The 243,442-nt window shown below is 43.0% G+C and overlaps 8 protein-coding genes and 1 non-coding gene across 15 annotated transcripts; 7 read left to right on the top strand and 2 right to left on the bottom strand.

Moving 5' to 3' along the window:
• Positions 1 to 57,975: 57,975 nt before the first annotated feature.
• Positions 57,976 to 84,242, bottom strand: dmgdh (dimethylglycine dehydrogenase). Its single transcript, XM_055873994.1, has 17 exons — positions 83,496 to 84,242; positions 82,744 to 82,912; positions 81,640 to 81,738; positions 79,978 to 80,142; positions 79,218 to 79,422; positions 70,421 to 70,515; positions 70,134 to 70,287; positions 69,838 to 70,036; positions 69,474 to 69,643; positions 68,529 to 68,682; positions 63,642 to 63,807; positions 61,341 to 61,471; positions 60,651 to 60,868; positions 60,404 to 60,561; positions 60,280 to 60,339; positions 59,912 to 60,046; positions 57,976 to 59,515 (listed from the first exon to the last, which is right to left on the bottom strand). Exons 1-17 carry the CDS (start codon positions 83,615 to 83,617, stop codon positions 59,309 to 59,311), a joined length of 2,607 nt encoding a protein of 868 aa, XP_055729969.1. The 5' UTR covers positions 83,618 to 84,242; the 3' UTR covers positions 57,976 to 59,308.
• Positions 84,243 to 87,466: 3,224 nt separating this feature from the next.
• Positions 87,467 to 92,334, top strand: LOC129818244 (betaine--homocysteine S-methyltransferase 1-like). The gene is made up of 8 exons (XM_055873992.1): positions 87,467 to 87,575; positions 88,094 to 88,226; positions 89,397 to 89,509; positions 89,831 to 90,022; positions 90,189 to 90,336; positions 90,589 to 90,771; positions 90,907 to 91,135; positions 91,355 to 92,334. Exons 1-8 carry the CDS (start codon positions 87,546 to 87,548, stop codon positions 91,533 to 91,535), a joined length of 1,209 nt encoding a protein of 402 aa, XP_055729967.1. The 5' UTR covers positions 87,467 to 87,545; the 3' UTR covers positions 91,536 to 92,334.
• Positions 92,335 to 95,180: 2,846 nt separating this feature from the next.
• Positions 95,181 to 166,250, top strand: LOC129818241 (junction-mediating and -regulatory protein-like). Of its 2 annotated transcripts, none has more exons than XM_055873988.1 (10): positions 95,181 to 96,708; positions 132,156 to 132,329; positions 155,246 to 155,396; positions 160,003 to 160,172; positions 160,746 to 160,911; positions 161,135 to 161,322; positions 161,482 to 161,565; positions 163,116 to 163,217; positions 163,335 to 163,845; positions 163,947 to 166,250. In XM_055873988.1, exons 1-10 carry the CDS (start codon positions 95,809 to 95,811, stop codon positions 164,261 to 164,263), a joined length of 2,763 nt encoding a protein of 920 aa, XP_055729963.1. In that variant the 5' UTR covers positions 95,181 to 95,808; the 3' UTR covers positions 164,264 to 166,250. The 2 variants fall into 2 exon arrangements, with proteins under 2 accessions (XP_055729963.1, XP_055729964.1); XM_055873989.1 differs by lacking the exon at positions 95,181 to 96,708 and adding an exon at positions 128,669 to 128,794.
• A 240-nt stretch (positions 166,251 to 166,490) lies between these two features.
• Positions 166,491 to 194,775, bottom strand: LOC129818243 (homer protein homolog 1-like). Of its 2 annotated transcripts, XM_055873990.1 has the most exons (10): positions 193,388 to 194,775; positions 180,343 to 180,499; positions 176,541 to 176,672; positions 176,346 to 176,438; positions 174,091 to 174,186; positions 173,333 to 173,481; positions 172,296 to 172,455; positions 171,240 to 171,350; positions 171,078 to 171,158; positions 166,491 to 168,634 (listed from the first exon to the last, which is right to left on the bottom strand). In XM_055873990.1, the coding sequence occupies exons 1-10, from the start codon at positions 193,390 to 193,392 to the stop codon at positions 168,440 to 168,442; spliced, it is 1,179 nt and encodes a 392-aa protein (XP_055729965.1). In that variant the 5' UTR covers positions 193,393 to 194,775; the 3' UTR covers positions 166,491 to 168,439. The 2 variants fall into 2 exon arrangements, with proteins under 2 accessions (XP_055729965.1, XP_055729966.1); XM_055873991.1 differs by lacking the exon at positions 174,091 to 174,186 and having other exon boundaries at positions 193,388 to 194,636.
• An 8,301-nt stretch (positions 194,776 to 203,076) lies between these two features.
• Positions 203,077 to 208,419, top strand: si:ch1073-398f15.1 (cardiomyopathy-associated protein 5). The gene is made up of 4 exons (XM_055873987.1): positions 203,077 to 203,275; positions 203,931 to 204,309; positions 204,407 to 204,673; positions 204,800 to 208,419. The coding sequence occupies exons 1-4, from the start codon at positions 203,148 to 203,150 to the stop codon at positions 206,645 to 206,647; spliced, it is 2,622 nt and encodes an 873-aa protein (XP_055729962.1). The 5' UTR covers positions 203,077 to 203,147; the 3' UTR covers positions 206,648 to 208,419.
• A 3,870-nt stretch (positions 208,420 to 212,289) lies between these two features.
• Positions 212,290 to 222,509, top strand: dtwd2 (DTW domain containing 2). The gene is made up of 6 exons (XM_055873986.1): positions 212,290 to 212,522; positions 214,647 to 214,737; positions 216,665 to 216,759; positions 216,849 to 217,077; positions 218,619 to 218,750; positions 222,082 to 222,509. The coding sequence occupies exons 1-6, from the start codon at positions 212,332 to 212,334 to the stop codon at positions 222,259 to 222,261; spliced, it is 918 nt and encodes a 305-aa protein (XP_055729961.1). The 5' UTR covers positions 212,290 to 212,331; the 3' UTR covers positions 222,262 to 222,509.
• Positions 222,510 to 223,247: 738 nt separating this feature from the next.
• trnag-ccc (transfer RNA glycine (anticodon CCC)) lies at positions 223,248 to 223,318 on the top strand. The gene has a single exon. It is a non-coding gene; the product is annotated as a tRNA-Gly (tRNA).
• A 188-nt stretch (positions 223,319 to 223,506) lies between these two features.
• Positions 223,507 to 233,767, top strand: LOC129818238 (cytotoxic granule associated RNA binding protein TIA1-like). Of its 4 annotated transcripts, none has more exons than XM_055873984.1 (12): positions 223,509 to 223,776; positions 225,208 to 225,304; positions 226,376 to 226,474; positions 227,885 to 227,939; positions 228,182 to 228,269; positions 228,645 to 228,720; positions 228,998 to 229,106; positions 229,244 to 229,339; positions 229,459 to 229,543; positions 229,722 to 229,860; positions 230,231 to 230,376; positions 230,667 to 233,767. In XM_055873984.1, the coding sequence occupies exons 1-12, from the start codon at positions 223,748 to 223,750 to the stop codon at positions 230,803 to 230,805; spliced, it is 1,158 nt and encodes a 385-aa protein (XP_055729959.1). In that variant the 5' UTR covers positions 223,509 to 223,747; the 3' UTR covers positions 230,806 to 233,767. The 4 variants fall into 4 exon arrangements, with proteins under 4 accessions (XP_055729960.1, XP_055729959.1, XP_055729957.1 ...); XM_055873982.1 differs by having other exon boundaries at positions 229,722 to 229,872; positions 230,228 to 230,376; XM_055873983.1 differs by having other exon boundaries at positions 223,510 to 223,776; positions 230,228 to 230,376.
• A 2,100-nt stretch (positions 233,768 to 235,867) lies between these two features.
• On the top strand, positions 235,868 to 241,429 carry LOC129818237 (uncharacterized protein C2orf42-like). Of its 2 annotated transcripts, none has more exons than XM_055873981.1 (8): positions 235,868 to 236,008; positions 236,415 to 237,646; positions 237,759 to 237,872; positions 238,401 to 238,505; positions 238,635 to 238,742; positions 239,733 to 239,833; positions 240,023 to 240,185; positions 240,277 to 241,429. In XM_055873981.1, exons 2-8 carry the CDS (start codon positions 236,452 to 236,454, stop codon positions 240,501 to 240,503), a joined length of 2,013 nt encoding a protein of 670 aa, XP_055729956.1. In that variant the 5' UTR covers positions 235,868 to 236,008; positions 236,415 to 236,451; the 3' UTR covers positions 240,504 to 241,429. The 2 variants fall into 2 exon arrangements, with proteins under 2 accessions (XP_055729956.1, XP_055729954.1); XM_055873979.1 differs by having other exon boundaries at positions 236,397 to 237,646.
• The last annotated feature ends 2,013 nt before the right edge of the window (positions 241,430 to 243,442 follow it).

Here is a 243,442-nt window from a genome sequence, read left to right as displayed (position 1 = left end):
ACCTACATTACCTATATCTGCCATACATGCCCTTTATCTGTCCTATATGGCCTATATCTGTCCTATATGCCCTCTATCTGTCCTATATGCCCTATATCTGTCCTACATGCCCTATATCTGCCCATCAAATGCCCTATATCTGTCCTACATGCCCTATATCTGCCCATCAAATGCTCTTTATCTGTCCTACATCCCCTATATCTGTCCTACATGCCCCATATCTGTCCTACATGCCCTATATCTGTAACCCCAGCCTACGATTATCAACAGCTAAACAAGGTTGAATAATGGACACAAGTTCCAATGTCATTTAGGCTGAACACTTTACATTGTTTAGACAAGACAGAGGATTTAGATTAGAGGTAGCAAAATACCCAAGACCCGGTCAAGGACCAGAGCGGATCCGGATCCCAAACTCAAAATAATGTCAGGGGTCTGGGTTGGAGCTAATATGATTGTCAAGGGTCTCAGTTATGTGTAATTCCAGGGGCGCAACTTTCACTGGGGATGGGGGGACATGTCCCCCCACATTCTGAAATTGTATTTTTGTCCCCCACAGTTTTATCATTGGAATCTGATTCAAAATGAGGCAATGGTGTGCTTAAGGACCATGCGGGCGCCTCCGAGAGGCCGGGTAGGCTGTTTGGAGTGTTTATCCGAATGGATAAAAAAATATATATATATAATAATTATGTTCCGCCCACTCCTAAAACCAAAGTTGCGTCCCTGTGTAATTCTAACTGACTTGTCCGGAATGGCCCATACAGATCCGAACGCCACTGCACAGTAGAGCGAGAGACATTTTATAATTACTGCTTTTGTTCTTGCTTTTCACAAGAGTGAAGCGTGGCGGGTGTAGTTAGTTGTTGGCCAATTATAAGTCATCAAAGAGGCGATAGGCTACAGTCATTAAGCTTCGCTCTATGTTTGGCAAAAGTTAGGCAATATGTAATCAATGGAAGATGAAATGAACATTACAGAATTAAAAGTTAAAGGAAAATTATAAAAGAAAAAGTTAAAGGAAAATGAACAAGAGCCAACAGGTAGGCTGCTACTTAATATTCTGAATGGAGTTGTTGTTATTTGTAACTGTAGGAGGAGAAAGCGCATGCACTGTAGCCTCAGTTACCTAGCTTAACTAGCTTCTCCCAGTTTGATGCAGTCAAGACAGGTACTACGTAATCATATATGATGATAAATAACCTATCTATGGCAGCTATTAGTCTACTATAGCGGAAGTCAACTTGATTGCTGTCTCTTCTCTTTCCCTCCCTCCTCCCTGCTCATAATCACCATGTCACTAGCTCACAGTCCGTCCCCTCCCTGCCTGCTAGAGCGGCACCTCTCTCCCTCCTCTCGCACTTTATCAGCTTCTGGGTCCAATCGGAATGGGGCTCTATATTAAAATAAAATAGTTATGCATATCGGGTCTGGTTGGGAAAATCCCAGGTCAATTTTGGAACGGGTCCAACTTTTTGAGTGAAGACCTATAATTTAGAGGTCATACTGAAATCTTAGTTTAACATAATTTACTTATATGAATGTTTGTACTGTCCCATTCACACATAGTCTCTAGTACTTATTGTCTGGTGTGTTTCAGTATGAATGGAGAGAGCTGGCGCCCATCATAGCAGATATCTCAGTACAGAGTTGTGCTTCTGTCCCATTGGAAAACAGGAATAGGGAGAAACAACAGCTTTTGTGTATGCGTTGACATTGTGTTTACAGGGCAGGGATCAGGCTGAATGAACTGCTGTGACTGGAGAAGGGGACAACTGGTGCCAGGAACTCTCTGACTTATAATTGTGCTTCTTGGTAAATTGAATGAGATTTGAATGAAGCTGAGAAACAGTTATTGGTATTTCCTAAGTACATTCAACCAAGGAGGTTTGAAGAAAACTATTATTACCAGAGTGCAATGTTTGACAGGTTTTTATAGTTAGCTGCTTGGAGTAGTTTCCTTCGAAAAAACATATTTTGATAAAATAAATAATGCTTTTGATGTGACTTGATGCAGAACACACATACATCAAGGGCATTCTTGACACAGTTCCCGTGACAGCAGAGAGATAAGGGAAGTGGTCTGTCTCTAGCTCTGTTTGTTTACCGTGGAGCAGAACTTTGTGTCTTTATTATGACTACACACACACGCGCACGCACGCACGCACACACACCAGGAGAGCATGGGCGACCTAACACCAAGCACGTACCTCCTCCTAAAGGCTGACTGTGTGTGTGTGTGTGTGTGTGTGTGTGTGTGTGTGTGTGTGTGTGTGTGTGTGTGTGTGTGTGTGTGTGTGTGCGTGCGTGCGTGCGTGCGTGCGTGCGTGCGTGCGTGCGTGCGTGCGTGCGTGCGTGCGTGCGTGAGTGTGTGTAAACTAGTTGATGGATCTGTAGGATAATGTTTTCTGAGGGTTGGGTGTGATGAGCGCTTGTATTTCCTCTGGCTTGCGAGTGAGCGAGGCTCAAGGTCCAACACATTCCTGACTGCATTGGTCAGTAAAGGATTTCTGATATGTTTTCATAGGCAGGCAGGCTGCACAGACACACACAGAAAGACACAATCTTGTTTGGAGTTCCTCTACCAGACCGACTTCACTATGTGAGAGAGACAGAGAACTTCCCCAGGCCAGTGGATTCCATCCGTGTGGACATTCCAGAATGGAATCAAGGGGTTGCGAGCGAGAGATGCATCTGAGTCTGACACTGGCGAGGACGACAAGGGGTATCAGGGCTGAAGATGGCCACTGTCATATCTATCTATCTATCTATCTATCTATAAGGGCTGAGGGGGCCACTGTCATATTCATCTATTTGGGTCATCGGGGCTGAGGAGGGCCACTGTCATATCTATCTATCAGGACATCAGGGCTGAGGAGGGCCACTGTCATATCTATCTATCAGGACATCAGGGCTAAGGAGGGCCACTACCATATCTATCAGCGGCATCGTGGCGGAGGAAGGCCACTCTCATATCTATCAGGGGCATCGGGGCTGAGGAGGGCCGCTGTCATATCTTTCAGCGGCATCGTGGCGGAGGAAGGCCACTGTCATATCTATCAGGGGCATCGTGGCGGAGGAAGGCCACTGTCATATCTATCAGGGGCATCGGGGCTGAGAAGGGCCACTGTCATATGTATGTATTTGGGGAATTGGGGCTGAGGAGGGCCACTGTCATGTCATGTCATGTCATGTCATATCTATCTATCTATCTATCTATCTATCAGGGTTGAGGAGGACCACTGTCATATCTATCTATCGTGGGCATCAAGGCTGAAGAGTGCCACTGTCATATCTATCAGGGGCATCGGGCTGAGGAGGGCCACTGTCATATCTATCAGGACATCAGGGCTGAGGAGGGCCACTGTCATATCTATCTATTTGATAAGTTATATGCATGAAAATAAAGATGTTTCAAAATGTCACATTTTGGAGAGATTTTTGGACACTAAGGGACGCCTAGGCCTTGTTATGGATAAACGTCTATAAAGACAGATTGGTATAAGATATCTGCTCCATTTCTGGGGCACATGTTGACAAGATGTTGGGGAATCACTGGAGGGGAATATTGATCAACTGAGCACCTCTGAATAGTCACCTCAGTGTACAGATCAATAAATACACTAGCCGTTCTGTTATATTTAATTCTTCTGCGATGTATTTAAGTGTCATATTGGGATGCAAACTCAAAATGTAATAAATGTACACTGTATATCTGATATGGTGTGGGTATCTTATTTTTTTAGGCCCCTAACTATGTGTGTGAGGTGTATAATTTTGTTTCAAAGTACATTTGTTTAAGACTAACAAGAAACACTGTGTGACCCTGATTTAGCCCACTGCAGTAAAAGGTTTCTCGGATATCTAGTTCCTGTATTAAAGTCTGCTGTCAAATGTTTTCGTACCTCAGTGGTTTGAAGTTGACTTGAACTAAAGTTTGACATCATCTACTAGATGGACTATTCAGTTCACATCAGAAAACAGAGCAAACATTGAGTCAAATGTACAGATAATGCTGCAGACGATTTAGGAAGACTAAGGTTATCAGCTTCAGTAAGGTTATTAGCTCCAGTAAAGTTATTAGTGATTTCCCAGGAACAAACCTAGCATACTGTAACACACTATACCAGGGGTGTCAAACTCATTCCACGGAGGGCCTAGTGTCTGCAGGTTTTTGGTTTTTCCTTTCAATAAAGCCCTAGACAACCAGGTGTGGGGAGTTCCTAACTAATTAGTGATGTTAATTCATCAATCAAGTACAAGGGAGGAGCGAAAACCCGCAGACACTCGGCCCCCCGTGGAATGAGTTTGACACCTGTGCACTATACTGTATCTCACGAGGTGAAATCAGACCAAACTAAGGAACTCTTTGTAACTATATTCACTTAGTGAGTCTGGTACGATCAGAGTCTACTTTAAAATGTTATGTCACACGTCAACTCTGCAGTCCTTGGCTAGCTACAGTATGTCAACTCTGCAGTCCTTGGCTATTAGCTATAGTATGTCAACTCCGCAGTCCCTAGCTATTAGCTACAGTATGTCAACTCTGCAGTCCCTAACTATTAGCTACAGTATGTCAACTCTGCAGTCCCTAACTATTAGCTACAGTATGTCAACTCCGCAGTCCCTAACTATTAGCTACAGTATGTCAACTCTGCAGTCCTTAGCTATTAGCTACAGTATGTCAACTCCGCAGTCCCTAACTATTAGCTACAGTATGTCAACTCTGCAGTCCCTAACTATTAGCTACAGTATGTCAACTCCGCAGTCCTTAGCTATTAGCTACAGTATGTCAACTCTGCAATCCCTAACTATTAGCTACAGTATGTCAACTCTGCAGTCCCTAACTATTAGCTACAGTATGTCAACTCCGCAGTCCATAGCTATTAGCTACAGTATGTCAACTCTGCAATCCCTAACTATTAGCTACAGTATGTCAACTCCGCAGTCCATAGCTATTAGCTACAGTATGTCAACTCTGCAATCCCTAACTATTAGCTACAGTATGTCAACTCTGCAATCCCTAACTATTAGCTACAGTATGTCAACTCTGCAATCCCTAACTATTAGCTACAGTATGTCAACTCCGCAGTCCATAGCTATTAGCTACAGTATGTCAACTCTGCAGTCCCTAGCTATTAGCTACAGTATGTCAACTCTGCAGTCCCTAACTATTAGCTACAGTATGTCAACTCTGCAGTCCCTAACTATTAGCTACAGTATGTCAACTCCGCAGTCCATAGCTATTAGCTACAGTATGTCAACTCCGCAGTCCCTAGCTATTAGCTACAGTATGTCAACTCCGCAGTCCATAGCTATTAGCTACAGTATGTCAACTCCGCAGTCCATAGCTATTAGCTACAGTATGTCAACTCCGCAGTCCATAGCTATTAGCTACAGTATGTCAACTCTGCAGTCCCTAACTATTAGCTACAGTATGTCAACTCCGCAGTCCCTAACTATTAGCTACAGTATGTCAACTCCGCAGTCCCTAACTATTAGCTACAGTATGTCAACTCCGCAGTCCATAGCTATTAGCTACAGTATGTCAACTGTGCACTCCCTAGCTATTAGCTACAGTACAGTGGTTTGTATTTAGAGGAACCGTGAATGACCTGTGACCTCTGTGAGAGCAGCAGACCGCTCTGGTCCTGGAAATCCCAAGCATTTGGAACACTACAACACATGCAGTACATTTTTCACCTTCATTCTGCCAGTCGTTCTCAGTAATTAGTGGGTCGGTCATGAAAAGCAGGCACACACTCTGACGCTCTACCCCTTCACACACCCACACGCGAGCGAACACACGTGCACACACACCACCAAACCATAAGCGCCACAGGAAATGGCAGGAGAGAGCTACAGTTAAAATGCTCTTAATAAATGAAGGAGGAGAGGGAATAAAGAAGACACGAGTAAACAGCACAGTTGTGAGTGAGAGAGAGAGATGTATATAACTGACTGTGAGAGAGAAGAGGGTTGTAGTCAGTGAGATCACAGGCCTGCTGCTGATGTGTCAAAGGTGACGAGAGAGAAACCCATGCATCAGAGAAACCCATGCAGCCTTATTTACAAGTTCGAACACTGGAATGTGAGATGCAATCTACACCTTGATTAGGCTGATAGAAATTCTCATTATTTCATTGAATATTTCTATATAGCCTACATTTTCTCGTTCTGAATTTCTAACGTGAGTGGGACAGGTGTTGCTTCATGACAATGATCAAGAGCAGCTGCTCACCGATTTGTCAGCTCTAACGCAGTTACAGTACACTCAATCAATTAATCAAATTTATTTATAAAGTCCTTCTTACATCAGCGGATGTCACAAAGTGCTGTACAGAAACCCAGCATAAAACCCCAAACAGCAAGCAATGCATGTGTAGAAGCACGCTAGCTAGGAGAAACTCCCTAGAAAGGCCAGAACCTAGGAAGAAACCTAGAGAGGAACCAGGCTATGAGGGGTGGCCAGTCCTCTTCTGGCTGTGCCGGGTGGAGATTATAACAGAACATGGCCAAGATGTTCAAATGTTCATAGATGACCAGCAGGGTCAAATAATAATAATCACACTGGTTGTCGAGGGTGCAACAGGTCAGCACCTCAGAAGTAAATGTCAGTTGGCTTTTCATAGCCGATCATTCAGAGTATTTCTACCGCTCCTGCTGTCTCTAGAGAGTTGAAAACAGCAGGTCTGGGACAGGTAGCACGTACAGTGTACAGGTCAGGGTTCCATAGCCGCAGGCAGAACAGTTGAAACTGGAGCAGCAGCACAGCCAAGTGGACTGGGGACAGCAAGGAGTCATCAGGCCAGGTAGTCCTGAGGCATGGTCCTAGGGCTCAAGTCCTGCGAGAGAGAGGAAGAAAGAAAGAAAGAAAGAAAGAAAGAAAGAGAGAAAGAGAGAAAGAAAGAGAGAAAAAGAGAGAAAGAAAGAGAGAATTAGAGAGAGCATACTTAAATTCACACAGGACACCGGATAAAATACTCCAGATAAAACAGACTGACCCTAGCCCCCCGACACATAAACTACTGCAGCATAAATACTGGAGGCTGAGACAGGAGGGGTCGGGAGACACTGTGGCCCCATCCGACGATACCACCGGACAGGGCCAAACAGGCAGGATATAACCCCACCCACTTTGCTAAAGCACAGCCCCCACACCACTAGAGGGATATCTTCAACCACCAACTTACCATCCTGAGACAAGGCCAAGTATAGCCTACAAAGATCTCCGCCACGGCACAACCCAAGGGGGGTGCCTTCCCAGACAGGAAGATTACGTCAGTGACTCAACCCACTCAAGTGACGCACCCCTCCTAGGGATGGCATGGAAGAGCACCAGTAAGCCAGTGACTAAGCCCCTGTAATAGGGTTAGAGGCAGAGAATCCCAGTGGAGAGAGGGGAACCGGCCAGGCAGAGACAGCAAGGGTGGTTTGTTGCTCCAGAGCCTTTCTATACACCTTCACACTCCTGGGCCAGACTACACTCAATCATAGGTCTCCCTAGGAGATGAGTCTTCACTAAAGACTTAATGGTTGAGACCGAGTCTGCGTCTCTCACATGGATAGGCAGACCATTCCATAGAAATGGAGCTCTATAGGAGATAGCCCTGCCTCCAGCTGTTTACTTAGAAATTCTAGGGACAGTAAGGAGGCCTGTGTCTTGTGACCGTAGCGTATGTGTAGGTATGAACGGCAGGACCAAATCGGAAAGATAGGTAGGAGCAAGCCCATGTAAAAGCTTTGAAGGTTAGCAGTAAAACCTTGAAATCAGCCCTTGCCTTAACAGGAAGCCAGTGTAGAGAGGCTAGCACTGGAGTAATATGATCAAATTATTTGGTTCTAGTCAAGATTCTAGCAGCCGTGTTTAGCACTAACTGAAGTTTATTTAGTGCTTTATCCGGGTAGCCGGAAAGTAGAGCATTGCAGTAATCTAACCTAGAAGTGACAAAAGCATGGATTAATTTTTCTGCATCATTTTTGGACAGAAAGTTTCAGATTTTTGCAATGTTATGTAAATGGAAAAAATATGTATTTGAAACAGTCTTGATATGTTCGTCAAAAGAGAGATCAGGGTCCAGAGTAACGCCGAGTTCCTTCACAGTTTTATTTGAGACGACTTTACAACCATCAAGATTAATTGTCAGATTCAACAGAAGATCTCTTTGTTTCTTGGGACCTAGAACAAGCATCTCTGTTTTGTCCGAGTTTAAAAGTAGAACATTTGCAGCCATCCACTTCCTTATGTCTGAAACACAGGCTTCCAGGGAGGGCAATTTTGGGGCTTCACGATGTTTCATCGAAATATACAGCTGTGTGTCATCCACATAGCAGTGAAAGTTAACATTATGTTTCCGAATGACATCACCAAGAGGTAAAATATATAGTGAAAACAATAGTGATCCTAAAACGGAACCTTGAGGAGCACCAAAATTTACAGTTGATTTGTCAGAGAACAAACCATCCACAGAGACAAACTGATAGGCGGGCCACTGTTATATTCATCTATTTGGGTCATCGGGGCTGAGGAAGGCCACTGTCAAGGTTAACGCTTGATCTGATCTAGGCCTAAATCATTTTGGGCCACACAAAAGTACCTCTCTCCCCTCTGACACACAGAAAATATACTTGAGAATGTCTTTCTTCTAATAACTCTTTGCCAAAGGATGTATTGACATGATTAAACTCCGTACCATGTAACTAATATTTTGTTATTTCTAAAAGTAACTAACGTTGCGGTTTGTTTTTCTCCTGCTGTCAACCATCTCAAATGACAGGCCAAGGGTTAAAGTTCATGTGACCCCCATTAGTGACCAGGTCGTCAGCCCTCTGCAGGGGGCGTTTCCTGTGATTACCCAGCATGCTGCTTGCCGGACGGGGGTCAGAAAGCAGAAGTAATTTTAAGCATTATAGAGAGGAAATGTGTTTCTTAGAGATGGAAATGGTCACTGGGGGAATGTTTTTACTTCTGTTTGTTATTCTGCACTAACAAGTGTACTACATTAGTATGATATTATGTTTAGGGATTCAAATGTTCACATTTCACTGGCTCGTTGAACCAAAAGGTCATGAGACCACTCTTATGACACCTAAAAGCATACAGAGTTAGAACTTTAAGTGATTCCAAAATTCACATGCACACATGCATGCAGACACATACTGTATACGGCCTCTCTCTGATAATGAGACAGATTGGAGGTGGGTGGAGGTGTGATTGGAGGTGGGTGTTATGTCTCTGGCCATGATAACAGGGAGAGCAGCAGGGCCTGGGACATTCCTCATGTTTCTAACCTCTGACCACTAAAATACTCCTAACCCATTTAGCACCTATTCAGAAACTCTTAAGACAACCACAGCAGGACTAAGTGACCTTAATCACATAGGTGTTATAACATGGTAAGTAAAGTTATGAAACTAACTCTACTATACACTATATTTACTGTATTCAAACCTACTTACAGGTAACACATATTCAAGAAGTAGGCGAAGTCAAACATTCAGAGATAAGTGGAAACCAAACCCACAACCCTGCTGTTTCTGGTACAATCCACGTGAGTCATGAAGCTGATCCTATGGGCTGCTCTTTCTGTTAACATCCCTGTTTGACACACACTCAGAAGGGGACTAGAGCTTCAGAATGTAGAATAAATTAAGTTTAACCTGATGCAGAAGGAGGAGGTTCTGACAAATCAGCAACAGGTATAGCCAGCTCTGTTTACACAATGGCTCTAACTCAACTTACCTAACACAGGGGTTGAGGGATAATAAACAATGATGATGTCACAGTCATTAAGTAAACTAACGATGTGTTACAAACCATTTATTCGCCCTTTCCATGTGTTTTAATTGCATGCATAATGGAATAGTAGAAGCCTTCTTTCAATTGGCATAGAAGAATATCACATAGAATCTACAATATTAAATAATTATCTGTTTGGGCTGCACATGAAATACCTGTAAAAAAGGCTGCAGGTAGTAGCCCAGTCTGCTGAGGAGGTTGTCCACAACGTGTTGGTCAGACACCTCATCCCTCTCCTCTGGGTCTGCCTCCACATCAAACAGCATCACTAGCTTCAGAGGATTATCAGAACCAGCCTTAAAACTGTTGGTTCCAGAACTGTTCTCCAAGCCAGGGTGGGGGAACCATCGGTCACAGCCTGGAGGGTGGACGGCAGAGAACTATGTAATGTAGCAGGGACATGTGTGTGTGTGTGCACGTGTGTGCATACAATTTGTAAATATACTACCCTCATGCTATAGCGCTTCATGCTGCAGATCCAAAGTAATAAAAACCCAGTCAGGAGTCACACTTCACTTTCTCTACAGACTTAACAGACACAGCAGTTAGGATGTGTAACAACTGACAGAGACAGAGAAACTTAAGTTACTGGGTAGCGAGCCAGCAGCTTTCACTGCATGGTGCAGAAGGCAGCGTGGATAGACATTGTCAAGCTTGAGTTAGACCAGGAACAGGGGCTGGAGCATCAGACACAAACCACCCCTGGAAACACCTGCCTGGACTGGGAGGAGGGAGGAGAGAGGAGGAAGGGGAGAGGAGGGAGGAAGAAACAACATTAGAAGCGAAATAGGAGATAGATTATAATGGAGGCCAATCAAAATTGACCAAATAAAATAGAGAAAGTGGAAATTGCTGATAAATGTAGTATTGGTCGACTGCTGGACACAAAACGTTCTCTGTAGAAAGACTAAAGTGAAGTAAGGAGTGCCAGACACTGAGCCCTGCAGCATACCTGAGAATCACAGACGAGGGCTAGGCAGCCAATACAGAGAGAGGTGTGAAAATAAACAGAGCAATGAGAAAGAGCTCTTTCTTCCCGCAGGCCAAATGATGAAGAAGCAGGAATGGAGAAGTGTTTTGTATTTGAACGTTGGTTAAAATGTGGAATTCAAGGTGTAGGATTTCTCTGGACTTGCACAATTTCTAAGGCCGAACTCGGAAGAATTCACCCTTCGATGCCAAGGTCAGCTACTGGGTAGAGCAGAGTGGAGCGACAGGAATTCTGACTGCCAGCTTTGCTCACTTAAACCAAAAGGACAACTTGTTTTCATTAAAATGACAAAAGACATATTGTAATGTTTGCCTGTTCGCCTGTTAGTGTGTAGGGGGCGCTATTTTCACTTTGGGAAAAAATTGTGCCCTAATGAAACGGCCTTGTACTCTATTCTAGATAATACAATATTGGATAGAAAACACTCTCAAGTTTCTAAAACTGTTTGAATTATATATGTGAGTAAAACAGAACTCATTTTGCAGCAAACTTCCAGACAGGAAGTGAAAAATCTGAAATCGAGGCTCTGTGCGATATACATGCACTTCATATGCCTTCCACTAGATGTCAACAGGCAGTGGGAGGTGAAATGTGGTGTCTAGCTTGATCTGAGGTCGAACAAGAGCTTTTGGAGTGACAGGTCTGGAAATGTCATTGTCTTCGAAGGCGCGAGAAGGAACCCCAGATTGCTTTCTGAAAAGCGTCCGGTATACACGGCTAATATCTCCGGCTCTGATTTTATTTGATACATGTGATAATATCATCGTAAAGTATGTTTTTTCAACCGAGTTTTATCAGATTATTCAACGTTTATCGGGACTTTTGGAGTTTTTCGTTGTTTGCGTCGAGAGAAGATGGACATGTTCGCGCCACTTGGCTAGCTAAGGTTGCTAATTCGACAGGAGAAAAGGACATTCTAAATCCAAACAACGATTTATTCTAGACCAAGGACTCCTTGTACAAGATTCTGATGGAAGCTCAGCAAAAGTAAGAACAATTTATGATGTTATTTCGTATTTTTGTGTGAAATGTTTAGTCCTATTCTCCGCCCTTTTAGCGGGCGCTGTCTCGCAATAACGCAAGCTGTATGTCGTACTAAAAATCTAACACAGCGGTTGCATTAAGAACCAGTGTATCTTTCATTTGCCATACAACAAGTATTTTTATGTAAAGTTTATGATGAGTTATTTGGTCAGATTAGGTGAGTGTCAGAAATATATCCGGACATTCTGGGAAAAAGTTGCTACATTTTCACAATGTATAACCACGGATTTCAGCTCTAAATATGCACATTTTCGAACATGATGTTATAAGACTGTCATCTGATGAAGTTTTCCAAAGGTTAGTGATTTATTTTATATTTATTGCTGGTTTTTGCTAAAGCTATCTTTGCAGTGAATAAATGCGGTTGTGTGTTTGGCTATTGTGGTAAGCTAATATATTTCTATATTGTGTTTTCGCTGTAAAACACTTAAAAAATTGGAAATACTGGCTGGATTCACAAGATGTTTATCTTTCATTTGCTGTACACCATGTATTTTTCATCAACGTTTTATGATGAGTATTTATGTATTTCACGTTGCTCTCTGTAATTATTCTGGCTGCTTCGGTGCTATTTATGATTGTAGCTGCAATGTAAAACTATGATTTATACCTCAAATATGCACATTTTTCGAACAAAACATAAATGTATTGTGTAACATGTTATAAGACTGTCATCTGATGAAGTTGTTTCTTGGTTAGTGACTAATTATATCTATATTTTGTCGTTTTTTTGAAAGCTACCTATGCGGTGGATAAATAGCGTTGTGTGTTTGGCTATTGTGGTGAGTTAACATAAATACATATTGTGTTTTCGCTGTAAAACATTTTAAAAATCGGACATGTTGGCTGGATTCACAAGATGTGTATCTTTCATTTGCTGTATTGGACTTGTTAATGTGTGGAAGTTAAATATTTCAAAAAAATATTTTTTGAATTTCGCGCTCTGCGAAGGCAGCGGAATGTTGTGGGTGTTCCGGTAGCGGAACCCCGGGGTGAGAAAGGTTAAGAGGATTCAGACCAGAGAGTATTTTTATGACACAGATAACGGATTTACTGCTACTCAAGTTAACGTCTAAAGGTTTTTACAGCCCTCTGACTTATCAGATTCACAACATCAGCCGTAGGCCTACTTCACCCACTGAGGTATATCCACATTAGGCCCGTAGCTAGCTCTGTTGCTGCTTTAACCAGAGGCAGACGTTTCACTTCAGGGAGGGTCAAAGTAGCTCAGGCCAGTACTTCTTCACCTCTATAGGAAGATGTCTGCCTAAGGAAAAATACCCATTAGGCTGGTAGTCAGATATCTAGTTGCTTCAGGGATGGTGTAGTAGCCTTGAGGGCATCCCAGGGTTCAGGCAGAGGTTGACCCCAGCAATGTGCTACTAATTAGACTTAGATTGAAAGTAATTACAGGTCGGTTTTAAGCTGCCGAAAACAACCCTTCCCACATTCATTGTGTAACTAACACAGGCCCTTGTTCTCCTCTCTTTGACATACATGGAGCACATAGACTAATGTCTTGTTTCGTGACTCTCTCTCTCTGCTGTAGCATGACTGAGACATTAAAACACTTCCCATTCCAGACCACATGACTAGCGTTGCAACATTAGACTCTATTGATCCGCTTATGAATGATGTGTGGGTTTTCCTCATAAGCTAATTGTTATCACATGCATTTGGTTATACAACTGCTGAATCCCCCACCCAGATTCTTAAGTGTGCTATATTGCAGATTTGATTGGATCCAGCCATGCGGAAGTTAAGTGAATGTGAAAGGGTTTGGGGTGAGTTTTATGCTTTTGTGCCAGACTGCCAGTGCTTCACAGGCAGACAGAGGCCCGTAATGCCCCAAATCAACCCCTATTCTATACCCTAAAGGATCGGATGGGTTTAAGCAATATCGTGGAAACTGCACCTAGCCTATCATAGTCTATCACCATGTTAGAAGTGAAGGTTGGTGAGAAAGGGTCATAGGTAATGGGCTTGGGGTTGTATAAAAGAAGAGATGAATATGCATGATTGGCCTGAAGCATGTATAAGAGAACATCTAAAACACTGAGAACAGAGAAGCTTGTTCTAGACCTTTCTGTTCCCTCCTCCTCCTCTCCTCAAAGCTAGGTGCCTCAGCCGTCTTCCCCCCACTCTGTGTTCTCCCCTCACGCTCTGTTCTCCCCTCACGCTCTGTTCTCCCCTCACGCTCTGTTCTCCCCTCACGCTCTGTTCTCCCCTCACGCTCTGTTCTCCCCTCACGCTCTGTTCTCCCCTCACGCTCTGTTCTCCCCTCACGCTCTGTTCTCCCCTCACGCTCTGTTCTCCCCTCACGCTCTGTTCTCCCCTCACGCTCTGTTCTCCCCTCACGCTATGTTCTCCCCTCACGCTCTGTGCTCCCCTCACGCTCTGTGCTCCCCTCACGCTCTGTGCTCCCCTCACGCTCTGTGCTCCCCTCACGCTCTGTGCTCCCCTCACGCTCTGTGCTCCCCTCACGCTCTGTGCTCCCCTCACGCTCTGTGCTCCCCTCACGCTCTGTGCTCCCCTCACGCTCTGTGCTCCCCTCACGCTCTGTTCTCCCCTCACGCTCTGTTCTCCCCTCACGCTCTGTGCTCCCCTCACGCTCTGTTCTCCCCTCACGCTCTGTTCTCCCCTCACGCTCTGTGCTCCCCTCACGCTCTGTTCTCCCCTCACGCTCTGTGCTCCCCTCACGCTCTGTGCTCCCCTCACGCTCTGTGCTCCCCTCACGCTCTGTGCTCCCCTCACGCTCTGTGCTCCCCTCACGCTCTGTGCTCCCCTCACGCTCTGTGCTCCCCTCACGCTCTGTTCTCCCCTCACGCTCTGTTCTCCCCTCACGCTCTGTGCTCCCCTCACGCTCTGTGCTCCCCTCACGCTCTGTGCTCCCCTCACGCTCTGTTCTCCCCTCACGCTCTGTTCTCCCCTCACGCTCTGTTCTCCCCTCACGCTCTGTTCTCCTCTCACGCTCTGTGCTCCCCTCACGCTCTGTGCTCCCCTCACGCTCTGTTCTCCCCTCACGCTCTGTTCTCCTCTCACGCTCTGTTATCCCCTCACGCTCTGTGCTCCCCTCACGCTCTGTTCTCCCCTCACGCTCTGTGCTCCCCTCACGCTCTGTGCTCCCCTCACGCTCTGTGCTCCCCTCACGCTCTGTGCTCCCCTCACGCTCTGTTCTCCCCTCACGCTCTGTGCTCCCCTCACGCTCTGTGCTCCCCTCACGCTCTGTGCTCCCCTCACGCTCTGTGCTCCCCTCACGCTCTGTGCTCCCCTCACGCTCTGTTCTCCCCTCACGCTCTGTTCTCCCCTCACGCTCTGTTCTCCCCTCACGCTCTGTTCTCCCCTCACGCTCTGTTCTCCCCTCACGCTCTGTTCTCCCCTCACGCTCTGTTCTCCCCTCACGCTCTGTTCTCCCCTCACGCTCTGTTCTCCCCTCACGCTCTGTTCTCCCCTCACGCTCTGTTCTCCCCTCACGCTCTGTTCTCCCCTCACGCTCTGTTCTCCCCTCACGCTCTGTTCTCCCCTCACGCTCTGTTCTCCCCTCACGCTCTGTTCTCCCCTCACGCTCTGTTCTCCCCTCACGCTCTGTTCTCCCCTCACGCTCTGTGCTCCCCTCACGCTCTGTGCTCCCCTCACGCTCTGTGCTCCCCTCACGCTCTGTGCTCCCCTCACGCTCTGTGCTCCCCTCACGCTCTGTGTTCCCCTCACGCTCTGTTCTCCCCTCACGCTCTGTTCTCCCCTCACGCTCTGTTCTCCCCTCACGCTCTGTTCTCCCCTCACGCTCTGTTCTCCCCTCACGCTCTGTGCTCCCCTCACGCTCTGTGCTCCCCTCACGCTCTGTTCTCCCCTCACGCTCTGTTCTCCCCTCACGCTCTGTTCTCCCCTCACGCTCTGTTCTCCCCTCACGCTCTGTTCTCCCCTCACGCTCTGTTCTCCCCTCACGCTCTGTTCTCCCCTCACGCTCTGTGCTCCCCTCACGCTCTGTGCTCCCCTCACGCTCTGTGCTCCCCTCACGCTCTGTGCTCCCCTCACGCTCTGTTCTCCCCTCACGCTCTGTGCTCCCCTCACGCTCTGTGCTCCCCTCACGCTCTGTTCTCCCCTCACGCTCTGTTCTCCCCTCACGCTCTGTTCTCCCCTCACGCTCTGTTCTCCTCTCACGCTCTGTGCTCCCCTCACGCTCTGTGCTCCCCTCACGCTCTGTTCTCCCCTCACGCTCTGTTCTCCTCTCACGCTCTGTTATCCCCTCACGCTCTGTGCTCCCCTCACGCTCTGTTCTCCCCTCACGCTCTGTGCTCCCCTCACGCTCTGTGCTCCCCTCACGCTCTGTGCTCCCCTCACGCTCTGTGCTCCCCTCACGCTCTGTGCTCCCCTCACGCTCTGTTCTCCCCTCACGCTCTGTTCTCCCCTCACGCTCTGTGCTCCCCTCACGCTCTGTGCTCCCCTCACGCTCTGTGCTCCCCTCACGCTCTGTGCTCCCCTCACGCTCTGTGCTCCCCTCACGCTCTGTTCTCCCCTCACGCTCTGTTCTCCCCTCACGCTCTGTTCTCCCCTCACGCTCTGTTCTCCCCTCACGCTCTGTTCTCCCCTCACGCTCTGTTCTCCCCTCACGCTCTGTTCTCCCCTCACGCTCTGTTCTCCCCTCACGCTCTGTTCTCCCCTCACGCTCTGTTCTCCCCTCACGCTCTGTTCTCCCCTCACACTCTGTGCTCCCCTCACACTCTGTTATCCCCTCACACACTGTTTCATTCTTATTTTCCCTTTCTCTGCAGGAACGACAGACGACAACTGCAGCTGACGGCCAGGGCCTCTACATCTGGATCCAACTGCACAGCGGGACCAGTACCAACTGGGACAGGGGGAAAGAGGGAGGAAAGGGGGAGTGGAGAGGAGGGAGGAGGAAGAGGGAAGGAGAGAAGGAGAGCAGGGGGAGAGAGAAGAGAGAGAAGGAGGGAAGAGAGTGGGAGGAGGAGAGGGGGTGAGGGAGAGAGATGGAGAGAGTAAGAGGGGAAGAGAGAAGTGAGGTAGGGGTGAGATAGAAGGAAGTAGGGGGAGAGAGAGGAGGGGGTAGGGGGAGAGAGGAGGGGTGAGAATGAGAGATGAGAGGGGAAAGAGGAGAGCAGGGGGAAAAAGAGGGCGTAAGGCAAGCGGGGGGGAGGGGTCGAGAAGGAGGCGGGGGAATCGAGGGGATTGGACGGCGTCCAGAGTCTCTCTCTCTCTCTCTGCCTAGATGTTTAGAGAACCCCCTCACTCTCTCTGCCCCACTTAAAGACGGAATATCTCTGTCAGATAGAGAGACAAAGGGGAGAGAGCGATTGAAAGAAGTGAGGGAGAGAGAGAAGGATTGAAAGAAAGACGCAGGACTGAATCTTGCCAGATAAAGAAAGACTGGGAAAAGGAGTTTGGACAGAGGAAAAAGTGGGAGAATGAGGAAGAAACTCCACTATTTTGTCAGATAGAGAAAGAGAGAGGAAAGGTGGAGTAGAAGAAGTGAGGCGAGAGAGAAAGGGGGTGGGAGATTGACACGAGGTATGAGAGACTGAAAAAGGCAGAAAATCCCTTGTCAGATAGAGAAAGAGAAGGGGAGAGGGGGATTGAAAGAGAAGTGGAATGAAAGACAATAAATAAATCCCTAAAATGTGATGAAGAAAGCAGAGTGGGGTCTCCTGCTAGAGACAACCCCGGAAGAATGGTGCTGGTCACTATGGTTACAGTTAACAACGGTTCCAACTTGATGAATGAATACATTAAGATATGAATGTATGGGATACAGGAGTTCTTATGGTATGAGAAGTTTACTCCTTCAAGAAGTTTTCCAGTGTTGAGGCCCACATGAAGCTGGCTCGCTCCACTCACTTGAAAGCTCCTGAGAGAATGAGAAGGAAAGATTCAACATCAACGTGGAGAGAAACGAAGAGGACCAAGGCACTCTTGGTATAATTAAAATGCCTTTATTTTTTAATGGCATGTTCAATGGAACAAATATTAAAAAATTGACACTTTTCTCCAGCATGGCCTTTGTCAGGGAGTAACAACGTGGATAGGTTTGAATCTCTGATGAAGGACCAACCAGATCTCATGTTTATTTCGACACATAAGTTTTGATCAACTGTATCATGATGGCTACTAGCTCTCACTAGCTACTTCACATCTACTACCTCTGCTGACATGACTTCTCTGAACGAGTCACAGTCTGAAGTGTTGCAGCGTAAAGGCTTTCTTCTCTATCATGAACTCCTTCATTTATTTTAGGGTCAGTCAGTGAGGAAGCCCAAACTCCACAAAGTCAACTAGCTTATGTTATGTCAGTATGGCTGCTCCCTCCCAGGCACCTCAGTGCTGTAATTTTTAGACTCAAGACTGGTATAAACCAATCATGTACCAATTACGTGAGGCCTTGCCTGGCTGGCTGGCTAGGACACCCTGGGCCAAGGTAAGCAGTGTTGGCTTTGAACCGGTTGCCTTTCAACAGATCTCTGTTCTGAAAACAATAAAAGCCTATTACTAACAATCAGGGGTTTGAAAGTTGGCTGGTTTCCTGTAGAACCTCAAAGAACCAATGATCTGAGCCAATAAATCTCCACGGAAACACCAGAAAAGGGTTCAACTCCAATGATGTCATACATACACATTCGTCACAGTCATATTAGGATGTTTCTGGTTAAATCACACTCTTTTGCGAAGGCAAATTTCCTCAGTTGACCATTTGATGAAATTGGTCCATCAGATTAAAAAGATGATGTACATGTAGCAATAAGCCAAGGCATCCCCCTTGTTGAGTAACTTGGTGGAGAAGAAAAGAATATGATCTCTCACTCTACCGAACAGCCCTTTGTTCAACACACAGTCAGACACACTGACCTCTGACCAGGGGCCCCCACACCCCTCTGAATGGGAAGTGGTTTGCTCCACCAAATATTAAGTGGTTTAGACGAGAATGAGAGGGCTCCACTGTGTCTCACAGCAGGGGGGATCGGGGGGGGGGGGGGGGCTCTGGTAGTCACAAGACCCATTTCCTGGAATCGCCCCCCGAATTTCCTTCTCTTTGAGGTCTTATCGTCCTGGTAACAAAGAGCTTATTGAAAGACCAGAGACAGATCGCTCAGGGGGGAGGGAGGAATGAGGAGAGGAGGAGAGGAAGGAGAGGATGAGGAAGGGGAGAGGAGGAGGGGGAAAGGAGAAAGGAGGGGGAGGCTGTCAAACACAAGTAAATATGTTCCCTGATCTGAGACGTGAGAAACTCCTGGAGTGTCTGTCCAGAGCAGAGTAGGACAGACACATAAACTCAGGAATGATGACATACATATCTAATAGCGTTCCACACGTTACAAGCCATCCAGTGGCTTTGTCCCATTGGTCGACCCCTCTGCCAGGCCCAACAGTGTCAGAGATGTGTATGACCTGGCAGGTTGTTTTAACAGCAGGCTGGTCACAAAGCTGATGCCCCTAACCCCAACCTCCCACAGTGACCACTTCCTGCCTCTCAGAGGCCAGTTAGAACCCCCCGACAGAGTCTAACCACCGTTATCTAGAGAGAAAGAGCGCACGAGAGAGAGGTACTGGAAAGTGTATTGAGGTGTAAACCTAAATGCATTTGAAATGAAATTGGATTTGATTCTGATTCCATATCACTGATCAGAGGGTAAGAAAGAATCCCTCTCCACTGATGAGAGCCAGGAAGCCATTTTGACACTGATGACAGGTGAGGGGAACAGATTATGGATATGTCATTTCTAAAGAACTGGAGAGCCCAACCAAAGATACCTTCCAACTCCTCTACAAAAAAGCACTGCCTGTTCTTTCCCTTTCTACTGACTGGCACACAAATGATAAATACATTCAAATGATACATCAATTCAAATAACACATCAATTCAAATTATACATCAATTCAAATTATACAGAATTTCTAATAATATATCAAATTCACCATGAGAATACAGCATGATTGGCAAGCACTACTAACCAACATGACTGGATCTATGAGGTCTGAGGTGATTCATACATTGAGGTGTAACAGTGATTCCAAGTGAATTGATCCCATTAACAATGCAATGGTTAGACCTCTGAAGCACAGAACTCATAGAAGAACTCTCTCAGAGGGAGGGTAACAGTAGGGAGGTGGAGATGAAACAAAATGCCTACTGTCTCTCAAAAAGAGGAAGGCTGGCCGTAAGCTGTTAGTTATGGTGGGTTGTTTGACCAATGGCTCTTGGGGTTAATGGAATTGGTCCATTCACAAAAGGTTGGTTAAAACTCACCTGAAGAGGGTGGGTGGAACAAGCAGAGTGAGGCGGGTGGAAAGGACGGGACAGGCAGAGCAGTGACCATATGGTAGAAGGATAGTCCATGTCTCTAATCATCTATGCTTATAGCGATATTGTGTTTCCATAAGTGGATGAATTGGTCTAATTTGGCATGTATGGTAAAGCCTCAACCCTTAGTTACCTCATCCAATTCAAATGAGCCTGAAAAAAGTGAGTAACAACACCATTTATACTGCTTTGTGTGAATTCAGCACCAGTGATAAAATGCAAAAATAGAGAAATGTTCTAATTGACCGAGGCGTCAAAGCAGACAACCTGCCCTCCCGGCTGGGTCATTATATTTCAAAACAATGCATTCTGAAATAAATCACACACACCTCGCACGCTCGCCTTTGATGAGTTTAGGCCATAATTTCTAGCTTTGCAGAAACAGGACAAAGTGTACATTTTTGTTGCCTTCTTTGTCTTTTCATTTGTCTATGCTTCTCAAACAGACAGAGAGAGTCAGACAGTGACAGACAGACAGAGACTCTACCCAGAGACTAGTCCAGTATAAACAGACCAGTCGTCCTGGGCTCTCCCTCAGCTAGGGAGACGTGGAGAAGGAGAGGGGGAGGAAAGGAGGAGGAGAAGAAGAAGAAAAGTGCCATGGGAGTTCAGGAAGTAGTCTATGCAGCTTCCAGGCTGTTCCTGAAAAGGCGCTCCTGTAAGCTCCTCTGCTCACTAATTCATTTTCAACCTGCTTTTGCTCCTTCTTTATGCCAGATCTCTCTCTTTCATTCTCTCTCCCCAGCTCTCACTCACACACTCTCTCCTATCCTTTCTCTCTCTCTCCCCAGCTCTCTCTCCAATTTGGTCTCTCTTGCTTACAGTAAGGCCCCAGTGCGCCAATTAGCTAACAGAGGGTTTCATCGCTAAGGAATCTCAGAGTGCTCCTCCAAATCTTCTAAACTGTGTGTGTTTGAACAGGGCTGGACTAAGACATACTGTATGAAGCTGAAACTTACAATGAGAGAAAAAGGAAGATTAACAAAATCCTTAAGATTCATTTATGGCTGGTGTGTATTCCAGACTAGAGAGATAAAACATAAATGTAAGACTTTATCACCTTGACTTAGTCATTGTATTTGAAAGCTTTGAGGGAACAGACAAAGACATAGTCACTCACAATCTGTTTAATGGTAATGGTAATGAGTTTAATGGTAAGGGTTAAGATGAGAACCAGTGAAGCAGGCCACCTACCTCAGCCCACCACAAGCATAAACCTCTCCACTTTACTCTCACAGAATTGTTCCTGACTTGTAATTAGCCTGTAAAACCCTGCTAGTCCTAAAAATAACTTTATTCTCCTCAACCTTCAAAGCTGTTTTTACCTAGAAGCTTCGGATGCAAACCATTAACAGGCCCAGATGTCAAGGTTGGTATGGCAACTGTTGGCATCCAACTGCAAGGCTCTACAGAAGGGAGTGTGTACAGCCCATTACATCACTGGGGCTGAGCTCCCTGCCATCCAGGACCTCTAAAACAGACGGTATCAGAGGAAGACCCTAAGAATTGTCAAATAATCCAGCCACCCAAATCATAGACTGTTCTCTCTGCTACTGCACTGCAAGTGTTACCGATGCCCCAAGTCTGGAAGCAGCAGGACTCTGAACAGCTTCTACCCCCAAGCCATAAGACTGCTAAATAGTTAAAGGAGAAATCAACCCAAAACCACTCATTCCTGTAATTTACAGTGTTAAATAACACTAATATGTGAGAACAATATTTTTTGTGAACAAATGTTTCATTTTGGTGTTATAATAAGGTTGGTAGCAACATGGAAAATTGTTGTGGAAATCTGTTGCAGCTCAAGTTGACTACAAAATACACAATGCTAACTCTATGGACAGGCTGGCTAGCAGTGTTGTGTTTGAGACAACCTAAAGTGAAACCGATTCAAGACCAAGACCGGAGCAAATCGAGTCTAAGTCTAGACCAAGAACGGAGGGGGGGAGACTGAGTCAAGACCGAGACTGGGAGGGGGACAAGGGGCCTGAGACCAAGTCAAGACCGAGACCAGAAAAATGTGAGTCCAATTCAAGACCATGATTGTAATTTTGTCAAATCACCACCATAAGAGTTCAAAATGTCCAGTAGTTCTGTTGTGAATAACCATTTTATGTTTGTGATTTTCTAATAACCAATTCGTTTGAGTTCATTCAAGTGACTGATTGATCGTGCCAAGCAGGAATAAGCAATTTGGCAGTATGCCCAGAACATTGCTTTGAGAACCGAAAAGGGGTATCTCAGTTTCAAGGTCTCAGCTTGGAAAGGGGAAGCCTTGTTAGGTATTGGTCGGTCACATGCATGAACCAAACGTTAATGATGAATTCATGATGAATTAATGCTGAATAATGAATAATGTAAATCATGCAAATATAACTTGTCTGTGTAAGCAGTATATAAGAGAACTAACGGAATTGCCCCGGTGACACATTTTATGAAGCGTGAGGGAAATTCCTTTCTGACCAAAAGATGACGAGACCAGACACTTACTGCCCAGGATACACATCATCTGCAAACTATTGAGGGACACGGCAACTGAATTTCAGTAAGTGTATTTAAATTAATTTGTATAAAAATAACATGTTTTAATAAAACCAATGACATGAAACATTAAAAGGTACCACTAGTCTTAAGTCAAGTAATAGCACAATATGTTATTCTATGTGTATGTGGCAAGACTATAGAGTCTATAGAGACTATAGCATCTATGACTACTACTGAGACTATTGACATTGAGAGAATATAGAAATGTGAGACTATAGATACTGTAGATACTATAGAAGAACGGCAGAAAATACCTCAAATCAAATTTTATTTGTCACGTGCCAAATACAACAAGTGTAGACCTTACCATGAAATGCTTACTTACAAGCCCTTAACCAACAATGCAGTTCAAGACATATAGTTAATAAAATATTTACTAAATAAACAAAAGTTTTTTTTTTTTATCTGTCAAATAGTAACACAAGAAATTGACAACGAGGCAATATACAGAGGGTACCGGTACCGAGTCAATGTGCGGGGGTACAGGTTAGTCGAGATAATTTGTAAAGTGACTATGTATAGATAAAAAACCGTGAGTAGCAGCAGTGTAAAAACAAAGGGGGGGGGGGGGGGGTCAATGTAAATAGTTTGGGTGGCCATTTGATTAGTTGTTAAGCAGTGTTATGGCTTGGGGGTAGAAGCTGTTAAGGGGCCTTTTGGTCCTAGAGAACAAGAAGGCTAGAGCTAATCTTACAGAGAAGACTAGTGTGGCATTGTAATGGTACCATGGGAAAGCCCTGCTGACAGCTGTCTGTAGGCATTTACTTGAAGAGTCTACGTGGTCTGCAGTCACTGATAATAGCACCAGCTGTTATTGAGCATGAGGTGTTATTTTATATGTACAGGAAGATATGTATAGTGCATAGGACATAACGACAAGAGAATCGTTAAAGATGCACATTGAGTAATAAAGGAGATTACTGAGTGTGTTTGGGAATAGTACTAAGTGAATGTGGATGTGAGAGTTGTGTGAGTGTGGAAAGGACATATTAAGCTGATTGGAATTTTGATAATGAAAGGATTGAAATTTGGATATTAAGCTGATTGAAATTTTGATAATGAAAGGATTGAAATTTGGATATTAAGCTGATTGAAATTTTGATAATAAGAGTTATGAATTTTAGATAATAAGATATATTATTACTATTAAGCACTGTGTGAATGAGAGCTGTCAGGGGACTAGCTACGGTGTAAAAGAAGTGAGTGTCTAAATGAATTCCAACCCGTTCTGTGTGAGCTGAGTTTTTCGATCTATAACGTTATCTAGGGGTTCTGGCCACCACTGCCCGTCGAACTACAGGTACAGGCACTGACAGGAGAAGCCATTGAAATGTTTTGTAGAGGGTAACAGCTGTGATGGGTAAGGGCTCTTTATTGATACCCCTGGACACTGAGATTTCCTCGACAACATGATATGTGTACCTCTCGGGCTGGCTGCGCTGTGATCGTTTCTGGTGGTGTAGATGTAAATACCTAAAAAAGGTTTATATGGATTCTGTATGTGAAGATATGAAAGAAGAGAGTACTATTCCCAAATATGCTGTTAAAAAGAACACTAGTGTAAATATTTAAATCCCTGTATGAATAGAACACTAGCGTAAAGGAGGAATTTGTGAAGAAGCGTATAATGTGTTACTAGAGATTTGATAAAGTAACAATGGAATAATAATAATAATATACAACTTGCACATGTAGACATACATAAGTGGTGTAAAACCTTTTCTGAGAAGTTCAGGTAGTCCCTTTATGGATCATTTGATAAAGATATGGTTAAAGCATTGTATGACTGTCTAAAGGGTCTGGGAAATAAAGTCTCAGACAAAGATTGGCGCATATCCACTTTTGGTAAATGTACAGGACTTGACTTACCCCAAACCAATAAAACTATAAACGCTTATGAGATTTCCTCGACCCTGGTAATACAAAACCCATGCCCTGTTTAATAGAACCAATGAATGCTGAACATGTAGAGACTTGTTAGCTACATTTAAGGCCCAGTCTATCCTGTCACTGGTGCCAGACTTATTATGGACAGAGCACTCCATCTACAGTGGACTGATAGACAGTGCCATCCCATTTATAATACATCCTGATCCCAGAACGTTTATATCTTCCCTTCTGAATTGGCCAATGTATTTTATAAATTCAGTGCATTACATATTCATCTCAAAATAATGTGTGAAGCAGTAAGTGAATATCCCCAAAAATTGGTAATACATACAGTTGAAGTCGGAAGTTTACATACAGTTATGTTGGAGTCATTGAAACTAGTTTTTCAACCACTCCACAAATTTCTTGTTAACAAACTATTGTTTTGGCAAGTCGGTTAGACTGTCACGGCTGTCTTCCTCTTCTTCGTCTGAAGAGGTGTAACAAGGATCGGACCAATACGCAGCGTGGTAGGTGTCCATGTTTTAATATAGAAAACTGAACAATGAACACCAATACAAAAACGTGACCAAACCGTAACAGTCCCGTGTGGCACAAACACTGACACAGGAAACAATCATCACAAAATACCCAAAGAACATGGCTGCCTAAATATGGTTCCCAATCAGAGACAACGATGAACGCCTCTAATTGAGAACCAATCTAGGCAAACATAGACTTACATAAACACCTACAATGAACACAACCCCATAACTCTACAAAAAAAACCTAGACAGTACAAACACCCTAGACGAGACAAAAACACACAAACCACCCTCGTCACACCCTGACCTAACCAAAATAATAAAGAGAACAAAGATAACTAAGGCTAGGGCGTGACATTTACAGACAGATTATTTCACTGTATCGCAATTCCAGTGGGTCAGAAGTTAACATACACTAAGTTGAGTATGCCTTTAAACAGCTTGGAAAATTTCAGAAAATGATGTCATGGCTTTAGAAGCTTCTGATTGGCTAATTGACATCATTTGAGTCAATTGGAGGTGTGCCTGTGGATGTATTTCAAGGCCTACCTTCAAACTCAGTGTCTCTTTGCTTGACATCATGAGAAAATCAAAATAAATTAGCCAAGACCTCAGAAAAACTATTGTTGACCTCCACAAGTCTGGTTCATCCTTGGGAGCAATTTCTAAACGCCTGAAGGTACCTCGTTCATCTGTACAAACAATAGTATGCAAGTATAAACACCATGGAACCACGCAGCCGTCCTACCACTCAGGAAGGAGAAACGTTCTGTCTCCTAGAGATGAATGTACTTTGGTGCGAAAAGTGCAAATCAATCCCAGAACAACAGCAAAGGACCTTGTGAAGATGCTGGAGGAAACAGGTACAAAAGTATCTATAACCACAGTAAAACGAGTCCTATATCGACATAACCTGAAAGGCTGCTCAGCAAGGAAGAAGCCACTGCTACCAAACCGTCATAAAAAAGCCAGACTACGGTTTGTAACTGCACATGGGGACAAAGATCGTACTTTTTGGAGAAATGACCTCTGATCTGATGAAACAATAATAGAACTGGTTGGCCATAATGACCATCGTTATGTTTGGAGGAAAAAGGGGGAGGCTTACAAGCCAAAGAACACCATCCCAACCGTGAAGCATGGGGGTGGCAGCATCATGTTGTGGGGGTGCTTCGCTGCAGGAGGGCCTGGTGCACTTCACAAAATAGATGGCATCATGAGGAAGGACAATTATGTGGATATATTGAAGCAACATCTCAAGACATCAGTCAGGAAGTTAAAGCTTGGTCGCAAATTGGTCTTCCAAATAGACAATGACCCCAAGCATACTTCCAAAGTTGTGGCAAAATGACTTAAGGACAACAAAGTCAAGGTATTGGAGTGGCCATCACAAAGCCCTGATCTAAATCCTATAGAACATTTGTGGGTAGAACTGAAAAAGCGTGTGCGAGCAAGGAGGCCGACTAACCTGACTCAGTTACACCAGCTCTGTCAGGAGGATTGGGCCAAAATTCACCCAACTTATTGTGGGAAGCTTGTGGAAGGCTACCTGAAACATTTTAAACAATTAAAGGCAATGCTACCAAATACTAATTGAGTGTATGTAAACTTCTGACCCACTGGGAATGTGATGAAAGAAATAAAAGCTGAAATAAATCATTCTCTCTACTATTATTCTGACATTTCACATTCTGAAAATAAAGTGGTGATCCTAACTGACCTAAGACATTGAATTTTTACTGGGATTAAATGTCAGGAATTGTGAAAAGTTTAAATGTATTTGGTTAAGGTGTATGTAAACTTCTTACTTCAACTGTATATAGAGTAACATTGTTAGGGTAGACAAAAATGAAAACAATCCCTTCCAATAAGGAGAAAGTTATAATGTTTTTTTGTTTTTAAGCCTTACAATAGGGCTAAAAGCAGAACATTGTTTGAGAGTGATCCATGTGTATTAGCAGTAGTGATTGAGATGGTCTTCCTATTGGGAAGAGCGGAGAATCCTAGTAAAAGGAAACAGATATGGAGACTAGTGAAAGTAACAAAGTAAATTATCATGTTTGTGGCTTTCAGATAGTAAGATATTGCATTACTAGAGTGCTAATTTGAAGAATATGCACTCTATATTAGAGGCTGCCATCTGGTGTTTGGGTTCGAGGTAAGCTTCCTGTGGACAAATAGATAAGCCGCCAGTGAAAATAAGTGGTACTCACTGAACTCAAACTGGCTGTAAGGGACATAGTGGGACACTTGGGACAGAGGTATGAATAATTGAAAAAGCAACGTTTTTGACAATTTCCAATTATTATTACTAAATTATATAGTTTGGGTAACATCGGTGATTTAAGTAAGAAGGTAAAACAATAATAACAATAATTAAGTAAACATCTTAAACAATAATCTGTTTCCATTATGTTGAACTGTGTCCATGTAAATGTTTTTAGTACCGAATATTGATCTGATAAGCCAGAACCACATTTTTTAAGGACCTATTTTGACTAGTTGATGTCACAAGGACAGTCAGTACAGAACATATGTCAATGCAACAGGTCAAAATGATAAGACTACAAGAAAGGGGCTATGGGATTGTTTACTTTAGAAGGTGCCTATTCCGCTTAACGGGACACTGTATGATCTGATGTGTCTGAAGTATGATTCTGTATACGCATGGTTTTATCAAGACTTCCTGCCCAAGATGCAGTAAACTCAATTAAGATTAAGAGGTTTAAGGACTGACTAAGATGTAGCATAGTGAAAACGACGTGCATGTTTATTTTTTGTTCCACTACTAAGTTTACCAATGATTCTGTATCTCTACCTTTGAAAGGCTTTTTGAGGCAGGTGCCTTAGGAGAGCAGTTATTGAGACTGTGTACTATACTGTGTAAAGGTACCCAGATCCAGCCGTTAAGGGAACTCCCAATTAAAGTAAGTCCTGTCCATTTTGTTTGTTTTTACCCTATGTTTTACCACACACTCCAGCACCCACCCTGTTATGAATATGTGTTAGTGGTGTTAATACTGTCTTTGATTTATTGTGTGGGGTCTTTTTACTTTGGTTTAAGTGGATTTTTCACAGGTTAGAAAGCACCTTAAAGGGCAAACAAATGACATTGTCCGAGTTTTGGTTGCACACATGTAAATTCTCTTGATTAGAAATGTAAACCTGGTCAACACAAAATGTTTTACATGTTTGAAATATCTTTATATAATGAGTCTAAAGTACAGGGAAAGAAAATGGAAATAAACACCCACTTAATGGGGTTGACTGATCTCTGACCTCTGTTCTGACTTTCTACTGACTTTCCTGATCACCCTCACTAGAAAGGCTACAGACATTGTACCAAACAAATTTGATATGTAAACATTGATGATAGTCCTATGTGTGATTCGGGCAACGAGAAGGAGAGAGAGAGAGAGTGCTGCCCCTGAATGAGGGAAACCTGTCTCTAGTCTATTTTACTGTTCCTTGAATTACCTTATGGGATACAATTATTTCCTTATGGAGTTATCAAGGGTTGTAATTCTAATTGTATTTGTTAATCTGATTCGTTTATTTTTTATTTAACCAGCAGTATTAATCATGAGGTGTGCATGTTGTCACGTTCTTACTACTCCTCATCTGAGGAGGAGTAGTAAGAAGGATCGGAGGACCAATGCGCAGCGTAATATGAATACATCGTTACTTTTATTAACGAAGAACACTGAATAAACTTACAAAACAATAAAACGAACGTGAAGCTATATATAATAAGTGCAGACACAAGCAACTAGCACATAGACAATCACCCACGAAATACTCAATGAATATGGCTGCCTAAATATGGTTCCCAATCAGAGACAACGATAAACAGCTGCCTCTAATTGAGAACCAATCTAGGCAACCATAGACATATAACTACCTAGACTAGTCAAAAACCCATAAATATACAAAAACCCCTAGACATTACAAAACTAAACAAACCACGCCTTGTCACACCCTGACCTAATCAAAATAATAAAGAAAACAACGAATACTAAGGTCAGGGCGTGACACATGTGTCCAAGGAGGGAATTACCAGTCCCCTGGGGCCCTTGCAAAACGATTTTGTTTACATGGCTGCCTGTAAAAGGAAAAATATATGTTGGCAATCGTTGACAGATACTCCTAATGGATTAAGTTCCCCGGATTAAACACTTTCTTACAAATACAGTGCATTCTGAAAGTATTCAGACCCCTTGACTTTTTCCACATTTTATTACATTACAGCCTTACTCCAAAATGGATTAAATACAAATGTTTCCTCATTAACTTCTTTGTGATAGGGGGCAGCATTTTCAATTTCCTACTCAGTCCCAGATGCTAATATATGCATATTATTATTAGAGTTGGATAGAAAACACTCTGACGTTTCTAAAACTGTTTGAATGATGTCTGTGAGTATAACAGAACTCATATGGCAGGCAAAAACCTGAGACAAAATCCAAACAGGAAGTGGGAAATCTGAGGTTTGTAGTTTTTGAACTCACCCCTATCGAATACACAGTGGGATATGGGTTATTTTGCACTTCCTAAGGCTTCCACTAGATGTCAACCGTCTTTAGAACTTTGTTTCAGGCTTCTCATGTGAAGGGGGACCGGATGGGAGCTGTTTGACTAAGTGGTCTTCCTGCAGCCTCGTTCCAGTCACGCGCTTTCACATGAGAGCGACCTGCGTTCCCACATGAGAGCGACCTGCGTTCCATGGCTTTTCTACAGACAATGGAATTCTCCGGTTGGAACATTATTGAACTTTTATGATAAAAACCTCCTAAAGATTGATTCTATACTTAATTTGACAAGTTTCTTCGACCTGTAATATAACTTTTTGAACTTTTCGTCCGAATGGACCAGATCGCGCTTTTGAATTTGCTTATCAAACGCCCTAACAAAAGAAGCTATTGGACATAAATGGACATAAATGATGGACATTATCGAACAAAACAAGCATTTATTGTGGAACTGCAATTCCTGGGAGTGCATTCTGATGAAGATCATCAAAGGTAAGTGAATATTTATAATGCTATTTATGAATAATGTTGACTACCCAACATGGCGGATATTTCTCTGGCTGGTTTGGGCTCTGAGCACCGTTCTCAGATTATGCTTTTTCCGTAAAGTTTTTTTGAAATCTGACACAGCGGTTGCATTAACTTCTTCAGGCTGCAGGGTGAATATTGAAAAAACTGGAAAATATGTGCACATTTTCAAACGGCCTCTTAAGAAATTTTTGATTTTACAATATGCATATATTTACTACTGTTGGATAGATAACAGTCTATAGTTTCTAAAAAGGTTTGAATTATTTCTCTAAGTCGAACAGAACTATTTTTACAGCCATTTTCCCAGCCGAATTGAGATTTCCAAAATGCGATGTGTCTCTTTAAGACCTTGTCTATAAAAGGTCATTACACTTAGGACCGTAGAAACACGTCATACGCCTTCATCAGGGTGTAATGCGGAAGTGAGAATTGAAAGGAGTCGAATATCTCTTCCATGGACTGAATACCACACCTTCTTGTGAGACCTGCGCAGTTTAAAAAAATTTCCGGGCGCTTGGCAGAATTTGGACTCGGCTACTGGAAGAAGGTCGATAAAGGTGAATATGATCTCTGACTTCGATATTATTTGATACATGTCACAAAATCATCCTAAAGTATGTTTTTTCAATATACTTTAATTATATTATTGCAATTTATTCTGGACTTTAGACGTGATGTTTTGGAATTATTTTTTGAAGACAGAAAGATTAGCGCCGCACAGCCGTGGTGCTTGCTAACCAAAGAGGGAAATATTTCGTTCTGGAACCCAACTAAAGACTGTACTGGACATTGGACCCCGTTACAACATTCTGATGGAATATCAACAAAGATAAGGACCCAATTTGGGATGCTTTTTCATATATCTGTCGAACTGTTCTATGCTAACTGTGCTAACTGTGCTAGGCTAGCGCTTGACTAGAATCAATGCTGCCTTATGCTAGCTTATGTTGTTAGCTAATATAACGATATATTGTGTTTTCGCTGTAAAACACTTCAAAAATCGGAAATATTGGCTCTATTCACACGATATCTGTCTTTCATTAGCTATCCACCATATGTTTTTCTGAAATGTTTTATGAGGTGTAATTAGTAGTTGACGTTGGTGTCTGTATTTTCTCTGGCTACTCCCGTCTGATTTCAGGCTGTAGCTATGTGGTAGCATTTATGGTAGCATCAATGTAAAACTGATTTATAGCTAAAATATGCACATTTTATGAACAAAACATAGATTTATTGTGTAACATGTTATATGACTGTCATCTGAGGTAGTTTTTTCTGGGTTCTTTAGGTTGGTTTTAGGTTATTTCGGTTGGCTTGTGCATGCTACTTGAATCATAATTCATACATCATAATCATAATCATACGTGTCTGTCCACTTTTGTATTTGGTGGTGAGCTAACATAAATATATGTGGTGTTTTCTCTGTAAAACATTTAAAAAATCGGACATGTTGGCTGGATTGACAAGATGTTTATCTTTCAAATGCTGTATTGGACTTGTTAATGTGTGAAAGTTAAATATTTAAAAAAAATAGATTTTGAATTTCGCGCCCTGCAGCTGTTGTCATTTTCGTTCCGACATCGGGTTTGCAGCCCAAACAGGTTTTAAGGAGAAGTGTATCTAAAGTTCCATGTGTAATAGTTGTATTTTCATCAACATTTATTATGAGTATTTCTGTGAATTCATGTGGCTCTCTGCAATATCACTGCATGTTTTGGAACTACTGAACGTTACACGCCACTGTAAAATAAGACTTTTGGATATAAATATGAACTTTACCGAACAAAACATACATGTATTGTGTAACATGAAGTCCTATGAGGGTCATCTGATGAAGATCATCAAAGGTTAGTGATTAATTTTATCTCTATTTGTGCTTTTTGTGACTCCTCTCTTTGGCTGGAAAAATGGCTGGGTTTTTCTGTGAGTTGGTGGTGACCTAACATAATCGTTTGTGGAGCTTTCGCTGTGAAGCCTTTTTGAAATCAGACACTGTGGCTGGATTAACGAGAATTTTATCTTTAAAATGGTGCATAATACTTGTATGTTTGAGAAATTTGATTTATGAGATTTCTGTTGATTTGTATTTGGCGCCCTGCAATTTCATTGGCTGTTGGCGAGGAACCCCAGCGGAACCCCAGTCCTAGACAGGTTTTAACCTACACACAATACTCCATAATGACAAAGTGATAACAGGTTTTTACACATGCTAGCAAATGTATAAAAAAACAAAAACAGAAATAACTTATTTACATAAGTATTCAGACCCTTTGCTATAAGACTCAAAATTGAGCTCAGGTGCATCCTGTTTCCATTGATTATCCTTGAGATGTTTCTACAACTTGATTGGAGTCCATCTGTGGTAAATTCAATTGATTGGACATGATTTGGAAAGGCAAGATTGTGTCATCGTACAGATCTGGGGGAGGGTACCAAAAAATGTCTGTGGCATTGAAGGTTCACAAGAACACTATAACAACTTTGGAACCACCAAGACTCTTCCTAGAGCTGGCCACCTGTCCAAACTGAGCAATCGGGGGAGAAGGGCCTTGGACAGGGAGGTGACCAAGAACCCGATGGTCACTCTGACAGTGCTCTAGAGTTCTTCTGTGGAGATGGGAGAACCTTCCAGAAGGACAACCATCTCTGCAGCACTCCACCAATCAGGCCTTTATGGTAGAGCGGCTAGACGGAAGCCACTCCTCAGTAAAAGGCACATGAAAACTCGCTTGGAGTTTGCCAAAAGGCACCTAAAGACTTTCAGACCATGGTCTGATATAACCTTTTTGGCCTGAATGCCAAGCGTCACGTCTGGAGGAAACCTGGCACCATCTCTACAGGGAAGCATGGTGGTGGCAGCATCATGCGGTGGGGATGTTTTTTTAGTGGCAGGGACTGGGAGACCAGTCAGGATCGAGGGAAAGATGAACGGAGCAAAGTACAGAGAGATCCTTGATGAAAACCTGCTCCAGATCGCTCAGGACCTCAGAATAGGGCGAAGGTTCACCTTCCAACAAGACAACGACCCTACGCACACAGCCAAGTACAGAGGGGTGGCTTCGGGACAAGTCTCTGAATGTCCTTGAGTGGCCCAGCCAGAGCCCGGACTTAAACCCGATCGAACATCTATGGAGAGACCTGAAAATAACTGTGCAGCGATGCTTCCCATCCAACCTGACAGAGCTTGAGAGGATCTGCAGAGAAGAATGGGAGAAACTCCACAAAAGCAGGTCTGCCAAGCTTGTAGCGTCATACCCAAGAATAATCAAGGCTGTAATCGCTGCCAAAGGTGATTCAACAAAGTACTGAATAAAGAGTCAAAATACTTATGTAAATGTGATATTTTAATATTTGTAATACATTTGCAAAAAAGTTATAGAAAACAGTTTTTGCTTTGTCATTATGGGGTATTGTGTGTAGATTGATGAGGAAAAACTTTTTTATATCCATTTTAGAATAAGGCCGTAGCGTAACAAAATGTGGAAAAAGTCAAGAGGTCTGAATACTTTCTGAATGCACAGTAGCTAGTAATATCTCTGTACTACAGAATGTATCAGATTGTTGGGTTTGTGGATTGTTACAAGACAGTGCTGAGACTATGCCATGTGGACCAAAGCAGGTAACCCTACAGACAGAGAGCTTGAATGGGTAAAGTATAAGTTTTTTTTTATATGAAGAAGTGGCTGTTGTTGTTTTGTTTGTTTTTTTTGTGTTTTTTTTAATGTTTTTTTTAATTAATTTTTATCTTGCTTCAATACAAATGTCACCAGATTGGGTCTGCTGGATGATTGTGATTTCTCCCTAAGGATTAGCCCTCTAACTCCCTGACCCTGTAACACTGCGGTGAGATCGCCAAGATGATAGGGGAGTGTAAGCCAATTTGCAACTGTGTGTTGTTATTCTCTTTGACATTTGTCTTAGACATTTGTATTAGGAATATTGGTAGAGGCAATAATTTGTCATACAGTGAATAGTTTGACAGAGATTTGTCTGCTTGGGAAAATCAGATTATTCCCTAGATATTGAAATCGGGACATTATCAAGGGACATCCACTTTGAACATGTGCCATTGGGAGGATGAACTGAAACACTATCCAAAGAAGAAAATAAAAAAGCGCCAGAAAAATGAGTGCCAATAGGGGGTAGTCAACCGTCTCCGTAATTGATTTAGGCTTGTCCAAAAGTGTTCATTTAGGGTATCAGGTTGATTGTGGAGGGTTGCATACTGCAAAATGTATAGTCATTTTTACAAAAAATGCATTGAGATACCGATCCATGCCACTCGCGACAAAAGCTCCAGCTGAAATGTCATTGCCAGAATCCATAAATGAAATTGTGTATTGAAGCATATGCTGGTCTTAAGTAAAATATTCTATTGCAATGGTTTTACAGGTAAGAGCCATGGAAACGATGAGTCTACAGATTCCTTGTGTGTATTTTAGACTGTACAACCGAGAGTGAAGGGTTTGAAAGGATGAAGTGTCTGGTTTTATGTGTTGATTTCGCTTACTTTAATAGAATTATAGAACCTCCTTTTGATAGAAGCTATAATCTAATGCTTACTTCAAAATATAACGATAATTATCACAGAGTGATAAGAGGAGGGAATATGAAGGAAAAGTTGTGTTTGTGCTTTTCTAATAACAATTTCGACTACGTTCATGACTGATTGATCATGCCTCGGAGGAATCCTCACTATCAGTGTAAGCAATTTGGCAGTACGCCCAGAGCATTGCTTTGAGACCAGAGCATTGCTTTGAGACCAGAGCATTGCTTTGAGACCCGAAAGGGTGTATCTTAGTTTCAAGGTCTCAGCTTGGAGAGAGGAACCAAATGTTAATGATAAATAATGAATAATGTAAATCATGCAAATATAACTTGTCTATGTAAACAGTATATAAGAGAACTAACTGGACTGCCCCGGCAGAGCTCCCGACCGATGTGTACTATGGCGCATTAAGATTGTTGGAACCTCCAGCTTGCTCATAATAAAGAATGATTAATTTAAGGTTGACTTCAGGTGTCCCTGATGGTAATTTGCACAACACTGTGTTCATATTTCAGAACAACATACGGATTCTTTAGACATTCAAAATAGTGAAAAATAGAGCCACTCTACAAATTATTACTAACCCAAACACAGTGGGGAACAATGGGAATCCTACGCCTTCAGAGAAGGGCTAAGAATTTATAAAATAATAATAATTATAATGATGTTCTGATTTAATCTCTTCAGTTTTTGTTGGAAAGAAAAGGGTTAACACTGAAGAGAAAAAAGTTCCAATCGGGATTATTTTTGCCATCATCCATTGGCAATGCCGTCAGAAGCTAGATAAAGGTGTCTGCCATTCAAATGTATTAGGGAAACATTTTGGACTGACAGTGGAATCAACCAATCACATTTTGACTTAATGGGTGGGACCGTTTTTACAAAAATGTATGGAAACTTCTGCCTTTAAGGCCAACAGTTTGCTGCGCAATAGCGAGCAGTAGTTTTCCCATGGCCTAGCTAGCTAGCTTTTGTTGTCGGCTAGTTTGCAGCGACTGCAGCAGGTGTTATCAAATAGCATGTTGTTGCTCATTTGTTATCTTCTCCCTATTCAAGAATAACTTTCAACAAGAAGTTACGTTTGAAATTATCATCATCTGGTGGGTGGAAGTGTGTTTTTTATTGCTGCGTGCTTGCTGTTAGTCATCTCTTTGAAAAACACTTTGAAACATTGTTGCATTTAAAGTGGAACTGACATTTGCATTTTATCAACATGAAATATTATTAAAATCTGTTCATACATGTATACACCTCCAGGAAGAATTACACTTTTTTAAACATTTTCTGACGAGCCACCACTTTGATATGGTAATTTTCCCATTTTCATAAATTCTTAGAATGTTTAGGAATTACTTATACTAAGGCATTTGTGAAAATTCTACAGCCATATAGTTTGCAAGCGGCCGTGCGTTTGGACAATTAATTGACACTGAGGTAAATAAAAAATCTGTCTTGTCCAGGACCGTAGTCTACACAGACCGGTGCGCTGTAGCCAATAAGTGCTACAGTAGGCCTTTATACAACCAAGCCATTTGGCACACGGGCCTGCCATCATTCACTTTGAACTGAACTGTGGGTTTACAGACAGTTGCAACAGTGTGACTTTAGATCATTAGAAAGCATTTGCCAAAAGCCACAAAATACACCTGAATGTATTTCTGCAAATATGTAAACACCACAGGAGTCCTCTTATATTAGTGTCACGCCCTGGCCTTAGTTATCTTAGTTTTCTTTATTATTTTAGTTAAGTCAGGGTGTGACATGGGGGATGTTTGTGTGTTTTTGTTTAGTCTAGGGTGTTTGTATTGTCTAGGGGTTTTTGTAGAGTTCATGGGGTTGTGTTCAGTGTAGGTGTTTATGTAAGTCTATGGTTGCCTGGATTGGTTCTCAATCAGAGACAGCTGTCTATCGTTGTCTCTGATTGGGAGCCATATTTAAGGCAGCCATAGGAATTAGGTAGGTTGTGGGTAATTGTCTATGTTTGACGTTAGTAGCTTGTGTCTGCACTTTCGTTTGTTAGCGTCTTTGTTGTTTTGTCTAGTTTGTATTAGTGTTCGTTTAATCTTCAAATAAATAGAAGATGTATTTATATCACGCTGCGCCTTGGTCCTCTCTTTCACCTAAGACAATCGTGACAATTAGTGAACTTTACAATCCTATTGATCAAACAACCATGAAAAGGTAGGCTCTCTCCTTCAGTTATGCACGTCAACAATAACAAGATAAACAACTAATGCTAGCCAGAGCAAGATCTAATGGAAAATGTGATACACCCTCAAACTTTTTCAGCTAGTTGGCTGTCAAAATTGCACTGGTAAACGATGGGGAATTGTAGCCTCCTCGTCCTTCTGCAGTTTACCTGCCAATGGATGCTTGTCCCAACCAAGCACCCAAGTTAACTGGCTAAAGTTAGCTATCTACTTCCAGACACAAATGAGAGAACACATCACTCTGACAATTTTACTTGCCATAGAAGAGCTGGTTAGGCTCTTTACATGTTCTCTAAAGCATTCTTGACTAACCATAACTTTTTGTCTACATTTACTGACACCGGTCATATTCAGCGGGTGTGTAACGGTCTTGAGGCGACAGATTCTGGGAGACGGGAAGCAAGTACAGGGCGAGGATTTAATAACAAAAAGACATGAAACAAAGCATGAACAGCGTCTGGACAAGAGAAACAAAACAACATCAATGCAGACACGGGAATGAAACTGAGGAAGTGACATATATAGGGGAGGAAATCAATGACGTGATGGAGTCCAGGTGAGTCCGATGAAGTGCTGGAGAACGTAACAATGGTGACAGGTGTGCATAATGATGAGCAGCCTTTCAACCTCAAGCGCCAGAGAGGGGGAACGGGAGCAGACGTCACAGGGTGTTGCACGTTCGTAAATTCAGTTCTGCGCTCAGGCACAACGATGAGAGTGCTCTGAAATTGGAGTAGAAAGTTTTGGGTGACAAGCCAAATTTCTTCAACCTCCTGTTGCGCCTTCTTCACCACACTGTCCGTGTGAGTGGACCGTTTCAGTTTGTCTGTGATGTGTACACCGAGGAACTAAAAACTTTCCACCTTCACCACCCGGGAGCGGCCCGTCAGAAAGTCCAGGACCCAATTGCACAGGGCGGGGTTGAGACTCAGGGCCTCCAGCTTGATGATGAGCTTGGAGGTACTATGGTGTTGAATGCTGAGCTGTAGTCATTGAACAGGTATTCCTTTTGTCCAGAAGGGATAGGGCAGTGTGCAGTGGGATGGTAATTGCGTCATCTGTGGACCTGTTGAGGCGGTATGTAAACTGAAGTGGGTCTAGTGTGGCTGGTAAGGTGGAGGTGATATGATCCTTGACTAGTCTCTCAAAGCACTTCATGATGACAGAAGTGAGTCCTACTGGGCGGTAGTCATTTAGTTCAGTTATCTTTGCCTTCTTGGGTACAGGAACAGTGGTAGCCATCTTGAAGCATGTGGGGACAACAGACTGGGATAGGGAGCGATTGAATATGTCCGGAAACACACCAGTCAGCTGGTCAGCGCATGCTTTGAGAACACGGCTTGTGATGCCATCTGGGTCAGCTTCTTTGCGAGGGTTAACACGTTTAAATGTTTTACTCACGTCAGCCATGGAGAAGGAGGGGGGGCAGTCCTTGTTAGCAGGCCGCGACGGTGGCACTGTATTATCCTCAAAGGGGGCAAAGAAGATGTTTCGTTTGTCTAGAAGCATGACGTCGGTGTCCGTGACATTGCTGGATTTCTTTTTGTAGTCTGTCATTTCTTGTAGACCCTGCCACATACGTCTCGTCTGAGCCGTTGAATTGCGGCTCCACCTTGTCCCTGTACTAGCATTCGCTTGTTTGATTGCCTTGTGGAGGCATATTCCCAGACCTCTTTCAATGGTTAAATACGGTGGATCGCACATTCAGTTTTGCTCGAATGCAGCCATCCATCCACGGTTTCTGGTTACGGTAGGTTTTAATTGTCACAGTGGGTACAACATATCCAATGCACTTCTTTATAAACGCACTCACCAAGTCAGCGTATAGGTCGATGTTCTGAGTTTGACCGGAACATATTCTAGTCCACGTGATCAAAACAATCTTTAAGCATAGCTTCTGATTGGTCGGACCAGCGTTGAATGGTTCTCGTCACTGGTACATCCTGTTTGAGTTTCTGCCTATAAGACGGAAGTAGCAAGATGGCGTCGTGGTCAGATTTGCCAAAGGGATGGTGGGGGAGGGCTTTGTATGCATCGCAGAAGTTAGAGTAGCACTGGTCAAGGGTATTGCTCATGCGCATAGCGCAATCAATATGCTGGTAGAATTTAGGTAGACTTAGTTTGCTTTGTTAAAATCCCCAGCTACAATAAATGCAGCCTCAGGATGTATGGTTTCCAGTTTGCATATAGTCCAGTGAAGTTCCTTGATGGCCGTCTTGGTGTCTGCTTGAGGGGGAATGTACGCAGCTGTGACTATAACTGATGAGAATTCTCTTGGTAGGTAAAATGGTCGGCACACTATTGTAAGGAATTCTAGATCGGGTGAGCAGAAGGACTTGAGTTCCTGTATGTTGTCATGATTACACCATGAGTCGTTAATCATAAAGCATATACCCCCACCCTTTCTTTTCCCAGAGAGGTGTTTATCTCTGTCGGCGCGATGCATGGAGAAGCCCAGTGGCTGAACCGATTCCGACAACATATCTCGAGAGAGCCAACCCTTGATCAAATTTTGTCTACCTTGTTGTCAAGAGACTGGCCATTGGCTAGTAGTATACTCCGGAGCGGTGTGCGATGTGCATGTCTACGGAGCCTGATGCATGATGACAATTGTGCAGCACAAATAGCCTACTAACCAACACTGCGGCCTAAACTTTTTCAATACCTGGTTTGCATACCCATTGTTTGCCTTAGTTAGCATTACCGTGAAATATCATAAGTTTAAAGTCTTTCCTACCCTACCCGCTACAGATGTCATTATTTTGTGAGCTGCTCCATGCCAAAACCAGTCAACAGCTGCCCACTCTAGCTACTTGCAGATGATATTCCGCTGAAACTATGCTGTGTGCAGCGCGCATTTGAATATGTTTCACGTGCTTAGCGATTGCTTTGGCTACTTTGTGCCTGATTTCTCTATTGTACTACATAATTGATATGTCTTATACCTCCAATACCCTATTTTGATACGCATCAGTAGGGATTAAGAAGTGAGTATACGCCACTGAAAAAGAAGTGGGTATATGGCTACACCACTGGCCCTTTGTGTTTTACAAAAAGTGCGCTCTCCTACCTGAGTGCGCTGGTATTAAGATTGCTGTCCTTTCAGAATCAAGAACCTGTCTCACACTGAAGGCCTATAGGTTCGCCACTGCGCAGACATGTCTATAATAGATATAAAGCATGTTAAGATTAAAGTATTAATGTTTCAAGAATATTTGACCTGGTGAAGCAGCTTTATGCACTGACTGAATGGAAGCTGATAATTATGAGTTTTTACTCTGCTGGTCTCAGGAAAAAAATATGACAAGACAGAGTCAAAACCAAGTCCAAATGTATCCAACACAGAGACAAGACCGAGACACTCTATGTGGTCTTGAGTACCACAACACTGCTGGCTAGCTAGCAAACGTAGCTACACATAATAATGCCAACCACAAAATCACCATGTAGCTAGTTAGCTAAAGAATCGCCTAAACAAACTGCACTATCAATTTAGGAGTCTACAATCTCACCATGTTCAACCTGCATATCGATGTGCCTCACAGAGTGGAATCCAACATTAGCAAAAGCAGATATACTTTAGAGGAGATGGGAAACACTGCCCATGCTATGTCAATAGGCCGCACGGTGCATTCTTGGTGATTCTTGGACAGGGACCGCTCTCCTTCAAGGAGTATGGGAGTCTATTGGAGCTAGCTCAAAAACCCAGGCACAAATTTCATCAAGAAGAAGTGCAACATTACAAATATTTTCCAAGATGTGAGATAATTAACTTGTTATCTGTAGTATAGTTTTGGAATCTTGACATTACTTACTTTAGAGGAAAATAGACACGTTTCTCGACATATACACTGACTTTGAGAAGGGATTGCTTGTCGATTAGCTTAGCAACAGCGTAATGCAGCATGACAACGTAAACACGATTGGTCGACAGTCTGCTGGGTGGGGCGTTATACGTTCTTTATTTCATTGGATTCCAATCTCCTTTCTATAATATCTCTGACAACTGCACTATGCAATGCACCCTGGACTAAAGTGTCAGACAAACAGGAAAAATGTGCTAGACCCTCCGTTAAATTACACATTTCTCGAGGTAAGAATATCGCAAAATTATGATCAATGGCTCATTCGAGTTATGACATCAGCCAGTATTGAAATCTTACATGTATGACAGACGTTTTCGCAATCTAAATGTATTTCTATTAACTTCCAGTGTAGTGAAAGTGACTTTATCACGGTACTAGTCATACTGGCCAGATTTCTGCCTGCATGAACTGCAATAACTTAGATACACATGAAAACTGAAATTTCCCAGGGAATCGATAGAACATCACTCAGAGATGCACAAGAACAATATAACTATAAAAATGGGTGATCCTTTCCTTTAACCAAATAGCTACACGACACAGACTAGCTGCATTGACCCTTTTTTGACTCATAACATACTTACGCTGGTGATACTGTTTATTATCTGTCGCTTTATTCGTAGTTATATTTACATATCTACCTCAATTACCTTGTACCCCTGCTGTATATAGTTAAGTTATCATTACTCATTGTGTATTTATTGTTTATTTTACTATTACATGTTTTACTTCTATTTTTCCTTTCTGCATTGCTGGGAAGGGCCTGTAAGTAAGCATAATGTTAGTCTACACCTGTTGTCTATGAAGCATGTGACCAATACAATTTGATTTAATTTGATCACTATGTTAAAGGAGACCTCCACACTGGTAAATTAGAACCATTTTGAATTTATAATGATCTGCCTTTAACAGTAGGCCTACACACATCACATCTTACAGACTTTTTCTTTAAATACATGTTCAGGAACTTTGGCAGCTACTAATTTGTAGCCAAGCTACTAATAGTAGCCAAGCTACTAATTTGCCTCGCTTTGGGCTGGATGTGTCAATGTGTAGTTCATACATGCAAAATCTATGAGCAGAATCACTATTTTACCTCAATTAGCCACGAAATCCCTAGTTTGAAAGCGACTGTTTACTTGAAGCTGTGCAGCGCCATTTTCCCTATATTTTCCCCCACGTGGACCAGTCCCTTAGCAATTTGAGTACTAGCCAATGAGCTTCAGCCCCTTGCCATTTGAGTGACAGCTAGCAAGATGCACACATAGCAGAGCGAGAGAGAGAGCATTGACGTGGTGCACATACAGTATGTGACATAGTATGTCATTTTCAGGGACCACTTTTGGCTTGTGAGCGCTACATTCAGAACTACTGGCTTAAAGTATAGTCTTATGGACAATTCCTTTTATCGGTAAGCCTACCACAGCACATCTTACAGACTGTTCCTTTATAACGGTAAGCCTACCACAGCACATCTTACCGACTGTTCCTTTAACAGTAAGCGTACACAACTTCAGTCAGCCTCCACAGCATGTCTTGACTTCCCGTGCTCACAATTGTCTGTGGCTGCTGAGAACCTTTCAACTCAGGGCTTTTTCCGTTTCCTAATAGCTCCCATCTGTGTGATAATGATCTCTATACCACAGGTGTCAAACTCATTCCACAGAGGGCCAAGTGTCTGCACGTTTTGGCTCCTCCATTGTCCTTGATTGATTAATTAAGGTTACTAACTAGTAAGGAACTCCCCACACCTGGTTGTCACTGGCTTAATTGAAAGGAAAAAACTAAAACCTGCAGACATTAGGCCCTCTATGGAATGAGTTTGACACCCCTGCTCTATACAGAGGAGAGGTGTGGGGCTGACAGAGGACTAACTAGGGTCAGATACAAGGACCTGCTGACCTCTAGTGGATACTCTGGGTGTTACTGAAACTGTTTACAACTCTATTCCTTCAACTTGTTATGTCTATCAACTTGGTATGTATATCTGACAAAACACAAGTTTTGTTAGATATACTGTAAATACCCCCATTGGGTAGATGATTGAAAAACTTAATGAATCTGTGTTTCTGATGAGAATCTGATGTTACGCAGACATGTAGTCAGGCATAGCCACATCCTGATGAATACATAACAAATGAGATGGTAGTGAAGTAAACATGTCTACAAGAATCATTTTCATCACTGATGATAAAGTGGTGTTTTTTATTCCCAGCCACAAGTCAAAATTATGGCAAAACCTAGCCCAAAGGCCAGCAAGTGGCGATATTGAGTCGTTTCATCTTAGTCCAAACGCATTGTATTCAGCCAGCAAAACATTTGTATTGATTTAATGGCGATAATGCAGAAAAAATTGGGAAAATATGCATACTTTCTTTATGGAAGACCATTTTCGACCACCATGCTAGAGTTGCTAATACTGCTTCCGGATGTTACGCCATTCGTTCAGCCAGGGGTAGACTCTAAATATCCGACTGTTGAATGTGAAACACAATGTCCAAGACTAGCTTTCCTCGGCATTAACTTCTACTTCATCACAATCCCAGATCCGGGAGCACCCCCATCAGTAAAAAAGCTGACTAGCATAGCCTAGCATAGCGTCACAAGTAAATACTAGCATCTAAATATCATTAAATCACGAGTCCAAGACACCAGATGAAAGATACACATCTTGTGAATCCAGCCATCATTTCTGATTTTTAAAATGTTTTACAGGGAAGACACAATATGTAAATATATTAGCTAACCACGATAGCAAAAGACACAACTTTTTTTTTCACACCATTTTTTTCCTGCATAGGTAGCTATCACAATTTCGACCAAATAAAGATATAAATAGCCACTAACCAAGAAACAACTTCATCAGATGACAGTCTGATAACATATTTATTGTATAGCATATGTTTTGTTAGAAAAATGTGCATATTTCAGGCATAAATCATAGTTTACCATTGCAGCCACCATCACAACTCTCACCAAAGCAACTAGAATAACTACAGAGACCAACGTGAATTACCAAAATACTCATCATAAATCATTTATGAAAAATACACAGCGTACAGCAAATGAAAGACACAGATCTTGTGAATCCAGCCAATATTTCAGATTTTTTAAGTGTTTTACAGCAAACACAATATAGCATTATATTAGCTTACTACAATAGCCAACCACACAACAGCATTGATTCAAGCCAACAATAGCGATAACGAATAAACCAGCAAAAGATATTAATTTTTTCACTAACCTTCTCAAACTTCTTCAGATGACAGTCCTATAACATCATATTACACAATACATATAGAGTTTGTTCGAAAATGTGCATATTTAGCGGCACAAATCATGGTTATACAATGAGAATAGTAGCCAAGCTGCCAACAAGATGTCGGGAGAAATCTTGGGAGAGGCACCTAATCTAATCAGTAACTAAATTTAAACTTGACTAAAAAATACAGGTTGGACAGCAAATGAAAGATACATTAGTTCTTAATGCAATCGCTGTGTTAGATTTTTAAAATTAACGTTACTACGACATACAGCGTGCGTTAAAGCGAGACCGCACCGAAATTAATGGCGGAATATGAGTTTTACATTTTTCAACAGAACAACGAATTAACATCATAAATAGTTCTTACTTTTTGATGAGCTCCCATCAGAATCTTGGGCAAGTTGTCCTTTTTCCAAAATAATTGTTGCTCGGTTGTAGATTGTCGCCTTCAACGTTGGAATTAGCAGTAAACATTAGCCATGTGACCCAGACGTGCCCAACTCCCTAGAACGCAGCACAAATAAATACCCGAAAATCGCAATATACTGATATAAACTGATATAACTCAGTTTAAAATAACAACATTATGATGTCTTTAACACCTATATCGAATAAAATCAGAGCCGGATATATCTAAGGGCTATAACGGGAGCTTTCTAGAACGCCATCCCGAGGTCTGTCTTGCGTCATGGCGAAGAGAAGAAAGAGAGGACCCCACGTTGCCAGCCCATTTATAAGGCCTCAGATCTGCCTAGCAACTCCATTTCAATTCTCACTATTCGCTGACATCCAGGGGAAGGCGTATGCAGTGCATCTCAACCAATAGAAGACATGCAAATTAATAAACCGACCTCAGAACAGCCTGCAGATTTCAGATTTCTCACTTCCTCATAGGAAAATTGCTCCAACTCGAGTTCTGTTTTACTCACAGATATAATTCAAACGGTTTTAGAAACTAGAGAGTGTTTTCTAACCAATAGTAATAATAATATGCATATTGTACGAGCAAGAATTGAGTACGAGGCAGTTTAATTTGGGAACTAAATTATTACAAAGTGCAAACAGCACCCCCTATTGAGAAAAGTTAACCACTCTAGCGTGTGGGTGGAAAATGGTGTTTCATAAAGAAAGTGTGAATATTTTCCCTGTTTTATATATCGATATATTATATACACTGCTCCAAAAAATAAAGGGAACACTAAAATAACACATCCTAGATCTGAATGAATGAAATTTTTTTTTTACATAGTTGAATGTGCTGACTACAAAATCACACAAAAATGATCAATGGAAATCAAATTTATCAACCCATGGAGGTCTGGATTTGGAGTCACACTCAAAATTAAAGTGGAAAACCACACTACAGGCTGATCCAACTTTGATGTAATGTCCTTAAAACAAGTCAAAATGAGGCTCAGTAGTGTGTGTGGCCTCCACGTGCCTGTATGACCTCCCTACAACGCCTGTGCATGCTCCTGATGAGGTGGCGGATGGTCTCCTGAGGGATCTCCTCCCAGACCTGGACTAAAGCATCCGCCAACTCCTGGACAGTCTGTGGTGCAATGTGGCGTTGGTGGATGGAGCGAGACATGATGTCCCAGATGTGCTCAATTGGATTCAGGTCTGGGGAACGGGCGGGCCAGTCCATAGCATCAATGCCTTCCTCTTGCAGGAACTGCTGACACACTCCAGCCACATGAGGTGTTACATTGTGTTGTTTAAGTGTTCCCTTTATTTTTTTGAGCAGTGTATATATATATTGATTGCAATTGTTCCCGAATGAGTGAGCGTTCATGTGCAAAGGATTAGCATTTCAATTGTTATAATTATCAACTGTATGTTGTCTTATCTCAGTCGACCCCCACTTCCCTTTTTTGTACACCAAGCCGCGATGCCGGTTTATCCCACTAGGGAAACTCCGCTATAATTTCCTTGTAACTATCTACTGTTTGTTTATGCATTTCTGTGAATTACTTAGTTAGTAAATAAATGATTTAAGACAAGATTGATGTATGGATGACTCATAGTGAAGACTGGTTTGTGCAAATAACCAACAATCTACGACGTTTGGAATGAGACTAACGTGAGGTAAAGAAGAATTCATTAATCAGAAGACTATTGATCAGATATGAAAATATCTGAAAATTATATCGTTGTAATTTGAATATTTTCCTTGGTGCCCCGACTTCCTAGTTAATTAGTTACATGATTAATCAATTTAATTGCGTAATAATAATTACAGAGAGTCATTTGATAGATTAATCTTCAGTTTAATGATGCCAAAGACACGACAATGGTGAAAAATGGATTGTTGGAGAAAATAGTAAATATCAAGATTGATAACAGTTTGAGGCAACATTCATAGACTAGAAAAAGCAGGAGAAAACAGGACAATATTGATAACTCACTGTCTGGAGGATAATCCATGCTGTCTCCTTCTGACTGGGAGTATGGAACCTGTATCTGAGGTCTCTCCATGTTCTAAAACAACAAATAACATCCATTTAGAATGGGAACATTTAGAGAGCTTGGGACTAAGGTTTTACATTTGATTCTGAGATCATTGGCTTTAAAAACGTCTATTGGCGCCTTCCAAGTGGCGCATCCCAGTGCTTGAGGTGTCACTAAAGACCTGGGTTCGATCCCAGGCTGTCACAACCGTCTGTGAACAGGAGTCCCATAGGACGGTGCACAATTTTCCCAGCATCATATGGGTTAGGGGAGGGTTTGGCGGGCCAGGCGCCTGCAAGCTGACTTCAGTAATCAGGTGAACTGTGTTTCCTCCGACACATTGGTGCGGCTGGCTTCCGGGTTAAGCGAAAGTGTGTTAAGAAGTAGGTGGCCAGGTTGGTCATGTTTCGGAGAACGCATGACTCGACCTTACCCTCTCCCGAGCCCATTTGGGAGTTGCAGTGATGAGACGAGATCGTAATTGGATATCACGAAATTGGGGAGAAAAAGGGGTTAAATAAAACATTTTAAATAGTCTATTGACACCTGTGCGTCAATCTAAGTAACACCATAAAAACTCCCCATCAAAATCCATCAGTTTAAGCAGGGAGATATGTTTTTTTTGCAGAGCTGCATCTCAGTCCACCATCTCTGCCTAAAGTATGTCGGCCTCCCACATCTGAGGTGGAAGGTGGCCGAGCTACAGTGGTGTTTGTCAGACCATGAGATATCTCAAATCGGTTTTCCATTGAAAACATAGCGTCCAAACAATTTGGCCTACAATATGACCACTCTATGGACCTAAAGCGGTCCTAAAATTCCAAATAAAATAGCTAACTGATCCATGGTATGACCATCTAAAAACAATTCCACATGTTAGCTAAGTAGAAAGTACAGTAAATATGATGGAATGGTAATATAGTACATAGTACATCAAAAAAAAAAAAATCTAAAGAAAACTGCAAACTGAATAGGAGACCAAACAAGCAGCAAACAAAGAAGAAAGGCTTTTGAAAAAGTAACAATTTTTTCATAAAATTATACCGTTTTCTTAGCTAGCTAAGTTGTTTACCTGTTGCTAGGCAGTTGCTAGGGACATTCCTGGAAGAAGCTAGCTAGCTAACAAGGAGTGTCTAGTTGGCAGAAGAGAAGAAGGGACAAAGAAGGGACAAAGTGGGACAAAATAAGGACAGAAGAAAAGGGAAAGGGGGGAAAGGGGACATTAAGGTGAAGCAGTCCTCTAAAGACACAAAAGACAATAATACAAGAAACAACACTTCTATTGCCTCTCCCTCTACGATACGGACTTCCGGGTTGGAGCGAGTAGTTGCATTCCGCTTTGCTCCACAGGTAGTATTACATTTCATTTCATTACAGTACAACAGTTTGATTTGTTTGATCTTAGCTGGCTACATAGCCGTCTTTGTATCCAAGATAATTGTGTAGTCTAGAGTAATTGTCGAGGTTACCTAGCCAGTTAGAGGTTACCTAGCCAGCTACACTTTCAAACAAAGTCAACAACGCAGCCACTGCTAGCTAGCCTATTTCACCAGCCAGCAGTACTATATCATTTTAGTCAATAAGATTTTTTGCAACGTAAGCTTAACTTTCTGAACATTCGAGACGTGTAGTCCACTTGTCATTCCAATCTCCTTTGCATTAGCGTAGCCTCTTCTGTAGCCTGTCAACTATGTGTCTGTCTATCCCTGTTCTCTCCTCTCTGCACAGACCATACAAACGCTTAACACCGCATGGCCGCTGCTACTCTAACCTGGTGGTCCCAGCGCGCACGACCCACGTGGAGTTCCAGGTCTCAGGCAGCCTCTGGAACTGCCGATCTGCGGCCAACAAGGCAGAGTTCATCTCAGCCTATGCTTCCCTCCAGTCCCTCGACTTCTTGGCACTGACAGAAACATGGATTACCACTGATAACACTGCTACTCCTACTGCTCTCTCCTCGTCTGCCCACGTGTTCTCGCACACCCCGAGAGCTTCTGGTCAGCGGGGTGGTGGCACTGGGATCCTCATCTCTCCCAAGTGGACATTCTCTCTTTCTCCCCTGACCCATCTGTCTATCGCCTCCTTTGAATTCCATGCTGTCACAGTTACCAGCCCTTTCAAGCTTAACATCCTTATCATTTATCGCCCTCCAGGTTCCCTTGGAGAGTTCATCAGTGAGCTTGACGCCCTGATAAGTTCCTTTCCTGAGGATGGCTCACCTCTCACAGTTCTGGGTGACTTTAACCTCCCCACGTCTACCTTTGACTCATTCCTCTCTGCCTCCTTCTTTCCACTCCTCTCCTCTTTTGACCTCACCCTCTCACCTTCCCCCCCTACTCACAAGGCAGGCAATACGCTTGACCTCATCTTTACTAGATGCTGTTCTTCCACTAATCTCATTGCAACTCCCCTCCAAGTCTCCGACCACTACCTTGTATCCTTTTCCCTCTCGCTCTCATCCAACACTTCCCACACTGCCCCTACTCGGATGGTATCGCGCCGTCCCAACCTTCGCTCTCTCTCCCCCGCTACTCTCTCCTCTTCCATCCTATCATCTCTTCCCTCTGCTCAAACCTTCTCCAACCTATCTCCTGATTCTGCCTCCTCAACCCTCCTCTCCTCCCTTTCTGCATCCTTTGACTCTCTATGTCCCCTATCCTCCAGGCCGGCTCGGTCCTCCCCTCCTGCTCCGTGGCTCGATGACTCATTGCGAGCTCACAGAACAGGGCTCCGGGCAGCCGAGCGGAAATGGAGGAAAACTCGCCTCCCTGTGGACCTGGCATCCTTTCACTCCCTCCTCTCTACATTCTCCTCTTCTGTCTCTGCTGCTAAAGCCAATTTCTACCACTCTAAATTCCAAGCATCTGCCTCTAACCCTAGGAAGCTCTTTGCCACCTTCTCCTCCCTCCTGAATCCTCCTCCCCCTCCTCCCCCCTCCTCCCTCTCTGCTGATGACTTCGTCAACCATTTTGAAAAGAAGGTCGACGACATCCGATCCTCGTTTGCTAAGTCAAACGACACCGCTGGTTCTGCTCACACTGCCCTACCCTGTGCTTTGACCTCTTTCTCCCCTCTCTCTCCAGATGAAATCTCACGTCTTGTGACGGCCGGCCGCCCAACAACCTGCCCGCTTGACCCTATCCCCTCCTCTCTTCTCCAGACCATTTCCGGAGACCTTCTCCCTTACCTCACCTCGCTCATCAACTCATCCTTGACCGCTGGCTACGTCCCTTCCGTCTTCAAGAGAGCGAGAGTTGCACCCCTTCTGAAAAAACCTATACTCGATCCCTCCGATGTCAACAACTACAGACCAGTATCCCTTCTTTCTTTTCTCTCCAAAACTCTTGAACGTGCCGTCCTTGGCCAGCTCTCCTGCTATCTCTCTCAGAATGACCTTCTTGATCCAAATCAGTCAGGTTTCAAGACTAGTCATTCAACTGAGACTGCTCTTCTCTGTGTCACGGAGGCGCTCCGCACTGCTAAAGCTAACTCTCTCTCCTCTGCTCTCATCCTTCTAGACCTATCGGCTGCCTTTGATACTGTGAACCATCAGATCCTCCTCTCCACCCTCTCCGAGCTGGGCATCTCCGGCGCGGCCCACGCTTGGATTGCGTCCTACCTGACAGGTCGCTCCTACCAGGTGGCGTGGCGAGAATCTGTCTCCGCACCACGTGCTCTCACCACTGGTGTCCCCCAGGGCTCTGTTCTAGGCCCTCTCCTATTCTCGCTATACACCAAGTCACTTGGCTCTGCCATATCCTCACATGGTCTCTCCTATCATTGCTATGCAGACGACACACAATTAATCTTCTCCTTTCCCCCCTCTGATAACCAGGTGGTGAATCGCATCTCTGCATGTCTGGCAGACATATCAGTGTGGATGACGGATCACCACCTCAAGCTGAACCTCGGCAAGACGGAGCTGCTCTTCCTCCCGGGGAAGGACTGCCCGTTCCATGATCTCGCCATCACGGTTGACAAATCCATTGTGTCCTCCTCCCAGAGTGCTAAGAACCTTGGCGTGATCCTGGACAACACCCTGTCGTTCTCAACTAACATCAAGGCGGTGACCCGTTCCTGTAGGTTCATGCTCTACAACATTCGCAGAGTACGACCCTGCCTCACGCAGGAAGCGGCGCAGGTCCTAATCCAGGCACTTGTCATCTCCCGTCTGGATTACTGCAACTCGCTGTTGGCTGGGCTCCCTGCCTGTGCCATTAAACCCCTACAACTCATCCAGAACGCCGCAGCCCGTCTGGTGTTCAACTTTCCCAAGTTCTCTCACGTCACCCCGCTCCTCCGCTCTCTCCACTGGCTTCCAGTTGAAGCTCGCATCCGCTACAAGACCATGGTGCTTGCCTACGGAGCTGTGAGGGGAACGGCACCTCCGTACCTTCAGGCTCTGATCAGGCCCTACACCCAAACAAGGGCACTGCGTTCATCCACCTCTGGCCTGCTCGCCTCCCTACCTCTGAGGAAGTACAGTTCCCGCTCAGCCCAGTCAAAACTGTTCGCTGCTCTGGCACCCCAATGGTGGAACAAACTCCCTCACGACGCCAGGTCAGCGGAGTCAATCACCACCTTCCGGAGACACCTGAAACCCCACTTCTTTAAGGAATACCTAGGATAGGATAAAGTAATCCTTCTAACCCCCCCCCCCCCTAAAAGATTTAGATGCACTATTGTAAAGTGGTTGTTCCACTGGATATCATAAGGTGAATGCACCAATTTGTAAGTCGCTCTGGATAAAAGCGTCTGCTAAATGACTTAAATGTAATGTAATGTAATAATCTTACCCAGTTTAGCATTTTCATTGTTGACATCCTCCACTTGTTTGTCTCTTTCCTTTTAATTACTTCTCTCTCTCTTCCAGTAGTTTGTCCTTCTCTCCCAGTCAGTGGTTCCTGTCCTCTAGTTGAAGGTCTTTTTCCTTCAGTAGGACTCTAAAGTTCTCTACTTGGCTTTTCTTGTCCTGCAGTTCCTTCCCCAGTGACTCCAGTTGTCTCTTCTCCACCTCGGCAGTGTTCTCCAGTAGTCTCTCTTTCTCTCTCACTTGCCGGGTCATATCATCCAGTTGTGTCTTTCTCCTGAAGGTGTTTGATGTTCTCGTTCAGTTGATTTGTTGTTTTCTCCGATCTGCTCTCTGTGTCCTTCAGTCCTTTATTCATCTCCTCCAGTGTGGAGTCCTTCTCTTTTAGTTTCTCTTCAGATTCCCTCAATGCCTTTCATCTCCTCTACTTCTCTGTCTTTTTCTTCTAGCTTATTTTTTACTGCTGGATGTCTGAATGCTTCTTTTTCCAACTTCAACTCTTAGGGAGAATGAGCATCTTTGATTAATTTATTGTTGACTGACTGAACTGGTAATTTGCTGAACATCATTCATTCATTAGAAAAAACAAATATTGGATTAACCAGTCATTATCTGATTTATTGATTATTCTATACATTAACAAATTAATTAGTCTAAAAAAACTGAATGAGATCCTGTTCCCTGAACCAATCCACTTTCCTCCAGACTCTCTTGTACTTACCAAGCTCACCAGCTGATTCTTCCCTCCTCAGCTTCATCTTCTGGGTCTCATGTTGTAAATAAACGGGACCTGTCCCTATGGTGAAAAACAGATAAGTGAGTTCTGTGTGGTAGATTACATCACATGAATACAGGACAAACTAGACCAATCAGATTTCTCAAGTCCCTCAATCCTCTCTCTCATGTGGACCGTAGACATCAACGGGATCTGATTAGCTCTATTAAAAGCATGTTTTATTGGCCCATTTCTGGTAATAAAGTCAATTGTCTTTTTTTTTTTTTGTGGCCAATATTGGGTTCGATGGCAGATATATAATATTGGAGGAGGCAGGGCTATGTAAACCCAGGTGGATATCAATAAGAAAAACAGCCAAATAAAGAATTACTCACCCAACCACCATTCTCCTGATCATCCATTATCCAAGAAGGAAAGTCGTGAACAATGATCATGTAAAACAAAATGTAATAATTATTATTATAATCTTCAACTCGCCACCTGTCCATAGCCGCGGGAAGTAGTTTGGGGGTGCTGTGCTTTTTTAGCCGACAGGGAAAAATGTCCCCTACACAGGTAATATCAGGGATATTGCCTCAGCGTATTGAAACAGATCAGTATTGTGGTGAAATGGAAGAGGAAATACTATGTAACTACTGTAACTACTCGAAGAAAGAGAATTAAACTTATTTTATCCTCTATTGCCATTTCTACCACGATATACGCTTGCTCTTATTCCAGAAAGAACACCAGATATACCCTGGCATTATGTGGCTGAGTGATGACGAGAAATTGAAATGGTTTGTCTTAGGTCAGTTAGGATCACCACTTTATTTTAAGTACGTGAAATATCAGAATAATAGGAGAGAGAATGATTTATTTCAGATTTTACTTCTTTCATCACATTCCCAGTGGCTCAAAGCTTACATACACTCAATTAGTATTTGGTTGCATTGCCTTTAACTTATTTAACTTGGGTCAAACTTTTCGGGTAGCCTTCCACAAGCTTCCCACAAGAAGTTGGGTGAATTTTGGCCCATTCCTCCTGACAGAGCTGGTGTAACTGAGCCAGGTTTGTAGGCATCCTTGCTCGTAAAAGCTTTTTCAGTTCTGCCCACAAATTTTCTATGGGATTGAGGTCAGGGCTTTGTGATGGCCACTCCAATACCTTGACTTTGTTGTCCTTAAGCCATTTTCCCACAACTTTGGAAGTATGCTTGGGGTCAATGTCCATTTGGAAGACCCATTTGCGACCAAGCTTTAACTTCCTGACTGATGTCTTGAGATGTTGCTTCAATATATTCACATAATTGTCCTTCCTCACGATGCCATTTATTTTGGGAAAGTGCACCAGTCTCTCCTGCAGCAAAGCACCCCCACAACATGATGCTGCCACCCCCCTGCTTCACGGTTGGGATGGTGTTCTTTGGCTTGCAAGCCTCCCCCTTTTTCCTCCAAGCATAACGATGGTCCTCCAAGCACACAAACCAGTCATTATGGCCAAACAGTTCTATTTTTGTTTAATCAGAACAGAGGATTTCTCCAAAAAGTACCATCTTTGTCCCCATGTGCAGTTGCAAACCGTAGTCTGGCTTTTTTATGGTGGTTTTGGAGCAGTGGCTTCTTCCTTGCTGAGCGGCCTTTCAGGTTATGTCGATATAGGACTCATTGTACTGTGGATATAGATACTTTGTACCTGTTTCCTCCAGCATCTTCACAAGGTCCTTTGCTGTTGTTCTGGGATTGATTTGCACTTCTCGCACCAAAGTACGTTCATTTCTAGGAGATAGAATGCATCTCCTTCCTGAGCGGTATGGCGGCTGCGTGGTCCCATGGTGTTTATACTTGTGCACTATTGTTTGTACAGATGAACGAGGTACCTTCAGGCATTTGGAAATTGCTCCCAAGGATGAACCAGACTTGTGGAGGTCTACAATTGTTTTCTGAGGTCTTGGCTGATTTCTTTTGATTTTCCCATGATGTCAAGCAAAGAGGCATTGAGTTAGAAGGTAGGCCTTGAAATACATCCACAGGTACACCTCCAATTAACTCCAATTATGTAATTTAGCCTATCAGAAGCTTCTAAAACCATGACATAATTTCCTGAAATTTTCCAAGCTGTTTAAAGGCACAGTCAACTTAGTGTATGTAAAACATTAGTGTTCATCACATTCATTACTAATGAGAATCAATCCACTGGGCACACACTGGTTGAATCAACATTGGTTCCACGCCATTTCAATGAAATTACGTTGAACTAATGTGAAATAGACATTTATTCGACTTCTGTTTACTGTCGAAAGGGACGTTACCAGTAATGTTGGAATGGTTCAAATGCTTTAGGACATCAAGCTCAAAGCTCAGAGTGATTGTAATATGCATTCTAACTAGTTGATATTCAGAATTCATCTAGTCTACTCATCTGTAACTCCTACTATGAACTCCTACCTACATGATAAAGTAGAAGTGTTCTGTACAGGGAAAGAAGCTGGTTGTTATTGTTGTTGTTTAGGTGTTTATAAACATTACTGGAGTTCTAGAACACTTACCTCCTCTGACCCTTAAACCCACTGCAGCCTCCTCCTTCTGTTCTCCATGGATGACCTGACATATGTAGAGTCCTATATCTGACTCCCTGTAGTCTCTCAGCCTCAGAGACACGTTGCCTCTCCAGCTCCTGGGTGATCAGACTCACTCTTCCCTCATAGCCACTCCTCTCTGTCACCTGGCCATTCTTATACAGGTAAATACACTCTGTCCCTTTAAACCACCTGATTGTCATGTCAACAGCACTGGTCTCAGGGGACAGGTGACAGGGGAGGGTGACATCATCAACATCCCACCCCTTAAAAAAAAAGATATATTTTTAAAATAACATCCCGAACCTCCACACTGTCTTCAGGGGTGGTGAGTTTAAACTCATCTGTTCAGAAAGAGAGAACACGTCTAGTTTAATGACATTTTCTGTGTTAACAAATACTCTCATCATAAACACAGCTCAATGAAAAGCTACAATAGAAATACAATGACAGGGACAATACCCATTCTAAAGTACAACACAATCTCAAGAAGACATACTGAAAGTATAGGAAAGCAGAAGATGAAAACTACTATCTAGATTGGGAATCAAATGCAGGAGAGAGGTCACTGTGGAGCATAAGAGCCGTTTCTCACAAACTACAACTCCTCATCTTCCAAACACATTTAATCCATGCAAATACAGATGTACAGAGAACCACAAATGTATTTCACTCTCAATAGTTGGTTTAGTATTGCTTTCCAATATGAATGCAAGAAAATAGAATAATGCTATTCAACATGGTGACTTAGTATGAACTCCGGCCATTTTCCCTGCAACAAAAAAGAATACATTTATATTTACATAATTCCACCATCTATTCATCAGATGATCTCTTTTTGTCAGGCTCTTTCTCCAGTCCTCACTGTTGTGGCTAGTTTGGAAAGTGAAATGTACTGAGATCTCCTCTTACCTTTACTGGTCTTCATGTCCGCCACAGACTAAAAAGACTTTATTTAAATCCATAACAATGTACCACTATTTATGAGAAACATACTGTACATAAGTACATACAGACCTATCTTCACAACGTTTTTACCGATCACTGTTGCTCAGGCCTGTACAATAAATCTACAGACTCTCACCTTCACTCAGGTACACCCTCACAGCTAAACTCTATCTCTCTTCGATTACCACTCCCTTCTCTTTATCTCTGTATGTCAAGTATAAAAATGAAAATACCATGAAGGGTGTGATCAGTGGAATGGTTTACTTATTATGCACAATCAATTTAATTTACTCAGGTACTTCTGTCCTTCCCCCTCTCTCTCAAGTAGAGAAGTGAAGATCACATGAAGGGTGTCATCAATAAAAATCCTTTACTTATATCATCATATGGTCCTATTGTGATTCATGTACAACTGTGAGCAATACAGCAACATTCAGTACAGTTTATTGCCATAAAATGATTGCAAAGTTTGTGTGCAGGGAAAGAGCAAAGTTGATCAGTTGTCACTGATCTTAGAAACTAGAATGATGTAGTTACTAAAGCTAAATGTATTAGTGACTGTAATAACATTCTCCTGGCTGGTGATTTTAATGCAGGTAAACTGAAATCCATTGTTCCTCCTTTTTACCAGCATGTCACCTGTGCAACTAGAGGAAACAAAACTCTAGATCACATTTACTCCACACACACAAATGCATACAAGGCCATCCCTCACCCTCCCTTTGGCAAATCAGACCATAACTATATTCTCCTGCTTAAAAGCAAAAACTTAAACAGGAAGTACCAGTGACTCGATCAATGCGGAAGTGGTCTGATGAAGCGGATGCTAAGCTACAGGATTGTTTCGCTAGCACAGACTGGAATGTGTCCCGGGATTCATCCAATAACATTGAGGAGTTTACCACACCAGTCACCGGCTAACAAGTGCATTGATGACGTCGTCCCTACAGTGACCGTACGTACATACCCCAACCAGAAGCCATAGATTACAGGCAACATCTGCACTGAGCTAATGGCTAGAGCTGCCACTTTCAAGGAGCGGGACTCTAACCCGGAAGCTTATAAGAAATCCCGCTATGCCCTCCGACGAAACATCAAACAGGCAAAGCGCCAATACAGGACTAAGATCGAATCGTACTACACCGGCTCTGACGCTTGCTGGATGTGGCAGGGCTTACAAACCATTAAAGACTACAAAAGGGAAGCACAGCCGAGAGCTGCCCAGTGACACAAGCCTACAAGATGAGCATTCAACACCATAGTGCCCCCAAAGCTCATCAATAAGCTAAGAACCCTGGCACTAAACACCTCCCTCTGCAACTAGATCCTAGACTTCATGACTGGCCGCCCCAAGGTGGTATGGGTAGGTAACACAGGGGCCCCTCAGGGGTGCGTGCTCAGTCCCCTCCTGTACTCTTTGTTCACTCATGACTGCACGGCCAAGCACGACTCCAACACCATCATCAAGTTTGTCAATGACACAATAGTGGTAGGCCGATCACCAACAACGACGAGACAGCCTATAGGGGAGAGTTCAGAGACCTGGCCGTTTGGTGGCAAGACAAATGAGATGATTGTGGACTACAGGAAAAAGGAGGACTGAGCACGCCCCCATTCTCATCGACGGGGCTGTAGTGGAGCACGTTGAGAGCTTGGTGTCCACATCACCAACAAACTAACATGGTCCAAGCACACCACAACAGTCGTGTAGCCCCCTCATACCTCTGCACATGAACTCAGTACTGGTACTCCTTGTAGCCATGTTATTTTTACTTTTTATTCACTGTGAATTTATTATTCGTCACTATTTCCATTTTTTTTTTATCTTTAACTGAATTGTTGGAAAAGTAAGCATTTCACTTTTAGTCTACACCTGTTTACAAAGCATTTAACAAATACAATTGATTTTGTAGTAGTAAGAGTTCAGTGTTGGCAAATCAGACCATAACTATATTCTCCTGCTTCCTGCTTAAAAGCAAAAACTTAAACAGGAAGTACCAGTGACTCGATCAATACGGAAGTGGTCTGATGAAGCGGATGCTAAGCTACAGGATTGTTTCGCTAGCAGACTGGAATGTGTCCCGGGATTCATCCAATAACATTGAGGAGTTTACCACACCAGTCACCGGCTAACAAGTGTCCCATACCCGGGTTCTGATCAAGAAAAACTTTTCAGAACAAATGACCTTATTTTTGCTTTTTATAAAAATAATTGTATGATGCAATACATTCATTCCATTCTTTTGAATCTTATTGTTGGTTGCTCCTGGATATTGTGTTGTTGTGTAGTGGTACAGTGGAGTGACACTTGTAATACCAAAGTTCAAATAACCAATATGATTGATGTTGCTCCATACAGCGCGAGGGATTCATTCTAGTGTTTGAAATCTCTAGAATCATTACAAAAACACACAACACCAAGCTTGGCATTGGATTTAATTAACTAATGTTTAAATGTACAGACAATTTTACAAAATAATTGAAAGGATAAAGACATTGTGCTCTAAAAATACAGTTTCCTTAGCTTGTCCTGCCTTGTGCATAGTTGATTTATTATCTGCAATATGCCCGCCCTGCTTTCAAGACTGAGGTTTGTGCAAAGCATTATCATAGTTAATTGTCTCTTCCACATAAGGTAGAGACTACAGTAGGACGTAAAGCAGCATCTATTTGGCCCATTCTTCTTGTGATAGTGTAGCTACAATAACACTTCTACCAAGACTCTGCTTTTCAACCCCATAATAACCCTTAATACCTGGAATTTAAAAAGCCATTCAAACAGATAACACTGCAATACTGAGACATTAAAATGCCACCTAAGAGTAATGATTGGCTCTGTTGCTAAGCAGTTATGGTATAGGTACTTAATGACCACATTCTAAGTGTTGGATGGATTCCAGACTTAAGCCAAAGGTATCATGACTTTAAAGGCTCAGTGTTTTATATACATTTCCACACTACAAGGTTAGAACACAACTGTGAAAATGATAATGCCCTTTTAGTGTAAGAGCTGTTTGAAAAGACCACCTGAAATTTCAGCCTCTTTTGGTGGGATGGAGTTTTGGCCAATAAGAAAGAGTTCCAAACCTCTCTGCCAATAACAGCTAGTGTAAGACCACTCCCAAACAAAATTCTTGCTTGAGAAATTGCACCTTTTTCTTTTCTTAGGGGTGAATGTTTTAATATTTTTTTTTTTTTAAACAATCACAGTTTGGTACTTAATTGTTACCAAGAAATGATTTGATATCGAGATAAAAAGGCTGCATTGGACCTGTAATACTATGAATACTGAGACGAATACAAGTATAAGTCTACGTTCCAATATGTCCATAGGTCCACATTGGAACCTAGAGTTAAGCTCTTATATGCACATTCTAGGTTGCTCTAGCTTATTCTTCCTCACCAGATGACCAAACAGGAAAGTATTATTATTTATTTTTTTAACTTCACAGTCAGTCTGTCTCAAATGATACCCTATATAGTACAATACAAACAGTGCACAAAATAGGGTGTCATTTGAGTACCATTAATCACATTTAAGTATTTTTCATAAGTCACTTTGTCAGCCAGCATAGTTCACTTCACAGTGTAGTTGCTTGGTTGGTGTCGGCTCTACCGTTTGCGGACCTTGGTCGAACCTGGGATGAAATTAGCACCAGGAGCATACTGTAAATATTTGAAAGAAAAAATCCTATTTTCGACCCAGGTCTGGTACTCTAGTTCTAAGCTGGTTCTCTGCCAGTACCCAGTGTCTATGCCTTGCTCTTCTTCTGCAGCCGGGTCCTGGTTGGTTCTGTGAGGACCAGTGGCTCCTGGACCACCATGGCAGGGTACTTCCTCCCCAACATCTCCACTTCCACCTTCTGCCCTACAGAACACAGCTCCACTGGCAGGTAGGCAAACGCCAGGCTCTGCTGGGTGGTGTAGCTGTAGGCCCCAGATGTAGTGTTACCAACCACCTAGGAGAGATAGAGAAGGTTGCAGGAAGGCAAACAGTGGGTGGAAGTGTAAGCCTCTAATGTTGTGTTGCCTCTATACCACACACACACACACACACACACACACACACACACACACACACACACACACACACACACACCTTAACCCCAAACCCTAACCTTAATCCCAAACCTAACCCGTAAGCCTAAAATAGCATTTTAACAAATTCATTTAACAAAAACACAGAACTCTGTTACTACTACAAAATCAAATCAATTGTATTTGTCAAATGCTTTGTAAACAACAGGTGTAGACTAACAGTGAAATTTTTTCTTACCTTGTCAGAACAGTCTGGTGACTTGTCAGGACACTGTGGTCCTGATAAGGTAGGAAAACAATGTACACACACAGCTCACCTTGCCATTGAGCCAGATAGTCTCGTTGCCCTCTGGGTCAACATCATCCGTTTCCATGGTGATGTATGACAGCTTCCTCTTCAGACCTTTAGCTTTGATCTCCTGCAGCGCTGCCTTACCGATGAAGTCAGCATGCTGGAGACAGACAGGGAGAGATGTTAGTGTTGGTATGGGGTGCTTTATTTATAATTAGCATAAATAACCCCAAAAATAATACAGGTGTGTAGGAGAAAATGTTAACTAAGTAGATTTAGTAGGCCACAATTTCATAACATCTAAAAAATAAGCTACACATTTGAATATGACACCTCGATTTGAACACACAGTGGTTGACTGGTGAAACAGCAGTAGCTAGTAACAATGTCTACCTTGTTGAGTTTGATGAAGTAGTCCAGACCAGCTTCCAGAGGGTTGGTGTCACAGTTCATCTGATGAGACAAAAACATCAGTCCAACATCCACAAACAACTTAAAAAGGTGTGTGTGTACGTACCTCTGCACCCCAGCCTCTGAAGCCTTTCTCCAGTCGTAGTGATGACATGGCGTAGGTACCAAAGTTGTCGATGCCCTCGTCCTCTCCTGCAGCCATGATAGCCTGGTACACAGCTGCCATGTCCTTGTGAGGAATGTACAGCTCCCAGCCCAACTCACCTGAAACACAATCTGTTAGTTGAGCTGTACATGCACTCACATGCCACACATACTCTTAAAAATGTTTAAGCCCACAAACACACGCACACCTGTGTAGGAGATCCTAATAGCTCTGAGGTTGATGCCACCCAGTTGAATGGGTTTGCAGTGGAGGAACTTAAAGCTTGCATCGCTCATGTCCTCCTGAGTGAGTTTCTGTAGAACATCTCTAGCCTTTGGTCCAGCCACACCCAACACCCCAATGTCCTCTGTCACATTGGAAATATCTACATCATACGCCCCCTCTGCTACCTCCTTCTCCATCCACCTGGGGTTAGGAAGGGATGCATAGGGTTATATTTACAACTTGAAGGAACTCAAAAGGAAACGAAACTCTGGCACAATGTTGATTCAACTAATTAGTCTTCAATATGAACTTTGATTAGTTGAATCATGTATATTAGTGCAGGGCTGGAGCAAACCCTGCCCCCACATGGCCCTTGGTGGAAAAGATAGGTCACCACTAGGGGTGATATACAACACCAGCAGACTGTCTCAGGGTGTATAAGAGACCGAGAGCTGAATGAATAGGTAGAATAGAGATTCATTTGTTTTTAATGTGCTGTTTGCCTATTGGAGCAGAGGGGCCGTTAAAGTAGCAGCTGCTGTAACTACCAGTGTTTCTAAGTGGGTTAGAATAATGTTATATAATGGATTACTGAATCCTTTTATATGGGACGGTTTGACTCTACACCTTGTTAGCTGGCCTGGGCTGCTTAGAGTCTGTCTGCCTGTGTTACCTGAGGTCATGCAGCTCTGATCCAGATCCTGTGATGAGGAGGAACTCTCCAGGTGTGAGCTGGGTAATGGTGACCTCAGCGTAGACTCTCCCAGTGGGGGTCAACATGTGGCTGATGTTAGTCAGGCCCACCTGACAGGGGAGAGAGTGAAACCTAAATACACTACTCAAAAAAATGAAGGGAACACTTAAACAACACAATGTAACTCCAAGTCAATCACACTTCTGTGAAATCAAACTGTCCACTTAGGAAGCAACACTGATTGACAATAAATTTCACATGCTGTTGTGCAAATGGAATAGACAAAAGGTGGAAATTATAGGCAATTAGTAAGACACCCCCAATAAAGGAATGGTTCTGCAGGTGCTGACCACAGACCACTTCTCAGTTCCTATGCTTCCTGGCTGATGTTTTGGTCACGTTTGAATGCTGGCGGTGCTTTCACTCTAGTGGTAGCATGAGACGGAGTCTACAACCCACACAAGTGGCTCAGGTAGTGCAGTTCATCCAGGATGGCACATCAATGCGAGCTGTGGCAAAAAGGTTTGCTGTGTCTGTCAGCGTAGTGTCCAGAGCATGGAGGCGTTACCAGGAGACAGGCCAGTACATCAGGAGACGTGGAGGAGGCCAGTGGTCACCACCTGCAGAATCACTCCTTTATTGGGGGTGTCTTGCTAATTGCCTATAATTTCCACCTTTTGTCTATTCCATTTGCACAACAGCATGTGCAATTTATTGTCAATCAGTGTTGCTTCCTAAGTAGACAGTTTGATTTCACAGAAGTGTGATTGACTTGGAGTTACATTGTGTTGTTTAAGTGTTCCCTTTATTTTTTTGAGCAGTGTATATATATATATATTAAGTTGTGCAATATTATGAATTGACTTTTGCGCTTGTCGTGGCCAGTACATCGGGAGACGTGGAGGAGGCCGTAGGAGGGCAACAACCCAGCAGCAGGACCGTTACCTCCGCCTTTGTGCAAGGATGTGCACTGCCAGAGCCCTGCAAAATGACCTCCAGCAGGCCACAAATGTGCATGTGTCAGCATATGGTCTCACAAGGGGTCTGAGGATCTCATCTCGGTACCTAATGGCAGTCAGGCTACCTCTGGCGAGCACATGGAGGGCTGTGCGGCCCCACAAAGAAATGCCACCCCACACCATGACTGACCCACCGCCAAACCGGTCATGCTGGAGGATGTTGCAGGCAGCAGAACATTCTCCACGGCGTCTCCAGACTCTGTCACATGTGCTCATGTGCTCAGTGTGAACCTGCTTTCATCTGTGAAGAGCACAGGGTGCCAGTGGCGAATTTGCCAATCTTGGTGTTCTCTGGCAAATGCCAAACGTCCTGCACGGTGTTGGGCTGTAAGCACAACCCCCACCTGTGGACGTCGGGCCCTCATACCACCCTCATGGAGTCTGTTTCTGACCGTTTGAGCAGACACATGCACATTTGTGGCCTGCTGGAGGTCATTTTGCAGTGCTCTGGCAGTGCACCTCCTTGCACAAAGGCGGAGGTAACGGTCCTGCTGCTGGATTGTTGCCCTCCTACGGCCTCCTCCACGACTCCTGATGTACTGGCCTGTCTCCTGGTAGCGCCTCCATGCTCAGGACACTACGCTGACAGACACAGCAAACCTTTTTGCCACAGCTCGCATTGATGTGCCATCCTGGATGAACTGCACTACCTGAGCCACTTGTGTGGGTTGTAGACTCCGTCTCATGCTACCACTAAAGTGAACGCACCGCCAGCATTCAAAATTGACCAAAACATCAGCCAGGAAGCATAGGAACTGAGAAGTGGTCTGTGGTCACCACCTGCTGCACCATTCCTTTATTGGGGGTGTCTTGCTAATTGCCTATAATTTCCACCTTTTGTCTATTCCATTTGCACAACAGCATGTGAAATTTATTGTCAATCAGTGTTGCTTCCTAAGTGGACAGTTTGATTTCACAGAAGTGTGATTGACTTGGAGTTACATTGTGTTGTTTAAGTGTTCCCTTTATTTTTTTGAGCAGTGTATAACATAAACCTCTGCCTGAGCAGCAAACAGAACACTGCCACCTGTTGGCAATAGTGAGTTATATAGGGACTTATACAGTGGTGCAATGAGCTGTCTATGAGAGTGAGTGAGTTTTGCCTGGTGCGATGCAATGATACATTTAGTCCCTCTCGTTTTGGGCCTAGCGTTGGTGAGATACAGTAAGATGTAATATAAAAGCACAGTGAGTTGTGTATAGAATAGTTGTAATACAGTGAGTTGTAATACAGTGAGTAGGTGTGTGGTGTTATCCTTACCTTGGGCATAGTGTTGGCGAACAGTCTGTCCAGCAGTTTATGAGAATCTTTCCCTTTAACCATGAACTTGCCGAAGGGTGTCAGGTCAATGACCCCAACCTTCTCCATCACCAGCTTACACTCCCTCCCCACCGGACCGAACCAGTTGGTACGCCTGAAACTGGGCCTGGGGAGTAAAGACAGACACATGTGGGTTAGTTACTTGGTTAATTTAAAAAGTAATGGCAAAGTATTGGCTGAGACAAAGCTGCATAGTTGTGAAGAGGGCATGGCAGTGCCTCTTTCCACTAAGGAGATTGAAAAGATTTGGATCCTCAAAAAGTTATACAGCTGCACCCCGAGAGCATCTTGACTGGCTGCATCACCGCATAGTACGGCAAATGCACCGCCCTCGACTGCAAAGCGCTACAGAGGATGGTGCGGACAACCCAGTACATCACTGGGGCCGAGCTCCCTGCCATTCGGGACCTCTATATCAGGCAGTCTCAGAGGAAGGCCCAAAAATTGACAAAGTCTCCAGCCACCCAAGCTGTCATTTTTTTTAAATTAACCTTTATTTAACTAGGCAAGTCAGTCAAGAACAAATTCTTATTTACAATGGCAGCTTAGTTTTACCATGACAGAGTTTTACCATGTCAGCTTGGGGATTCGATCTAGCAACCTTTCGGTTACTGGCCCAACGCTCTAACCACTAAGCTCCCTGCCACTCCGTCATCAAGGCAAAAGGGTTACTACATGATTCCATATGTGTTATTTCATAGTTTGGATGTCTTCATTATTATTCTACAATGTAGAAAATATTTGTTTTTTAAAGAAGAAAAACCCTGGTATGATTGGGTGTGTCTAAACTTTTGACTGGTACTGTACACACACAAAGAAAAGTATGTGGACACCTCTCGTCGAACATCTAATTCCAAAGGTGTTCGATGGGGTTGAGGTCAGGGCTCTATGCAGGCCAATCAAGTTCTTCCACACCGATCTAGTCAAACCATTCCTGTATGGACCTTGCTTTGACCTCAGCATTGTCATGCTGAAACAGGAAAGGGCCTTCCCCAAACTGTTGCCACAAAGTTGGAAGCACAGAATCGTGTAGAATGTCATTGTATGCTGTATCGTTAAGATTTCCCTACACTAGAACTAGGGGGCCTTGCCCGAACCTTGAAAAACAGCCCCAGACCATTATTCATCCTCCACCAAACTTTACAGTTGGCAATATGCATTCAGGTAGGTAGCGTTCTCCTGGCATCCGCCAAACCCAGAATCGTTCATCGGACTGCCAGATGGTGAAGCGTGATTCATCACTCCAGAGAGCGTGTTTCCGCTGCTCCAGAGTCCAATGGTGGCGAGCTTTACACCACCCCAGCCAACACTTGGCATTGCGCATGGTGATCTTAAGCAACCTGTGAATGTTGCAATTGAGGACAGACAATTTTACCACGCTACGCGCTTCTGCACGCAGAGGTCCCGTTCTGTGAGCTTGTGTGGCCTACAACTTTGTTACTCCTAGACGTTTCCAGTTCACAACAAAAGCACTTACAGTTGACCGGGGCAGATCTAGAAGGGCAGAAATTTTACAAACTGATTTGTGGCATCCTATGACGGTGCCAAATTGAAAGTCACTGAGCTTTTCAGTAAGGCTATTTGACTATGGAGACTGCATGGCTGTGTGCTTGATTTTATACACCTGTCAGCAACAGGTGTGGCTGAAATAGCCGAATCCACTAAGTTAAAGAGGTGTCCCCATAAGTTTGTATATATAGTAGAGGTCGACCGATTATGATTTTAACGCCGATACAGATATCGATTATTGGAGGACCATAAAAAGCCGATACCGATTAATCGGCCGATTTAAATAAAAAATAATTTGTAATAATGACAATTACAACAATACTGAATGAACACTTTTCTTTTACCTTAATATAATACATCAATAAAATCAATTTAGCCTCAAATAAATAATGAAACATGTTCAATTTGGTTTAAATAATGCAAAAACAAAGTGTTGGAGAAGAAAGTAAAAGTGCAATATGTGCCATGTAAAAAAGCTAACGTTTAAAAAGTTCCTTGCTCAGAACATGAGAACATATGAAAGCTGGTGGTTCCTTTTAACATGAGTCTTCAATATTCCCGGGTAAGAAGTTTTAGGTTGTAGTTATTATAGGACTATTTCTCTCTATACCATTTGTATTTCATTAACCTTTGACTATTGGATGTTCTTATAAGCACTTTAGTATTGCCGGTGTAACAGTATAGCTTCCGTCCCTCTCCTCGCCCCTACCTGGGCTCGAACCAGAAACACATCGACAACAGCCACCTCGAAGAAAAAGAAATTGGGCACATGACAGCAGTGTGGTTTCGTCCTGGTGCAGCTGAGAGTGTGTTAGAATGTTCATGGACGCATGAAAGTGCTGTTTGAATGAATGCTTACGAGCCTGCTGCTGCCTACCATCGCTCAGTCAGACTGCTCTATCAAATCATAGACTTAATTATAACACACAGAAATACGAGCCTTTGGTAATTGATATGGTTGAATCAGTAAACTATTATTTCGAAAACTAAACGTTTATTCTTTCAGTGAAATACGGAACAGTTCCGTATTTTATCTAACGGGTGGCATCCCTAAGTCTAAATATTGCTGTTACATTGTACAACCTTCAATATTATGTCATATTTATGCACAATTCTGGCAAATTAATTACGGCCTTTGTTAGGAATAAATGGACTTCACACAGTTCGCAACGAGCCAGGCGGCCCAAACTGCTGCATATACCCTGACTGCTTGCACGGAACGCAAGAGAAGTGACACAATTTCCCTAATTATAAGAAATTCATGTTAGCAGGCAATATTAACTAAATATGCAGGTTTAAAAATATATACTTGTGTATTAATTTTAAAGAAAGGCATTGATGTTTATGGTTAGGTTCATTGGTGCAAGGACAGTGCTTTTTTCGCAAAAGCGCTTGTTAAATCATCACCCGTTTGTCGAAGTAGGCTGTGATTCAATGAGAAATTAACAGGCAGCGCATCGATTATATGCAACGGAGGACACGCTAGATAAACTAGTAATATCATCAACCATGTGTAGTTAACTAGTGATTATGTTAAGATTGATTGTTTTTTATAAGATAAGTTTAATGCTAGCAACTTACCTTAGCTTCTTGCTGCCCTCGCGTAACAGGTAGTCAGCCTGCCATGCAGGCTCCTCATGGAGTGCAATGTAAGGCAGGTGGTTAGAGCGTTGGACTAGTAACCGGAAGGTTGCAAAAACAAATCCCCGAGCTGACAAGGTAAAAATCTGTCGTTCTGCCCCTGAACAAGGCAGTTAACCCACCGCTCCTAGGCCGTTATTGAAAATAAGAATGTGTTCTTAACTGACTTGCCTAGTTAAATAAAGTGTACTTTATTTAATTTTTTTAAATCGCCAAATCGGTGTCCAAAAATAACAATTACCGATTGTTATGAAAACACTGAAATCGGCCCTAATTAAATCGGCCATTCCGATTAATTGGTCAACCTCTAATATATAGTGTATTTATTGGGTAGAGTTGGTTGCCAGACTTAACTGTTATAAAATAAGTTATACAAAGACATGGTGTTAGGAAGGAGACTATTCACTGCCAGTACTTACATAATGTTGCATCACTGAGTCCTTATACAGTAGGTTTTATAGTTTTACATATGGAAAACTATTTTCATATACCATGGGCATAATTTCATAAAGAAATCCCACAGGTGGTGCTAAATTCTTTGAGTCAATAAATAGCCTAGTCAGCCACTGGTGGGTGGCCAAGTGGAAGCTAACCCTGGGTTTGAGTTGGCCAACAATCTTAAACCTGAGTTTAAACGGGCCAAATGGAACCTAACCCTAAGTTTGATCTCCAAAACACCTCCAGCTCTTAAAACAAAAGTGGTTTCAGACTAACACCTGATGAGGATGAAGACTAATATTATCAGTCTATAAGGGTATTGAACAGTAGCTACACAGGATGTATTTTCCAAGGCATTACATGTAAATAAATGTATTTTGATGTTCTCTCTAAATGGTTCTATTGTGCTGGCTAGAGTAACTATTACATAATGCCATGTAACAGTCAGTGAGCTCACCTCTAAGACCCATATATATATTTACAGGGGGTGGTCTCCACTCCTCCACTGGGAGCTGTCCAGCCTATCATAACCTCCCCCCTTCCATCCCCCCCAAAAAGAACAAGTCCTTGAACATTCTAACACACACTCAGCTGCACCAGGACGAAACCACACTGCTGTCATGTGCCCAATTTCTTTTCTTCTACTTTAAGTCCATCAAAGCATATACAAAATTAATTTATATGAATGATATAAGTACAGAAATGGTTTGCTCTGTGGGAAATGAATGTCCTACTAGTCAGTGACAATTGCGTGGAGTTGAGTTTGTGACAGCAACTATGTGAGATTGGAAATCCCAGGACATGGTGTCTATAATACTATGATCTTCTATGTGGAGGAACCCCTTACCTTCTAATGACTCTTGTGTAGCTTGAGAGTCAGAGCAAAACATGTTACACGTGTGTGTTCGTGAGTCTCATAGATAACGTTTAATAGTTTGTATCTCAAACTATTCCGACTCCACAGATGTTTTTGTAATAAGACCCGGCCCTGGCCCCTTCGGCACCCACCCTTGTCTCACAAACAACTCAGCCCCACTTAATCACACAGACTAATGGTTGGTATCTGCGGATGCAGACAAAATAGACAAATCCAATGGTATGACTCTGTAGCTCAAAGTCACAATGTATAAAAGGGGTTTGAAGTCCTAAATCATGCCGGCGTTATGGTGGGACTCATTGGGTAAACGCTCAGTGTATTGTCATATTTGTACTGATTGATTGACTGGTTTGGTATCTTACTTGTAACTGGCATTGTCTCCAAGCTTATAGAACCAGTGAGGCTGTTCCCAGCCGGCGTGGAACCCCATGGAAGCGTTTCCCTTTAGCAGCTCATACACACCACTGGTCCTGTTGGTCGGACGGCCAGCAAAACGCTCCTCTTTAGGGTAGCCCACTGAGGGAGGGGGGAAGGAGAGCAGAAGGGGGGGATAGAAAGAAGAGTTGACAGCATGAGCGGTTGTGAGTAGATGCCCTTGTTTTGTAATCAAAGCGAGAGCTACAGGTAGTGACGTGTGTACATCTGTTCATATCCTTTACTAGTTACTAGCCCAGTTATGGATCATTTGCAGTCAGCAATGGGCAAGTGAGCTCAAGAGCTCAAAATCTTTGAAAAGTGTGTCAGGTAAAGAGCTTTTTTTTGTCTTAAAGGGGCTGTGTTGTATTTTGAGACAGGCTTGCATAAGCTAAGTAGGCAGAGTGTAGCATAATTTGTCTGATTCTCTAATAGTGGTATGGGAATAATGATGCATTTTATTTTGTAAAGTGGTTTCTTGCGTCAAACACCACTATAACATGTTCAGTCACCTTGTCTGAAGGACAAGTGGATAAACAGGTTAATGTCAAGACCTGCATGTTTTTTTCAAAAGTCATGGAATGTAAGCACACATTGGTTGCTACTGTAGACTGAACGATAGAACAGCTATGTCCATGTTAAAATGTTATGGGATGCATTTTCTCCATTGCTTTTGATGGTAGACCACTCTCGTCGGCCTACATTATGATCAATTAGCCACAGTAGCCTACTTGACCACTGTTAAAACAAACTTAAAGCGGGTACAGCCTCAGTGTTCACAATAAACACGCTGGAATTTGCACAGGATTTTCACAACCGTCAAGGTTGTGCAGATCTGAAAATTTGCTCAGTGATGAAAAACATTTGAGGGAACATTGGTAGTGACTACTCACCCATATTGTTGAATCCATAGGACTCTCTGGCTTTGGCACACATGTAGGGTACAGTGGTCCATTTTCCATACCGGTTGGGGTCACACTCAATGAGGTCATAGGGGGGTTCCCCTGTTACGATCCAATCACTGAGGAACTTCCCAATGCCACCGGCGTGGATCACTCCATACCTGGGACACAAACAGACCCTGAGGTATGCCTTTAAGCTACAACCTCCTACTCCCTGTCAATCAAACATAACAAGGCTTTTATAGTTCCCACAATAGGGAAGATGCTTAGAAATTTCACACTACACCATCCAGTCATATTGATTTCAGCATCCACCCGACCCCATCACACACACAAACACTCCCGTTTCGTTTACCCGAAGCCGATAGCGGTCCAGTAGTTACGTGCTCCCTGGTGCGGTCCGACCATAGGAAGGAGGTCAGGGGTGTAGGTGATTGGTCCAGATACAATATTGATGATGTCAGCATTCTTCAGCACAGGCACCATCTCCATGGCCATCTCTACGTGGTGCATGATACGGTCCAGGTCTGACTCAAACAACTCCTTACCAAAACCTGTTCAACACACACAGAGAGAGTACAACTGAGGTTAAGGCATAGAGAGCGAGGGCGAGAGAGAGGGTGAGAGCGATAGAGAGATCAGCAGACAGACCTGGTGGTACTCCATCTCTAACCCAGGAGTCCTGCAGCACCATCTTCTCCTCTTTCTCATAGGGTCCAAACAGCAGTCCATCTCTCTCTTGTCTGAGGTAGTAGGAGCCCTCCAGGTCCCTGATCACTGGCAGCTCTGCCTTTAGGGCCTTTACCTAGACACAACAAAACAAACTTTATTAAACATCAAATCAAACGCTGTTAAACATCACAACACATTTACTGTAAAATATGCACAATGAAGGATAGTTAATACAGTAAGACATTAAGATGTAATTAAATTAGTACCTCAGGCACCGTTGCCGTGACAACATACTGGTGATGGACAGGGATAGTGGGGTGCTCAAAGCCAATCTGCTGGCCAACTTCCCGGGCCCAGAAACCTGTTGACCAATCAAAGATTAGTAATGAGTTCATGGTCTGCACAGGAAATTGATGAGTTTTGATGAGACCAGGAAGCAGTTAACACAGACAGTTGGGAGAAAGACACCACCAGCGTGTAAACAGCAATCCATGAACCGCTCCAGTCTCCACCATAAGGAAAGCAAAACAAGGTTAAGAATAGAGCCTCACACACACACTTACACTCTCTGCCCTCTACCAACCAGCCTTCACTTCTTGAGACCAAAACACTGTAAAGCCAACTGGGTCCCACAGAGGATTGTAAAAAGATAATGACATAAATGGAGGCATGTCTTGAGTATAAAATTGTAGAATATTAGAATCCCATATACAGAGTGTATAAGCTGGCAGCTAAGAAGAGTGAGAGCATGACTTACTACAATACTATGGTGTACTCTATGCCACTCAGCTATGGGCTGTGTTTGAAATTGTACCCTATTCCTTATATAGTTCACTACTTTAGGCAAGAACCTTGGGTCTCTGGCCAAAATTAATGCACTATATAGAGAATAGGATGCCATTTCAGAATGAGACCTGCTATATTACACTAACAGAGTTAACTGTCTGAATATGGCGCCAACACCATGGCTCCACCATAGAGATCCTATTAAATTACTCAAATGTTTTATCTTTATTCTAATTCCGAATTTTAAGGGCTCCACATCTTAGGACAGGGGTTCCCAAACTTTTTAACCTAAATAGAAAAACATTAGCTGACATGAGCTAGGTGATCTGGACATTTGACAAGTTATAAATAGCTCTCTAAGGTATGCAATGACTGACATGACAAGAAGAACTGATGATGCACTACCCAATTTCAAAATTTCACCTTGTGCATTCTACTATAACAACTTTCAAGAGTAAGTTTAAAGCCCCCCCTGCAAATCCCTCACACCCCCACCCCACAGTTTGGGAACCACTGAGATCGGAGACTCCCTGTTCTACCAGCTGATTCACTTTAGAGGGAATGTCAAGTTACACTCCGACTCACTCCATAGAAGCTAATTTCTGTTTTAAACTTCATCAAAAGGATTCATTTTCTAGGAGCTATTTCAGTTTAAGAATCATTCCAGTTTATTTTGAAGAGGTCAGCTGAGATTGCAACACCTGGCTGTTGGTGATAATGTGATCTGATTTGGTCTTATTTTATGACTGTGGTTGTATAACAAGACAGCTCTTTCCCAAAGCAGTCGCCTTCTTTTGGGTTTTAATGACGGTGTGTAAACCAGCTTTTTAGAAGCATTACCGGGGTTCCCAAAGCCTTTCTTGGGAGCATTTTACTGCCGCCCTGCTAATTAGCTTCCCCACAGAAATACTGGCACAAACATGAATGTTCCTACCCCATAACATTCTGAAGGTGAAAGAAAACTGACCAGCCATAGCCACTAGATTCACAAAGTAATGGATACACCCCTTAAATAAAAACACTCACTCACTACAGTACCTGTGTATGTCACAGAACTATTGCTTGACCACGACAAGCGCAAAAGTCAATTCATAATATTGCACAACTTAATATATATATATATACACTGCTCAAAAAAATAAAGGGAACACTTAAACAACACAATGTAACTCCAAGTCAATCACACTTCTGTGAAATCAAACTGTCTACTTAGGAAGCAACACTGATTGACAATAAATTGCACATGCTGTTGTGCAAATGGAATAGACAAAAGGTGGAAATTATAGGCAATTAGCAAGACACCCCCAATAAAGGAGTGATTCTGCAGGTGGTGACCACTGGCCTCCTCCACGTCTCCTGATGTACTGGCCTGTCTCCTGGTAACGCCTCCATGCTCTGGACACTACGCTGACAGACACAGCAAACCTTCTTGCCACAGCTCGCATTGATGTGTCATCCTGGATGAGCTGCACTACCTGAGCCACTTGTGTGGGTTGTAGACTCTGTCTCATGCTACCACTAGAGTGAGAGCTCCGCCAGCATTCAAAAGTGACCAAAACATCAGCCAGGAAGCATAGGAACTGAGAAGTGGTCACCACCTGCAGAATCACTCCTTTATTGAGGGTATCTTGCTAATTGCCTATAATTTTCACATTTTGTCTATTCCATTTGCACAACAGCATGTGCAATTTATTGTCAATCAGTGTTGCTTCCTAAGTAGACAGTTTGATTTCACAGAAGTGTGATTGACTTGGAGTTACATTGTGTTGTTTAAGTGTTCCCTTTATTTTTTTGAGCAGTATATATATATATATATATATATCCATACACTACACAGCTTTAATAAGAGACACCCATAAAACTGTACACATAAAATAATAATTTATGACATAACCTCTGTGTACAGCAAACTGACTACTAACCAGTATTCATGGGTTGCATGTTTCGTCACAATGTTATTTTGAACGTTAGTTTTGGACTGATTCCCAACAGCATTCTACTCAAATGCATTGTCAATGAGTGTTGATAAAGATTGTATCAAAAGTGCATTACAGTGGCTTGGAACTACAATGACAAATCAAAAAAAGGAAGAAAGGAAAAGCATGTCATTTTGATGTCACCAAATTGACTTTAGCTAGCTAGGACTGAGGGGAGGTCACCAGATTTTAGCTAGCTAACATTGCTAGCTATTTTTGACAAACTTTGCAAGCTAATAACATTGCAATCTGTCTGAAGTCAATTTGATGACATGATAATGCTGGCAAAGTTGTTCCCTACTAAATATTTTACTACTTCAGCTTAAGTCATTGTATTTCCAGGCACTATAGTTTAATTTAGACTAAACAGTAGTTAGCATTTGTCCAGAATGACTGTGCTTATCACCACTTTACCAAGGGCACCACTATGGAGCTGCCGATAGAGGGCGGCTAGAGAAATTTCATAATAATGTCATACTGCGACTGAGTGACGGAGGTGCAACCTATGAAATGGAAGACTGTTGCTACTGGTCCCTAGCCAGACAAACAATGATTTGTGGGGCGAAAGTCCGACGCGTGTCAACTGCGCTCTCTCTCTCTATACACACAGACACACACCATGGCCCCTGCAGCCACCACAGCTGTTTGTCCCCACAGATCAGACTGGTAATGGCCTGCAGGAACTAGTTGTGACGGGGAACAAATGTCAGATAACCCCAGTTGTTGACTTCTGCTGTAATCTGCTGAGTTGCAACTGTTCTACACCAGACCCTGGCTCAAAAACAGTGCATTCAGAAAGAATTCAGACCCTTTGACTTTTACCAGATTTTGTTATGTTACAGCCTTATTCCAAAATGGATTCAAATTTCCCCCCCTCATCAATCTACACACTACACCCCATAATGACAAAGCAAAACCGTTTTTTTTTTAGAAATGTTTGCAAATGTATTTAAAAAAAATCTAAACTGAAATAATAATTAGTCAGACCCTTTACTCAGTACTTTGGCAGCGATTACAGCCTTGAGTCTTCTTGGGTATGACATTACAAGCCTGGCACACCTGTATTTGGGGAGTTTCTCCCATTCCTCTCAAGCGCTATCAGGTTGGATGGGGAGTGTCACTGCACAGCTATTTTCAGGTCTCTCCAGAGATGTTAGATCGGGTTCAAGTCCGGATTCTGGCTGGGCCACTCATGGACATTTAGAAACTTGTCCCGAAGCCACTCCTGCGTTGTCTTGGCTGGGTCCTTAGGGTCGTTGTCCTAATGGAAGGTGAACATTCAACCCAATCTGAGGTCTTGAGAGATCTGGAGCAGATTTTTAAAAATTAAGGACCTCTCTCCGTCCATCTTTCCCTTGATCCTGACTAGTCTCCCAATCCCTGCCGCTTAAAAACATCCCCACAGCATAATGCTGCCACCACCATGCTTCACCGTAGGGATGGTATTGGCCAGGTGATAAGCGGTGCCTGGTTTCCTCTAGACGTGACGCTTGGCAGTCAGGCCAAAGAGTTCAATGTTGGTTTCATCAGACCAGAGAATCTTGTTTCTCATGGTCTGAGCGTCTTTAGGTGCCGTTTGGCAAACTCCAAGCGGGCGGTCATGTGCCTTTTACTGAAGAGTGGCTTCCATCCGGCTACTCTACCATAAAGGCCTGATTGGTGGAGTGCTGCAGAGATGGTTGTCCTTCTGGAAGGTTCTCCCATCTCCACCGAGGATCTCTGGATCTCGGTCAGAGTGACCATTGGGTTCTTGGTCACCTCCCTGTCCAAGGCTCTTCTCCCACGATTGCTCAGTTTGGCCTGGTGGCGGCCAGCTCTAGAAAGAGTCTTGGTGGTTCCAAACTTCTTCCATTTAAGAATGATGGAGGCCACTGTGTTCTTGGGGACCTTTCAATGCTGCATACATTTTTTGGTACCCTTCCCCAGATCTGTGCCTCGACACAATCCTGTCTCAGTGCTCTACAGACAATTCCTTCGACCTCATGGCTTGGTTTTTGCTCTGTCATGCACTGTCAACTGTGGGTATGTAGACAGGTGTGTGCCTTTCCAAATCATGTCCAATCAATTGAATTTACCACAGGTGGACTCCAATCAAGTTGTAGAAACATCTCAAGGGTGATCAAACAGGATGCACCGGAGCTCAGCTATGTCAGGATGCACACAGGCTCAGCTATGTCCAGAGTACAACCACCTCCACACCTCTAACTAACTAGTTAATTTCCCTCCCTCGCTTATATTTATGAGCACCAGTGATAACCTAAATAGTTTCTGAAGGCCAGAGACTCTGATAAACAAGGTTTCTCTCTCTCGTTGAGACACTGTCCTTTCACTGGGGGTCTCAGTGTCCTGTGCACCTTTAGTAGGTCACAGGGCCAACTTTAGAAACCGATCCTTCAGGGGGAGACGCATTCCAAGAACCACAACCCTTTACCTTACTCTGGGGGTTCTCATTGGTCAAAGTGCCAAACAGTGATGGGGTGTAGCATTATGAAGGTAGGGTTGGAGAAGGGGAGGTAGAGATGGAATGGGGTGAATGTGGGAGTGAAACAAGGGGGGAGGAAAGGGGCGAGTTTGAGACAGTGGAAGGAAAGAGATGGAATAGGGTGAGTGTGGGACTATAATTTGTGTGTTACTTGTGTATTGTATTTGTGAGACATTCTACTGCACTGTTGGAGCTTCTGCAGAAACATAAGCATTTCACTGCACCTGCTATAACGCCTGCAAATATGTATACGCAACCAATAAACTGATTAGATGTATATATATATAATTTAAGGTGGGAGGGATGGAACGAAATGAGTGTGGGAGGGAGGGAGCATTTGAGACTCTGGTGTTTGTGAGGAATGCTACAGCAGTACTTCAGGATCTGCTTTCACATGGAGTTATTTCTGCAGACCATAGCTCCAGCAAGCATAAATCACATATCCTACCATGCATGTGGAAAGGTGGACTCACCCACCCACTAAAGGAGAGAGAGTAGTTTGACCTGAGGGTTAGAGAGTTGTATTGTAATGAAAGATATAAACTTCCCAATTATATGTATAGAGAGGGAGGCTTCCGGAAGTGCTCTTTTTTGGAATATGTTTTTTCTTCACAAAAGATCCTCCTCCTCTTCCTCCCAGGGTTATTCCCACAAATACGAACAAAGCTCACAAAATGTCCAAAACTCAACCACAAATCAGTGGGCCTATTCCAAAGTAGTATAATGAAGTTGAGAGATTTAAATCCTAAGTAAAGGAGTGAGTTTAATGGGTGTAGTAGCTACTGTTTATGAGTACAACCAAGGATGTTCTGATAAAAAAGAAGCACACAAAACCAAAACTGGACACACAGATAAGACTCTCAGACTGCAGTTTGTGTTCGTGTCTGCAAAGTGCAAACACAGCAACTGACACAATCACCACACAAACGACACAAACTCCCACTACCCGGCCTGTATATGCTGTACTATTTTACTGGACCATATGGAGACAATAGTCATTACTGCATTGGTCAAACACTATAAATCTACAGTGTCGTTTCAAACAACAGCAGCTTCAACGACAAGGTTTTAGATTAAATCCCTCAGCTGCGCTATGGGACGTTTCCATTGTACCCCTGACAAAGTGGCTTTCATTTGGCCCCAGCAGATGTGTGCAGCTATACATTTCTCTCTCCATGTTGATTGTATGCAAAGTGTAATGTATAGGACAAGGCTGTAAGGCTCTCACCAGCCGTGACTTATGCAATAACACACGTCTATGGGCAGTATATCTGCAGATCCCTTATAGGAAGTGTTATATCTACCAAGCACTCGTTATCCTCTGTAGCTCAGTTGGTAGAGCATGGTGTTTGCAGCGCCAGGATAGTATGTTCGATTCCTGGGACTACCCATACGTAAAATGTATGCACGCATGACTGTAAATTGCATTTGGTTAAAAGCGTCTGCTAAATGACATATATTATACATTATATTAATATTATAGCCTAATTCATCCTGTCTACCAAAACAAAACATATCAATTTTTTTGCCTGACTGGACAATGTTGTAGCTGCTGTGAATCATCTACGTATCAAGCACTAGACAACATTCAGGTAGTTACAGGCAGCAGGTAGCCTAGGGGTTAAGAGAGTTGGGCCAGTAACTGAAACGTTGCTTGTTTAAAGCCCCAAGCAGACTAGGTGAGGCACTTTACCCTAATAGCTCTGGATAAGAGTGTCTTCTAAATGACTTAAATGTAGTTACAGCTTGTTAACATTACACCAACTGAGGAAATCAAGTTGAGTTGACAAAACATAATGAGTAAAATTCTAAGATAGCTGACTGTTATTCAAAGATGACTTGCCTATGTTTTTTTTATTGTAATAAAACCATTTCTACCCCTTTTTCTCCCCAATTGGTAGTTACAGTCTTGTCTCATCGCTGCAACTCCCGTACGGACTCGGGAGAGGTGAAGGTCGATAGCCATGCATCCTCCGAAACACGTCCCTGCCAAGCCACATTGCTTCTTGACACACTGCTCACTTAACCCGGAAGCCACCCGCGGCACAGCCCGGGATCGAACCCGGATCTGTCATGACGCCTCAAGCACGGCAGTGCCTTAGACCGCTGCGCCACTCGGGAGGCCCAGTCAGCTACGGTTTGACTGTTGTACATAGATGATGTTAACACTAGGTTGTCAAATGAGTGGACCCAAACTGCAAATTCATGAACTTAAAGAAAACATCAAAGTTTGCAGAGAAAAGGCACATGGAAACCCAAGATTCACTAAGGAATCAGAAAATGTTTGTTCTTCAAGATTTTAAAAAATCTGTCAGCAAAGTGTTAAACGTCTGCTGAAGAGGCATCCTTCAGCTGCTGCTCTGTGATTGGCTAAAACCTGTTGGCCTGTTTGGATAAACTGATGAGGGAATGGAGGGCCAGGGGTCATAATAATGGGTTTAGCAAAGCTAGAACAAAGCAAAGTAAACCTACAACGTGCCCCCGTCCTCCTCTCCAGGGACCCATAAAGGAGAGAGCAAACTTCAGGCAGCTGCAAATTGAATCAGTTATGCAAGGAGGTATGATAGTGGTGACAAAACCTTGCCAACTAAATCCTCCCAGAACTGGTATGACCCAGTTCAAACCATGTGACCCTGCTTCCCCTGGACTCAGAATGTTGTGTATATGGTAAAATGTCCCTAAGATAGCAGCCTTGGAATAAGAGCAGTTCAGACAAGAGTCAGAAAGACAGATGCTCAGCACTGGGCCAAATCAAACAAGAACAACAACTGAACTCACCCCTAAAGTATTTAGGTTCATCAACTTCTTTGTCCTCAGGACTGGGGTCCTAAGATCTAATTTGTCTGTGCCGAGTGTGCTCTTTACTGTAGTCTATACCCAATTCTACTTTTACTACGGTAATCTCTTTCGTCTGTCTACAAGCAGTAAAAAAAAAAAATACACAGCCAGTGGCTGAACTGAAAATGAGTTAATGAGGAGAGACTGGTTTGATCGACTTGAGAGACATGGGGTTCTGCATTTTAACCAACCCAAACTGGTAAACCAGGTCTGTGGGTTTAGTTTCTGACAACCTGGAGAGGAGCTAGAGGTGTTAACTTCCCCAGCTCACCCACCCAGATTGGTCTGTGTTATACAGACAATCTGACTCACCCCAACTCGTTGAGAAAAATCTTCAACTGAAGTTGTTCTTCAAGCATTTTGGCCAGCTCTAATCATAGTTTCTCAATGTTTGCCAGTGAGATTTCAATCTGACCCAAGAGCTGTGAATAACAGGACTGTGTTGCTGAATGGACAAACTGCTTGAGTCAGTTTTAAACATTAGAAACTCATCTATAGACCTAAATGACCTCTACATGCTGATATATCTACAAGATACTACAGTGCATGATGCAATGTATTGATACAATTGATCTAGAAGTCAACAGTCAATGCATGTTCTGTAGTATGGTCACTAATGTTAGTTTGGACATACAAACTTGTGCGAGGAGCAATCAATCATGATTTGCAGCACAAACACACTCTGTACAATAACATAGAGCCTGGACCCAACTACATCAACGCTCATCTGGCTCTCTGGCAGACAAAGTTCTAGTAGGAAGCTAAGCCTCCCAGTTTGCCAAAGGTTCTTGTTTCTATTCTCCATGTATGCAGCAAGAAGTACATGTTGTGCATGTATTCCTGCATGCAATTGTATGTACCAGTGATGACCCAGTCCAGCCATTACAATGAGCCTGTCGACAGATTCTGCCCTCCTCTAGCCTCCATTGAGGTTTACATAGAGACAGATATTTTGCCACTGACAAGTATTCGACCACTGACCTGTGGCGTTGACTATGCGGTTCGCTCTGATGGTCCCGTGTGGGGTCTGGACATCCCACTTCCCATCACTGGTGGGTGTGAGGCCAGAGACCAGGGCTGGGTTGTAGATCTGGGCTCCATACATACGGGCCCCAGCAGCCAGGGCCATGGTTAGGGAGTAGGGGTCAATATGGCCATCTCCTGGGTTATATAGACCCGCTAGCACCTGGGGAGGTGGATATAGTGTTACTGTCATGTCGTTGTCTACTGGTTCAAACAAACGTTCTTGGTCAATGACAACTTTAAAGATACATTATGGAAGTTTTGTAAAGCCTCTTTAAATCATTAGAGTATATCCACTAGGCTCTTAAGTCATGACATGAAACTGAGATCACAATGATGTCTATTAGCCTGGTCCCAGATCTGTTTGTGCTGTCTTGCCAACTCCTATGGGCATTGTCATACCAATGGAGTTGGCAAGACAGTGCAAACATATCTGGGACCCAGGCTACATGTCTATGGCGCATGAGAATGCGTTCCTCCGGTCCAGACCAGAACAATAGATATAGAGCCATGGTTATAGATCAGTGGTGGCACTTTAAAAATGGAGAGGACAGGTTCATAGTAATGGCTGGAACGGAATAAATGAAATGGTTCAAACACCTGGTTTTCCATGTGTTTGGTACCATTCCATTAACTCTATTCCATCCATTATTACCAGCTGTCCTCCCCTCACTAGCCTCCTCTGACAGATATAGATCTTTTTGGTTCAGGTCCGGACCTTGTCCATGTTGAGCAGGGGGAAGAGCTCCTTGATCTTCTCAGGGGTGATGAGCCACTGGGGCGTGGGGTGCCAGTGGGTTCTTGCCATCTGGTACTTCAGCTCATCCACTCTGACTGGGGTGGAGGCAATACGGATACTGCCGGGCTGGTGGAAACCCACTGCCTATAGACACATGGATAAAATGTGTGAAACATACATACAGAGTGTATCATAAGTATTCACCCCCCTTTTTCCCCACATTTTCTTGTGTGACAAAGTGATATACAAATTAATTTAATTGTGATTTGTTGTCATTGAGCTACACAAAGAACTTCATTAAATTAATACAAATGTAATAACTAAAATAGTTATTGCAAAAGTATTCACCCCATTTATTTAGACAAGCCTAAAATAGTTCTGGAGTCAAATTTGGCTAAACAATTCTCATAATAAGTAGCATGTCAATCCGTTATGTCACGCTAATAACTGGGGTTGGCATAATTCCTCTGTCCCCCCTATATACAACATATGTAAGGTCCCTCAGGCAAGTATTGAATTTCAAGTACAGATTCAACTACAAAGACCAGTGAGATTTTCGAAAGACTCATAGTAAAAGGGCAGTGATTGGTAGATTGGTAACAATAACAAAATAGACATATAATATCTCTTTTAAGCATGTTCCAAGTTAATAATTATGCTGTGGATTATGTATTAAACCCCCCCCCAGACACATGAACGATGCAGTAATCCTTCTGAACTGAGCTGCAGGACGGGAATGAAACTGCTCAGGGATGTCACCATGCGGCCATTGCTAATTTTAAAACAGCTCAATGGCTGTGAAGGAAAAAAAACTGAGTTTACTGTATTTACTCCACAATAATGACCTAAAAAGTAGAATAAAAAAATATACAGAATATAAATATTGCAAAACATGTATCCTGTATGCAACGCCTTATGTTTGTGGCAAGTCAAACAACACTGAGTTACTGCCTCCTTATTTTCCAGGATGGTGGCTGCTGCATCATGGTATGGGTGTGCTTGACATTGGCAAACAGAATTTTTCACAATAAAAAGAAATGGGACGGAGCTAAGCACAGACAAGATCCTAGAGGAAAATCTGCTTCAGTCTGCTTTACACCAGACACTGGGAGAGGAATTCACCTTTCAGCAGGACAATAACCTACAACACAAGGTCAAATTTACACTGGAGTTGCTTACCAACAAGACAGTGAATGTTCCTGCGTGGCCAAGTTACAGATAACTTAAATCTGCTACAAAATCTATGCCAAGACTTGAAAATTGCTGTCTAGCCAACATCTAGAATCATTTTTAAAAGACTAAATGGGCAAATATTGCACAATCCAGGTGTGCAAAGCTCTTAGAGACTTACCCAAGAAGAATCAAAGCTGTAATTGCTACAAAAGGAGTTAACATGTATTGACTCAGGGGAGTGAATACATGTCTAATCAAGGCATATTAATGTTTATATTCTTCCAATTTCACAATACAGACTATTCTTTGTGATCAATGACAAAAAAAAAACTTATTCATTTCAATCCCACTTTGTAACAACAAAATGAAAAAATCCAAGGGGGGTGAATACGTTGATACCCACTGTACATAGATACACTCATACAGACATTATATAATCTGTTGTGCTGTGGTTGACGTGTAGTATACCTGTCCTGTCTCGGCCTCCAGACTCTCATACAGCTTGATGCTGTGGTAATGGACCTTCTTCAGGTTGATACCAGGGTGGTAGTACGTGGTCAAACCAGCCTGGAACAGACAATAAACATGGACACTTAGAGGAGGCATGGTCATGTAAATGGAAACACTGACAACACTTGATCTACTGTATTGACCCTGCAAGTTTGCAAAGCAATGATTTGAAAGTGCATCTTATAAAATAATAGTAATACACATTTTAACAGCATCATGTTATCTCCATTGACTTTAACTACACTACACAAACAGGGCATGCAGTTCACATGTTCCTAACATAGATACATAGAATGAGAAGTTTGATAAGTCTACTAGGAAAGTTGGCCCCTTGACATTAAGGGCAGCATATTTATGTAGAGTAACCTATATGGGATAGGGTTGGTTGGAAGGGGGTTATAGAGAGGCAGAATTAGGTCATCAGATCCTTGGCAGAACCACATAGGCCTGGTTCTTTGACAGCAGCTGTCTTTGACAGCTACCATAACTTAGATCTTCTTACATGCCTCCATCTGCTTCTTGAGAATCTCCCTCTGCCGAGCGGACTATCTGATATCTCGCCGTGGTATCTTCGGTCGGGTTTTTCCTGTTAACTGTAAGTCGCTCTGGATAAGATGACTAAATTACAAAATGTAAATATCTTCAGTGTGGTCTCAATGTATTTTTTCCCATGTTGAATATCTCTGACCTTCTTTATCTTTTTCTCTGACAGTTCCTTCTAATAGTGGGTGTGTGTAATAACTCCTTAACGTATTCAAATGTTGGGGAACATGAAAACTTCCATGCATTTGCTAACTTATGTATTAGTAGAAGAACGTCAGGTCGAAACAGGTGTCAGACCATCAATAAATGGGCGAGTTCATTTGCATGCCCCGGGTGGGTGGAGATTTCACTTAAGGGGTACAGGGCCTTGCAAAACGAACTCTCCCAATACGTTTGTGTGCCCCTGAAGCCATCTGTTGCTCCCAGACAGTTCTGTCTTCCCTCATATGGTTAAGATAAGGTTTTGGGACAGGTAAGCTGATCCTAGATCTGTTTTAGTTTTTGTTGTTGTTGACGTACAGCGTGCCAGGTGGATCCAGCGGTCAGTTCAGACTTCTCCAGCAGGACCACATCCTTCTGTCCAGCCTTGGCCAGGTGATAGGCCAGACTGACTCCAACACAGCCCCCTCCGATGATCACCGTCTCAGCCGCGTCCTTCCACCTCTTCCCCAGGACCATAGTGCTGTCCCTAAGAGGGGGAAGAGGGGGTAAAGAGGGGTGAGATGAAAGGAGACAGTGAGATTGAAATTGGAAAAAAATGTATTCATTGATTTGAATGCATATGAATCTATTTCAATACAGGTAACGATGTGTAGAGTAGTTATGTGACTTCTATGAAGCAGAAGAGATTATTGTTTAGAAAATCAACCCTGACCAGTTCTGACCTGACATATACCCCTGGAAGGAAATGCAACACATGTTGCAATGAGATCACTCAGACAGCCTGGCACATTATTGTCAATTGGAGATATAGGCTATATTGTTTGTCACATTATAAACACAGAGAACATTAGCGCGTCAGAAGAATCTCATGGTCTGTTCAGCAGGGAAGTCATGTGCATTATGCAAACTGAATTAAAACGGTTGGGTTGTGGACAGACCCATAATAACATTACGCTATCAAAGAGCCCCATATAGCCTACCGGACACCTCTGTGGTCTACTCCAACTGTCCCAAATGTGAAATCTGTAACCTTACTGTCGGATACAAGAAAGCTGAAAGGGTAACATGAGTTGTTTACGACAAGGCAAAAAATGCACGAGGGGGCTTACCCATTTCCCACATGTTTCTGCGAAGTGTAGTTAATTGTACGCAGTGGAAGACACACAATAGCGCGATATGCGGTAAAATCTCTCCGGAGGTGAGTATTAATTGCGTTAAAAAACCTAGACATCGTTTAACTAATTAAAATATCTATTGAAACACCTCAAAGCATACCAGAACCACCTCTGCCTAAACCCCCACCGCAATTTACTGCAGGCATCCTATACCAAAGCACAATTTTGTTGGCTGAACACGCCCTCGTCCGCGCAGAGCGCCAGTCAATTTAGGCACAGTGAAACTTGGTGCGTTCAAAACAACTGGGAATTCAGGTAAAAACGAGTTCAGACTGGGAAAAATCGTGACATCAGTGATCTTCAGGTCGGAGAAGTTGGAGCTCTAGGATCTGGCCTTAATGACTATCTTGGTTGAAGATCGATCTGGCCTTAATCGCCATGTACTCGTATAATCTCCACCCGGCACTCCACGGGACTGGCCACTCCTCAGAACCTGGTTCCTGCCTCTTCCCAGGTTCCTGCCTCTTCCCAGGTTCCTGCCTCTTCCCAGGTTCCTGCCTCTTCCCAGGTTCCTGCCTCTTCCCAGGTTCCTGCCTCTTCCCAGGTTCCTGCCTCTTCCCAGGTTCCTGCCTTTCTAGGGAGTTTTTCCTAGCCACTGCTTCTACATCTGCATCGCTTGATCTTTGGGGTTTTAGGTTGGGTAAAATGGCTTTATAAAATACATTGATTGATTGATAGCATGATGCTCGAGTTTCCAACTTGTAATTCCGATTTGGATGCCCGTTTAAAAGATTTTTCATAGTCGGGGTTCGTTTCTTTTCGAGTTCCGAGTTGTTTTGAACGCACCAACTGTGTCCAGACCCTCCCAGTCTAAAAATCCCTGAAAGGTTAACTCTTTAGATACCATCGGTCAGGCTGTGGCTCAAATATAGGTCACTGGTCTAGGGAATAGAAGGGCCCCAGCGTATAACACAAAAGGTAATATACAAATAAATTAATAATACACACAAAATGGATAAGCACAGTTGATATTGATGATATTTAGTCCAATAGACCCTTTACAAAATCTAGTTTTTGTGACAAGATCTATCTATGTCATTGTCATCTAATGGCAGTGTAGACAGACAATGCTTACATAACTTGAGTCGACATCAACTGCCCATAGAGCATTGGCCAGGCACAATCTCACCTAGCCTACACAATACACATTAACCAGGGCCAGTGATGTGTAATGACACAATATGGGTAAAGAACTCAAGTTACTCTGAGCGACACACTGGATAAGAAAACTATTAGGACAAGACTAGAATATTGAATTCCTTTGTGGGTGACATTAACAGTAGGCTATGGACATTTAAACAAAATCTCTATATATTTAACCTTTATTTAACAAGTCAGTAACTTCTTAGTTACAATGACGGCCTATCCCGGCTAAACCATAACGACACAATTGTGCACCGCCTTATGGGACTCCCAATACAGCCTGGAATCGAACCAGGGTCTGTAGTGATGCCTCTAGCACTGAGATACAGTGCCTTAGACCACTGCGCCACTCGGGAGCCCCCATGTTAATACTCCCACTCAATTGGTGTAGCACATTTCACAAGGGCTCCTGGATTGACACAGGAGGTTATGTGCTGTTTTTATCAGTCCCTGCTGGTCTGATGTATTAGATCCAGTCTGAACAGGCCATGGAGGGACATAGAGTTGTATCCCAAATTTGACGAGAGCTCAATAGGGAGCCATTTGAGACACACGCAGACTTACAGTATCATCTTCTATTATATAAGTACAACCCATAGAAACCCCCTGGAACAACTGACCTGCATTCAGGTTGTATCTGTTGATGAATGCTATTGGTACTATTTTTACAAAACATGGGAGTTTAACCATAACCTAACCATATGTTTCTAAAAGTGTGCGTGTGCGTGTGTATGTGTGTATCCACACATTGTCACGCCCTGACCTTAGAGAACCTTCTTATGTCTCTATTTTGTTTGGTCAGGGTGTGATTTGGGGTGGGCATTCTATGTTTTTGTATTTCTATGTTTTGGCCGGGTATCGTTCTCAATCAGGGACAGCTGTCTATCGTTGTGGGAAGTTGACTTTGTTAGTGGCACTTATGCCCTGTAAGCTTCACGGTCATTTTTGTTATTTATTGTTTTGTTGGCGACATTTTAACAAATAAAAAGAAAAATGTACGCTCACCATGCTGCACCTTGGTCTACTTCCTTTGACGGCCGTGACAGAACTTCCCACCACCAAAGGACCAAGCAGCGTGGTAAGGGGGAGCAGCGTTTTCAGGAGAACTGGACATGGGAGGACATCCTGGACGGCAAGGGATCCTGGACATGGGAGGAGATCCTGGCCGGAAGGGATCGCCTGCTGTCGGAGCAGGTGGAAGCATTGAGGAAGGCGGAGGCAGCGAGTAAAGGGGCCCGGCGTTACGAGGGAAAACGGCTAGCAAGGAAGCCCGAGAGGCAGCCCCCCCAAAAAATATTGGGGGGCACACGAGGAGATTGGTTGAGTTAGGTTGGAGAACTGAGCCAACTCCTCGTGCTTACCGTGGCGAGCGTCATACTGGTCAGGCACCGTATTTATGCGTTGGAGCGCAGGGTGTCTCCAGTGCGCATTCACAGCCCGGTGCGCTACATCCCAGCTCCCCGCATCTGCCAGGTTAGGGTGAGCATCCAGCCAGGAAGGGTTGTGCCAGCCCTGCTCTCCAGACCTCCAGTGCGCCTCCTCGGCCCAGTATATCCTGCGCCGGCTCTACGCACAGTGTCTCCGGTGCGTCTGCACAGCCCAGTGCGTCCTGTGCCAGCGCCCCGCATGTGCAGTGCGAAGATAACCATCCAGCCAGGACGGGTTGTGCAGACTCTTAGCTCGAGACCTCCAGTGCGCCTCCACGGCCCAGTGTATCCGGTGCCTCTGCCAAGGACAAAGCCTCCTGTATGTCTCTCCAGCCTGATGAGTCCTGTGCCTGCGCCCAGAACTAAAACTCCTGTATGTCTCCCCAGCCTGGTGAGTCCTGTGCCTGCTGCCAGAACCAGGCCTCCTGTATGTCTCCCCAGCCTGGTGAGCCCTGTGGCAGCTCCACGTACCAGACTGCCCATACGTCAGTACCACCCCCCCCCCCCCCCCCATCTGATTTTGCCGTTATTTGTGTATTTTTTTCTTAACAGATTGGATGAGTTTAAGAATTATATTAATCAATCTAACAAAAACAGACAAACATATTTCTGCACAAACACTGAACACATGTTAGTCTTGGCAAAATAGGTCCCACTTTATATCTGAAGGCTCTGGAATAAAATGTGATCCTATTTTTTGGTGGTCACACATGACTTAGAAAACTGTAATTCCAAGTCATAATGGAAAGAGCTATTGCACATATTGATTGACCCATGCTAAATATCTGTGCTGTGGGCCTTCACTGAAGTTACAAACAACCATGATAAGCTATTGCACATTGCCCTGTATGCATCTTTCTTTTAAGTAAACATGCACAAGGTAAAATAACAAGTGTTCTTTGTGCTACATTTGCATTTATAGATGCAGAGAAAAAAGAGATCTATGCTGTGTTCAAAACAACTGTGAACTTATACATCTGCATTGCTTGCTATTTGGGTTGTAGGCTTGGTTTATGTATAGTAAGCTGTGACATCTGCTGATGTCTCCGACTTCTGACTTCAGTACGTTCAAAACAATTGGGAACTCGGAAAAAAACGAGCGACATGAAAAATAGTTTTGGACTGTCATCCAACTCGGAATTCCAATTAATGAACTGGGGCCTCTTTCTAGAGCTCCGAGTTTCCAACCTGGGGATCATTGACGTCATGATTTGACACCGTTTTCCCCCGAATTCCCAGTTGTCATGAAAGCGCCATGTGTAAGAAGCAGGAGCAGGCGGATCTGTGTGTGACATCACTGCGCACCACACCTCTCTTTTGGCTTATAAAGGCAGACGTTTCACTGCTTCAAACACCAAATCTAGCCGAAGCGTTTGGTTGAGAAGGTGGATCTAAAATACAACTGCAATCACCAATGATCATGGCACCCGCTGGAGCTAAGAGGGTAAGTGGCGAATTAATATGAATGAACGTCATTGGCTGTATCCAAATGCATGCAGTCTTTTGCAGAACCTTTGCAGATGTGCTATGTATTGCTTCAACTATTTAGAAGTTCTTTGGTATAATGCATGTTTTTATAACTATAAAAAATTCACAAAAAAAAGTGTTTGATGGAACAATTGTGACTTCTACTATAACTATATTCTGTAACTTTGTTTTAGAGAAGCGTTTCCCAAACACGGCCCTAGGAGTTTTGGTGGATGAGTTGATAGTCTGAATCAACTGTGTAGTACTAATTTGGGTAACACGGCTAAGTTTAAGGGTCCCTAACCCACTGAAGTTGAAATGTTAAAATGGATAAGGGTTGGGGTTTACGGAAGGCACGTCCCAAGGACTCCTGATAGCACTGACCCTAGGTTACGGCTTGCTTATTTCATCCAGGGATACGTTATGCGTATATTAATTAAGCGTGCATATTTCATACTTGGAGAATGACCAACTAATTACGCAATGTTTGTGCAGAACATTCTGGAGCGCCTGGATGCAGGCGAAATTGTCATCGGGGATGGGGGCTTCGTCTTCGCCCTGGAGAAGAGGGGATACGTGAAGGCGGGCCCCTGGACTCCTGAGGCCGCCGCAGAGCATCCTGAGGCTGGTAAAATGAGCGCGCTTATCTAATTGCTTGGCTACCTGGCCTGGACCATGCATCAGCCATAATACATAGCAGTTCGCGTAGCCTCTCGCCTACAACTTGTCCACCAGACGCACACTGTAAAGTAGTTAGTTCCGCTAACAACATTTTTGTGGAAATACTGTTATATTTTTAAGTTGTAAATCGTTTTTTGTCTTATGAACTTGATGTATTCTGAGCTATAACGATTGAAGTTACTTGAACATTAATATTTGTTGCAGTGAACATAGTGTCACTAAAAAAGGTTAGTACTTTAAGGAGATGTCTTTCTAGTGTAAGTAGTTCTGATTACTCATTTTCAGTGGTGTCTTAATGTTTAGCCTAACATTGTTTTATGCGTTTGAAGACTTGCCACTTGAACCCCCCTTGCCAGGCATTCCTGGGCACCGTGCTCATTTCTCGAACAGTAACTGGTGGTAGAGCTGTAAGCATTACAATATGCTGCATTAGCTTCTGTTATGACGAGTGGGGCACATTACCTTGCTGATTGTGGGAATGGGTTGTCTCATTATTGAATGTCAGTTTTCACAACGGTTTTGATATTGTTCATTATCAATTACACATCATAGCACAACAAACTGCTTAATACTATTTTAGAAATGCGTTTCCTTATTAACACTCTTAAACAATGTATATGTATTGAAATGTTGAATTACCCCAAATCCCCCCAAAACAGAGCCATGTGGCACTAAATATTCTTATTAACTTGCAAAAAAGTGTAACTATTACAGCACAACACATACATGTCATTGTTTTACTCAAATATCAATCTCTGACTACTTTATTTTAAGTAAAGACAAACATAATACAATCAAGTAATAACAACTTATTTTATGAACGTTGGACTGACTGTAAAATATTGAATAATCATAACTTGTGAACTCTACTTTAGATTAGCAGAACACAAGTAAATGGTTATTTACTCTATAACCTAATTTGTTAACAGTACTCAAACATTAAGTGATAAATCTTATTGACATGAGTTGGTACCACTTTTATGCTTAGAGTTCTACTGACTGTTGGAGTAGACACTACTAGTTACTTTTTACAGTGCACGTTTTAACCAGACGAGGCTGAGGGCATTAAGTTGAAGTTGTAAATACTTAGCCAAAAGCCGATTGCTCTTACTTCCAGTGCGACAGCTGCACCGTGAGTTCCTGCGGGCGGGGTCAAATGTCATGCAGACCTTCACCTTCTACGCCAGCGACGATAAGCTGGAGAACAGGGGTAATGCTCAGCGCTTCACAGTGAGTATCTGTCTGCTCTGTTGGGAAAGCTCAGGGGGGAATGAATAAGCATGCCAGACCCATGCTACTGTAATTACCTTTTAGCCAAGCATTTCTAAGCAAGATTGACCAATGACTGAAAGAGCTTATATAAATGAATCTACCTGTAAATCAGTTTACTATATGTTTCTCAACGCCTGTTCTGTTCAGCTCCACTTTATTTCCCAATGTGGTGTTTAGCCTACTTTGCAGGTTTCACAATTGTGATATAAAATACATTGTATTGGACCTCAAACTACATCAATAAGGTTGTACACTAATCAATGGCTGCTTTGACACCAGGGTGCGCAAATCAACGAGGCTGCCTGTGACCTGGCCAGAGAGGTGGCCAATGAGGGTGACGCGATGGTGGCAGGTGGGGTCTCCCAGACCCCCTCTTACCTGAGCTGCAAGAGCGAGGCCGAGGTCAAGGGTATCTTCAAGAAGCAGCTCAATGTCTTTGTCAAGAAGAATGTGGATTTCATGATTGCAGAGGTAGGAATGTGATGTTGTACATGCGTATAGCACATTTTCTTATACACACCATACTGGTACTGTACGTCTCATTTTGACCTGACCGTTTCTATGTTCAATGGATCCTCACTTGGACAATGCTGTGTTTCCGGTCTTCACTTATTCACCCATCTGTGTGTTTGTGCAGTACTTTGAGCATGTGGAGGAGGCAGAGTGGGCCGTGCAGGTGTTGAAAACGTCCGGGAAGCCAGTATGTGCCTCCCTGTGCATCGGCCCTGATGGAGACCTCAACGGTGTCAGCCCTGAGGATTGTGCTGTCAAGCTGGTCAAAGCTGGTATGGGACTTAATTTAACCATTAGATGTGCACACATGTTTGTTTTACTATCCTTGTGGGGACCAAAAAATTCGAGGTTGGACTCTTTTTCCTTAACCCTAATTGTAAGCCTAAAATAGCCTTTTCCTTGTGGGGTCCCTCCTTGTTTTACTATCCTTGTGAGGACTTCTGATCCCCCACAAGGATAGTAAAACCAAAAACGGTGTCAATAGTGATATTGTCAAACGGTCAACTCACTTTATCTGCTTATAGGAGCCAATATTGTTGGCATCAACTGCCACTTTGACCCCATGACCTGTGTGAAGACTGTGAAGATGATGAAAGAGGGAGTGGAGAGGGCAGGGCTGAAGGCCCATTACATGGTGCAGCCTCTGGCCTACCACACGCCTGACTGCAACTGCCAGGGATTCATCGACCTGCCAGAATTCCCCTTCGGTACACACACGATAACATCTCCATCACAATCTCTCTCCTGCCCCCTAGTTGTGTTCTTTTTCTCTTTTTCTTCCTTTCTTGGCTCCCTCTTTCCCCCCTCAACTCCCTCTTTCTGACTGCATTTCTCTCCCCCAGGTCTGGAGCCCAGGATTCTGACCAGGTGGGACATGCACAAGTACGCCAGAGAGGCCTTCAACGTTGGCATCCGTTTCATCGGGGGCTGCTGTGGCTTCGAGCCCTACCACATCAGGGCTGTGGCTGAGGAGCTGGCCACAGAGAGAGGCTACCTGCCCGCTGCCTCCGTCAAGCACGGCAACTGGGGTGCTGGCTTGGAGATGCACACCAAGCCCTGGGTCCGTGCCAGGTAACGAGACCGTATACACCACAAGGGTACAAATTAATAAGATACCAGGAACCACGAAGGAGTGCCAGTATATGACTCCAGTCCAAAATTATAAGAGTTAAATTATTTAACTCTAATCGGTACTATAAAACACATGAGGTTACCTATTACTGTAACATTTTAGTACCAGCTTATAACTACGTTTGGCGTATACATATGACAATCCTTCTCTTCCCGCAGGGCCCGCCAAGACTACTGGGAGAAGCTGAAGCCAGCATCCGGGCGTCCCAAGTGTCTCTCCATGTCCACCCCTGACAGCTGGGGTGTCACCAAAGGCCATGCCGACCTGATGCAGCACAAGGAGGCCACCAGCCTGGACGAGCTCAAGCCCCTGTTTGAGAAGGCAAAGGCCAGCCACTGATCATTCCTCCTGGGTAAGGAGGGAGGTGGAGCCCCTAGAGGAAAACCAGCCAGGAGGACACTGTTCTCTACTCGTGGTAGGTGTGTTGTGGTATTGTGTGAGAAAGGCAGAGGGAAGAGCTCACACATATTCCGAGTTTACATACCAAAAATGATAAGATAGTCTTATTCTCCTGATTTCTAGGACCATATTTTTGTCAACCAAAAGTTATTTTTATTGTCATTTAGATTTGCACCACTTGTACATAGTGTAGCACCATCGTATACTCTTCTGTAATAATTGAAGTAACATGTTATAGATTTCTCATTTCAAACTTGATATGTGCTTTACTTGGACAGAATGTTACAGGAGTCATCAAGCCAGTGATGTGTGGTGTTAGTGAAACAAACTAAAAAGCTGCTGTCGTGTCCACACGTCTCCAGAGTGTGCTGTTGATCTGGGGTGTAGTCATTACGCGGAGCCTGTTGCAAAACATTTAGCAACAACTGTTTACTCCAAACAACATTTGGCAAAAAAAACAAGTTTCTATTGGACAAATTCAGTTAGGTTTTGTTCTGCTTGCTTCATCATTTGTTTTTTTTTTAAACAGTTTCCGTTGCAAGAGATAATGAATACATCCCTGGTGCAATCGAAACCTAAGCTTATAAAGTGTTAACAAAACTACTGTGAACACAATGTTAGCTCTGGTGAAGAATTTAGCCTAGTTATGAACACAAAATCTAGTGCCAAATATTGTCTTACCAAATGGAAGTATTGACTTCAATACTGTTTTTTTTAATAAACTGCCACGTGACCTTAATGTTTGACTTTTTATTGTATTTCTTATCAAAACATTAGACATGCAAATGTTTTCTGAAATAAAAAAGAACCAAGTGTTAATTAACAATTACAGTAAATTGTGACATCAAAATAGAAATGATTCAATACAAATGAGTACTAAAAAGCAGTCATTCTACCCTTGCAGAAATATTCAATCATCTGAACAGTTTCTTTCACCGGCTGGGGCCCTCACCAACCGGCCATCTCGTTCATAGGGAATGTAATATGCACATTAAGCATTCTCTGAACTGCACATAAAAATAACTAGGTAGAAGCAACACACGATCTAGAAATATCAAAGTACACTATATACAGGGTCAGTTCCCGTACCATCATCGTTATTTACAATGTGCAGGGATTGATAGATACAGTATGTATAGGGGTAAGGTGACAAGGCATCAGGATATATGATAAACAGAGTAGCAGCAGTGTTTATGATTGTAGAGTCAGTATAAATGCATGTGTGTGTGAGCAAATGATGGATGGAGTGAATGTGTGTTGGAGTATCAGTGTACGTAGTGTGTAGGGCCCTGTGAGTGTGCATAGAGACTTGACGCACGGGTACCGCTTGCTGTGTGGAAGCAGAGAGAACAGTCTATGGCTTAGGTGGTTGGAGTCTAACGATTTTCCGGGCCTTCCTTTCACACCGCTTGAGAGGTCCTGGATGGCAGGGATCTTGGCCCCAGTGATGTACTGGGTTGTCCACACCACCCTCTGCAGCACCATGCGATTTGAGGGCGGTACTATTGCCATACTTAAGCAGTGAACAGGGAGTACAGGAGGGCACTAAGTACGCACCCCTGTGGGGCCCACGTGTTGAGGGTCAGCGTGGCAGAGGTGATGTTGCCTACCAGCACCTGGGGTCAGACCATCAGAGTCCAGGATCCAGTTGCAGAGGAAGGGGTTCAGTCCCAGGGTCCTAAGCTTTGTGTCGAGCTTGGAGGGGACACTGGTGTTGAACAGTATTCCTCTTATTTAGGTGGGTGAGGCCGGTAATGGAGTGCAATTGAGACTGCCTCGTTTATGGATCTGTTGGGGTAGTATGCAAATTGGAGTGGGTCTGGGATGATGGAGTTGATGTGTGCCATAACAAGCCTCTCAATGCACTTGATGATTACAGGTGTGAGTGCTATGGGGCGGTAGTCATTCTGGTATGAGGACTTAGAGTCCTTAGAGCAGCGTTTCCCAAACTCGGTCCTCGGGACCCCAAGGGGTGCGCGTTTTGTTTTTTGGCCCTAACACTACACAGCTGATTCAAATGATAAAAGCTTGATGATTAGTTGAATCAGAGGTGTAGTGCTAGGGTAAAAACCAAAACGTGGACCGAGATTGGGAAACGCTGCCTTAGATTTCTTGTCTCTAAATGTTGTCTGTCACTAGCAGCACCATATTACCAAGTAAAATTCTGAGTGTGTAAATATACTTGACGAATTACGGTAATTCTCATTCCTGCAGTAATTACCATATCCTGCAGGAATATCAAAAATCCAGGACTGAGTATAGGAAAACATGATTTAGCAGACGCTCTTAACCCTAATTGCGCCTGTAAGTCGCTCTGGATAAGTGCCTTGCTCAAGGGCTCATCGGCAGATTTCTTTACCTAGTAGCATCAGCGATTCGAATCAGCAACCTTTCAGTTACTGGCCCAAAGCTCCTAACCACTAGGCTACCTGCCACCCGTTCACAAAAACAAACATTCCTCCAGGAAATGTATCTTTTAGTTTTCAGAATGATGCAATTTTTACATGGTAGGCTATCTCTATGTAACTGTGCTATGTAGTGTGACTGCTTGGTTTAGAGTAGACTAAAGCAGTTTGGCTGCATACATTTTAGAGACAAAGTATGCCATCACGTGGACAAAATGGAAATCACCTTGTAGTATACTACTGTGAAATAAACTATCATCTGTAGGTGGCAGTGTTGGGCCATGTGGCCCACTATCATCCCCAGTACTCTTCAGTATCATCATGACAAACAATGACTGTATCAAAGGCAAAAGCAGCAAGTAAAAACGAATTAATTCATGATTTACAAAATATATTGTAGCTTAATGGCTAAAAATTTGTTTGTACCATGTTTTGTTTTGCTACCATGTTTTATTGCTACCATTTGTTGCCATGTGGTGTTGCTACCATGCTGTGTTATGTGTTGCTTCCATGCTATGTTGTCTTAGGTCTCTCTTTATGTAGTGTTGTCGTGTTGCTCTTGTCGTGATGTGTGTTTTGTCCTATATTTTTATTTTTAATCCCAGCCCCCGTCCGCGCAGAAGGCCTTTTGCCAGGCCGTCATTGTAAATAAGAATGTGCTCCTAACTGACTTTCCTAGTTAAATAAAGAATAAAATAAAGAAAAGTGGAAACGTCTGTCATTTAAACACCTCCCAAATAAACAAAACAGATGTTCAAAGGTGAGTCCTCAAAACATCAAATGAGAGTAACCTAACCATTCAGTTGATTCTGTCACTGGCAACAAATGGTCTGAAGTTAATGAAAAATGGATCATTTGATTATTTAACAAATTGTCACCACCATGCTTGTTGCTATGACCCTTTTATGTCATGGTGCTTTTGTTATTATTTTATGTATTAGTTCAATGCAGGTCTATATGCTACATTGACAGAGTGAAAGTTGTATGAGCACAAATGATTACTTGCCAGGGCAAGTACTAGTTGTGTTATGCATGATTTATAACACATGAATAAAGGTTTATATTAAAAGTGATTTGATTAAAATAAATAGGGATTTGTAGGCTACATTTGACTTTTTGTTGTTGTTAATTTCTGCGTCACCACGTCCACTGCGTGTCCCACGTGCAGATGTTTAGGTCCTCGTGCAGAACTACGTCACAGCACTTCGCAGTTGGAAGACAAACGTTTGAAAGAGGTAAAGATGCGACATCAAAACAACAATTTATCGGATGGAACAGAGGGACAGCTCATGGACAATATCCACCGGTTGTCTTTGGACTATTAACAATCTAGAAACAGTAAAGACAGTATTTCCGAACATTTCAGAAAAGTGATTTGTTCAGAAAATCCCCCCCGGGTTTGACAGCACAGCAGCTCTCAACCGTTTCACTGCTTGTAAACAGATCCTCACACGTGACGATGGGAACCGCGGCTCTGCATTGTCTGTAGTCGCACAAAGGGAGCCATCCAGCGCATGTAGCAAGCTGGTGAGCGAGGCAGGTGGAGAGATGACAAGCCTGCCAATTTACGATAATAATTAGACTCTTACGCTTTTCGTGTCTGTTTTGTTCTTAAGGATGTAGGCGAGCTTTTTACGTTCAGAGGGTAATCAACTCCAAGCTTGTATACAAAGCTAGCCACGGCTGGTTTTCTGTAATCTTTTTGGTTAACGTAGCTAGCTAGCTAGCCTTTTTAGCTTCAACGGAGAACTGTAAAAAGGGGTATTTGTGTGTGAGCTCACTAGCTCCGTTTTTACTGGCTGGATGAGATGTCATTCATGATGGAGGATTCTGTAGAGTCGGACTGGGTGGCCGTTCGACCAAATGTTTTCGACGAAAAGGAAAGACACAAATTCATTTTCATCGTTGCTTGGAACGAGATCGAGGGAAAGTTCGCCATAACCTGCCACAATAGAACAGTACAGAAACGGACAGCATTTCGGGATTCGCTATTGGAAACTGTCGAATGTGACCTCGTATCCCCCGTCACCGTCAAACTAGCCCCCGAGGCAGACAAACACAAAACTCCACTAAGAAGTCATACCAAAAGGAAAGATGACATCTCCACATTGGTTAAAGTTAGATCTAACGTCAGCCCGAAAGAAAAAAAAACGCCAAAGAGCCCCATTCGAGAGAGAACGGCTGCTGTGGGTGCCTCGTCAAGGCCAGCCGAGAGTGTTATCAAAACACTGGGGTCGTGGGACATCGTGTCCTGCAAGGTGACCGACATTGAGGTCCTGGAACCAGCGGATGTCCCTAGTTTGCCTCGCTCCCCGGACGATGGCGACGGAGAGGAGTCGGACAGCAGCCGAGAGGGCTACAGCTGGGCCGGGCTATTCTCCTTCCAGGACGTCCGGGCAGCCCACGTTCAACTCTGCGCGGTCAACTCGGACCTGGAGCCCTGTCTGCCCCCCTTCCCTGAGGAGCCGGTGGGCATGTGGACCGTGCTATTCGGGGCCCCGGAGGTGTCCCAACGGGAAACGGATGCCCTGTGTTACCAACTACAGGTGTACCTGGGCCATGCTCTAGACACCTGTGGCTGGAAGATCCTTGCCCAGGTGCTTTTTACGGAGAGTGATGACTCAGAAGAGTACTATGAGAGTTTGAGTGAGCTGAGACAGAAGGGGTATGAGGATGCTCTCCAGAGGGCCAAGAAACGTCTCCAAGAGGTAAATTAAACTTCACTCCGGTCTCTCAGCACCCATGTTTTATTGGGGAATAGCTAAACGTTGTGAACAACCAGTCTCCAGACAAAAATAACAAGTGTAGCTACATTAATCCTCAACTGTTCTGCATCACTAACATTACAACATAGCTGCCATACATTTTGAATAACTCAAGAGAATTGATTTCATGCCATCATATTATCATCATTCTGGTCTCACAATGAAGAGTATTTAGTGTTTCACATGAAGGAGAATGCCTGGAGAAACTCCTGACACTCTTTACTGTGTTTACACTTTTTGTTTCAGCTGGCATTACTGTACATTACTGTATACACACACACACTGTGTCCATGGGCTGGTGAGATCAAACATGCATGTCAGGGTCACCCAACCACATGTCACCTGTCCCCCTCTGTCTCAATTCTATTCAAAGGGTTTTATTGGCATGGGGAACATACATTGCCAAAGCAAGTGAATTGGATAATGATCAAAAGTGAAATAAACATCTGTTGCTCTAAACTCCACAGTCCCAGGCCTGTAATATGATCAGGCCTGGCCCCTGCCCTGACAATCCAGTTCTTGCTAGGTGGAGGTTAGTCCATGGTTATAGTTGGATAATGGGGTATGGGTCCACCACACTTGAGTCATGCAGTTCAGCAAACTTAGTTTCAATGTTATCATTTGAATGGCTACCATGATGACAAGAAAGGACAATCAACATTCTAGTAACAAAGACCAGTGCCCATGGGGGTGGATGGTAAAGCTCCTCCTTTAGGGCAGCTCCTACTATCACCCTGTTATAATCATCATCGTTATTGTAAGTGCTAGGGCACGCTTTATATAAAAACTATCCACTCCTGCTTCTCTCTATCTCTCTCTCTTTATCTCTCCACCCCCCTATGTCTGTCTTCTCAATCTCTCTGTCATAGTGTGTGTGTTTGAGTCAGAGACCACAGAACATCTGAGCAGGCTAGGACAGGGCAGGACTAACCGGTGCAAATAAGACTCACAGTTACTCACAATCAGGCTATTGCTTTGGTGTTACAGAAGGGTGTTTCACTCATTATGAGGACTAGATTGTTATTGGTTAGGCTAATGCTAATTATGTTATGACAAATGTATAAACATTTGGCTGAATGTGGACTGATTTGTACTGTGTGAAGAGTACACTGTCCTTTGTTTTTATGGAAAAACTTGGGTAAGAATGATGGCAGGATGTTGATGGCAATGGAGGTTATTACTGGAAAGATCTTGTGTATTCCCTATTGCAATGATGACCTGGTTTGACTCTGTAAGGTGTTTCTTCCTCATGTCTGGACTGAGAGAGAGACAGAACACTGTGTTTTCATATTGTAGGTAAATGAAGCTCATAAAACAACTAGGGTAATGCCTCATCTAGTGTGTGTGGAGGTGCCTGCAAGTGACTTCACATTAGAGGTCGACCGATTAGGATTTTTCAATTACGATACCGATTATTGGAGTACCAAAAAAAGCTGATACCGATTAATCGACCGATTTTTATGTATATATTTGTAATAATGACAATTACAACAATACTGAATGAACAATGAACACTTTTATTTTAACATAATATAATACATAAATAAAATCTATTTAGTCTCAAATAAATAATGAAACATGCTCAATTTGGTTTAAATAATGCAAAAAACACAGTGTTGGAGAAGAAAGTAAAAGTGCAATATGTGCCATGTAAAAATGCTAACGTTTGAGTTCCTTGCTCAGAACTGGATAAGAGCGTCTGCTAAATGACTTAAATGTAAATGTAAACATGAGAACATATGAAAGCTGGTGGTTCAATATTCCCAATTCTTTAATATTCCCAGTTAAGAAGTTTTAGGTTGTAGTTATTATAGGAATTATGACCCGTTGACTATTTCTCTCTATACCATTTGTATTTCATATACCTTTGTCTATTGGATGTTCTAATAGGCACTTTAGTATTGCCAGCCTAATCTCAGGAGTTGATAGGCTTGAAGTCATAAACAGCGCTGTGAGCAAGCATTGCTAAGATCTGCTGGAAAACACAGTAAAGTTTGAATGAATGCTTACGAGCTTGCTGCCGCCTACCACCGCTCAGTCAGACTCCTCTATCAAATCGTAGACTTAATTATAATATAATAAACACAGAAATTTGAGCCATTAATATGGTCAAATCCAGAAACGATCATTTCGAAAACAAAATGTTTATTCTTTCAGTGAAATACGGAACCGTTCCGTATTTTATCGAACGGGCGGCAACCCTAAGTCTAAATATTACTGTTACATTGCACAACCTTCATTGTTATGTCATAATTATGTAAAATTCTGGCAAATTAGGTCTCAAAGAGCCAGGCGACTGTAACGTCCTGACCAGAGTTCTTATGTGTTTTGCTTGTTTAGTGTTGGTCAGGACTTGAGCTGGGTGGGAATTCTATGTTGTGTGTCTAGTTCGTCTGTTTCTGTGTTCAGCTTAATATAGTTCTCAGAGACAGCTGTCAATCGTTGTCCCTGATTGAGAATCATATATAGGTGGCTTGTTTTGTGTTGGGGATTGTGGGTGGTGGTTTCCTGTCTCTGTGTTTGTATTCTGCACCAGATAGGTCTGTATCGGTTTGCCACTTTTGTTATTTTGTATTTGTTTAGTGTTCACTGTAGTGTTTGTTAATTAAACATGTTGAGCACTGGCTACGCTGCGTGTTGGTCCGATCCCTGTTTCACCCCCTCTTCTAGTGAAGAGAGGGAAGGCCGCCGTTACAGCGACCCAAACTGTTGCATATACCCTGACTGCGTGCAATGAACGCAAGAGAAGTGACACAATTTCCCTAGTTAATATTGCCTGCTAACATGAATTTATTTTAACTAAATATGCAGGTTTAAAAAAATATACTTCTGTGTATTGATTTTAAGAAAGGCATTGATGTTTATGGTTAGGTACATTCGTGCAACAATTGTGCTTTTTTCGCGACTGCGCTTTTGTTAAATCCTCCCCCGTTTGGCGAAGTAGGCTGTGATTCGATAAATGTACAGGCACCGCATTGATTATATGCGACGCAGGACAAGCTAGTTAACCTAGTAATATCATAAACCATCTGTAGTTAACTAGTAATTATGTGAAGATTGATTGTTTTTTATAAGATAAGTTTAATGCTAGCTAGCAACTTACCTTGGCTCCTTGCTGCACTCGCGTAACAGGTGCTCAGCCTGTCACGCAGTTTCCTCATGGAATGTAATGTAATCGGCCATAATCAGCGTCCAAAAATGCCAATTACCGATTGTTATGAAAACTTGAAATCAGCCCTTATTAACTTCTTTCATCTAGGGGGCAGAATTTTTATGTTTGGAAAAATAACTTTCACAAGGTAAACGGACTATTTCTCAGGTCCAGATGCTAGAATATGCATATAATTGACAGATTAGGATAGAAAACACTCCAAAGTTTCCAAAACTATCAAATATTGTCTGTGAGTATAACAGAACTGATTTTGCAGGCGAAAACCTGAGGAAATCCAACCCGGAAGTGCCTTTTATTTGGAAAAATCCCTGTTCCGTTGCCTGCCCCTCCTCCATTTAATGGGGTATCAACCAGATTCCTTTTCCAATGGCTTCCTCAGGCTGTGACCAGGCTTTAGACATAGTTTCAAGCTTTTATTTTGAAAAATTAGCGAGATTTTTCAAAACGCGTCAGGTGTCTTTGATTAGTTCCTGCACGCGAGAGATGTAGCTCGATATTTTCTTTCTCTGTAGTATTGAATAGGTTACCGTCCGGTTTAAATATTATCGATTTATGTATGTTAAAAACAACCTGAAGATTGATTATAAAAAACGTTTGACATGTTTCTACGAACATTACGGATACTTTTTGGAATTTTCGTCTGCCTTTCAGGACCGGAACGAGCCTGTGGTTTTCTGAACATAACGCGCAAACCAAATGGCGGTTTTTGGTTATAAAACTAATCTTTATCAAACAAAAATAACATTTATTGTGTAATTCGAGTCTCGTGAGTGCAAACATCCAAAGATTATCAAAGGTAAGCAATTCAATTTATTGCTTTTCTGACATTCGTGACCAAGCTAATTTGAGGCTAGCTGTTTGTACTGTTTTGTCGAGTGATTGATAAACTCACAAACGCTTGGATTGCTTTCGCTGTAAAGCATATTTTCAAAATCTGACACGATAGGTGGATTAACAACAAGCTACGCTGTGTTTTGGTATATTTCACTTGTGATTTCATGATTATAAATATATATACACTGCTCAAAAAAATAAAGGGACACATCCTAGATCTGAATGAATGAAACATTCTTATTAAATACTTTTTTCTTTACATAGTTGAATGTGCTGACTACAAAATCACACACAAATTATCAATGGAAATCAAATTTATCAACCCATGGAGGTCTGGATTTGGAGTCACACTCAAAATTAAAGTGGAAAACCACACTACAGGCTGATCCAACTTTGATGTAATGTCCTTAAAACAAGTCAAAATGAAGCTCAGTAGTGTGTGTGGCCTCCACGTGCCTGTATGACCTCCCTACAACGCCTGGTCATGCTCCTGATGAGGTGGCGGATGGTCTCCTGAGGGATCTCCTCCCAGACCTGGACAAAAGCATCCGCCAACTCCTGGACAGTCTGTGGTGCAACGTGGCGTTGGTGGATGTAGCGAGTCATGTTGTCCCAGATGTGCTCAATTGGATTCAGGTCTGGGGAACGGGCGGGCCAGTCCATAGCATCAATGCCTTCCTCTTGCAGGAACTGCTGACACACTCCAGCCACATGAGGTCTAGCATTGTCTTGCATTAGAAAGAACCCAGGGCCAACCGCACCAGCATATGGTCTCACAAGGGGTCTGAGGATCTCATCTCGGTACCTAATGGCAGTCAGGCTACCTCTGGCGAGCACATGGAGGGCTGTGCGGCCCCCAAAGAAATGCCACCCCACACCATGACTGACCCACCGCCAAACCGGTCATGCTGGAGGATGTTGCAGGCAGCAGAACGTTCTCCACGGCGTCTCCAGACTCTGTCACGTCTGTCACATGTGCTCAGTGTGAACCTGCTTTCATCTGTGAAGAGCACAGGGCGCCAGTGGCGAATTTGCCAATCTTGGTGTTCTCTGGCAAATGCCAAACGTCCTGCACGGTGTTGGGTTGTAAGCACAACCCCCACCTGTGGACGTCGGGCCCTCATACCACCCTCATGGAGTCTGTTTCTGACCGTTTGAGCAGACACATGCACATTTGTGGCCTGCTGGAGGTCATTTTGCAGGGCTCTGGCAGTGCTCCTCCTGCTCCTCCTTGCACAAAGGCGGAGGTAGTGGTCCTGCTGCTGGGTTGTTGCCCTCCTACGGCCTCCTCCACGTCTCCTGATGTACTGGCCTGTCTCCTGGTAGCGCCTCCATGCTCTGGACACTACGCTGACAGACACAGCAAACCTTCTTGCCACAGCTCGCATTGATGTGCCATCCAGGATGAGCTGCACTACCTGAGCCACTTGTGTGGGTTGTAGACTCCGTCTCATGCTACCACTAGAGTGAAAGCACCGCCAGCATTCAAAAGTGACCAAAACATCAGCCAGGAAGCATAGGAACTGAGAAGTGGTCTGTGGTCACCACTCCTTTATTGGGGGTGTCTTGCTAATTGCCTATAATTTCCACCTTTTGTCTATTCCATTTGCACAACAGCATGTGAAATTTATTGTCAATCAGTGTTGCTTCCTAAGTGGACAGTTTGATTTCACAGAAGTGTGATTGACTTGGAGTTACATTTGTGTTGTTTAAGTGTTCCCTTTATTTTTTTGAGCAGTGTATAACGCAGGTGAAATTGTTTAAAATGCAGATTTTTTTGAAGTTCTGTAACATTACACATATTGGTACCGAACCGTTCGTTACAGGGACCTGCTTTCGGTCTGCACTGTGAACCCAAATGAATACATATTAAAAAATTAAAAAAACGCTAGGCCTATAGGCTAAGCCTATGGTATGCTGCTTTGTATTCCATTGACTCTTGAGTAAATCTGAGATATTAGGCTATTCTGTTAAATGGAGGCGGGGCAGGCAACGGAACAGGGATTTTTCCAAATAAAAGGCACTTCCGGTTTGGATTTCCTCAGGTTTTCGCCTGCAAAATCAGTTCTGTTATACTCACAGACAATATTTGATCGTTTTGGAAACTTAGGAGTGTTTTCTATCCTAATCTGTCAATTATATGCATATTCTAGCATCTGGACCTGAGAAATAGTCCGTTTACCTTGAACGTTATTTTTCCAAACATAAAAATTCTGCCCCCTAGCTGAAAGAAGTTAAAACAACTAGAGCCTATGTGCACGTTGTAATAAAAATGTGGATCTTAACTGCCGCATTTCAAACTATCCTTTTGAGTCGCAGCCGGGAACTGTGTCCCACTGGGCACACATTGGTTGAATCAACGTTGTTTCGACGTCATTTCCAAAGTGGAATAAACGTTAAATTGACGTCTGTGCCCAGTGGGGTACGATGGCGAGTGGTGGGGTCACTTTTAAGCTAGAATTGGAGGATCCTCCATCGTTTAAATCTCCATTTTTGGGAACATTTTGGCTTCAGAGGAGATCACAATGGCGATGGACAGAGAATTGTGGATAAAATGTTGACAGTATGTTGCCACTGCTCAACAATAATGGCCTATGCAGCTCCCAACACCTCAAACATGTTGACACATTTACGCCGACAGTATTCCTAGCACCGGAGCAAGGCAGAAATGCAAAGAAACAACAGCACAACTTTGTCTCCCCTCTGTATTCAAGCAGCCCTTCACAGCTGATTCTAATTGAGAAGAAATGGTATGCTGCTGACAAAGGCAGTACAGTATGCTTTTCATGAGTGTGGCGCTTAGCTTGTTGTTATCGGCCAATCACAAGTCATCAAAGGGGCCCTACAGTCATAGAGCCTCTGTGTGGCAAAGAAAGTTAGGAGATTATTTAATCAATGAAGGACTGGCCCCGACAAAAAAATGTTAACTTCTCTGGGATATGTGGGACGGTAGCGTCCCACCTAACCAACAGCCAGTGAAATTGCAGGGCGCCAAATTCAAAACAACAGAAATCTCATAATTAAAATTCCTCAAACATACAAGTATTATACACCATTTTAAAGATAAACTTCTCTTTGATCCAACCAAAGTGTCTGATTTCAAAAAGGATTTACGGCTAAAGCATACCTTGCGATTATGTTAGGTCAGTACATAGCCACAGGAAAACACAGCCATTTTCCAGCCAAAGAGAGGAGTAACCAAAAGCAGAAATAGAGTTAAAATTAATTACTAACCTTTGATGATCTTCATCAGATGTCACTCATAGGACTTCATGTTACACAATACATGTATGTTTTGTTCGGTAAAGTTCATATTTATATCCAAAAATCGGAGTTTAGGCTGGACGCTACTGTCTCACTTGGCCAAAAGCCAGAGAACATGCAGAGTGCCAAATTCAAATAAAATACTATAAAAATCTAACTTTCATTAAATCACACATGAAAGATAGCAAATTAAAGCTACTCTGGTTGTGAATCCAGCCAACATGTCAGAATTCAAATAGGCTTTCCGGCGAAAGCAAACAATGCTATTTTCTGAGGATAGCAACATTGTAAACAAAGAGAGAGAAGCATATTTCAACCCTACAGGCGCGACACAAAACGCAGAAAGAAAATATAATTCATGCCTTACCTTTGACGAGCTTCTGTTGTTGGCACTCCAATATGTCCCATAAACATCAGAAATGGTCCTTTTGTTCGATTAATTCCGACGATATATATCCAAAATGTCCATTTATTTGGCGCGTTTGATCCAGAAAAACACCGGTTCCAACTTGCTCAAACGTGGCTACAAAATATCTCAAAGGTTACCTGTAAACTTTGCCAAAACATTTCAAACTACTTTTGTAATACAACTTTAGGTATTTTTTTACGTAAATAATCGATAAAATTGAAGACGGGATGATCTGTGTTCAATTCAGGATTAAAACAAACTGTAGCATGCTTTCAGGTTACGCGCCTCAAACAAAAAGTTCACTTCACTCGACTCTTGTTCTGAACAGGGCTACCTCTTCATTACACAAAGGACAAACCCTCAACCAATTTCTCAAGACTATTGACATCCAGTGGAAGCGGTAGGAACTGCAAGAAGGTCAATTAGAAATCTGGATTCCCAATGAAAAATACATTGAAAAGAGAGTGACCTCAAAAGAATAGAATCTGAATGGTTTGTCCTCGGGGTTTCGCCTGCTAAATGTGTTATGTTATACTCACAGACATGATTCAAACCGTTTTAGAAACTTCAGTGTGTTTTCTATCCAAATCTACTAATAATATGCATATCTTATCTTCTGGGGATGAGTAGCTGGCAGTTGAATTTGGGTATGCTGCCCCCTACCCTAGAGAAGTTAAAATATGTATTTTTCCATATATAGACAAACCCTATGTTTTAATAAAATCAACTATATGTAGGCTACTGAGCTTGTCTGATGCTTTAAGCACACTGTGATGTAAATAATTAGACACGCAAATTACTGAAGGGAGCCAGAGATCAAGGTAGCCTAGCCAGAAGAAAAAAAAACTGTTCCCGATCCCCCTCCTCCAGCTGCTGCTGGCCTTTGCAAATTCTGCCGTTATCCTCCTGAAGTTGCCGGTAATAGGCTACGCCAGGGGTCGGCAACGTTTTCAATTTGAAGTGGCACGTAGTCTTACCATTTCTACCGATTTCCGTGCCAGTTATGATTTTCATATGCACATTTTCGTGGAATCGTTTTATTCAATTTATAATAAAGTCTTTGTACCTCAATCATTATCATATGTTTAATAAAAATTCTAATGGCCAACTATGTAAAAATAGTCTACATAAAGCCAACAAATAAAAACATTGCAGACTGCAGGTTGAAAATATTCTGATTTAAAAAAGAAATATCCTATAAATCACATTGTCTACTCATGGCCTGTCTGCAAGAAACTTGAAGCATTGTATCAACTATCAACTTGGTCTGGCCTGAAAAGCTTGCACTAGCAAACTTGCATCATTGTATAAAATATTCTTGGCCTTCAGTTTCCTGTGCCAGTGAGCTCCTGACAGACACAGCTGTAGGCTATTTGCGCAAGGGATACGAAGTAATCAGGTAGAAGTAATCAGGTAGGCCGGTTTTATGGCGTTTCCAACGGATCAGAGCATTACATTTTTTCCCTCCTTTCACACAAGTGGTTATCGAAAGAGAACTGGAAATCTTTTTCAAATAGGCTACGTTGAGGAACTATTGCCATTCTCAATGGATGTAAAAACAGACTTTGTTTACTTGCTGTTTGAGGTGAATAAGAAATTACTTTGAGAAGCTCCACAGTGATGGTGAGTTAAGACAATCAGAAATACTATCAGATCCCCATATGGGAACATTTATAGGCCTACATTTGTGTGCGGTTGCCTAGGCCTACTTCTATGCGTAATCGGGTGCGCACCGTTAATCAACATTGACAGGAACGCTTCAAACAAAATACAATTAATAAATTGGCAACTTGTAAATGGAATGAAATACACCAAAACGTGTTCCTCACAAATGTAGCCTAGGTTGTGCGGTCCGCAAACAACATGTCCACTCCGACAAGGAGAACGGTAAAAGACTGTAATAATAATAATATATTGAATGCATTAACAGAAATTACTGAAACTAAACAAACAATGTAGATAAAAAATTATGGGAATTAACGGTAAATGTGATACTGGTGTGCCATCCCGTGGCCTCCACAATGGATTAGTCCACTCAGACCAGACAGGTGTGAATCAGACAGGTGTCTCGTGCTATAAAAAAATGAAAATATATTTGTGACTGCTCGACTAAAAAAAATTGCTCGACAGTCGACTAAATGGGGTCAGCCCTAAGACCCGATGTGGGGTCGCCTGATTTGAAAATGCGGTTGCGAGAGAAACTCAGAAAACAAACATTTTGCTTGGCTCATTGAACCGGGGTTACATCAGTAACCTCCAATAGCCGGTAGATGCGGTTGTAATTAACAGTGGTTTCTGAATGCCTTTATGGACCAGCACCTGCAATTTAGCTCCTCAGTTGGTCAAGATGGTCAACCCCGCCCATTTTCTTGTTGTAATCCATTACAAGCTCTGGAACAGATATAAATTCCAACCACTTTTAACTTCTTATGGGCAGGTGGGACGCTAGCTGGAAATTGCAGAGCGCCAAATTCAAAATACAGAAATAGTCAAATTAAACATTCATAAAAATACAACTGTTATACATCGGTTTAAAGATTAACTTCTTGTTAATCCAGCCGCTGTGTCAGATTTCAAAAAGGCTTTACGGCGAAAGCATACCATGCAATTATCTGAGGACAGCGCCCCGCTTAAAAAGCATACAAACATTTTACAACCATGTAACGGAATTACAAAAGTCAGAAATAGCGATAAAATTAATCACTTACCTTTGATGATCTTCTTATGGTTGCAGTCACAAGAGTCCCAGCTAAACAATAAATGTTCGTTTTGTTCGATAAAGTCCCCTCTTTATGTCCCAAAAACTCAGTTTTGTTGGCGCGTTTTGTTCAGTAATCTACTGGCTCAAAGGCGGTCACGACATGCAGACGAAAACATCCTAATAGTACCTGTAAAGTTCGGCGAAACATGTCAAACGATGTTTATAATTAATCCTCAGGTTGTCTATTGTCTAAATAATGTATCATATTTTAACCGGACAATAGCGTCTTCAATAGAAAGGAAAAACAATGAACGGCGCGCAATCGGTCATGTGCGCAAAACAGCTCTGGTTCATTCTACAGTCCACTTAGAAAATGGTCTCATTCTTCCTCATTTTTCAGAATACAAGCCTGAAACAATGTCTAAAGACTGTTGACATCTAGTGGAAGCCATAGGAACTGCAATCTGGGTCCTATCCCAATACATACTGTGTAGGCATTCAATTGAAAAGTTCCCGCATCAAAAATATCCCACTTACTGGATGGATTTTCCTCACGTTTTCACCTGCCATATCAGTTCTGTTATACTCACAGAGATTATTTTAACAGTTTTGGAAATTTTAGAGTGTTTTCTACCATGCATATCCTAGCTTCTGCTTCCTCCACTCCCTCCTCCTCTCCCTGTTCCCCTTCCTGATCCTTTTCACTCTCCTCTTCCTCTCTCCCTCTACTCTCCTCTTGCTCCATTTGCTCTTGCTCTCCTCTTGCTCCTCTTGCTCCATTCCTCCCGTTTAGCACCTCCAGGCCTCCATACAAGCCGTGATGCGCCCCTTGGCAACATCTACAAACAAAATAATAAGTCTAATAAATAAATGTAATATACTCCATCACAATAAATCCCTTATTTACTTCAGGCAGATCTAAAGAAACATCATGATATCATTCTTTATGATATCTAACTCCTCTTCCTCCCTGCCTTTTGCTGCTAAGCCCTGATTCTCCACATCACTTCCCTCACTTTCACTGACCTAGAGGAACAGAGGGAGAGGAGAGGAGCAACAAATAGGATACCATTGTAGTCAGGAACATAATCTCTCTCTCCCTCTCACACTGTCTCTCTCTTTCTTTCTCTCAACCTTACAGACTCTCTTCCTATTAATCACCTCTTAGGGATTCCCATAATAAATTGTGTTTTACAGTTACACGCCTCCCATTCCACACTCTCCCGCCCTCTCCCGCTCTCTCTTTCGCCCCAATCAACTCTCAACTAGAGATTTCTTCAATGTTAGCTGATTAGTTACGAAGATGGGACAGTTTCCAAATTTAATTGCATCTGTAGAAACAGGACAAAACAAGCACCTTGTTAGCTGGCTATGTAATTAAATATCCAACTCAATATCATATGTGTAACGCACGTCGTCAGGAGAAGAGGACCAAGGTGCAGTGTGGTAAGTGTTCATACTATTTAATAAAATAGGCAACACTTGACAAAATAACAAACATGACAAACTGAAAGGTGAAACAAACACTAAACAGGAAACAAACACCCACAAACACAGGTGGGAACAGGCTACCTAAGTATGATTCTCAGTCAGAGACAACGATAGAAAGCTGCCTCTGATTGAGAACCATACCAGGCCAAACACACAGAAATACACAACAAGGACAACATAGAACACCAGACATAGAATGCCCACCCAAACTCACGCCCTGACCAACCAAAATAGAGACATAAAAAGGATCTCTACGGTCAGGGCGTGACAATATGAGCTCCACTGCATGGGCATCTACCTTAACACAACAGCTAAGCTGTCAAATAATAGGAAAACAAGGCAATGTATAGCCTATGAATATCTGCACCTAGCAAACCTGACAAACCATAACCTAAGCAGACAAACACAAATTACTCTACTCATTTTGGTGGCTAGTTTGCTGGATGTCTGTATGGATAGCTAGTGAAAGTGACAGCTGAGGTTGACGATTCAAATTTACCACTACACACAACTTTCCTTGCCTGACGGACTAACTAGCTAGCAAGCTATAGCAAGCAGCTTGGGCCGTTTCCATCTTTTAATTACATCAGTAGAAACAAGACAAAATACAGCTAAACAATGCAACTATTTCCATGAGACCGAGAGCAATCATTTGAGCTCCACCGCTGATGTGCTTGCCTGTACCAACTAAGTGATCATGACAGGACGTGCTAATCTGAGAGCTGTTCCCAAATTTTCACAGCATCAAACATCAACAACACCAGGCATATATCTGCTGTTTACATATTTCACTCACCTTGACATCACCGCTTTTCATTGTGCAAGTATGTGTTCGAATCCTTATCACCAACCAACATAAATGCAGCCTCTTTCACAGTGAAAAGTCGTGCCTGCTTCGGCGCCGTCATTTTGAGTAATGAAGTGGGAAAAAAGACAAATGACAGCATGATCTTTTTCTGGTTGACAACAACAGCCACACGAATATGAAAACCGGTTGTTTGCAAGTCAATTCTGTGATTATTAACACTGATATTATTGTTAGAAAAACAAGGCAGTTCGCGACCACTATAGTAATTCAATGAAAGGCCATTCGTGGCCGCTATAGTAATTCAATGAAAGGCTGTTCGCGGCCGCTATAGTAATTCAATGAAAGGCCATTCGTGGCCGCTATAGTAATTCAATGAAAGGCCGTTCGCGGCCGCTATAGTAATTCAATGAAAGGCTGTTCGCGGCCGCTATAGTAATTCAATGAAAGGCTGTTCGCTGCCGCTATAGTAATTCAATAAAAGGCCGTTCGCGGCCGCTATAGTAATTCAATGAAAGGCCGTTCGCGGCCGCTATAGTAATTTAATGAAAGGCTGTTCGCTGCCGCTATAGTAATTCAATGAAAGGCCGTTCGCGGCCGCTATAGTAATTTAATGAAAGGCTGTTCGCTGCCGCTATAGTAATTCAATGAAAGGCTGTTCGCGGCCGCTATAGTAATTCAATAAAAGGCCGTTCGCGGCCGCTATAGTAATTCAATGAAAGGCCGTTCGCGGCCGCTATAGTAATTCAATGAAAGGCCATTCGTGGCCGCTATAGTAATTCAATGAAAGGCCGTTCGCGGCCGCTATAGTAATTTAATGAAAGGCTGTTCGCTGCCGCTATAGTAATTTAATGAAAGGCTGTTCGCTGCCGCTATAGTAATTTAATGAAAGGCTGTTCGCGGCCGCTATAGTAATTCAATGAAAGGCCGTTCGCGGCCGCTATAGTAATTTAATGAAAGGCTGTTCGCTGCCGCTATAGTAATTTAATGAAAGGCCGTTCGCGGCCGCTATAGTAATTTAATGAAAGGCTGTTCGCTGCCGCTATAGTAATTCAATGAAAGGCCATTCGCGGCCGCTATAGTAATTCAATGAAAGGCCGTTCGCGGCCGCTATAGTAATTCAATGAAAGGCTGTTCGCGGCCGCTATAGTAATTTAATGAAAGGCTGTTCGCTGCCGCTATAGTAATTTAATGAAAGGCCGTTCGCTGCCACTATAGTAATTTAATGAAAGGCTGTTCGCTGCCGCTATAGTAATTCAATGAAAGGCTGTTCGCGGCCGCTATAGTAATTCAATGAAAGGCCGTTCGCTGCCGCTATAGTAATTTAACCCAACTAGACGTTGAACTGACGTCTGTGCCCAGTGGGATGTGTCTTCTGTTTCCCACTACAATGCTCACAAGCTGCACAGGACTCAATAGAAAATAGTAGACGACCTGGCAGTAAATCAGACTGGGGGAAAAAGAACAATCAATAGTGATGTTATTTTCTACACAGAATATCATACAAAATTATTGCCTGATGATCTTCTGAACATCCCAATACCTTTCTGATGCATTTCAGTTACTTCCAACCATACGTCCTTCAGATTCCAATACTGTCAGAATGTCATAGCCCCAATAAAAAAATTCAACCTTAGCCTTTGATTACATAACTTTATTGTTTTACATGGTCGGGCCACAAACAAAATGTTGCTATCAAAATGGGGTTGCGGGCCAAAAGCTTTAGGAACCCCTGCAGTACACACACCACAAGGCCTCTCCTCTGACACCTTGCTCTCCCTCGTGCTTTATCATTTCTGGTTAATAAAGTCACTTACAAATGGACTTTTAATCTGGATCAAACCAGGTCTGGACCCGACAAGGTCTGTACGGAACTGTTCTAGTTGTCCTCGGGTCCGTTCGGAACAGGTCTCTATATAAAAAAAAATATTTATGCATATTGGTACTGGTGGGAAAGCCCCAGGTCCATTTTGGAACGGGTCCTACTTTTTGGACACGTGAAGAGCTCCTACTTTATGTCAAAACAGACAATGCCAGGAACATTGTGAATTTTGTCACAGAAGCTGGACTTGGGCCACAAATGGGGTGCTTTTTAGTTCTGTGTCTTTTGCAAAATAAACTAAAATGAGCTACAGTAATTGTTGGCATTTCATTTTCCTGCTGTACCAAAACTGAACAGTGACCCAAAAACCACAATACGTACCAAACCCACGTGAACCGTTACACCCCTACCTAATACTAATTCACAACAGGCAAGCCAGACATCTCACAGAGTAGGACAGAGAACTCCTCTCTGAATACAGTGCAGTGAAAGAGAAGGAGGAGGAGACTTGGAGGGAGAAGAGGAGGCCATTATGTAGTGTGGGTTGGTGAAGGCCAGGGACAGAGAGGGAGAGCAGCAACTCAATGGACACACAATGGCTCCCTCTGACTGTTCAGTACAGAAGCCTGAGGCTGTGGGCGATGATGAGAATGTCACAGCGGATTGAGTGGAATGTTCACATTCAGAAGCAGACCTCTGTCAGTCATTCTGTAGGTGATCATGTCAATGGGGGGAGACTGAAGGACATGTTTTGCAGGCCTCCGTGCTGATAGTGAGAAGATCATGGGAACAGCAGGGACACTAGTCAGAGAATTACTGGGTTAACGCACTCTGTCCTTATCCCAACATCTGCCCTGCCTGTCTGTCTGTGTCTGCCTCCCTGCACTCTGATAACAATGTCAAATATTCAAAATTATTCAGTTGAGGGCTGCACTGTTTGAGAAGAGATAGCAGCACTGTCCAAGAGATAGCAGCACTGTCCCAAACATTTGTAGAGTTGATTGGAATAGAGCGATAGTCTTGTCTAAATAGCCTAAACAGAACCATCACAACATCAATATCACTTGTCAATAAGAACATCCAAAGTAGGCTACAACATGGAAAAGACAGAGTCAATAACACAAGGCATTTATAGTGTATTAGTTTATTACCATGAAGGTTATTACTGGAGGTCATCTGTAGCTAGAAGAAAAAAAATAGGCTACTTTCTCTGGGAGCCCCAGGTTGGAGTCATTAAAACTAGTTTTTCAACCACTCCACACATTTCTTTCTTGTTAACTTCTCTAGGGTAGGGGGCAGCATTTTCACGTTTGGATGAAAAGCATACCCAAATTCAACTGCCAGCTACTCATCCCCAGCAGATAAGATATGCATATTATTAGTAGATTTGGATAGAAAACACTCTGACGTTTCTAAAACTGTTTGAATCATGTCTGTGTGTATAACAGAACTTATTTAGCAGGCGAAACCCCGAGGACAAACTATTCAGATGTTTTTTTTTTTTAGGTCACTGCCTTTTCAATGGGTTTTCATTGGGAAACCAGATTTCTCAGCGAATTGCTTGCAGTTCCTACCGCTTCCACTGGATGTCAACAGTCTTGAGAAATAGGTTGAGGTTATTCCTTTGTGTAATGAAGAAATACGGTTATCTTGAAGTCGAGTCACTCCAGGTGTCGTGTTTGATTGAAGTGCATGTCCAAAAGGCATGCTACATTTCGTTTTAATCCTGTATTGAACACAGATCATCCCGTCTTCAATTTTATCGATTATTTACGTAAAAAATTACCTAAAGTTGTATTACAAAAGTAGTTTGAAATGTTTTGGCAAAGTTTACAGGTAACCTTTGAGATATTTTGTCGTCATGTTTGAGCAAGTTGGAACCTGTGTCTTTCTGGATCAAACGCGCCAAATAAATGGACATTTTGGATATATATCGTCGGAAGTAATCGAACAAAAGGACCATTTGTGATGTTTGTGGGACATATTGGAGTGCCAACAACAGAAGCTCGTCAAAGGTAAGGCATGAATTATATTTTTATTTCTGCGTTTTGTGTCGCGCCCGCAGGCTTGAAATATGCTTCTCTCTCTTTGTTTACTATTGTGCTATACTCAGATAATAGCATCGTATGCTTTCGCCGAAAAGCCTATTTGAATTCTGACATGTTGGCTGGATTCACAACCAGTGTAGCTTTAATTTGGTATCTTTCATGTGTGATTTAATGAAAGTTTGATTTTATAGTAATTTTCATAGTAATTAATATTAATTTGGCGCTCTGCATTTTCTCAGGCTTTTTGCCAAGTGATACAGTAACGTCTTGCCTGAACTCAGATTTTTGGATATAAATATGAACTTTACCGAACAACAAATACATGTATTGTGCAACATTAAGTCCTATGAGTGTCATCTGATGAAGATTATCAAAGGTTAGTGATTAATTTTATCTCTTTCTGCTTTTTGTTGCTGCTCTCTTTAGCTGGAAAAATGGCTGTCTTTTTCTGTGACTTGGCTCATACCTAACATAATTGTTTGGTGTGCTTTTGTCGTAAAACCTTTTTGAAATCAGACACTTTGGCTGGATTTACAACAAGTGTAGCTTTAAAATGGTGTAAAATACTTGTATGCTTGAGGAATTTAAATTATTGGATTTCTGTTGTTTTGAATTTGGCGCCCTGCAGTTTCACTGGCTGTTGACGAGGTGGGACGCTATCGTCCCACATACCCTAGAGAGGTTAACAAACTATAGTTTTGGCATGTCGGTTAGGACATCTACTTTGTGCATGACACAAGTAATTTTTCCAACAATTGTTTACAGACAGATTATTTCACTTATAATTCACTGTATAACAATTCCAGTGGATCAGAAGTTTACATAAACTAAGTTGACTGTGCCTTTAAACAGCTTGGAAAATTCCAGAAAATGATATCATGGCTTTAGAAGCTTCTGATAGGCTAATTGACATAATTTGAGTCAATTGGAGGTGTACCTGTGGATGTAATTCAATGCCTACCTTCAAACTCAGTGCATCTTTGCTTGACATCAATGGAAAATCAAAAGAAATCAGCCAAGACCTCAGAAACAAATGTGTAGACCTCCACAAGTCTGGTTCATCCTTGGGTGCAATTTCCAAACGCCTGAAGGTGCCACGTTCATCTGTACAAACAATTGTACGCAAGTATAAACACCATGGGACCACGCAGCCGTCATACCGCTCAGGAAAGAGACGTGTTCTGTCTCTTAGAGATGAACGTACTTTGGTGCGAAAAGTGCAAATCAATCCCAGAACAACAGCAAAGGACCTTGGTACAAAGAAAATGCGTACAAAAGTATCTATCTCCACAGTAAAATGAGTCATATATCGACATAACCTGAAAGTCCGCTCAGCATGGAAGTATGCCACTGCTCCAGAACCGCGATTAAAAATTCCAGACCACGGTTTACAACTGCACATGGTGACAAAGATCGTACTTTTTGGAGAAATGTCCTCTGGTCTGATGAAACAAAAATAGAACTGTTGGCCATGATGTCCATCGTTATGTTTGGAGGAAAAAGGGGGAGGCTTGCAAGCCGAAGAACACCATCCCAACCGTGAAGCACTAGGTGGCAGCATCATGTTGTGGGGGTGATTTGCTGCAGGAGGGACTGGTGCACTTCACAAAATAGATGGCTTCGTGAGGAAGGACAATTATGTGGATATATTGAAGCAATATCTCAAGACATCAGTCAGGAAGTTAAAACTTGGTCGCAAATGGGTCTTCCAAATGGACAATGACCCAAGCATACTTGCAAAGTTGTAGCAAAATGGCTTAAGGACAACATAATCAAGGTATTGTTTTTGATGGCAACTCCAAACTGACCTCAATGCTATAGAAAATGTGTGTGGCAGAACTGAAAAGGCGTGTGCGAGCAAGGAGGCCGACAAACCTGACTCAGTTACACCAGCTCTGTCAGGAGGATTGGGCCAAAATTCACCCAACTTATTGTGGGAAGCTTGTTTGACCCAAGTTAAACAATTAGTATTTGGTAGCATTGCCTTTAAATTGTTTGTATTTTAACTTCTGACTCACTGGGAATGTGATGAAATAAATAAATGCTGAAATAGAATGATTTATCTACTTTTATTCTGACATTTCACATTTTTAAAATAAAGTGGTGATCCTAACTGACCTAAGACAGGGACTTTTTACTAGGATTAAATATCAGGAATTGTGAAAAACTGAGTTAAAATGTATTTGGCTAAGGTGTATGTAAACTTCTGACTTCAAATGTACGTACATACATATGTTTGAATCTGATGTCACTTAAAAAAAATATATATATCCAACATTGTAATTTGGAGAGAATCAATTATACGGTGGCTTCGGAAAGTATTCAGACCCCTTCACTTTTTCACATTTTGTTAGGTTACAGCCTTATTCTAAAATTGATTACATTTGTATTTTTTCTCGTCAATCTACATACAATACCCCATAATGATAAAGCAAAAAGAGTTAAAAAAATGTTTTTTTGCCAATTTATTTAAGATTTAAAAAAACATCACATTTACATAAGTGTTCAGACCCTTTACTCAGTACTTTGTTGAAGCACTTTTGGCAGCAATTAAAGCCTCGAGTCTTCTTGGGTATGACACTACAAGCTTGGCACACCTGTATTTGGGGAGTTTCTCCCATTCTTCTCTGCAGACCCTCTCATGCTCTGTCAGGTTGGATGGGGAGCGTTGCTTCACAGCTATTTTCAGGTCTCTCCAGAGATGTTCAAGTCCAGGCTCTGGCTGAGCCACTCAAGGATATTCAGAGACTTGTCCCGAAGTTGCTCCTACGCTATCTTGGCTGTGTGCTTAGGGTCGTTGTCGGGGCGGCGCCCAAGTGGCACAGCGATCTAAGACACTGCATCTCAGTTCTTGAGGCGTCACTACAGACACCCCGGTTCGAATCCAAGCTGTATCACAACCGGCCGAGATTGGGAGTCCCATAGGGCGGCGCACAATTGTCCCAGCGTCGTCTGGGTTTGGCCTAGTTAAATAAAAAGTTGTCCTGTTGGAAGTTCCTGAGAGCTCTGGAGCAGCTTTTCATCAAGGATCTCTCTGTACTTTGCGCTGTTCATCTTTGCCTTGATCCTGACTAGTCCCTCACAGCATGATGCTGCCACCACCATGCTTTACTGTAGAGATGGTGCCAGGTTTCCTCCAGACGTGACCTTGGCATTCAGGCCAAAGAGTTCAATCTTGGTTTCATCAGACCAGAGAATCTTGAGGGTCCTTTAGGTGCCTTTTGGCAAACTCCAAGCGGGCTGTCATGTGCCTTTTACGGAGGAGTGGCTTCCGTCTGTCCACTCTAGCATAATGGCCTGATTGGTAGAGTGCTGCAGAGATGGTTGTCCTTCTGGAAGGTTCTCCTATCTCCACAGAGGAACCTTAGAGCTTTCTCAGAGTGACAGTCGGGTACCTTGGCACCTCCCTGACCAAGGTTCTTCTCCCCCGATTGCTCAGTTTGGCCAGGTGGCCAGCTCTAGGAAGAGTCTTGGTGCTTCCAAACTTCTTTGTTTTTTCTCTGACATGCACTGTCAACTGTGGGACCTTTTTATATAGACAGGTGTGTTCCTTTCCAAATCATGTCCAATCAATTGAATTTACCACAGGTGGACTCCAATCAAGTTGTAGAAACATCTCAAGGATGATCAATGGAAACAGGATCCACCTGAGCTCAATTTCGAGTCTCATAGCAACGGATCTGAATACTTAACAGAAATAACATATTTACATGTTTTTTTTTAATACATTTGCAAAAAATGTATAAAAACCTGTTTTCACTTAGTTATTATGGGGTATTGTGTGTAGAATGCTTAGGATTTTTTTGTATTTAATACATTTTAGAATAAGGGTGTAACATAATAAAATGTGGAAAAAGTGAAGGTGTCAGAATCATTTCCGAAGGCACTGTATATTTCTGGGCTGCACACGGATCATAAAAATATGAAATGGAACATTGTTCATGCTTCAGGTGTACTTTTTCAGATTCAGGTGTACTTTTGGAACGCTGAGCCATTGATAGCCTGGCTGCACCAGATGGCAGTGTGAGAGTGGGTTTCTTTTGAAAATTAAGCACCGGACTACAGTCATTGTTTTGAACCTAGAAGAAGACCTAGAGAAGGGAGTAGGCAAGAAGCAGTCGGTTGAGGTTGGCTAAAGTAATGTCTAGTTGGTCAGAAAAGTATAGTAAGTTAACGAGTGAGTGTCTTTTGATAACTACCCAGTTGATTAGCTAGCTAACTATCTGTGTTTTACACTTATCTAGTTAGCTAGCTAGATAATTAAATAACTGCAATTATCATAAACCATTATTATCTAGCTAGCTACAGTAGCTAAATATCTGTCAGATGTGAAGTAACCAGGATTGTGGCAAGTCAGAAACAATGCATGTTGGCTATCTAGCTCACGTTAGTGCCTACAGATGTAACTTGGAGTTGAAGTCTACTTTTTGAATTAAGCAATAGAGTCAATACTTCTAGAATTAATAGGGTTGTCATTTAGCTAGCTAGCTACTTAGGCTAATCACCCTATTTGAAGCAGTTTGGCTGCAAAATTAGCCTGGCCTCAATCACAGGGTGCATCTGGCTAAGCTGGCAGCTAAACTATAGTCAAATAAGGAGCATGTTGTCTGTGATGTCATGATTATTGTGTGAAACGATACGTGGTGCCATAATATAAATAATAGGTTAGCTATAAATTCACATTTGTCGTAACCATTGTCACAGAATGGCGTGCATATTAGTTACCACAAAGTAAAAATTGGCCAAATTGTAAAATTGCATGAAAACAATCTTTAAAGTTTAACCTCTCTAGGGTATGTGGGACGGTAGCGTCTCACCTCGTCAACAGCCAGTGAAACTGCAGGGCGCCAAATTCAAAACAACAGAAATCCCATAATTAAAATTCCTCAAACATACATGTATTTTACACCATTTTAAAGATACACTTATTGTTAATCCCACCACAGTGTCCGATTTCAAAAAGGCTTTACTTCGAAAGCACACCAAACGATTATGTTAGGTCAGAGCCAAGTCACAGAAAAACACAGCCATTTTTCCAGCCAAAGAGAGGAGTCATAAAAAGCAGAAATAGAGATAAAATTAATCACCAACCTTTGATGATCTTCATCAGATGACACTCATAGGACTTCATGTTACACAATACATGTATGTTTTGTTCGGTAAAGTTCATATTTATATCCAAAAATCAGAGTTTACATTGGTGCGTTATGTACAGTAGTTCCAAAACATCTGGTGATTTTGCAGAGCCACATCAATTTACCGAAATACTCATCATAAACATTGCTAAAAGATACAACTGTTATGCATGGAATTTTAGATCCACTTCTCCTTAATGCAACCCCTGTGTCAGATTTAAAAAAAACTTTACGGAAAAAGCACACCATGCAATAATCTGAGTACAGCGCACAGAGACCAACACAACCCAAAGAGATATCCACCATGTTGCGTAGTCAACAGATGTCAGAATAGCATTATAAATATTCACTTACATTTGATGATCTTCATCAGAATGCACTCCCAGGAATCCCAGTTCCACAATAAATGTTTGTTTTGTTCGGTGAAGTCCATCATTTATGTCCAAATAACGCCTTTTTTTAGCGCGTTTAGCCCAGTAATCAAAATTCATGACGCGCGATCACTAGCTGCAGACGAAAAGTCAAAAAGTTCCGTTACAGTCCGTGGAAACATGTCAAACGATGTATAGAATCAATCTTTAGGATGTTTTTAACATAAATCTTCCATACTGTACCAACCGGAGAATTCCGTTGTCTTCAGAAATGCAATGGAACGCAAGCTAACTCTCTCACATGAACGCGCATGGTCAGCCCGTGGCACTCTGTGAGAGACCTTACTCAATCCCCTCTCATTCGCCCCCACTTCACAGTAGAAGCCTCAAACAAGGTTCTAAAGACTGTTGACATCTAGTGGAAGCCTTAGGAAGTGCAACATGACCCCATTTCCACTGTATCTTGGATAAGCAAAGAGTTGAAAAACTACAAAACTCAGATTTCCCACTTCCTGGTTGGATTTTCCCCCCCATAACGCTGGAATTGACCTAAGGTAAAATAAGTCAGAAGCCAGATAGCATTGCCAAGTTCATGCATTTTACCAACAAAAATCATATATACATATAAGAGACAATTACCTTCAAGCAGATCATTTTAGTTTTATTCTAGGACTTCAGGCCGAGGAGTAATAGCTACTTGTTTGTAGAACCGGTGTCTTCACCAGATATTGTCCCCAGTCAGCTCCAGAGTCTTCACCTGAACGACCGTCACAGGCGAAATCACAGGCTGTCATGCACATGAGGGGACGTTGCTTACTAGCGCACGTGCTTCACACATCTTTTTCTTTAGTATCCCGGGAAAAAAATAGTACGTATATTAATATGTTTTTTTGCCATGAGACTGGGTGTATATTCTATTTATATTGGCAAATTTAACTTGCAACATGGCCTTTAACAGTAAGATGGAAACTCCCATTCTGTAAAAGTCTACTATGCTCCTGTAATTAAGTCAGAGTTTTCCTCAGACCTCCCTTCCCTCAGACCTCCACACCCCATTGCGCATGAGAAGTCTTTACATCTGTACAGCCCAAGATACAGCTTCAATAGCTATCTATAGCTTTTCATCTTTTCTTCCCTGCACAGGATTTCATTCTCTGTATGTAAAATAGTAGGCTATATGAGAGCTTATCTGTTGAGTGTTTCTGAGATGAATGGCATGACTGTAAAGGGACAGCTCTGGTTGGTTGCCTTGGGTTTTAGCCCCCCGGTCAGAGCAAGTATGCCCTATATTTCTGAAGGGATTTAATAATTCCTCTGGTTGTGTGTGTGTGTGTGTGTGTGTGTGTGTGTGTGTGTGTGTGTGTGTGTGTGTGTGTGTGTGTGTGTGTGTGTGTGTGTGAGTTAGTCATGGGGAGTTAGCATGTCAGACACTGGGCGCTAGACTCCAACTGCAGCATTGAGGATTAGTTCAAATTAGCCCACACACATCTCCCCCACCATTCAGGGCAGGGACCCAGGCTTTGGGTCAAAGGTAATTGAAGGTAGTATGTGTGAGGGCCTGCAGAACTGCATATTTTCCGACCTGTAGCTAAGTTAAGCGTCTTTGATGTTGCTTCCTCCTAGACACTGATCTAAGGTGAGTTTTGCGTTCCTCACTCCACCTTAATGGTTACATAAGGGTTGGGGGGGGAAACTGATCCTAGGTCTGTGTCTATGGCCAACTTGTACCCAAAGCAAAGTAAGCAAACTCACTTGGTAGGCTTGCTATTATAATAGCAGGAACAGTACCTGCCTGGTTTCAGTTGATGTGTGGATGATTGTATGCAAAGTTCCATGCTCTGAAATGTGCACACATTTACAAATCAAATCGAATTTTATTGGTCACATACACATGGTTAGCAGATGTTAATGCGAGTGTAGCGAAATGCTTGTGCTTCTAGTTCCGACAGTGCAGTAAATCTAACAATTACTCTAACAAATTCACAACGACTACCTTATACACACAAATGTAAAGGGATGAATAAGAATATGTACATATAAATATATGGATGAGAGATGGCCGTGCGGAATAGGCAAGATGCAGTAGAGGGTATAGAATAAAGTATATACAGTTGAAGTCGGAAGTTTACCTACACTTAGGTTGGAGTCATTAAAACTCGTTTTTCAACCACTCCACAAATTTCTTGTTAACAAACTATCGTTTTGGCAAGTCGGTTAGGACACCTACTTTGTGCATGACACAAGTAATTTTTACAACAATTGTTTACAGACAGATTATTTCACTTATGATTCACTGTATCACAATTCCAATGGGTCAGAAGTTTACATAAACTAAGTTGACTGTGCCTTTAAACAGCTTGGAAAATTCCAGAAAATGATATCATGGCTTTAGAAGCTTCTGATAGGCTAATTGACATAATTTGAGTCAATTGGAGGTGTACCTGTGGATGTATTTCAATGTCTACCTTCAAACTCAGTGCCTCTTTGCTTGACATCATGGGATAATCAAAAGAAATCAGCCAAGACCTCAGAAAAAAGATTGTAGACCTCCACAAGTCTGGTTCATCCTTGGGAGCAATTTCCAAACACCTGAAGGTACCACGTTCATCTGTACAAACAATTGTACGCAAGTATTTATTTATTTATTTATTATTTTACCATTATTTTACCAGGTAAGTTGACTGAGAACACGTTCTCATTTGCAGCAACGACCTGGGGAATAGTTACAGGGTAGAGGAGGGGGATGAATGAGCCAATTGTAAACTAGGGATTATTAGGTGACCATGATGGTTTGAGGGCCAGATTGGGAATTTAGCCAGGACACCGGGGTTAACACCCCTACTCTTACGATAAGTGCAATAGGATCTTTAATGACCTCAGAGAGTCAGGACACCCGTTTAACGTCCCATCCGAAAGACGGCACCCTACACAGGGCAGTGTCCCCAATCACTGCCCTGGGGCATTGGGATGTTTTTTAGACCAGAGGAAAGAGTGCCTCCTACTGGCCCTCCAACACCACTTCCAGCAGCATCTGGTCTCCCATCCAGGGACTGACCAGGACCAACCCTGCTTAGCTTCAGAAGCAAGCCAGCAGTGGTATGCAGGGTGGTATGCTGCTGGCTTATAAACACCATGGGACCACCCAGCCGTCATACCGCTCAGGAAGGAGACGTACTTTGGTGCGAAAAGTGCAAATCAATCCCAGAACAACAGCAAAGGACCTTGTGAAGATGCTGGAGGAAACAGGTACAAAAGTATCTATATCCACAGTAAAATGAGTCCGATATCGACATTACCTGAAAGGCCGCTCAGCAAGGAAGAAGCCACTGCTCCAAAACCGCCATTAAAAGCCAGACTACGGTTTTCAACTGCACATGGGGACAAAGATGGTACTTTTTGTAGAAATGTCCTCTGGTCTGATGAAACAAAAATAGAACTGTTTGGCCATAATGACCACTGTTATGTTTTGGAGGAAAAAGGGGGTAGGCTTGCAAGCTGAAGAACAGCATCATGTTGTGGGTGTGCATTGCTGCAGGAGGGTCTGGTGCACTTCACAAGATAGGTGGCATCATGAGGAAGGACAATTCTGTGGATATATTGAAGCAACATGTCAAGACATCAGTCAGGAAGTTAAAGCTTGGTCGCAAATGGGTCTTCCAAATGGACAATGACCTAAAGCATACTTCCAAAGTTGTGGCAAAATGGTTTAAGGACAACAAAGTCAAGGTATTGGAGTGGACATCACAAAGCCCTGACCTCAATCCCATAGAAAAATTGTTGTCAGAACTGAAAAGCGTGCGCGAGCAAGGAGGCCGACAAACCTGACTCAGTTACACCAGCTCTGTCAGGAGGAATGGGCCAAATTCACCCAACTTATTGTGTGAAGCTTGAGGAAGGCTACCTGAAACGTTTGACCCAAGTTAAACAATTTAAAGTCAATGCTACCAAATACTAATTGAGTGTATGTAAACTTCTGACCCACTGGGAATGTGATGAAAGAAATGAAAGCTGAAATAAATCATTCTCTCTACTGTTATTCTGACATTTCACGGGTTCAAGTGGTGAACCTAACTGACCTACGACAGGGAATTTTTACTATGATCAAATGTCAGGAATTGTGAAAAACTGAGTTTAAATGTATTTGGTTAAGGTGCATGTAAACTTCTGACTTCAACTGTACATACAGTGGGGCAAAAAAAGTATTTAGTCAGCCACCAATTGTGCAAGTTCTCCCACTTAAAAAGATGAGAGAGTTCTGTAATTCTCATCATAGGTACACTTCAACTATGACAGACAAAATCAGAAAAGAAAATCCAGAAAATCACATTGTAGGATTTTTAATAAATTTATTTGCAAATTAGGGTGGAAAATAAGTATTTGGTCACCTACAAACAAGCAAGATTTCTGGCTCTCACAGAAATGTAACTTCTTCTTTAAGAGGCTCCTCTGTCTTCCACTCGTTACCTGTAATAATGGCACCTGTTTGAACTTGTTATCAGTATAAAAGACACCTGTCCACAACCTCAAACAGTCACACTCCAAACTCCACTATGGCCAAGACCAAAGAGCTGTCAAAGGACACCAGAAACACAATTGTAGACTTGCACCAGGCTGGGAAGACTGAATCAGCAATAGGTAAGCAGCTTGGTTTGAAGAAATCAACTGTGGGAGCAATTATTAGGAAATGGAAGACATACAAGACCACTGATAATCTCCCTCGATCTGGGGCTCCACGCAAGATCTCACCCCGTGGGGTCAAAATGATCACAAGAACGGTGAGCAAAAATCCTAGAACCACACGGGGGGACCTAGTGAATGACCTGCAGAGAGCTGGGACCAAAGTAACAACGCCTACCATCAGTAACACACTACGCCGCCAGGGACTCAAATCCTGCAGTGCCAGACGTGTCCCCCTGCTTAAGCCAGTACATGTCCAGGCCCGTCTGAAGTTTGCTAGAGAGCATTTGGATGATCCAGAAGAAGATTGGGAGAATGTCATATGGTCAGATGAAACCAAAATAGAACTTTTTGGTAAAAACTCAACTCGTCGTGTTTGGAGGACAAAGAATGCCGAATTGCATCCAAAGAACACCATACCTACTGTGAAGCATGGGGGTGGAAACATCATGCTTTGGGGCTGTTTTTCTGCAAGGGGACCAGGACGACTGATCCGTGTAAAGGAAAGAATGAATGGGGCCATGTATCGTGAGATTTTGAGTGAAAACCTCCTTCCATCAGCAAGGGCATTGAAGATGAAACGTGGCTGGGTCTTCCAGCATGACAATGATCCCAAACACACCGCCTGGGCAACGAAGGAGTGGCTTCGTAAGAAGCATTTCAAGGTCCTGGAGTGGCCTAGCCAGTCTCCAGATCTCAACCCCATAGAAAATCTTTGGAGGGAGTTGAAAGTCCGTGTTGCCCAGCAACAGCCCCAAAACATCACTGCTCTAGAGGAGATCTGCATGGAGGAATGGGCCAAAATACCAGCAACAGTGTGTGAAAACCTTGTGAAGACTTACAGAAAACGTTTGACCTCTGTCATTGCCAACAAAAGGTATATAACAAAGTATTGAGAAACTTTTGTTATTGACCAGATACTAAATTTCCACCATAATTTGCAAATAAATGCAAATTGCAATGTGATTTTCTGGATTTTTTTTCTAATTTTGTCTGTCATAGTTGAAGTGTACCTATGATGAAAATTACAGGCCTCATCTTTTTAAGTGGGAGAACTTGCACAATTGGTGGCTGACTAAATACTTTTTTCCCCCACTGTATGAGATGAGTAATGTATGATAATTCAACATTATTAAAGTGCCATTATTTAAAGTGACTCTAGTGATACCTTTATTACATCCATTTTTTAAAGTGGCCAGAGATTTGAATCTGTATGTTAGCAGCAGCCTCTCGGTGTTAACGATGGCTGTTTAACAGTCTGATGGCCTTGAGATAGAAGCTAATTTTAGTCTCTCGGTCCCAGCTTTGATGCACCTGTACTGACCTCGCCTTCTGGATGATAGCGGGGTGAACAGGCAGTGGCTCGGGTGGTTGTTGTCCTTGATGATCTTTTTGGCCTTCCTGTGACATCGGGTGCTTTTGGTCTCCTGGAGGGAGTTTGCCCCCGTTGATGCGTTGTGCAAACCACACTACCCTCTGGAGAGCCTTGCGGTTGTGTGCGGAGCAGTTTCCGTACCAGGCGGTGATACAGCCCGACAGGATGCTCTCGATTGTGCATCTGTAAAAGTTTTTGAGTGTTTTAGGTGACAGGCCAAATTTCTTCAGCCTCCTGAAGTTGAAGAGGCGCTGTTGCGCTGCCTTCACCACACTATCTGTGTGGGTGGACCATGTCAGTGTGTCCGTGATGTGTACACCGAGGAACTTAAAACTTTCCACCTTCTCCACTACTGTCCCGTCGATGTGGATGCGGGATGCTCCCACTGCTGTTTCCTGAAGTCCACGATCATCTCCTTTGTTTTGTTGACGTTGATTGAGAGGTTGTTTTCCTGACACCACGCTCCGAGGGCCCTCACCTCCTCCCTGTAGGCCGTCTCATTGTTGTTGGTAATCAAGCCTACCACTGTTGTGTCGTCTGCAAACTTGATGATTGAGTTGGAAGCGTGCATGGCCACGCAGTCATGGGTGAACAGGGAGTACAGTAGGGAGCTGAGAACGCACCCTTGTGGGGCCCCAGTGTTGAGGATCAGCGGGGTGGAGATGTTGTTTCCTACCCTCACCACCTGGGGGCGGCCCGTCAAAGTCCAGGACCCAGTTGCACAGGGCGGGGTCGAGACCCAGGGTCTCGAGCTTATTGACGAGTTTGGAGGGTGTTAAATGCTAAGCTGTAGTCAATGAACAGCATTCTTACATAGGTATGCCTCTTGTCCCGATGGAATACAATGTATGTTGTTCGAGCTAAATACACACACACACACAAACACATACACACTCAGTCATTCGTCAATCTGTGCTCCCAGGGCTGTAACCACAGCCACCTCCTGCCTTAATCACAGTTGGGTCAGAGGTCACAGGAAATGTCACTCACCAGACAACATATTCCGTTCTTGCCTCGAAGGTTGCATTGATCCCCCAACTGGATTTTTTACATTTATGCCTATGGGCAGCTTGTACCTTCTCTGATTCAGAGGGGTTGGGTTAAATGCGGAAGACACATTTCAGTTGAATGCATTCAGTTGTACAAGTGACTAGGTATCCCCCTTTCCCTTTCCTAATACAACAGTTCTAGTGCTACAGTAGCTCTCTCCCTCTCAGCCACCCCTCTCTTAGCTAAGTGCAGGGCTGGCCTGTCTGTGGTTACCTTGGAGATGCCTGGCCAAGGTAAACAGTAGGAGCAGTGTTGGAGCTGAATCGACCAGTGTCTGTCTCTAGCCCCTGATCCCTAGAGTGGACCTGTGTGTGTGGCTGGCTATGGAAAGCCTGGCTAGGGTTAACAACTTAAGAGCCCCTATTCATCCTATCCACAGCTCCTCCTCTGTTTTCAAGCCACACCAGACAGACAGAGCAGAAGGGTACTGTTAGGCTATTCACTGCTTAGATTGGTGATGTAGCAGCAGCCTTTCAATATACATTCAATATTGCCCCTGGGAGAACTGAGGGAGGGTTGTACTGTATGAATTGAAACGAGTGGTTCCTAGTAGAGGGCTGCATTCCTGAGGTTCTTGAAAGAGATCATTGCGGTGTGGTCAGCATTTTTCATGCTGCGGGTCGGTCAGACAGACAACTTTGGGATGAAAATATTTTTGTTGTCCTGCAGATTATTTGGAAACAATCATCTTTCTGCTTTGTATGCATTAGCCTACCTATTGTATTAAAAGTACATTTTTCGCATTATTCAAACAGAATTTGCTGCTTCAACTTCAGTAGCCTACCTCTCCTAGTTGGGCGTCTGAGTTCAAGTGTGCCTAGTATGTGTGGTCTCATTGAAATAGAGAAGGCTGCCTACATGGGCGGAGAATCACGTGGCAGTTAACTTAAATTCTGAAATTAACTTGAATTTGATTAGACTGTAGTTTACAACAGTGTCTGTAAATAAATATTGATAATGAAAAGAAGTGGAGGGTGCTCAACCAATGTGAGTCGAGGTGCAATCAAAAAATGTAATCATCATGGAAAAGGCACAAAGCCTTACATTAGGCTACTATGGTGAGCAAGCATTGCGTCTTTTCATTTTCAATAAGTATTGATTACCCATTTATTTGTCTTTGCCTGTAAATCAGCCTCCTGAAAGGTAGTGTCACGATCGTAATGGGAAGAAGTGAACCAAAGCGCAGCGTCGTACGTGTTCATTCTATTTTTTTATTAACTGAACACCGACAATAACAAAACAAAATATGAACGTGATGTTCTGCAGGGCAAAATAACAACCAGTGCAAAATTAAGAACCCACAAATGAAAGAGGGAAAAAGGACTGCTTAAGTATGATTCCCAATCATAGACAACGATAGACCGCTGCCTCTGATTGGGAACCACACTTGGACAAAAACAAAGAAATAGAAAACATAGAAGTAAAGAAACTAGAATGCCCACCCTAGTCACACCCTGGCCTAACCAAAATAGAGAATAAAAACCTCTCTATGGCCAGGGCGTGACAGTACCCGCCCCACCAAAGGTGCGGACTCCTGCCGCAAAACCTGACTCTAAAGGGGAGGGTCCGGGTGGGCATCTCTTACGGCGGCGGCTCCGGTGCGGGACGTAGACCACCCTCCGCCTGCAGATCCCGCCGCTTTGGTGGCGGCCCTGGTGCATGGACCTTCACTGGAGGAACCGGGCCGCAGATTATCGTCGGAGGAACCAGACCACCGATCATCGCCGGAGGCTCCGGACTGGGGATCGTTGCTGGAGGCCCCGGACTGGGGATCGTTGCTGGAGGCTCCGGACTGGGGACCGTCACTGGAGGCTCCGGACTGGGGAGACACACTGCAGGACTGATGTGTGGAGCAGACACAGGACTCATCAGGCTGGGGAGACACACAGGAGGCCTGGTCCGTGGAGCAGGCACAGGACTCACCGGGCTGGAGAGATACACTGGAGGCCTGGTTCGTGGAGCAGGCACAGGACTCACCGGGCTGGAGAGACACACTCGAGGCCTGGTTCGTAGAGCAGGCACAGGACTCACCGGGCTGGAGAGACACACTGGAGGCCTGGTTCGTGGAGCAGGCACAGGACTCACCGGGCTGGAGAGACACACTGGAGGCCTGGTTCGTAGAGCAGGCACAGGACTCACCGGGCTTTAAAGACACACTGGAGGCCTGGGTCGTGGAGCAGGTACAACCTATCCTGGCTGGATACCCACTTCAATCTAGCAAGTGTGGGGCACCAGCACAGGACGCACTGGCCTCTGAAAGCACACTGGAGGTCTGGAGCTTAGAGCTAGCACAACCCCTCCTGGCTGAATCACCACTTTAGCCCGGGACGTTCGAGGCGCTGACACAGGACGCACTGGGCTGTGCAGGCGCACTGGAGACACCTTGCGCAGAGCCGGTGCAGGATATCCCAGTCCGAGGAGGCGCACTGAAGACCAGGAGCGCTGAGCCGGCACCACCCTTCCTGGCTGGATACCCCTCTTTACGCGGCAGGTACGGAGAGCATGTACTGCACGCACCGGGCTGTGACTTTGCACTGAAGGCACGGTGCGTAAAACATGGCACTGGAACCGTGACCAACTCCTCTCGCCCCGCTCGCCAACCCGTGTTCCCCCCCAAAATTGTTGGGGGTTGCCTCTTGTGCTCCCGTCTCTGCCGTAACTCCTGATCTCTCCGCTCCTCTCTATCTGCCTCCGCCTGTTTCCATGGCAGGCTTTTGTCGCCTGCCATGATCTCCTCCCATGTCCACGATGTCCTAAACTCCCTTCTCTCCCGTGCCCAGGATCCCTTCTCCTCCTGGCCACGCTGCTTGGTCCTTTTGTGGTGGGTTCTTCTGTCACGATCGTCATGGGAAGAAGTGGACCAAAGCGCAGCGTGGTATGTGTTCATTCTATTTATTTATTAACTGAACACCGACAACAACAAAACAAAATACGAACGTGACGTTCTGCAGGGCAAAATTAAGAACCCACAAATGAAAGAGGGGAAAAGGACTGCCTAAGTATGATTCCCAATCAGAGACAACGATAGACAGCTGCCTCTGGTTGGGAACCACACTTGGCCAAAAACAAAGAAATAGAAAACATAGAAGTAAAGAAACTAGAATGTCCACCCTAGTCACACCCTGGCCTAACCAAAATAGAGAATAAAAACCTCTCTATGGCCAGGGCGTGACAGGTAGGCTAAATTTTCCTTCACTCTGCGGTCCAACTCATCCCAAAATATCCCAATTGGGTTGAGGTCGGGTGATTGTGGAGGCCAGGTCATCTGACGCAGCACTTCATCACTCTCCTTTGTCAAATAGCCCTTACACAGCCTCAAGGTGTGTTGGGTCATTGTCCTGTTGAAAAACAAATGATAGTCCTAAGCGCAAACCAGATGGGATGGCATATCGCTTCAGCATGCTGTGGTAGCCATGCTGGTGAAGTGTGCCTTGAATTCTAAGTATATCACCTACAGTGTCACCAGCAAAGCACCATCACACCTCCTCCATGCTTTACATGGGGAACTACACATGCAGAGATCATCCGTTCACCTACTCGGCGTCTCACAAAGATGGCGGTTGGAACCAAAAATCTCACATTTGGACTCACCGGTCTAATGTCCATTGTTCGTGTTTTTTGACCCAAGCAAGTATCTTCTTCCTATTAGTGTCATTTAGAGTTACCAGCCTCAGAAAGCCCAAATAAATGCAGCCCAAATAAATGCTTCACAGAGTTCAAGTAACAGACACATCACTACATCAACTGTTCAGGGTAGACTGCGTGAATCAGGCCTCCATGGTCGAATTGCTGCAAAGAAACTACTACTAAAGGACACCAATTAGAAGAAGAGACTTGCTTGGGCCAAGAAACACGAGCAATGGACATTAGAACGGTAGAAATCTGTCCTTTGGTCTGATGAGTCCAAATTTGAGATTTTTTTTGTTCCAACTGCCGTGTCTTTGTGAGACGCAGATTAGGTGAATGGATGATCTCCACATGTGTGATTCCCACCGTGAAGCATGGAGGAGGAGGTGTGGGGGTGCTTTGCTGCGCACACTGTTATTTATTCAGAATTCAAGGCACACTTAACCAGCATGGCTACCACAGCATTCTGCAGCGATACACCATCCCATCTGGTTTGCGCTTATTGGGACTGTAATTTGTTTTTCAACGCCTACAGGCTGTGTTGAAGGCTATTTGACCAAGAAGGAGAGTGATGGAGTGCTGCGTCAGATGCCCTGGCCTCCACAATGACCCGACCTCAACCCAATTGAGATGGTTTGGGATGAGTTGGACCGCAGAGTGAAGGAAAAGCAGCCAACAAGTGCTCAGCATATATGGGAACTCCTTCAAGACCGTTGGAAAAGCATTCCAGGTGAAGCTGGTTGAGAGAATGCCAAGAGTGTGCAAAGCTGTCATCAAGGCAAAGTAAGGCTACTTTCAAGAATCTAAAATATAAATACATTTTGATTTGTTTACAGTTTTTGGTTACTACATGATTCGAAATGTGTTATTTCATAGTTGTTATGTCTTCAGTCTTTTTTTACAGTGTAGAACATAGTAAATGAATGGAATGAGTAGGTGTGTCCAAACTTTTGACTTGTACTGTGTGTATTGGATAACGGCACAATCATTTGGGCTTTTTGGGGCTTGGCCTCATTAAATGCCTTTAATGTGGGGCTCATACATTTTTTAAACTGTATTTATTTATTTCATCTTTATTTAACCAGGTAGGCTAGTTGAGAACAAGTTCTCATTTCCAGTTCTCATGGCGACCTGGCCAAGATAAAGCAAGGCAGTTCGACACGTTCAACAACACAGAGTTACACATGGAATAAACAAACTTACAGTCAATAATACAGTAGAAAAAGTCTATATACAGTGTGTGCAAATGAGGTAAGGCAATAAATAGGCCATGGTGGTGAAGTAATTACAATATAGCAATTACACACTGGAATGGTAGATGTGCAGAAAATGAATGTGCAAGTAGAGATACTGGGATGCAAAGGAGCAAGATAAATAAATAAATACAGTATGGGGATGAGGTAGTTGGATGGGTTATTTACAGATGGGCTATGTACAGGTGCAGTGATATGTGAGCTGCTCTGACAGCTGGTGCTAGTGAGGGAGAAAAGCTAGTGAGGGAGATATGAGTCTCTAGCTTCAGTGATTTTTGCAGTTAGTTCCAGTCATTGGCAGCAGAGAACTGGAAGGAAATTAATGTATGTAATGTATGGCTCATCAGGCTGAAGTAGCATCAGTCTTGAATTTTCGGTCAAAACTTTAATCAATGCTTTATTATGCTTTTGAATGACACTTCCGGTTTTGGCAAGAAATACCGGGTTACCTGGGAGAAAAGTGATTTACTCTCGGGATGGAACATTTTGTCAAATACCGGGAAAATATTCAACCCTAGTTGTTCCGATATATGATTAAATTGACTATTGTGAAATGACATTGACGATATATAGTGAACTGCAAGACTATACTCTATTTGAACTTTACAAATCACAACTGTGCAGTTTTATTAGTTAGGCTGTATCAGTTTGTTCAAAATGAAGTCTAAATGAATTAACTAAGCCTTATTTCTTCTGCCATACTAAGATTATTTAATGAGAATGTTACTATAATATCATAAATAAAGGGAAAAAATTTCACAGTCTGGAATGATCTAGTCATTAACGGAGCAAACCGATTTATATCGGATATTACAATATTTGAAGTACCATATTGTAGTAGAGGTCTCCCCAAGTATTTCTCAACCTTAATGGCCACAGACACAAACTTTTACACATGCTCACACACTTGTGTATGCTTGTGCACTGCACACACGCTCAATCGTTCTCATTTTACCAGTACTGTAACTTTTGGTAAATACTTTTTTTTCTTCTGTGCAGCTGGTGAAAGAACTCTTTGTTTAGACGGCCATTATGAAATGGTCTGTGCTGGTGCTGGGGCTGAGACCACCACACACTGTGCCAGTCACTCCTGTGAATCAGCATTGGAACTAGTTTCGACACAGTCTGAATATGAGCTATTCCTGACCATTGTTAGCGCCTTTCCTATAACACCTTATTCAGAGGCACAGAATAAACTTCTTCAAACTTTCCCCCCATATTTTCCCGTTTCTTCTTCTAATCCTCCTAAACCAGTCTTGCTGCTAAATTGTTTTATTTGGTTCCTTTTTATTTTTGATGATTTGCTGAATTGCTAAATGATCTTCTCTCTGTGTGTGTGTGTGTGTGTGTGTGTAGCTGCTGGAGAGGCACCGGGCCATGGAGAGTATGGTGGAGCTGCTGCAGGTGTATTCAGAGGAGGACGAGGCCTATGGAGAGTTACTGGAGGCTACAACACAACTCTACCACTACCTGCTACAGCCCTTCAGAGACATGAGAGAGCTGGCCATGCTGCGCAGACAGCAGATCAAGGTAACAAACTAGGGCTGAATTTATGGGGCCTCCCGAGTGGCGCCGCGGTCTAAGGCATTACTACAGACCTGGGTTCATTCCCGGGTTGTGCCACAACTGGCTGTGGTCGGGAGTCCCATAGGACTGCGCACAATTGGCCCAACGTTGTCAAGGTTAGGGGAGGGTTTGGCCGGTGGGGCTTTACTTGGCTCATTGCACTCTAGTGACTCCTTGTGGCGGGCCCGGGTGCCTGCGGGCGCCAGTTGAATGGTGTTTTCGCCGACGCATTGGTGCGGCTGGCTTCCGGGTTAAGCTGGCAGATGTTAAGGAGCGCGGTTAGGCGGGTCATGTTTCGGAGGACGCGTGACTCCACCTTCTCCTCTCCCGAGCATGTTGGGGAGTTGCAGTAATGAGACAAGATTGAAAAAGGAAAAAAATATATATATATGTTATGTTTTAGCACGATGTTCCAAATGACTATTACAAGAATCAAGGTTTTTATTTTTTTCCTGATTTTATGAATTTGTCTTTTTGGTCTTGTCTCTTTCGCTCCTTCTGTGCTGTGTGCACTGTGCACCTTCACACACAGACACCAAGCCCCTCCCTCTGCCACTCATCTTCCTCTCTGATAACAAGCAGTTTCAACTTGCTATTTGCATTTGAGGTTTGGGCCAATGTAATCGGTCATATGGACACCGAAACACATTGAGACAATATTTTATTGTAATAGAGGATAAACTAATGATAACCTTTTTGTCTCATCTGCAAAAATGTAAAACAGAGAAGACTCTACTAAAACAGAAGTATCAATGAACATGATTGGGGATAATTAATGGTCAGTTTCTGTTGTGAGCGGCACCATGTACCTCTAGCAGCATTTTAGCCACAAACTGTTATACTAGCTGTCTAGTCTGTGTTTTAGAGATGTGCAATGAGCATAAAAAGACGCAGTTATATAAGGAATTGGCAACTCATTCTCATTCTGAGAAATAAGCATATTATTATCCTTGATTTCAACATCTAACATAGTGAACAGGCTATGTTTTTCAAACAGTTTGAGACAGACAAGAGAATGTATTCATAACAGTTCAAGTGTTCTACCTTGTTAGCAAGCAAATAGATCCAAGTTGTCTAGACTTTAAATATAAAGATTAGCTGGCTACTCACTAGCAGGTGGGCTTGTGCTTGAGAGATTGTTTATGAGACCTGTGTTCATGTTATAATGCCTGTTACCAGAAGTTAGGCATTATTACTGGATGTGCATTGAGCATGGTTCTGGTAAAAAATGTAACAAAAAGGGCAGTGATTATTGCAAAAAAATAGGTTAAACTATTTAGATAAAATAATACAATTATTAGTGGGTCTTATAGTTGAAGGCTTATATTTAGCCTGGGTATAAATGTACATGCCCTGAATTCATTAGATCCCCCCCTGAATGTTTGAAATGCAGTGTATTGACTTTTTAATTGTGCAACAAAGATTATTTAGATACTGAATATATATATATATATATACAGTAACAGTCAAAAGTTTGGATTTTAGATTCAAGGCAAAGGGTGGCTACTTTGAAGAATCTAAAATCTAAAATATATTTTGATTTGTTTATCACTTGTTTGGTTACTACATGATTCTATATGTGTTATTTCATAGTTTTGATGTCTTCACTATTATTCTACAATGTAGAAATGAGTAAAAAATAAAGAAAAGTAGGTGTCCACACTTTTGACTGGTACTGTAGTACAGTGCAAATTACAATACAAGATATATACAATGGCTGTGTCTCTTCACAGTCCCCTTTGTGCAGTAAAGTGTTATTTTGTCAGTTTTTTTGTACTGTTTTTATTGCTAGTTTGAGTTACCTAGGGTGGCAGAGTTCCATGTAGTCATGGCTCTATTTAATACTGTGCGTTTCCTAGCCTCTGTTCTGGGGACTGTGAAGATACCTCTGGTTACATGTCTCATGTTGTACCGATGAGTGTCCGAACTGTGTGCCAACTGCTTGAACAGAGAGTTTGGTATCTTCAACACATCAAAGACCAATAGTGACGCCGTCAACTTTGAGCCAGGAGAGACTGACATGCATGTTACTGACACTTTCCCTCCTTGTACATCTAAGTGCTGCTTTGTTCTGGACCAACTGGAGTTGACCTATTTCCTTCTTTGCCGCACATGACCACACAGTTGGGTAGTAGTCCAGGTGCAACACAACTAGGGCCTGTAGGACCTGTCTTGTCGACTGAGATGTCAAGGCAGAGCAACGCCCTATCATGGACAGACCTCTTCCCATTTTAGCAACCATTGAGTCTATATGTTTTGACCATGACAGCTTGCTATCTATGGTTTCACCCAGCAGTTTAGTCTCCACAACTTGTTCAATAGCCACATTATTAAATACTAGAGCTAAACAAGGTTTAGCGTTGAGCAAGTGATTTGTCCAAAAATGATGCTTTTATTTGATATTATATTTAGCACCAGTCTATTGATAGTTATCCATTCTAAAACTGACTGGAGCTCTATGTTAACTGTCTCCATTATTCATTTTACGGTTGCAGCCGATGTGTATATTGTTGAGTTGTCAGCGTACATAGACATACAGACTTTATTCAAAGTCAGTGAAAGGACGTTTGTAAAAACAAAACAATAATGGCTCTAGCCGGCTGCCCTGCGGTACACCACACTCAATTGAATTTGCATGAGAGAGGCTTCCATGAACGAAAACCCTCTGTGTTCTATTAGATAGGTAACTCTCAATCCACAATAAGGCAGAAGATGCAAATCCAAAACACCTACGTTTTTTCAGCAATAGGTTATGATCAATGACAAAACTACACTGAAGTCTAACAAAACAGCTCCCACAATCTTCTTACTATCAATTTATTTCTGTAACGGTCGCCTTGTGGTGAATGAGCGGACCAAGGCGCAGCGGGTGATGAATACATAATGAATATTTATTAACAGAACGACGAAACACGAAAACTCTTTTACAAACTACAAAACAAATAAACGACGTAGACTGACCTAAACATGAGAACTTACAAATACACGAAGAACGCACGAACAGGTACAGACTACAAACAAACGCTACAGTCCCGTGTGGTACGAACATACATACAGACACGGAAGACAATCACCCAACAAACAAACAGTGTGAAACAGCCTACCTATATATGATTCTCAATCAGAGGAAATGAAATACACCTGTCCATGATTGAGAACCATATAAGGCTAACAGACAATGAACCTAAACATAGAAACACATAACATAGAATGCCCACCCCAACTCACGCCCTGACCAATTAAACACATACAAAAACAAGAGAAAACAGGTCAGGAACGTGACAATTTGAGCCAATCATCAGTCATTTGTGTCAGTGCCGAACACGTTGAGTGCCTTTCCCTATAAGCATGCTAAATGTTTATTTGTTTTCTGTAAAATAACTTTGTATTTGATTAAACACATAATTTTTTCAAAAAGTTTGCTAAACACTTGTAACAGGATGATTTGTTGGCTGTTTGAACCATTAAAGGGTGGGCCAAAAGCTCTTTGACAGACAGCAGCATACACTCTAATACATATTATTTCTTAAGTCCTATCTACTGACATTAGGGTTAGCTTCTGTGGCTAACTGGATTGACGAGATGGTGGGATGAAATTGCTTCTAGTTTTTTGTTGTCCTACTCCACTGTAATGGTTAAGGCTAAGCTGTTCCTAGGTATGTGGTTAACACTAACCTCTACCCGCAATATGATGGTGTGTGTGTGTGTGTGTGTGTGATGGGGGATCAGATCAGCTAGAGAGGCTTCACCCCTTCAGCCCGCCTGCCTCCCTGCCCAGAGCAGCTTAACCCACAGTAGAAGTATTAGTGCTGTGGTCAGTACTCAGGCTCTAAACCAAACCAGGCTGGAATACTGCTCAGCACACACATACACCTCACCTCTCCTCTCTTCAGCTGCTTATCATTCTGTTCAGTCTCTTTCTCCCACCCCCCTCTCGCCTTACTCTCTGCCCCTCTCCCCCTCTTTCTGTCTTTCTGTCTCTCTCCTTCCTTTCCTTGCCCTCTCCCCTCTCTCTGAGGGTGTTGTGTTAGTGAGGATTGTGTGTTATTTTAGTCATCTCTTGTGAGGGTTCAGCCTATAGTCATGGAGGTTGGGGTGATTTCCCCATGTTTGTCTTTGGCCACATCACATTCTTCACCCAGCATGGCTGTCTGTGGCGCTGCACTGGTCACACACATACACACACACACGTACATACATACATACATACATACATACATACATACATACATACACACACACACGTACATACATACATACATACATACATACATACATACATACATACATACATACACACATACACACACACACACACACACACACACACACACACACACACACACACACACACACACACACACACACACACACATACATACATACATACATACATGGCCATGTGTAAGGGGAGTTCCTTCAGAATACAATGCAGCATTATGAGATCCGGGTAGAACCTGCTTCCCGGTAGGTACAGATCTAGGATCATTTGGGAAGGATTACCCTCCCCAAATCCTAACACCAACCATTAGGAGGAGAAACGCTGAACTGACCTTGAATCAGCGTCTAGGGTAGGGTAACCCTGTGAGATATGCAGGAAGGATCTGGGCTCTGTGCTCGTTTGATAATCCTACCAGTGTGGTCAAAGCTGCTCCACTGATCTGCTTTCCTCTAGTACACCTGCCAGATGTCCAGAACCTGGAGCAATGATATGTCTCAGTAATCCTGCCTGCCTACCAGGGTTTCCGTTAGCCGGTAGTAGCCGGCCTTTGTCCGGTAAAAAAATGAAACGGACGATAAATAAAATTGGCAAAAATCTCATTGTGAATCTCAACCAATTCATTGATGGAAATACCAGTCGATGGAAATACATTTGACTGGTCATGCTTATCGATCTATTGGTTAATTAGCATAATTTAGTGGAATTAAATTGGCGCGTGTACAGTATATTTGTTATGTATCTTTTTTATCACACTCGTACAGCATACAGATACAGAGCCTTTAAGTGGAAAATCTGTCAGACGCTGCTAGAGCTGCTGCTACAGCATCTTGTGGTGCTTTCAAGACATCTGGGAACTCTGAAAAATATGATGTGAAATCATGACGTCAGAGATCTTCAGGTTGGAAAGTCAGAGCTCTAGAAAGAGAGTTCCCGAGTTGGAATTCCGAGTTGGGTGACTGTTCAAATAAATGTTTGTAGTCAGAGCTCGTTTTTTCCCCCAGTTCCCAATTGTCTTGAACGCACTGAAGTCAGAAGTCGGAGATTTCTGAGTTCCCAGTTGTTTTGAAGGCGGCATCAAACGGCAATGGAAGGCAGGCTTCATCAGCATCACACACCACTTTGCAATAAGCTGGAGGCAGTACTATGCATTTTGAAAACATACACTTAATTGTTTGAAATCTGAACATTTTAATACATATTATGAGGCATGTCTTTCCTTGTTTCAAAGTAGCCTAGAGGATTTTCTCACTTTCTAAATGGATATTTTCATCTCTGTCACATGAAACTGCTGGCATGTATAGTGCCTTTTTGACAACTGTGTTTTCCTGCTAATTGTATTATGGAAATCACATTCCCGCATAGCCTACTGCCTTGTGCGCATTGCTACACTTATAATGTGAAGAAATTATAGTTGATCAACATTTTAAGCTAAACGTTCTGATCATTGCTTTTTAACATATTTTTTAAATGTATCCTAGGCCTACTGCTTGTTTGAATTTGGGATCTATTGTCCCACAACTGTTTGGAATATGACATGTCTTTCTCAAAGAGCTGACCAATAGACTAGGTAGCCTACACTTTTCTAATATAGTAGATTGACATAGGCTACTGATTTTGCTGTTCCTTACTCATCTTGTTGGCCGAGGAAAAGTAAATGTGGACAGTTATTTTAACATGTTCAAAGTGCACATCAGAATTGGGTAAGAAAGACCGCACATCGTTGCATCCTCGACATGCCTGTTCTGTTAAGTTAAATTACCATATTACCCATAGATTTCTGTCATTCTGAGCGCTGTGGGTGTACGCCCTAATCACATTTCTAAAATGTCCGGTAAATTTAAAATGTAGCTGGTCAAATGTCCAGCGTCACATTTTCCTACCGGAAACCCTGCTGCCTACTGGGCTCTAATAAAGGAGAAAGTGCTTAGTGGGCGTGCTGGTAGTCCATTGTTAAACCCCCCTACAATATGCTTATGTTGTGTTATTTTTAAAAATGTTAGATTTATATGAGTAGCTGCAGTACTGTATATTCTATCCACCATAGAAACCCAGAACTGTTGGTTCATCTTAGTTAATGTCTAAGGTTTCCACACACTAGTCATTATTTCTGATGACAATTACAAAATATTAGTAAATCCCTAAACTCTGCTATATCATGAGCTAAGTAGATCCGTCTGGGATAGTTAGTCAGAAGGACTATTTGATGCTTTAATGCTGATTTAGCCTTAGTCCAACCACCTGTTGCCCTCAGGAGAAACCAACGAGCCAACGGCTGGAAACAAAGCTGTATGCAAATGAACCCCAATACCAGACGGGCCAGTCAGTTCTTGGTTGGGAGGATGTTGGATGTTGTGTTTTCTCCCAGACTGATGAGTCAGTAGAACGGCCCTGCTGTATACAGCTGGCTGTTTCATTAAAGGAGGAGTCTGTGTATCACTGAGAGGAAGGAAGAGAGCGAGAACAGGGGGAGGGAGAGGAAAGATGGGTGGGAGAGGACAAAGAGGGGAGGATAGGGTATTTGCATGTGTTTTGCATTGTGCTTGATGTTCAAATTGGTAAATGTTGCAAGTAATGTGAGGTGGGAAATGTAATGTGTAGAGATGAGGGTAGGTTAGGTAGTCTCTCAGTCTCAATAGACTACTATCAGACTACTGTGCTAAAGTCACAGTCTCCTCTTACCTTCTCTGGGAGTGTGAACACACACACAGTGTCTGTGCTGACGCCTATTGTCCTAGTCGAAGGTGTAAATAAAGCCTGTCACCTCTAGAAAGGAAGAGGATGACAAGGCCAAGAGTTATATTTAGCTGTTTGAAGCTTTGCAGATGGGAATTAATACAATCGAGCAGACACATTATCTTATGATGAGGAGTTGCAATGGTCTTAACAAAGGCCTAAAAAGAGTAGCCGCCACCCTCCAAATGAGGGTAGATTTTGGCATTGGCGGTTAAGATGTCTATTTCCCCAGCCACATTGGTGGGTGGTCAGGGCTCCACAGTGCGAACATTTCACTCGCATTTGTGAGAAAAATAGTCAAGTATGATCACATTTATAGTAAAATAAATGCCCTAGTAGCAGCTTTCAAAGTATTTCTGATGTGTTGTTTCATAGCGGCTAACTTAATCACACAGTCAAAGACCTGTGAACCCTATATAGCCTATCCCACATCGCGCTGCGACACTGCCTGGCGTGAAGAGTTGTGTAAGATTAATTTTTAGAAGCCCTGCGCACAGGCATAAAAGTTGGTCTAATTTACTTGAAACAAAAGTCGACTGAAGTGAGACTTTGTTCTTGTGTTTCTTGGCTATTTACATTGTTCACAAGCTATGTTGTTTTTCTATGTTTGAGTTTCAACTGCTAGGGAAGAGAAGACAGCACAGCTACTAGTCACTCTCAATCTCACAGCACAAACATGACCCAAGTCACATTACCACGGTAATCTCCAGCCCTTAAAGAGGCAGATGAACATTTGTCTCATCTGTGATAATTTGGTTAAAAAACTCAGGTCACAAAAAATGTAATTAAACAAATCTAATTTTAGTTGTCACATACACGTGTTTGTCACGCTCGTCAAAGGTAGAGAGTGAGGACCAAGGCGCAGCATGTGGAAAATAAGCCATCTTCTTTTATTTTTCTACGAAGATGAACATGAAACGAAACACTTTAACAAACTAACAAAACTGACGAACGTGAAGCTACGAATGAACTAGTGCATACATGACACAGCGACAACACAGCGACAATCACCCACAAACAAACAGTGAGAAACAACCTCCCTATGTATGTCTCAATCAGAGGAGAACGAAAACACCTGTCTCTGATTGAGAGCCATACAAGGTCAATTAACCCTTTAACCCAGCATAGAAACACAACACATAGAAATGCCTACCCAGCTCACGCCCTGACCAATAAACACATACAAAACAAGAGAAAACAGGTCAGGAACGTGACAGTTTAGCTGATTTTTATCGCATCTGTAGCAAAATGCTTGTGTTTCTAGCTCCAACAGTGCAGTAATATCTAACAAGTAATATCTAACAATTTCACAACAATACACACAAGTCTAAAGTAAAGGAATGGAATTAACACTATATACATATTTGGAGAGAAATGTCAGTGGCATAGACTAAAACACAGTAGAATAGGATAAAATACAGTACATACAGTTGAAGTCGGAAGTTTACATACACTTATGTTGGAGTCATTAAAACGTGTTTATCAACCACTCCACAAATTTCTTGTAAACAAACTACAGTTTTGGCAATTCGGGTTAGAACACCTACTTTGTGCATGACACAAGTCATTTTTCCAAAAATTGTTTACAGACAGATTATTTAATTTATAATTCACTGTATCACAATTCCAGTGGGTCAGACATTTACATACACTAAGTTGACTGTTCCTTTAAACAGCTTGGGGGAAAAAATAAAATGATGTCATGGCTTTAGAAGCTTCTGATAGGCTAATTGACATAATTTGAGTCAATTGGAGGTGTACCTGCGGATGTATTTCAAGGCCTACATTTAAACTCAGTGCCTCTTTGCTTGACATCATGGGAAAATCAAAAGAAATCAACCAAGACCTCAGAAAAACAATTGTAGACCACCACAAGTCTGGTTCATCCTTGGGAGCAATTTCCAAATGCCTGAAGGTACCTCGTTCATCTGTACAAACAATAGTGCACAAGTATAAACACCATGGGACCACACAGCCGTCATACCGCTCAGGAAGGAGATGTGTTCTGTCTCCTAGAGATGAACGTACTTTGGTGCGAAAAGTGCAAATCAATCCCAGAACAACAGCAAAGGATGTTGTGAAGATGCTGGAGGAAACTGGTACAAAAGTATCTATATCCACAGTAAAATGAGTCCTATATCGATATAACCTGAAAGTCCGCTCAGCAAGGAAGAAGCCATGCTCCAAAACCGCCATTAAAAAAAGCCAGACTACGGTTTGCAACTGCACATGGGGACAAAGATCGTACTTTTTGGAGAAATGTGCTCTGCTCCGATGAAATAAAAATAGAACTGTTTGGCCATAATGACCGCCGTTATGTTTGGAGGAAAAAGGGGGAGGCTTGCAACCCGAAGAACACCATCCCAACCGTGAAGCACGGGGTGGCAGCATAATGTTGTGGGCGTGCTTTGCTGCAGGAGGGGCTTGTGCACTTCACAAAATAAATGGCATCATGAGGAAGGACAATTATGTGGATATATTGAAGCAACATGTCAAGACATCAGTCAGGAAGTTAAAGCTTGGTCGCAAATGGGTCTTCCAAATGGACATTGACCCCAAGCATACTTCCAAAGTTGTGACAAAATGGCTTAAGGACAACAAAGTCAAGGTATTGGAGTGGCCATCACAAAGCCCTGACCTCAATCCTATAGAACATTTGTGGGCAGAACTGAAAAGATGTGTGCGAGCAAGGAGGCCGACAAACCTGACTCAGTTACTCAAGCTCTGTCAGGAGGAATGGGCCAAAATTCACCCAACTTATTGTGGGAAGCTTGAGGAAGGCTACCCGAAACGTTTGACCCAAGTTAAACAATTTTAAAGGCAGTGCTACCAAATACTAATTGAGTGTATGTAATCTTCTGACCCACTGGGAATGTGATGAAAGAAATAAAAGCTGAAATAAATCATTCTCTCTACTATTATTCTGACATTTCATGTTCTTAAAATACAGTGGTGATCCTAACTGACCTAAGACAGGGATTTTTTACTAGGATTAAATGGCAGAAATTGTGAAAAACAGAGTTTAAATGTATTTGGCTAAGGTGTATGTAAACTTCTGACTTCAACTGTACATATGAGATGAGTTATGCAAAATATGTAAACATTAAAGTGACTAATGTTCCATTTTTAAAGTGGCCAGTGATTTCAAGTCTATGTATATAGGCACAGCTAGTGATGGCTTTTTAACAGTCTGATGGCCTTGAGATAGAAGCCTTTTTTCAGTCTCTCGGTCCCAGCATTCATGCACCTGTACTGACCTTGCCTCCTGGATGATAGCGGGGTGTAAAGGCAGTGGCTTGGATGGTTGTTGTCCTTTATGATCTTTTTGGACTTCTCGTAACATCGGGTCCTGTAGGTGTCCTGGGGGGCAGGTAGTTTGCCCCTGGTGATGCGTTGGGCAGACTGCACCACCCTCTGGAGAGCCCTGCGGTTGCGGGCGGTGTAGTTGCCGTACCAGGCAGTGATACAGCCCGACAGGATGCTCTCAATTGTGCATCTGTAAAAGTTTGTGAGGGTTTTAGGTGCTAAGCCAAATATAATGAACCCTGGTTATTACTTCTTACTTGTCATACATTTATTGTTTTAGAAACATTACAAAGCATACTCATCCATGTTTTTGTTTTGTTGTGTTGGTGTAATTGTAGCTCCAAAAAATATTTGGGCCGGTAGAAAATCTGAGTGTCTGGTAGATTTATTTGTATTTTTTATCTACCTGCCACAGTGGCTGGTGGACCAAAAAGTTCATTTTAGGCTCGGGTCTGAACTGATAATGGGTATCGTTAGGCAGGCTTTTGTTCAAGCCCAGCAGTAACTACAATTCAAGTAATCAACTAATCGTGGTTTTCAAATCGCCAATTTTGATCACTGTGTTAGAGCTGGGTTGGAACAAAAGCCTGCACACGCTGCAGTCTATCAGCAATAGAATTGCCCATCCCTGAACCCTAGCCCCTGTCAACATGCCAAGTGGAACAAGTGAATGAGGGATCTGATGAATGAAGGGATGAAGTGAATGAGTGTCGAGGACAAAGGAGAGCAGGTATAGGATGAATGGTGCATTGTGGGAAGGCAATATCGCGTGTTGGAGTGATGCAGCGTGGGTATTCTGTTACAGCCAGGGTCAGAAGGCATGCATTAATAAGTCATGTAGCTTCTGTAACCTACAGACCGATGGCTATGTAGCATAGGTAGGAGGAAGAACATTAACATTCTGGATGATAAAACTCTGTGTCTGTGCTAATGTTCCCCACTCCCAAAGTGATAGAAGGCAGTTTTAAGCATCTGTGATAAGGACCATGACACTGTGACACTGGTTTATCTGTTGTTATCTTTGTGGTCTGTCTGTAGTTATCTCAGCCTGTGGCCCTATGGCCCTGGAAACAGACCTGGCCGCTATTTCTGCCTCATTCACTTCGACACCAGCTGTCTGAAGCTGCAGATTACATAGTGGGCTGTAGAGGACGTGTGAAAAGATGGGCAAAAGAATGGAGGTATATTGTAGTGTAGTTCTATTACTGGAGGCAGTGTCAGTGTGTGTGTATAATTTAGTGGTGTGGGATTAGGTCATGGATAAATAGGGTGTCGTGTCTGAGATGAGACCCACACCACATGGTCCACACCACAGTGACACAGCAACGAGGAAGTGACGGCTGAGAGGGGGAGGGGCTTACTGGACCACGTGGCAGACTGGACAGAAAGCAACATAAAGGCTCTCTGACATCATGTCCACTATTCTATTCGCATCTCATTATTCCATTCTCATACTTCTATTCTAGATTTCCCGATAACTTCATCTATTCATGTCTTTAGCTCTTTCACTCCAAGAACACCTTATTTAACCAGAACCATGCCTAACCCACCTAGGCATACACAAGGACAACAGTCAACAACAAAATCAGGGAAACGGAGAACAATGGCAGAGTAGAAATTGTGTATTTTACATGGGGTCAATAGCCCTTGGAAAGAAAGTCTGCAGTGAAGTGACTAGCCAGTGTTTACAGTAGACCTATTTCTTTTAAGATGGGCATCCCCATTGTTATGGTGTTTCCATAGTTCCACAGCAGGATGTGTGGCCCAGATGTTAGTCAAAGTCTAAATGTTCTAGTTTTTGTAGAGGGCTAATATTCCCTCTCTATTGGAGAATGGATACCTCAGCACTAAGGTCATATCTAATTTTGTGGGACTGACTGAGTACTCTCCCTTTATCTTGCCTTTTCTCTCTCTAACACACACACTCTCTCTCTCTCTCTATCTACTCTCTCCCCCCTCTATCTAAGTCTTTCTCTCCCTCTGTCACTCACACTCAGCATACAGTTTGTTGGCTGATGTAAACTACTCAGGTCACGTGTGGCGTGCTGTTGATTACTGTGTGTGCTTGCCTGCGTGTGTGTGTGTGTGTGTGTGTGTGTGTGTGTGTGTGTGTGTGTGTGTGTGTGTGTGTGTGTGTGTGTGTGTGTGTGTGTGTGTGTGTGTGTGTGTGTGTGTGTGTGTGTGTGTGTGTGTGTGTGTGTGTGTGTGAGAGAGAGAGAGCGCCCATACAGACACATCTGTTTTACATTGAGATATTAACATATGAGTGAGTGTATGTAGTCTTCCAGTAAGCAAAATGATGTCGAAAATACGTCTTTCCAGTTTCAGTTCTGAATGAAAGTTGAAAATACATATTTTCTGGATGTTGAAAACATCTATTTTCAGGATTATGAAATTAAGTTTGTTTTCAGTTCTGAATGAATGTTAAGAAGACATCATTTACAGAAATTGAAAATATGTCTTTTTTGGTCATTGATTCCATGGCTAAATTTCAACTGCACATACAGTACCAGTCAAAAGTTTGGACACACCTACTCATTCAAGGGTTTTTCTTTATTTTTACCATTTTCTACATTGTAGAATAATAGTGAAGACATCAAAACTATGAAATAATATATGGAATCATGTAGTAGCTAAAAAAGTGTTAAACAAATCAAAATATATTTTATATTTGAGATTGTTTGAAGTAGCCACCCTTTGCCTTGATGACATCTTTGCACACTCCTGGCATTCTCTCAACCAGCTTCACCTGGAATGCTTTTCCAACAGTCTGGAAGGAGTTCCCACATATGCTGAGCATTTGTTGGCTGCTTTTCCTTCACTCTGCCATCCAACTCATCCCAAACCATCTCAATTAAGTTGAGGTCGAGTAATTGTGGAGGCCAGGGCATCTGATGCAGTACTCCCTCACTCTCCTTCTTGGTCAAAAAGCCCATACACAGCCTGGAGCTGTGTTATTTGTCATTGTCCTGGTGAAAAACAAATGGTAGTCCCACTAAGCGCAAACCAGATGGGATGGCGTATCGCTGCAGAATGCTGTGGTAGCCATGCTGGTTAAGTGTGCCTTGAATTCTAAATAAATCACACAGTGTCACCAGCAAAGCACCCCCACACCATCACAAGTCCTCCTCCATGCTTCACGGTGGGAACCACACATGCAGAGATCATCCGTTCACCTACTCTGCGTCTCACAAAGACGGTTGGAACCAAAATCAGACCAAAGGACAGATTTCCAATGGTCTAATGTCCAGTGCTCGTAGTTTCTTGGCCCAAGCAAGTCTCTTCTTATTGCTGTCCTTTAGTAGTGATTTCTTTGCAGCAATTGGACCATGAAGGCCTGATTCACACAGTCTCCTCTGAACAGTTTATGTTGAGATGTGTTTAGTACTTGAACTCTGTTTATTTGGGCTTCACTTTCTGAGGCTGGTAACTCTAATGAACGTATCCTCTTTAGCAGAGGTAACTCTGGGCCTTTCTTTCCTGTGGCTGTCCTCATGAGAGCCAGTTTCCTCATAGCGCTTAATGGTTTTTGCAACTGCACTTGACGAAACGTTCAAAGTTCTTGACATTTTCCGGATTGACCTTCATGTCTTAAATTGATGATGGACAACTTGTTTGAGCTGTTCTTGCCATAATATGGACTTGGTCTTTTACCGAATAGGGCTATCATCTGTATACCAACCCTACCTTGTCACAACACAACTGATTGTTTCAAACGCATTAAGAAGGAAAGAAATTCCACAAATTAACTTTTAACAAGGCACACCTGTTAATTGAAATGCATTTCAGGTGACTACCTCATCCAAATCAAATCCAATTTTATTCGTCACATTCTCCAAATACAACAGGTGTAGTAGACCTTACTGTGAAATGCTTACTTACAAGAACTTAAACAACAGTGCAGTTGAAGAAATAGAGTTAAGAAAATATTTACTAAATAAAATAAAATCAAAAGTAACACAGTAGAATTACAGTGGCAAGAAAAAGTATGTGAACCCTTTGGAAATACCTGGATTTCTACATAAATGGGTCATAACATTTGATCTGATCTTCATCTAGGTCACAATAATATACAGTTGAAGTTGAAAGTTTACATGCACTTAGGTTGGAGTCATTAAAATTCGTTTTTCAACCACTCCACAAATTTCTTGTTAACAAACTAAAGTTTTGGCATGTCGGTTAGGACATCTACTTTGTGCATCATTTTTCCAACAATTGTTTACAGACAGATTATTTCACTTATAATTCATTGTATCACAATTCCAGTGGGTCAGAGGTTTACATACACTCAATTAGTATTTGGTAGCATTGCCTTTAAAATTGTTTAACTTGGGTCAAATGTTTCGGGTAGCCTTCCTCAAGCTTCCCTTAATAAGTGAATTTTGGGCCATTCCTCCTGACAGAGCTAGTGTAACTGAGTTAGGTTTGTAGGCCTCCTTGCTCGCACACGTTTTTTCAGTTCTGCCCACAACTTTTCTATGGGATTGAGGTCAGGGCTTTGTGATGGCCACTCCAATACCTTGACTTTGTTGTCCTTAAGCCATTTTGCAACAACTTTGGAAGTATGCTTTAGGTCATTGTCCATTTGGAAGACCCATTTGCGACCAAGCTTTAACTTCCTGACTGATGTCTTTAAGATGTTGCTTCAATATATCCACATAATTGTCCTCCCTCATGATGCCATCTATTTTGTGAAGTGCACAAGCCCCTCCTGCAGCAAAGCACCCCCACAACATTATGCTGCCACCCCCGTGTTTCACGGTTGGTATGGTGTTCTTTTGCTTGCAAGCCTACCCCTTTTTCCTCCAAACATAACAGTGGTCATTATGGCCAACAGTTCTATTTTTGTTTCATCAGACCAGAGGACATTTCTCCAAAAAGTACGATATTTGTCACGTTCATGACCTGTTTTTCATTTTTCTTGTATTATTTTAGTTGGTCAGGGCGTGAGTTGGGGTGGGTTGTCTGTGTTATTTTCTATGTTGGGATGTTTGTGTTCGGCCGGGTATGATTCTCAATCAGAGACAGCTGTCAATCGTTGTCCCTGATTGAGAATCATACTTAGGCAGCCTGGGATTCAGGTGTGTTTTGTGGGTGTTTGTATCTCATGTCAGTGTTCGTACCACACGGGACTGTTTTTGGTTTTGTCACGTTTGTTGTTTTTGTATGTGTAAGTGTTCAGTCTATGTTCATTGAAAGATGACCACTTTCCACTCTGCGTGTTGGTCCGATCCATGCTCCTCCTCGTCTGAGGAGGAGAACGACTTCGACAGCCGTAACAATATTTGTCCCCATGTGCAGTTGCAAACCGTAGTTGTAACAGGCTTCCTACTTCTCCTCATCCGAAGAGGAGTAGCAAGGATTAGACCAAAATGCAGCGTTGTGATAAGACATGATTTTTTAATAAACAAAACAGAAAACACGGCGAACACTTGAATAATAAAGACATAACCCCCCCCCCCAAGGTGCGTACTCCGAACGCACCACCAAAAGTCTAGGGGAGGGTCTGGGTGGGCGTCTGACCACGGTGGTGGCTCAGGCTCTGGGCGAGGTCCCCACCCCACCATAGTCAATCCCAGCTTCCGTATTCCCCTCTGAATGACCACCCTCCTATTCCACCCACTTAATTTAAAGGGTACCGTCGATATATGGGGCAGCACCGGGATAAAGTGGCTCAGGACAGAGAGGTAGGTCAGGATAGAGAGGTAGGTCAGGATAGAGAGGTAGGTCAGGATAGAGAGGTAGGTCAGGATAGAGAGGTAGGTCAGGATAGAGAGGTAGGTCAGGATAGAGAGGTAGGTCAGGATAGAGAGGTAGCTCAGGATAGAGAGGTAGGTCAGGATAGAGAGGTAGCTCAGGATAGAGGGGCAACTCCGGACTGAAGGGCAGCTCCGGACAGAGAGACAGCTCTGGACTGAGGGGCAGTTCTGGATGGCTGGCTCTTGCGGATCCTGGCTGGACGACTCTGGCGGATCCTGGCTGGCTGACGGCTCTGGCTGGTCATGGCTGGCTGACGGCTCTGGCTGGTCATGGCTGGCTGACGGCTCTGGCTGGTCATGGCTGGCTGACGGCTCTGGCTGGTCATGGCTGGCTGACGGCTCTGGACGCTCATGGCTCGCTGACGGCTCTGGACGCTCATGGCTCGCTGACGGCTCTGGACGCTCATGGCTCGCTGACGGCTCTGGCAGATCCTGTCTGGTTGGCGGCTCTGGCAGATCCTGTCTGGTTGGCGGCTCTGGCAGATCCTGTCTGGTTGGCGGCTCTGGCAGATCCTGTCTGGTTGGCGGCTCTGGCAGATCCTGTCTGGTTGGCGGCTCTGGCAGATCCTGTCTGCTTGGCGGCTCTGGCAGATCCTGACAGACGAATGGTTCTAGCGGCTCCTGACTGACTAACGGCTCTGACGGCTCGGGACAGACGGGCGGCTCTAATAGCTCGGGACAGACGGATGGCTCAGACGGCACTGGGCAGACGGATGGCTCAGATGGCGCTGGGGAGACGGATGGCTCAGATGGCGCTGGGCAGACGGATGGTTCTGGCCGGATGAGGCGCACTGTATGCCTGATGCGTGGTACCGGCACTGGTGGTACCGGGCTAAGGGCACGCACCTCAGGGCGAGTGCGGGGAGAAGGAACAGTGCGTACAGGGCTCTGGAGACGCACAGGTGGCTTAGTGCGTGGTGCCGGAACTGGAGGCACTGGGCTGGAGACACGCACCATAGGGAGAGTGCGTGGAGGAGGAACAGGGCTCTGGAAATGCACTGGAAGCCTGGTGCGTGGTGTAGGCACTGGTGGTACTAGGCTGGGGCGGGAAGGTGGCGCCGGAAATACCGGACCGTGCAGGCGTACTGGCTCCCTTGAGCATTGAGCCTGCCCAACCTTACCTGGTTGAATACTCCCCGTCGCCCGACCAGTGCAGGGAGGTGGAATAACCAGCACCGGGCTATGTAGGCGAACCGGGGACACCATGCGTAAGGCTGGTGCCATGTAAGCCGGCCCGAGGAGGCGTACTGGTGGCCAGATATGTAGGGCCGGCTTCATGACATCCGGCTCAACGCTCAATCTAGCCCTACCAGTGCGGGGAGGTGGAATAACCCGCACCGGGCTATGCACACGTACAGGAGACACCGTGCGCTCTACTGCGTAACACGGTGTCTGCCCGTACTCCCGCTCTCCACGGTTAGCCTGAGAAGTGGGCGCAGGTCTCCTACCTGCCCTTGGCCCACTACCTCTTAGCCCCCCCCCACCCCCCCCAATACATTTTTGGGGTTTCTTCTCTGGCTTCCTTGCTAGCCGCGTACCTTCATATCTGCAGTTTTGGGCTGTGGCTGCCTCCTTCTCCTCCTCAAAGCGGCGATTCACTCCCACCTTAGCCCAGGGTCCTTTTCCCTCTATGATTTCCTCCCAACTCCAGAAATCCTGCAATCCTTTTTTTCGTGGACCACTGTTCGTGGTCCCGCTGCTTGATCTGGGTTTGGTGGGTGGTTCTGTAACGCGCTTCCTCCTTCTCCTCATCCGAAGAGGAGTAGCAAGGATTAGACCAAAATGCAGCGTTGTGATAAGACATGATTTTTTAATAAACAAAACAGAAAACACGGCGAACACTTGAATAATTACAAAAACAATAAACGACATAGACAGACCTGGACGACGAACTACATGAAGCACGAAGAACGCATGAACAGGAAAACTGACTACATAAAACGAACGAACAAACAAAACCGAAACCGAAACAGTCCCGTGTGGCGTAACATACATAGACACTGACACAGGAGACAACCACCCACAAACAAACAGTGTGAAAACACCTACCTTAATATGTCTCTCAATCAGAGGAAATGAAAGCCACCTGCCTCTAATTGAGAGCCATATCAGGTCACCCTATTACCAACATAGAAACACATAACATGGACTACCCACCCAAACTCACGCCCTGACCGTCAAACACATACAAAATAACAGAAAACCGGTCAGGAACGTGACAGTCGTCTGGCTTTTTTATCGCGGTTTTGGAGCAGTGGCTTCTTCCTTGCGGAGTGGCCTTTCAGGTTATGTCGATATAGGACTCGTTTAACTGTGGGTATAGATACTTTTGTACCTGTTTCCTCCAGCATCTTCACAAGGTCCTTTGCTGTTGTTCTGGGATTGATTTTCACTTTTCGCACCAAAGTACGTTCATCTCTAGGAGACAGAACACGTCTCCTTCCTGAGCGGTATGACGGCTGTGTGGTACCATGGTGTTTATACTTGCGTACTATTGTTTGTACAGATGAACGTGGTACCTTCAGGCGTTTGGAAATTGCTCCCGAGGATGAACCAGACTTGTGGAAGTCTACAATGTTTCTTCTGAGGTCTTGGCTGATGTCTTTCTATTTCCCCATGATGTCAAGCAAAGAGGCACTGAGTTTGAAGGTAGGCATTGAAATACAGCCACAAATACATCCTCCTGTCAAAAGCTTCTAAAGCCATGACATAATTTTCTGTAATTTTCCAAGCTGTTTAAAGGCACAGTCAACTTAGTGTATGTAAACTTCTGACCCACTGGAATTGTGATAGAGTGAATTATCAGTGAAATAATCTGTAAACAATTGTTGGAAAAATTACTTGTGTCATACACAAAGTAGATGTCCTAACCGACTTGCCAAAACTATAGTTTGTTAGCAATAAATGTGTGGAGTGGTTGAAAAACGAGTTTTAGTGACTGTGTGTATGTAAACTTCTGATTCCAACTGTACAAACACAGTCTGCTTAAACTAATAACACACAAACAATTTTACGTTTTCATGTCTGTATTGAACACACTGTGTAAACATTCAGAGTGCGGGGTGGAAAAAGTATGTGGACCTTTGGATTTTCTAACTGGTTGACCCTCTTTTGGCAGCAATAACCTCAACCAAACGTTTTCTGTAGTTGCGGATCAGACTTGCACAACAGTCAGGGGGAATTTTGGACCATTCCTCTTTACAAAACTGTTTCAGTTCAGCAAATTTCTTGGGATGTCCGGTGTGAACTTCTCTCTCGAGGTCATACCACAGCATCTCAATCGGGTTGAGGTCAGGACTCTGACTGGACCACTCCAGAAGGCGTGTTTTCTTCTGTTGAATCTATTCTGTTGTTTATTTACTTCTTTGTTTTGGGTCGTTGTCCTGTTGCATCACCCAACTTCTGTTGAGCTTCAATTGGCAGACAGATAGCCTAACATTTCCCTTCAAAATGTCTTGATAAACTTGGGAATTCATTTTTCCGTCGACGATAGCAAGCTGTCCAGGCCCTGAGGCAGCAAAGCAACCCCAAACAATGATGCTCCCTCCACCATACTTTACTGTTGGGATGAGGTTTTGATGTTGGTGTGCTGTGCCTTTTTCTCTCCACACATAGGGTTGTATCTTCCTTCCAAACAACTCAACTGTAGTTTCATCTGTCCACAGAATATTTTGCCAGTAGCGCTGTGGAACATCCAGCTGCACTTTTGCAAACTTCAGATGTCCAGCAATATGTTTTTGGACAGCAGTGGCTTCTTCCGTGGTGTCCTCCCATGAACACCATTCTTGTATAGTGTTTTACATATCGTAGACTCGTCAACAGAGATGTTAGCATGTTCCAGAGATTTCTGTAAGTCTTTAGCTGACACTCTAGAATTCGTCTTAACCTCATTGAGCATTCTGCACTGTGCTCTTGCAGTCATCTTTGCAGGACTGCCACTCCCAGGGAGAGTAGCAACAGTGCTGAACTTTCTCCATTTATAGACAATTTGTATTACCGTGGACTGATGAACATCAAGGCTTTTAGAGATACTTTTGTAACCCTTTCCAGCTTTATGCAAGTCAACAATTCTTATTCTTAGGTCTTCTGAGATCTCTTTTGTTTGAGGCATGGTTCACATCAGGCAATGCTTCTTGTGAATAGCAAACTCAAATTTTGTGAGTGTTTTTTATAGGGCAAGACAGCTCTAACCAACATCTCCAATCTCGTCTCATTGATTGGACTCCAGGTTAGCTGACTCCTGACTCCAATGAGCTTTTGGAGAAGTCATTAGCCTAGGGGTTCACATACTTTTCCCAACCTACACTGTGAATGTTTAAATTATGTATTCAATATAGACAAGAAACATACAATAACACACTGTTTGTCTATTGTTGTGACTTAGATGAAGATCAGCGAGTAGCAGCAGTGTAAAAGCAGGGGGGTGGGGGGGGGGGTTAATGTAAATAGTCCGGGTGGCCATTTGATTAATTGTTCAGCAGTCTTATGGCTTGGGGGTAGATGCTGTTAAGGAGCCTTTTGGACCTAGACTTGTCACTCCGGTACCGCTTGCCATGCGGTAGCAGAGAGAACAGTCTATGACTTGGGTGACTGGAGTCTTTGACAATTTTTTGGGCCTTCCTCTGACACCGCCTGGTATATAGGTCCTGGGTGTCAGGAAGCTTGGCCTCTGATGTAAGGGTACCCTATGTAGCGCCTTACCGCCAGATACCGAGCAGTTGCTATACCAGGTGGTGATGCAACCGGTCAGGATGCTCTCGATGGTGCAGCTGTATAACTTTTAGAGGATCTGAGGACCCATGCCAAATCTTTTCAGTCTCCTAAGGGGAAAAGGGTGTTGTCGTTCCCTCTTCACAACTGTCTTGGTGTGCTTGGACCATGTTAGTTCGTTGGTGATTTGGACCCAAAGGAATTTGAAACTCTCATCCTGCTCCACTACAGCCCCGTCGATGTTAATGGGGGCTGTTCGGCCCCGGCTTTTCCTGTAGTCCACGATCAGCTCCTTTGTCTTGCTCACATTGAGGGAGAGGTTGTTGTCCTGGCACCACACTGCCAGGTCTCTGACCTCCTCCCTATAGGCTGTCTCATCGTTGTCGGTGATCAGGCCTACCACTGTTGTCGTCAGCAAACTTAATGATGGTGTTGGAATCGTGCTTGGCCACGCAGTCGTGGTTGAACAAGGGAGTACAGGAGGGACTAAGCACGCACCCCGAGGGGAACTGGTGTTGAGGATCAGCGTGGCAGATGTGTTGTTGCCTACCCTTACCACCTGGGGACGGCCCGTCAGGAAGTCCAGGATCAAGTTGCAGAGGGTGGTGTTTAGTCCCAGGTTCCTTAGCTTAGTGATGAGCTTTGTGGGCACTATGGTGTTGAACGCTGAGCTGTAGTCAATGAGCAGCAGGACAGTTTAATTCAGTAGAGTACAGTTTAGTTCAGTAGAGTACATTAGAGTAAAATAGGGTACAATACAGTACATTATACTGTACTATACTCTAAGGTACTGTGCTATACTCAACTTTTCTTTACTGTATTGTGCTGTCCAAACTTGTGAAATGTCTATGTTTGGGCCAAATCAAGGCCAGTCTGGATCGGACCAAATCTGAACCAATTATAGACGTCTATGTTTGGACCAAATTTAGGCCGGTAGGACCGGACGACTCTGGACGTTGAAATCAAGACTGGACCAAATCTGAACCAAGCATATATGTTTGTTTGAGCCAAATCAAAGCTTGTTCAGACCGGACCAAATCTGAACCAAACATAGACGTCTATGATGGATTCAGATTTGTTCTGGACCGGACCAAAAATCTACATCCGTGGACGTTGAAATCAAGGCTGGTCCAGACAGGAGCAAAACAGTGGGCTGTGTGGGGGCTGTTCTTAGGAAATCAGCTACTCTAAGTACAATATGTTCCAGCTGCTCTCTTGAAAATAAAGGAGAGCCGCACACTCTAGGAGCTCAGATGCAAAAATGTAATATCCAACGTTTCGACAACCAAGCTGTCTTCATCAGGGTATAATCACAAACACTGCGGGATGACTCGTTTATATAGTGTCAAAAGACACACAGGTGTCTGTAATCATGGCCAAGAGTGGCCTAATATCATTGGTTAATTCTCAAATATTAAAATGCCATACAAAGAACAGCATACAAAAAACAAATGGATAGCATACGATCATAGATTCATTTTAGACTACACAAGCTTACAAACAATTACAATGGCAAAGTCACAATAATCACAAGAATGGCTTCAGATCAAAGTCTACGTTGAGACCGAAGGGAGCAAGGGTCTTTAAGTTAAAGATAAAAAACACAATAATCAGCTGTTTTACTAACTCCCAGGACGTATCCAGGGCTGGTTAGCTAGCTACAAAGACAGTGTAAAAGACCTTACTTAAGTCACTTCCAAGTAATGAACTAAGCCTGAGAAGTCAATAACACTTAAGCACTTGATTGTCGTTGCCTCGGTATGTTTGATTAAATGAGATTGTCTTAACCTTAGAGAACGTCCTACAGTTATCCAAAGTTACAACAAAGGAGGACACTGGGTTTAGTAGTACAGTAAACACATGTCCCTGACTGCTACACCACAGCACAACCTGCTGTTAAAGACTGACATGAGGCCAGGTGAATTGAGGTACTTTAAATCCTCAATTAATCACTATTTGTAAGGTCTGAATTTTTCAATGTATCAATGTGCGAGAGTTTGACTTTCATTTATTAATCCAATCCCTTTATTTTATCCTGCTGGACCGACACACTATATTTCCCTCTGGGATAATATATTAATAAAAATGTAATTGATTTATGTTGATTTGACCTTTGCGTGACCCCTATTGATCTGTGTCCCCTCGGTCAGATCTCCTTGGAGACGGAGCGCCTGGGGCCTCGTCGTGTGGAGGGGCTGAGGAGGGAGAATGAGGAGTGGATGAGGAAGGCTCACGCTGCCGTTCTCTCCATACAGGACCTTACCGTCAAGTTCTTTGAGACCACCGCCAGGGCTCAGAAAGGTACACACACACACACACACATATAAGGCCTTTTCACACTGGCGTTGTTCTTCGCCCCGGGATATCTTAGCTCCAGGCTAGACAGGCCTGGGTTAGCGTAGCCTGTGTTCACATAAGTATTTGTTAACCCTGGGCTAAACTTTAGCCCTGCCTAAGGATTCACACTTGTATACCCAAGCCCTGGGCTAACTGACAAACACAACATGCGACCAACATCTCTGACGCACAACCAATATTATAAGCAATTTATTAACACAATATTTCCTGTTGCTTCTAGCATTTGATTTCCAACAGTGATGCTTTGTATAAACTTTGCTGTCTGCCTGTCTGACATCGGAAACAATGTTTCACTTTTGAAATTCTATCTCGCTCCTGTACAGAGATTGCAGTGAATGAATGAGACATCAACTTTTCTGATCCAGGCGAAATCATGCAACAATATTATTATCATGTATATATGCAATTAAATGTCAATAGAAAAGCTATGAAAACAGAGGAAAATGGATTGTTTGCTGCCCTTCCAGCTGTAGAGTTTGTAGCTTTAGTTGGCTAAGTGAGAAGACCTTAGCCAGCCTGCATAGCAACCATTTTTGTTAGGCATAGGCATTGTTTTTTCTCTGATTTAAAGTATTTTGGTTTTTGTCCTCATGATTAAATAGTATGAATTTACTTATCAAAATAACCTTCAGAACGCATTACAGCCTCACAAGCATATGTATATTGAGTGTCGCTTTTGTGATTGGACAGTGATCATTCTAGGTGTTGTTCTTGACACAGTTTCACACATGCTTTTTTGGCACTATGTTTCTGGGACTAACCCCGAAAAGTCGGTACTAACCCTCCTCCGGAGCAGGACCAGCTAGTTCTGGGCTAAGGTTGGTGCTAGCCTACTTTAGAGTGTGAACTAGAGGTTGACCGAATAATTAGGTATTTTTGGACACCGATTTGGCTGATTTTTTTTATTTTTATTTTTTTACACCTTTATTTAATCTTTATTTAACTAGGCAAGTCAGTTAAGAACACATTCTTATTTTCAATGACGGCCTAGGAACGGTGGGTTAACTGCCTCGTTCACGGGCAGAATGACAGATTTTTACCTTGTCAGCTCGGGGGATTCAATCTTGCAACCTTACAGTTAACTAGTCCAACGCTCTAACCACCTGATTACATTGCACTCCACGAGGAGCCTGCCTGTTACGCGAATGCAGTAAGCCAAGGTAAGTTGCTAGCTAGCATTAAACTTATCTTATAAAAAACAATCACTCAATCAATCATAATCACTAGTTAACTACACATGGTTGATGATATTACTAGTTTATCTAGCGTGTCCTGCGTTGCATATAATCGATGCGGTGCGTATCGTTGCTCCAACGTGTGCCTAACCATAAACATCAATGCCTTTCTTAAAATCAATACACAGAAGTATATATTTTTTAAACCTTTTATATTTAGCTAAAAGAAATCCAGGTTAGCAGGCAATATTAACCAGGTGAAATTGTGTCACTTCTCTTGCATTCATTGCACGCAGAGTCAGTGTATATGCAACAGTTTGGGCCGCATAATTTGCCAGAATTTTACATAATTATGACATAAAATTGAAGGTTGTGCACTGTAACAGGAATATTTAGACTTATGGATGCCACCCGTTAGATAAAATACGGAACGGTTCTGTATTTCACTGAAAGAATAAACTTCTTGTTTTCGAGATGATAGTTTCCGGATTCGACCATATTAATGACCTAAGGCTCGTATTTCTGTGTGTTATTATGTTATAACTAAGTCTATGATTTGTTAGAGCAGTCTGACTGAACGGTGGTAGGCAGCAGCAGGCTCGTAAGCATTTATTCAAACAGCACTTTCGTGCGTTTTTCCAGCAGCTCTTCGTTGTGCTTCAAGCATTGCGCTGTTTATGACTTCAAGCCTATCAACTCCCGAGATTAGGCTGGTGTAACCGATGTGAAATGGCTAGCTAGTTAGCAGGGTATGCGCTAATAGCGTTTCAAACGTCACTCGCTCTGAGACTTGGAGTAGTTGTTCCCCTTGCTCTGCATGGGTAACGCCGCTTCGAGGGTGGCTGTTGTCAATGTGTTCCTGGTTCGAGCCCAGGTAGGAGCGAGGAGAGGGACGGAAGCTATACTGTTACACTGGCAATACTAAAGTGGCTATAAGAACATCCAATAGTCAAAGGTTAATGAAATACAAATGGTATAGAGAGAAATAGTCCTATAATAACTACAACCTAAAACTTCTTACTTGGGAATATTGAAGACTCATGTTAAAAGGAACCACCAGCTTTCAAATGTTCTCATGTTCTGAGCAACGAACTTAAACGTTAGCTTTTTTACATGGCACATATTGCACTTTTACTTTCTTCTCCAACACTTTGTTTTTGCATTATTTAAACCAAATTGAACATGTTTCATTATTTATTTGAGGCTAAATTGATTTTTTTAATGTATTATATTAAGTTAAAATAAGTGTTCATTCAGTATTGTTGTAATTGTCATTATTACGAGTACATTTTTTAAAAATCGTCCGATTAACTTCTTATGGCTGAAATCCTGGTAACGGGATGATATGACAACAGCCAGTGAAAGTGCAGGGCGTCAAATTCAAAACAACAGAAATTTCATAATTAAAATTCCTCAGACATAAATGTTTTAAAGGTAATCTTGTTGTTAATCCCACCACAGTGTCCGATTTCAAGTAGGCTTTTCAGCGAAAGCACTACAAACGATTATGTTAGGTCACACCAAACCACAATAAACACAGCCATTTTTCCAGTGAAAGATAGCAGTCACAAAAAGCAGAAAATATAGCTAAAATTAATCACTAACCTTTGATGATCTTCATCAGATGACACTCATAGGACTGCATGTTACACAATACATGCATGTTTTGTTTGATAAAGTTCATATTTATATTTAAAATTCTGAGTTTACATTAGCGCGTTACATTCACTAGTTCCAAAAACATCCAGTGATAGTGAATAGCCACATCGTTTCAACAGAAATACTCATCATAAATGTAGATGATAATACAAGTTATACACATGGAATTATAGATATGCCTCTCCTTAATGCAACCGCGGTGTCAGATTTCAAAAAAACTTTACGGAAAAAGCAAACCATGCAATAATCTGAGACGGAGCTCAGAACAAGAGTCAAATTTGCCGCCATGTTGGAGTCAACGGAAACCAGAAATACATGATAAATGTTTCCTTACCTTTGATGATCTTCATCAGAATGCACTCCCAGGAATCACAGGTCCACAATAAAGGCTTGATTTGTTTGATAATGTCCGTTATTTATGTCCAATTAGCTACTTTGGTTAGCGCGTTTGGTAAACAATTCCAAAGTCACAAAGCGCGTTCACTAAAACGTGACAATGTCCAAAAGTTCCGTAACAGTCAGTAGAAACATGTCAAACGATGTATTGAATAAATCTTTAGGATGTTGTTAACATACATCTTGAATAACGTTCCAACCGGAGAATTACATTGACTTCAAATGAGCGATGGAACAGAGCTGCCTCTTACGTGAACGCGCGTGGTGAATGCATGGTCACCTCATGGCAGTGGTTACTCATTCCAGTCTCATTTGGCCCCCCTTCACAGTAGAGTCATCAGACAAAGTTCTATTGACTGTTGACATCTAGTGGAAGCCGTAGGAAGTGAAAACTCATCCACATCTCGCTGTAATTTCAATGGGAGCTTGGTTGAAAATCTACCAGCCTCAGAAAAAATCCAAACAGGAAGTGTTTTTGCCTGCCATATGAGTTCTATTATACTCAAAGACATAATTCAAACAGTTTTATAAACTCCAGAGTGTTTTCTATCCAATACTAATAATAATATGCATATATTAGCAACTATGAGGAGCAGGCCGTTTACTCTGGGCACCTATGTGCACCTTTCATCCAAGCTACTCAATACATAAGAAGTTCATCGGGATCGTCTTTTTTTGGGCCCCCAATAATTGGTATCGGTATCGGCGTTGAAAAATCATAATCGGTCGACCTCTAGTGTGAACACTCCCTTATCCCTGGGCTAAAATCTCCCTTAGCCCCAGGCTAAAATCTCCCTTAGCCCCAAGCTAAGGTGCAGTGTGAACACGCCTATAGAGAAACACATAAACACACACAAACTCTGTACAGACAAACTCCAGAGCCATGAATTATCCAGATGGCAGATCACCCCCTCAGTCAGACCATAATCTCCAGGCTTTAAACTGCTCTCCCAGAATCCCCAAACTAACCATAACCCAACTATCCACTGGCTCCACACTGACTACAAAGTCTATAACTATTCCCAAACATGTAAATCATTTGTTTTTGTCTCCAGCTTAGGCAGTACAGACCCCTAGAAATCAGCAGATAGCCCTCTAGTGGTGAAAGTAAGAACTGACTAAAATGCACAGAGGGGTATTCTGTCAAGGACATATCTTGTAAAAACAATATATATATAGAGGCATACTAAGACAAAATAAATGTGACATGGTGTGCAAATGATAACACATACATGCCTGTTGTGTTCTGTTTAAGCAAATAAACGCCCAAGCTATTGAAGTTTTACAGTAATTGTTCTGTGGGTGTGTTTGTGTTGCAGCGGTGTATGAGCGGATGCGTGTGGACCAGAGGAAGTTTGGCAAGTCGACGTGGGCTGCAGCTGTGGACCGCATGGAGCGTCTGCAGTACGCCGTCTCCAAGGAAACGCTGCAGTTGATGAGGGCCAAGGAGATCTGCCTGGAGCAGAGAAAACACAGCCTGAAAGAGGAGGTATTACTCCTATATTACAGTACTACAACTAATACTATGACTATACTACTACTGTTATTATAGTAATAAATAGTCAACTAATGAGGGCCAAGGAGATCTGCCTGAAGCAGAGGAAACACGGCCTGAGAGGGGAAGTACTGATAAATCTATATAGCATTTTTCAAGATGCTCAAAGCACATTGTATTCGGGAATCATGCCTCATCCACCACCAATGTGTATCACCTACCTGGGTGATGCCACGGCAGCCATTTTACACCAGATGTCTCACCACACATCAGGTACACCAGGGATGGGCAACTGGCGGCGGCCCCCCTTCTGAAGGCCCTCAGATCAATAAAACAAAAAAAACTCAGTCGGGTCTCAAATTTCTGTTGTAGTTAGAATAGTAGAATAACCAAGGTGCAATTTCGAAATGCACATGTGTGTACGCAGACCCGCCAGCAACTGCGGCCCTTCATGATGAGTTCAGATTTCTTGTGGCCCTCACTCCCATCAAAGTTGTCCATCCCTGATGTACACAATATTCTGATTCTCTGTCTGTGTTTCTGCCCATCTATGTCTGTCTGTCTCAGATGCAGAGCCTGCAGGAGGGAGAGAATGCCATGCAGCGGTTGGACCAGATGGAGGCGCTGTACTATGAGCTCCAGCTGCAGCTCTATGACATCCAGGCTGAGGTGCTGCGCTGTGAGGAACTGCTGCTCAACGCCCAGCTCACCAGCCTCCGCAGACAGATCACTGGTAATACTATGCACTTTATACCTGTTACTTCTAAGTAACATTCAGACTAGGAACTGCTGCTCAACGCCCAACTCACCAGCCTCCCCAGACTACTATACATCTTAACCTGTTACTGTTAATGAACCACTAGACCTGTTCTAACTGCTCAGCTCCAAAGCCTCTGTAGAAACACTACTAGTGAGGCTATCTAACAGTGTACCTCTCTGCGCCCTTCCCTCCCCAGAGCGGCAGGACGAGGTAGTGTACTATGATGCGTATGAGAGTCCTGATGCCATGCGGAGGGTAGAGGACCCCTCGGCCTCTCTTCCCCCCCTCAGAGACAAGCTCAGCCAGCTGCAGCAGAAGACCAGACAGCTAGAGGCACGCAGGGGACGCATCACCGCCAAGAAGGCCTACCTTAAAACCAAAAAGGTAATAATCAACCAATCACACGCTTAGCTCTGGACTTACTAACAAATCAAAGCCATGAAAGCCTACCTCGAAATCAAAAATATGTAGAAAAGTAAAACCAATACTTTCAATCCTCCTGTAATGTGTTGGCTGTAATATGTCTTGTTTATCTGTAACCAGGAGATCTGTATCATCAACCACAACCAGAAGATACAGCAACGCCAAGGTAGTAAGGACGACCAGACCCATCAAGCACTGCAACAGGTACACTGATATGTTTCATTAGTGTTTGTGTTGATTCTAGAGGTCGACCGATTATGATTTTTCAACGCCGATACCAATACCGATTATTGGAGGACCAAAAAAGCCAATAACGATTAATCGGACGATTTTTATATATATATTTGTAATAATGACAATTACAACATACTGAATGAACACTTTTATTATAACGTAATATAATCCATCAATAAAATCTATTTAGTCTCAAATAAATAATGAAACATGTTCAATTTGGTTTAAATAATGCAAAAACACAGTGTTGGAGAAGAAAGTAAATGAGTCTTCAATATTCCCAGTTAAGATGTTTTAGGTTTTAGTTATTAAAGGAATTATGACGCGTCGACTGTTTATCTCTATACCATTTGTATTTCATACACCTTTGACTATTGGATGTTCTTATAGGCACTTTAGTATTGCCAGCCTAATCTCGGGAGTTGATAGGCTTGATAAATTGATAAGTCATAAACAGAGCTGTGCTTCATGCATTGCTAAGAGCTGCTGGCAAACGCAGTAAAGTGCTGTTTGAATAAATGCTTACGAGCCTGCTGCTGCCTATCACCGCTCAGTCAGACTGCGCCATCAAATATCAAATCATAGACTTAATTATAATAAACACACAGAAATACGATCCTTAGGTCATTTTTAATATGGTCAAATCCGTAAACTATTATTTCGAAAACAAAACGTTTATTCTTTCAGTGAAATACGGAACCGTTCCATATTTTATGGAGCGGGTGGCAACCCTAAGTCTAAATATTACTGTTACGTTGCGCAACCTTCAATGTTATGTCATAATTATGTAAAATTCTGGCAAATTAATTACGGCCTTTGTTAGGAAGAAATGGTCTTCACACTGTTCGCAACGAGCCAGGCGGCCCAAACTGCTGCATATACCCTGACTGCTTGCACCGAACGCAAGAGAAGTGACACAATTTCCCTAGTTAATATTGCCTGCTAACATTAACTTCTTTTAACTAAATATGCAGGTGTAAAAAAATATATACTTCTGTTTATTGATTTCTAGAAAGACATTGATGTTTATAGTTTGGTACATTTGTGCAACGATTGTGCTTTTTTCGGGAATGCGCTTTTGTTAAATCATCACCCGTTTGGCGAAGTTGAAGTAGGCTGTGATTCGATGATAAATTAACAGGCACCGCATTGATTATATGCAATGCAGGACAAGCTAGTTAACCTAGTAATATCATCAACCATGTGTGGTTAACTAGTGATTATGTGAAGATTGATTGTTTTTTATAGTTAGCTAGTTTAATGCTAACTAGCAACTTACCTTGGCTCCTTGCAGCCACAGGTCATTTTGATGCTGCACTCGCGTAACAGGTGGTCAGCCTGCCACGCAGTTTCCTTGTGGATTGCAATGTAATCGTCCATAATCGGTGTCCAAAAAGGCAGATTACCGATTGTTATGAAAACTTGAAATCGGCCCTAATTAATCGGCCATGCCTCTAGTTGATTCAGTGTTATGGGAATGATGGTGAATAGTTCCTCATCCTGTCTGTGTTTCTCCATAGCGAGGGGAGGAGCAGGAGGAAGAGGAAGAGGAGGAGAAGAGTAACGCCAGAATGAGTATGGATAGGTCGAGAACTCTGGACAGACTACGCAGCTTCAAACAGGTGAGAGGACACAGTTACTTCTGAATAACAAAGTCTAAACCTCTCATGTTGAGTACATCTTAGGTTGACACTGTGTTTAGACGCATGTTGTAACTTTTGTTTTTTTGTTTGTTGCAGCGTTTCCCTGGTCAGGTGACTCTGAAGTCCAGCAGACTGCGTATGTCCCACGGCCACTCTCGGAGGAAAACCTCCTCTCCCCTCTCCCCCGCGGGGAGGCCTGAGACCCTGGCTGCCAGTGTCCAAACAGACACTGTTGACCTCCCTGAGCTCTCTGCTCCTCCCTCTGATGCCTGTGGTCACCAGAGTGTCTCTCTAACCCCGCTAGGGGGCGCCACTGAGCCTCTCTCTACCCCCTCTCTTCCTCCCCTCTCAGCGATCCCCTCCTCTGCACCTCCACCTCCTCCCCCTCCTCCTCCCCCACCCGTTCCCTCCTTAGATGACCTCTCCAGTGAGGGAGTTGAGTGGGCTCACCCCACTAGCCCAGTCCGGCAGTCCAAGGCTGGGTCGGATTCAGAGCCTCTCCCACTGGCTCCCTTCTCCCCACGTTTCTTTGACAGCAGTCAGCTGCAGACAGCCAGAAAGAAACTGAAGAAGACAGCCATGCTGGACTCCTCACAATGGAGGAGAGGTCAGACATGACAATATACTGTTACCTGGATTTTAAAGGAATATATCAGAATCATAACTTGACTAGATTTTTAACATTGTTCCATTCTCCCATCTCTCCAGCGAGTTCTCCCATGGATGAGGTCCTGAACTCCCTGAAGAGAGGCAGCTTCCACCTGCGTAAGGCTGAGCTGAGAGTCCTAGCCCCCGACCCAGACGATGACGAGAGCAACAACATCCTGGCCCAGATTCGGCAGGGTGTCCGGTTGAAGAAGGTTCGGACGCAGCCGGAACAGCAGCGGCACACCAAGGGCTTGTTCCCCCACTCTGCCGACGCTCTGACCCGTTCCATCCATGAAGCCCTGAGACGCATCAAGGAGGCTTCGCCTGAGTCTGAGTCTGAGGACGAAGGCCTGCCCTGCACCGACTGGGAGAACTAGATACAAGATACACACACCGGCACCGACTGGGACTCTGACCTTTGACCTCAGCCACTACCATCTACTATTTCTGGCTCCACATTGACAGACTGAAAGCTGAGTAGAGATGTTTCCTGAGTAGAGATGTTAATTATTTCTTACTATTTCTTCTCGTCTTTGTAATGGACCAATAGCCTTTGCTCCTGGTTTTCTGTGTTGTGCTGACTTCTCACGCTCTATATAGTCAAGCACTTTGAGAACCTAGTAATGAAAGTCACTATGTAAAAAATAATTCCTTCACTCGATTCCTTCTTTTTCCTGGACCAAGCAGGGGAATAAGGCTCCTTGTCAGTGCACCGACTGGAGAGCTAGGGTTCTGGGATCCCTTTATATAGAATTAACTATGAGGTTGGAGAGGTTAGGTTGCTGGGGTGAGTTTGTTTTCCGTTTGACAGGATTGAGTGTTTCCTTTAATGTTAATTCAACCCCCCATAGAATAAAGTGTGATATTGTTTGGCTGGAACAAAATGCCTGCACTCACACCGTCCAGTCCTCTGCGGGTGAGCGTGGCAACCCCTGGTGTCGAGAAGTCATGATATTTTTCTCTGTAAAACCAGTGCCCTTTAAAGTCAGCTGATCTGTCCAGCTCTACAAAGACAGGTGTCATTCATTCCATACTCTATATTCATATTCCATCATGACATGTGTTTCTGTTGATGGTTTTTAAAGTGTGCTTTTACCTTCTTTTTAAGGTCGTTTTCATTTAGAAAGGAGTTTCTTTTTCTTTTTTTCACCACTTTATTTTCACTGATATTATTTTTCACGAGTCCACTATTACCGTGGAGTCGCTTCACCTTATCTACGCCTGATTCTTCTATCTGTTGTATCTAAGAGTTGTCAAAACTGAAACTATTTCTATAGGAACAATCCCTGTTTACTGTAATGAATCATATTGAAGAGAAAATGATGTACTGTTTGGAACTGAAGGACTGTGTGTACAACTGCTGTCCAAGTTGACATTTGGCCAGGTCAAAGGTGGTAGTACTGTATTTTTCCGGTCTTGAAAAACCCTCAGATAGAAATGTATGGTGCAGAACTGATATGATTGTCGGTCATGTAGAACAGGGATCTTGTCAGCTCTATTCATTATATTTATATCTGTGTTTACCTCACTGAATCCACCAGTGGTATGGTACTGGTAACTAACCACAGTGATTCAGTAGGCTGAGCATATGGGGCTCATGCTTCATGCTGTGTCTTCATGGCAAGTGGTCAAAACCCAATCATGTGAATTTCTGCAGCGTCCGCATATCTGACTGGGTTTCTAGTCTGAAGTGGCTTCTTCTCCTTCATCTGCACTGATCTATAAATGGTGGGTAGGTGACAGCAACACAGTAGAATGACTCAGAGGAATTAGCTTTTCACTGTAGATTTTTTTTAGTGCAGCTGTAGAGAAGTTTAGGAGTGTAGAGGCAGCCATTTTAGTTTTTTTGAGATGCCCCCTTCCTAGACCTGTCTCATGGTCTCTAGACATATACAGTACAAACCTGTCTGTTAGAAAATCACTTTCATTTTTGTCAGTTTTCTTCATTGTATTTGGGGTCTTTAAGTATTTTATACATGATTTGTAAAATCTTTTGTATTATTCATTTCCATCTCTTCTTTCTGTCTTTAGCTAACACTACAGTTTGACCTATAACCTTATGCATGTGGCTGGCCTGGTCTGATTTGAAGATGAGTCCGTCACTAGATAAGTGCAATATTATTATATTAAACTGAAATGTAATATATAATGTACATCCTGAAAATACATTGGCATGCTTAAAAACATCCTAAGTATTTATTGAGTAAAACAAGAATTTATAAAGCAATACCATACAAAATGTAAATGTGCTTTAATGTTGTTTTTTTGCCTTTTACTCTCGTTTTACTGTTATTGCATTCCTAACTGCTTTATATATCCCATTATATTTTTTCCCTTCAAAATAAAACCAAGTACCAAAATGTCTTCCTGTCCTGTTCTTTGACTTGGCATCACAGAGCCATTAGGACTCAACTCAGCCTTTGGCCAAACTAGACAGCCTTTTGTTGGGTCTAGTACATCATGCACATCCACATGAGGTCAACCACAAATAGGCAGTGAGTGGATGTGATGTTATACAAGAAGCATCAGGACAGGAACTGAAGTGAGTGCAGATTAGAGAAAACAAGGAGGAACATTCAGATAGTGAAAAATGACAACCCTTCATTTGTTAAATTTTTAAAAACATTTTACTATAAACTCAATTACAATTGTTTAAGCATGTGGTATAATCATTCAAAATTATTACTCAAACATTATTCCCTTTCAAATTGTAGTACAGATCATAATTGAAAACGCCAACCAGCCCAGAAACCACATTCAAATCTCTCAAAGATACCAGAACCAACAAGCCCTTAATAGTGTTCTTCAGGTATACATATAGTTTTATTTTTTATACATTATCACAGATTTTTGGCAATAGTAAACCCGACAAAAGTACCGTAGTTAGCTACCATTGATGCATCTTTGTACCAAAGGCAATGTCAGCAAAATTCATATTCTGTACAGGAAAACATTTGGCAAAAGGAAATAATGTCTCTGCAAACCACACCTGCTATGCACAAGGGTCTCTGTAAATCCATTTCCTTTTAAAATAGTTCAAAAATATTGCCTGTTTTTTTTTTTACACCAAAAAAAATAAAATAAATAATCTACCTTGACACCCACATACCAGACATGAAAATCATTAAATTCAAAGAAAAATGTGTGTCATAAAGTTCTCAATCTGTGGTTATAATATATCTGGAATAATAAATTAAGGGAAAACATAGGAACCAATCAATCACTGCACTTCAAGTTGTAACAGAAACAAGGGGAGGGAAAATAAAGAAAAATTGTTTTGGATTCACCCAAACATTCAATTCCATTTTCACAAGTGCACTATAAATTTGTTATATTAGTATTTGTAATACAAAAGTTTATAGAAAGGAAAGACTTTTGTAGTAACTGCTGACCCAAACCCCAGCTTCTGGCCTTGGGTTGGCATTGTTCCCCATCTTGTCTCTCCTTACATTTCCCAGAAGAGGAGGAAAATACCTGAAAGTGAGACTGAAATGTGTATTTTTACTCTTGACGCTCTCTCTTTATATTGCTCATTTAGTATATAGAAGGTTGTCCCAGATCGGTCCTCAATCTTGGACAAGATGCCACATTCTTTTTTAATCTCCATGGAAATGTTGTGATAGGAGGAGGACATTAGGAGCATTTAATAACAAGGTCACTGGGAGGTCATCTGTCTGACCTCTGACCCTTAGTCCTTAGATGGAGCCTCGGAGCAAACGACCATTGAGTCCAGTGAAACGCTGTAAGGACCAGTGAGTACAACTGTCTACATCTCCATGACCTCATCTAATCGGACTGTCCATTTGGCTGACAATGATATCTCCATAGTAACCAGAGCAATAATAGTACTGTAGTAATAACTGAATAATAAAGTGGTATATGCAAAATAGTTAGAAAACAGACCTGAATGCATGACGGACAACAGCAAAGATTAAACAAAAACATCCACCAGCAACTCATCTGAACTTTGCACCAAATAAATATAGAAAATGAGGGCTTCCTATTTCTGTTAATAGTGTCTGTAATGGAAGAAAAACCCAAAGCAAAATAACCCACCATATTCAACGTCCTCTCCTATGGAATGCTAGCCAGACTTGGCAACAAAAAAAAGCAGAGAGAAAATAGATATTTGAGCAGCTTGTAGTCTGTAATGTATAAAGAACATCCCACAGGGAGAGAGAAGAGATGGAAGGCAGGGCCCAAACAAAGCCTCGACAGGACCTCTGAAGTGTGTGTATAAAGTGTGTGAGTATGTTCATATAGTATACAGGTGTACCAGCAATATGTAGTGAACATTAGCCAAAACTAGAGAATCCAAGCGAGCAAGTCTATCTATTTACAATTATGTTCAAGCAGGTGGCATAATCAACACATGCTTGATTATGTGCATGTTAGTGTGAGTGAAGAATAATGACTATGTACTAATAACAGTGTGAATATTTTCATACAGTGCCTTCGTGCACTGACTACAATTCCTTCTCCAGTCACTATGTTATTATGGTGGTGATGGTGCTCCACTTGGGGGCTCTGTTGTAGCACTTCTCTTGTCTCTTCTAGCTGCTGCTGTCCTCGATGAGTCTGGCTAGGCTGTCTCGGAGCTCTGTCAGCTCAAAGATCTTCCCGTCCAGCAGCTCCAGCAGGGACCGCAGACTCTTCCTGAAGGCCTCGCTCTCTAGCTGACTGCCCTCCAGACGCAGCTCTAACTCCCCCAGCTGGGCCTCCAACGTTTGGTTCCTCTCCTCAGTCTCCTGGGGGTGGGGTAGAGGGGGGGGATGTTGTGTTAACGTGTGCACACAGCAAACTTACTCATACAGTGGCTTGAAAAAATATTCATAAACCTTGGATTCTTCACATTTTATTGTGTTAAAAAGTGTGATTAAAAAGGTCCTGTGTGGCTCAGATGGTAGAGAGCACGGTGCTTGCAAAGTCATGGTTGTGGGTTGGATTCCTACGGGGACCAGTACAAATAACAAATGTATCCACTCACTACTATGTCGCTCTGGATAAGACGTTCTAAAACTTTGGGGGAGGGGGGCGTCCTAAACTGACATATGGAATTGTTTTCAAATGGTCATTCTATGGATAACTTAGCTATTTGGTCCTACAATTCGAATTGTAGGACCCCTTTAAGTATCAATTACTTGGTAAAATATAGATTTTCTAAAGCCCATAGAAACGCATCGAATAACATTCATAAATGGCAAAAAGTACAAAAATAAAATGAAATCCTAACATACAAGGATAAAGTGTCTGTCCTAACAACATTATTATCCTTAATTTTTTTAAATCAAGCTGCCGGAAGTATTTTTGGGGCTGCAGATGTTTTGCCCGCACTGCAAAGGGCTATATCAGTCCGCTAGTACAGGACTATTAAAGGCCCAGTGTACCATTTTTATTCAAGGATATCCAGTACCAGTCAAAAGTTTGAACACACCTACTCATTCAAGTACTACTCACTAATTTTTCTTTATTTTGACTATTTTCTACATTGTATAAAAATAGTGACGACATCAAAACTATGAAATAACACATATGGAATCATGTAGTAACCCAAAAAAAGTGTTAAATAAATCAAAATATATTATATAATTGAGATTCTTCAAAGCAGCCACCCTTTGCCTTGATGACAGCTTTGCACTCTTGGCATTCTCTCAACCAGCTTCATGAGGTAGTCACCTTGAATGCATTTCACTTAACAGGTGGGCCTTGTTAAAAGTTACATAGAGGAATTTCTTTCTTTCTTAATGCATTTGAGCCAATCAGTTGTGTTGTGACTAGGTAGGGGTGGTATACATTAGATAGCCCTATTTGGTAAAAGACGAAGTCCATATTATGGCAAGAACAGCTCAAATAAGCAAAGAGAAATGACAGTCCATCATTACTTTAAGACATGAAGGTCAGTCAAAGCGGGACATTTCAAGAACTTTGAATGTTTCTTCAAGTGCAGTCGCAAAAACCATCAAGCGCTATGATGAAACTAGTTCTCATGAGGACCGCCACAGGAAAGGCAGTGTTACCTCTGCTGCAGAGGGTAAGTTCATTAGAGTTAACTGCACCTCAGATTGCAGCCCAAATAAATGTGTCACAGAGTTCAAGTAACAGACACATCTCAACATCAACTGTTCAGAGGAGACTGCATGAATCAGGCCTTCATGGTCGATTTGCTGCAAAGAAGCCACTACTAAAGGACACCAATAAGAAGAGACTTGCTTGGGCCAAGAAACACGACCAATGGACATTAGACCGGTGCACATCTGTCTTTTGGTCTGATGAGTCCAAATTTTAGATTTTTGGTCCCATCCACAGTGTCTTTGTGAGACGCAGAGTAGGTGAACAGAAGATCTCTGCATGTGTGGTTCCCACCGTGAAGCATGGAGGAGGTGGTGCGATGGTGTGGTGGTGTTTTTGCTGGTGCCACTGTCCGTGATTTATTTAGAATTCAAGGCACACTTAACCAGCATGGCTACCACAGCATTCTGCAGAGATACACCATCCCATCTAGTTTGCACTTAGTGGGACTATCATTTGTTTTTCAACAGGACAATGACCCACCACACCTCCAGGCAGTGTAAGGGCTATTTGACCAAGAAGGAGAGTGATGGAGTACTGCATCAGATGACCTGGCCTTCACAATCACCTGACCTTAACCCAATTGAGGTGGTTTGACTTTCAAACACAGGTCCCTCAATTCAACACTTGACTGAGGGACCTTACATATGTTGTATGGGGGACAGAGGAAGAGGTAGTCATTCAAAAATAATCTCAAGCCCTATTATTTCACAGAGTGAGTCCATGTAACTTATTAGATTTTTACTCCTTTACTAAATTAGACTTGCCTGATCAAAATGGCTTAATACTTATGCAATGACTATATTTAAGTAATCAAATTTGTATATATCTTAAACATAGACATTGTCATAATATTTTGAGTAGATTGCTGACAAAAAAAAGACAATTAAAATCATTTTAATCCCACTTTGTAACACAATAAAATGTGTAGAAATCCAAAGGGTCTGAATACTTTTGCAAGGCACTGTATAGACAAACACACAAAGACAAAACACACACCCACACTTATAAACACAAAGACAAACACGCACAAACCAACAAACACACACTGCAGTGAAAACAGATGTCTGAGGCCCAGTGTGGTGTGCAGTGCAATACTGTAGTGTTGTTCATTAGTCTCACCTGTAGTTTTTGTGTTAGCGATTCCTTCTGAATCTGGAACTCATTGGCACTCTCCACTTCCTCTTTCAACCTCTCTAGTTCCTGCAGGGAGGGAAAATATACAATCACAGGGCTCACATGTACGTTTTCTCCCTCACAAATACAGTTTACACACACACACACCTCCTCCTTGGCCTTTAATGCTGACTCCAGTTCTTCTATCGTCTGGTTGAGCTCAGTCTTCTGGGATTTGATGACTGGCGTCTGACCACTAACACACTCCAGCTCTGTCACCTGAGGACACACAGTGTTGGTAATCATATCGTTTTTATGTTCTTTGTGTAACCATTCTGATCTGTTTGTGTAGCCTCTCTCTAGTATCCCTTTATAAAGTCAGTCAGTCTTACCCGTTTGTGTAGTCTCTCTCTCTAGTATCCCTTTATAAAGTCAGTCTTACCCGTTTGTGTAGTCTCTCTCTAGTATCCCTTTATAAAGTCAGTCTTACGCGTGTATGTAGCCTCTCTCTAGTATCCCTTTATAAAGTCAGTCTTACCCGTTTGTGTAGTCTCTCTCTAGTATCCCTTTATAAAGTCAGTCTTACCCGTTTGTGTAGTCTCTATAGTATCCCTTTATAAAGTCAGTCAGTCTTACCCATTTGTGTAGTCTCTCTAGTATCCCTTTATAAAGTCAGTCTTACCCGTTTGTGTAGTCTCTCTCTAGTATCCCTTTATAAAGTCAGTCAGTCTTACCCGTTTGTGTAGTCTCTCTCTAGTATCCCTTTATAAAGTCAGTCAGTCTTACCCGTTTGTGTAGTCTCTCTCTAGTATCCCTTTATAAAGTCAGTCAGTCTTACCCATTTGTGTAGTCTTTCTCTAGTATCCCTTTATAAAGTCAGTCTTACCCGTTTGTGTAGTCTCTCTAGTATCCCTTTATAAAGTCAGTCTTACCCGTTTGTGTAGTCTCTCTAGTATCCCTTTATAAAGTCAGTCTTACCCGTTTGTGTAGTCTCTCTCTAGTATCCCTTTATAAAGTCAATCAGTCTTACCCGTTTGTGTAGTCTCTCTAGTATCCCTTTATAAAGTCAGTCAGTCTTACCCGTTTGTGTAGTCTCTCTCTAGTATCCCTTTATAAAGTCAGTCTTACGCGTTTGTGTAGTCTCTCTCTAGTATCTCTTTATAAAGTCAGTCTTACGCGTGTATGTAGTCTCTCTCTAGTATCCCTTTATAAAGTCAGTCTTACGCGTGTATGTAGTCTCTCAGCCTCCTCCTGGTAAGCAGCCAGTTGTTGTTTCCACTGTTTGACGTTGGCTGTGGACTCCAGCAGAGCTGCTGTCAGCTTGGCATTGTTGCCCTTCAGGGCTGCCAGCTCGGCCTCCCAGTGCTTGTTAATACTGGACGAACTGGAGACAGACAGACACTTCAGCAGAATTTCAGTGACCATGACCCAGACATTGGTGCCAAGACCCAGACCCAGTGTATTGAGACACATGACAAGACCAACTGACCAAGACTGCTTTTTTGTGGTCACGACTGGTCTTAAGACTGCAAGATCAAGACTCCATCTTTGATATAAACTCAATCATTGTTTTCCTGAGTTTATTGCAAAAAATAACAATGCTGTCATTTGACTAGAAGACTATGAACCATTCCAGCACCAATGTACAAATACATGTTCAACTTCATGTTCATCAGCATTACTGACCTCAGAGGCTAGAGTGGACATGAGGGGAACCATGTATGGTGAATACGGAGGGGTGGGGGAGTGAAATACATTTTCCATTTATTTAGTCATTCATAATTAAAATCAGCGCTACACAGTGTTTTGATATAATGCTTAACAGCTGTCCAGGGTTCTGGGACCACATGAATAAGAGATGGATGACTCGACACATTCAGGGGGGTGGGTGGACCACGCACACGCAGTGCTGCTGCTGTGCCAGTGAACAGCTAAACCCCTCCAATACCAGACTGAACTTGGGAGCACAGTGGAGCACAGTGGAGTACTGTGGAGTACTGTGGAGCACTGTGGAGCACTGTGGAGCACTGTGGAGCACTGTGGATGTTCAGCTTGTACAAGGGAAGATGAAAGTTTTAAAGGAAGGAATTGGAAGATAGTTTTTGTATCAATTGGTATTATCTTACCATTTCCAAAGAGAACTGAATGTGCTCATTTATTCAGCCTTCACCCACTGACCGACCATGCCTTGCCCACTGAGGTGAACTATCTTTGTGCTTGACACCCTACTCCAGCCCCTGGCTTCAGAGCCTTGTTCTTACCTGTGGGAGAAGGGCAGTTGGTTCTGAGACGGCTCGGGACGGGGCTCGGGTGGGTGCTGCGGCATTTCAGGGGTGGTGCCCCTCTCGTCATCAGTGCCGTTGATACTCTCCGGGGTCAAAGGTGACTGCAGGTCCCCGGTGGCCGACTCCTGGCATGATGTAAACAATAAGGTTAAAGGAACAGAAATACAGTTGAACTGTATGTTCTCAGCTGCTGAGTAAATAAAATACTGATGTAATGTGGAGAGAATACCTGCACAATGAGTTACACTCCACAGAAAGTGATGTTTCAAGTGAGTTTTTGTTTCTCTTAAGTGAGTAGGCCTATGTGTTTAAGTGAGCTTGTTGTTTTCTCACTTGTAAAAAGAAACATCGCTTTATAGGAGCATATCTGACACTGGGAGATCAGAGTTAATCTGAGACTGAGAAGGGATTAATTCATCTGTGTGTTAATCTGATATTAGGATGGGAGAGAGAGGGAGAAGTTGTTAATCCACAGAGGGCAGGGTTCTCCCCAAAGAGTGAAACAGTGTCATTCAACACCTCAATTCTAGGGTAAATATACACTGTACTGTATAATGGACATTGTTTGGTCCATTTTTCTACAGCAGTGACAACATTGTGGGGAGACCACCTGAAGGGCTGGAGTGTTAGCCTGGGGTAGTTGGGGATTTCAACACTGGACTGGGGTAAGAGGGCGAAGCAGGAGGGTTATCGGAGACTAGGGTCAGATGACAATGATTTTGATTCCATTTTACCTTCTTTTTTACAGGTACTCTGAGAGGTACTCTGGGAGGTACTTTGTGAGGTACTTTGTGAGGTACTGAGAGCACATTCTTTTTTAGTGCAGCGACCTGGGGAAGAGTTGCAGGGGAGAAGAGATGGGTTGAATGAGCCAATTGAAAGCTGGGGATGGTTAGGCCAGGTTGGGAGTTTAGCCAGGACACTAGAATTAACACACTATAGTCTTGCCATGAGAGTACTGGTTTCAGAAACTCCCATTAGGAATTAGTTTAACATCTCATCCAAGAGTAGTGCTTTGCAGGTAGTGTTTCCAATCACTTCCTGTGATACTCTTTCTCCCCTCTCTCTCCAGATGAAATCTCGCGTCTTGTGACGGCCGGCCGCCCAACAACCTGCCCGCTTGACCCTATCCCCTCCTCTCTTCTCCAGACCATTTCCGGAGACCTTCTCCCTTACCTCATCTCGCTCATCAACTCATCCTTGACCGCTGGCTACGTCCCTTCCGTCTTCAAGAGAGCGAGAGTTGCACCCCTTCTGAAAAAACCTACACTCGATCCCTCCGATGTCAACAACTACAGACCAGTATCCCTTCTTTCTTTTCTCTCCAAAACTCTTGAACGTGCCGTCCTTGGCCAGCTCTCCTGCTATCTCTCTCAGAATGACCTTCTTGATCCAAATCAGTCAGGTTTCAAGACTAGTCATTCAACTGAGACTGCTCTTCTCTGTGTCACGGAGGCGCTCCGCACTGCTAAAGCTAACTCTCTCTCCTCTGCTCTCATCCTTCTAGACCTATCGGCTGCCTTTGATACTGTGAACCATCAGATCCTCCTCTCCACCCTCTCCGAGCTGGGCATCTCCGGCGCGGCCCACGCTTGGATTGCGTCCTACCTGACAGGTCGCTCCTACCAGGTGGCGTGGCGAGAATCTGTCTCCGCACCACGTGCTCTCACCACTGGTGTCCCCCAGGGCTCTGTTCTAGGCCCTCTCCTATTCTCGCTATACACCAAGTCACTTGGCTCTGTCATAACCTCACATGGTCTCTCCTATCATTGCTATGCAGACGACACACAATTAATCTTCTCCTTTCCCCCCTCTGATAACCAGGTGGTGAATCGCATCTCTGCATGTCTGGCAGACATATCAGTGTGGATGACGGATCACCACCTCAAGCTGAACCTCGGCAAGACGGAGCTGCTCTTCCTCCCGGGGAAGGACTGCCCGTTCCATGATCTCGCCATCACGGTTGACAACTCCATTGTGTCCTCCTCCCAGAGTGCTAAGAACCTTGGCGTGATCCTGGACAACACCCTGTCGTTCTCAACTAACATCAAGGCGGTGACCCGTTCCTGTAGGTTCATGCTCTACAACATTCGCAGAGTACGACCCTGCCTCACGCAGGAAGCGGCGCAGGTCCTAATCCAGGCACTTGTCATCTCCCGTCTGGATTACTGCAACTCGCTGTTGGCTGGGCTCCCTGCCTGTGCCATTAAACCCCTACAACTCATCCAGAACGCCGCAGCCCGTCTGGTGTTCAACTTTGCCAAGTTCTCTCACGTCACCCCGCTCCTCCGCTCTCTCCACTGGCTTCCAGTTGAAGCTCGCATCCGCTACAAGACCATGGTGCTTGCCTACGGAGCTGTGAGGGGAATGGCACCTCCGTACCTTCAGGCTCTGATCAGGCCCTACACCCAAACAAGGGCACTGCGTTCATCCACCTCTGGCCTGCTCGCCTCCCTACCTCTGAGGAAGTACAGTTCCCGCTCAGCCCAGTCAAAACTGTTCGCTGCTCTGGCACCCCAATGGTGGAACAAACTCCCTCACGACGCCAGGTCAGCGGAGTCAATCACCACCTTCCGGAGACACCTGAAACCCCACCTCTTTAAGGAATACCTAGGATAGGATAAAGTAATCCTTCTAACCCCCCCCCCTTAAAAGAGTTAGATGCACTATTGTAAAGTGGTTGTTCCACTGGATATCATAAGGTGAATGCACCAATTTGTAAGTCGCTCTGGATAAGAGCGTCTGCTAAATGACTTAAATGTAATGTAAATGTAATGTAATACCTAAATCACTTGGGGTCCATTCACTCCCATTGTTTTCTGGTAACAAAATGTTAGTGGTGGGTTATACAAAACCACCAGGTGCTTTGCAGTCTATACCGGTCCAAAAGCTACATTTAATGTGAGGAAACAGGTTTCTTTTTAATTAAGGTAAGTAGGTGTTGGTGAACTATCCCATCTGAGGTAGGGGTGTGTGTTGTTGGGACTACCTGAGAGGGGGTGCTGGTGAGTTCCATCTTCTCCTGGGATTTCTCCTTGGCTAATCGGGCCGCCTCTTTAAACTCTGCAAACTTCTCTGCAAACTGAGAAAGAACCACAATGACACAGACAACACTGACTAAACTAGTCTGTGTGTGTGTATGTGGTGTGTTTGTGAGTTAAACTTTGGCGATGTGTGTGTGTACCTTGAGCAGGTGGTTCTCTGAGGAGAAGCCCAGGCCATAGACGGTGTTGGCTCGGCTGTCGGCCCACTGGCCAAACTTCTGGGAGGTCTTGGTGAAGGTCATGTTGGGGGTGATGGTGCTGTTGATGATTGCCTGGGGAAGGAGAGAGGAGTTGTATGAATCACAAAAGCAATGCTGACCCATTTGCCTAAAAGATGAGTGGGCTTGTTGTTTTCTGGACGTTTTCCTTCAGCAACAGTAACAACTAGATGTGTTATCTCTCTGTCTGTGTGTGTGTGTGTGTGTGTGTGTTATCTCTCTGTCTGTGTGTGTGTGTGTGTGTGTGTGTGCGAGCGTGCGTGCGTGCGTGTGTGCGATACATCCCTATTGATTGTTAAACAGGAAGCCGTCAATGAGAGGAGGCCCCAGTGAGGCTGATTGACTCTACTGGCATCGACCACAGTGGGTGAGGGAGACAGGAAGGTGGGCGAGGCACACTGTTGGCCTGTTAGTTCTATGTAAAGCTCTGTGTGTGAAAAGTTGTGTGTGTGTATGTAAACTCAGCAAAAAAAGAAATGTCCTCTCCTCTGTGTTAATTTTCAGCAAACTTAACATGTGTAAATATTTGTGTGAACATAACAAGATTCAACAACTGAGACATAAACTGAACACGTTTCACAGACATGTGACTAACAGAACTGGAATAATGTGTCCCTGAACAACGGGGGGGTCAAAATCAAAAGTAACAGTCAGTATCTGGTGTGGCCACCAGCTGCATTAAGTACTGCAGTGTATCTCCTCCTCATGGACTGCACCAGAGTTGCCAGTTCTTGCGGTGAGATGTTACCCCACTCTTCCACCAAGGCACCTGCAAGTTCCCGGACATTTCTGGGGGGGTATGGCCCTAGCCCTCACCCTCCAATCCAACAGGTCCCAGACGTGCTCAATGGGATTGAGATCCGGGCTCTTCGCTGGCCATGGCACAAAACAGCCATACTGCTCGTTTTGTGCGTGGTGGCATTGTCATGCTGGAGGGTCATGTCAAGATGAGCCTGCAGGAAGGGTACCACATGAGGGAGGAGGATGTCTTCCCTGTAACGCACAACGTTGAGATTGCCTGCAATGACAACAAGCTCAGTCAGATGATGCTGTGACACACCGCCCCAGACCATGACGGACCCTCCACCTCCAAATCCATAAACGCGAATCCGACCATCACCACTGGTGAGACAAAACCGCGACTCGTCAGTGAAGAGCACTTTTTGCCAGTCCTGTCTGGTCCAGCGACGGTGGGTTTGTGCCTATAGGTGACGTTGTTGCCGGTGATGTCTGGTGAGGACCTGCCTTACAACAGGTCTACAAGCCCTCAGTCCAGCCTCTCTCAGTCTATTGTGGACAGTCTGAGCACTGACGGAGGGATTGTGCGTTCCTGGTGTAACTCGGGCAGTTGTTGTTGCCATCCTGTACCTGTCACGCAGGTGTGATGTTCGGATGTACCGATCCTCTGCCACTGCGAGGAGGATCAGCTGTCCGTCCTGTCTCCCTGTAGTGCTGTCTTATGGGTCTCACAGTACGCACATTGCAATTTATTGCCCTGGCCACATCTGCAGTCCTCATGCCTCCTTGCAGCATGCCTAAGGCACGTTCACGCAGATGAGCAGGGACCCTGGGCATCTTTCTTTTGGTGTTTTTCAGAGTCAGTAGAAAGGCTTTTTTAGTGTCGTACGTTTTCAGAACTGTGACCTTAATATCCTACCGTCTGGAAGCTGTTAGTGTCTTAACGACCGTTCCACAGGTGCATGTTCAGTAATTGTTTATGGTTCATTGTACAAGCATGAGAAACAGTGTTTAAACCCTTTACAAAGAAGATCTGTGAAATTATTTAGATTTTTACTAATTATCTTTGAAAGACAGGGTCCTGAAAAAGGGACATTTCTTTTTTGATGAGTTTAGTTACTTCGGGCTGTGTGGATGTTGATGACGAGTATATGCTAGAGTGGCAGGCAGCACCTCAGCCCACCGTCTCTCTGCTATTTCCAGCTCAGCACAGTAGCAGTAACCCCACAGTTGAGGTCACCTATTCGCTAGCTTTACAGCACCAAGGGTCACATGCAAAGCAGTGTAGAGAGTGTGTGGAGAGCTTGACATAACGTTGCGGTACTAAAATAGCTCCTCCCCTGCACCCCTCTGAAGACTCTAATGATTTGTGTTACGACAGAACAGGCCACACCGCCCCCATGCCACTACCAACCATGGGCTCTGCTGTTACCACTGGCCATGGAAACACACACACACACACGTGGGAAATGTAGTGTGTGTGAGTGAGACTACAACTTTCTTCAATCTTTGGTTCTGTCTGTCCGTGTCTGTAGGGACGGTCAAATGTGTAAAGTCTGTCTGTGGGTAAGAGAGGGAATACTGTACACAAGTACGGATGTGTGTTTCACGTGCTGTATGTAGTCTGTGTACATCAATCCATGATTGATTCTAACGGATCTATAGCGCGGCGTGCCCTGAGCCTGAGGTGGCCTTCCTGTTGCTACTTCTAATCCTCTTGCTGAGGGGGAACCATGCACTGTATACATTGCCTTCAGAAAGTATTCATACCCCTTGACTTCTTGCACATTTTGGTGTGTTACAGCCTGAATTCAAATTCTACACACAATACCCTATAATAACAAAGTGAAAACATGTTTTTAGAAAAATGTGCTAATATTTATTGGAAATGAAATACAGAAATCTAATTTGCATAAGTATTCACACCCCTGAGTCAATACTTTGTAGAAGCACCTTTGGCAGCGATTACAGCTGTGAGTCTTTCTGGGTAAGTCTCTTAAGAGCTTTCCACACCTGGATTGTGCAACATTTGCCCATTATTATTTTCAAAATTCTTCAAGCTCTGTCACATTGGTTGGTGATCATTACTAGACAACCATTTTCAGGTCTTGCCAGATTTTCAAGTAGATTTCATTCAAAACTGTAACTCGGCCACTTAGGAACATTACCTGTCTTCTTGGTAAGCAACTCCAGTGTAGATTTAGGGCAGCAGGTAGCCTAGCGGTTAAGAGCATTGGGCCAGTAACTGAAAGGTTGTTGGAACAAATACTTGAGCCAACTAGGAGAAAAAAAATCTGTTGATGTGCCCATGAGCAAGGCACTTAACCATAATTGCTCCTGTAAGTCGCTCTGAATAAGAACGTCCGCTAAATTATTATAATGTTTTGGTGAAATCCTTGAGTGGTTTCCTTCCTCTCTGGCAACTGAGTTAGGAAGTACGCCTGTATCTTTGTAGTGACTGGGTATATTGATACACCATCCAAAGCGTAATTAATAACTTCACATGCTCAAAGGGATATTCAATGTCTGCTTTTTTTTTACCCATCTACCAATAGGTGCCCTTCTTTGCTATGCATTGGAAAACCTCCCTGCTCTTTGTGGTCGAGTCTGTGTTTGAAATTCACTTCTCAACTGAGGGACCTTACAGATAATTGTATGTGTGGGGTACAAGGACGAGGTAGTCATTCAAAAACTATGTAAAACACTATTATTGCACTCAGAGTCCATGCTTATTAACTTGTTAAGCCACATTTTACTCCTGAACTTTAGGCTTGCCATAACAAAAGGGGTTGAATACTTATTGACTCACTAAATTTCAGCTATTCATTAAATTGGTAAACATTTTGAAAAACATATTTCCACTTTAGCATTATTTAAATGTGGGAAAAGTCAAGGGGTGTGAATACTTTCTGAAGACACTGTATATCTTCCCTCTCCTTTTACACAACTTTGCTGCACACACACGCACACCAAAACACACACACACCTTAGAGCCGTCCAGACTGATGATGCGGTAGACGTTGCGCGTGCTGTCGTAGAAGTAGGAGACTGTGACGGCGTGTTTACTGGTGGGAACCCAGTTCTTCTTGGTGGTGGGGTCGATCTGGAAGACATGTGCCCTCGTACTGAAGATAGGCTGCTCTCTGTAGGGGAAACAGGAGGGGGGGGGGTCAGTATATACATAGGAATTAAACTCACCACCCAGTTGTTGGTTCGTACAGCTGCGCCATGGGAAACAAAAGTACTGGGAGTGTGTGAGGGCTGAGGTAGGAGTGTGGAGTGTGTGGTAGGTGAAACACACAGCCTCCCAGAGATCGCTACACACATCCATTCTTCACAGTCACCTGCAGCACACTGCACTGGCCATGACTGAGAGGGGGAAAACACACACACACACTTCAGTTCCAGTATTTGTGTGTGGCATCTTCAATCCAGATGGAGCCCATTAACATTAACAAGGAGTTTTAATACCAGCACTAGAAAGACAAACATTACTTAGCCACAGACAGAAATCACTTACTAGAAATGAATGGATGTAACATTGAAGTTAATCAAATTGACTGGCTGGGTACATTAAGGTACTAAAACAGGAGCAACGGGGATAAACGATTTTCCACTAGTCCATTAATTAATTACAGTTAACGTGCCTTTGCTAAGACAATAGAGAGGAGGTTCATTAAAGATGATGCATCCACAGCACAGGGCCACGTTTAAAAACTGTTACGGCTGCCTGATAAATATAATCAAATATTAAAGTATGGGCTCCCGAGTGGTGCACTGGTCTAAGGCTCTGCATCTCAGTACTAGAAGTGTCACTACAGACACCTTGATTCGAATCCAGGCTGTATCACAACCGGCCGTGATTGGGAGTCCCATAGGGCGGCGCACAATTGGCCCAGCATCGTCTGGGCTTGGCCGGTGTAGGCCGTCATTGTAAATAAGAATTTGTTCTTAACTGACATGCCTAGTTAAATAAAAGGAAGTGGTTCTTCAACATAATGTTCTTTGACAATGTATAGGTTGGTAGCATTAAAGCTACCAACCTATACTGTGCTACTTGGGAGATAAGAGGAGAGTAGTGATATTAGCCTGACGACTCACTACATTTTTGTAATTCTTCGGCTGCTCTGTCGTTCGCTACATACTTTAGTCTGAGACTGCCATCACTGAAGTGGTTTCTGGTGACGAGTGGTGTTGTACAAAACAAAGTCATCAGTGACTGGCTCTGGCCCAACCTATCGGTTTCTGGACCAATCAGACGGCCCCGAAAGTGCGGAGAAGAAACTAACGTCTGTGAGTGTGGCGTAGCGTTTGGCTGCAGCAAGGAGTCTGGGTAGCCAGGCAATATACGATTGAAAAAAATGTAATGGGATAAAAGAATGAAAGGAACTGATGAAACAAGGGCTGGAGGAGAGGATGCGACAGGGAAAGAGCATGTGTGTTAAAGTAAGAGAGAATTAGCTGGAGAGAAGTGGGTCTAACTTCAACCGCCCTGCCTGTGAGTGAGTGTGAGTTTTAAAAGCAGCCGTAGGAAGGGCATATATGCAAATTTACTGCCACAGAGCTGAACAATGAGAGCGCCCCCCCCCCCCCCACACACACATCACTCCTCCCATTATATCACACACAGGAGTCAGGGGGAAATAGGAACAATAAGGCTTGAAAGCTGCACACTGATTCTGCTAAAGTTAAGGGAAGTGGAGCTAAGCTTTTACACAGAAAGTACACAATCCAGAATACAGTCCATTAACGTACTGTATGTGATCTACTGGGTTAATCTCATATGACAGCGTTAGCACGCTGAGCTAAAGCCTAGGCATTAGGCCTGGGTGCTAATGCAAGTCCTCAGGACTCAGGCAAGGTTACTAATCACACAAGCATGGTTTATCAAACCAACTCTGTTACATCTCTCCCAAGAAAATGTGTGAATGTGGTTATACCAACAGTCCAGCAGAGGGCAGATGTCCATGAGAGTCAGGCTACAGTAGCAGTGCTGTGCTGTAACAGATGAGCCAAAGGTGACCTGGTAGTACCTGGGCTGGGCCCACATACACAGATCAGACAACTGTCCTGGCCCTGACTGGGATATGCCGCTGGCTATGCTAATAGCATAGCCAGCGGCATATCTATGGCTGGGACTGACTGGGCTAGAAGCCTCTTCACATCATCAACAGTGAACGGTGGGTAGAAGTCTTCCTGTCGGCAATTTGCTAAATGTCTCATACTTCCTCAAAATCAAAATCCATATATCCTAAATAAGTGTAGGCTTAATATATCAAGAGTGTGATGGAAAGAGAAAGAAAGAGGAACACAGCACACAGAGAGAGAGAGAGGAGTGATAATTTACCCGTGAGCAACAGTGCCTCAGATAATGTGACTACACTCTTTGAGACCCCTGTATAAAACTAGGGGGGAAAAGCTCTGGACATGAACGAGCACATTGTTCTCATAACTGGTTCTGTTAGAAGTAGAGCGCTTACTTTGCTTTTTATGAATCACATTTTATTATGACAGCAATTTGCCCCTCAATCACAAGCCATTTGAATATATTCTCCCTGATAGACAGCAGGGAGGAGCAGGAGCCCCATTCAGAAAGCATGGATTTGTACAAATGTCCACAGCTACACACACATTTCTATGTAAAAGGACATCAACCATGTTCCATCTAAACACTTTGGAATATGCCAAGGCTTTGATTTCTGGTCAAACAGATGGAAAAGGGGTCTTAGAAAAACGTTGCCAAGAAAGTCTTAAAAAAAGGTTTTATAAATACATCAAAATACAACGACGTTGAAGGAAAGACCCCTCCAGAGTTGGGGTCAACCCCATTTCAATTCCAGTCAGTTCAGGAAATGCAATGAAATTCCAACCCAGTTGATCTTGTAATGCTTTTCTATGAATTTTTTTTTCTCTTTCTAAACCGACTGAAATTAAAATGGAATTGACCCCAACTCTGCTGCCAACTAATACTAACACTACTTAGTTTTGGAGAAATGACTTGCCTTCTGTAAGTTTAAGAAACATTGCCTTGTAATTACATTACCAAAAACCAACATATCTTAAAGATATTTTCACATTTCGCTCCCTCATATGAGACCAGTGTGTAGAATAATACCCAAATATGCAAAGGAGGATATTGCATATGTATAACTTTGTGTACCTATTTAGGACACATCCCCATGAAGAGAATGAGGTTCAAAGTCAATGTGTCATGTCATAGCTGACACCATTCTTTCTGCAGACATCATTGAATCTTCATTCGGAGCAGATATTTAAGAGTTTTTGGAAAATGTGGACACATTAAAAAAAACCTGAGGAGGTTTTACAGAAATTCTGTTGCCAAAATTTGCATCTGCACAGCTCTTCCAGTAAATGTGTTTTTGTAAAATGTTCAGTGTAAATTGTTACAAGTAGTCCTTGTGCATAGAGTTGTATGTTTTGTTAAACTTTGAAATTAATGTTTGTGGTTTGGCATACCTTTTAAGTGAAAATTCCATTACTGTGAAATTGCCCATATGCTAACATTGCATTTAGGTCAGATGTATTTGTGGGTAGTTTTCCAAGTAAACACTAAGTAAATCACAAAACCAAAAACAAGATAGATGTGAACTGTAAAGAACCATAACAGTTTAGCATTAACTAAGTGGGGCCATAACTTTCTTGGGCAGGGCACATTTGGTTTTCAGGGTAATGGAAGACAGCCTCTGTCTTCCGCTTTTGGACGTTAACAAGACGACACTCCATCTTAACTCCTCGTCCACATGTACTGGATTGGTTGAACAGTGCAGAAGAAAACCTCCCAGGAGCAGGACCAGAATGTGGGCATCCTGCTCAGGGTTGAAAAAATAATTAGAATAATTTACACCTGCTATGTTAAGTTACTGACAGGCTGCCAACCTACTATAACAGGAAAGCGCCAGGGCAGGGTCTGTGTGTCCTTATGGCATGATGTTATGTCCCAGCATGCTTTGGTTACCATCTTGGATGCCCGCTGATGACGATCCCAAAACACAAAGCAGAAACATTTCCTCTTCCTGGTGGAGTAACTGACATCCCTACATCCTCAGCTTAACTCAAACCCTTTACCAAATCTGCCAGTCTTAGGCTACTCAACACATTAGCCTTGACTCTCACGTCAAAGCTACGATTCTTCTTCTTGGAGACCCGCTGACATTAGACATAACTACATAGTGTCAGACAACAATTAGAGGGACTAGTGCAGGTTCACAAACCAGAGGTTGAAAACCACAAGAGGATGGGCTTCAGACAGGTGGGCTGTGGTTTCCATCTCAACATCATTATCTTTTCCTTCATACTCCTCTGTAATGGAAACTGCCATTAAAAACATACTTGGCATTAAAAAACCCTGGTTGGACTGGGTTGACTGAACCAGGAGTGAGAGGGCCCCTGGGGTGCAGCTCTGGCCTGGCCAGAGTGCGCTCCCCTCCAGAACTCTCCCACAGATCTGCCTCACCGTCCAGCCAGTGGTCCCTCAAAGATAAACACTATTATAGCTGATTCTTCTGCCCTCAGCATTAAAAAGCCCACAACAGCAGCCTCCAGTATGGCAGCCAAGCGTTGTGCCTTTAAACGGGTATCATTTCATGGAGATTCAGTCCCTAGATGTCTATCTGCCGGGCTCTGACAGGAATCCGCAAGGGAAAGCACAGCTAATTGCTCGGCGGTGGCTCAGAGCTGGTTTCATTTCATTCTTACTACTGTGATTCTTCTTCAGTCCCTCCTGGTCTTAACCAGTTAATTAAGTTAGCATAGTGGTGGGTCTGGGGCCTTGCTAGCTATTATTTAACACATACACTGAGGGTAAAAAACATTAACATCTGCTCTTTCCATGACACACTGACCAGGTGAAAGCTATGATCCTTTATTGACGTCACTTATTAAATCCACTTCAAACAGTGTAGATGAAGGGGAAGAGACAGGTTAAAGAAGGATTTTTAAGGCTTGAGACAATTGAGACATGGATTGTGTAGGAGTGACATTCAGAGAGTGAATGGGCAAGATAAAAGATTTAAGTGCTTTTGAACAGGGTACTGGTAGTACGTGCCAGGTGTGACGACCCTCCCACTCTGTCTGCCGTATTCTTTCTCTTTGCTCGTTTTCCTTATTAGGATGTCGGTGGGTGGAGCTGGGAGGGTTGTCAGCGAAATGGGACACACCTGGGCCCGGGTGTGTCCCGGGATAAATACACATCTTCCCCATTCATTGAAGAGACTCTCTCCATGCAGACACTGTTGGATTTTGGTATTGGCATTTTTGTTTGGGCACCTTTCAACAACCCTCATTATCACATCTATGCATGCAACCACTCACTTACATTACTGACTACATAAACCATTGTAGGTTGGGGGAGAGGGAGGGGGCTGTAATGTAGAGACAATGCAAATAGATATGTGCTATACAGTACACTACTAACTAGGGATGCACGATATATCGGTAAGCATATCGGAATCAGACGATACTAGCTAAAAAGGCCAACATCGGCATCAGCCCGATGTCTAGTTTAACACTGATGTGCAAAGCTGATGTCAAAGCTAACGTGCATACCTATATAACATAGGTAGATTACGTAGTGACGCCATGACAAATACAGCACTACACAGAACAAAAGCAGAAAAAACACTAAGTGCCCCATTCCAACAACTAAACAAGTTCAAGTTGAGTAAGAAACTTTCAGCGAGACAACTCAAAGGCGAAATCCACGCCAAGATAATGGAATACATTGCCCTTGACAATCAAATGTCCTCTGTCGTGGATGATGTTGGCTTTCACCCGGCACACACTACCAAGTAGGCACTATTTTTCAGTGTTGCCCTACCGGAGATACAGTTTGTTGAAAAGCACATCTATGAGCTACTTTCTATGGGCGTCACTAATATTAGCTTCACGACTGACATTTGGACCAGCGATGTCAGCCCCATGAGCATGCTGAGTCTAACAGCATTGTGGGGGGACAAAAAAATGTGTACTGAGGAAAGCCGTATTGCATGCTGAAGAATGTGCTGGTTCTCATACTGCTGCTGCCATTTCAATGGCATTTGAGAACATGAACACAATCCTAGCTCCATTCGAAAAATGACTGGAGAAATAAGCAAATCAACTGTGTCTGCAGCAGACGTGATACCCTTTGTCATGGCATTGAAACGCCTGCTCAACAAAACTACCCACACAGGCCGTGGGGATAAAACTTGCAAACGTACTCACGGCTGTGAACAAGCGATTCGGCGGCATTCTCTGAGCCTCTTTACGGTGTCGCCAGCATGCTCGATGCTAGGTACAAGGACCGCTACTTCGTTAACAGGCATTCTCTCTGAGCCTCTTTACGGCGTCGCCAGCATGCTCGATGCTAGGTACAAGGACCGCTACTTCGTTAACAGGCATTCTCTCTGAGCCTCTTTACGGCGTCGCCAGCATGCTCGATGCTAGGTACAAGGACCGCTACTTTGATTCAGACAAGAAACAGGGTTTACGTGACATGTTACATACACAGCTGGACAAGATGGAAACGGACACAGTGACAGTGCGCACCGAGGAAGAGAGGCCACGGACAGACAGAGCTGAAACTTCACTTCTTGACATGTATGATCAAATCCTGGTTGAGACTGAACAAAGAAACAGCACAGCAAGTAAGTGAAAGAAATAAGATTTGATTGTGTTGTACTGGTAATGGGGATATACGTACATGCCAAAAAAATTACTTTTTGGTCAGTGTGTGTGTTTAACTATTTAACTGTACTAGAATTCTTAAAAAGGCAGATATACCTATAAACTATATTTAAAATTATCTTGTTTTTTGGCAAGGAAAATATTGGATACCGGTATCAGCCAAAAATGCAATATCGGTGCATCCCTACTAAACTCAGCAAAAAAATAAATGTCCTCCCTCTGTCAACTGCGTTTATTTTCAGTAAACTTAACATGTGTAAATATTTGTATGAACATAACAAGACTCAGCAACTGAGATATAAACTGAACAAGTTCCACAGACATGTGACTAACAGAACTGGAATAATGTGTCCCTGAACAAAGGGATGAGGGGGGGGGGGGGTCAAAATCAAAAGTAACAGTCAGTATCTGGTGTGACCACCAGCTGCATTAAGTACTGCAGTGCATCTCCTCCTCATGGACTGCACGAGATTTGCCAGTTCTTGCTGTGAGATGTTACCTCACTCTTCCACCAAGGCACCTGCAAGTTCCCAGACATTTCTGGGGGGGGGGGGGGGGGGGGGGGGGGCTGATCCAACAGGTCCCAGACGTGCTCAATGGGATTGAGATACGGGCTCGTCGCTGGCCATGGCAGAACTCTGACATTCCTGTGTTGCAGGAAATTATGCACAGAACGAGCAGTATGGCTGGTGGCATTGTCCTGTTGTCATGTCAGGATGAGCCTGCAGGAAGGGTACCACATGAGGTAGGAGGATGTCTTCCCTGTAACGCACAGCATTGAGATTGCCTGCAATGACAACAAGCTCAGTCTGATTATGCTGTGACAACGCCCCAGACAATGACGGACCCCCCACCTCCAAATAGATCCCGCTCCAGAGTACAGACCTCGGTGTAACGCTCATTCCTTCGACGATAAACGCGAATCCGACCATCACCCCTGGTGAGACAAAACCACGACTCATCAGTGAAGAGCACTTTTTACCAGTCCTGACTGGTCCAGTGACGGTGTATTTGGGCCTATAGGTGACGTTGTTGCCGGTGATGTCTGGTGAGGACCTGCCTTACAACAGGTCTACAAGCCCTCAGCCCAGCCTCTCTCAGCCTATTGCGAACAGTCTGAGCACTGATGGAGGGATTGTGCGTTCCTGGTGTAACTCAGGCAGTTGTTGCCATCCTGTACTTGTCCCCCAGGTGTGATGTTCGGATGTACCGATCCTGTGTAGGTGTTGTTACACGTGGTCTGCCACTGCGAGGACGATCAGCTGTCCGTCCTGTCTCCCTGTAGCTCTGTCTTAGGCGTCTCACAGTACGAACATTGCAATTTATTGCCCTGGCCACATCTGCAGTCCTCATGCCTCCTTGCAGCAGGCCTAAGGCACATTCATGCAAATGAGCAGGGACCCTGGGCATCTTTCTTTTGGTGTTTATCAGAGTCAGTAGAAAGGCCTCTTTAGTGTCCTGCATTTTCATTACTGTGACCTTAATTGCCTACCGTCTGTAAGCTGTTAGTGTCTTAATGCAACTGTGGAACGGTCATGTTCATTCATTGTTTGTGGTTCATTGAACAAGCATGAGAAACCGTGTTTAAATCCTTTACAATGAATATCTGAAGTTATTTGGATTTTTACTAATAATCTTTGAAAGACATGGTCCTGAAAAAGGGATGTTTCTTTTTTTGCTGAGTTTACAAACCCATGTCCTTCCTTGTAGTTTTCCATTACCATGTATCTCGCTATTCCTAATTTCACCTCACTGAACACTCTCCAAGTCCACTGCTTGTTGTGTTGAAATGAGGGTTTGTTTGTTTAGGGAGTCTCTCCCTGTAACATGACACATCTGCAATAACATGACAGTTCTGCAATCTATCAATCTGATTTTCATTCAGACTAATATTACTGGCATCAAATGCCATTACACCCACTTACTACTGAAGCAACATTTGCTTAATTAAAGCAAAGTTTCTCTGTTATCAGTACATCAGTGGCCAGGTGTGTGTGTGTGTTTGTTTGTTAGCCTCTAATCCCTCCCACAATGGACAGTTGTGTGGCATGCGGGACTCAATGACAAGTGCTATGCCAGAGGAATCCGATCGCAGATGTTATCAAATCAGCAGTTCTCCACTTACCACCACACATACACACAGAGATTGCTGTTTGCATAGAGGTTGTCAAAGGCAGGTACTGTCTGTGGCCAAAGGGGAAAGCACCCTGGTGCAGTCTCCAATTACGGCCCTTTATCGGCGTGTGGTCAGTAAACACTCATGTTCAAGTAACCTCTCTGTCCAGGACAGTGCACCTCCTCTTATTCCTCTGATTCCCAGACTAGAGAGCATATTGAGAAGCCTTCAAAAGGAGCCAACCTGTGCTTAGGTCCTTTTCATCCTCATCTGACCTGTCTGTCAGTCTGTCTGGGATCCCTTTCACAGTCAGTCTTCATAGAGATGAAGGCTAAGAACCAAGTTGTTTTCAAAAAGGTTTTACTATAATGTTTCAACGATTACTATATAATATCATTGTGGTTCCTCAGATGTTGTTAAAAAACTTCTCCAGGCATTGTGAGATCTGATAATCTACACTAGGTAGTGTGACTGTGTAAAAGACAGGTTGGAACGCCACCACTCACAAAATAAAAAAAACTGCTTGCCTGCATTACAAACTTAGCTGCTGCCTGGTTGCCAAGGCAACACCCATGTGACTCAGGGCCGGTCAGGATCTGTGAGCATCCTCTAACCCCCTCTCTCCCTCCCACAGGCTCTCTAAGCCAATCACAAGGCAGCGTGTCCCATACGGGTTAAACCTACTCACAGAGGGAGTGTGTGGTCTTTGCTTGGCGCTGCCTGAGGTTTAAAATACCCATATGCTAGGCTAAGGCCTGGTCTGTGGATACATACAGGCTGGGAGTATTGGTGCAAACTCTGGCTTAAAATACCCATATGCTAGGGCCTGGTTTGTGTTCTGGTAACACACATATGGAGGGTGGTTTGTTGTTTGAGTGGACTCTTCTGATCTCTCTCTCTCTCTCAGATTCAGATCAGCTTTATTAGCCTTAATGACAAGGCCACTGTTGCTAAAGTAAAGTGAGATAATGACACCAACCACCATAAAAAATGGAATAGTAGTAATGTGATTAGAGAAAGGAGAAATCACTCGCTCTCTTCCCATAGCCTTCTCTCTCTCCTCATCTCTTTCTCCATTGCTCCTGTTGTTAACTCAGGGTCCAGGGAAGTATTGACAGCTGGAGCCCAGTGAAGATGTCTGGCTTTTCCCTACTAACTGCAGCCCACCCTCTCACACACTACCCCACTTCTTCCCCTCTCTTCCTGGCTCTCTGGATCTCACTGGGCTGGCTATCGCCCACTCTCTCTACCTCTCCATATGCCCTTCTTTATTTCTCTTTCCCTTACTCTCTATCTCTCCCCACGCCCTCGGTCTTGCTAACTCTCCATCTCTCTCAGGTTGGGGGTTCTACTGGGTCCATCCACTCAGACTAGAGAGTAGGATATCTAACCTCCCTCTACCTCTGGGGACATTGCCATGGGTAGATGTCAGGAGGGATCTGCTAGGAGGTTCTTCTTAATACATTCACACTGCTATCTTTTTGTGTTTCCTCAATGAAACTGTACTTTGTTTTAAAAGTGGGGCAATTCCACAGAAAATCATACAGAAATCAAAGCCTTTTATGTATCCCTACATTTTGGAACTTCACATGTTGGTGCTCACTGCTCATGGGTCCTTTTATGATGGAAATGCCCAGTACATATGCTCCCATTCTGCATTCTCAGCTTCTGACTGGCATTCGCCATGATTAAGATTGAAACAGGGCAGGGCTACTGTGGCTCTGGTAAGTCAGAGTCTGGTTGTGATGTCTGGGTTTTGAGTAAGGACACAGCAGTGATGCTTCCAAAACAAAGTGCTCCTGACTATGACCATCCACTTAGTCTCACAGTAACTGCCTTGTCCAACACTGGCACCTCGTATGATTGTGAAGATCATACCTACTCAGTCTGAGGACAGGGAGGGAAGTTTTAAAGGTTGGCGCAGGACAGGCAGTCCTTAAAGGAGCAATCTGCAGTAGCTACATCCATTTTTGGACTTGTGAATTAATGATATGTACCCATTGGTTCTTGAAGAATATAACTTATGAATATAAACTTATAAATATCTCATGAGCTTAGTTCAGCTGTCGTACTCCATCAGAACCCAAAATATTAGCTTGTTTTACTCCAATATTTGAAAACAAAGTAAATGTACCATAACCAAACACTATATAGCCTCAAAACGTGGTTAAAACTATCATTTTTATATCATAAAAATCTTTTCATCCATAGTGTTGTTCATGAATTTGAGAATGGTTACATTTCTCCAGCCCCATCCCTCAGCTTTTTACTGAAACGGGCGGGGCTGACGCTTTATTGTTTTAACTGCTGATTGCCGCTTTAAAAACTGACGTGTTTCAGCGCAAATGCACCACATAGGCTAGTCAAGGTTTTGGTTAAAGTTGTTGAACCAGATAAGGGCAGGGCAGACAATGAGTTGGTTCAGTTGATGGGAGATTAATCATAATTTGAGAAATCATTTGTGTAACATTTAACCCTGAGAATAGTTTTAAAATTATGCCAAATAAAAAAAATCTAACACACTCTTCAAACCTCCCTATTTCAATCCATCTACACTAATGATTATTAGCCCAATATATCAGACTGTTTATGACACATCCTGAGAGTACCGTAGGCTGCTGAGGTGCCAAGTTTCAGCCTGGTTTGCATTAATACATTATGCAGAACAGAATCCCTGCACTAAAACACTTTAACAGCCAACACTCTGAGGCTTCATTTAAGATAAGGGCACACTTTGAAGAAAGATGCATTCCTCTCATTTATTTGTCCGAGAAATCGAGTCCTAACTGGATCATAGACTAGGAATTTAAGGTTAGTGAGGTGCTGTATGGCTTAAAGCCACAGTTCACCCCTGAAATAAACTTTTTTCTAATTTAATCTAAGATGGTCTAAATTAGGTTTAGTCCATATTCAACAATACAGTGAGTTTGTTGTGTAGGTATAGGTGTATGCCTATGCATCAGATGAGACCCATCGGCTGGGGTTAGGGCTTGATTAGTCCCGACGTTCCTATGCTGTCCTTTAGACAACATAGTCACGTTCATTTGTATTGACAAAAAACAATATGTCCCCCGTCTGTCGCAAATATTGAATAAAATTCCATTTGAATTTACTCTACTGGTTGTCCTCTGATTTAGTCCTTTTGGGGCCAGACATTTTAGACAAAACATCCACAGGGAAGTATAATTAAACCGACTTCAAAACGCGGGTCTCTGTGTGTGGCCATCACCATTTGCTTACTCACCACATGAAGAACGTGCACAAGACATAAGTACATGCATGCAATGCAAGCATACTAACTGAAGTCTTGCAGGTGTTTACATTGTTTTGCGTATGTGCCAGGTGACTGCAGTACCAGCATTTGGGGAAATCTGTTTAATAATACTTTCCTGTAGATATGTTTTCTCAAATTCCGAACCACAAAACAACAAACTGCAGAGACTACAGGTAGAGGAAGTTTAAGACATATTATATTCAATTTTCTGGCTTTCCAAACAAATGTATGGCACTAATCTCAGACTGTAACCAGCGGGATCACAGTCGGATTGCCAGGCAAAGGCTTGAAAAGATAACAGGATCCTCTGGGATGGGGGTTCCATATTAAGGTGTTTAGTCTGAACTGTAAATAAACTTAATGACTTCTGGGTTCCTTTCTGGTGTCAGTATTTCTTCAGAAAGTATGGCAGGCATATTATGCCTCTGTATGATCTACGTCTATGGTAGATATTATAGCTTTTGTTTAGGCACTGGAACAAATCTTAAACAAACGTGTGAAATAATTGATACATGTTCATGTAGACAGTGCAACCCCATCACAAGGCCATCCCTCCAGTACTGGATGAGATTAGAGTTTTCCAATGACACCACATACTAAACCCATCTGACGTACTCTAATGTATTGAAATAAAACCGATAACATGCTTTACGTGGCCTATCTTAGAATAACGGAGGAATAGCCTATTCATCAGTGTTTGATAAATTGTTCAGTAGGCATTTGGAAGCTATAGCTCAGCCCATGGACTAATGGTGAGCCTGGCATAGTAATGCAAGCCAACTTCAGGTAAACCCATGTAGCCTGCCAGCATATTGCTCTCAACCTTCTACCCACCCACACGTATCTATCTTGAAACAAACCAGGCTTACTAGGAATCATAACACCTCCCATGAACACCATTCTTGTCAGGGAAGATTATTACAGGATAAAAATGGCACTACATTGCGCGATACCTACCCCATTTTGCTTGGTCTGTTAATCGAAGGGAAAGGCTTCAGGCCGTGGTCGCCGAGGGCTCCAACGCGGGAATGAACAAGCTGTGTTTTCCTCTCCAATAAGCGGTTCTTCACAACGCTGTTGACGGCTATGGCTAGACGGGGGACTCGAGATAGTCAGTGCGGTTCCCTTCACGCCGACATAGCTTGTTCGTCTGTTATACACTGTGGGTGTTGGTTGAAAGCTCACCCAAACAAACGTGTCGGTGCATGCATGAGGATCGAAAACATCGGTGTTGACGTTAGATAAATGATATGCACTTTTCAATCATGCTCAACGACGATAGCAGCTAAGCTAATGTTGGCTACCAAGGACCACATACATGATTGACAGAGACTGTTTTTAATTCCTATGTAGCGCGAACCTCATTTTACACTTATAAGGCAGGTAAATAGGGACCGCTTGCATTAATATTGGCAGAACACAATCTTCTCTTGGCTGCTAAAATAGGCTTAAAATATCCACTTGGTTCTAGACGGACTTAGGTATTACAGCACCGCGCTCCTCTCCGCTGCCTTGTATTTCGCTACTCTCCAAAGACACCGCTGCTTTCAATGTGACCAGCTGCCTGCACCGCATACAGTTATCCTCGGGCGAGAAAAATGCTGAACATTCATTCCTGCATGTCACTTTGTAAGGCCCGACTGTTCAAAATTGCACAATTTACTCGTTGCCTCTTTCCCTGGCGTCGTAAGTGCCATCAAAATCCCTCCAGCAGCTATTCTACTACAGCTTATCAAACGCATCATTGCATGGCACTAACATCATAAATACATCTGCAACAATAATAAACTCATTTTTAGCTACAGGGGAATATATGTTTTTTTGTCGAGTAGGCTTCATCTCCCATCTGTTTTCGCGGAAAGACTTGGTGCATTCTCATGGCTCCACCATCTCCTCTAGTACCAGATAAGACAAGCAGCTAGCATCTTTGATGCCGAGCGAATATGAAATGCTATGGTAAATTATGTTTAAATATGAACGATTGCCAGTTCGTTGATATTATTTATCAGAGATCTCAAATGTCAAATCACGTCCTCTTTTCGCTCCATCGAACGCCTCCCTTCTTCAGCCGTCTGTTTGTGTAGTCTCTGATTTCTCCTCTCATCCCATTCATCACATCTCTTGTCGCTTTCAAAACATCTGGGAACTCGGAAATCTCAGACTTCAGTGCGTTCAAGACATCTGGGAAGTCGAAAAAAAATCGAGCTCCAACTGGGAAAAAACGTTTTCAACGGTCATCCAACTTAGAATTTTAAGTCGGTAACTCGGTTATTTTTCTAGAGCTGTGACTTTTCGACCTGAAGACCACTGATTTGACCCGTTTTTTCCGAGTTCCAAGTTGTCCTGAAAGCACCATCTCTACCCATCCTCAAGCATTAAATTGGCCTACGTCATCACGCCGTCCTCGCACCGAATCCTTCGAAATCTGACGTAAAGCGCGATAAATATGTCCGTCACTTCCGGTTAGCAACTGTCAAATAGTGTAGCAACACCTACCAACCTGCAGTTTATTATGTAACCCATAATAAACCTGTAATAAACATGAAATGCAGTATTCCATTCAATTCTTTTACTGTGGTATGTTTTGTGAAGATAGAGTGAATCGCATGAAAATGCTGACATGAGATTTTCAAAAGAGTCCACTAATTCAGCCCACTGCACAGATCTTTAATTCCTTAGAATTATACTGAACAAAAATATAAACGCAACATGTAAAGTCTTGGTCCTATGTTTCTTGAGCTGAAATAAAAGATGGCTATATGCTATTTAGCAGACTATTTTATCCAAAGCGACTTAAACATCTGTGTGGTCCCGGGAATTGAACCCATTATCCTTGAACTGCAAGAGACATGCTCTACCAGCTCTACCAGCTGAAATACAGAGATCCTATATGCACATGCCTGTTAATGAGCATTTCTCCTTTGCCAAGATAACCCATCCACCTGACAGGTGTGGCATATCAAGAAGCTGATTAAACAGCATAATCATTAGACAGGTGCACCTTGTGCTGGAGACAATTAAAGGTCACTCTAAAATGTGCAGTTTGTCACACTACACAATGCTACAGATGTGTACCGTTTTGAGGGAGCGTGCAATTGGCATGCTGAATGCAGAGATGTCCACCAGAGCTGTTGCCAGAGAATTAAATGTTAATTTCTCTACTATAAGCTGCCTCCAACATTGTTTTTGAGAATTTGGCAGTACGTCCAACCAGCCTCACAAGCGCAGACCACGTGTAAACACGCCAGCCCAGGACATCCACATCCGGCTTCTTCACCTGCAGGATCGTCTGAGACCAGCCACCCGGACATCTGGTGAAACTGAGGAGTATTTCTGTCTATAATGAAGCCCTTTAGTGAGGAAAAACTAATTCTGATTGGTTGGGCCTGGCTCCCCAGTAGGTGGGCCTGGCTCCCCAATGGGTGAGCGAATGCTGTGTGGCGCAGCGGTCTAAGGCACTGCATCTCAGTGCACAAGGCGTCACTGTAGTTGCTGGTTTGAATCCAGGCTGCATCACATCCGGATGTGATTGGGAGTCCCATAGGGCGGCGCACAATTGGCCCAGCGTGGGGTAGGCATTCATTGTAAATAAGAATTTGTTCTTAACTGACTTGCCTGTCTTTTTTTTTAACTCCCAGGCCACCCATGGCTGTGCCCCTGCTCAGTCATGTGAAATCCATAGATCAGGGCCTAATGCATTTATTTCTATTGACTGATTTCCTTATATGAAAATACTTGAAATCGTTGCATGTTGCATTTATATTTTTGTTCAGTATAGTATTTCATAGAAATAGAACTTTATATTTATGATTCACCCAGAGGTCCACTTTATGGATAGCTGCTATATTACTACACTATTACTACTCTACTACTGTGCTTTTTTCTAATGGGAAACATTTATTTACCTTCTAGAAATTAAAAGCATACACAGAATGATAATGGATGTAGTGTACACATTGATTTGTTCAAGTTGCATTATTGTGCAACTGATGGTGGCCACCTTGTGGACATTGGATGACAGTGCCAAATGTGGCCGTTAATGGTGTCTACTGTTATCAAAATCATTTTCCGGCCCGCCAACTAGTTTTCTTTTAAACAAGACAACAGAGACATATTGGCCTTTAGTTTTGATCAGGGCCCATATCTTAATGGATTGTTCTATGCTTGAGATAGACATGTAATAAACTCAATGATGAGGGGGATACAATGTATACTATTTTGCAAGGAGGCGATTGCCATTCTCTCTTTGGCATCAAAGCAGATCCTTTTTACATGCACACTGCAGTATCAGATAGTATCTGAAAACACTGATAACATATCTACTTCAAAGGTATTCAACTCCTATCCTACGAAGTCCGGAGCCTGCTGTTTTTTTGTTCTACCTGATAATTACAGTAATTGCACCCACCTGGTGTTACATTTTTATTTAACCTTTATTTAACTAGGCAAGTCAGTTAAGAACAAATTCTTATTTACAATGACGGCCTACCCCGGCCAAACCCTAACCCGGGCACAGCGCTGGGCCAATTATGCGCCGTCCTATGGGACTCCTAATGTGATACTAGCACAGAGATGCAGTGCCTTACATTGCTGCGCCACTCGAGAGCCCGAATCAGTCCCTGATTGGAGGGGAACAATTTAAAAAATGCAGTGGAACTGGCTTCCAGGTCCAGAGTTGAGTTTGAAGGCTCTACAGTGCATTCGGAAAGTATTCAGACTCATTGACTTTTTCCACATTTTGTTACGTTACAGCCTGAACAACAGTAAAAAGAGAGTGAAAATAACATTAGCGAGGCTATATACAGTAGCAATGCTATAACAGTAGGGAGGCTATATACAGGCACCGGTTAGTCGGGCTAATTGAGGCAATATGTAAGGGGTGCGTAACTGGTGGCAGGGAAGTTAGACGCAGGAGAGCAGAACTAGGTAATAGCCGGAGCAGTTTAATTCCAAAACCAACGGCATCAAGAAAATAACAACTTGGGTACAAAACCTGTCACGCACCAGTCAACATGTGCATAAGCACTTACAAACAAACAATACCACACAAAGACATTGTCACGTTCTGACCTTAGTTCCTTTTTTATGTCTTTGTGTTAGGTTGGTCAGGGCGTGAGTTGGGGTGGGTAGTCTATGTTCTTTTTTCTATGTTGGTATATTTCTATGTGTTTGGCCTAGTATGGTTCTCAATCAGAGGCAGGTGTCGTTCGTTGTCTCTGATTGAGAATCATACTTAGGTAGCCTGTTTTCCCCATTTTGGTTGTGGGTGTTTAATTTCTGTTTAGTGTCTGTTCACCTGGCAGAACTGTTTCATTTTCTCTTCATTGTTATTTTGTGTAGTGTTCAGTTTTTTCATTAAAATATGACGAACACTTACCACGCTGCATTTTGGTCCTCCTCTCCTTCCACCAACGAGAATCGTTACAGACATGGGTGGAACAGAGGGTTAAATACACAACACTTAATGAGGGAATGAAAACCAGGTGTGTGGGAAAACAAGACAAAACAAATGGAACATGATAAATGGATCGGCGATGGCTAGAAGACCGGTGACGTCGATCACCGAACACCGCCCGAACAAGGAGAGGAACCGACTTCAGCAGAAGTCGTGACACATTATGTACATGTAGGTATAGTTAAAGTGACTGTGCATATATGATAAACAGAGAGTAGCAGCAGCATAAAAGAGGGGTTGGCAGGTGGGGGGTGGCGGGACACAATGCAGATAGTCCGGGTAGCCAATGTGCAGGGGCACTGGTTATTCGGGCTAATTGAGGTAATATGTACAGTACATGCAGGTATAGTTAAAGTGACTATGCATAGATGATAAACACAGAGTAGCAGCAGCGTAAAAGAGGGGTTGGGGCGGGACACAATACAAATAGTACGGGTAGCCATTTGATTACCTGTTCAGGAGTCTTACGGCTTGGGGGTAACAGCTGTTGAGAAGCCTTTTGGTCCTAGACTTGGCGCTACGGTACCGCTTGCAATGCGGTAGCAGAGAGAACAGTCTATGACTGGGGTGGTTGGGGTCTTTGACAATTTTTAGGGCCTTCTTCTGACACCGCCTGGTGTAGATGTCCTGGATGGCAGGTAGCTTAGCCCCAGTGATGTACTGGCCCGTACGCACTACCCTCTGTAGTGCCTTGCGATCGGAGGCCGAGCAGTTGCCATACCAGGCAGTGGTGCAACCAGTCAGGATGCTCTCGATGTTGCAGCTGTAGAACCTTTTGAGGATCTGAGGACCCAGGCCAAACCTTTTTAGTTTCCTGATGGGGAATAGGCTTTGTCGTGCCCTCTTCACGACTGTCTTGGTGTGTTTGGACCATTCTAGTTTGTTGGTGATGTGGACACCAAGGAACTTGAAGCTCTCAACCTGCTGCACTACAGCCCCGTCGATGAGAATGGGGGTGTGCTCGGTGCTCCTTTTCCTGTAGTCCACAATCATCTCCTTTGTTTTGATTACGTTGAGGAATAGGTTGTTATTCTGGCACCACCCGGCCAGGTCTCTGACCTCCTCCCTATAGGTTGTCTCGTCGTTGTCGGTGATCAGGCCTACCACTGTTGTGTTGTCTGCAAACTTAATGATGGTGTTGGAGTCGGGCCTGGCCACGCAGTCGTGGGTGAATAGGGAGTACAGGAGGGAACTGAGGTTTTCCCATTCTTCTCTGCAAATGCTCTCAAGCTCTGTCAGGATGGATGGGGAGCGTCACTGCACAGACATTTTCAGATCTCTCCAGAGATGTTCGATCGGGTTCAAGTCTGGGCTCTGGCTGGGCTACTCAAGGACATTCAGAGACTTGTTCTGAAGCCAGTCCTGCTCTGTCTTGGCTGTGCGCTTAGAGAGATCCTTCCAACAGGACAACGACTCTGTACTTTGCTCCGTTCATCTTTCCCTCGATCCTGACTAGTCTCTCAGTTCCTGCCGCTGAAAAACATCCCCACAGCATGATGCTGCCATGATCTGAGAGTCCTTTAGGTAACTTTTGGCAAACTCCAAGCGGGCTGTCATGTACCCTTTACTGAGGAGTGGCTTCTGTCTGGCCACTCTACCGTAAAGGCCCGATTTTTGGAGTGCTGCAGAGATGGTTGTCCTTCTGGAAGGTTCTCCCATCTCCACAGAGGAACTCTGGAGCTCTGTCAGAGTGACCATCGGGTTCTTGGTCACCTCCCTGACCAAGGCTCTTCTCCGAAGATTGCTTAGTTTGGCCAGACGGCCAGCTCTAGGAAGAGTCTTGGTGGTTCCAAACTTCTTCCATTTAAGAATGATGGAGGCCACTGTGTTCTTGGGGACCTTCAATGGTGCAGAAATGTTTTGATACCCTTCCCTAGATCTGTGCCTCGACACAATCCTGTCTCGGAGCTCTACGGAAAATTCCTTCGACCTCATGGCTTGGTTTTTGCTCTGACATGCACTGTCAACTGTGGGACTTTATATAGACAGGTGTGTGCCATTCCAAATCATGTCCAATCAATTGCATTTACCACAGGTGGACTCCAATCAAGTTGCAGAAACATCTCAAGGATGATCAATCGAAACAGGATGCACCTGAGCTAAATTTAGAGTCTCATAGCAAAGGGTCTGAAAACTTATGTAAATAAGGTATTTATTATTAGGTAGTATTATTTTTTATAAATTAGCAAACATTTCTAAAAACCTCTTTTTGCTTTGTCATTATGGGGTATTTGTGTGTAGATTGATGAGGGAAAAAATGATTTTAATCAATTTTAGAATAGGGCTGTAACATAACAAAATGTGGAAAAAGGGAAGGGGTCTGAATACTTTCCGAATGTACTGTAGATCTTATATAATACATTATATAATACATCCAATATAATACAGGTGGTGTAACGGCTTTCGTCTTCCTCCTTGTCTGAGGAGGAGAAGTTTGAAGGATCGGAGGACCAATGTGCAGCGTGGTAATTGTTCATCTTGATTTAATAAAAGTGAACACTCAAAATACAAAAAAACAACAAATGTGAAAAACCGAAACAGTTCTGTCTGGTGCAGACACATGAAGACTGAAGACAACCACCCACAAAACCCAACACAAAACAGGCTACCTAAATATGGTTCCCAATCAGGGACAACGATTGACAGCTGCCTCTGATTGAGAACCATATCAGGCCAAACACAGAAATAGCAAAACATAGAAATACAAACATAGACTGCCCACCCCAACTCACGCCCTGACCATACTAAATAAAGACAAAACAAAGGAAATAAAGGTCAGAACGTGACAGGTGGAGTGTTGACGTGAGCTTTGAGGATAGCATGGCCATGGCGTGACTAACATAGTGTCAAAAACACAACTCAGGTCAGTAGCTGAAATCTTAAATGGTTGAATCTTTCAGTGTTAATGCTAATTATCAAACACTGTTATTACATTTTCCTGGGCTGTTCATGGCTTCACATAAATCAGATATTGGGGGTGGTATTTCACTGAAACATAAGATCCTTATGCCCTGTCCCTCACATCTGATTTACCACCCGACAAGAGAGGGAGCAGGGAACATTGATATACACTGATCTTCCTAATATTGGAGTTGCCCTGCCCACTCCACCAGGACATGGACTCTATAAGGTGTTGAAAGCGATCCACAGGATTTTACAAGTTACATCAATAAGCGATCATAGCTTTCACCTAATCAGTCTATGTCCTGGAAAGGGCAGCTGTTCGTAGTGTTTTGTACACTCATTAAGTGTAGAATTAGCACACAGCCAAGGTTTGGATGGCAGGGACATCACTACCGTCAGCACAGTGGAGTCACAGAATCCCCATCCTTCTCTCCTTATCGTCTCCCACTCCTCTCCTCCCCTCCTTTCCTATCCTTCCTCCCATCCTCTCCCCTTGATTATTCCACTGTTCCAAAACATGTTGACATAGCATGATAGGGTTCTTCTGACTATATAGATATCTCTTCTCCTCTCGTGTTTCCTCTCAGAAGAGTCAAAACTGATCAACTGTCACATGTCCAGAGAGTGCTGTAGGACAGGCCAGAAGTGCCTGTCTGTTTTTATTCTCCAACACCACCACGCCTGCCTGATGTGTTCCGTAACCCTCTCCCCAGTTGGTGAAACCCTCACAGAATACTTCACACTCCCATTCCCCACATTCCCTAAACTGGAGGCTCCTAGGCGACTGATAATATTACAACCATAATCCACAGGGGTCTTAAAAGGGTAGGATGAAGTTACCGGTAGACACTGATCTAAGTTCAGTTTTGTGTTTCCTCCTCTAATTGTTAAAGGCCCAGTGCAGTCAAAATTCAGGAACTTCTAATCAGCCTGTTTGCATGAGCGGAAGTTTCGGCTTCCCTGGTGATATCACCAGGCGGTAAATTGGTTAATAGGCCAATAACAAAGAGAGTTCCAAAACTCTGCCAATAACAGCTAGTTTTATTTTTTTTCCTCCCAACTCAGACCACTCCCAGACAGTCCTAGTAAAATTCTTGCTAAAGATTTTTTTTAATTTTTTTTTTAAAGCTAATATTAAAAATATTACAATAAGGTACTTAATTGTTACCCAAATGATTTGATATAAAAACATCTGCGTTGGGAAAGGGAGATACCTAGTCATTTTCACAACTGAATGCATTCAACTGAAATGTGTCTTACGCTTTCAACCCAACCCCTCTGAATCAGAGAGGTGCAAGGGGATGCCTTTAATCAACATCCACGGCACCCAGAGAACAGTGGGTTAACTGCCTTGCACAGGGGCAGAACCACAGATTTTTACCTTGTCAGCTCTGAGATTTGATCCAGCAACCTTTTAGTTACTGACCCAACACTCTAGCCACTAGGCTACCTGCCTTCACAGTTTGGATTTTAGGATAGTAATCTTTTCCTAGATCTGTTTGTACATTGTTAAGGGTTGTAGTAGGAGACTATACCTGAGAAAGAACCCCTGTCATGTGCTCCAACAGCAACCCCCACCCCTCTCCTTGAGTCTCATATTCCCTGTCCAGTATCTGTTTCACATTGCGAATGGAAGGACATTAGCAGATGACACTTTGACATTCAAGACTCACCAAGACCTGAGAGAGACCCTGTAGGCAGAAAGATGATCCTAATTTAATGTGAAATAAATGTATTGAATTTGATTGGCTTGCATGACTACATGCTCGCTCTACTCTTGCACACTGAGAAGAGAAAGAGAGGGAGAAAGAGGCTCTGACCACTGGTGCTGGCCATGGTGCTGGACTTTGAGAAAATCGATTATAATAAACATGATAATCCCTTGTTAATTATGCACCGCTAAATGACATTCTACATGTGTCAATTTCAATCCTTCTTTATCTACCCTTGTTGTGTCAGACTGGCAGACAGCACCGTGCCATTGGACATAGGCTGGTGACAAGTATTATTTTTAGACCTGGCAAAAACAAAATGTAAAAAAGAAGTGGGCGTCTTTTCTGCTGATACTGCTGCAACTGTATATGACGTCTATAGGTAGCCTATACACCCTGGGTCAGGATACACTTTTCCCCCACGAAAAATAGTTTTACAGCTATAGTTATTGGTCCTATACTTCAACATTAGTGTCAACTGTCAAGGGATGACACATTTTGAAACCCTGGATGCCGTTCTTTCTATTTCAAGATTACGCTGAGCACAAAATCTCTGAGCAAGTTCTCGAACTTGGAATGTCATCAACGTTGCTCTGCGGAGTGCCGATAAGAAGCCATTGAAAATAGATGAGAAGAACCTGCTACAATGAATACAATGGAAACGGTGGAATGTATTAGGATAGATCCAGATACTCTGACAATGCTAGAGGATGATGTGGACATCACTGAGGGAGTCTCCCAAATCAATGATGAGGTTGAGGATCTCCGCAACAGGTAGCAGCCTATATCCTACATCATTTCTGACATTCTGTACAGCCTACTAGAAGTGAAATCTGAGTCTTTTCCCAAAGTACACTGCCGGTCAGTTTTAGAACACCTACTCATTCAAGGGTTTTTCTTTATTTTTACTATTTTCTACATTGTAGAATAATAGTGAAGACATCGAAACTATGAAATAACACATATGGAATCATGTAGTAACCAAAAAAGTGTTAAACAAATCTAAATATATTTTAGATTCTTCAAATAGTCACCCTTTGCCTTGATGACAGCTTTGCACACTCTTGAATGAATAGGTGTTCTAAAACTTTTGACCGGCAGTGTACATTCGCAAAAAACCTTATCCCCTCCTTCGTCGAGATCACATTAGTGTGGATGAATAGTTAAGGAGATAATTCAATTATTTGATAAAGAATTGAAAATTATTTCTGTCTCTGAGCATCCCACTTTGTCGAGATAAATCAGAGTTCATAGTAATCATGTCTTGTTATGATTTCAGTAAGGTTTACTCCTTACAAAAGGTCACATTCCTAGTGAGACAGACAGACAGACAGACAGACAGACAGACAGACAGACAAGAGGTACTGGGGAAAATGTACATTTGCCCCAGTACCTCACCATGTTATCTGTATTATCGCGTCTCTTCCAGTTTGCGGTTGGCGGTTCAGGATGAGGCGGTGCGTCCCAAGATGCAGTGCTTAATGATGGACCCCTCCTTCTCCATGGTTACCGTGCAGGGCGAGGACAGCGGCATCCAATGGGAGACCAGCTCCAGCCGCTGCTCCACCCCTTGGGGTTCCGAAGCTGAACCCACCCCTACCGTCGCCTCGGAATTCTGCTTTCCCATTAATGAAAGGTCTGTTTCACCTGGATTAGGATCTGGAATGGCAGGTAAAATAACCTTTGTCATGGATGAGGCAATGATGGTGAGGAGGCCAAGGATGAAAACAAGTTGTGGAGGAGGACGCAAGAGCCGGGCTGACAGACGGGGACGGACTCCTCTGCCCACAGGTGATGACTTAGGTGAGGTCACTGAAAGAAATTAGGTAATGTCTCAAACTCTGATATGCTCAAACTGTAGACTATTGAGAAACATTTTTGCATATTTTTCCTTCCTCAGGTGAGTTGGTTGAGAAGCCAGAGCTAGTGGAGGTCTCCCTGCCCAATGTGAGGGCAAAGGGAGATGGGGAGGAGGAGGAAACGACAGATCCCAAAGAGGAGAAGAAGCAGAGTTTGTTCCGCCTGGTGTCAGAAGGCTCAGAGATCCTGAACATCGTGGTTCCTCCCAGGCTGGTGAGCATAGACGAGGAGGAGAGCCAAGTCATGGTGGACAACCTGTCTTATCTGGAGGAATCCACCTTCACCAAACCCAGTAACGAAATCATAGAAGAGGTGACAAACACAATTGAATTAGATCTGTAGACCTTACTCTGTGTATCCATCCATTCATTCAGTCATTCATTAATTTATTTTCTCATTCACTTGTTTGTTTATTCATTCACTGATCCATTCATTCAGGTGTTTGAGGAGGACAACGCACCATCAGTGGGAGGTGGAGATCAAACGGTGGAACACACTGACTCCTCCCATCTCACCAGGCCTGATCAGACTGACCCTCCTGGGGCTCCGGTGGCAAAGCAGCCCAGACGAGGAGCCACCAGCGACATGGACTACTTTGAGACATTTACTCAGATGGATGAGCCTGCTCCAGGAGGCCCCACCATGATTGAAGAAGGACAGGAGGAGGAGGAAGCAGACTGTGGAGAGGAAAACCAGCAAGTGAGTGAGGAGCCGGAACAGCTCCAAGATGCCGCACCTGTGACCGAAGACTTGGGAGGTTCCAGCACAGGCGTTAGCGGAGAAGAAATCTCCAGTGACCATCTAGATGAGGTGTTCTACGGCGGTATGGACAATATGCCTTCTAAGAACTATCTGGAAGTAGAGGAGAGCGCAGTAGACAAGTCACCCAAGTCCCCCCTGAAGGAGAGTGGATCGGCCCTCTTCGGCAGCGAGGAAACCGTCCTCACCCCCATCTTCCTCCCCTCGGGACCCCCCAAAATCATCAACCCCACTCTGCTAGAAGAGCCTACGGCCATGGCCTTCCTTTACACAGACCTCTATGAAGAGGCGGTGGGCAGCAGGGAAGGAGTGAAGGAGGAAGACACTGAGAGTATGACCTCCGAAAGGTCCTTCCACAGCAGACACTCAGACCGGGAGGCCAGGGGGTACCTGGAGAAGTTTGTCCTGAAGGACGAGACTCCCATGGTGGAGCTGGAAGGGGAACCGGCAGTAGAGGAAGGCTTCAGAACTTGGGCACAGGAATTGTACACGCTGGACAGCTTTCTCTCACACCCTGATGATGGAGAGACAGAAGGGGAGATCCAGGAGTTTGAGCATGACATGACAGATTTTTTCCGTACGAACGCCAGTTCCTCTCCATCTGATGATCGGTACATCCCATCACTGGATAAAGAAAAGAACCATGCAGAACCTGTGAAGGAGGACAAAAACGTTAAGGCAGACAATGTTTTAAAGACAGTGCAGGAAGCACCTCAGCTTCAAGTGGTTAAAGAAGTGAAAACCACAGAGGAGGAGAACAAGACTCAGGGCGTTGTCACAGATTTAAATGATCCACCACTTTCTGACCCAGAGTCTTTCTCTGAGAGGGCTGGTGGGGGGAGTGTCACTGAGCCCCCCACAGACATAGATCTCTCATACAAACATGATGCTCCCACAGTGGAACTACAAACACTCCCACCTCTGAGTGACAGTGGAACAAATCAGGACGCTCCAAAGCCAGTAGCCCCCCCTAGAAGGAAGCCAGCTGCACCTCACAAGAGCTCTCTGAAACTAGCGCCACTGGCTCGAGCCCAGACCCCAGTTGAGATCCTAGAGGGAGGAGGGGATAGAGGGAAGGAAGAGAGGGAGGAGGAGAAAGAGAAGGCTTCACCAGCTGAGACTGCTGATGAAGGAGAGGGGGATGGAGAGACAGGACAGAGGGAGGAGGAGAAAGATATGACAACACCAGTTGACGGCTCATCCTCATTTTACCAATCCCAGATTACGCTGCTCTCAAGTATAGCTACTGAACAAGTAAAAGCAGAGGATAAAAAGACTGAATTGGCTGAAGGACACAGAACCACAGAACCACCTCAGGCTGAGGAGAGTGACAGCCCCAAGCCAGAGGCTGACCCGTTATTGACAGGACAGGACAGTAAAACAGAACCAGCTAAAGGAGAGGCTGAACCAGCTGAGTCAGCCAAGCTAGAAGTTGAACCTACAACAGGACCTAGCCAGACCACTCCTTCCGTTCCTGCCCCAGTGAATGACCCAGCCAAAGTTGGTGACGGATGCATCATCCTTTAGCCTTATTAGGGGGAAAATACTATGTCCTTTTTAGTCTTATTGGCTTTATACTGCAGCAATTTGAAATTGAGAGGTCAAATGATGAATTGAAGTAAAAATTACAGAACTTCATATTTTTTTCTCAACCTGGTCTCAGAGCATTTCGTATTATTCTGTACGTAAATCCGAAACACTCCATTTAGTATGATATGTTATGGTTCATATGGTATGTATTAATTTGTGGATGATATGTTACAAATTACAATTTGTATTATATTTTATGAATTTGCAGAATGTACAGTATGTTACAAATTTTCAAACTGTATGATATGTAATGAATTCTAGCTAGGTGGCTAGTGGCTAACGTTAGCTAGCTGTCTAACATTATGTAGGCTAGGGGTTAGGGTTAAGTTTAGAAGTTCAGTTAAAGAGTTAATGTTAGTGTTAGCGGAAGGATTAGCTAAAAGGGTTAAGGTTGGGGAAGGGTTAGCTAACATGCTAAGTAGTTGCAAAGTAGCTAAAAGTACCAAGTAATTGAAAAGTTGCTAATTAATTAAATGCTAAAGTTGTCTGTGATGTGAAATTGCAACTATTGGGTTGCTAGACGTTCACGCTGTATGCCCCCCCACCATCCCAACTAACCATTCTACTTTAATTTTTGCCTTAAGTAACCATCTGTCTTATGTAACCATACTAACATACAGTATTATACTAATTTTAGTGTCCTGGATTTACATTTACTATGTAAAGTCTATCAGACCAGGCTGTTTTTTCTGGATATTTATTTTTATGCATACTTGTTAATTTTACCATTTTTAAACAGTAGCACAGTAGCACTGGTTTCCCGGACCCAGCCTTAACACTTTCAACGGAGATTCTCTATTAAGCAGTCAGTCAGACTCATAGGTAATTGTTAGGTTATTACCATTTAACCTTGTCATTTCTAAATAAATATCTGATCATTTCTGAACTGTAAAATAAAGTTCTACCCATTTTCCTCTCCTTTTGTATCTAAGAGCCGCTGCTCCAGATCATCCAATCTCCTCTGTGTTGATGGATGGTGGCCAGCTGAAAAAAACCTGTGTGTGTGTGTGTGTCTGTATTCGTGTGTGTGTGTGTGTGTGTGTGTGTTAGAAATAGGAGGTATGAATCACGGAGGGGGAGGGGGGAATTGGAGAGGTTGGGTTTGTCAAATGAGTAGCCTCTTGTACACATTGATGACCTTATAGGAAGGGAGTGTGTGTGTGTGTTGTGAGGGGGGGGGTCTTAAGTGCACCCCTTGCCTCCACTCACTGTAAAGGGTTATAAATAACCATCCTTGGCCTGAGCCTGACAACCCCCATCTTGACACCAAGTCTCTGTAACCCTGTTCTCTTCTCAGATTGGTCTAGTGAGCCTCTGTAACCATCTTCTTGGATTGGCTCCCACTGCAAAGAACCTTGCAGCCTAAACACATAGTGTGATATGTACTGTATGTTCAGGTTTCTTATTCCACGTGAAGCATGGATGGAAATTAAATATTAGTTTACACGTTTATCCAAGTGTTCCCTGTGTGTCAGCTTGTTGTTGTGGATGATCTAACTGAAGACTGAAGCAGCTGCCAACTCAATCTGAGGAACTGAAGTAGATCTGCATACCTGTTCCCTTTCTTGTATTCACTCAGTATTCCTCTTCATTCTCCTATTCATCATGTTTATGTTCCCCTGTGAAGAGTTTATGTGCTTTTTACTGGTTTTCAAAGGGTTTTGCATTGTATTGTGTTATATGGGGCTATAAAAGAGATTTTGATAACACATTCACATCACTATCAGCGTGTTTTATTTCATTTTTAGTTTCAGGTGAGATTTTAACATTTTGTTGAAAGGCTTTAGTGCCATCTTCTGGCCAAATGGAAAATCGTACGGTCTTTCCCGCACCAGAAAGGCAGGACACGGTAACGCTTCGAACACACCGACTGCGTCATTGCGTTTCGATACACCAGAAGTACATTCATTTCCAATGGAACGCTGCATTTGCCTTGCAGCATTGCGTTGCAGAGGCAGTTGCAGTGCGTTCTGTGTGGTGCATACGTTCGATAAATCGAACGTATGCATCAAATTGTATGAGTGGACTTGACAGAGAGTAGCAAAATATGAATGTAGATTTTTTTGTTGTTGCACACATTCAGTAAAAAATTGGGATTACATAAAAACAGTTTGATTGCATAATTTCTTTACATTTTTTATTTATTTATTTGCCAAGTATATATTTATTCGACACACGGTAATTTGACCAAATTATCAGGGGTACAGTAGTATCTACCATTTCCATTACTATTTATCTAGCATTCACACTCTTTCAAACATGAACATTTGGTAAAGTTATTAGGGGTAGTAACTAGCATAATTTATTTGACTATTTCTTTCACACACACCTCATTGGCTAGGTTAGCAAGCTAGGTTAGCTAGCTAGCTAACGCTAACTAGCCACATCTAGCACAAGCTCACTACTAAACTGACCTGGCAATCCTACTATCGTGGACACTTGTCTCCAAGCAGCATTTTTTGTGTTTATGTCCCTGTAGCTGTCAGCAGTTGTGTCAAAAAGACACGGTTTTGAGGATACTGCGAAAATGATTCTCTCCTCCATGTGTCCAACCGCATGCGACCATTTGCAAAAGGGACCTGCATCAGTATAGTTGCCTAGTTGCGCAAAATGTTATGCAGCAGTGATGCAATGACGCAGCCGGTGTGTTCGAAGCGTAATGCACCAACTGTGCGGTTTACGCTAGTTACCACAAACACAAAGTAAATATGATCTATATTGTAAAAAAATAAAAATAGATTTGTGATCTTAATTTAGGTTAGGGTTAGGCATAAGGTTAGCAGTGTGATTAAGTTTAAGGTTAGGTTTAAAAATACATTTTAAGAAAATACATTGTAGAAATAGGAGAGGCTTATGACTGTAGTAACTAGTGAAGACTAAACTGCAGTTTAACACCAGGAAATTCCAAACGTCACGACAGCAACATTTTCAAATCAAATGAAAACAAAACTATCGAATTAGTCGTTAATTTCTTAATTCTCTCTGGTAAATTTTATATACACAAAAACACATATTTAAAATATATTTTTACTTGAAATCCAATATTTAATAAAATATCTAGAATTAGTCAATAATTATTTTAATTTTTTTATATATGTACATATATTCTTACAACTCTGTCATAGGTTTGTACAACTGTAACCCCTGGACTTTATGAATTCTCAGTTCTTGTTATTACATTTTTCAACTTTTAATATTATTTTATGTTTTTCAAAGAAAATATACGTGCAGTGATGTCTTATGTTTTTTTGTTGTATTGTAATTTGAAATGTTATAATAATATATATATATATTTTTAAAGCAACATTATAGTCCTGGCAGCAGCATTAAGTCCGGTTTTCGTATTTTGCCTTCAAAATAAAAGTCCATGGTAAAACGCTGTGTGGATGATACAAAATCCCCCCCCAAATTGCAGCTTTGCATAGTGCGTAATGTAAAAATTACGTACAAAATATATAATTACATGGGAGAACATCTAAACTTAAGATAATTACTATATATGAGATAAATAATTATATAAGGTGAAGCACATTGAAAAATGGTTGGAGCTTATGTATAGTAAATAACAATAATGGCCTACTGGTAAAAAGTATATACAATAACAATTAAAAAAAATATATAATTATTTTGGTTGTATGATTCTTGTTCATTTATTGGTGCTATTGTTCAAGGATTATATTTTGAAATGTAATGTTTAAAAAAAAAAGTGTTACTGTATTTTTGTTATATAGCATAAACAAACTGAACTACATTTACATTTTAGTCATTTAGCAGACACTCTTGTCCAGAGCGACTTACAGTAGAGTGCATACATTTTATTACATTTTTACATACTGAGACAAGGATATCCCTACCGGCCAATCCCTCCCTAACCCGGACGACGCTATGCCACCCGGGAGGCCCAGTGGTCTGTAGAGGGAAAAGGCCCAGTGGTCTGTAGAGGGAAAAGGATTGATTGTGTGTCCATAAAACCAGGGTCTAGTTTGAACAAAAAGCAAGAACATAGCACGTGTTAGAGGACTTTTACTGTGGTCAAACATCTTAAAATGGAATGCCTGGACACTATACGGTACAAATATATCACTGTACAGGCAAAATTATCGATAGTGTGTCCATAGAACCCGGGTCCAGTCTACTTACGGGAGTCCCTAGAATACAAATCAGGTGAGTTTGAAGAAAAAGATAGATCATAGAAAGTGTTATCATAGAAAGTGTTGCTGGACATTTACTGTGGTCAAACAGCTTAAAAGGGGACACCTGGACACTATAAGAAACAAATATTGCACTGTACAGGCAAAACGATCGATTGTGTGTCCATAAAACCAGGGTCCTGCCAACTCCCTTTTCCTGGTGAGCACACAGCTATTTTATGAGGCAATAATATGTCACACAATCACAAAAACCAGAACCCACATCCCTGCTACTTTCAATCCAAAAACCCAAGTCCAAGATACAAACCTTTTGATGAATTGCGGCCAGGGTTGGTTGAAGAAAAGTGCTGTTAACCTCCGTGATAACCGTTGGTAGACTACAGGCACTTTTACATCAGCACACAGATTTGTTTTTCATGTACAATGCTGTATTTGTACCAAACAGTGTCCAAGCACCCCATTTTAAGCTGTTTAACCATGGTAAAAGTCCAGCAACACTCCGTATTGTTCAGAGCCACATGAAATGCCACCATATAGATTCTTCAGACACTACTGAGTACTCCCCTCCTCACTTTTACATTGGCACAAATAATAGTTTTTATGTACAGGCTATGTTTGTACCATATAGTGTCCAGTAGTGCTGAGCGATTAACCAAAATTGTTTGGTTGGTTCAAATTTTTGAATTCCATTTCGTTAGTTTTTTTCTACAGATAAATCCAATGATTAATATATACACTAGACGACTGAGCGGGAGCGCTGTGTTGAAGCCACTGTGCATCCATCTTGGCACTCCCCAAAAAGCACTAATCACTCAGCACTAGTGTCCAAGCACACCATTTTAAGCTGTTTGACCACAGTAAAAGTCCAGCAACACGCCGTATTATTCAGAGCCCTATGTAATTACACTATATATAGATGCTACAGACCCTACTGAGTACTCCCCACCCCACTTTTACATCGGGCAAAATAATATTTTTTTTCCTGTATAAGCCAATATGTAATGCACATAAAGCAGAGGAGGCTGGTGGGAAGAGCTATAGGAGGACCGGGTCATTGTAATGGCTGGAACGGAATCAATGGAATGGTACCAAACAAATCAAACAGATGGAAACAACACATTGACTTCATTCCATTGGTTCCAATACAGTCATTACAATGAGCCCGTCTTCCTATATCCTCCCACCAGCCTCCACTGATATACAGTGATTTGCATTGGGGGCATTTAATGAACCCTGTTTTAAAACCCACATTTAATGCAAATGTGAACGAATATGAATTTATGAACAAATATGAATCATTGTTAATGTTTAGAGAATTATTTTTCATACATATGAATAAATACAGGTTAATGACACCTTCCTACTATTACGTGGTGGACTTTTATATAGAAAATGTCCGAAATTCCGTAACCCGGAAGTTCTTCTGGTGTTACTGACGAGAAGCTGATACGAGTTTCCCTTCATTTTTTCATGTTCCATACAATTGTAATGGACACAACATGCCAAGGTCTCTCAGATCTTTCCCTAAACCACCCTCTTGCTCCAGTTGAATCTGCCAATTGTGGCAGTTCTTCTTCGCAAGATGACGAAGACGGCTTTGGGGATCTGCGATCTCTGCCTGTAGATGTCTGCGAGAGACGACCCACATGTTTACGATGTTGGTAAGTTCACTGGGAGCACCGCCACAAAATATAGAAGTTACCAGTATCTTTGCCACCACCATTGATTGATAGTATGTGAATGACAGCTTTATCAGTCAAATATTTAGGATTAGCTAGTTACTGTAATGGACCATCACATATCCAGTTACAATTTTGTAGCTACAACTGGGGTGTATTGATTACACGAATTCATGCAGGATATTACAGGATTCATTACAGGATATTCATTCTCTCCATTAACTATTCTGGTGCTTCTATCGAGACAATATGTGGAAGGATTCCCTCGCGAGGCTAGGGGTAGACTAATTCTCAAATAGTACAGGGTTGTGTAGGCTACTTTCTAAATGTAATCCGTTACAGTTACAAGTTACCTGTCCAAAGTTGTAATCAGTAACGTAATTTTTAGATTACCCCAAACGCAGTAACAATCTGATTTAGATTAATTTACTTTTAGATTACTTTCCCCTTAAGAGGCATTAGAAGAAGACACAAATGTATGTTATCATTTGAATGACATCTATTGCAGGATAAATCTATGTCTAAGTTTACATAGCTGGCCATATATGGATGTAAAATGTTACTTTATGGGTTGGTTATGTAGGCTTCTTCTAACCCATTGCTTTCTCCTACATATACTAATACGATTAAATTATATCTTTACATTAAAAACCAAAGTATATCAGAATTCCAGTCATTCCAATAAATGTTATACCCCTTGATCTTCAAGAATAAGACTTGGAAATATGGAAGTATAGATTAGCCAAATTATTTTACCCGAGTATGACTCCAAAACTAAGGACATATTAGCCAGCCCTACTCTGTTGTTTATGATTTTGTTGGCATGGAGGAATGATTGGGCTCATTGAAGGGTTTTTCTTAATTTTTTTCAACGAGTAGGTGTGTCCAAACTTTGGACTGGTACTGTATATTTAATATTTATGAATCCCAAAATGGATGTAGCAACTACAGCTTGTCCCTTTTAAGTCTATCAAAAGTGTGCAAGTTTGAGCATGTGTCCATTAGGCCTATGGATTTATTTTATCAGCATAAATTAGATTGATCAATAAAAGCCCCACTTTTATTCTATAGGCTTGGATCCGCATTATGCAGCTGTTGCAAGAGCGCATTTTTCATTTGCTGTCCACTGGTTTCAAAAACAATGATTGATAGACAGTTTAAACTTATTGAATTCAACCATTATTGGGTTCAAATACACATTTAGATTTGTGAACAGCCACCTACAACAACCACAATCCGTAAGGCGCAAATAGCTAAATGAGAGAGCAGCAGTGTGATTCACATCAATGCACAATGTAGATGTCAATAATAAGTGATATCCGTATCGCCAAAGACTACACCACTACTGTCATCCTTACCTCCAAGCGTTTATTCAAGTTGGATTATCTTTGGATGCCGACAGCAGTTGCACCATTATAAGACATAGCTTGGACTGTAGCCTACAAAAGCCTGTTAATGCCCTTTTCCCGCGATCCATCAAACACATTTGGTGTGTCATCATAGTGGTCTGACTTGTGGTCAGACTCGCTCAGGTGGAACAACGCCTTTTTTCAATGCTGATTTTAATGTCATTTAGAAAACAGATTTTTTTTGCGCAAACATCCCTTCTGAATTTAAAACTAATCCTCAAAGTAATCATCTAGTTTTTCAAAAGTATTGGTAATCTGATTACAGTATTTTTTCTGGTAACGGATTACAGTAACCATTTTTTGTAATCCCTTACATGTAACAGATTACATGTAATCCGTTACTCCCCAACCCTGATTTATGTATTGCAACGGATACCATTTACCAGACTCAACAGGAAGCAAACGGGGAGGGACCTGCCTGAACTTGTCCAATACAAAACTCTAGTTTTTGTTGCAAAAAGGTTTTCCGTTTGGACTAAACATTTTGGAACAGAATCAGCATAATGAATACCACCAGTACTGAGTCCTTTATCTGCACACTGATTTGTGGACAGGTGAAAGCAAATTCTCAGCAGTCATCCACCATAATTATACCTTTCACCTCTCCCTGGCAGTCAGATATAAAGGTATGCGATGAGAAAGGTAGTTATTTAAGACTGTTGGGGACACATCTTCACTCTCTCTTCTCTCCAAACAGCCGTCCCCAGAAGGTGTGTCTCTGCCCGTTCCTGCCAGTCCACCCCCTGGAGGTCTCCACGTGTCTGTACATCGTACAGCATCCTGCAGAGGTGGGGTGTGTGTGGGGGGGGGGGGGGGGGGGGGGTGTTCCATATGATTTCAATCACTTTCTGACTGCGCCCCTTTTGATTTGAACGAAACCACCCTGTATTCAAGAGTATGCTGTGTCTCAACTGATGGCAGGCACAACACAAACACAACATAAACACCTCAGATGATGTAAAATAGGGTCTGAGCTACAACATACACAACCGTTCAAAAGTTTGGGGTCACTTAGAAATGTCCTTGTTTTTGAAAGAAAAGCCCCAAAAATTGTCCATTAAAATAACATAAAACTGATCAGAAATACAGTGTAGATATTGTTAATGTTGTAAATGACTATTGTAGCTGGAAACGGCTGATTTAAAAAAAAAAAAAGAAAAAAAAAAAATGGAATATCTACATAGGTGTACAGAGGCCCATTATCAGCAACCATCATTCCTGTGTTCCAATGGCATATTGTGTTAGCTAATCCAAGTTTATCATTTTAAAAGGCTAATTGATATTTAGAAAATCTTTTGCAATTATGTTAGCACAGCTGAAAACTGTTGTTCTGATTTAAAGAAGCAATACAACTGGCCTTCTTTAGACTAGGTTCGATTACAGGCTCAAAATGGCCAGAAACGAAGAACTTTCTTCTGAAACTCATCAGTCTATTCTTGTTCTGAGAAATGAAGGCTATTCCATGTGAGAAAATGCCAAGAAACTGAATATCGCTTTCAACGCTGTGTACTACTCCTTTCACAGAACAGCGCAAACTGGCTCTAACCAGAATAGAAAGAGGAGTGGGAGGCCCCGGTGCACAACTGAGCAAGGGGACAAGTACATTAGAGTGTCTAGTTTGAGAAACAGACGCCTCACAAGTCCTCAGCTGGCAGCTTCATTAAATAGTATCTGCAAAACACCAGTCTCAGCGTTAACCATGAAGAGGAGACTCTGGGATGCTGGCCTTCTAGGCAGAGTAGCAAAGAAAAAGCCATATCTCAGACTGGCCAATGAACTGAAAAGATTAAGATGGGCAAAAGAACACAGACACTGGACAGAGGAACTCTGCCTAGAAGGCCAGCATCCCAGAGTCGGCTCTTCACTGACTTACACGTGGTCGGCGGTTGTGGGACCGGTTCGACATATTGCCAAATTCTCTAAAATTATGTTAGAGGCGGCTTATGGTAGATAAATAAGTATTTAATTATCTGGCAACATCTCTGGTGGACATTCTTGCATTCAGCATGCCAATTGCATGCTCCTTCAACTTGAGACATTTGTGGCATTGGGTTGTGACAAAACTGCACAATTTAAGAGTGGCCATTTGATGTCCCCAGCACAAGGTGCACCTGTGTAATGATCATACTGTTTAATCAGCTTCTTGATATGTCACACCTGTTAGGTCGATGGATTGTTTTAGCAAAGGAGAAATGCTCACTAACAGGGATGTAAACAAATTTGTGCACACAATTTGAGAGAAATAAGCTTTTTGTGAGTATGGAACATTTCTGAGATCCTTTATCTCATGAAACATAGGACCAACACTTTATATGTTGCGTTTATATTTTTGTTCAGTATATATCAAGCTCAACCATTTTTCTAAACGGTGATGAAGACATGGCTGTCTCATGGTAGGTGGAGTAGACAAAATGGGTCAACGTTGAGCCCTTCAATGTTTTGGCACTCAGGTCCAAAAAGTCACTTTGACCACTTCTACCATGGGCAAACATGTATGGAAGTTTTCGTTCAAATCACAAGGGGTCCATTAATAAAGTGATTAAAATCCTATGGAACAACTCACTCACAACCCTGAGTTTAGCCCTTGAGTAAGGCCCAAAACTGCTTCAGGGTTACTGCTCTGTAGCTAACCCTATGCTCCTCTGATCCAGTGTGTGTGGTTGGGTACTGTGTCAGTAAAAATAACAATGGAAATGATTTTCTCTGTGTTTTCAGGAGAGTCGAGCGCTTCGTACTGTTCCTCTCCTTGCTGCGTGTTTGCCCCCAGGAAAATGCAAGGTCTTGGTGGGAAGGAGATTCAATGAAGAGAGGTAAACATTTATCTTTATGTTGGTCCCATACTGAACATTACATGTACATCATTCTCTCTAAACATGTTGCCTCTCTCTCTGCCTTACAGGAACCCAGAGCTGGCTGCAGTGTGTCGAGACAGCAGAACCCTGATACTGTACCCGGGACCAGATGCTCAGAACCTGGAGGAGCTAGTCCAGAAACAAGACTGGGACCAGGACAGGATGGGAGAGCAATTTGTGAGGGCAGTGGGACCCAATGTCATCATCATCGATGGCACCTGGAGCCAGGCAAAAGATATGTTCCTCAGAAACACCCTGCTCCACCAGCCCAAACAGGTGGAACAGCTATACTCCAACAGGGCACAATACAGTGCCTTGCAAAAGTATTCATTCACCTTGGAGCTCTTTTTATATTTTGTTGCATTACAACCTGTAATTTAAATGGATTTTTATTTGGATTTCATGTAATGGACATACACAAAATAGTCTAAATTGGTGAAGTGAAATGAAAAAAATTACTTGTTTAAAAAATGTAAAAACAGATTAGTGGTGCGCGCATATGTATTCTTCCCCTTTGCTATGAAGCCCCCAAATAAGATCTGGTGCCATCAATTACCTACAGCAGTCACATAATTAGTTAAATGTATACCTGTGTGCAATCTAAGTGTCACATGATCTGTCACATGATCTCAGTGTATATATACACCTGTTCTGAAAGGACCCAGAGTCTGCAACACCACTAAGCAAGCGGCACCATGAAGACCAAGGAGCTGTCCAAACAAGCCAGTGATAAAGTTGTGGAGACGTACAGATCAGGGTTGGGTTATAAAAAAATATATAACATTTTTTGACCATCCCACGGAGCACCATTAAATCCATTATTAAAAAATTGAAAGAATATGGCACCACAACAAAACTGCCAAGAGAGGGCTGCACACCAAAACTCACAGACCAGGCAAAGAGGGCATTAATCAGAGAGGCAACAAAGAGACCAAAGATAACACTGAAGGAGCTGCAAAGCTCCACAGCGGAGATTGGAGTATCTGTCCATAGGACCACTTTAAGCCGTACACTCCACAGAGCTGGGCTTTACGGAAGTGGCCAGAAAAAAGCAGTTGCTTAAAGAAAAAAATAAGCAAACACGTTTGGTGTATGCCAGAAGACATGTAGGAGACTCCCCAAACATATGGAAGAAGGTATTCTGGTCAGATGAGTCTAAAATTGAGATCTTTGGCCATCAAGGAAAATGCTATGTCTGGCGCAAACCCAACACCTCTAATCACCCGAGAACAAAATCCCCACAGTGAAGCATGGTGTTGGCAGCATCATGCTGTGTTTTTCATTGGCAGGGACTGGGAAACTGGTCAGAATGAAAGGAAGGATGGCGCTAAATACAGGGAAATTCTTGAGGGAAACCGGCTTCAGTATCCCAGAGATTTGAGACTGGGACGGAGGTTCACCTTCCAGCAGGACAATGACCCTAAGCATACTGCTAAAGCAACACGCAAGTGGTTTAAGGGGAACCCTTTAAATGTCTTGGATTGCTGTACACCAGGGGAACCCATCCAGCTTGAAGGAGCTGGAGCAGTTTTGTCTTGAAGAATGGGCAAAAATCCCAGTGACTAGATGTGCCAAGCTTATAGACACACCCCAAGATACTCGCAGCTATAATAAAGGGTGTGAATACTTTCGTAAGTCACTGTAGATTGAGTATAATGGAACCAGGTTTCTTTACACCAGGGGTGTATTGATTAAGTACAATAGAGCCAATGCAATAGTCCCAAAAGTGCAAACTACAAGCCAAATCAAGGGCTTTCAAGTATATGGTCTGGTTATTTTTATTGCTGAAATGGAGTCTGCTGCGTTGTGTATTTCAGGTACAGCTGAGCAGGAGTGAGCAGACTAGCCAGTATGTGATCCGTTCTCAGCCATCTAACATCTGCCTGTCCACCCTGGAGTGTGCTGCTGTCACCCTGTCCATCCTAGAGAGGAACGAAGCAATACAGGAGGTGGGTAGCATATAGACCTATACTGTACGTGACATGACAATCATATATATATATATACAGACAATCATACTTGTTCTACAAATCTAAATTTATTGGTCACATATGCATGGTTAGCAGATGTTATTGCGAGTGTAGCGCAATGCTTTTGCTTCTAGTTCCGACAGCAATATCTAACATGTAATCTAACAATTCCACAACTACCTAATACACACATTAAGTTTTTCACAATCCCTGACATTTAATCCTAGTAAAAATTCCCTGTCTTAGGTCAGTTAGGATCACCACTTTATTTGAAGAATGTGAAATGTCAGAATAATAGTAGATAGAATGATTTATTTCAGATTTTATTTATTTCATCACATTCCCAGTGGGTCAGAATTTTACATACACTCAATTAGTATTTGGTTGCATTGCCTTTAAATTGTTTAACTTGGGTCAAACGTTTCAGGTAGCCTTCCACAAGCTTCCCACAATAAGTTTGGTGAATTTTGGCCCATTCCTCCTGACAGAGCTGGTGTAACTGAGTCAGGTTGGTAGGCCTCCTTGCTCGTACGCGCTTTTTCAGTTCTGCCCACAAATTGTCTATGGGATTGAGGTCAGGGCTTTGTGATGGGCACTCCAATACCTTGACTTTGTTGTCCTTAAGCCATTTTGCCACAACTTTGGAAGTATGCTTGGGGTCATTGTCCATTTGGAAGACCCATTTGCGACCAAGCTTTAACTTCCTGACTAATGTCTTGAGATGTTGCTTCAATATATCCACATAATTTTCCTTTCTCATGATGCCATCTATTTTGTGAAGTGCACCTGTCCCTCCTGCAGCAAGGCACCCCCACAACATGATGCTGCCACCCCCGTGCTTCACGGTTGGGATGGTGTTCTTGGCTTGCAAGCTTCCCCCTTTTTCCTCCAAACATAACGATGGTCATTATGGCCAAACAGTTCTATTTTTGTTTCATCAGACCAGAGGACATTTCTCCAAAAAGTACGATCTTTGTCCCCATGTGCAGTTGCAAACCTTAGTCTGGCTTTTTTATGGCGGTTTTGGAGCAGGGGCTTCTTCCTTGCTGAGCGGCTTTTCCGGTTATGTTGAAAGGCACTTGTTTTACTGCTGATATAGATACTTTTGTACCTGTTTCCTCCAGCATCCAGTTTTTTGCTGTTCTGGGATTGATTTTCATTTTTCGCACCAAAGTACGTTCATCTCTAGGAGACAGAACGCGTCTCCTTCCTGAGCGGTATGACTGCTGCGCGGTCCCATGGTGTTTATACTTGCGCACTATTGTTTGTACAGATGAACGTGATACCTTCAGGCGTTTGGAAATTGCTCCCAAGGATGAACCAGACTTGTGGAGGTCTACAATTGTTTTTCTGAGGTCTTGGCTGATTTCTTTTGATTTTCCCATGATGTCAAGCAAAGAGGCACTGAGTTTGAAGGTAATCCATCCACAGGTACACCTCCAATTGACTCAAATTATGTCAATTAGCCTATTAGAAGCTTCTAATGCCATGACATCATTTTCTGGAATTTTCCAAGCTATTTAAAGGCACAGTCAACTTAGTGTATGTAAACTTCTGACCCACTGGGTTTGTGATAAAGTAAATTAATCTGTCTGTAAGCAATTGTTGAAAACATTTGTGGTGTGGTTAAAAAAATAGTTTTAATGATTCCAACCTAAGTGTATGTAAACTTCCGACTTCAACTGTGCGTCTCGTGTCTGAGGCGTTGATTTGCGACTCCACTTTGTCTCTATACTGACATTTCGCTTGTTTAATTGCCTTGTGGAGGGAATAACTACACTGTTTGTATTCGGCCATATTCCCAGTCACCTTTCCATGGTTAAATGCGGAGGTTCGCGCTTTCAGTTTTGCAGGAATGCCACCATCTATCCATGGTTTCTGCTTAGGGTAGGTTTTAAGTCACTGTAGGTACAACATCTCCTATACACTTCCTTATAAACTCACTCATTGAATCGGCGTATATGTCAATATTATTCTCTGAGGCTACCCGGGAACGTGTTCCAGTCCGCGTGATCAAAACAATCTTGAAGCATGGATTCTGATTGGTCAGACCAGCATTGAATAGTCCTTAGCATGGGTACATCCTGTTTGAGTTTCTTCCTATAGGAAGGGAGGCGCAAAATGGAGTCGTGGTTGGATTTGCCAAAGGGAGGGCGGGGGAGGGCCTTTTATGCATCGCTGAAGTTAGAGTAGCAGTGATCCAGTGTTTTACCAGCGCGAGTGCTACAGTCAATATGCTGATAGAATTTAGGTAGCCTTGTTCTCAAATGTGCTTTGTTAAAATCCCCAGCTACAATAAATGCCGCCTCAAGATATATGGTTTCCAGTTTGCATAATAGACAACATCCATTTCTATCTGTACTTTCTATAACGTCTCACGACTTCTACCCTCCTTACCTTACCCTCTTGAGTAGTGTTGGGGGTAATGTATTATAAAGCAACGTGTTACAGTAATAATAAAAATGTTATAGTAACCAGTAATGTAATGGAGTTACTGCTCCAATTTGAGTAATAATAATATAGTTTCTGATCAAATAAATAGATTGTTACTTTTGTCATCATTCCCTTCCTATTAGTTATTGATCCAAGTAAATATTTGTGATTATTATTCTACCTCTAATGGTGCAATATATATATATTTTTAAACCCATCCCAGATTCAAATTTGTTTTCATCCTCAGTCTCACTAAGTTCCTGTTTATGCACGCACTACTACTAACTGCTTTAATGAGAGAGATGAAAAATGACAGAAGCGTCTAAAACATTGACTTTCTTAACGTGGAAGTACTCTGCAAAGGCAACACAAAACTCGTATCGAAAAACCCCCTGATACCTGACTGCTGCTGAAGATGTCTGTAGGCCTACCTCATTCAAACAACCAAGGCTTGATTTTAATCATTCAGCAGGACAGGGTGTAAAATTAGGGAGAGCTGAACAAGCTTTTAGCTGGGTATGTAGTAGATGAAATGCTGCCCTTATTCATGGTAGAATCTGTCATTATTAAGGTACTTGTTTTGGTGTATAGGCCTACTTAACGTAACGTTGTTTACATTTAGTGAGGACGTGTGTAACTCAAAAAGTAAAAAAATAGGAAAAGTAATTTGTTACACTACTTAAGGAGTAATAAGTGAAGTAATTAGTTATTGTTGAAAGAAGTAAAGCGTAATGAATAATATTACTTTTTGTGAGTAAAGACCCAAACACTGCTCCTGAGCATAAGGCCGCTACAGACCCACACCATGATGGCGGATGGCCCTTTGTAGCAATCTGCCTGTACGTGACTGTACATTTCCTCTTCCTGTCCCTTCCAGGTTCTGTTGAAACCTCTGCAGGCTTTGTGCTCTTTCCAGCTGCAGCATGGGGCCCTGGTCCACCACAGCAAGGAACACCTGATACGACACGGCATTTACGACAAACAGATGCCCACGAACAAACGCAAGATCAAGAGAATGGAGAATCTTATTACTAACCAGCACATCTGCCCTAGATGAGGGACTACTAGGTTGTTTATGAAATAAAAGAACACTCTGGCCTATCCTCATATAGTACACTACTTTTGACCTGAGTGCAATTTGGATTAATCAACGTTTCTTCCACCTTACCCAGATGTGTACAGAGCACTGAAATTCAGACCCCTGGGTCAGTGTGGCTACCCCCTATATTTCCAAACCAATGTGTGGTTATTTGAAATTGTCTTATTTGTTTTTATACATGTGTTGAAATAAATAAGTAAAGTGTCTGCTGTCTAATTTGATTATGCAGGACTTGATGGCATGGTGCATAGTGGTGGGAAAAAGTACCCAGTTGTTATACTTGAGTAAAGTAAAGATGCCTTAATAGAAAACGACTAATGTGAATACTAGAGTAAAATTCTGAAATGATTTAGTTTTAAATGTAATTGCAAAAATATACTTCAGCGTCAAAAGTTTAAATATGTTTTACATTCCTTATGTTTTTATTTTATTCACCGATAGTCAGGGCACACTCCAACACTCAGACATTTACTTTTGTGTTTAGTGAGTCCATCAGATCAGTGGTTGAAGAGATGACCAGGGATATTCTCTTCATACATATGTGAATGTTCCTGTCCTGCTAAGCATTCTACGTGTAACAAGTACTTTTGGGTGTCAGGGAAAATGTATGGAGTAAAAAGTACATTATTTTATTTAGGAATGTAGAGGGATAAAAGTTGTCAAATATGAATAGTAAAGTACAGATACCCCCAAAAAACTACAAGTAACGTATTTAACCTTTATTTAACTAGGCAAGTCACGTTACTGAAGTACTTTACACCACTGATGGTGCATATAACTTCAATGAGGACACCTGAACCGTATTTGTCCTAACCCAGCCTCATTCAAAATCATTGACAAGAGGAACGCATCTTAATAAATGTAAAATTGCAATTAAAGGGATGTTATACAGTATTACAGTATTATTAAGGGTTAAATACCCAAATTATCCGATCCATTGTAATGCGCCGCTGGTGTAGTGGTATCATGCAAGATTCCCATTCTTGCGACCCGGGTTCGATTCCCGGGCGGCGCACTTATTTTGTTACATTCTATCACAATATTCTCCTACATTTTACATACACATAAAAACAAATATCCAACATGCCATCCATAGCGCAAATCATATGTTACTGTTAATCAATCGTTGCATTACAAGTCTTATTTTGGTCATCGCGACATCCTGCCAGTACATTCACCAAAGCCACAGTGCGCATGCGATGCTATACCTTAGCGATGCCGTATATCCGCTCTCTTTCTCCGCCATTTTATGTCGCTTTTCTATTGTTCATAATTGAAGTTAGCAGGGGCGGCGGAGCGATTTACTGCGCATTAAAACATTTTTGGACATTGCTCAGTGGACATCAGCAAAATAGGGTAAAGGAGCAAGAATCCAAGGTCATCATAGAATACGACACACGTGGATTTTTCTCTCAGGGTTCGATCTCAACCTCGGTCGGAAAATATGATGGACGACGAAACACCCAAGACCCTGTATGTATGAATAGCAGCACGCTATTAGCTAGCCGAATGACCATTTATTTCAAGTAGCAGTGCATTGGTCTTATGTGTCAATTGCATTTTTATATGATGTGGTTCATAATAATCATGTCAGCCATTTCTCTACCCCCCCCCTGTTTATTAGCTAACTAGTTGTGAGCCAACCAACTGGGTTTATGATGGAAATGCACTGGCTAATAGGCTAGTTAACTAACATGTCAGACGTGTCCATTTCTAAGACAAAGGCATTGTAGCCACCTATGCTGTAGAAGAGAACATGTTGCGACTTGCAAAATTGTCTCTAAAGCCATCTTTTAAGATCTCAACATTTAGAGATATTGTGATGTTCTTATTCGCATATGGGAGTTAAATTTGCATTTTGTATATTTTGGTAATATCATATGAGGAAGACTAACGTTCGCATGATTAGCAGGATAACTAGCTATCTTGCTTACTAACTCTTGTCGACAGCATGCCGGGCCTCTAAATTAGCTTCAGTATCATGCTGAGCAATGCTGTTGTCGTCAGCCCGATAACGTTACATTTCTACACCGGTGTCCATACAGTATTCAAGAAAGCACAACCTAACTGCTAACGTTGTCTAGCTAGCTATACCTACACTGCTCGGCATACATCAATGACCAATAATAGTCGGACATCAATGTGTTATCTGTTGCTGTTGGCTAACTACCTACCATACCTCAACAAATGAGATTCAGATTGGGTATGTCAGCTAACTAACATGAATGTGTTGGTTGCAACTACGACACTGGCCATGCATGATAATGCACATATAGAAATTGTTGAATGCAATGTAAAAGCGCGGCCTAGTCCTCTCGGAAGCCCAGATTCTGGTGCCTCGGCGCCTAATTTAGGATATTCTAACTGTGAATGTTACTTACTCTATACATTTGTGTTAGTTTTTCTCGCAGTAGACACAAACTGTGACACTAACATAATCTGTCTTGAAAATGTTGCAAATATTATGTTCAGTAGCTGTAAAAGCCAGGTGTCTACTTTCCAAACAAAGCCGGCTAACGTTACTTGACTGGTTGTGTATGGCACTGCCTTATGTTATGTTATGGTTTCAGTTTCACCTCAGTTGTCTTCATGTGGCCACTGTTGCTATATGGTGCCTTGCATGGGCTGGTATCCATTTTAAGATTTGAAGTCCCAATATCTTCTTAATTGTTAGCTGTGAGGTAGAATACACTGAGTTAAAGGGATAGTTCACCCCAAAATAAGAAACAATTCCAGACGGTTTCATACCGCTGTACTTTGTCGATGGTGGTGAACTATCCATTTTAAATCCAGATCTTCACAACCACACTTCCTTGTCTATCAGCTAAGTGGAGCATTTGTTGTCTTGTATTTGCTGAGTTGAACCCAGGGTGTCCATGCTGATGTGTTGTCACTGTGCTGCAGGTATGTGGGGAACCTGTCCCGGGATGTGACTGAAGCCCTCATCATGCAGCTGTTTGGACAGATCGGCCCCTGCAAGAGCTGTAAAATGATAGTAGACGTGAGTCCTTCCTATTGGCTAGGAATGAACCTTCTCCAATCAGATTCAACTCAGAATTACTTACCACTGCACCATGTTCAGTCAGAACAAATGGGAGAGAATGTTTTGAAATGGAAAAACAAAAAGGGCATTATGATTAGACTTGGAGCTGGGCGTTATGGACAAAAATCCATATTGCAATAAATTGCCTGAATTATGATGCTGACAATGAATAGGATAAGTTTATAATTTTATTGTGCACTGCAGTTTTTGTAAATTATCATTGAAACTACTACTAGTTTGATTGTTCTAGGCACCAATTGTCCCATTAACAATCACCCATATTAGATCATTAATTTCAAACTTCACATTTCTTCAAGTATAGGCTACTTATCTTAAAGAACAATATCAGCAAAATGCCTGCGATAAGTGATTGGTATGGTCGGTTTCGATCATTTTCGGTTTAACGTCCCATCTGTATTTGGACTCGTTGAGAGGGGTACCACTGCTTCAAAAACATTTTCTCTAGTTTTGTCCCTACTGGGCGCCGACCATGACTAGGGGCCTATTCAGTGGTCTGCAACACATTGCAGATGGGAATTTAATATATAAAGCCTAAACAAAAACAAATATGACCACACAATTCCCTGTTCTACATGACAGAGGGATATCTGTCCTACACACTATTGCTTTATCTGGCACCCACTGAAAGTGACCCAGGACTGACTAGCCAAATAGGATAGAATAGCTTTGACCAGTAATAGTCAGCTGCCAGTTTAAGAACACATTGTACTGTTGCGAGTCTTTTTTCTGGGTTTGATTTACATTGAGTCTGTCAAGCTAAATAGAGGGATGATTGTTTGGCCAATTTGTAAATGATGATGAATGATAATGGATTTTATTTGTATATGCTAACTGGAGTATAAAATGCTTTACATTTTAATTGTTTTTATTTAACTAGGCAAGTCAGTTAGGAACAAATTCTTATTTAAGGAGGGAGACTCAACTAGGCCTACATTTTACAAGGGTAGGATGAAGCGGTGGGCAGCTCTGGTGTCAAAGGTAAAGTTCCTGTCCCCTGTTCCCTTCCAGACGGCAGGTAATGACCCATACTGCTTTGTGGAGTTCTACGAACACAGGCACGCTGCCTCGTCACTCGCAGCCATGAATGGTCGTAAAATAATGGGTAAGGTAAGCTATCGTATCTACAGGGTGAGTCTGGTTGGGTCGGCTTGGGGAGGGGAAGGAGGAGAGGGTTGGCCTACTTGATGTAGGTCTGGAAAGGTCAGATGGGTGCAAGCAATATGGCGGCCCTATGAGGAATGGTTAGGGGTGGGGGTGATTTGGGACTGGGTATCACATGGAATCACGTTATCAGTTCAATCTCAACAGTTGGCATTAAACATCAGGGAGTATGACATGCATGGAATGTTTCCTCATTGAGCAATAATACCGCAACACCAGAATGTATTATTATTTTTTAAATATAAGTAGGCTACATTTGAATGGTCTTGCAGCATTCCTTACAACGGTAGGCTACTTTGTTTTTCACCCCGAAATCTGTCTCCATTCCTCACATGTCTAAAGATAGCCCAGATAAGACTACATATTCTACACAAATGTTGTGTAGATGCCATTCTATATAAATTAGGATCAATCTGCAGGCCTCAATCTCTAATTAATGGGGAAGTTTGACATTGGCACCATCTAATTCAGTCATATTACAATCTTTCCCATTCATTTGGGTTTGAAGCCAGCAGATCTCGCAATGTAAATGAAACGTCTGGTTCATTTGACCTGGCGGAGATGCTGATTGAAGGAGCGAGGACGACGGATTGCACTTGAATTCAAACACTATGATACTCCTGTTGATAAGATGTTATGTATTTATTTTTTGCTGGCTACTGATTTGGGACCCTGGCCACCTGACCCTGGCCATCCCAGATTGGTTGTAGCTAATAGGCTTACTACTCTACATACTATTTAATCCTACTGGTAGAAACAGCTTCTGGACATCACCCATGTACAGTTTCATGCTCAGAAGAGAACTTGGCATAGGCAATTAATATTGGCAGCATGTCCAATGACTTTAAACCTGGTTGGGTTGTGTAATCTTTCTAAGTAGTGTCCCCCATTGACCGGTTTCAAATTACACTCCTATACTTCTACCCTTATTTTTCTGTACAATGTGTTCTTTTGCAAAAATCCTTTGCATAAAGAATCCAAATAATACTATTTATATCTTTAAAGACACATTCAGTTGAAAATATTTTATCCTCAACAGGTATTGAAGGACCATTTGAGGAGTAATACAAGTTCGTAAAATTCACTTGTTTGTAAGTCCCTTGTTATTTGGACCTTTTTTTTTTTTTTTTTCTTTTTTACTTCCTAGACGTTTTGTTCCAAATTTGATTGATTGGACGGTGAGACTGAATTGTGACGTAGTCTGAGTGACCAGGCTTTCCCTCTATCACTGGTGTGACTACAACAAGCCCTCTAATAGGCTGACAGACGCGTGCTGTACAAGTAAGGCTTGCTTTTCACCCCTCTTTCCATCCCCCTCTATCTTTTTCTCTTTCCATCTCTCTTTCTCTTCTTTAGGAGGTCAAGGTGAACTGGGCCACAACCCCTAGCAGCCAGAAGAAAGACACAAGCAGTGAGTACTATCTCTATTAATACTTTGACATGCACTGTACCTAACTGTTAAAGGAGTAGTGCCTATATAAAGCATGGAAACTTAATAATTATTCAAATGTGGCTAGACTTTGTATGGGGCATTTAGAGCACACTTGTGTTATCCAATATTATTCCAAGAATCGTTAGCATTGCTGCCTAAAATGATTTGACTTTTTGTCATCTTCAAAAATGTTTTATACACATGATTCTGTTTGTGTTCAGATCACTTCCATGTTTTCGTTGGAGACCTCAGTCCTGAAATCACCACGGATGACATCAAAGCTGCTTTCGCCCCCTTTGGGAGGATATCGTGAGTGTTATCTGTTTCTCCCTACCCCAGTTATCTCGCTTATTCAAAAACACTACAAAGATATGTTCCTTCAATCGTGAATGTATTGATTGAACACGAGAACAAGCTGTATTCGCAGCATTCATCTGTAAAACATGCTCTCTACAGGCCTTTTTGGAGTATGTCTCTCAACAAGCAGCTAATGAAATACTAATCACAGCACTTCTTAGTATCATACTTATCATCCAGTGCTTTACAGCAACGTGGGGCCAAAACCTCCCTGGACAGCAACCCAGTTAGTCGGTGGCAAGGAAAAGCTTCCTAGAAACACAGATGGATCAGTTGGCAGAGGCCATAACTTCCTATTGTCTTGCTAACAGTAGTCTCTGTCCACAGTGATGCTCGGGTGGTGAAAGACATGGCTACTGGCAAATCTAAAGGCTATGGCTTTGTGTCCTTCTTCAACAAATGGGTGAGTGCCCGCCCCCTCCCATCCTCGGCTTACTGTGCTGCATCTGGGTTGGTTGTTTGCAAGAAATCATTAGCATCGGAGCAGTGTGAGACTCCATTCCTTTTTTGTGTCCCCCCTTAGACGTCACCCAGCAATGTTTAGCCAAGCAAATACCACCCTGTAATTCAGTAGCTACTTTGAGCTATGGAGTTTACATGGGTGAAGACATGATTTAGATTCTATGTTACACCATTATTACTATCACTATGCATAGTAAATGGTATGCCTTTGTGTGTAGGATGCAGAGAATGCCATCCAACAGATGGGAGGTCAGTGGTTGGGAGGACGGCAGATCAGGACTAACTGGGCCACCAGGAAGCCCCCTGCGCCCAAAGCCACCTACGAGAGTGAGTTAGACACACCACTCTAAAGAATGACTCGCGCTACACCTGCTGGCATCCGATTTGGAAAAAAAGAAATGAAAAAAATTGGCATCTATTTTTTCCATTCATGTTTTAAATCAACCTTCTCCCCTGTGGAGCAGCAAACACCAAACACCTGTCGTTTGAAGAGGTTGTGAACCAGTCCAGTCCCAGCAACTGTACCGTCTACTGTGGAGGTGTCACAACAGGCCTCACAGGTCAGAACCTCAAGACAATCTGTACTATGGAAGTCACAACATAGATTGCAGGTTATTTAGATGGAATATGTGATGTCATTGGTGAGCCCATCCTAACTGATATACCTCGTTGTTTCCAGAGCAACTGATGAGGCAGACCTTCACCCCCTTCGGTCAGATCATGGAGATCAGAGTTTTCCCAGACAAAGGCTACTCATTTGTGAGGTAAGTCCATGCAGATTGTCTACAGAATACACTGTTACAGAAGCCCTTATTCCAACAGAGTAACCCAGAATCACAGCAAAAGCTGGTCATCTCCAGGTGAAAACGTGGCACGTTTGGCTGCTGACCTTGGAAGTTGTTTGGGAGATTTTCCTCTCACCTGCGTCTCTCCCTGGTATAGGTTCAACTCCCACGAGGGAGCGGCCCACGCCATAGTGTCAGTGAACGGGACGTCCATAGATGGTCACGTGGTGAAGTGTTACTGGGGGAAAGAAACCACAGACATGGTCAGCCCCATGCAGCAGGTACAGATGCCTCAGGTAAGACCGCAGGTAACAGCACTTCCTTTCTCATACAACATCCTTTATACTCTCTTAGATATTATACATGTGTAATAACATGGATTTAATACACATGTGTAATAACATGGATATAATATACATGTGTAATAACATGGATATAATATACATGTGTAATAACATGGATATAATATACATGTGTAATAACATGGATATAATATACATGTGTAATTACATATCTACATGCTCTGTTTTAGGGGCTTGATGTAGCAGTTGGCCCACTTTGCTGTGCTTATGGGTATCTAAGGAAACAGAAAACATAGTAGACCCATTTTGATCCAAAAGTTCAACAATTACATAATTTGAAACCTAAGTGTTGTCTCCACAGCAGAACAAAATAGGTTTTGCAGCGCAGCCCTACGGCCAGTATGCCCAGTGGTACGGTAACGCCCAGCAGATTGGCCAATACGTCCCAAACGGGTGGCAGGTGCCCACCTACGGAGTCTACGGACAGGCCTGGAACCAGCAGGGATTCAAGTGAGTACTCATGGACTCCTAGAGGGAAGGGAACAAGTTGTTTGAAGGAAATGCACCCCAGATGTCAGGAGACGTGTATAACATTTCAGCCCAGATGTTGGGAGGAGACTTGTTTAACATCAGTGGCTCTTGAAGATCAATCTTAACTTCTTGTTCATGTCGGTGCGCTCTCTCTTCATCCCTCTCATTACCTTTACCCTCCTGCCCTTTAACCATCACCGATTTTGTGTTTACACCTTTCTCTCCCCATCCTTCATCTATCCTCTAACCTCCATGTTGTCTCTGTGTAGCCATTTACAGGCGGGTGCAGGGTGGACGGGCGTGGGAGCCGTCAGTAATGGCGGTGTGGTGGAGCCTGGACAGGGAGTCAATGGGACTGTGCTGGCCAACCAGTCCGGCATGGGCACCGCTGGCTACCACACCCACTGATCAGCGTTGGCCTGGCGGCCCAGAGTCGGCCTCCTACCCTCCACAACAGGGATCCTATACAGAGGGTGGGGGGGCCAACATGTGCCCTGTCTTTTACAACATGATTAAGAACTCTATGACGGGGAGGGGGGGTTCCCCTGTCCGCCCCCCCCCCCCACCCAACCTGTTTTTACATGTAAGTTTTAAGGTGGAGAAGAGGAGGAGGAGGAAACGCTTGTGTGTCATTGGCGATAGAGTTGCCCAGTTGCCCAGTCCTGGTATATAAGATACACACGTGTGTGTATACAGTACCAGTAAAAAGTTTGGACACACCTACTTATTCCAGGGTTATTATTTATTTGTACTATTTTCTAGATTGTAGAATAATAGTAAAGACATCAAAACTATGAAATAACACATGGAATCATGTAGTAACCAAAAAAAGAGTTAAACAAATCAAAATAAATGTTATATTTGAGATTCTTCAAATTAGACACCATTTACCTTGACAGCTTTGCACATTCTTGGCATTCTCTCAACCAGCTTCATGAGGAATGCTTTTCCAACTTTCTTGAAGGAGTTCCCACATGCTGAGCACTGCTTTTCCGTCACTCTGTGATCCAACTCATCCCAAACCATCTCAATTGGGTTGAGGTTGGGTGATTGTAGAATCCAGGTCATCTTATACAGCTCTCATCACTCTCCTTCCTGGTCAAATAGCCCTTACACAGCCTGGAGGTGTTTTGGGTCATTGTCCTGTTGAAAACAACTTATAGTCCCACTAAGCGCAAACCAGAAGGGATGGCGTATCGCTGCAGAATGCTGTGGTAGCCTTGCTGGTTAAGTGTGCCTTGAATTCTATAAATATATCAGACAGTGTCACCGGTAAAGCACCATCACACCTCGTCCTCCATACTTCACGGGGAACCACACATGCAGAGATCATCTGTTAAACTACTCTGCGTTTCACAAAGACACGGCTGTTGGAACCAAAATCTAATTTGGACTCATCAGACCAAAGGAAAGATTTCCACCGGTCTCATGTCCATTGGTCGTGTTTCTTGGCCCAAGCAAGTCTCTTCTTATTGCTGTCCTTTAGTAGTGGTTTATTTCCGCAATTGGACCATGAAGGCCTGATTCACACAGTTTCCTCTGAACAGTTGATGTCTATTACTTGAACTCTGTGTAGCATTTATTTGGGATGCAATTTCTGAGGCTGGTAACTCAAATGAACTTATCCTCAGTAGCAGAGGTAATTCTGGGTCAACCATTCCTGTGACGGTCCTCATGAGAGTCAGTTTCATCATAGCGCTTGATGGTTTTTGCGACTGCACTTGAAGAAACTTTCAAAGTTCTTGAAATGTCCCGCTTTGACTGACCTTCATGTCTTTAAATTAATGATGGACTGTCATTTTTCTTTGCTTATTTGAGTTTTTCTTGACATAATATGGACTTTGTCTTTTACCAAATAGGGTTATCTTCTGTATACCACCCCTACCTAGTCACAACACAACTGATTGGCTGAAAGGCATTCAGAAGGAAAGTTCCACAAATTAACTTTTAACAAGGCACATCTCTTAATTGAAATGCATTCCAGGTGACTATCTCATGAAGCTGGTTGAGAGAATGCCAAGAGGGTGCAAAGCTGTCATCAAAGCAAAGGGTGGCTAATTTGAAGAATATAAAATATATGTTGATTACTTTAACACTTTTTTTGCCTACTACATGATTCCATATGTGTTTCATAATTTTGATGTCTTCACTATTCTACAATGCAGAAAATAGTTAAACAAAAAAAGCAACTGGAATGAGTAGGTGTCTGAACTTTTGACTGGTACTGTATACATGCGTACACACACCCTACAACTGACTCATGAATCAAAAAGGACTATGCCATTTTTAATTAAAGTACTATTAAATGATAAAGACTTATTTTGGATTTGCTTTTTCTCGTTGGTTTGTTTAGAACGATTTCCACTGCTGATATCGTTAAGAAACGAGCTTTGCCTTTTTGTTTTTTGTTTGTTTTGGGACTCATTTTAAAGAAATGTTTAAAGCAATGACTCCATGGAATCATGTGAAATGTAAGAACCTTTTTTTGTTTTTTATGTTTATAAAAAAACGAATGAAATGGATGTCAACTGTTGTATTTTTTTAAAAATTTCAATATCTCAACTAAGAAACAATTGCAGGGATTACTGCCACTGTTCTTCTTTCTTTTAAAGGCAGACAAATATTGCACAATACTATTACTTAGTTACCTTTTCACAAAATTTGATGTTACACAAATTCTAGGTATTTTGAATTGTTTTGCATTCCACTTTTTTCCTTTTGAAACTTGTTTTAGGAGGGCGTACGTACGTATACTGTTTTGTATGTAAATAACCCAACAAAGTCTGTTCAACTGTTCTGACGCTGTATAAAGAGGGAAAAACCTCGTGTTAATTATGGAAGCTTGCTTGCTTTTTGACGGCCAGGGCTGGGGTTTTAAACTAGACTGGGGCATATTAGCATCACTGCTAAATGCTAGTCCATTACAATGTAGGGACAGTGCAACATTTGATTCTTCCAGGGGCCTGAGGAGAGCGAACAGCAGTGCAAAAATGATCGATACTGAAAAGTAATGTAGAATTAAAGTTATTCTGTGTATAAAACCTAAATATTGAACTTTTTGGTGGTTTTTTTTATGACAAAGTAGTAAATAGTTATCAAACGTAAAAAATAAAAAAAACTTGAATGGATCATAATTTTGCACTGTGCCCCCCCCCCCCCCCCTCCCCCCATGGAGTTGTTTAAATAATACAGTTGGATGAGACCCATTGTGTTGCCTTATTTTGAGTTAATTTAATTTTAACCAACCAATTTATCATAGAGTAGGCAGTGCCTAAGGATAGACCTTATGTTTTGGGGGTGGGGTTATGTTGCTGATGCTATAACGTGTTATTGCTTTGTCCCATTAAAATGCTGATGCTTATAAACATTGCTTGCGGAAACGGATCATATTTCTATCTCTGTTTTTACAGGCTTGAGTTGAGAGTATTGTGAGAGGTGGTCCAGTCTTGCAAAGAAATGCTTTTTTGTTTACAATGAGCTTTCCTACTTGTAGTATTCAGATCCATTGATTTTTGTCATCAGATAACACGTTTTGGAATTAACAGGAACTGGAATTACAAGAGCAGGGCAGGCCTACATACACTTGACCCAGGCTGTGTTTGAATTTCTGATCTACAGGTATGAACAAGATAGAAACTACATGTCGCTTGATTCTCTTCTCTGAAAAGGGTTTCATCTCGGCCCTGTGACCAACACCAGTAATGTATATGTGCTGCCTTCACTTGCTAGTCGGAAATATAAGATTTCCTAACTGGTTGAACACGCCAACCAGATAGCAAGTCGTAAATGTCCAAGTTATCTAGATCTGACTAGCATGCGAACGTGGCAACAAACATTTTATTGCTGATTCTATGTAGTGACCATTTGAGTGACTTTGAAGCCACTGGTCAGCCATATTTGCACTCCCCAGTAGGAGCAGTCCTCCATAGGAATGCCTTTTTTAATTGTACCTTTATTTAACTAGGCAAGTCAGTTAAGAACAAATTCTTATTTACAATGACGGCCTAGAAACAGTGGGTTAACTGACTTGTTCAGGGGCAGAATGACAACAAATAACTGTAACATTGACCTAAAACATATACTTTAAGGACTTTTATATTTTTATGTATAGCTCACAATTTTAAAGTATTTGCATGAAGGTGTCTAATAATAGAAAAAACTATGTAGTCATTAAATGCATTTCTATAGAGCTCGCCAGCTTGTAGTTCTAAAACCCGGAAATGAGTTACCTCTGGTTCATTCAGCCATTCCTATGGTGAACATTAATGGGGAAAGAATAGGGTTTTTGGGATAAATGCCGAAAATAGGGTCTGAGGTTAACACAAGTTTAAGAGATGATATACGTTTTGTTCTATGAGTTGTCAGTTAACCTGACCTTTTTGAATTATGAAGGCTTTATGTGCTTTTTTAAATGACAAATGCTTCAAAATTAACAAAAAAGTGACAGATGATTATCCTAGAACAAAATGTATAAGATCTTATAAAGCCATATTCGGACAGAATACATTTTACTGGGTAGCTCAGGTAATGTAATTATGTCCACGAGCACTAATCACCACATCCCTAATTTAGTTTTGTCCGAACTGCCATGTCAGTCATTTTTATTTGTCAGTAAGGTTATTACCCCAGCCGTAAAAACCTACTGTTTTTCGGCAGACTCCAAGGTCTTCTGATAATACTTATCCCGGGCGAATCGTCATCCCTGTGTTTTTAGGGATATTACAGTTTAACTGGTGCTGCACCCAGTTTGGGTATGAACATGGGGAACACATTTATGCTTAAAACAAAGCGCTATGCACTAGCCTACAGATGGATAATCTGTTTTGTCCCATATAAACTTTTCCAGTGCCATACTTATATTTTAAAATATGAAGTGGACGATATTGTGGCAATAAATTGATACATTGCTAAATACGTCAGGTCTGCATAGGTTACCGTTTATGGTTATTATTGATATGAATAATTATTTGTACTTTCTCCGAACTGAAGGCCATTAGGCCAATATTAGGTTATCCCTAGACATTTGAAATATCTTCACGCCTAGAAGAGCCTCTGAGTGTCCGTCATAATGGTCAATTGAGAATGAGAAAACACCCAAAAATTACAGGGCAGTTTGGTAAAACTAATCCTCTCCAAATCGTCCACTGGAAAAACGGACATGCTAGGGTTATTATTACATAACCGACGTTATATAGTAATACTAGTCCCATGAGAATATGGTTTAAGCCTGTGTTTACCACATTTATTTTAAGCATTTATCCAAAAACACCATTCATTTCCGCATAGGCTTTGTCCAATGAACCTTTGCGGATTTAGAACAATGAGCTAGTAATAGGTCTTTGCTATCTGTGGAGTTAGTACTTACAAAAATACGCCGTTACTATTTTACAACCGTGGGGGAGTACCAAGATGGACGTATGGTAGAATAAACATCTACTTTATGTATAAGTCGTTGTCCAACACCCTATCCAATCAGGAAGCTCGTTACAGGCGCAATGCGGAGACACGGATGTAAGGAGGAATGGCGACGGTCGAGGGGAAGAGGAGGTTTGTGTATGAAAACTGGAACGACCATACAGCACCAGGATTATAGGTAGCGAAAAAAACACAGGTATGCATTCAGCTGTAACCAATCATGGTCCAAACACAGGCGTGGAGCAGTAGATTGCGATGCGTCTGGTATAATTATGGACCCATTTTACGGAACGTTATTGTTCACTTCAGGAACAATGTCATCCTACATGAATTGGCTTTTCTATTCCTTTCTTAGCAAAGTTACATGTGTTGAAAAGTAACAGTTTTTTAATGATAAATTATTTGTCATATTTTGTAAAAAAACAACACTTATTTCTGATTACATAAGGAAACGCGATAAAGGCCTACAAAGGCTTGACTGGAACAAAAGATTGCATTATGGCTTAAGTTATTTTTTGATCACATTGATTACAGTAATATCTACTTGCTGAAATTAGATCAGGCTGTATCTGTTCTCTTTTCAGACCTACTCTGTCTTCCAGACTTCAGGCCAACTGCCAGTGGAGTCCGGCTGCCCAAATGGAGTCTGGCGTGGCAGTGACCTCACCTCCTGCATCGGTGGTTGCCCCTACACCCCCCAACCTTTGCTCAAAGCAGAGAGAGAGTAGCAAGAAGACTGCTACCAGCACCACCCCCTCCTTTCTGTCCAATCTGGGCAAGCCCACTCTACGAGGGATCAGGAAGTGTCCCCAGTGTGGCGTTTTCAACGGCACCCGTGGGCTCAGCTGCAAGAACAAGGCTTGTGGAATTGTCTTCAGAGATGGGGGGGCTGTGGGGGGAGGCAGAGGGGCCAAGAGAGGGGCGATGGAGGTGGTGCGGGTGGTGATTGACGGAGGAGGGGAAGATGAAGAGAGAGATGAAGGAAGAGGTGGTGAATCCTCAGGTGGAGGTGCGCAGGTGTTCTCTGTCTGTCAGCGAGTGAGAGGGGTGGGAGCGGCTGCAACACAGCGGGGGTTCATAGAGCTTGTCCCCACTGATACGGCCATTGCCACGAGTGAAGGGGCGACTCTGCTGACCCGGGTCAACATGGGCCGCTGCTTCCTGCCCACCTGCCGCCATGCCAACGGTCAAAGGTCAGGCCAGAGCCAGTCACAGCAGGCAGCTGTTCTGACCAACCCCCCCTCCAAGCCTGGCTTGTCTAACTCCGTCACTCCCTGTGTCCACGTGAAGCAGGCCATGGAGTGCCAGGCGCAGGCCACCCCTCTCCCCCTGAAGAGCTCTATCCTGGAGGGGCTTCAGGCCTCAGCCGAGGCCAGGGAAGAGCTCTGGAGGTTGGCTACTGAGTCCCCGGGACCCCTGGTTCAGCGGGTGAACAAAGATACTCTGGTGGTGAAATGTCACAGTGGACCAAGTCATCCTCTGGGGCTGCTGCACCTAACTGTAGGCACGGGGGGGTCTGCTGCTGGGGGGAAGGGGAAGGGGAAGGTCAGAGAGGGGGCTGTGTTTCAGTGTTCCTGTCAGGGGGGTGTCAGAGGAGGTACGGCAGAGGGAAGAGTGGCCGTGGAAACCTCCCAGAATGGGGATGGGGAGGTGAGAGGGTCCTCAGGTGTTGTCTCCTCTGGTGTCTTACCTGACTCCACCTCTCGGCCTGGTGCTGATGCTGGCCCTGCAGCTCCATACCTCTGCCTCCACTTCTATGCCTGTGTTTGCGCCTTCACCAGCGATGAGAAACTGGCCTCAGAGTTCACAGGTTTCCTCAACTACAGCTCCAATGGTAGGTCCCTAGGAGAGGGATTGATGTGTGTGATCTTTGTGTAATATTTCAAGGTGTATGTATGTGTGCACTGCAGTACCTGTAGGAGACTCTGTTGTCATCTGTACTGCAGGTATACAACAGAATGCTGACTGCACAGTCCTCTGTGGCTCCAGCCCACCTCAGCTGCCTGAACCAATCACCGCTCACAAAACCAAGAGACTCCGTCTGGAAGAGCACCTCATTGGTGAGCTGCCCTGTCAATCACACTGTTCATCCAATAGAAGTGCGAGTGCCTCATCATGAAAATAGGACCTTCTTTATGTTCTTTGAAATCTGCCTGAGCACAATTTTTTTCTCTCGATCTGTCCTCTGTGATCATCTATCCTCTTTTTCCTCTGTCACTCCTTTCTTTTTCATTTCCCCCTGTAAGTCCCTCCTCCCTTCTCTCTCCTCCCTCCATGCAGCTGTATGTCCTGTAGGGTGGGTGGGGGTAGGATGGGTAGAGGAGGCCTTGTCAGAGGAAACCTCCTGGTTATTGTGCTCCTGTTTCTATTGGGCTCAAGAACACAGGTGCAGCCTGCCTGCCTCCTTTCTCTCTGTCGCTCTGTGTCTTACCCACTGCCTCTGTCCTGTCCATCTGTCCTCCCTTTCTGTTTCTCACTGCCTTTCTGCCCCTTAACGGTATCCAATAAACCACAGATTCTTGAGCATTAAAAGGTAATATTATATTATTCTATCTCTTTTAATTAATTATGATGTGTGTGTGTGTCAGGGAGCAGCCAGCCTGTGGATGAGAGCCTGGTGACCCTGGGCTTCCAGCAGTGGCTAGCCAGCGTTACAGAGAGGATCCACCTGACCATGCACTACCAGTTTGATGGTAACACACACACACACATACACACACACACACACACACACACACACACACACACACACACACACACAGCCCTCCATCCCTCTGTGTTTGTCTAATTGATGATGATGATAAAGATGTTGTTGTCTCCAGGTAAGCCGGAGCCTCTGGTGTTCCACATCCCCCATGTGTTCTTCAACGCCCTGCAGTATCGTCTGTCCCTGGGCTCCAAGAAGAGACGGCTGCCCAATGCTACCTCAGGTAACCCTTAACCCTAACCACAACCCAACGCCATCCCTAATTCAACTACAGTGAGCTCCAAAAGTACTGGGACAGTGACCCTTGTTTGTTGTTGTTTTGGTTCTGTAGTCCAGCACTTTGGATTTTAAATGACACAATAACTATGAGGTTAAAGTCTAGACTGTCAGCTTTAATTTGAGGGTACCAATACTGTTGGTCCCCTGAAATGGGGCAGTATGTACCAAAAGTGCCGTAATTTCTAAACTGTTTCCCACCATATGGATGAAAATACCTTCAAATTAAAGCTGACAGTCTGCACTTAATCTCATAGTCATTGTATCATTTAAAATGTTGGAGTACAGAACCAAAACAACAACAAAAAATTGTCACTGTCCCAATACTTTTGGAGCTCACTGTATAACGCTACAAATGAGCCTACTCTAACCCTAACAGCCTCGGACACACAGGCTTTGTTTACATTGTTCCGAACTCCTGGGGAACTTGTCTGCCGAAAGATGCCAAAAATACGGTGGCGCCTAGATGAATGCCAGTGACACATTGCCACCTATCAAATCAATCAAACATGTTGATTGGGTGGAGCTCCTAACAAAGGTTATGTTTCTAAAACATTTTCTGACTTGCAACAAGCTAACTAGCATACGATACAAAAAAGAAGGCAGCATAGGCTACTAAAATGTTGTCTAACCGGTAGGAAAAGGGGCACAATCAAAACTAGGAACAAACAACTAATTTGAATTTCTACTCTGAGACAATCAAATGTGAGCGTTAACAGCCAGCACTCCCTTTCAAATGCAAAATCCAATACTGAAGTTCTCCAGACTTCCAATATTTGAGTCATCAAGATGAGATTTGGAAAGAGACTAACCCTAACGCAACTACAGGTAAACCTTAACCCAACACCAAACACAGCCTAAAACTGGTGGGTACTTTAAGGTTAAGTTACAAGGGAAACATGTTTTGTTATCTTATCTTTTTGTTTTCTTTGGTCAGCGCTTGTGAGGAATGATGATCTGCACCATGGCTCCTTCCCCAAGTACACCTGGCACATCACCAACCTGATGCAAGTGAAACGCATCTTCGACACCCCAGAGGTCAGCTCTCTCTTCTTCACTCCTCCCCATCTCCCACCTTCATCTCATCCACTCACACGGTCTTCAGACTGCTCGTGTCATGTATTTACCACAGGGTGTTGTTATGTTTTGGTCTTAGTCACTCTGTGACTTTCTCTCTATCTCATCATGCATCCTTCTCCCACTCTCTGTCTTCCTCTGTCTGTCTAGCTGCCCCTGGAGTTGACCCAGAGTTTTGTGAAGAACAGTGATGGTTCCTTCTCTCCGTTCCGCTGTCCCGAGCCTCTTCATCCTGACCCCACTGAGGGCTACAGCCGGACGGACAGATCCCAGGCCATACGACCCCTGGAGCTACGCACCTTTCTCCATGTCGGTCAGTGTGCGTGTGTGGTGTGTGTGTGTGAGAGCTGGGTTGGACTGCTATGTGTGATGTCATATGATCTGATTTGTTGTGATCACCACAGGACTGTGTACAGCGGATCAGAAGGATCCCACACCCTTTGTGATCGAGTGGATCCCAGACGTCCTGCCTCGCTGTCGCGTCGGAGAGCTCCGCATCCGCTTCCAGTATGGTCACCAGCACGGAGGACAGACGGAATACTGCGATGGGACGCCGAGACGCACCGGAGCGGGAGGAGGGACAGAGAGGGGGGGTTGCAAGTCATCATCAGAGACCTCCCTTTCCAAATAAAAAGTTCCACAGGCATCTGTCCCATGAGGCAGGGTAGCCTAGTGGTTAGAGCGTTGGGCTAGTAGCCGCAAGGTTGCAAGTTCAAATCCCCGAGCTGCCAAGGTACAAATCTGAAATTTAAATCTGAACAAGGCAGTTAACCCACTGTTCCTAGGGCGTCATTGAAAATAAGAATTAGTTTTTAACTGACTTGCCTAGTTAAATTAAGGTCAAATTAAAAAACTGGAGGATCTGTTAGTTAATAGTTCTGTGAATTATGAAAGTCTAGAGCATTGTTTTTAGAAAGAGGGAGATGAGGGGGGCTATTTTTTAGAGAGAGAAATGAGGGGGGAACATTTTGAGAGAAGGAAAGAAGAGATGTGAAAGAGTGCTGCTGATGGCCAAGAATTGTATTTTTTACATCACTGTTTGTACACTCTTCTCCCAAAGTTACCCTATGTCCCTTCCATGGCAGCTAACATGGATTTGTGTTATTACCCTATGTCCCTTCCATTGCAGCTAACATGGATTTGTGTTATTACCCTATGTCCCTTCCATTGCAGCTAACATGGAGTTGTGTTAATTCATGCTATTACATGACTTCTATGTATCAAATCGCAGTTGCTTGATAACATTAGCTACTCTACAGAGAAGTAGCATCTGAATGTAATATCAAGTCATTGAGATAATCAAATGACAAACGTGTGCGAGGCTTATGTGTGTATCTGAAGGGTTGTAAATGAATGACATCTGATTGATTATCCTTTGCGCGTGTGTGTGCATTTATAAGTGGTGTATAATGAATAAGAACTTTCTGGTGTGTAGCAATCTAATTCACTGTCGAGTAGAATATTTACGTTTGCCCGTAGTTACAGAATAACCTAATGGTTTGTTGTATTTTTGTTTGTTTGTAGTGTTGATTAATAAATTCATTGACCTTGAGAATAGACAGTCTTTCTACTCTGAAAATCAACTTTTTCTATTTCTTAGCATCGCTCCCTTCCATCCTTTACGTTACTTATTTTACTGATAAAAAGAGCGTGCACACTTGTGTCCTAGATGTTGCTTGTTTTTCAGCCAGTGTTGAGCTTAGTCTTTGTCCACCAGGTGGCGACATTGGCCAACAATTTCACACCAGTGTTCCACAAACTAGACTAGTGCCAACGGAAGAGAAATTATGTTTTGCTTTATAGAAACGTAACTGTCCAATGTATGGCCATGGCTCCATCCCCCGATGAACAGACAGCTCACTTCAATTACACACTCCTTCTCAGGATATTATCATAACCACACAGTCTCAGAATAAGATCCACTTTTACATGAACTAATTGATTCAGTTAATGCTCCTTAGTGAACCACATGCCAAATTAGTGATGTACGGAGTAGGAGGAGGACATTAGTGTATCAGAGGTGTGTGTGGGTGTCAGAACATCGATGGCTCCCGGCCCTATTCGTCCTCCCTCTCAGACCCCCAGGAGACAACCTCCACAAGAGTGTGTGACACTAAGCGAGAGAAGAGAAACATCCTGTTTGACAGCAGGAAAGCGAGCTTGAAAGTTGGATGAGGATGAAAGAGCGGGCTGGAAAGAGAGGGAGGGAGGGAGGGAGAGAATTACATTGGTAGAAGAATTGGAGCGAAGGTCACATGTCAAGTAGAATATGATTCAAATCTCAGGGTCACAAAATTATTTTAGCTGGTGTGCAGTGTGTGTTTGTGTGCACACTAGTGTGTATGTGTCCCTTAATGATGGAATTGTGAGGAGCCAGCGCTCTGTGACTGTGTGTGTGCGCGTGTGTTTCTCTGTGTCTGTCAACGCCAGCCTACAGACACAGAGACGACAGCTATCTCTTAGCCTTGTTCTTCAGAGTTACAGAGAAAATTAGTATCAGTCTGCGCCAAAGCTGTATAGTACGCGGCTAAGGGTAAAAAACTAAATAGAATCCAAAGGGAGCTCACACTCAAACCATACAGGGAAAACCTGCAGGTGTTCGAGATGGAGATACTGTACATATTTATATTATTTAATACATGTTCAGGTACTACGTGCAACATTTTTTACACTTCCTTTGGACACTCCCACTAGGTCCTTCAGCTTAATCCAATCCAAGATGGGGAGCAAGCAAGTGCAGACTTCAGAGAGAGGAGTATTGAGACTTGAGATTCACCCACAGTCTAATTAAAGAACACTGAGACAATGAAGTGATTAGCAGATGTCAATCAGTACCTCTGAGACTCAATGGATCACTTAACTACTGACCTCTAAGGCCTGGCTGTCAATCATTAAACCAACCAACCCAATCACACATCACTCTCCTGCCAATACCTCCTACTCTCTCTCTCTCTCCCTCACTGCTGTCTTTCTTTCTCTGTCTCTCTCCACCCTTCTCCCCCCTCTCTTTTTCTCTCTCTCAGTCTCTCTCTCTCTCTGGAATGTTGGTGGTTACTGAGGGGGTGCTGGGTTCAGTGGTGACCCCACTCGTCCCTAGTTTGTATGATCCTCTCTGACCCTGTGTTCCTCTCTCTCTCTGTCCCATTACAGCACCATTTATCCGACCTGTTTTCCTCCATTGTAACCAGGCTTCCCACAGCAAAACAAGTTGAAATTCACTCATTTTATTAATCTGCTTGTTCTGCCCTCATATTGTGCATCACATTGAAGTATTTGACCATTTTATTTTTCAGGACAACCAGGGTTACAAGTAGAACACAAAACTATTTGACAAACAGTTGCATTAATGAGTTTTATTGACTAATGTCAAACCAATAAGGTCTTCTGAGCAAAAACCTGATACAAATGTATTTATAAGAGTACAGAAATTGTTTGCTCCATGAGAAATGAACATCTTACTCGTCAGTGAAATTGTGTGGAGTTTGGAGTTTGCGACATCAGGTATGTGAGCTTATTACATTATAGACACCATGTCCTGGGATTTCCTATGATCTTCTATGTAGAGGAACC

Source organism: Salvelinus fontinalis, chromosome 21 (genome assembly GCF_029448725.1).
Source record: "Salvelinus fontinalis isolate EN_2023a chromosome 21, ASM2944872v1, whole genome shotgun sequence".
NCBI lineage: Eukaryota > Metazoa > Chordata > Actinopteri > Salmoniformes > Salmonidae > Salvelinus > Salvelinus fontinalis.
Note: the sequence above shows the minus strand (reverse complement) of the source record. Positions and strands in the feature narration are given on the sequence as shown.

What these genes read in the sequence shown, in the direction of transcription:
- LOC129818244 (XM_055873992.1), top strand. Translation starts at nt 87,546, where the DNA reads ATGATCATGGCACCCGCTGGAGCTAAGAGG. An exon ending in CCTGCCAGAATTCCCCTTCG is followed by an intron (nt 90,772 to 90,906) that starts GTACACACACGA and finishes TCTCTCCCCCAG; the next exon opens with GTCTGGAGCCCAGGATTCTG. An exon ending in AAGCCCTGGGTCCGTGCCAG is followed by an intron (nt 91,136 to 91,354) that starts GTAACGAGACCG and finishes CTCTTCCCGCAG; the next exon opens with GGCCCGCCAAGACTACTGGG.
- LOC129818241 (XM_055873988.1), top strand. Translation starts at nt 95,809, where the DNA reads ATGTCATTCATGATGGAGGATTCTGTAGAGTCGGACTGGGTGGCCGTT. An exon ending in CCAAGAAACGTCTCCAAGAG is followed by an intron (nt 96,709 to 132,155) that starts GTAAATTAAACT and finishes GTGTGTGTGTAG; the next exon opens with CTGCTGGAGAGGCACCGGGC. An exon ending in CACCGCCAGGGCTCAGAAAG is followed by an intron (nt 155,397 to 160,002) that starts GTACACACACAC and finishes TTTGTGTTGCAG; the next exon opens with CGGTGTATGAGCGGATGCGT.
- LOC129818243 (XM_055873990.1), bottom strand. An exon ending in TCAGTCTGGACGGCTCTAAG is followed by an intron (nt 176,673 to 180,342) that starts GTGTGTGTGTGT and finishes CTCCTTCCCCAG; the next exon opens with GCAATCATCAACAGCACCAT. An exon ending in TCACCAGCACCCCCTCTCAG is followed by an intron (nt 174,187 to 176,345) that starts GTAGTCCCAACA and finishes ACTCTTCCCCAG; the next exon opens with GTCGCTGCACTAAAAAAGAA.
- LOC129818237 (XM_055873981.1), top strand. Translation starts at nt 236,452, where the DNA reads ATGGAGTCTGGCGTGGCAGTGACCTCACCTCCTGCATCGGTGGTTGCC. An exon ending in TCTGGAAGAGCACCTCATTG is followed by an intron (nt 237,873 to 238,400) that starts GTGAGCTGCCCT and finishes TGTGTGTGTCAG; the next exon opens with GGAGCAGCCAGCCTGTGGAT. An exon ending in GCTGCCCAATGCTACCTCAG is followed by an intron (nt 238,743 to 239,732) that starts GTAACCCTTAAC and finishes TTCTTTGGTCAG; the next exon opens with CGCTTGTGAGGAATGATGAT.
- si:ch1073-398f15.1 (XM_055873987.1), top strand. Translation starts at nt 203,148, where the DNA reads ATGAATACAATGGAAACGGTGGAATGTATTAGGATAGATCCAGATACT. An exon ending in CAGGTGATGACTTAGGTGAG is followed by an intron (nt 204,310 to 204,406) that starts GTCACTGAAAGA and finishes TCCTCAGGTGAG; the next exon opens with TTGGTTGAGAAGCCAGAGCT. An exon ending in GTAACGAAATCATAGAAGAG is followed by an intron (nt 204,674 to 204,799) that starts GTGACAAACACA and finishes CCATTCATTCAG; the next exon opens with GTGTTTGAGGAGGACAACGC.
- dmgdh (XM_055873994.1), bottom strand. Translation starts at nt 83,617, where the DNA reads ATGTCTAGGTTTTTTAACGCAATTAATACTCACCTCCGGAGAGATTTT. An exon ending in CCGCATAGTCAACGCCACAG is followed by an intron (nt 70,516 to 79,217) that starts GTCAGTGGTCGA and finishes ATTGGTCAACAG; the next exon opens with GTTTCTGGGCCCGGGAAGTT. An exon ending in TCGCCAACACTATGCCCAAG is followed by an intron (nt 61,472 to 63,641) that starts GTAAGGATAACA and finishes CTCCCCTGTCAG; the next exon opens with GTGGGCCTGACTAACATCAG.
- LOC129818238 (XM_055873982.1), top strand. Translation starts at nt 223,748, where the DNA reads ATGATGGACGACGAAACACCCAAGACCCT. An exon ending in GTCGTAAAATAATGGGTAAG is followed by an intron (nt 226,475 to 227,884) that starts GTAAGCTATCGT and finishes TCTCTTCTTTAG; the next exon opens with GAGGTCAAGGTGAACTGGGC. An exon ending in TGTCACAACAGGCCTCACAG is followed by an intron (nt 229,340 to 229,458) that starts GTCAGAACCTCA and finishes CGTTGTTTCCAG; the next exon opens with AGCAACTGATGAGGCAGACC.
- dtwd2 (XM_055873986.1), top strand. Translation starts at nt 212,332, where the DNA reads ATGTTCCATACAATTGTAATGGACACAACATGCCAAGGTCTCTCAGAT. An exon ending in TCGTACAGCATCCTGCAGAG is followed by an intron (nt 214,738 to 216,664) that starts GTGGGGTGTGTG and finishes CTGTGTTTTCAG; the next exon opens with GAGAGTCGAGCGCTTCGTAC. An exon ending in AGGAGATTCAATGAAGAGAG is followed by an intron (nt 216,760 to 216,848) that starts GTAAACATTTAT and finishes TCTGCCTTACAG; the next exon opens with GAACCCAGAGCTGGCTGCAG.